Source organism: Capricornis sumatraensis, chromosome 14 (assembly GCF_032405125.1).
Source record: "Capricornis sumatraensis isolate serow.1 chromosome 14, serow.2, whole genome shotgun sequence".
NCBI lineage: Eukaryota > Metazoa > Chordata > Mammalia > Artiodactyla > Bovidae > Capricornis > Capricornis sumatraensis.
In genome coordinates this window covers 34,434,928-34,723,285 of record NC_091082.1, presented here as the reverse complement: position 1 = coordinate 34,723,285, position 288,358 = coordinate 34,434,928, and the positions used below count along the sequence as shown (strand labels likewise).

At 46.2% G+C, this 288,358-nt stretch overlaps 3 protein-coding genes across 3 annotated transcripts; 2 read left to right on the top strand and 1 right to left on the bottom strand.

Moving 5' to 3' along the window:
• The first annotated feature begins 49,762 nt into the window (after nt 1–49,762).
• Nucleotides 49,763–115,964, top strand: TP53BP2 (tumor protein p53 binding protein 2). The gene is made up of 18 exons (XM_068985917.1): nt 49,763–49,900; nt 76,719–76,866; nt 82,964–83,077; nt 86,568–86,650; nt 91,273–91,374; nt 93,437–93,611; nt 94,163–94,344; nt 94,709–94,873; nt 95,259–95,487; nt 97,110–97,220; nt 97,540–97,688; nt 98,467–98,932; nt 100,468–101,243; nt 105,400–105,537; nt 106,225–106,358; nt 108,831–108,997; nt 112,472–112,671; nt 115,198–115,964. The coding sequence occupies exons 1-18, from the start codon at nt 49,874–49,876 to the stop codon at nt 115,237–115,239; spliced, it is 3,408 nt and encodes a 1,135-aa protein (XP_068842018.1). The 5' UTR covers nt 49,763–49,873; the 3' UTR covers nt 115,240–115,964.
• Nucleotides 115,965–116,415: 451 nt separating this feature from the next.
• Nucleotides 116,416–173,780, bottom strand: CAPN2 (calpain 2). Its single transcript, XM_068985966.1, has 21 exons — nt 173,489–173,780; nt 168,326–168,395; nt 143,378–143,496; nt 142,256–142,389; nt 140,968–141,136; nt 139,704–139,787; nt 138,050–138,135; nt 137,056–137,130; nt 136,195–136,355; nt 134,629–134,798; nt 132,884–132,895; nt 131,491–131,702; nt 129,686–129,722; nt 128,700–128,765; nt 127,204–127,261; nt 124,257–124,321; nt 123,230–123,298; nt 122,659–122,737; nt 120,694–120,810; nt 120,376–120,434; nt 116,416–118,624 (listed from the first exon to the last, which is right to left on the bottom strand). The coding sequence occupies exons 1-21, from the start codon at nt 173,723–173,725 to the stop codon at nt 118,601–118,603; spliced, it is 2,103 nt and encodes a 700-aa protein (XP_068842067.1). The 5' UTR covers nt 173,726–173,780; the 3' UTR covers nt 116,416–118,600.
• Nucleotides 173,781–203,460: 29,680 nt separating this feature from the next.
• Nucleotides 203,461–278,638, top strand: CAPN8 (calpain 8). Its single transcript, XM_068985637.1, has 21 exons — nt 203,461–203,697; nt 213,107–213,176; nt 245,071–245,189; nt 245,703–245,836; nt 246,903–247,071; nt 248,057–248,140; nt 249,769–249,854; nt 252,194–252,268; nt 253,001–253,161; nt 256,175–256,350; nt 260,576–260,587; nt 263,537–263,748; nt 266,162–266,198; nt 266,501–266,569; nt 269,302–269,359; nt 271,258–271,322; nt 274,720–274,788; nt 275,200–275,278; nt 275,810–275,926; nt 277,166–277,224; nt 278,615–278,638. Exons 1-21 carry the CDS (start codon nt 203,461–203,463, stop codon nt 278,636–278,638), a joined length of 2,112 nt encoding a protein of 703 aa, XP_068841738.1.
• Nucleotides 278,639–288,358: the final 9,720 nt, after the last annotated feature.

Genomic DNA, 288,358 nt, shown 5'->3' with positions numbered 1-288,358 from the left:
AGGAATGCATGAAGCAACCAACAAGGCTTTGCTTGAGACAGAGAATGTAAGGGAAATGCAAAGAGCTGTCACGTGAATGCGGATAAGATTTGGAGCACGGGAACGTCCCTGGTGGTCCAGTGGCTAAGAGTCTGAGTTTCTAATGCAGGGGTTCCGGGTTGGATCCCTGGTCAGTTCTGTTAGTCAGTTCATTCACCTAGTCATGTCCAACTCTTTGCTATCCCATGGACTTTAGCACACCAGGCTTCCCTGTCCATCACCAACTCCCAGAGGCTACTCAAACGCATGTCCATCAAGACAGTGATGCCATCCAACCATCTCATCCTCTGTTGTCCCCTTCTCCTCTCACCTTCAATCTTTCCCAGCATCAGGGTCATTTCTAATGAGTCAGTTCTTCACATCAGGTGGCTAAAGTATTGGAGCTTCAGCTTCAGCATCAGTCTTTTCAATGAATATTCAGGACCGATTTCCTTTAGGATTGACTGGTTTGATCTCCTTGCAGTCCAAGGGACTCTCAAGAGTCTTCTCCAACACCATAGTTCAAAAGCGTCAATTCTTTGGTGCTCAGCTTTTTCTGTAATCCGACTGTCACATCCATACATGACCACTGGAGAAACTATAGTTTTGACTAGATGGGCCTTTGTTGGCAAAGTAATGTCTCTGCTTTTTAATACTCTGTCTAGGTTGGTCATAGCTTTTCTTCCAAGGAGCAAGCATCTTTTAATGTCATAGCTACAGTCACCATCTGCAGTGGTTTTAGAGCCCCCCCCCAAAAAAAACAGTCTGTTTCCACTGTTTCCCCATGTACTTGCCATGAAGTGATGGGTCCAGATGCCATGATCTTAGTTTTCTGAATGTTGAGCTTTAAGCCTACTTTTTCACCCTCCTCTTTCACTTTCATCAAGAGGCTTTTTAGTTCTTCTTTGCTATCTGTCATAAGGGTGGTGTCATCTGCATATCTGAGGTTATTGATATTTCTCCCGGAAATCTGGATCCCATCTTGTGCTTCTTCCAGCTCAGTGTTTCTCATGATGTACTCTGCATAGAAGTTAAATAAGCAGGGTGACAATATACAGCCTTGACATACTCCTTTCTCAATTTGGAACCAGCTTGTTCTTCCATGTCCAGTTCCAACTGTTGCTTTTTGACCTGGATACAGATTTCTCAGGAGGCAGGTCAGGTGGTTTGGTATTCCCATCTTTTGAAGAATTTTCCACAGTTTGTTGTGATCCAGACAGTCAAAGGCTTTGGCATAGTCAATAAAGCAGAAGTAGATGTTTTTCTGGAGCTCTCTTGGTTTTTCTATGATCCGATGAATGTTGGCAATTTGATCTCTGGTTCCTTTGCCTTTTCTAAATCCAGCTTGGACATCTGGAAGTTCATGGTTCATGTACTGTTGTAGCCTGGCTTGGAGAATTTTGAGCATTACTTTTCTAACATGTGAGATGAGTGCAATTGTGCAGTAGTTTGAGCATTCTTTGGCATTGCTTTTCTTTGAGATTGGAATGAAAACTGACCTTTTCCAGTCCTGTGGCCACTGCTGAGTTTTCTAAACTCCAAACTCTGATCCCTGGTCAGGGAAATAGATCCCACATGCTGCAACTAGTTTAGCCAAATAAATGAATTAATAATTTTTTTTAAATTTTGGATTATGTTGTCGAGGAGGAAGGATTTGGACTGAGGATAGAAAATACAAAGAGAAAGGTTCAAGATAAAGATCTTTCTCTGGTTATGGCTTCATTGCCTGGTTTGCCCCTGATTCTGGTAGGCCTCTTCTGTGGTATGAACATCTTCTTGTACTTATTGAGCACCTGAAGATAGGCCACCTGATGCGAAGAGCTGACTCATTGGAAAAGACCCTGATGCTGGGAGGGATTGAGGGCAGGAGGAGAAGGGGACGACAGAGGATGAGATGGCTGGATGGCATCACCGACTTCATGGACATGAGTTTGAGTGAGCTCCTGTAGTTGGTGATGGACAGGGAGGCCTGGCGTGCTGCGGTTCATGGGGTCACAAAGAATTGGACATGACTGAGCAACTGAACTGAGCTGAACTGAAAGACAGGAGAAACCATATATGGGTAGGGAGGGAAAAAGGGATAGGTGATATGGGAACTCTCCGGACTAATCTGTTCAAATTTTCTACAACTTTGAAACCATTCTAAAAACTGAAATATGCTGGGACTTCCCTAGTGGTCCGGTGGCTAAGACTCTGCCTCACAATGCAAGGAAACTGGGTTTAATCTCTGGTCAGGGGTCTAGATTCAAAATGCCGCAACTAAAGATCCTGTATAATGCAAGAAGGAAATGGCAACCCACTCCAGTGTTCTTGCCTGGAGAATCCCAGGACAGGGGAACCTGGTGGGCTGCCGTCTATGGGGTTGCACAGAGTCGGACACGACTGAAGCGACTTGGCAGCAGCAGCATAGTACAATGGAGATCAAATGTCCTGTGTGCCACAACTAAGACTTGGTGCAGACAAATAAATATTTTTTTAAAACCCTAAGATTTGTTAGTAATAATTAAAAAAAGAAGACCTTTCTCCTGATAAGAGTTGTTGGGAAAGGGCATGGACTGGCTGGGGAGAGGCTGTCCTTTATGTCTTGAAAGGTATGGTTGAATTAAGAAGCTTCCAGGATCCTTTCCAGACTTGTGGTTCTATCTCAAGGTCAAAGAATCATTCAGAACTGGAAGTGCTATAAACGTGGTTCAGAATCACCTTCCTTAACTTTTTGACAAAGGAATTGAGGCAGATCAGTTCCTGAGCAAGTTCTCCAGCCAAGCCTTCTAGTTCCCCACCTGGCATTTCTCTTGGTCTTCCAGACTACTTTTATTTTAAGAACCTTAACATATTTGAACAGTTACAATAATAGCTTCCCCATGGAATGAAACTAATTTGACATACAATGGTTTTGTGTTTGTGGATGATAAAGTGCTTCCCAGAATTTACATACTTCATTGAGTCTCTCTCCCACTGTCAGCCCAGTAGCAATTCCCTGACTGTGTATTTTTTGCTGTGTAACCCAGGGTGCATTTTGAGGGCTATGCTCCCTGTTCTGTGATCTAGGTTTGAAAAGTCTATCGCTCATTACTGTCCTGAATGAACCACATAGATATAATAAATGAAACCTAAGGCCTTACAGCAAGTCATATGTCCCCTCATTTGGACATTTGTATGATCACTGAACCCTTGGCTGGTCTGTGCTTATTTATCATGAACTCTGGTCTTGACCATTTCAGTCTATGAACATCTCCATCCTCCCCAGACTGTAAGGACTGGCCTTCCAGGAACCCAACAATCAGAATTAAAAATCAGGTGGAAGGCAAGGACCGACATAGGTAGAACTGATAGGTATTTAGTCAGACATGAGTGGGTCCATGCATTGTTCTGGATGGAGTCGTCTTCCCCTCTCCAACCTGTACTGCTGCTGCTGCTAAGTCGCTTCTGTTGTGTCCGACTCTGTGCGACCCCGTAGACGGCAGCCCACCAGGCTCCGCTGTCCCTGGGATTCTCCAGGCAAGAACACTGGCGTGGGTTGCCATTTCCTTCTCCAACCTGTACACTGGTGATCCAAACATGCCCAGAGATCCTCCCCTTTTCGTGGTCCAGGACTGCTAAATTTCCAGCTTTATCAAAACCAAACAAGATAAAACCCACCAGCACAGGTTGGTGGAGGTGCAGCAAGACCTAAAAGGTGACTCAAAGTAACCCGGGGCTCCTCATGCTATATTTGTAATAAAGTAGCATTGTAGTTTTTGACCACCTCCACGGCGTTCACTCCTTCAGAATGGGTTGGTTGGATCTCCCCGCAGTCCAAGGGACTCTCAAGAGTCTTCTCCAACACCACAGTTCAAAAGCATCAATTCTTCGGTGCTCAGCCTTCTTCACAGTCCAACTTTCAGGTCGCAAAGAGTCGGACATGACTGAGCAACTGAACTGAACTGAACTGATGGCTATCACTTGGGTGCTTATGGATAAATGCCCATATACAAGGAGAAAACATATAACCTAAAACTGTCAGTCAACTTGTCAATCAAATGACACAGTACAGAGGGAGGGACTTTCTACCACTCAGAGAAACCTACTCTATCCCCATTGCCGGCTGCGTTCTGGTATCCAGACAGCCTGTTCTCCTTCTGTTTTGGGAGTATACTATCACTTTGCTTAATACAACTCTTGCTACTTGAAACTGCTCTATACGTCCCATCTGAATTCTTTCCCTCTAGAGCACAAGAACCAAGGAAATCACCATTCTGCCAGTAACAGCACAAGTGTTAAGGAATATGCTGTTGCTAGAGGTCAAGAAGAGATCAGGAAGCTGGGGGTGGGGTAAATCACAAGTTATAGGACAGGCAAAGAGTCTCAAATCCAAGCACATCGGAAAATCAGGCCCAAAGGCCAGCACGCAGAACACTGTGATGGAAACCTCCCCCTGGGGCAAATCAGAATCTAGGTGTACATGGGCTTGAAACTCATTTGTCACTGGCACTACCTGGTCAGAGAGGGGATCAGATTCTTGGTAGGGTCTGCGGATAGAATTAGAGAATAGCTTTGAAAAATGTCATACTTCCTTCTAACTGACTAAGGAAAAACCTCTGTGGTGATAGTTACAATACATGCTCAGTTGTGTCCAACTCGTTGTGACCTTTTGGACTATAGCCCACCAGGCTCCTCTGTCCATGGGATTTTTCAGGCAATAATACTGGAGTGGGTTGCTATTCCCTACTCCAGGGGATCTTCCTGATCCAGGGATCAAGCCTGTGTCTCCTGTGCCTCCCACATTGCAGGAAGATTCTCTATCTGTTGAGCCATCAGGGAAGCCCTGATACTCATGATACTTTGTGATTACAGGGTACTTCTAGAAACATCATTTAATTCATTCCCTTAAATTTCGATTGGAGAAAGCAATTTCATTCTTGGAAAGTAAAGGGCAGTTGTGATTTTAAATTCCTATGCTGCAGTTTTAGGAACAGATGGGGCAAATTTCAGAACAGCTTTTCCTGACCATCAGAAGTAAACCAACACCCCTAATAGCAAGGTCTTGTTTTTTATCTTCTCCTTTCTCTTTGTCTGTAGGTAAAAGCAGAATAGCACCAATCTTTTTGATTGGACAAAGGTCAGGAGGTTACAGTAGAGAATAATAGTCAGTGAGTAACAAGAATAGACAAAATATTAATTCCTTCATCCGCAGGATGGGTGACCACAGATGAAATGTCCTGTGACCCATGACCAGGCCACGGAGTTATCCTAGCTTGAAATGACAGGCTTTGATTAAAGTAAATCACAAGGTGATGAAAGGAGACCAGAAAAGCAGCACTGACCTTCTTATTTATAAACCTTTCCATCTTCTTAGCTTAGGCTCATTTTAGGAAGTATAATTGTTCCTCTTGATCCAATCAAATAGGAGTTTCTTTTCTTACATTTTTGGCAAGACTTGAATATGCTAACCTTATCCTAGGAGACTTCCTGATTATCTTTGAAATGAGAGAGGGAGGCAAACATTAGAGAATTAAAAAGAAAAAACCCAGTGGTTGGAAAAAAATTTTAGAGATTATTTAATTGAACTCTGCTGAGTAGCAGCTTCACTTGAAACCTGAACTATTTCAGGAAATGGAATTTATTTTCTTAAAAACTCTCAAGGAAAGACTTATAACCATTTTAGGCACTTAGGCAAGTACTTAAAGGTTAGATTTCATTTAAGTTCATCCCAGTGTTTCTTGCTTCTATAAAGGATTAAACCCAGTCATAGTCTGTAGAGCCCTTTGGGCTTTAAATGATTCCATAGGGAAATTAATTCTTAAAGCTACAAGTTGTACTGCTGCTGCTGCTGCTGCTAAGTCGTTTAAGTCGTGTCCGACTCTGTGCGACCCCACAGATGGCAGCCCACCAGGCTCCCCCGTTCCTGGGATTCTCCAGGCAAGAACACTGGAGTGGGTTGCCATTTCCTTCTCCAATGCATGAAAGTGAAAAGTGAAAGTAAAGTCGCTCAGTCATGTCTGACTCTTAGTGACCCCGTGGACTGCAGCCTACCGGGCTCCTCCATCCATGGGATTTTCCAGGCAAGAGTACTGGAGTGGGGTGCCATTACCTTCTCACAAGTTGTACTACTGTCCTGAAAATTTCACTTGGAACTCGTTTTAGTATTTGTGAAGTGAAGTGAAGTCGCTCAGTTGTGTCCAACTCTTTGTGACCCCATGGACTATAGCCTACCAGGCTCCATCCATTGGATTTTCCAGGCAAGAATACTGGAGTGAGTTGCCATTTCCTTCTCCAGGGGATCTTCCCGATCCAGGGATCGAACCCTGGTCTTCCGCATTGCAGGCAGACGCTTTACCGTCTCAGCCACCAGGGAAGCCTTAGTATTTGTAGTATGCTTTAAACACCAGCCCTAGGGCATTCATACAATGGGCATGGCAGGTTACAGATGAGGAAACCGAGGTGCAAAGAGCTCTGGTAACACTACTAGACAATCTTGCTTTTACAGCGAAGATAATTCTTTCTGGGTAAAGATTTGTCTAGACAGTGGTTTTTGTTAATGCAAAATGAGTTCAAGAAGAGCCTTCAGCCTTTCATTTGCTCCTTATGATCAGAATCTAAGCTGTCAACCTGGCAGTGATGAGTGAGGCTTGCTGTTCACTGTTGCTTGGAACAAATTAATATTTCAGGGAATTTTTCATGATAAAGGTCAATAACTGACTTTGAAAAACTTAAGTAAAAAAAAGGGAAGGAAAATTGCCCTTAAATGTAATCAAATAGCAATGGAATTTTCAGACCAACTGCTTATGTTTGGGATGGTTTAGTGGTTTGCTTAGGTTGTAACTTCCTTCTCACCTTTTATCTTTTACTTCCTTTCAATGTGTGTGCTTAGTTGCTTAGTCATGTCCGACTCCTTGTGACCCTTTGGACTGTAGCCCGCTAACCTCCTCTGTCCACGGGGTTCTCCAGGCAAGAATACTGGAGTGGGTTGCCATTTCCTTCTCCTTTCAATATCCTCTCCAAAAGATGGCATGAGGAGACTTTCTGGGAGGTGAGAGCATGTTCATTGTTTACTTTTGGCAATCTGTCTCTTACAGAGGGCTTCCCCGATGGCTCAGTTGGTAAAGAATCCACCTGCAATGCTGGAGACCTGGGTTCGATCCCTGGGTTGGGAAGATCCCCTGGAGAAGGGAATGGCTACCCACTCCAGTATTCTCGCCTGGAGAATTCCATGGACTGTATAGTCCATGGGGTCACAAAGAGTCGGACACGACTGAGCGACTTTCACTTTTCTTTTACAGAAGGCACTTAGATTTTCTTTTAGGCTTCTGAAGTAATTGCCACCTATTATCTTTTTACTTTAATTTATTTTAAAATTTTATTGAAGTTTCATTGATTTACGATTTGTGTTCATATTTTCTGTACATCAAAGTCACTCAGTTATGCATGTGTGTATATATATACATATCAGTTCAGTGCACTCGCTCAGTCGTGTCCGACTCTTTGCGACTCCATGAACTGCAGCACGCCAGGCTTCCCTGTCCATCACCAACTCCCGGAACTTACTCAAACTCATGTCTATCTAGTCGGTGATGCCATCCAACCATCTCATCCTCTGTCGTCTCCTTCTCCTCCCACCTTCAATCTTTCCCAGCATCAGGATCTTTTCCAGTGAGTCGGTTCTTTGCATCAGGTGGCCAAAGTATTGGAGTTTTAGCTTCAGCATCAGTCCTTCCAATGACTATTCAAAACATTTCCTTTAGGATTGACTGGTTTGATCTTCTTGCAGTGCAAGGGACTCTCAGGAGTCTCCTCCAACACCACAGTTCAAAAGCATCAATTCTTCAGCGCTCAGCTTTCTTTATAGTTGAACTCTCATATCCATACATGACTACTGGAAAAACCATAGCTTTAAGTAGACAGACCTTTGTTGGCAAAATAATGTCTCTGCTTTTTAATAGTTTTTCTTCCAAGGAGCAAGCATCGTTTAATTTCTTGGCTGCAGTCACCATCTGCAGTGATTTTGGAGCCCCCAAAAATAAAGTCTCTCACTGTTTCCACTGTTTCCCCATCTATTTGCCATGAAGTGATGGGACTGGATGCCATGGTTTTAGTTTTCTGTATATTCTTTTCCATTATTGTTTGTCACAAAATATTGAGTATAGCGCCCTGAGCTATACAGTAGGACCTTGTTGTTTAATAATTACTTACCCTCTGCTAATCCCAAACTCCCATTCCTTCCCTCTCCTACTTCTCTTCCCTCTTAGCAATCACAAGTCTGTTCTCTATTTCTGTGAGTCTGCTTTTGTTTTGTAGATACGTTGATTTGTATTACATGTTAGATTCCACATATAAATGATATTGTACATTTCTCTCTATCTTTTTGATTTGTTTTGCTTAGTAGGATAATCTCTAGGTTTGTTTATGCTGCTGCCATTGGCATTATTTCGTTACTTTTGATGGCTGAGTAGTATTCCATTGTACATGTTTACCCCATCTTCTGTATTCATTCCTCTGTTGAAGGGCATTTGGGTTGGTTCCATGTCTTGGATATTGTAAACGGTGCTGTTATGAATATAGGGGTGCATGTATCTTTTCCAAGTACAGTTTTGCTGGAGGATATGCCCAGGAGTGGGATTGCTGGATCATACTCCATTATCCTTTTTTCTTTGTGCTGGGTCTTTCTTGAGGCCCACAGGCTTTTTTCCTCTAGTTGTACCACCTGTGGGCCTCTCTTGTTGCGATGCCTGAGCTCTAGGGCATGCGGGCTCAGTAGATACGGTGGGCCGGCTCAGTGGCCCCTCGGCATGTGAGATCTTAGTTCCCAGATCTGGGGTCGAGCCCACGTCCTCTGCACTGGAAGGCAGATTTTTAACCGCTAGACCATCAGGCAAGTCCCTGTAGTAGAATGTCTTTTGGTGTGGGTTTATTTTATGTTTTCCCATGCCTAGGTTCGTGTTTGCCTCTTTTTGGCTGGAATAGTACAGAAGTGCCGGTGCATCCTGCCAATTGCATGAAGTCGGGAAAACTCAGACTGTCAGTTTGTCCTACTAACTGCTGGTGATGTCAACTACTTTCTGGAGTTTTGATCGTTGACCAACACAGTAAACACTAAGGGAACAATGACTAATCAATATGTTGGAATCCACTTAAGTTGGAGGACTTCTTAGACTAATGTCATACTTTCTCTGGAGTTTTTAGTGTGTCTGTTTACAAGTTTCTCTTTGTACGCATCTTCCAGTTTTCAATTAGTTCAGAAAAAGTGAATAATTGTAGTGCTGTAACAGGATGGATTTCAGGAAAGAGGGTTTGAAACACTTTGAGGCTGGGAGGAGATCAACTAGAGGGTTGATGGGTTCCCCACCTTTGAGTGGAGAGGGTGTGCTCAGGTCCTGGGACTCATCAAAGCTGTAGATGGACCTGAAGAGTGGACCTGACCCCCCTGCCCCGCCACACACACACACTCACCTCCCCCAACTTCACGTCCTGTGTGACTGGTGCTTGCCATCCTGCTCATACTTCCGGATTTTACACAAGTGTGCCAGTTCAGGTGGATGAGAAGGGAAGGGGCTGATGTTTATTGAGCTCCTGCTATGATCCATGTACTTTGATGATGCAGAATGAAAAGCTGAGTCATCGGGAAGTTGAGGTCAGTAGAAAGAGTAATCAAACAAAAGCTAAGGTAGTCAGGTGTCAACATTCAGAAGCTCCTTTCCAGAGAGAATTTCCTGTCTTTTTAAGGTCTGTCTTTCGTTTGTTTTTTTTTTTTTAATTGACTGCATTGGGTCTTCATTGCTGCTCTTGGGCTTTCACGAGTTGCTGCAAGCAGCTGCGGGCAACTCTTCGTTTTGGTGTGTGGGCTTCTAACTGCGGTGGCTTCTCTTGTTGTGCAGCATGGGCCTAGGGGTGTGGGCTCAGTGGTTGTGTATAAAAGCTTTCATCTGCCAACCCCAACCTCCCACTCCATCCATTTTCCCAACCCCCTCATAAAGTGTATTTATCTTTGGGAATCAAGTGCTACTTTATTATGTTTAATAATAAAATATATTGCTGTGTTTCTGAAGATGAATTAGAGAATGTGCTAGGGCAAAGGGGTGGTTTTCTTGTCATTAAGTACTAAATCTGTATCACTCATATGCAGTCGTAATGTATCCTACACGTGACATTTCCAGGGGAAAGATAATAGAGAGAGCTGTATTGATTGAGGGTGATAAAGTGATTGAGAACCCTGGTGAAGATGAGCGGAAGCAATGAGATTTATAGGAAATAGTGACGCTAAATCAGGAGCCAGTAAGGTGCTTTTGTGCCCATGGAAAGCTGACCAGAAATAGGCGGTCAATCCAAGTCCTACTTCGCTTGTCTTGCTACCTCTAACTTCCTGGAATCAACTGAAGTGTAATTCTCCAATGCAGCCACCAGGTGGCCATATTCTCCCTTGGGTGTGCACAGGCAGCTTCACTGCCCTTGGTGCCAAAGGCGGGTAACCCAACTGAGAAATTCTCTCCTCTGCTGGTACTGACCTATTGCTGTGCCCATCTGCTCCACCCTGTTCACTTGTAATGTCGATCAGATGGATGGACTGTCTTGAGACCTGAAGCAACCGTTCAACCAAAACCTAATGAAGACTTCATTATAAATTGTTTCCACTCCTCCACACTCATTTTTAAAAATCTTTGACAATTCCTCTACATAGGCGTATGTAATTATAACAAATGTTTATCTACTATTTGGTGTTCTGTTTTTAATTCATTGTTATTTCACATATTCAAATTAGTACTGTCTACATGCATACATTTTAGAAAGTTAAATATTGTTTCAGTGCATTTCACATGTTTTCACTATTATAAATAGCAGGAGTAAGAACATGAGCATTTTGATCCAAAGCAGAACTAAAGGATAAAAGAATGATTTTATAATTCATTATAAGTGATTTTACAATTCATTACAATTTGTTATATATTGCCAGGTGACTTTACAGGAAAAAAAAAATGTTTTTCAAGTGTTGCTTTCCCTGAAGCCTCTAATTTCTGATAAAAAATAAGTTGCTGGTATCTTGTGAAGCTGAAAAATACCCCCTCGCCTTTCCTGCATTATGTATGACCTGCCACCTTCTCTATTCAATTGACTGTGAACTTGCTTCTTCTGAAAGATTAGGTAGGATAAGAAATGTATTTTAGCCAATACATATCAGCTTTGGGGAAAAGTGCTCAGACACCATTTGAATGATAGAACCATTTTGAAAGTTGCAGGTTTTCATCTTTGATGGTATGTTTTCTGCTTTGCCTAAATCTTTCTTTCTTTCTTTAGTAACACGAGTTGGCCCTCTCTGGCAATAATTACCTCTTTTCTACTTAACTGTCTGAAAATGACTCACTGGCTCTGACCATTCATTACAGAAAATCTGACCACCAACATTATTTGTTTTTTTTTAAAATATTTTGTTGATGTTATGTTTTACACCTTTTATATTCCTGATTTTCAATTTTCATCAAAATTTTTAAGTTGCATTTTTCTTGGGAAGAAGCTGTTTGAAATTAAATAATTCATTACTCTCAAATAGGTTAATAAAATCCAAAAGTATTCACAGAGTATAAGTAAAAAGAAAGTATCCATCCTTCACCAAGTCTCCCAATTTCTTTTCTCAGAACCAACCACTGTTCATGGTTTGTTTTTCTTTTTTAATATTCCCCAGATATAGTCTATGTATAAAAACATGTATATATTTGTATTTATACATTTAAATGGGCTTCCCTGGTGGCTCAGGGGTAAAGAATCCACCTGCAGTGAAGGAGACTTGGGCTCAATCTCTGGGTCAGGATGATCTCCTGGAGGAGGAAATGGCAACCCACTCTAGTATTCTTGCTGAGAAAAATCCCATGGACAGAGGAGCCTGGGGGGCTACAGTTCATGGGATCACAGAGAGTCAGACATGACTGAACACAGCACAGCAAGTCTGTGAGTAGCAAAACTACACATTTAAACATGCGTTTTTGTTTTTAAATACTGAGAATAACTACATACACATGATTTAGTTTCCTGCCTATTTTTAAATTTTATGCTATATCTTGGAAATCTTCCCATATCAAGATGTTTGACCTGTCTCATTGTTTTAACAGCTGCATGGTATTTCATTGCCTGGCTATATCATAATTTATTCAACAGTGTCCTTTGGGTGTGCATTCATTTTATTTCCAAACTTCTATTACTAAAGAATCCACCTGCAGTGCAGGAGACCCCGGTTTGATTCCTGGGTCAGGAAGATCTGCTGGAGAAGGAATAGGCTACTCACTCCAGTATTCTTGGGCTTCTCTTGTGGCTCAGCTGGTAAAGAATCCACCTGCAATGCGGGAGACCTGGGCTTGATCCCTGGTTCGGAAGATCCCCTGGAGAAGGGAAAGGCTACCCACTCCAGTGTTCTGGCCTGGAGAATGCCACATGGACTGTGTGTATATCCATGGGGTTGAAAAGAGTTGCACATGGCTGACCAACGTTCACTTTCATCACTATAAACAGTAGTGCAGTGAATATCCCAGTATCTATGTTTTACATTCACTTGCAAGTTTAAATGTTTAGAAAAGGAATTGCTGGGTTAGAGATATGAATTTGAAAACTGATAGCTATTGTCAGTTCCCTCCCCACAGAGAATTTTTAATTTGCATATTTAACATTATAAGTAAGGTCAAGTAGCTTTTGATAAATTAAGAAGCCACCTGTTTTTTCTCTTCTGAGAAACATCTTTTGTTTTCTTTTTAAAACATAATTAAAAAAATAAAATAAAACATAATTTTTTGGTGTGAAATCCATATAGCACAAAATTAACCATTTTAAGGGGAACAGTCCAGTGGCATTTGGTGTATTTCCAATATTGTGCAACCACCACCTCTGTCAAGTTCCAAAATGCTTTCATCATCCTGGAAGGAAGTCCCATACCCAGTGCAGCCACTCCTCACTCCCCTTTTCCCCAGGCAGTCCCTGGCAACCACTAGTCTATCTCCTGTCTATGGATTTATCTGTTCTACATATCTCTTCTTGTTCTTTATGTTTTATCGGGTTTTCAAATTTAATATATAGGAATTCTTTAAATATTAAAGAAATCAGTTCTTTTGTCTTATGTGTTGTAAATATTTTCTTTCGTTTCTTGCTTGTCTTTTGTCTTTGTCCACCATATTTTCCTACAGAATTTTAATCTATATGAAATTAAGTATGTGAAATTATTACCAAAAAGTGGGGTCCGGCTGCTCAGCATTCAAAAGCCAATAAACAAGCCAGGTTGGTGGGAAGGAAAGTTTGCTTTATTTCAGATGCTGGCAGCTGGTGGGGAGGGCAGACGTCTGTCCAAAGGCCAACTGTCTGCCACTGACAACCGTGGGCCATGAGCTTTTGTAGGCCAAGGGAGGGGGCTGCATCCAGAGACAGCACAGTCAGCTCTGACGGTTGTCTTGAAATCTGTCATTGGCGGTCTGAGCAGCGTCATCTTGATTGTTTCAGATACAGCTCATCGTCACTTCCAGGGGCAGTTTGTTTCCATTTCTTTGAGGCCAGTTCTTGGAATTGGGGCAGCTTATGTCGTGGGTACAGCCTGGTCATCACATAGTTAACTTCTTCCACCTGGTGGGGGTTTCAGTATCTATAAGACAGCTCACAGGATATGGCGCAGAATATTATCTGTGGCCCTTGAGAAGGAACTAAAGGGCCTTGACTTTGCTCAGTGACTACATTATTTTTGTTTGGTCTCCTTTGTTTTTCTTTGTTTCTGCATGTTTTCATGTCTCTGATTAAACTTATTCTGTGACTAAAGTTTTCCACAGCAAAATGCAGGCAGAGGACATGGGGGGAGAGGCCCATAGGGTCCTGCTTCATTTCAAAATTAAAATACATACGTACATATATATGTATATATATTATGTATATCGTGACCATTGAAATCTCACATCACAAGTTTTCCCCCTGCCTTACCATTTTCTCTATTGTATCTCCCTTTTCCTACAAAAAATCCTGTTCCCTGAAACATCAGTAAATTTACTCATTGCCCTACAATGCAAACAAAATAGTTTTGGCTGTATCACCAATGCAACTACTAAAAATAAATCTATTAATTAAAATTCAATGTTTCTAGTTCTTTTTGCCCTTAGGATATGTCCCACTAATGATGTATTGTGTTAGTAATTACTTTCAGTACATTCCTTTATCTGTGACCAATGGGATCACTTTTAACAGATGTAATTTAATTCATCAATCTTTAAAAAAAAATGGCATCTGAGTTTTGTGTTGCTCCCACTAAGGTTATGGAGAACTTTCCCCATGTTTCTTTAAGTAGTTTTAATTTTTTATTTTACATTCTACTGCTGCAAGGAACAAAATTTAATAGACTAGTAACAGAGGAAAAAGAGAATTTAAAAAACAGTTACTAATAGTGACAAAAAAGTATAGCCAAGGCAGACTTCCGGTCTTGCAGAATCCAGCGTAGCGACGAAATGAGCAGAGTGTGGATCTAGGGTTGGGAACCAGAGTCCCCCTGCCAGGAGAAGGGGCACAGGGAACAAGCCCTGTCCCAAGAACGGATCAGGCCTGGGAAATGTGGTGTCATTATCACTCAGGTGTGACTTCTAAGCATTCTGATGTGTAAAAGATTTTTTTTTTTGAGGAGTTGATGGGGAGAGAGGTGGGTGTGGTCGTCACTGATGGGAATCCAGCAGGTCACACTAGTGGCACCTCTGAGAAATCCCTGAGGTCAGGACTCAACTCAGTCCTTGGTTTTTGGGTCCAGTACCCAGGTTTTCTTTGTCCAGCCGGTGATAGATTTATGCTTGTTAAACATTATGTTGTTGCTGTTGTTGTTATATTTCAACAGGACAGTGCTGTCTACTCTCTCTCTCTCTTTTTTTTTTTTTTTTTTGCTTTTTTGTTTTATTACTTATAAAGCTTTATAGAAAGAACACATCTGAGTATCATTCTATTTGGTGATGACAACTGAACAATACTCATAACTATTCTTGAGTAACTAATAATTATCAAAGACTGTAATTGACTGGAGTTGTATCAATACATTTTTAGAGAGTGATGCAATTAACATCACTGTGTGAAGTTGATGGAGCTTAAAATAGATCAAGGGTTCATTATACAACTTATGATTGTGCTTATCATTCACATTTTGTTCTGTCAGGTTTTTGTTCCAACCTTGTGTATATTATAAACACAAACTTACCATAAAACTTAAAAAAAAAATGACACATTGCAAAATTTTGAGTGAAGAAGAATTTTTTGGTGAATTTTAAGCAGATGCTTTACCCAATATATATATTAGTGTCTCAGAAGATGATAGTTCTTCGGAATATAGTTCTAATTCAGACGATGTGAATATTAGACCCACAAAAAGACAGAAAGCCTTAGAGATTCATTTTGATAAGGAAAGTGAAAATGAAACTCATGGCGTTGGAGAAGACTTTACAGGTGTGTCAGGTGTAACTGTTGAATGGAATAACCCACAAAATGTTATGATACAACAGAATTAATTAATATCTGGCTGACCAAAATAAAAATCGCCAGCCACAGGTATTAGTTTCTGCAAAAATCCCCCAGTCAATAATGAGTTAAACTGACAGTGGACTGACTTGTTCATCAGAATTCCAGCAAAGTGGTTGCAACAACGGTTTCTCTTTGCAGTGACCAGGATGCCTGAGTCTCCAAGCCTTGCCTATGGGAGCAGAACCATCATTTGTAATAGAAGGGCCTTGGGTGACCAGATTATTAATCAGAAGGCTGTTTTCTGTGAACAGAGTATAGACGAGAAAGCATTCCACCTGTGGGGAACTCTTCACCTACGTTCCTGTAAAGCCTGATGAAGAATCCCTTCTTTTCATCAGAAGATACTTCTCTGGTGACAAGGCTGTTTGTCCAGTGACCCCAGAAGCAGGGTCTTGAATAGAAATAGATGCTATTGGTTTCTTTTGTCTCCCTGAGTCCATTCTTTCTCCCTAAGTCACCTCCTCTCTGACACTTTCTTCTTTAGACGGTTTTAGTATCATTGATTGAAGCTACCATCAAGGGCTATTTCTGTCAGCCTGGCACATGATTCTGGAAAGCACATCAAGCTTTCCAGAATTTGAGGGGTGGATTTCTGTCTCAGTTAATAGCGTTTGTTAGATCAGGAGTTTGGGAAGGATTTCAGCTACCTTGAATTTTTTTCCGAGTTGGCTAATCTGTTGTTTGTGTTGAGAAATCTACATGACTCTTTTCCCAGCAGCCTTGACTATTCTCTCTGCAGCTCCAGTATGAGAGGATAAGCCAGAGGGATGGAACATTCTGGCTTCTACATCAGCTCCTAGAACACATCTTGGATTCACCTTCACTAATTTCCCATTTCTTCATCCGCAGGAGGAGTAGGTGGCTTTGCTGCTAAGAGGGGTCCCACACATTTCTCTGGACCACTGTTTCCATCTTTAGCTCATGTTACTCTGGCCCTGTTCAGGGGCTGCTGATGAAATCCTAACCGTTGACACCTCTTCCAGCACCCCACTCCGTTGTAGGACTGTGTATATATGTGAATGTTATGGTGGGAATACACTTCTTCCCACTGCAACCCTCTCACGAGCACCAAGAAGGGAGCCTGCAGTGAACACTGAGGCAGAATGTCTTTCAAGTGGAAATCGCAGGGTGGGGAAAGAGGTGCAGGTCATTGGATGAATGCCTTCAGGGTTGCTGGCAGGTTGCTACATGGATGAGGACCAGAGAGGATGAGTCATCTCAGGAAACATAATGCATGGGTGGAGATGGGAGGTAATGTCACACTGAGCACACTTGTTTTAGAGTTAACTTATTAGTATTGATCCCCAGGGATTTAAGCAAATCATTTACCTCTTTTTCTGGAAAATAAACATGGAAAACCTCATGAAATCACAAGAATGAGATTAAGGGTCATTGACCCAAAGAAAATAGTGCTGATCTGTCTTCTCCTTTGTGGCCTATCACTCTCGAGCTACCAAGACCCCAGGTAGGTCAGGATTACGTAGCAGAAAGAGTGGGATTTGACATCAAGCAGACCTGGGTTTTAATTATATTTCCACTTATCTGGCTCACATTACCATACCTTTTTGAGTGTTTGTTTTCTCTGTGAAATGAAGATCTAATAACTACTTCATGAAGTCATGAGAATTAAAAAAAAATAATACCATAAAAGTTCTTAATAAATTGTAAGCACTCAAAAAATGAGACCCCTCATTATTTGAAAGATGTAACGATGTAATTTTGTTCTTTTGGTTAGCTGGGAGAAAAGACATTTGGCAAACTTGAGGTTTTAAAGTGAGAGACTTTATTTTGGGGCCTCCAAAATTACCGCAGATGGTGACTGCAGCCATGAAATTAAAAGATGCTTGCTTCTTGGAAGAAAAGTTGTGACCAACCTAGGCAGCACATTAAAAAGCAGAGACATTACTTTGCCAGCAAAGATCCATCTAGTCAAAGCTATGGTTTTTCCAGTAGTCACGTATGGATGTGAGAGTTGGACTATAAAGAAAGCTGAGTGCCGAAGAATTGATGCTTTTGAACTGTGGTGTTGGAGAAGACTCTTGAGTCCCTTGGACTGCAAGAAGATCCAACCAGTCCATTCTAAAGGAAATCAGTCCTGAATATTCACTGGAAGGACTGATGCTGAAACTGAAACTCCAATTTTTGGGCCACCTGATGCAAAGAACTGACTCATTTGAAAAGACCCAGATGCTGGGAAAGATTGAAAGCAGGAGGAGAAGGGGATGACAGAGGATGAGATGGTTGGATGGCATCACCGACTCAATGTACATAGCTTGAGTAAACTCTGGGAGTTGGTGATGGACATGGAGGCCTGGTGTGCTGCAGTCCATAGGGTTGCAAAGAGTTGGACATGACTGTGCGACTGAACTGAACTGACTGAAGGTTTCACCTTTGATTCTATTAGAATCTTGAGGACTTGGTTTTATTTTTATTTCCACGCAACTGAGGTACAATAGTTTTGCTGGAGGCTTGGAAAACACACACTTTTTGTTCTTCTTGTTATTTGTTTGCAGGTAAGAATAAAATAAAAATCTTGCATCTTCCTACCTAGGGCAATAAGCTCTTCATCGGTCCTAGTAGATTGTGAAAAGTCTGGTGCTGGGTACATTAGTCACATATTAGAATCCCACTGGGCACAAGACAGTGGCAAAGACCAGGGAGGATGTGACCACCACAGGCAAAGCCACCAATGTGGCCCACGGAGGTGTGTGATATTTTAAGAGCTACTGGTACCATCTGGAGCTTTTTTCTGTACCCCCACTCCTTTACACAAATAACAATTTGTATCTATGACCTAGTATTTTATGACAAAGAGCAACAGGATATAGGACATAAAACATGACCTTAATTATGGTGTATGTCTCTATAGCTTGTATATATATATATAAATATTGATGTTAAAGTAAACGTTGGTCCAAGAACTGCACAAATTATACATTTTTACTCCATAGTTGACTTTTCTGTCAATGACCCTCAGGTTTGAAGCCTTGGTATCCTCTTGGGCTTGTCTCTTTTTGTTGTCTTCACATCCCAAGGGTCTGGTCTACTGCTCAATTAGCCATGTAGTGTTTCTATCTCTTTCTCATCCACACTGCCAGCCAGGATTCAGCCCTCTTCACCTGGGTGTATTAGTGTGGGTTTTCCCCACAGAAGAGCTTGACATAAGGACCTGGGTACAAGAAGCAGGAGTGAGGGGGAGGGGAGAGAGGAAGGGAAGAAAAGCCAATATTGTGGTGTGTTACTGAGGGTCCAGATCGCTTTGAACAATGGAAATGTGATCCCACTGGGACCTTTTAGAAAGGTAGAGAGTAGCTACCAGAACAGTCCACCTAAAGGATGGAAGACAGACATTTATTCAAGGCTTCTGGGCCTGGTGGGCTCTCAGAGACTTATAGAAAGCCTGAAACAGTCACTTGAAATTGTTACCAAAAGGTGCAGGGTCTGGCGGCTCACCACTCAAAAGCCAATGAGCAGGCCAGGTTGGTGGAAGGGAAAGTTTGCTGTCTCTCAGATGTCAGTAACTGGGGAGTAGGATGGACATCTATCCAAAGGCCCCGCCACCACTGACAAGCAGCGGGTGAGAGTTTTATAGGCTGAAGGAGGGGGCTACATGCAGAACAATGCAGTCAGCTCTGACAGTCATCTTGACATTGGTCATCGGACCAGCATCATCTTGGTTGTTTTAGGTATGGTTAATTTTCAGTCCAGGGCCTTCCCTGATAGCTCAGCTGGTAAAGAATCCACCTGCAATACAGGAGACCCTGGTTCAATTCCTGGGTTGGGAAGATCCGCTGGAAAAGGAATAGTCTACCCACTCCAGTATTCTTGGGCTTCCCTGGTGGCTCAGACGGTAAAGAATCCACCTGCAATGCGGGAGACCTGGGTTCGATCCCTTGGTTGGGAAGATCTCCTGGAGAAGGGCATGGGAACCCACTTCAGTATTCTTATCTGGAGAATCCCTATGGACGGAGGAGCCCGGTGGACTACAGTTCATGGGGGTCACAAAGAGTCAAACATTACACAGCACAATCTTCAGCTCCAGGGTCCATTTGTTCCCATCTCTTTGAGGCCAGTTCTTGGAATTGTGGCAGCTTCTGTTGTGGGTACAGTCTGGTCATCGTGTAGTTAAATTCTTCCACCTGGGGTTTCAGTATCTATAGACAGCTCATGGGATACGGCTCAGAATTTTATCTATTGCCCTTGAGAGGGAACTAAAGGCCCTTGGCTGTGCTTAATGACTACATTATTATTGCTTCATCTCTTTTGATTGCTTTCCTTTGTTTCTGCATGTTCTCATTTCTCTGATTAAACTTATCCTTTGACTAATGTTTTTCACAGACAAAAGGCAGGCATAGGACATAGGGTGGGGAGCTGGGCAAAGGCCATAGGGTCCTGATCCTGTTTCAAAATCACAGGTGTGCTGAGGGGATGGGATGTGGGCCCCCATGGTGTCTGGTTCTCTGGGCAACTGTGATAACTTCCTACCTCAGCATCTCTGCCTCCAGTCTACCCCTACCTGTGATGTCAGCTTCGTCTTCCTCAAGAACAGTGCTTATCATGTACTCCTCTGCTTGAATATCTTCAGTGTCTTCTTATGACATCCTGGAAAAAAGATAACCTTCTTGAGATGGCATTCTGGATCCCGGGAAAATGACTGAAGACACTTCAGCCTCACAGGAGGCCTGGCAGCAGTGTTATCGGTGCCTCCTTGAAGACTTTCCCGACATTTCCAGCTCTCACCTTTGACTGTGCTCTGCCCTCTGCCTGGAGAACTTTCCCCCCCGCCCTTCTTGAGATTTGGAAATCCTATCCATCCTCAAGGGAAAGTTCAAATGTCACTGTATTAGTTTTCTATTGCTGGGTAACAAACTTAATGGTTTAAACCAACAGCCATGTATTACCTCCTGGCTTTGTCAGTCAGAATTCTGAGCAGGCTCGACGGGATTCTCTGCTCCGGGTCTCACGAGATGGAAACCAAGGTGTCAGCTGGAGTAGGCATTTACCCGGAGGCTCCCAGGTAGAATCTGTCTCCAGCTCATCCGGGTTGTTGACTGAATTCTGTTCCTTCTGTTGTAGAAAGAAGATCATTTTTCTTGCTGGCTGTTGGCTGGGGTTGCTCTGACCTCCTAGAGGTTGCTCTCGGCTCTGTTCACGTGTCTTCCTCCCTCTCAGCTACAGAAAGCCACCCTTGAGTCCCAAGTTGCCCTCATGTTTAAGTTTTCTTCTTCTAGAAGATTCATGTGATGAGACTGGGCCCACTTGGATAAGCTCCCTTTTGCCAAAGAAAGTAACACGATCACGGGAATAATATCTCAACATATCCACAGGTTCTGCCCATACTCAAAGAGGATGAAATTATAAAAGGGTGAGGATCACTGGGGTCATTCGTTAAATTTTGCCCATCATACCACCTCTTTGAGAAACCTCTTCTGATCCCTTCACATGAGTGCCAGACCCTTCCTCTGCACCTCACAGCGTGTCGTGACAATGAATTCACTGTCTGCACCGGAGCTACTATGACCTGTTCTCTCTCCACAGAAGATGAGAGCCCGCTGGTCTTCCTTACCTCCTATTTGTCTTTCTTAGCCTTGGTTTTTCAAAGTCCCTGAGTTATTTTTGTGCCAGGATATATTTGGTATTGTACTATATTTAAATACTGAAAGACACATGAAGGACTAAACCGTAAAATGGTAAAAAAAAAAAATGTACAGAGCCATGAAATAAAGGAAGTTCTAGAGAAAAGGAAGTTCTAATATAATTTTTACAAGGATTTTCCATGACATTTTCAGTTATGTCTTCTTGGTGGGTGAAGTAGGAAATACACCTCTTTATTTCTTTTATTGCTATTCCCTTAAATTCTAAAATGTTTTAATTAAGGTGTTACTTTTCTTTTTATAAATAGTAAGCTGTACGTCCTAAAACGAGTTGGAATTTTTAAATCCAGTCCAAGAGTCTGTCTTTTATTTGGTGTGTTTTACCATTTACATTTATCATGATTACTAAGTAGACATGTTACTACCATCTAATTTTGTTTTTTTTCCTGCACTTTTATTTACTACATTTTTCCTTCTTTCCTGCTGTCTATTGTGTTGATAAGTTTTTCTTTATTCTTTTTCTTAGAACTACACCAGTTTGTTTATTTTTAGAAAGATTTATTTATTTATTTATTTATTTATTTTTAGACTGTGGTGGTTCTTTGTTGCTGCATGTGGGCTTTCTCTAGTTGCGGTGTGCAGGCTTCTCATTGTGGTGGCATCTCTTGTTGTGGAGCACAGGCTCTAAGCACTTGGGCTCAGGAGTTGTGGCCCATAGCTGCTCTGACGCATGTGGCATCTTCCTAGACTAAGGATCAAATGGGTGTCTCCTCCATTGCAAGGCAGACTCTTAACCACTGGACCAGCAGGGAAGCCCTCTTTATTCTTATAGTTCTGGGTGTAGTATTTTTGTGATGACCTTAATGTTTAACATGCATACCTAGATTTTTCCAATAAAGTTTGAGGTTAATCAGTGTTTTTATCCTCTTCTTGAATGAGGCAAGAAGGCTCTTGACTTTAGTGCCTAGATCCCCTGGAGAAGGGAATGGCAACCCACTCCAGTATTCTTGCCTTGAGAATTCCATGGATCGAGGAGCCTGGCAGGCTACAGTCCATGGAGTCACAAAGAGGTGGACACAACTGAGCGACTAACACTAAAACACTCTATCACCTTCTTGAATGAGGCAAGAATTTAGTGCCTGTCAACTTCTTGCAAACTTTATACCTAGCCAGATATTGGTTTTTGTTTTAGTTCGTATTTAAACATTCAAAAACTGCTTTATTTAATGATTTAAATTTAATTTTAGATTTAGATGTATTACCATATACTACCAATTTCTCAGTTCAGTCTTATTTTTTATTTTATTTTTTACATTTTGGCCACCCTGTGCGGCATGTAGGATCTTAGTTCCCTGACCCTAGGGATTGAACCCATGGCCCCTGTGGTGGAAGTGCCAAGTCATAACCACTGGGCTGCCAGGGAAGTCCCCATTCTTTATTCTTTTGTCTTTTTGGAAATTTTCTCAGTGAGAATATTTAGCCAGTAAACTTTCTAAGTTATATATTTTAAAGTATTTACTTTTTTTGTTTTGTGTCTTAATTTTTACAATACAAAATTTCAAACATGTATAAAGGCAGAGAGCTTTTTGTGTCATATTTCCTGTGTTCATCACAACCTAAACAACTACCAACGCGTGGCTAACATAACTTCATCGGTGGGGCTTCCCCCACTTCCACTATCTACTTCCTCTTGTGAAGCAAAGTCCTCGTTATTATCAACCTGCAGACAAACAGTTATTCATTAGTATCATAAAATATCCAGTCAGTGTTTAAATTTCCCAATTTTCCCTTTTTTACTCTCTCTCTGTAGTTTGATATTCAAATCAGTATTCATACATTACAATAGACTGATAAGTCTCTTGTCTTGTTATCTATAGATTCTCCCCCTACCTTACCCTTTTTCCTCTGCAGTGTATCTTCTTTTTTTTTAAGAAATAGCATTGTTTGATCTATAGTTTCCCATAGTCTGAATTTTGCTGATTGTGTTTCCTGGATGTCATCTAACATGTTATTTTGTCTCCTATATTTCCTATAAACCAGTCGGTAGCTCAGAGGCTTACTCTTCTAGGTGCAATTGATTTTAGCAAGGATTTATATGCAGAATACATAAGCAATTCTCAAAACAATAATACAAAAAACCCACCCAATTTTAAAAATGGGTAAAAAATTTAAATAGTCACTTCACTAAAGAAGATATTTAGTTGGCAAATAGTACATGAAAAGATCCTCAATATTATTAGTCATTAGTATTTCAAGTACGAGCAAATACCACAAATTACCCCTGTCTAATTAGTGGTCTAAATTAGAATGGCTAAAATGAAAAAGAGGGTCCTTGGCAAGTGTTGGTTAGGTTGTGAAGGAATTAGAACTCTCATACACTGCCAGTGGAATGTAAGATGTTACAACACTTTGGAAAGCTGTTTGACACCGTTTTAAAAAGGTTAAGCATACATCTACTATATGACCAAGCCATTCTACTCCTAGTTATTGACCAGAAATGGAAACATGTGTCTGTGCAAAGACTTGTATACTAATGTTTGTAACAGCTTTATTTGTAATAGGCCCAAACTGGGAACAACCCAGATTTCCATTAAGAGATTAATAGGTAGACAAATTGTGGTATAACCAGACAATGGAATATTACTAAACCAAAACCACAGCAAAAAATTAGGATGAAACACTGATACACATAAAAGCATAGGTGAGGACTTCCCTGGTGGCATAGTGGAAGAGAATCTGCCTGCCATTGCCGACCGCACGGGTTTGTTTCCTGGTCCGGGAAGATTACATGCACCTTGGAGCAACTAAAGCCTTTGTGCCACAACTATTGAGCCTGTGTGCCACAACTACTGAGCCTGTGTGCTCCAACTATTGAACCTGTGTGCTCCAACTATTGAGCCTGTGTGCCACAACTATTGAGCCTGTGTGCTCCAACTATTGAGCCTGTGTGCTCCAACTATTGAGCCTGTGTGCTCCAAATATTGAGCCTGTGTGCCACAACTATTGAGCCTGTGTGCTCCAACTATTGAAGCCTGTGCACCCTAGGGCCTGTGCTTGAGACAAGAGAAGCCACCGAAATGAGAAGCCCGCACACTTCAATGAAGAATAGCCCCGGCTCACTGCAACTAGAGAAAGCCTGTTCACAGCAACGGAGACCCAGTGCAACCAAAAATAAATAGATAAATAAATTTTTTTTAAACAGCTGCACCTTAAAAAGAATAGGTGAATCTCAAAATAATTATTCTGAGAAATCAAATCACACCCCAAAAAGCACATACTATATGATTCCATCTATATATAAAATTCTAGAAAATGCAAACTAATGTATCCTGACAGAAATCAGTCTGAGCCACATAGGGATGAAGGGGGAAGGGAAGAGGAAGGAAGTAGAGATTATAAAGGGGCACAAAGAAACCTTTGAGTGTGATGGATATGTTTATTATCTTTTAAAAAGATGTTTTATTTTTACTTTTTTGGCTGCACCATGCAGCATGTAAGATCTTAGTTCCCTGACCAGGGATCAAACCTGCGTCCACTGCATTGAAAGTTTGGAGTCTCAGCCACTGGGTCTTCAGGGAAGTCCTATGTTTATTATCTTGATTGTGGTGACATTTTCAGAGATTTGCACATATGTTAAAATTCATGGATGGTATGCTGTAAATATTGCAGTTTTTAGTATGTCAATCATATCTCAATATAACTGGCAGAAGAGTGACCCTCTCAGATGTCGTGAATGTATTACATAGCAAAAAGTAATTAAGGCTGCATATAAAATTAAAGTTGCTAATCAGCTGACCTTAGAATAGGGAAATTATCCTGGATTATATGGATGGGCCCAATGAAATCACAGGGATCCTTAAAAGTGGCAACCCTTTAAATATTTGAAGACCTTTTCACAATGTTGTGGAAAAAATTTAAACGTATACAAAAATGTAGAGGATATTATAGTGAATTCCCGGTTACCTATCACTTTTCTTTAACAATTATCTACTTCAGGCAAATCTCATTTCAATTATACTCTCATCTACTCCCCCCTTATTATTTGAAGCAAAAGTCAGATATTGTATCATTCTATCCTTATCTATTTCAACATGTATAATTAGAAGATAAGGACTTAAAAAGATAGCCGCAGTAGTATCATTATCATTCTTTTTCTTGTTTTAAAGACCTCTGGATAGGAACCATTTTTTAAAGTCTTGATTGAATTTGTTACAACATTGCTTCTGTTTTATGTTGTGCTGTTTGGGTGGTCCTGAGGTATGTGGGATCTTAGCCCCTCGATCGAATCCCGTGCATTAGAAGGTGAAGTCTTAACCACCAGATCACCAGGCAAGTCCCTGTCACTCTTACATCTGTAATGACCTCATGATATCATCAATTATCCAATAACGTATTCTTAAATGATAGTTTGGTTGGGCATGTCACCTTTTTGGGGAGGAAACAATTCACATGAAGATTATTTTAAAACATCAGACACTTAGAAGAGGGGTACCAGCTCCACCTCTAAGTTGCATGTGGGACAAATTTTGTGCAAGTAATAGTGGAAAACGCCTCACCTGGAAAGCTGAGGAACCGTGTTCACTTTGGCATATGGTAAAAAGTTTATTCAGACGTGTGAAACAATCATGTTAAAATTTATTTTTTATTTTTATAAATTCTTTTGAAGTAGTGATATTCAAATTTAAATCTAACTCCTTTACAGAGTTCATAGTTATATAAAATGTCATTTTTCATCCAATAAATGTTGAGTTTTGCAAATGTTTTATTATTGTTGTTATTCAATGGCTAAGTCATGTCTCACTCTTTGGGACCGCAAGAACTGCAGCACACCAGGCTTCCCTGTCCTTCACTGTCTCCCAGAGTTTGCTCAAACTCATGTCCATTGAGTCAGTGATGCCATCCAACCATCTCATCCTTTGTGGTTTTACTAAGTTATAACATTTGTTAATTCCATTTCTTGTAATCTGATGGAAACTCTTTGTAGAATTTGAAAACATTTACAAAGTGTTTCCACATCTGGTGCAGGTATTTTCCTAGGCTCCTCAGCCTCCAGAGGCACTCAAACTGTGATATGATAAGAAATCTCTTATTCCCAGAGGCCGTCTTGCAAACTACCAAGTCCTACACATCCTGACATGCCTCTTAGCCGGGGAGTCTCTGTGGGGTGCTCTCATTACCCCTAGAGTACCTCTGTCTGCAGTCCCACTACTGATGCTGGGAGCATCTGTCTTTGCACAAACACCACACCCAGAGGTTCTGCCTGCCCTCTCTGCAGCCCCTGTGTGGGGCAAGCACCTGTGCTTTGAGGTACAGCCAGCAAGCAGCTGGATGAGCTTATTCCCAACCTGCTTGTCACTTGCTCAGGTCTCAGGACAGAGCTGACCATGTCTCACACATCTTATCTTAGTCTTGGGGCATGTTGATCATTGGGAATCGGGTTATTTTCTTTCCCTCTTCCAGGTGGCCAGTCTCCTCACTGGATTTTGCTCACTCACTTGTTCTTTCCTAAAAGTACGCTTTCCTTTTTTCCCACCTCTTCCAGCTGCTGGTTCTAGAGCTGAATCAGTCATTTTGACCTAAACCTCATGTTTCTTGGTGAGGTTTCACTTCATCTATTGAGTCATATGGGCTTGCCTGGTAGCTCAACTGGTAAAGAATCCGCCTGCAATGCAGGAGACTGCGGTTTGATTCCTTAGTTGGGAAGATCCACTGGAGAAAGGCTAGGCTACCCACTCCAATATTCTTGGACTTCCCTGGTGGCTTAGACAGTGAGGAATTTGCCTGCAATGGGAGAGACCTGGGTTCAATCCCTGGGTTGGGAAGATCCCCTGGAGAAGGGAATGGCTACCTACTCCAGTATTCTGGCCCAGAGAATTCCATGGACAGAGGAGCCTGATGGGATCACAAAGAGTCAGACACGACTGAACGACTTTCATTTTTTATAGAGAAGTATTTGATCCCTATGGCAATCTCATGAAGTAGGAAAGGCAGGCATGATTATCTTCACTTAAAGACAAAACTGAAGTTTAGAAACAGTCAAGCAGGGCTTTGAGGGAGCATAAACCCGTGGAGGAACAACTGGAGTCAAACACTGAGGTAAGACTAGATAGCCACTTTGCCTGGGACATGAAGGGCCTGAGGAAGATAATCACAGAACTGGTCCTCTGAGCTGGAAGACACCCCTCCCCCACCTCCCCCCCACCCCCACCCCCACCTCCACCCTGACAGAGACATGCAGATCAGATTTCCCTGGAGGGTTTGCAGGTTTGCTCTGTATCGTGAGAAATGACAGCTGTGGTTGGGGAGGACAAGGTCTGATTTTGATACTATGTAAAAATATGTGTAACCCCCTTATTGAATGCTTACTAAGGATCAGGTTCTGGGCTAAACCTTTTTTTTTTCCCCTGGACTTCCCTGGTGGCTCAGACGGTAAAGCGTCTGCCTATAATGCGGGAGACATGGGTTCAATCCCTGGGTCGGGAAGATCCCCTGGAGAAGGAAATGGCAACCCACTCCAGTACCCTTGCCAGGAAAATCACATGGACGGGGAATCCCGGCAGGCTACAAATGGCACCCCACTCCAGTACTCTTGCCTGGAAAATCCCATGGATGGAGGAGCCTGGTGGGCTACAGTCCATGGGGTCACAAAGAGTTGGACATGACTGAGAGACTTCACTTTCTTTCTTTAGTCTTTTTTTGGGGGGGGGTTGTGCCGGATCTCAGCTCCAGCTTACGGGATCCAGTTCTCTGACCATGGATTGAATTCCAGCCCCCTGTGTTGGGAGCTCAGAGTCTTGGCTGCTGGAACACCAGGGAAGTCCCTGAGCTAAATCTTTTGCATGTACTGTCTCCCTTGATTTTCACAGTAATGTGAGAGCAAACAATATTGTTCTCATCTTAAAGCTGAGAAAACTAAAGCTTCCAGAGGTTTCAGTAACTTGTCTGATGCTACACTGATAGTCAGTGTCAGAGATGGCTTCCAGAATGGTCCCGCGTGTGACACCGAGGCCATAATTCTAGTCACTCCGCTATGTTTTCTTACAGGAACTAAAGCCCCTAAACACAAAGTTGGCTTTATTCCGGAGGTAGTTAGGTAGACTCAGGCTGTCTCTAGTTAAAGAGACTACTTTGCCCTTGCTTGTGGCTGAGAAACATTTATGATCAGAGACTCAGTGGCTCGTAGATTTCTTAATGAATCAATCTTTTGTTGCGCTGCAGTTCTTGGTACCCTGGAACCAACATTCTCAGTGGAGGTTTTCTTTTTAGCTTGTTGAAATTTCTTCTATTTATGTTTACCCTGTGCATGTGTGCTAAGTCTCTGCAGTCTTGTCTGATGCTTTGTGACCCTTTGGACTGTAGCCCACCAGGCTCCTCTGTTTGTGGGATTCTCCAGGCAAGAATACTGGAGTGGGTTACCATGCCTTCCTCCCGGGGATCTTCCCAACCCAGGAATCAAACTCTTGTTTCTTATGTCTCCTGCGCTGGCAGGCAGGTTCTTTACCACTAGACGTCGATTGCCCTGTACCCCTTTGGAAAAAAAGACAACAGAACTTATTCTCAGACTGACTGGCGTTAACCAGAAGGATCCACTTACTTGATCGCTGTCCATGTAAACATTGCTCGCTGTCCTCAGGTTCAACCAGTTTTTGGTAACATAGGCCCAGCTTACTACTCAGCTTGGCATTTAGACTTGAGACATCTCCCCAGCATTTCCCTCTCAGGTTGTTTTCTCTGAACCTTATCCCAGCCACAGACATCCTGGGAGATGATGGTGTCAACTCGCCTTCTGCTTCTCAATGTAACTGTGAGGTCCCAGTTTTATCCCAACTTTGCCATCTGGGGGCATCCAGGCTGTTATCTGGTTCAACAAGTTCTATCAGTGAACCCCAGGTCCAGGATGGTGCTCCTTGCTGGATGCAGGTGTGTTCTCCAGGACTCTTCACAAGAGTGGTTTATGAACCTTTTCGTGGTCACCTAGAAATTTTGGTGACCTTCAATTTGGAGAGAGCATCTGCTAGTTAGTGGATACCTATGCATTTGTGTCCATATAAAGAACCAGATAAGCTGATCAAAAGAAGGCCTCATGTAATTCCAAGAGATGATGGAACCCTTCTTGAGGGTTTGATGCGTCATCTTTGTCCTAATGGGACATTTCGGTTTTTACAGCCATGAGCTACTAACGAAAGTGACGGACTTCAGGGTCTTCCCAGGTGGTTCAGTGGTTAAGAATCCCCTGCCAATGCAGGGGATATGGGTTCAATCCCTGGTCCGGGAAGATGCCACATTTCACAGGGCAACTAAGCCCATGAGCCACAACTACTGAGCCCGAGCCCTAGAGCCCACACTCTGCAACAAGAGAAGCCACCACGGTGAGAAGCCCCTATACCAAAGCTAGAGAGTAGCCCTCACTCACCTCAACCAGAGAAAGCCTGTGCACAGCAATGAAGACCCAGCACAGCCAAAAAATAAGTGACTAACTTCAGGCCCTCTTGGGGAGCCCACGGTGTTGTAGCTGCTGCTGTTACTGCTGCCATGGTTGCTGCTCACATGTTCCTCCAAGGTTTCTTTACTTATAGTTAGAAGGGTAGGCTTTAATTCTGCTTCTGGGCAAGATGTAGTAATTGGTACTAAGCTAGCCATCCTGTCATAAATAAGCATAAAACTAGGCAAAATATATGCGGCAACTGTTTTCAGGGATTTAGCAACAGACTCTATAAGACTGTGATTCTTGAGGACAAGGAAGCTGATGGGGTGAGCCCCATGTGCCCTGCATGTGTGCGTGCTAAGTTGTTTCAGTCATGTCTGAGTCTTTTGACACTGTGGACTGTAGCCCACCAGGCCCTTCTGTCCTTGATATTCTCCAGGCAAGAATATTGGAGTGGGTTGCATGCCCTCCTCCAGGCGATCTGCCTGACTCAGGGGTTGAACCCGCGCCTCCTGCAACTTCTGCATTGAAGTGGATTCTTTACTACTGAGACCCCAGGGAAGCCCTTATTTGCCCTGATTTGGCCAAACTGCACCTGGGGATAATTTGTATGGCATCATAATATAGAGCCCAAATGGAGTCTGGGGGTCCCTCTGAGGTAAGGAAGCAGAAATCAGAGTTTGGGGCTGTGAATGTGGCTTGAATCCATGGGCTGGGAGGCAGGAACTATGGGACATCGACAGGATGGAGCAGAGAGCCCAGAAATATACCCACACATATATAATTAGTTGATTTTTGACAGAAAAGCCAAAATAATCAAATGGGGAAAGGATAGTCTATTTCACTGAAATCGACTGGATAGCCCCATGAAAAAAAAGAACTTTGACCTTATTTTATCCCATATACACGAAGTAACACTATAGGTCATGGGCCTAAATGTAAAAAGTAAAATTATAAAATTTCTAGAAGCAAATACAGGAGAGAAATCTTTGAAAGCTTGGGTTAAGCAAGATTTCTTAGGATAGAAAAAGTACAAAACAAAAGCATGATAAATTGAACTTCATCAAAATTAGAATTTCTCCCCTTTGAAAGACACTGTCAAGAAAATGAAATGACAAGCCACATAATGGGAGAAATAGTCTCAATGCACATGTCTGTCAAAGGGCATTTTCCCAGAATATACGAAAATCCTTACAACTCAATAATCATAAGCCAAAGAGCCCAAGTAATGGGCTAAAGACTTGGACAGATACCTCACAAAAGAAAAATATGCACATGGCCAAAAGCACAAGAAGATATTTACCATAAGTAATGAGGCAATATCAAGAATCCTTTTTTTAAAAAAAAAATTTTATTTATTTATTTATTTGTTGGCTGTGCTGGGTCTTAATCACAACCTGGGCTTCCCTCTAGCTTGGCTAGCGGGGGCTGCTCTGGAACGGTGGCATGTGGCCTTCTGTCTGTGGTGGCTTCTCTCCTAGCGGAGCACTGGCTCTAGGGCCCTGGGCTGCAGGAGTTGCAGCTCGTGGCTTCAGCAGTTTCAGCTCCCAGGCTCTCGAGCACAGGCTCAATGGTTGTGCCTGGGCTTAGTTGCTCCAAGGCATGTGGGATCTTCCTGCATCAGGGATTGAACCCATGTCTCCTGCACTGGCAAGTGGATTCTTTACCACAGAGCCAACAGAGGAGCCGAATACCAAGTATTCTCAAATATGTGGAGCAACTGGAACTCTCATGCCTTGCTGGCAGGAGTGTAAAATGGTCTAACTACTTTGGAAAAGCGTTTGGCCACTTTTTATAAAGGTAAACAGACAGTAACCTAATGACCCAGCAATTCTATTATTGCTAGATTTCGAGACATTTACCAAAGATAAATGAAAATACACACTCAGAAAAAGATTTGTAAATGTTCACAGCAAGCTTATTCATAATAGTCAGATCATGATACAGCCCAAATATCAATCGAAGAATGAAGGGTTTGACAACTAATGGAATGCTACTCAGTAGCAACAAGAAAGAAAGTGAAGTCACTCACTTGTGTCTGACTCTTTGTGACCCCATGGACTGCAGCCCACCAGGCTCCTCTGTCCATGGGATTTTCCAGGCAAGAGTACTGGAGTGGGGTGCCATTTCCTTCTCCACAGTAGTAACAAGAATGCACTATTAATACATGCATTAACATGAAGGAATCTCAGAAATATGCAGAGCAAAGGAAGTCAGACATGAAAGAGTTCCATGCTCTCTCATTTTATTTCTCTATCCTTCTAAAACAAAGCCAAACTAACTTTTAGTATAAGAAAGTAGATTGGTGGTTGCCAGGGGTGGGAAGATTGATGCAAAGATATAGGAGATATAGGAGGCGGGTGAAGAATTATTAACCTTGATTTGACGGCATTTAGTGCAGTGGTAAAGAATCTGCCTGCCAATGCAAAAGACATGAGAGGCAGGTTTGATCCCTGGGCTGAGAAGATCCCGTAGAATAGGAAAAGGCAACCCACTCTAGTACTCTTGCTTGGAGAATTCCATGGACAGAAGAGTGTGGAGGGCTATGGTCTATGGGGTCACAAAGAGTCTGACACAGCTGAGCGACTGAACACGCGTGCACAAGAGTTTACACATTTGTCAAAACTAAAATGACTGCTCGCTTAAGGTATGTGCAATAAACTGAACACAAATTATACCTCAATAAAGTCGATTAAAAAAATAAAGAGCACAGACCTAGCCCAGGTAAGGAGACCTTTGGCTGTTTCTCACTAATGAGTGATCTTGCATGAGTTACGTATCTAAGTCCAAACTTCTTTATCTGTAAACTGGACTATTAATAGCATCAATTTCATAGGGTCATGGTGAGGATTTCATAAGATATAATGTGTTGTTTTAGGATCTGGCATGAAACTTAAAATCAGAAATATTGGGCTGGCTGAAAAGTTTGTTTGGATCTTTCTGTAACAGCTTACAAAGAAATCCCAAAGAAACTTTTGGCCAACCGAATAGTTCCTAGTACTACCATTCATGGATTGTTTTTCCGTGGATTTTTTTCCCCCTCTAATCAACTCATGAAAGAATGTGGTTCATGATTCATCTCATTTTTAGAAGGGCTGACTCTGTAGATCTCAGAGGAGATCTGTATCTTTGCCCACCACCCACAGATCACACTGGCAGAACATACAAATCACACCCTAGAAAAGCACCTTTTTTTAAATGCAAACTATCAGCAGGAAAATTGGGCTAATCTTCCTCCCCTGGCTGACCTGGAATAGAACGTTCTGTGTACTTGGATAAAGAGGAGAGGTCCAGCCCTTCAGGACTAAGTGAGATTTCTTTGGGACACAGCTATGCCATTAAACCCAGGCTGACCTGCCTTAAAGTGGGCTTATTTGACCCAGCAAGGTGTTAGAAAACTTGTCACTCTTGGATTCACAGGTGGTGTTTCATTTTGATAAAGTTTTCTGCCCTCTTTGTCTATAGCAGCTTGCTTGGCAACTTGAGCCTCCCCTGCCCACAGTTTGGCCCTCTGCCACTTACCCGATGATGACTATCAGCAACAACTCCTGTCTGAACCTACCACCCTCTCCCGTGTGTGCACTGGTTTCATCACACCTGACCAGCCAACCCTGCAGGGTCTCCTGCAGAAACTCTCACCCAGATGGCTCCTGCTTGCCAAGGGCTCGTCTCATGGAGCCTCCAGAAGTAGGGGCCCTTCAGACTGAGTACCTCTCTGCTGGCGTCCATGAGAAACTGGAAGAATTTTGGACATTAAGTTTATCTGAGCTTCTAATCTGAAGTATTAGAGCTGCCTCCCATTACCCTCAAGGGATTTCAGTCTGCGATAAGAACTGTGAATGCATAATGGGCTGAGGTTAAGATCAGGGTTAGATGAAGCTGGGTTTGATACAGCCTGTGCAATACAACGCCTTGTTTGTCTTCAGACCTCCTCTCTGAGGGAAGCCTTTCTGCTTACGAGACTTCTATTCTGACTTTTGTATTACGTGTGTTCCTTTTTCTTTGGATTTTCTTTGGGTTGTTCAAGTTGAAAACATACTTCTACATGTTGATGACAACAGGTAGAACATTTGATTTGTTCCTTCAGGCAATTAGTTTAGTGGTAGTGTGTGGGCTGTGGCCGTAGGCAGAGCTAGATTTGACTGTCCTCTGTGCGTCTGTGCTCGTTATTGTCTGTATGACTTGGGGTAAGACCCCCTGCTCCAGCCTCCCTGGCTTTCCTCTTGCTCATCAAACGTGCCAGGCTCACCTCTCCCTCAGGGTCTTTGCAGGGGTTCTTTCCTCTGCCCGGACCCTCTTCATTCAGATCTTCTGAGGATAGTTTCATTTAGATCTCAGTTCAAAAATCATCCCCTTCAGACAGAACTTTCCTGACCACCATTTCTAAAGTGCTCACTCCACTCCAGTCACCGTTACATCGTCTTAACTTCTTCATAGCATCTGCCCTATGCACTTCTTTATCATCTGCCTCCTCCATTAGAACAAAAACTTTTAGAGAGCAGAGCAGGAACTTTCTTTCCTATCCCTGTATTTCTAGAGCTTAGGATTGTACTGCACAGGACTTCCCTGGTGGTGCAGCAGATAAGAATCCACCTGTCGATTCAGGGGACACTGGTTCGATCTCTGGTCTGGGAATTTTTCACATGCTGCAGGGAAGCTGGGCCTGTGTGCCACAACTACTGAAGCCCACGCACCTGGAGCCTGTGTTCGGCAGCAAGAGAAACCACCACAGTGAGAAGCAGGTGCCTTGCATTGAAGAGTAGCCCCCACTCACAGCAAAGCCCCTGCAAAGCAATGAAGACCCAGTGCAGCCAAAATAATACCTGCATATACATAGTACACAAGAGAAGAATTTACACATGGACATCACCAGATGGTCAATACCGAAATCAGATTGATTATATTATTTGCAGCCAAAGATGGAAAAGCTCCATACAGTCAGCAAAAAAAGACCAGGAGATGACTGTGGTTCAGATCATGAACTCCTTATTACCAATTTCAGACTTAAGTTGAAGAAAGTAGGGAAAACCACTAGACCATTCAGGTATGACCTAAATCAAATTCCTAAGGAAATGGCAACCCACTCCAGTACTCTTGCCTGGAAAATCCCATGGATGGAGGGGCTTGGTGGGCTACAGTCCATGGAGTCGTGAAGAGTTGGACACGACTGAACGACTTCACTTTCACTTTTCACTTTCATGCATTGGAGAAGGGAATGGCCACCCACTCCAGTGTTCTTGCCTGGAGAATCCCAGGGACGGGGGAGCCTGGTGGGTCTATGGTCTGTCTATGGGGTCACACAGAGTCAGACACAACTGAAGTGACTTAGCAGCAACGATTATACAGTGGAAGTGTGAAATAGATTTAAGGGATTAGATCTGATAGAGTGCCTGATGAACTATGGACAGAGGTTCGTGACATTGTACAGGAGGCAGGGATCAAGACCATCACCCTGGAAAAGAAATGCAAAAAGGCAAAATGGTTGTCTGAGGAGTGACAAATAGTTATGTCACTTACAAATAGCTTACAAATAGCTATGGAAAGAAGAGACGCGAAAGGCAAAGGGGTGAAGGAAAGATACACCCATTTGAATGCAGAGTTCCAAAGAATAGCAAGGAGAGATAAGAAAGCCTTCCTCTGTGATCAATGCAAAGAAATAGAGAAAAACAATAGAATGGGAAAGACCAGAGAGTTCTTTGAGAAAATTAGAGATACCAAGGGAACATTTCACGCAAAGATGGGCACAATAAAGGACAAAAACAGAAGCAGAAGATATTAAGAAGAGGTGGCAAGCATACACAGAAGAACTATACAAAAAAGATCTTCATGACCCAGATAATCATGATGGTGTGATCACTCACCTAGAGCCAGACATCCTGGAATGTGAAGTCAAGTGGGTCTTAAGAAGCATCACTACGAACAAAGCTAGTGGAGATGATGGAATTCCAGCTGAGCTATTTCAAATCCTGAAAGATGATGCTATGAAAGTGCTGCACTCAATATGCCAGCAAATTTGGAAAACTCAGCAGTGGCCACACGATTGGAAAAGGTCAGTTTTCATTCTAATCCCAAAGAAAAGGCAATGCCAAAGAATGCTCAAACTGCCGCACAATTGCACTCTCTCAAACGCTAGCAAAACCGTGAACTTCCAGATGTTTAAGCTGGATTCAGAAAAGGCAGAGGAAACAGAGATTAAGTTGCCAACATCTGTTGGATGATCGAAAAAGCAAGAGAGTTCTAGAAAAACATCTACTTCTGCTTTATTGACTATGCCAAAGCCTTTGACTGTGTGGATCACAACAAACTGTGGAAAATTCTTCAAAAGATGGGAATAACAGTCCACCTGACCTGCCTCCTGAGAAATCTGTATGCAGGTCAGGAAACAACAGTTAGAACTGGACATGAAACAGCAGACTGGTTCCAAATTGAGAAAGGAGTGCGTCAAGGCTGTATATTGTCACTGTGCTTATTTAACTTATATGCAGAGTACATCATGAGAAATGCTAGGCTGGATGAAGCATAAGCTGGAACCAAGATTGCCGGGAGAAATATCAATAACCTCAGATATGCAGATGACACCACCCTTATGGCAGAAAGGGAAGAACTAAAGACCTTCTTATGAAAGTGAAAGAGGAGAGTGAAAAAATAGGCTTAAAACTCAATATTCATAAAACTAAGATCATGGGATCTGATCCCATCACTTCATGGTAAATAGATGGGGAAACAGTAGAAACAGCAGCTGACTTTATTTTTTTTGGGCTCCAAGATCACTGCAGATGGTGACTGCAGTCATGAAATTAAAAGACGCTTGATCCTTGGAAGAAAAGTTATGACCAACCTAGATAGCATATTCAAAAGCAGAGACATTCATTACTTTGCCAACAAGGTCCATCTAGTCAAGGCTATGGTTTTTCCCATAGTCATGTATGGATGTGAGAGTTGGACTATAAAGAAAGCTGAGCGCCGAAGAATTGATGCTTTTGAACTGTGGTGTTGGAGAAGACTCTTGAGAGTCCCTTGGACTGCAAGGAGATCCAACCAGCCCATCCTAAAGGAAATCAGTCCTGAATATTCATTGGAAGGACTGATGCTGAAGCTGAAGCTCCAGTACTTTGGCCACCTGATGTGAAGAACTGACTCATTTGGAAAGACCCTGATGCTGGGAAAGATTGGAGGTGGGTGGAGAAGGGGACGACAGAGGATGAGATGGTTGGATGGCATCACCAACTCAATGGACATGAGTTTGAGTAAACTCCAGGAGTTGGTGATGGACAGGGAAGCCTGGCGTGCTGCAATTCATGGGGTCGCAAAGAGTCGGACATGACTGAGCAACTGAAGTGAACTGAGCATTTAGTAAGTGCACAATAAATGGTGGACTTAGTTATTATAATTTCTACCCACATTTCCCCCTTCACCAGTTTCTTAGCTGGTGAAACTTTCCAGTTTCACCAGTTTCTGATCAAGGGCCCAAATCAAGTCTATTAGTATATTTTATACTGCTATGCATATAGTAGACACTCAATTTCACTTAGTTTAAATGAAGTAAAATTTACTATTTAACCAGCGATTCAAATAAATGAAATAGAAAATACAAACCCTTCGGGTAAGTTCATCTTTTAGACTCAGCTCCTGAGCCCTTCTCTCTGAGTGTTTTCCAGATTGTCCTAACCTTGGAGGGTGGGGGGATTAGGTAACAAACAGTTCCCCATGCCAGCTTCAACCAGAGCACCTGTGTGTTAGATTTCATGCATGGCTCATAGGGACGCACATACGAGGCTGTATATGCTCTGAGTCCTACTTCCCTTTATATCCTCACTGGCTGGTCTGGTGCCCCCAGGCACTCAGGGTAGAAGCGTTGAAGGAAAGGAGACCATAAAGGAAAGTAGCATAGTGGTTAAGAATGCAGACTCTGGACTCAAGAACCTTGGCTCAAATCCTAGCTTCTGCAATGCACCCCGCTGTGAGGCTTCAGACAATTTACTTAAACTCTCTGGGCCTCAGGCTCCTTGCCCTTAAGACAGGAGAACAAGTACCAACTTCACAATTATTGCGGAGATTAACTAGTTTAAGATTCCCCTATGTGTAGCCTTCAGTTCTATATCTGGACCTCATTTCATTGTATCCCGTATCCCAGACAGTTCATGGCTCATAGTAGACATTCAGTAGTGTTTATTGAATTAAACAGAAAAGCTGTGTGTAAATTGAAAGTTAAGGATAAATGCCTACCTGTTCAGGAGACAAAAGAGACTAGGTTTGAATCCTGGGTCAAGAAGATCCCCTGGAGGAGGGCATGGCTACCCACTCCAGCATTCTTGCCTGGAGAATCCCATGGACAGAGGAGCCTAGTGGGCTACAGTCCATGGGGTCGCAAAGACTTGGACACGACTAAAATGACAGCACACACACAAAGGCATATTTAAATGGACTAGGAGAACTTGCTGTAGTTGGTCCCGCAAGCATGCCTTAATTGATTGAGTTTTTTCAATTGAATGTTTATTCTATTAGATGTGGTAAATGTGAAGTGCATTTGAAATGAGATTTCCACTTTTCCCCCAAACCAATTTATAAACACTTTCAGAGAACAAATTACTTAAAGAAAAATAATAATCTTTAGTGCTTACAGCTTGGGGATTCATTAATTTGAAGTGAAAATTCTCTCTAACCAGATAATACTCTCTTTTTTTCAGTTTAATGGTCTTCTAAGTATACCTTCTCTGTGGGTCTTTTTTTTTAAACTTCCTCTGGGCCTTAACAAGAGCAGTAAAAACTGAGTTCAGCCAAGACTTTTAGAAATGGGTGTTCTCAACTGTCAATTAAGAACTAACTTGGGTGTTGCAAATAATTGGTACTGAAACTGAGTTAGGGACTTCACATAAATGGGGTTTAAACGACAGTACAGAAAATCTAATTCATTTCTCATTCAATTGGTTATCTTTAGCTATTGGGAAAAATTTATAGTAGCAACATGATTGCATTCATTCAATACTTAATTGATGATGAAACATTGTGTGCTAGGCTAAAAGGAATATCAAAAACTTTAAGAATTGGTCCTTTCCACAAAGGAACTTTGGTCATGAATCTGTAAAACCAGTGTTTTTCATGGGCACTCTTGAAAAATATTTGAATAAATCCCAAATTTAAAAATCATTTTAAACAATCCATTTAAAATGGTTTTAAATAGAACTGACTAGACCTCAGTTCATTCTGAGCTAACATAGTGTATTTTAATAAAGACCAGGAGGAAATACATGTACTTTTCTCACAGTGAAATAAAAACCCCTCTGCACTGGGGAGAAAGCTACAGCAGGCTCTGTTGATGGCCAGCGTCCTTGGTGACATCTCAGCACTTAAAAGTATTCATTTTCAAAAAAAAAAAAGTACTCATTTTCAGTATTTCAGGCTAGACTTCTCTTGCTTGCTCACTAACTTTCTGAAATCTCATCAGGTGGCCTGACTTTCTTTTCAAATGCTGTGTCAGTTCAGTTCAGTTCAGTCGGTCAGTCGTGTCTGACTCTTTGCCACCCCATGAATTGCAGCACGCCAGGCCTCCCTGTCCATCACCAACTCCCAGAGTTCACTCAGATTCACGTCCATCGAGTCAGTGATGCCATCCAGCCATCTCATCCTCTGTCATCCCCTTCTCTTCCTGCCCTCAATCCCTCCCAGCATCAGAGTCTTTTCCGATGAGTCAACTCTTCGCATGACGTGGCCAAAGTACTGGTGTTTCAGCTTTAGCATCATTCCCTCTAAAGAAATCCCAGGGCTGATCTCCTTCAGAATGGACTGGTTGGATCTCCTTGCAGTCCAAGGGACTCTCAAGAGTCTTCTCCAACACCACAGTTCAAAAGCATCAATTCTTCGGCGCTCAGCCTTCTTCACAGTCCAACTCTCAAGTCCATACATGACCACTGGAAAAACCATAGCCTTGACTAGATGGACCTTAGTCGGCAAAGTAATGTCTCTGCTTTTGAATATGCTATCTAGGTTGGTCATAACTTTTCTTCCAAGAAGTAAGCGTCTTTTAATTTCATGGCTGCAGTCACCATCTGCAGTGATTTTGGAGCCCCCCAAAAATAAAGTCTGACACTGTTTCCACTGTTTCCCCATCTGTTTCCCATGAAGTGATGGGACTGGATGCCATGATCTTCTTTTTCTGAATGTTGAGCTTTAAGCCAACTTTTTCACCCTCCTCTTCACTTTCATCAAGAGGCTTTTTAGCTCCTCTTCACTTTCTGCCATAAGGGTGGTGTCATCTGCATATCTGAGGTTATTGATATTTCTCCCGGCAATCTTGATTCCAGCTTATGTTTCTTCCAGTCCAGCGTTTCTCATGATGTACTCTGCATAGAAGTTAAATAAGCAGGGTGACAATATACAGCCTTGACATATTCCTTTTCCTATTTGGAACCAGTCTGTTGTTCCATGTCCAGTTCTAACGTTGCTTCCTGACCTGCATACAGATTTCTCAAGAGGCAGGTTAGGTGGTCTGGTATTCCCATCTCTCTCAGAATTTTCCACAGTTTATTGTAATCCACACAGTCAAAGGCTTTGGCATAGTCAATAAAGCAGAAATAGATGTTTTTCTGGAACTCTCTTGCTTTTTCGATCATCCAGCGGATGTTGGCAATTTGATCTCTGGTTCCTCTGCCTTTTCTAAAACCAGCTTGAACATCAGGAAGTTCACGGTTCACGTATTGCTGAAGCCTGGCTTGGAGAATTTTGAGCATTACTTTACTAGCATGTGAGATGAGTGCAATTGTGCGGTAGTTTGAGCATTCTTTGGCATTGCCTTTCTTTGGGACTGGAATCCCAATCCCAGTCCTGTAGCCATTGCTGAGTTTTCCAAATTTGCTGGCATATTGAGTGCAGCACTTTCACAGCATCATCTTTCAGGATTTGAAATAGCTCAACTGGAATTCCATCACTTCCACTAGCTTTGTTTGTAGCGATGCTTTCTAAGGCCCACTTGACTTCACATTCCAGGATGCTGTGTAGTAGTTATCAGGATAGTCCTTCTATGGATGATGACATCATAGACAATCAGCGGAAGGGCAAGTCCTTAGTTTGTTTTTCAGCAATGGGTTTTATTTAGTTCCATAGATCCTTTGACCCTGACTCAACTGGAACATTTTATAGGTATTTATGAGATGGCTTTGGGGGATGATGAGTATAATGAAAACTGTACAATTACGGCTGTTACGGATAGTTACGTACTGAATTGTATCATCCCCCCATTCATAGTCTGAAGCACTGCTACCCTCCCACCCCCCAAGACCCCCCTCCATGTGATGATATTTGAGGGTGGGGCTTTGGGGAGATAATTAGGTTTAGCTCAAGTCTTGAAAGTGGAGCCCTCATGATGGGATAGAAAGAGACACCAGAGAGTTTGCTTCCTCTTTCTGTCTCTGCTGTGTGGGGATAAATGCTAAGATAGTAGTTAGCCAGCTAGGAAGAGGGCCCTTACCTGGAAACCAAACTGGCTGACACCTTGATCTTGGACTTCCCAGCCTTCAGAACCATAAAAAAAGAAAAAAAGTGAACTCCTATAGTTTAAGCCACTTATTCTATGCTATTTTGTTATGGCAGCCTGAGCTGATGAATGCACTGGCTTCAATCACATGCACTGCAGACAAATGAACAACTCATTCATTTATTCACTCTTTTGTTCATTCAAATATTCATTCTATTACCACACACTGGGCCCTATTTTAAGTACTGAAGAATCAGTGGTAAACAAGGATGAGTTGAAATTCCTACCCTATGGTTCAAAGTCTTGTGAGAGAGAAAGTATTAACTGAATGACACTTGAAACACAAATCATCTGAATATCCAGTGGTGACACAAGGCATAAAGGTGAGGTCCTCAGAGTATGTCCTGGAGGAAGCACAGAGGGCTAAAGGAATTGAAAAAGGATGGTGTGGCTGAGTCTCAGGAAGGGAGGGGACTGTGGTACCTGTTAAGGAGAGGGGATGGGCAGGGACAGACAATCAGGACTTGGAGGCAATGTTAAGGAAAGACTTTGAGTAAGTAGGGCTGTCTATGATAAGACAAGTGAGAAATGGTGGTGGCTTTAACAGGGTGGTGGTGGTGATGGAAAATGGGGAGTTTGAAGAAACGTTTAAGAAATAGAATGAACAGGGGACTTCCCTGGTCGAGTGGTTAACACTCCATGCTTCCATTGCAGGGGATATGGGTTTGATCCCTGGTTGGAGAATAAGATTCTACATGCCACATGGCATGGCCAAAAAAAAAAAAAAAAAATCCGAAAATGGAAATAGAATGAACAGAGTGTGATGACTGAATAAATGTTGGAGATAAGAAAGAAATAGCGTGATTCCTGAGTTATTGGCTTGAGAAAATGGATAAACACATGTGCCGTAGACACAGACAGAGACAGAACATACTGGGGAGAAAGACTATATCTTTGGTTTTAGACCGGTTGAACTTTCAATACTTTGAGACAGCCAAGAGGAAACATCTAACGGGCAGCTGGATATAACTGAATATAGATATTCAGCACTCTTCAGTAGAACTTTCTGTAATGATGGAACTATTCTGTATCTGTATTGTTCACTATTTTAATCACTATGGCCACTTACATTTTAGTTTGAATTAAAGTTAAAATTTTAGTTTCTCAGTTGCACTAGCCACATTTCAAAGGCTCAGTAGCTTTATATAGTTAGTGACTTTGTCACTGGATAGCTAAGTTCTAGAGCCCAGAGAAGCAGTCTGGCTTGGAAATACAAAAATTCACACCATGTATATATGAGGTTTAAGACTGAGGATAAGATTGTCTAGGAAGAAGGCAGTCAGTGAAAAAAGAAAACAGCTAGGATTGAGCCTTGAGGACCTTCAACATGTAAAGGCTGGTAAGGAGGAAGGAATCTTCAAAAGACACAGAGAACAGACTTCCCTGGCAGACCAGTGTTAAGAGTTTGCCTTCCAGTGCAGGGGATATTGGTTCGACTCCTGGTTGAGAAGCTAAGATCCCACATGCCTGGTGGGCAAAAAACCAAAATGTGAAACAGAAGCAATATTGTAACAAATTCAATAAAGAATTTTAAAATGGTCCACATGAAGAAAAACCTTGGAAAAAAAAAAAAAAAGAAAGAAAGAAAGAGAAGAAGCAGGGAGAGAATTAGGAGGAAAACCACCAGAACACTATCCTAGAAGGCAAGGGAGAGGGGTGTTTGGGGATTTCCCAGGTAGCTCAGTGGTAAAGAATCTGCCTGCGATGCAGAAATCACAGGAGACGCAGGTTCGATCCCTGGATCGGGAAGATCCCCTGGAGAAGAGAATGCCTACCACTCCAGTATTCTTGCCTGGAGAATTCCACGGACTGAGGAACCTGGCAGGCTACCTTCCATAGGGTGGAAAAGAGTCAGACACAATTGAAGTGATTTAGCATGCAAAGGGGTGTTTTGAAAGGGAGAGAATGAGCCACGGCTCTGTGCTGGTGGAAGGTCAAGAAAGAGGAAGACTGAAAATGTTCATTACATCAGTGGAATAGAGGTCACCAGTGACTGCAGCAAAAGCTCTTTCAGAAGAGGGATGGACTTGGAAGGCAGACTGGGTGCGGGAGTGGGAGGTGAAGTATGGAAAGAGAAATGGCAGCAGAAGCTAAGAAACCTGGAGCTCCTAGTTCCATGACTTTCGGTAAGCAAGGGATTATTTAAACCAAATCAAGGTACACAGATATATGTCTTCAAAGCACTGAGTTTATCTTGCCAAGTTAACAATGGTGAATATTTTTTCCATGTATTTAGGGAAGTACTATTTCTCCTTCCTACCCTGACTGTTTTGGAAAGTAGGTATGAGCTGCTGTTGCTGCTAAGTCGCTTCAGTCGTGTCTGACTCTGTGCAACCCCATAGACGGCAGCCCACCAGGCTCCCCCGTCCCTGGGATTCTCCAGGCAAGAACACTGGAGTGGGTTGCCATTTCCTTCTCCAATGCATGAAAGTGAAAAGTGAAAGTGAAATCGCTCAGTTGAGTCGGATTCTTAGTGACACTATGGACTGCAGCCTACCAGGCTCCTCCAGCCACGGGATTTGCCAGGGAAGAGTACTGGGGTGGGGTGCCATTGCCTTCTCCTAGGTATGAGCTAGACCAAGCAAAAGCTGGGAGGCCATGTATGGAGTATTCTTTACCCTAATAGCAAGAGAAAGCAATGGAAGGGTTTTCTTAAAAATTTTTTTATTATCCAGAATTTAGAGTAAACACAAGACAGAAAAGTATAATTAACTTCAATGTGCATTTATCACCTGGCTCCAATGTTCTGCAGCCCTCAGGTCTACCCCATCCTTGTGCCCATCCACTTGGATTAAAGACTTTTAAGCATGGGACTGACACAGTTGCACTTTTGTGACAAAGATCATCGTTATTGCTCTTAGAGCAGGAGTGGCAAATTTCCTCTTTAAAGGGCCCGATACCAAATATTTTAGGCTTTGCAGGCCACACAGTCTCTACCACAACTACTCACCTCCCCTGTTGTGGTGTGAAAGCAGCCACAGACAATATGTAAACAAATAAGTGTGACTCTGTTTCAATAAAATTGTCCTTAAGGACAGCGAAATTGGAATTTTATATAATTTTTATGTGTCACAAAGTGTTCTTCTTTTGCTTCCTCCCCTCTGCTCTGAGCATTAAAAAAAAAAATGTAAAAACCATTTTGCTCATAGGCAATACAAAAAGTGGGGGAGGACAGATTTGGCCAGTTATCTGCCAACTCCTAGGGTGGAGGGTGTACTGGAGGGGCCAGGACAGAAAGCCCTGCTGAGGCTATTGCAAGAGTCAAGAACAAAACCTCACTATAGCCAGCAAAGAGAAAAGAGAGCATGGTAAATACTGACTTGTTTTGTTGTTTTTGTTTAGTTCGTTTAGTTGCTCAGTTGTTTCCGACTCTTCTGTGATCCCATGGACTATAGCCTGCCAGTCTCCTCTGTCCAGGGAATTTTCTAGGGAAACTAGAGTGGGTTGCCATTTCCTTCTTCAGGGGGTCTTCCTGACCCAGGTGTCAAATCTCTGTCTCCTGCATTGGCAGGTGGATTCTTTACCACTGAATCACCAGGGAAGCCCAAACACCGATTAAGTACCATGAGTTTTATTGAGTACCTACTATGGCCTAGGCACAACATTAAGGCTGAAGATACACAGATTTGCCACTGAGTAAATAGATGAATAGATTTTGCCACTGAGTCTAGCTGGAGAGACAGATATATTTTTCTATATCATATGGTAAGTACAGTAATACATGCATTTTACATATACACATACAGGGCTATGGAATATAGATGAGATATTGATTAATTCTGGTGGAGAAACAGCAAACACGAGTTGCAAGAATGACATTTAGGCAGGCACTGAAAAGGCCAGCAGAAGTAGGATGAGAGGGGAGATAGTCAAAGCAATGAGAAAAGCATGGATGGCATTAAGGAGGCTTGAAACGGAAGCTTCTGCCCCATCTCTGTCTTTTGGTTACTGTTAATTTAAAGGGAATGCAGGAGAGAACCAGATAAACTTGATGGAGTATCTGAGGTTTCAAGAGGGAGCATAATGGGTGGAACATGAAATGGTCCCACATGATACATCCAGACCGTGGCTACATCTTCCATCTCCCTGACCACTCTCCCCCTTGCTCACTCAAGGCCAGGCACATTGGCCTTTGCTGTTTCTTTAATTGCACAGTCTGTGGGGTCGCACAGAGTCGGACAGGACTGAAGCGACTTAGCAGCAGCAGCAGCAGCCTCAGGCTCTTTGTTCTTGCCATTTCTACTGCCTAGAGTTTGATTTTGTCCTTCACTTCATCCGTCAGAGGCCTTTTCTAACCACTCTATCCAAAACAGACTTTACCCTCTTTTGTGTACCTAGCTGTTCCCCACCCCGACCCAAAGCATTTATTATAACCTCATTCATTTATTGTCTAACTCCCTGACCTGAACACAAGCTTCATGAAGGCAGAGTCTTTGTTTTGTAGGCTGTTGTAGCTCTAGAGTCTAGAACAGTGCCTGGCAAAATACAGGCACACATTTGTAAGGTGAATCCACAGGAACTTCCTTGGTGGTCCAGTGGCTAAGATTCTGCACTTCAAATGCACGGGGCCTGGGTTTGATCCCTTTCACTTTTCACTTTCATGCATTTCCCACTCCAGTGTTCTTGCCTGGAGAATCCCAGGAACGGGGGAGCCTGGTGGGCTGCCGTCTATGGGGTCGCACAGAGTCAGACACGACTGAAGCGACTTAGCAGCAGCAGCAGGGGACTAGATTCCACATGCCACAGCTAAGAGTTTCTTTGCCTTCTGCCACTTAAGATCCTGCAAAGAAGACTGAGCGTCCTGAGTGCTGCAATTTAGATCCAGTGCAGACAAGCAGAATAATTTTCTTTTCTTTTTTTTTAAAGAAAAGACTCCACAGTAGGAGAGGGAAAGAGAGGAAGAACGCAGAGAAGGCCACAGAGGTTGGAGGTGGAGAAAATGATATCGCAGGAGTGTAGTGCAAGCCCCAACAGCCTCTATATCGTTGGGTAAGGAAGATGGGAGTTCATCTCCTGAGGGTGAGGGGGAGGGATGCAAGGTTTGGGACGCTGTGGGAAACGGGAAAGAAAGCAACATGGGGAGGAAGTTGGGAACAAAATATCTGAATTCGAGCCAAACAGGTAATTGTACTGTGCCTGGGGGTGAGGTGAGATCCGAAGAGAAGACAGCGGCTCCCCACCCAGCGAGTGCTGATTTGATTTATCTTTCTCAGAGTTGAATGCAGAATTATTGAGTTGGGAGAACGACAGGCTCTCCACGAATAAGCAGGTGAGAGTGGGCATGAAGAAAGAGATGGAAGGAAGAAAACAGCTTATCTGAGAGTTCAGTATGATGGCACAGAATTTGAACGAATGAAACCAAAGCACAGACGGGTTTCTTTGGTTTCATGCTTCTGTGCTAAAAAAAAAAAAAAAAAAAAAGAAAGAAAACAAAACAAAACCCTCAACCAGAAACATACCTGCTCTTTGGCAGCGGGGAATTCTCAATTGGCTGGAAGTAGGTTTCGGAACACACTGCCAGGTGCTATCCCTTTTTCTTTCCTGTTCTTGGGACAAACAAGCAGCAAAGCAGCCCGTTTGTGAAAAAAAGGCAGTAAAGAAATAGACCCGGGTCGTTGTATCCCAACTCTTCTTCTCTCCTTTCTTCTACTTCGGTTATTACTTTATTAATAACTCAGGGCTGCCAATGCTCCCTCTAAATATAATTTACTATTGTGTGTGACCAGTAACACACAGTATTTTTTGGATATGAAGGAGAGATGTTTTCTCATTGTTGACAATGGGAGGTTTAGTGATTGATACCCAGAATTCTTTCTCTGGATGATCTAGGTCATGGTTGTTTCTGAGACTTTATTTGCAGTTGTTTCTGATATTTCTTTGCATGCAAGAAAATAATGAAAGTCAGTGGAATACGAGATAGGTTTTTTGGGTTATATAGTCCCTGCAGGTTGCCAAAAGGCAGTCTTGGTTCCCATAAATGTGCTAAAATTCAAGATTAGGGCCTTTTAAAATTAAGATTCTCAAATTTAACGATCGCCTCTTCCTACAACATGCTTCACTCAGGGTTTTTCTCGGTCTTAGCGGGTAGCAATTTCCATTCTTTAGGACAAAAGCCTTGGACTTCTCTTTGACTTTTTACTCTCCTATTCCATATCTATCTTGTCACAAAATTCTATGAGTTTGGCCTTCAAAATACATCTCACATCTGAGTACTTTTCACCATGCTCACCATTACTGCCCAAGCCACTTTCATCTTTTTCTTGGATTATTGCAAGGCCTTCCTACAGGTTCTCTGCTACACTTTCCGTCTGTGTACCACAGCAGCTAGTGTGATTCCATTAAAACAGAAGTCAGATCGTGGTAGCCATTGGTTAATTTTTTCCTATGACTTACCACTTCACTCAGAGTAAGAGCCAAAGTTCTTATAATGGCCCGTAAGGCAGTACATGGTCTGGCTCCTTATTTCACTCTGCCTCATCTTCTGCTTCACTCCACCTTATCCAGTCCGTTCTAGCCATCCAGGCTTCCTTGAGGGTCCTGGAAACAGCAAGTAGGCTCCTATCTCAAGGCCTTAGCGCTGGCTGTTCCCTCTGCTTGGAAGCCTTCATGAAGGCTGTGCTCACACATCATCTTTTCAGTGAGGTCTACCTCGACCACTTGATTTAAAATTTCACCTGCATGCCTCTTCCCCTTAGACCCTTAATTTTCGTCTTATAACTATATTTGGTCATTTTTTTTGGACTGGCTGAGATAATTGGTAATTTATGTAAGTATTAATTATTAATATACTCAGCTACCGATTTTACTGTCCACCTAATTTTGTTGTCTTCATTAACCTATCCCAATACTCAGCATGTAGTAAATATTAGACAAATATTTACCGAATGAAAGGATGAATTTCCTTTACAACTTAGGACAATCCTCTTAAAATAACTAGGCTTTAAACTAGACTTTTGGAGAATTTTTGTTTCTAATTGAATTAGCCATAGCTTAATATATTAATATTTCCAGATATGCAGCTGGGATAAGAAGGCTAAGAGTTTGATGATGGAGATTCTGGTTAGGGATATATTGGACTATAAGACTCTTAAGAGTCCTTTGGACATCAAACCAATCAATCCTGAAAGAAATCAACCCTGAGTATTCACTGGAAGGACTGATGCTGAAGCTGAAGCTCCAATATTTTGGACTGATGTGAAGAGTCGACTTATTGGAAAAGGCCATGATACTGGGAAAGATTGAGGGCAGGAGGAGAAGGGGGCAATAGAAGATGAGATGGTTGGATGGCATCGACTCAATGGATATGAGTTTGAACAAGCTCTGGGAGCTGGCGATGGACAGGGAATCCTGGCGTGCTGCAACCCATGGCGTCCCACAAAGTTGGACACGACTGAGTGACTGACCAACAATACTGGACTAAGAAAGATCTGTCCATGTTTGAGGCTAGGTGAATCCAGGTGCTTTATTCCACTTAATCTCACTCACAAGGACAGAACTACAGTTTCCTGTAGTTAGGGTTCCAGGAATCTGTGTCCTTGGAAGGTGGAAGAAGGTGCCTAAACCAGCTCTGCTGCTCTTTCAAAATGAGCCACTGCAATTCTCCTAGGCCTTCACCTGGCTCCCTGCAAAGGGAGCAGAGTGTCTGGCCATTTCCGAGACTGTCCTGAGGGTGTAACAAGCACCTTTCAGAGAGGAAATCCAGGACTTTTTAGAATAGCAGAAAAAGAAGCTCCTCGGAAAGCTTGCTTCAAACTTTTTTTGGTTTTAGTTACTTATTTTTATCGTGGTAAAACAAACAAAATCGATCATTTTAGTTATTTTTAAATGTTCGGGGTTTTGTTGTTTGTTTTTAGTTACAGAAAGTCACATAGAGTTCTAAACTAGAGTTTGGGCGATGTAGAAGAGAGGGAAGGCGACAGCCCGAGGACTCCTCCACCAGGAACTCTCGGAATGCGGTGCCGGTTGAGACGGCTCCGCCGATCTCCATTTTGCTGGGACCGGGCCGTCGCCTGAGCCTCCAGGGACATCAGCCGCTCCAGCCCCGCGGCTGGGTCCTCCCAGGAGCTACGGTCGCCTGGCTCCGGCCGAGGCCGGCGGCGGTGCCGCGGGGAGGAACCGTCCAGGTGCCGAGTTTCCGCCCAGGACTCAGCCCCCACTCCCCCCGCTTTCCTCCCACCCCGGCCCAGTTCGAAACTGCGGGAAAGTGACGGCCGCAGCAACCCGGGGGGTCGTCCGGCGCTTTCGTTATTTTGCCTTCCAGAGGCGGCCTCACAATCCCCGGCTCCTCCTGCGGGCGCGCGCGCGCTCCGGGGGCTCCGCCGCGCGCGCCCCCGGCAACTTGTCATCCCGAAGGCAAATAAAGGCGGCGCGGCCCCGCCGCCCCGGGCGCGCGCCCACCCCCGGCCTCCCTTCCGCCGCGGGCCCGCGCAGGCGCGCGCGGCCTCCCCTCCCCCACTCCGCCTCGCGCGCCGCGGGCGGGGCCCCGCGCGGGGGGCGGAGCCGGCGCGGGCTCGGCGGGGGCCAGGCCCGGGGATTAGTTGGTTTCGGAGCCGAGGAGGGAGCCCGGGCCGTGGCTAGCGCCGAGCAGACAAAGCCACGTACGGGGGGGGCCCGGCCGGAGGTGGGCACGGGGCTCGCTGGCGCCCCAGCCCGCACTGAGAGCTCTGAGGACCCGCACGCCGCCCCGCCACCCGCCACCTCTTTGCAACAGGTCCGCCGCCTTCGGGCGGCCTCCCTCTGCGCTCCCCTCCCCCGCACCGTGCGACCCCCACACTCCGGGGTGCCTCCTCTTGGCTCCCGGCCGTCATCTCGTCACCAGCTTCGATGCGGTTCGGGTCCAAAATGATGCCGGTAAGCGGACGGGCGGTAGGGGCCGGGACCGGAAGTGTGCGGGGTCGCGGGCAGGGGTCTGGTGCGCGTCTTCGTGCGGGTCCTGAGCAGAGCCCGGGGATGGCGGCGGCGGGGGGGACTGAGTCCGCGTCGCGGGTGGTCCGTGCATAGCTCACCTCCCGCGAGCGGCTCCATCCTCCAGACTCCCCACCCCACGCTCCCGCGTGCGGGATCGGGGATACCCTCACCGAGGGTAGGGGTCCCAGCAACTGCTCCCGAGGCGGTGCGGCAGCTACTCTAAACTTTTCTTTTTCTCTCTGGCTGGGTCCTGACTTTTTTTGCAGTTCGTGAAGGTCAAGAACAAGGGAACCGGGAATCTTATTTGGTTTGTCTTAAAAAAAAAACAAAAAACAACTTCAAGTTGGCGTGAAATACACATACCGAAAAGCGTACCTTTGTTTTTAGTTGAATTTCGATCTTGATGTCGGTGATGGCCAACTCACTCTTTTTATCTGGGAACTGATTTTAATAAATGCAGCCTCAAAGTTTTTGATAGCAGTAAAAACGCATTTGCCTGGCTCCCACCGTTTCCACAGCTTGTTTAGCGAGCCCTCGGAGAAGGTTAGTGCGTTCTTTATAGACTCCGTAGGCCTTCGAGGTGTCCACCAGGCCACACAAGTGAACAACAGGTTTGAGACATTTGAAATGCCCTTTTTCTTCAACGGTCGCAGAAGCTGGAGGGTTGCAGTGGCTTATGCAGATTTCAGTAGCGTGTTTCCTCAAGGAAATTGTACTTTACATTTCTGCCACTGAAGCAGGATTGATTATCTTGCAGTCCAGCGATGTTTTCTTATGGCTTCATTTGTGGAAACAAAGAAATGACTTTTCTTTTACTATTATAGAGTCTGTGGAATGAGTGAGGACAAATTTTGTGTATATGCAGTCACAGATGCAGAATATACTATCTTCTGGCCCCTTAGCTTGTGTTGTGGGAGGGTTTCTTAAACTTTCACATACTGGACACATTTGATTTATTGGTTTTGATAATTCAGTTTAGATGGTTTGGGATATTTTGTCCTGCCAGGATTCAGAGAATTTGAAAGTGTTAATAGCATTATGTGTCCTTTTTTAGTTTGATACCTGATTATGAAGTTAGGTTTGTGATGTGAATGACCAATATTTAAAACATGGAGAAGGGTGAGGGATTTTGTCATTAAAATGTTTTATTCCTTGTATTTACATTTCCTTGCCTAAAAATAACTTTTGCAGTTTGTGTGTGATTTTTTTTCCTTAAAAATAGGAGCAAGACAAGTGTTAGTTGTTGGCGGTATGATTTTCTTAAAGATCAGTTGTATGTTTAAGGTATTCTTTGGCCTTTATTAATGCTTATGAAAGTTTTCCTTCTTGCATACCAGATCATCACAATGTATAGAAAGTTATATAGCTCTTTAGGCTATTGCCTTTCCTAATGTCAGTAGAATCTTTTTTAAAAAAGATTTATTTGTCCTAGACTGTGCCGGGTCTTCCTTGCTGCAGGCAGACTTTGTCTAGTTGCCGGGAGCGAGGGCCACTCTTCGTTGTGGTGCACAGGCTTCTCATTGCAGTGACTTCCCTTGTTGTGGAGCACAGGCCCTGGAGTGCTGCCTCAGTAGCTGTGGCACATGGACTTTGCTGCTCCTTGGCATGTGGGATCTTCCTGGACCAGGGATCGAACCCATGGCCCCTGAATGGCAGGCAGATTCTTAACCATTGGGCCACCAAAGAAACCCTGTCAGTAGAATCTAACAGGACTCATGATGTGGTGGCATGTGCAGTATTTGCTCAGCTCCTACCTTTGTGACCATAGCCGTTTTTCTTTTTAGTGTTTTGTTTCACCATCTGTAAAATGGGGATTTTAGTAGTAGTACCTAGCTTTAGGATGTTTGAGAGGCTTAGAGTTATTGTTTATGAAACAGTGCCTCCTTGCCTCTCTTGGGATAATTGCTAGGTAAGAACTTCTCCTGAATTTGCAATGTTGGTTAGGTTAAACTGGAGATTCTTATACTTGGGACACATAAAAAATATGAAAAAAATTTCATTTATTAACCTCATGTTATATCTTTATCCTGTAATATTTGGGATATTTGAAAATAAGACTTTTCTTAAATATATCTCTTCTCTTTAGCTTTTAATATGAATTTTTATTCCATTGTCAAGTGAGGTTTTAAATTTATTACTTTGAAAAACTCTAACCAATTTATCAAAAAAAGCACTTTGCTTAATAGGGAAAAATGGATAGTCTCAGAATGTAGACAATTACCTTGATATGCTTTCTTGTTGGGGTGAAATGTACATAACATAAAAATGGCAGTTTTAACCATTTTTAATGTACAGTTCTGTGACATTAAGAGTACATTTTTAAAATTGCTTTTATAGGAATGCTGGAGATAACAACTTGCTATTTAGACTGCATTATATTAAAGTTGTGCAAATAAATTGTGTTCATGTGTTTTCTCACCAAATGGTAGAGAATCAAGTAAATTTCTTTCATGTGGGACATGAAGTGATAATTGGATCCCAAACCAGAAGAGGATGATGCATTTTAGTAGGCTAACTAAAAATAAGTAGGCAAGTGCTGATAATCACAGTAGAGATAATGATAGGGTACTGCAGAAAAGGGTGTAATAATTACACTCATTTTGAGATACCTGCCATAGTTGGTATGTCTGGTTCTGTGATATTTGCACAACTTGGTGAGGAGAAACTGATTACCCCTTCCTACTTGACACTGTATCTTTTTCTTCATTAAAGAAACCTCATTTGTAGTTTGACAGTCTGGCTGTTTAATGAGCCATTCTCATGTTGTATTATCACCTAAAGGGAAATCATCATTAAAAGCAACATTTCTCAGCTGTTTAACATTATTTCATATATCTTTTTTTATTACTTTTCATTTTCTGAAGCGTTGTATTCAAACAAGAATATTTTTATGAAAGAGCTTAGCTAACTCTAAAAGCATTCCCTGTTCTTTTTAGCTACAGTTTGATAAAAATTTGTTTGTACCTGCTGCTGAAAGGTGAATATAAAAAACCTGCTTACAGAACCATGCACAGTGTTCCACAGTGCATGTGGAAGGCCAGAGGACTTGAATTTGCCTGTCTCAGTGGTTGATGTCATATATGTGGCATTTCTATTCAGCTGTGATAGAAAATGAACTGTATCTGTGCTGTCCAGTGTGGTAGCCACCAGCCACCTGCAGCTACTGCGCTTAAAATGGGACTAATGAGACCAAGGAATTGAATTTTTTTTTTAAATTTAATTTTAATTACTTCTAAATAGCCACATATGCCTGGTGGCCACTGACTGTATCGACAGGGCAGTCAGTTTGATGAAGGGGCACAAAGGAGCGTTTTACATTTGAATCCCATATTTGCAGCCTCGCATTTACATTAATACTTTAAATGAAATTGTAATGGGTCGTTTATCCCTAATGACTTGGAGAATGGGTTTTCTGATTATTTAATTTAGTGTTCTGTTTAAATGAATTTCACCATAAAACCCTAATGTGGATAATATTTTGGAGAAAATAATAGCATATTTTAAAGAGCTCAGTTGAACTAATGATTTATTTTTAGGTTTATGGCATTTTATCTTTCGATGCTACAGAGGTATCATAATTATGCCTAGCTATTTCATTATGCTGTGAAATATCGTCTGATTACTAGAACTTATAATTTTGGAAGTCTGGGACCAAAAAAATGGGATATTGCAGTAGCTCCTTTAGAAGTCTGCTTTTCGGTCAGTTGGATTTTTGTATTTCTAAAGGCAGCTTAGTCAGCTCCCCAGCCTGAGAGCTTAACTTCTGCTGAAATACGTGTATTATTTTCATGTTTTAAAGTATTATTTATATTATATATTGGTTTTATTTGCACATACTTTCCCAAACTGAAATTGTGTTTTGAAATGACAAACCTTTCAAGTTATAGCATTGGAACATTGTATTATGATTATACCATGTTCTGAAAGAATTCCTGTTTGTTGTTGAGAAGTAACGTAGTCCATTAGCTTAGGTTTTATTGCAGAATAAAGTTTAAGGTAGGTTCTCTATAGAACTATAATTCTCAAAGGCTGTTAAACAGATCATCTATTTAAAAGAAAATGTGCAAAGTATCTCACATTTCCTGTGCTGTAGTGAAAGTTGTTTCTTGTGACTTATGCTACACTAATTAAAAGCCAAAAAGTATTTAACAATTTCTGTATTTTTACCTGTTTCAGAGAAACTGGATTTAGACTTTATAAAGAACTGTAGCACAATCATATACCTGCTTATATTTTAAAAATTAACTTAGGATTATCTGAGAGGGACACAGAGGGCCATTTATTCATACACTGCTTCTAGTAAGAACTGTTTTCTCTCCCTCTTTACGTTCCCTGCCCCCCAGCAGCAGATGGTAGAAACAAGAAAACAAAATCTCTCTTTTCTGGAGCTTTTAAGGAACACTGTGGACCTTTATCTCTTGGTAATCTACCATAGTGTGTGAGACTTCTTAAAAAGTCTTTCTAAAGTGAACTTAACACTGAGCCATTCTTGCAGCTCATGTGAGGTCCAGCCTCTTTATAGTTCAGATAGGGTAACAGTGTACCAATACACGTTGGTATGAGTTCCATCATGTACCATAAACCTCTGAATCAACCTGAATATTCATTGGAAGGACTGACGGTGAAGCTCCAGTACTTTGGCCACCTGATGTGAAGAGCCGACTCATTGGAAAAGACCCTGATGCTGGGAAAGATTGAGGGCAGGAGAAGGGGACAACAGAGGATGAGTTGGTTGGATGGCATCATCAACTCAATGGACATGAGTTTGAGTGCACTCCGAGAGACAGTGAAGGACAGGGAAGCCTGGCATGCTGCATTCCATGGGGTTGCAGAGTTAGACACGACTGAGCGATTAAACAACAGCTCTGTAAACCCCTCACCAGCCTTTTCTATTACAAGTACTGCAAAGAACATGAAGAGTGAGATAGAAGAATTCAGGAATCCAGAGAGTTCTTTTCAGCTCATGCCACTTTTTCAAGTCAAACATTATTTAAATATTTCTCTTTTTTCATGGTACTGAAGCAGGTACTGAACAGAACATTTTCTTTTAATCAGATGTCATTGAGAAAAGCAAAAACAGATGACCGACCTTGTGAGAGGTATACTTAGGCTGGAGTGGTAGGTGTGACAGTAAAACTTTTCATCTTGTTGGGGAGAGCTGAGAAGTCTTAGTCATTAGGAGAGCCTTCAGGAGCACTGAACATTAGGACGCAGTGATTCTGCATACTCTCTTATCAGAGGAAAACTCTCTTATCGAAGAAATGCAAATTCTCAGCATAGTTAGAGCCTGGGTAGGAAAAGTAGCTTCACAGACTCTGCGACTGTGGCCATTTTTAGCTTTTTTCTGCTTAAAATTTATCCAAACACAATGATTCATTTGGTTAATGGAACCAGATTTTCATTGGAAATCTTCACGGGACCAGTAAATACTGCATTTTCTCTTTTGAAGTGCGTGCTTCAGTGGTTGTTCTAGGAACAGATTTATGACTTAGTACTATTTATTTAAATTTCAAACATTTCAACCAGAAATCCTTAAGACACAAGTTTAGAAAAGTAATAGAAAATCATAAGGAGTAAACTATTGTAAAATATTACTTTAAACTACTAGTGGTAATAATAAGAAATGGTCCAGACAGTGTACTAATCTTCCATAGTGGAAAGAATAATTTCTCTGTCAGCCAGTATGGTTGAAAGTCCCATGCTTTTATTTTCCACCCGGGGTGGAGAGGGAGCTTCTGCTGGAACCCCTTGTGTGCCCAACACCTGCCCCTCTGTTGGGCTGCTCATCTCAGATAATCCCTTTTTGACCCTGTAAAGCAAGGCTTCCCTCTTCTCATGTAACAGATAAAGAATTTGAAGCCCAGAGGGTTTTAGTAATTTACCCTGGGTCACTTGGCAGAATGAGATGCCAACCAGGTCCACTTGTGAAGAAATGTTCTAGAATGTTTCTATATACTTATCAAGACAGTAGTCATGGTATTCTTTTGGCTAATGACAACTTCAAATACTGCTTTACAGAGCATAACTCTTAATTATTTTTGACTTTGAGGGAAACAGAGTTATCTTGCCATATGTAAATCGAGACTGGGTGAGAAATTTTGTAAATGGTTCTCTTATCAAGTTTCGACTGATGTGGAGCTGACCTCACCCTGTGCAAAGGAAATGGCTTAGTGACTATTATTTTTTTTTCTACCTTTAATGCTTCTATAGAGATCTCAGCTCTTTCACATCATCTGGGAAAGAGAAGGGGTGTAATGATTCCTTTTTTTTTTTTTCTTCTTTCTTTAAAACAAATGCCTTTTGTCTGAGGGGTATTGGATAATCTTGCTTTTGATGGTGTGTTTCAACAGGGTGTGAAAGTTGTGCGGTAGGAGAGTAAGGAGAGTGGAATGGGTGGTTAAGAGGCACGGAGGGCAGGGAACTTGAGAGGCTGCTGTGAGGTTGCCGTCCTTGTTGTGCAGTCATTTCCAGGGTCTTGAGAGGTGAATCTGTGACTTAGAGGAATGCCCACTGCTGGCACAATCTCCAGATGAGGGCGAAGTGACAGCATCTCCCCTTGCTGCCCCAGGGTGGTGTGTATAGTGAGGAAGAGTGATTCCATTTAACAGATGAATTTATTGGAAATACACTGGGGACTGGTATGGAATGAAATCATATTAAATCAGTGATCTTCCTTCTTCCTCATTAACTTGCAGATTGTTTTGGATGGCCTTTTGGGGACAAACATCTGTTCAATAAGTGTGTAATGAGCATGCACTATATTCCAGGCACTGTTCTAAGTGCCGTGGATACAGGAAAGAAGATGACAGTTTTCAAGGAGCTTACCTTCCCTGGAGCTTAGTGGGAGGCTTGGAGCGGGGAGGATATGGAAAGTAGAAACCAAACAAAAGGAGAGTTATGTAGGATTTAAACAGCATGCGACTCGGATGGCTGCTGTAGATTGGTGGTCAGGGAAGTGACATCTTGGCTGAGACCTGTGCAGATTTGTGGCAGGAGCAAAAAGCTATGACAAACCTAGACAGCGTATTAAAAAGCAGAGACATTACTTTGCTGACAAAGATCCGTATAGTCAAAGCTATGATTTTTCCAGTAGTTATGTATGGATGTGAGAGTTGGACCATAATGAAGGCTGAGTGCCAAAGAATTGATGCTTTTGAACTGTAATACTGGAGAGGACTCTTGAGAGTCCCTTGAACTGCAGAGAGATCAAACAAGTCCATCCTAAAGGAAATCAACCCTGAGTATTCATTGGAAGGACTGATGCTGAAGCTGAAGATCCAATATTTTGGCTACCTGATGCGAACTGACTCATTGGAAAAGACCCTGATGCTGGGAAAGATTGAGGGCAGGAGGAGAAGGGGATGACAGCGGCTGAGATGGGTGGATGGTATCATTGACTCAACGGACATGATTTTGAGCAAACCCCGAGAGATAGTGATAGGGAAGCCTGGCGTGCTGCAGTCCATGGGGTTGCAGAGTCGAACATGACTTAGTGACTGAACAACAACGTATCAAGTAGGCAGAATTCCCAGGGGCTGGTGCGAAGGCCTGGAGGAAGCAAGGGGGACTGTGAGGCCGGAGCTTAGTGGTTGGGAGCTAGTGATCGGAGCGGAGGTAGAGAAGTGCAGCGTGTAGGCTTTCCTGGGCCAGGGTGAAGAGTTTAGTTGGAAGGGATGTGACAGCCCCTGGAAAAGTTCTAAGGAGTAAAAGTGACGTAAATGGAGAGATTAGAAAAGAGGCCTCCATTGCTGTGTGAGAACAGATTGTCAAGGTGCCACAGCCAAAGAACTGGGAAAGGCGGGGGGAGCCTGACATCCCTCGTGGTAGGAAGACAACGGAAAACCACCAAAGATGGCTAAAAGCTTTATCATATACTGTGAGGGCCAGCAGTTAGTGTGCACTTGCGGTGAACTCAGTCCATGCAGTGTGTGACTTGCTCTAGGTGTTCAGAAGCCCCAGGGATGAGAGAAGGGTTGATCTTACCCCAGGCTTGGGCATAAGATGAGGACAGGGATGGGTAGGGTTACTCCACGTCACAAGCTCCTCCTGCGAGACTCAAGAGAAACCAGACTTGTAACATCCAGAGCTTTAGAGAAAGCCTGTCGCTGTGTGTGCACATCAGTTCCTTGCGGATGCCTTAACCCTACAAGTATTTTACAACAACTGTGCCTTCCACCCCGTGATCTTCTACTTTGGAAGCTTCAAGTGCTTTCACCTACAAGTTCCTTCACTTAATAAAAAAAAAAATCAGTGGTATTCTTCATTTTATTGACAGAGATACAGAACAGCCAATGACCTAGGAAATTGAAATCAGAGCTGACTTAAATTCTAGAAAGGGTCTCTTCCTGCCAGTGTTTTTCTGAACTACAGCAATATCTAGTTGCTAACTGCTAGCTATTGATAATTTGTGACATGTAGGTTATTACTGGGTTTCCCTGGTGGCTCTGATGGTTAAGAATCTGCCTGCAATAGGGAGACCTGGGTTCGATTCCTGGGTTGGGAAGATCCCCTGGAAGAGGGCACGGCAACCCACTCTAGTATTCTTGCCTGGAGAATCCCCATGGACAGAGAAGTCTGGTGGGCTACAGTCCACGGAGTCACAAAGAGTCAGACACGACTGAGCGACTAAGCACAGCACAGGCTATTATTATTATTATTTTTCTTGTAATTTGTTGATCTGGAAAAGGGGACTATTTTGGATACTAATTTTATTTTAAAGTTAAATAGGATCCTTTCTCTGGTAGGTTTTGATCGCTGCTTTCCGTCGCTAAGAGATTCCATCCGTTCTTCCATTTTCTCCCATGACAGTTTCATCGCTATATCCTCCTCTAGCCCCTGGTACTCTTCTTCTGTGTCACCCCTTTCCTGTCTGGAAGGGGTGATCCTCTCCTTATTTATCTTCGTACCTTTACTGTCCTTCACCCCGTCAGTCCATCTCCACACTGCTTCCACAGTGATCTGAGATAGCATCTATCGCTTCCCCTGTCCAGAATTCTTCAAGACTGACTTGTATTACCTATAGCATACCAACGTAATCTCCTTGCTAAGTCACTTCAGTCATGTCCGACTCTGTGCGACCCCATAGTCGGCAGCCCACCAGGCTCCCCCATCCCTGGGATCCTCCAGGCAAGAACACTGGAGTGGGTTGCCATTTCCTTCTCCAATGCATGAAAGTGAAAAGTGAAAGTGAAGTCACTCAGTCATGTCTGACTCTTAGTGACCCCATGGACGGCAGCCTACCAGACTCCTCCGTCCATGGGATTTTCCAGGCAAGAGTACTGGAGTGGGGTGCCACTGCCTTCTCCCATAATCTCCTTAGCTAGATCCAAAGTTTCCTTATCATCTGGCCTAGTGGATTTCAGCCTTTTTTGTGTCCAGATACACTTGAAGAATATTTGGGCTCTCAGTGGGGAAGGGAGGTGATTGAAAGACTCAAAACATGAAGCAAGTCAGCACTTCACACCCAGCACCCGCCGCAGAGGGAAAGTAAGTGGTGTGTGTGCTTCGTGCCTGTCTGAAGGGCAGCCCTCTTCACCCTGCTGAGCCGGCCTGCCTTCAGGATTGCAGAGCAGTCGGGGAAGAAGATCTGCTCACCGCCTCCTTCATGCTCCCAAGGGACGCTGTGTTAGGCCTCTTGGTGGGGCCTGATGATCTGTTTTCCTCTAGCTGGCAGTGAGTTGCTCCTGCTTGTATATTGACGTCCATCACCTGCTCTGTGCCGTCTGACCAGGCCGTGATTGTCAGTGTGAAATGAGTCGTGTATGTCCCGAGTTTCTGCAGCACGGCTGTGACTCAGGGGTTAAGGGGTGACCTGTTCCTTCTGTCTGACCTCCCACCTTCCTGTTTCAGCAGTTCCAGGGCTGCGTGATGGCAGCACGCCGGGTTTCCTCGCACCGCTGTGCCTTCACACGCGCCATTTTTCTGCCTGGACAGCCCTCTTCCTGCTTGTCTGACTCATCCTATCCTTTTGGGTTCAGTAGTATTCCTTGAGAGGGGTGTGGTTTTTTTTTCCTGTTCTCACTGGACGTCACCTGAACCTCCACCAGGAAGTTCTCCTGTTGGGTCACATGTTTGCGGGGCCCTGTGGCACTTTGTGCGGCTTGAGGGTGTGGCCCATCCTCTAGGCTTTGTGTTTCTAACACTGAGCACAGTGTTTGACACACAGCGGCATTTAATAAGTGTTGTTCGGGTGAATGAATGTTCTTCTTTTTAATTTTCCTTGGGGTGGGCAGTGCTTGCCCATTTGAATATATGTCCATTGTTGGGAGAAGTTTCACAGAGGTGAAATCTTTGAACACAGAGGACCTCTTCCGTAGCAGACTGCCAGGTAAAGGGAAAGAGCTAGAAGCAGTGGATTGGTTGTACTCAGGCCATCCTGCATGGATCTTAAAAATACGGTGCTTGCAGGGAGCTCTGCTCTAGGGAACTTTTCCCATGGGTCTGTAATGACCTGTATGAAAAAAGAATCTCAAAAAGAGTGGATATGTGTGTATATATAACAGATTCACTTTGCTGTACACCTGAAACTAATACAACATGGGAAATCAACTATACTCCAATAAAAATTGTTTAAAAATACAATGCTTAGTGAATAAAAGCAAAAGATAAAATGAAGTCTGTAATGGTGCCTTTGTGTAAAATAAGACATGCTCCTAAGATAGCAGTGCTCAGCTTAGAAGAAAGCATACCAGGCAACATGAAGCTTATACAGAAGGGTTGAGGTAGGGATGGAGAATTAACTAGTCAAGGATATTTATTTAGTTCTTTTATTTTGTTGTTTGTTTATGGCAGACATTGAAAGCAAAGTAGCTTCAAGTGAGCGACTTTGATAGATATTTTGGAATTTGAAATCTTGCCTAAATCAGGCTTCTGGCATAGTTGAAAAGGAGAGAAAAGATTTCTTAGGTTATCCTAAAGTAAGCAGAATGCTTTGTTTTCTTCCCTTGAGACGTGGTCTGGCTCTGAGAAAACTCACTTTGAAGTTACACCACGAGGTCACATATAAATGCTTCTTATGCCTGATGACGTGAACACACTGTTCACATCTGTTTCCTGTTCACAGTCCCGTCGTCCGGGGAACTTTGAGTGTCTGAGCCACAGTATCGGTTCAGTTGAACAATCACATATTCAGATTGGCTGTGTGTCAGACAGATACTGAGATTGTGTTTTTCGGGGGAGGAGAAAAACTGAAAGGAAGCATTTGAGGACCAGAACTTCTGTACCAAAGGAATTTATAGACCAGTAAGACAGATAAGACCGGGATCCGGACAACTGTGGTGTGAACAGTCGTCTGAGAAGCAGAGAGAAAGCGTCCTTCTGGCTGGAGGTGTGTGTCTGTGGGAGGGACAGGGCTGGAGGCAATTTTATGGTTTTGAATTATTCCAGAAAGCTTTTTGAGGTTTCTCATTTGGTGATTTGAGGCTGTGACTGTGGAGCAGATAACTTCTATGTTTTAGGTCCTTATATTTCTTATAATTGATTGGAAATTTCTTATAATTGATTGGAAATTCCTTGAAATTAAAAATATGCAAAGATAAAATACCGCTGTATATGAATCTGATTTTTTTTTAAATTGAAGTATAGTCGATGTACAGGTAAGTTACAGGTTTAAAAGTCTGTGAAGTTTTGATTGTCACTGGGTTAACCATTAACATTTTAACAGTTAATAGACACTATACAGGTCAATATGCACTGCTGTTAAGTACTGGTGAAAGAACTCATGCTGTAGTTCATTTACCCAGAAATTTAGTCTCATGTTACATCTCTGCTTATAAGCCCCAATGCAGTGGTTCTCAAACTTCAGTGGGATTGCTGGGCCCTACCTCAAGGTTTTCTGATTCAGGGGGTCTAGGTGGGGGCCTGAGACTTTTGTTTCTGGCAAGTTCCCAGGCGATGCTGATACTGTTGGTCTGGGGACCATGCTTTGAGAACTGCTCTAGTGATGTCCCTTATTCTTCAGCCTGCGTCCCTTATACTTGACCTCAAGGCCCTACATCAGCTGTTTACCTGTCCGTCCTTGTTCATATGTGCCTATATTCCTGATACACTGGCCTTTTTAGTGGTCACGGCACAGACCAGGCCTGTTCCCATCTCAGGGCTGTTGCCCGGAATGTCTTCCCTGGATGTTTCAAGAGGCCGGCTCCTTCAGCCTGCGCCTCCCTCAAACGTGCTTAGCCACGTCCTGCCATCAGCTGCATCTTTCTCTATCACATCACCTTTTATTGTGCTCATTTATCAGCCTCTTCTCTCTGCCCTGAAGAATGCAGGCTTTCCCATTCACTGTGGGTGAATGAAAGATGTTGAAATCAACAAGAAGATGGGATTGAGAGGAAACCAAACCAGGAGCTCCTTTTGAATGACTGACGTTAATGAGGGAAGACTCTATGTCTCAGGGGAGGTGACTGCTCTCTGCTTCTGTAGATGAAGTAGTTATGTAATCAGACATCTTAAACCAGCTATTTTTCAGTATGTAATGAATTTTTTTTCTGCTGTTAAAGTGACCACTTCATATTTACTGTGTCATTTTTCTCAGAATGGTAGTTGTCTCAGAAAATGGTTGTGTACTCTAGATGATCCTGAATGAATGGCTAGGAAATACCGTGTGTGGTGAACTTTTGTAACTGTTGAAATTTGTGTCATTGATTTCTAGATTCTACTCATTTGGTCTAGTGACTGAAGAAATAGTTTATGATATAAAGAAGTCCTTTGAATGCGATTTTATGGTTTTTCTTTCTTTATAACGAATCCTTTCTATTTAAGAATTTTATTTAATTTTATTTAAAAAACTTTTTGGCCACACCATGTGGCATGCAGAATCTTAGTTCACTGATGAGAGCTGGAATCTGTGCCCCCTGCTGTGGAAGCATGGAGTCTTTTTTTTTTTTTCTTTTAATTTATTTTTTAATTGGAGGAAAATTGCTTTACAATGTTGTGTTGGTTTTTGCCATATGACAGCAGACATCAGCTATAATTACACATATATCACCTCCCTCTTGAGCCATCCTCCTCTCCGCGCATCCCATCCCTCTGGTCATCACAGAGCACCAGCCTGGGGTCCCTGTGTAACAGCTTTTCACCAGCTATCTGTTTTACACGTGATAGTGTATATATGTTGATGCTGCTTTCTCTGTTCATCCTGCTCTCTCTTTCCCCTCCTGCGTCCATGAGTCCATTCTCTACATCTGTGTCTCCTCCATTCCTTCCCTGTGGATAGGTTCATCAATACCATTTTTCTAGATTCCATATATATATGTGTTGATATACAATATTTGGTTTTCTTTTTCTGACTGACTTCACTCTGTATAACAGACTCTAGGTTCATCCACCTCACTAGAACTGACTCAAAGTGGTTCCTTCTGTGGCTGAGTGTAATATTCCATTGTTATATGTACCACTTGTTCTTTATCCATTCATCTCTAGAAGGACATCGAGGTTGAGAATTGAGGAATCTTAACCACTGAACTGACAGGGAAGTCCTGGATTTCTCTTTAAATAACTCACAGGTCTGATAGAAACTGATTGGCTGATGTTTGAAGTATTCCGTGAGCAAAAGGCGGTACATTTAGTGAATACGTGGTATACTTAGTGTAGCAGTAGGTTTAAATATCGTTGATCTTTAATGGAACATTAGTAGATGTGACCCATGGTAATTGATGAAGGTTTTATAAAGCCGTTTAATGGCCTCAGGAGTAAGCTCTGGGCAGGAGAGAAGGCACATAATAAGCTTCTGTCAGCAGTGATCATAGCGGTAGCAAGGTTGGACCGATCATCAGGGAGGCTGGAGAGTGTCTCTGAGGGGAAGGACTCAAAGACTTAGTGTCCCCGCTGCTCCTGAGGGAGACGTCACGGAGACCTCTGTCGGGATGCCCACTGAACTACTGCGGAGAGGCAGCAGGGTCGTCCAGGCTGGGGTGGCTGGGCAGCACACCCCCTGCAGAAGGAGGCAGCCCAGCCCACCCTTGGGATGGACGAAGTCCAAGTCAGGGAGCCAAGCAAGTCGACTCGTGTTCTTGGTTCGTGGCCCCTGGAGCAGAGTTACCACAGGAGCAGACAGCGAGGTCTCTGAGGAGCAGGAGGCTGAAAATGCTGGAAGATTGGAATGATCTGCATCTCATTTCTGACCCCTTTCTCGGGTTGGAAGCCAGAGTTGGGCTGAATGGCTCTGTATGTTTGAGAGACTGAAAGAAGCTTTGGTTGTTGTTGGTGTTTCTTAGTCCCTTTCTATGTATGTTACTGTTAAGAGAGATGTTTTTCTTGACCAGGTTATAGGAAGCCTAGTAGCAGCATCTTCTTCTAGAAGGTAGTCTGGGGTCTTCCTTCCTTCATTTCATTTCTGTCTCCATAGGGGAATTATTAAATACAAAAATCATCTTGACTTTTCTCTAATCTCACTACTAACATTATTATCTGGTTGTCCCTATGGTAAGTTTCCTGTGAGTTGTAAGATTGGGGAGGATTTAAGTCACTGTTTTTATAGATTGTTCATTTTCCTCTAAAGGACAAATTTTTTTCTCATATATGAATATATATATATATTTTTCCCCCCTTAGGTAAACCTAAGTGATTTGAGATTTTATAAATCAAAACTCTGACGCTTTTATTGCAAAGCTTAAATTCCTTTCTATGAGAAGGAACATCCTAACTCTTAGTTCTATTTTTCTTTCTGTGAAACTTCACATGGTTTTTCAGTCAAAGGAATAAATTTAGCCTCTGACACAAAGTAAATCTCTTATAAATGCCCTGGTCAGTTTTTTTTTTTTTTTTTTTAATTTCTTTTTGGAAAAGTCTTCCAAATTTTAATCTGAGGTAATTCCTCTTTGAAATGAGTCATCCTTGTATTAATAGCATAACTTTATAGTTACATTGCATACATGTCCTGTTAAAATGGAACTCTTAAAAATAAATCTTTGATCTCTTCTTTTTTAATGAAAATTGTCAGTGACTTTGGATTTTTGGAAGGGCAAGCGTTCTTCAGACATGACTTGGGCATGAATTACTGTGCAGAGCGTGTGGGGAGGCCTGGTGCAACTTAATGTAATGGTATTTGATCTTTCCCTGAATCTTTCTCTTCAGATTGATCACTTTAAGAATCAAATCTTATTTACTATTTTTAGGGAAATATTTTCACATTATCACAGTTCGTATTGTGTTATGTATACTTCTAAATTGTACATTATTGTACAACTATATTAACGTTGATATTTAAACAAATTTAAAGTGACGTCTATACCTGATCTCATGATACCAGATTTCTCTTATGTATTCTGTACAAGACACTTCCTGTGCCTATATGTTTAACTTTTATTTTTTGGCTGTGCCATGCAGCAGGTGGGATTTTAGTTCCTTAACCCAGAATCAAACCTGAGCCCCCTGCAGTGAAAGTGGAGTCTTAACCCCTGGACCACCAGGGAAGTCCTATCCATATGTTTTAAATGGTTAAAATCTACAACTTAATATTACTAGTTTGTAACCTTATCTTACCATTTTCTAACACTGTACTTACAGTAGTTGGTACCTGGGTCATAGTCCTTCCAGCAACTACCCTTCCATGCTTAACTTATTGGATGTTAGTTTCCTATCTTACTGTTTATAGCTCCAACACCACAGTGAAAAATCTTCAGCCATTTACAGGTTTTCTTCATTTCAGTTATTTCTGTAAGAGTAATTCATGGGGTATACATAAATTTATGGGTTTTTATAACATGATACACTTTACTTTCCAAGTGTGATTTTTAACAATTTTTAGTACCATCATTATATCTTTGAATGAATCAGTCTCATCTCTGTTGGATCTTACCTTTTAATCACAGACTGATTTAATAGTTTTAAGTGATGCCTCATTGTTTTAATTTGCATTTATCCTTCCCACTCCGTGTTTTACCTTTCATATTGCCCTATGGTCTGTCCCTGAGAGCCTCTGCTCCTAAATATATATTAAATTTGGTGCTTACTGTTTTTTTAAAAACATGAAGTTCTTGATGTGCAAGTTGGGAAGAAGGGAGCAGTTCACGTCTCTGTCAATGGGAAGGGCTGACCTGGCATCAGGGGAAGAAAAGCCGTCTCTTTTGTTCCATCCAAGCTAGACTCAGCATTTTCAGATACCCCAGCAATTTATCGTTCTCACAGCTGCAGGTTCAGCTGTAAAAGCTGTTGTGTTGTTTTGATCTGATTATTGCTGTGCTCGTGATGAAAATAACTTACGTCACAAGTTCCCAGGAATACATTTGTGAGTCAGTGAGAATAACCAAGTTTCTCACAGTAGCCTCCCAGGCGATTTGACTCCAGGAAACTCCATTCTCCTTTCTTCCTTATGGGAAAGGATCTAAGGGAGTCATCTTTGTTTTCTTGAGAATATGGTGTTTTCAAAAATCTAAGGAGTCAGGAAAAGATGGCATTTTTAGAAGTAAGGTTACTATAGATTATTATTTTTCTTTTTTATTATTTCCTTATGCATGCATGCTTGCTAAGCCGTTTCAGTTGTGTCCAACTCTTTGTGACCTTGTGGACTGTAGCTGGCCAGGCTCCTCTGTCCATGGGATTCTCCAGGCAAGAATGCTGGAGTGGCTTGCCATGCCCTGCTTCAGGGGGTCTTCCCTACCCAGGGATCCAGCTCACCTCTCTACTGTCTCCTCCGTTGGTAGGCAGGTTCTTTAGCCCTGGTGCCATCTGGGAGACCCAGAATTTCTTTCTTTATGCTTGCCATTAATTTATGCCTGTTTGCTGAAACCTCAGTCTGCCTCAGATCACATTCATCTTTCTCCTTTCTGAATTTTCATTTTACTTACAGCCCCACTCATGTAATTTGGTACTGCTCCTGCTAAGTCGCTTCAGTTGTGTCCGACTCTGTGCAACCCCACAAGCGGCAGCCCACCAGGCTCCCCCGTCCCTGGGATTCTCCAGGCAAGAACACTGGAGTGGGTTGCCGTTTCCTTCTCCAATGCATGAAAGTGAAAGTGAAGTCACTCAGTCGTGTCCGACTCTTAGCAACCCCATGGACTGCAGCCCACCAGGCTCCTCCGTCCATGGGATTTTCCAGGCAAGAGTACTGGAGTGGGATGCCGTTTGGTTCTTAATTTGGTATTAAGGTTTTTTCATGAGTGGATTTTGTTTCCCTGAAGAGATTTTTATACCTGTCACATAGTAAGCATGTAGCAGGCATTTAAAATTGTGATGTAATTCATATACTATAAAATTCACCCTATAAAGTATGTAATTCAGTGTTTTTTTTGTTTTGTTTTTGTTTTTAGTATGTTCACAGTGTTAACCACTGGTAATTCCAGAACATTTTCATCACCTTAGAGAAAAGCATCCTCTAGGGTTACACACTATTCCCCCTCCCCCCAACCCCTGGTAAACATTAATATACTTTTAGTCTCTATGGATTTGAATATTGTGGTGGTTCTTTTTGTGCCTGACTTCTGTCACTTAGTATAGTGTTCTCAGAGTTCCTCTGTGTAGAATGCATCAGTACCTTATTCCTTTTATGGCTGAATAATATTTTACTCTAATGCAGTGGATGTTTAAGATGTATTTCTTTTGTGTGTGTGTATGTGTGTGTGTATTTGCAGGCTCAGTAATTGCGGCACATGGGCTTAGTTGCCTCACAGCACATGATACCTTAGTTCCCCTGACAAGGGATCAAACCTGTGTCCCCTGCACTGGAAGGTGGATTCTTAACCACTGGACCACGAGAGAAGTTCCAAGATATATTTCTTGATTGTTAGATTTTAGTCCCTGGCTAAAGTTGAGGCAGTATGGTGACCCTAGAAAACAACATTGTCAGACAGATACTTGCCATATATATCACATAGCAAGGGCCAGGTAATAAAAATGTTTGCCTTATTAATTTAATTATTGATTCTTTATCAGTTTTATTATCCAAGTGATGTTTAATCATTCTAGAAAGTTTAAGCATAGATAAGTCCCCGCAAATTCATTTCGTAATCTTACCACCAAACATTACTACTGTTAATTTGGTGAGGTCTTTTTTTGTTTGTTTGTACTACATGTCTGTGTACACGTATTATATTTTTCCATTTGTATAGTGAAATATGGTGAATACTGTTTTGTAACAAAACAGCACATACCTGAGACATTCTTGAAAGTTTCGCTTTTTGTGCTTTTTCCTTCTGAAATGTTTTGGTAGTAGATGCTGAAAAGTTCTCTAAGATTTAGCCGTTTTATTTTTTATCATTAAAGATCATGAATTTTTGGCCAAAATTATTGTTTTCAGAAGGACTTCGTTGATAGAGTAGGTTAAAATTTTTTTCTTTAGTAAGTTTTCAACATGCTGATAAAACTGCCTCATCAAAATGAAATAAAAACAGCTTCATCTTTTGTTTTATTTTTTAGGGAATTAAATTACACTTCGAAGAGTGATCTTTTGTAGCACAGTCCACTTAGGAAACAAAGATAAAAAGAAAGTACAGTATTAAGAGCCTGTGTGCCTACTTTTTCTCAGGTTAGCATGATAGGTTAGTTTAACTAGCCTTTTCTTTTGACTTGACTTGCTTTTCTTTATATTTAAGGAATATGTATATTCTTTCCCAGTATGGTTTATCCCAGGAGATAAACCTGGAATATGGTTTATCTCTGTGCTCTAAGGAGGACCTTGCTCTCCATCCCTTCTAAGTGTGATAGTTTGAATCTACTGACCCTGAACTCCCAGTCCATCCCTCTTCTCCCACCCAGGTTAGCAACAACATCTTTTTATGTTGTGGTTGTTCCTTTTCCAAATAAAGTAAGAAGAGGAAAGATATTCATTGAGAAAATGCCTGATTTACTCCCTCTGTAAAATTTGGAACATTTATGAATTATCACAGTAAAGCCTATAATTGTGGGCGGATTATGATGAAAAGATTTTAAATTATAAGTGGTATATAAATGCAAGGGGACATACTTAATGTCTATAAATTTAAGATGGGTGAAATGAGTTTAAATTGTTTATTTCAAGTGACGCGATGCCTTTTTGTTCTAATGGAAATTTTCTAGGGAGAAATGTGGCAGTTATAGGTTTCATGGCCACCAGGTGCAGCTGGGGCTGGTGGGTGGTCCCTCCCTCCCACCCCTTCTCTGGGATGGTCAGGAAGACACCTGTCCTCGGCTGCCCATCAGCTGTCACGCAGTCACGGCTCAAAGCCACCTCTTCCCAGCTGTATTGTTGTCACTGTGCTGTGGTGTCCAATTAAGAAATTGTCAAACTTGATAAACTATCTTTGTAACCTAAAAAGTAAGATAATCGCTACAGCAAAGAAAGTGAGTGAAAATGGGACTGTGCTGGTTTAGCCAAGGTGAGCATGAAGGATTTGTGGGTTCTCCAGACATAGATTGCCCCTGGGCAGTGAGTACTGGCCTAGGAGTAGACAGTGGCTAGAGATACAGAGTCGGCATCATCAGCAGCATTCCCCCCTTGACTGAATCAGCCCCTCCGTTAAAATGCTCTGTAAAAACTCCGTGTTGAAATAAAGAAGAAACAAAGCGCTGCTTTTACTCTGTCGTCTTCCATCTGTGGCTCCATATTCTCCACCTTTTTTTTTTTTTTTTTGACTGCACCATGCAGTATATGGGATCTTAGTTCCCCGACCAGGGATCGACGTGCCCCCTGCACTGAAAATGCTGAGTTTTAACCACTGGCCTGCCAGGGAACTCCCTGTTTTCTCCATCTTTCTGTTCTGAGCCTCTGCATCCTTCCCTTGGGCTCTTAGCCTGTCTCACACAGGCCTTCGACCTCATTCCTCAGACAACACTGGTCAAGGCATCCAGCAGCCTCCGTCTTGTGCAGCCTGGAGAACTGTCCTCATTCTCATTTCTAAGATCGCTTAGCTTTATTTGACTTAGCTGAGACACTGCTTTGCATGGCCTCTGGGATTCCACACTCCTTTGTGTTTCTTTCCATTTTTTATGGATGGATCTTTTCTAATCCTTTACTGGGTCCCTGTCCTCTATGGGACTTCTGGATGAGGCCCCAGTCCTGTGGGCCCTTCCCTAATCTGTTCCTCCTTCCTCATAGTAAATGACACCACTGTTTACTCTGTTGCTTAGACACCAGATCTATGTTCATTCAATTTCAATGGTTGCATCCCACATTCTGTCCATTAGGCAAGTATGTTGACTCTACCTTCAAAATATTGCAGTCCAGCCATTTTTCACCACTTGCTGTTACCTGCAGTCTGTGCTACAATTATCTCTCATTTTATGTGCTGCATGTGTGCGTGCTAAGCCCCTCCAGTCGTGTCCGACTCTGTGACCCTATGGACTGTATCCCACCAGACTCCTCTGTCTGTGGGATTCTCCAGGCAAGAATACTGGAGTCAGCTGCCATACCCTCCTCCAGGGGAATCTTCCAGACCCAGGGATCGAACCCATATCCTTATGTCTCCTGCATTGGTAGATGAGTTCTTTACCGCTGAGCCATCAGTGAAGCCCCTTTATGTGCTACATTTCCTCTTAATTGGTCTTCCATGCCTGCCTCTCTGTGGTCTATTCATACAGTAGCCAGAGTAATTAAAAAAAAAAAAAAATGACTTCAGTACTCTGTTGAAAATCCTCCAGTGACTTCTTTTTTAAAAAGTTGAGAGATGATTTACATAACACCATTTTGAAGTATCCAATTCACTGGATTTTAGTATGTTTACAAGGTGGTACAACTATCACCACTAATTCCAGAACATTCTCATCACCTCTAAAAGAAGCCCTGTACTTGTTAGCAATCAGTCCCCCAGCCCCTGGCAACCACTAATCTAATCTTTTTGTCTCTAATGATTGGTCTCCAATGGCCTCTTAGATTAAAATCCAGATTCCTTGCTCCAGCCTTTGTGGGTCTTTGAACAATGGTTCTCGGTTTGCAGTTTCCAGAGCCACAGTATCAGCATCTCAAGGGAGCTTCTTAGAAATGCAGAATCTCTGTCCCCACCCCTGGTCTACTGAATCAGAGTCTCTGAGGGTGGGGCCTTGCCATCTGTGATGAATAACCCTCTGTTTGCACCACAGTTTGAGGACTCTGTGGCTTCTATGCATGATCTAGTCTCTGAGTTAATCTCCTATAATCCTTTCCTCTTGCTCACTCTGTCCGAGTGACCTTCCTCTTCCACAAATGTGACAAGCTTGATTCCTCCTTGGGGTCTTGACATTTGTTCTTCCCTCTGCTTGGGTTATTCTTTTCCTGCACCTCGTGTTCTCATTCTGTTTAGATTGTGGCTCAGGAGCCCTCTCTCACCATAGAGGGGTTGAAATCATTGAGTTTGCGGACGGAGCGGGGAAGCATCTTTTGCTTGCCTGTTTCCACCCTGCTTTGTGCCCCAGGAAGTTGACTTCTATAAAGGCATCAGTAGCCTCCCTTTCCATCCGACTTCTAGTTGGGTTTGTCCAGTGAGGAGGGGTAGCATGGATGACCTAATAAGAAGGAAGGAGCCAGGTTGGGGTATTTATTCCCCTGGAGTGGCTGTGTCCCTCTCCACACAGCGCTCTCTGTCTCTCGTTCCGTACCGTGTGTGCTGTAGTGGCTACTTAATAAAGATTATGTCTATATTAGAATTTAAACCATAAAATAGATAGCCTATAAATCTTGCATGAATGAAAAGAATGTCGAAACAGAAGTAGGATGGCACAGCATGATACAAACTGAAGAGGAGAGGACACTAACTTCTGTCAGAGTGTATAGCTGTGCTGTATACTGCCTTCTATCAATACCTTTGGGAAACTTACTGTGAAAATAAATCAGAGGTGAATCTGTCACGTGCAGTAACAGCTGAGGTGTTTATTCATTCCTAAACACACACTTACTGTGTTTGTTACAAACCAGGCACAGTTCAAGGTACTAAGGATGCCATATTGAACAGACAGAACCCTGGACCTCATGGACCGTCCGTTCTAGCAGGGAAGACAGTAAAAGCAAGTGAAATAAATATAATCCATATGTTGGTCACTGTGCCAGGAGAGAGAGGAGGTGGGGAGGTGCATGTGTGCGCATGTGCATATGTGGGTGCACACATGTGCGTGTTGAGGGTGGTGGTGGGATTTTAGGCAGGATGACCAGGGAAAGCCTCCCCGGGAAGAAGTGGTTGTATCAAGACCCAGGGAGATGAGCGGCAGGCCGTGCTGGCACACAGGGAACATTTGTTGGGGAAGGTCATCAAGAAGACGTGACTGCAGGCTCAACCTGCAAGCTGGCCCAGGCACTTGGAGGCCATTCACCCGCTTTCCTGTCCTTGGAACATGCCCTCCGCCTGCCTGCTGTCCCAGGCTCAAGCTGCCCAAGGATGCAGGCTGGAGACTGAACCCAGGGGGACCCTCTCCATAAGCTTTTACCACGCTGCTGGGCAGGGGTCGGGGAGCCACTGGCCCTGTAGTCCCCAAGAGCAGTCTCCTGAGCAAGCTGCCTTGCTTCCAGAAAGGCCAGTTGCCAGTCTGGAGTGGGCTGCCTGCCTTCCGTCTCTCCCTGCCCTCCGTGCCTGGCGCCAGTTTCAGAGTCCACCCCGGAAGCTCTGAGGTTTTGAACCAACAACATGGCAGTCAGGAACAGGATGCGCAGGCTCCAGGGGGTGGGAGCCAAGGAGGATGCTCGTGGCGCCGAGCTTGGAGAAGGTCAGAAGGCCGTGAGGACTAGAGAGGGAGTGGGGACAGGTGGTCCCAGGACAGTTCATCCAAATGACACTCCTGCTTTTCTCTCATCCCTTGCCTGCTGCTACCATAATCTCAGAGTGGAGCAAGCCTGGTTTTCCTCCTGAATTTGCTATGAATTGTTCATTTCACACCCCTGCGGCCCCCATACCCCTACATTCAGGCACCAGATCCAGTCTTTCTGTTGAATCTGTTCTTTCCCCCTCTGTCCGTTGCCTTCATTCAGGTCCTCACTGAATTGCTACCTTCCAGGTTGTGGACTGTTGTGAAGAAGTTGGCTCTTGCTGTGACACCCAGTAAACACCCGAACTAAATGGCAGCTCTCAGGGAACTTAGGACTCTTATTTTGAAGACCAGGAGGCTGGGATTCAGAGAGGTGACATTACTTCCCTAATAATGATTAACAAGTCTGGGGTAAGAACCCAGATCTCCCACCTGGGCGTCAGGAGCAGCTCACCTTGCCGGCCTGGCCTTGGGGCACCCAGCTCAGAACGGTCACTCCAGAGCTGTCTTCAGGCGTGCCTGAATGGGGTCCACTTGCCACTCACACCAGTGTTAATCCTGTGGGGTTTTGGGGGGAAAGTGCAGTGATCTTAGAACACGTTTCTCATCCTTCATATCTATAATTTGTACTTTTAAATAAACGAAGCCGTTGTCTTCTAAAAAGTAATCCAAGTTTGGTTGTGTGCTTAGTCGCTCAGTCATGGTCGACTCTTTGTGACCCCGTGGACTGTAGCCCACCAGGCTCCTCTGTCCATGGGGATTCTCCAGGCAAGAATACTGGAGTGGACTGCCTTGCCCTCCTGGGGATTTTTACTGGTGTTAAATAGAGCATTTCCTAATACTCTTCTGCTATAAGGAACAGCTGAAAGAGTAGAGGACGGGTGAAAAACAGAATTGTACTCTCATCCTCTCATTTTAGTAGGCAGTATAAAGACTCTTTATAAATGAGTCTTTTGCTTCATTTATAGAGAAAGTAATATCTGCTCTGCTTATCTGAGAGTTGATGTAAGTTTCTGAGCTAATGTGTGTGAAAGGACTTTTTAAGATGACGTTTACCAGGTAAGGTGCTTTTATCTCAGGAAATAACCTCTTATTTGTTGATACAATATGTGTTTTGTATATATGGGTACTGAGTCGCTCAGTTGTGTCCGACTCTGTGATCCTTTGGACAGTAGCCCACCAGGCTCCTCTGTTCATGGGATTTTCCAGGCAAGAATATTGGAGTGGATTGCCATTTCCTCCTCCAGGGGATCTTCCTGACCCAGGGATCGAACTCTCATCTCCTGTGTCTCCTGCATTGAAGGCAGATTCTTCACCTGCTGAGTCATTGGGAAAGCCTGTTTTGTGTATATACAGTATATTAAATATTTCTATAATTTGATAAATGCCTCTTAGTCTCATATTTACAATGAAAACAGTTCCTGTGTTTGAAGTGTTAAACTTCAGAGAAAATTCTGATGTGGGTAGGGAGTATTGAGGAGGAATACTCTTTAATACTAAAGTGTAGACTAGTTACACTGGTTACATGTGCTGTATATGTATCGGAGTCGCACCAGGGTGGAAACCTGTGTTCATTTTGTGTAACAGTTTTAACGTGCTGCCTTGTTGGCTGAGTTGAGGCCTAGAACGATGTATCTTTATGTAGCGCAGTTTATCAGAATGTGAAGAACCTGATACAATTAGCTTGAAAGCTTCTGAACTCATGCTGACGAATTTTGCAGTTTTTTGTTTTCATACTTTTTTTTTTGGATAGCATCCACTGTAAAATTTGTTTCTGAGTTGCCTTCTAGCTGTAATGGGTTCCTGTCTGTTTTCCACTTTGGGGGGTTCCTTTCTGTGTTATACATGTTTCTGTGAGTTAAGAGCTTCAGTTGCAGGAAGTGGAGACCTGGCTTACCTTGGGAAAGCATAGTTTTACTGCAGGGAGGAGCAGGGAAGCCCCGTGGGGCAGAGCCCACTGACCTAGGGGGGCCTCCTTCTCTCTTGAGTGTTCTTTACCCCTTACTCAAGCCAGATCCTTGAGGCGGCCAGTCTGCTGTTTTAGCCAGTTTCCATCATCATCCCTGGTCAGGTGCTGCCTCTCTCCTGCTGCCCCCCCCCCCCCCCCCCAAAAAGAAGAGCCTAATGCAACTCTCACTTCTGGGGTAGTGGGAGAGAGGTTTATGCTGGGTGAGACACCACGTGACTGAGGGCAGGCACTGTGGCTTGTATGATATTCTTGTGTCATTGCGATCACAGTGCAGATCCTACTCATTCTGCCTCTAAAACAAACAAACAAAATATTTGTTTGGCTGCGCCAGTTCTTAGTTGGAGTGCAGGGGATCTCCATCTTCTTTTTGGCATGTGAGATCTCTGGTTGTGGCATGTGAACTCTTATTTGCGGGGTGTGGGATCTAGTTCTCTGGCCAGGGATTGAACCCAGGACTCCTCCTTTGAGAGCTTGGAATGTTAGCCACTAGACCACCAGGGAAATCCCCTTCTGTTCTGTTATAGCCTTAGAACCCAGACTCCTGCAGTGTTTGGCTTAGTCTCATTAATTCTTTTTATAGAATGTATACTGGTCCATCAAGTTCATGTTTCAAAGCTTTTGCATTTTCTTTCTTTGATAACAGTTATTTTCACAGAATATAAAGCTCACAGTGGAATGACACTTTCAAATTGTCTGGGTTTTGTTTACTTGTTTTAATCCTGATACACATTAATCTGCCCAGAGTAAGTCCTCACTGAATGAATGAGCTTGTGGGTTTGCTGACTTGTGTTGTCATCACAAGTTGTTTGTTTGTTCGCTCAGTTTTCTTCAGTGCTAGGAATTAACAATGGTTGTTTTTTGTTTGGTTGTTTTTTTGTTTTGTTATTTGATAGGTGTGAACACTTGAATTCTTAAGTGAAGTGAAGTCACTCAGTCGTGTCCGACTCTTTGCGACCCCATGGACTGTAGCCTACTACGCTCCTCCGTCCATGGGATTTTCCAGGCAAGAGTCCTGAAGTGTGGGTTGCCATTTCCTTCTTGAGAGGATCTTCCTAACCCAGGGATTGAACCCAGGTCTCCCGCACTGTAGGCAGACGCAGTGTTTTTAAGATACAGCATCTGTTTTTATCGTGAGGAAGACTGAGTTTTAGATTGAAATCTTCTTCTGGTCTGAGTGTTTATATACCAGGTCATCTCAGCTTTAGCACGACAGCCATTCATTTCTACTTACAGCTTATTGATGAATACTTAAGCTTTTTAAAGATAATTTTGTTTATTTATTTTTATGTTTGGCTGTGCTGGGTCTTTGTGGCTGCACGGGCTTTTCTCTGGTTGCAGTGAGCAGGGGTTACTCTCGAGTTGCCGTGAGCGGGCTTCTCACTGGGGTGGCTTCTCTTGTGGAGCACGGGCTCTAGAGTGTGTGGGCTTCAGCAGCTGTGGCCTGTGGGCTCTAGAGCACAGGCTCTATAGTTACGCTTGGGGTTAGTTGCTCTGAGGCATGTGGGATCTTCCTGGATCCAGAATTGACAAGCGGATGCTTTACCACTGAGCCATCACTGACTTATGCTTTAAAGTATGTATCTAATCTGATTAAAACATCTTAGATTTGAAAATATAATTGTTTGAACAGGTGCTACATTGTACGTGATATAAATATTAGATATCCCTCTGAGTTCTGTCCCCTTTTCCCATCCCCACCTTCAGCAGCAATACATGTTTTGTTTATGTATCCTTCCCGAAAGAGACTTTGCTCAGTTAAGCATGTGTTTGTGTGATCATCATCTCCTGGTCATACTCACAGGGCTGATGGGAGAATCTCTTTGTAGTATGGGCCTGGCACATCATACTAAGAACTACAGAAGTCTTGGTAAACAGATGACATAAATAAAATGTCAGAGGAAGATTTAACTTGACCTTTTGTGTGCACTGATCCGTTTACTGTGCTCCAGGGATCCCCAAGGGTTCTTCAGGCGCAGCTGATGAAGGAGGGCAGGGGCCATCAGCAAAGCTCCGGATCCCTCTTCACCTTGGGCTTGGAGACAGCCAGATGGTCCTGTTGTCCATTTGCATTTCAGTTAAGACAGTCGGGGAGAGGAATCTAAAGTAAGTGAGAAGTGACCAGCGCCGGTGTAGACGGTACTATAACCCTTGTGTCTCTCCTTCTGTTTCCAGATGTTTCTTACTGTGTACCTCAGCAACAATGAGCAGCACTTCACAGAAGTCCCTGTCACTCCGGAAACAATCTGCAGAGACGTGGTGGACTTGTGCAAAGAACCTGGCGAGAGTGATTGCCACCTGGCCGAAGTGTGGTGTGGTTCTGGTACATCTTCTTCAGCAGTGCCATCTTTGTTATCAGTTTTAGGGAGGGCAGTGTGTGCCTTTCATGTTTATCCACAGAGAAACTGGAGAATAGGGTGTCTATCAGAGAGAGTGCTTTCACTCCAGTTTAAGTTGCCTCCTCCCAAGTCTTTTTTTTTTTTTTTTTTTAATATTTATTTTGACTACGCTGGGTCCCAGTGCGACACTTGGGATCTTCAGTTGTGGCATGTGGTATCTAGCTCCCTGACCAAGGAAGGAATCTGGGCACCCGCCACCCCGTATTGGGAGCATGGAGTTGTAGCCGTTGAACCACCTGGGAAGCTCCTCCAAAGTCCTCTTGCTGTTTTCTTTTTCTGCAGTACATCATGGACACTACAGTCTTAAAGGTCAAAGGATAGGCAGCTGATACACGGGGTGGAAGCTTCTGGGGGTGTTAGGGTACAGTGTCTGTGCTCAGAAGTGTTTTGGGTACGCTTAGGTGGTTTCACTCCATTCGAAGTCTGAGCCATTCTGAGCCATTCTGATTGTTTTGCCGGCTGTGTGCCTTCGGAGGTTTTTAGAGAGAGCTCTTCGGTATTGAGTCACTGTGGTGGCAGGAGGCAGTGGTGAAACCATAGGCATTATTTTAAGCCTTGAGATCGACCCCTTACTTAGTTCTTTGGCGCCCTGAAATGGGACAGCCTGGTTTCTCTGTGGCCCTTTAGGAGTTTGTAGATGGAGGAGTAGTCTTTCATGAGTTCTGCTCTGTTCCTGTACAGCTTGGGTGAGCCCTTACTGTTTCCTTTTTCTCCCCTTTGGTGCAGTTTGTCTAAGTGCAAGTTTCCCACTGTGTTCTCCGCATTCACACTGTTCATGGGTGTGTGACTTCAGCTAACACCCTCTGCTTCCCAGGGCAAGTCTTCTTAATCATCTTCGGTTGATTTTCCTACAGCTGGGTGTTCAGGAAGACTTTCTTCACTCTCCTTGAGCTGCTCACTTCACATAGGAACTAGATTAGACCATTTTCATAAAGAAACCCAAGTGATCCTTTTTGCAAAAAAAGAATTAAATTTATTTGATTGTGCCAGGTTTTGGTTGCACCACGCGGGCTTTTCCTTCGATCTTCCTTGTGGCATGCAAGATCTTTTAGTTTTTTTCGGCATATGGGATTTAGTTCCTGACCAGGGAGCGGACCTGAGCCTCCAACATTGGTAGCATGGAGTCTTGGCCACTGGACCACCAGGAAAAGTCCCCCTAAGGGATCCTTATTAAATGAAAATTTGATAGTTTGACTTTCTTGTTTTAACTTTTTTATTCTACTTAGGATAAAATCCAAAGTCTTGATTTTAGACTGTGAGGTCTTTGATGTCATCTGGTACCATTTTCCTCCTTGCTCACCTCTTGCAGCTTTTTTATGTTCCTGGATAAATGAAGGTGTTTCCTACCTCAGAGCCACTGGTGCCAGCTGCTCCTTCTGCACTCCCAGATTTTGTTGTTGTTGGTTCCTTCTGGTCATTTGGATTGTAGCTAACACGTTGGCTCTTTAGAGATGTTTCTCCTGAGCTTCCCACTAAAGCAGGCACGAGGTTCTCTGACGTCATCCTGGTTTGATCCTGTGCATGAGACGTGTCTGTCTGGTTTGTGTGTGTGTGTTTATTAATCTGCTGCCTCTTTAATCCCCATAGCCTCACACACAGGCACGAGAATGTAAACTCCTTAAGAGTGGGGACCTGCTTGTCTCGTTCCTAGCTGGGTCCTAGCTCAGAGGGAGTGCTCAGTAAATATTTACTGAAAGAATAAACGAGCTTCCAGCTGCTCTGGTGGCCTCCCTGCATTCTGCAAATAACTTGCCCAAAGTGAAGTGATTGAGACCACGCACTGTGAGCTCCTCCTCCGGTGCTTACCTCAGGTTCCTCTGGATGTGTGCCTACCCTTCTTTCTGACTTTCTTCCTTTGCCAAGGCTCATCCTCTCCCTTGAAACTCTTGCTTCCACTGTTTCCCTTTCCTCTTTAGTATCTTGCTCATTTGAGTTCAGTAGCCCTTGCTATGTAATGAGGATGTTTAAAGGATTTTCTTTCTTCTAATTTTTTTAATTAATAAAAAAAAAGACCGCATGAATGGATGGATTCTTTTTTGTAAGGCAAATAATACAAATGGAATGGAAATCTCTCCCACAAGCCCATCTTGTGTCGCTTGACCTATAATTGCTTATAATTTTAGCAGATAACTTCTCAGACTTTTCTCTGTAATGTAGCTATAGAAATAGTTTTGTGTCATCTCTGTTTTTTTTTTTATGTAACAGTATCATACATCTCGCTATCTGCAATTTATCATTTTACCTTACAGTATAGCTTGAAGGTCTTTTCTGATAACCTTGTGTAAATCCACACCATTGTTTTTAATTATCATAATTTTCCATAGTATTATGCATAAACTGCAGTTGATCTATCCATTTCTTTATTCACTAACATTTCAATTAATTCTCTCGTTTCTATAAATGCTGCAGTAGAAGGCCTCGTAGAAGCCTCTTGATCACGTGCACGCATTTCTGTAGGGTAGATAACCAGGAATTGCTTGCTTAAAGGTTCACACATTTTAAATTTGAATATATTTCACCAGATTTCCCTCAGCAAAGGCTGTAGAAATTCACACTTCTACCAGTTATTTCTAAAAGTATCCCTCATCAAAAAAGATAACTAATACAATAAATTCTTACTTTTGCTAAGCTGATGCTGAAGTTGCTCATTTTTCATTTATCTACTGGCCACTTGGATTTCTATTTTAAAAAAAGATTGTTTCATTATAGTCTTTGCTCATGTATCTTGACTTTTGCCCTTTTCCTTCTTGATTTGTAGATGTTATAGAAAAACGCAACTCTTCTAGAACTCAGGCCTAGTTGTGTGTTGTTTTATAAAAGTCTTTTCTTTATGGTAAGGCTGTAAACTTAGTCTCCTGTTGTTCCGTACCATTAAATTTTAAAGTTTTTTTCCCTTCCCTCCTAACCCTTCCCTTCTTTTTTCTCATTAATTTTTCTGACTAGTGTGAATTAGAGATCTAATATTTTTTCCCCCAGGTGGATAGTGAATTTTTTTAAAGTGTCTTATTGAAGACACTTGTTTTCTTCCTTACTGATGTGAAACTTCATAGGCTTGTTGTATCTCATAGGAAGTATGTTTCTATAAGCTTCAGCCAGTTACTTTTTTTTTCCTTCTATTTATGATAGGACCAAATAGGTTTTTTTTTAATTTTATTTTTCTTAGTTTTTAAATTATGAAAATATGATAACTCATTTACAGAGACTTGGAAAATACAGAACAAAGTTACATATACTTCCACTATATATTGCAATCATTTTTTTTAAATAAGTAAATTAAAGTTTTTAGTTGTAGTTTCAATATCAAACTCTCAAAAATTAATAAAATGAATATACAGAGAAGTAGAAGGATATAGTAGGCCTCAAAAGTACTGTGAACCAATGCAAGATAATTAAGATTTATACAATTTTTACACAGCAGTAGCATACTCTTAAGTTCCCATAAACTATAAACTAGGAGACACTAGAATATATCCAGTGACATGAGACCAGATGCAAACATTTGATGAAGACCAAATAGTTTTAATTTACTCTCGTTTTATAATAGATTAGGTATCTGTAAAGGCAACTGCTTATTTCATTGTGCTCCTGTACTATTCTTGTGTATTTTCTCTTTCAGATATGTTTTAGAATTACCTTGAAAGGTTCCATGAAAAGTTCTTTGGGGATTTTGATTGGTTGCAGAGAATTCATAATTAATTTAAGGGTTGTTTGCATGATGTTGTGATTAAGAGCAAGGTCATGGGTGTCAACGTCTTGTCTCTTTCATTTACTAGCTTTATAACTTCAGACAAGATACTTAATCTCTATAATCCTTAAGTGTTTTTCCTACACAATTGGGATAATAAATGAATCTATTGCACAGGATTGTGTGAGAATCCTAGGTGCTGACATTTGAAGGGGGCTTAGCATAGCCCCTGGCACATTTAATGTTCACGGTCAACAAGTAATAGCTGTTATGTCTTCAACTCCTTCTTTTTTTTTTTTTTTTTTTTTGCTATAACTTTTCCAAGGTGTTGCATTTTAAAAATAGTAAATATGTTACTTCCACTTTGTTAGCTTCTCAAGTTTCCCATTTCCTTTAACTTTCTTTTAAAATAAGTAGCTTTGGGGACTTCTCTGGCGGTCCAGTGGTTTAGACTGTGCTTCCAACGCAGGGGACACAGGTTTGATCCCTGTGCAGGGAGCTGAGATCCCACATGCCGCGTGGTTAAAAAGTAAAAATTTAAAAAAACAGTAGCTTTTACTTGCCATCTCCATTTCCTTACTCCCCTCTGGTTTATTTGCTGAGAGAACATATCTTGGATATTTGCTGTTTGCTAGGAACTGTGCTTGATTGTAAAGAAGAGAGAGATGAATGTGTGCTGTTAAAGTAAAAACAGGAGTCAGCAGACATTTCTCTCATACTGAGTGATGACTTCAGGAGTAGATGGCAGTGCTCCATCTGCAGAAGGAGAGGGTACTGGGGACAGTTCTCAGTGCTGGGAATGGCTTGTTCAGAGTCACATAGGCATGGACGCCAGGACGAGGGATGGATGTCGTTGGAGCATGGGGTAAATGGGCTGCTTTGAGAACCTTTGAAGTGTATTTCAGCTTGTGCTGGCCTAAGCCTGATATATACATTTTGTCACTGTAGGCCTAGAAGGTTCACACTCAACATGGACTGGAAGTCACTTCATTTCTTTTGAAATAAAGTATGTGTGTATGTGTGTGTTTGAGATTTTTGTTTTTGTGAGGAGGTAGGTCTGCCCAGAATTTCTTTCAGGAAGGTATCTGCTCAGCTCCAGGTGTTTCCTCTTGGGGGAGTCTTGGTTAGACTTTCTCTGGTTTAGAGAAGAGGGTGTCTGTGTCTACTCATTACATCATGTTGCTGTAAATAGAACCCAAGCTGTACTTTGTTGCCACCAAGCTGATTAAGTTCAGGGGTTAGTTCACAGAATTGGCTGCTGAACCTTTGGCTGCTCTCATCTGTGCCCGTGTTGTTTATTTAAGGTACTCAGATAGTGTCCTTGATTATTGACAAGTGCATTGAATTTTTTAGGGGGGCCACTGCAGCATTCTTACACTAAAAATGAGTAAGTTCTTTGATTTTAAACTGTTGGTATCCTCAAACAGTGTATTTGGTTTTTATGTTCAGATTCCTTAAGATTGGAAGACTACAGTTCCTATATAGTAGAGTATTTAGCTATGCCTCTTTTTTTTTCGTCTCAAGGAATATTTTCAGGGCAGTAAACAGACTTTTGTTTGGAAATGCATGTGTATGATTTTTTTTAATATGGTTTGTAAAATTGTCAAAAAAAATCCCCAATAGAAAGACAAGGCTATTTAGAAAGTTGTGTTTAAGTTTTCATTTGTATACTTAGAGAATCATAGAGCCATTAGAATTAACAGAGACCTCAGAGACCATCCTATGGAATAGATGACAGGAACTTTGGAACCTGCAGAGCTTCACAGCCTGCCTGGAACTAGTGAGGGGCCACTGAATCTGACTCCTGAGCTCTTGCCAGTGGCCCTGACCCAGTCCTTTCCTACCCCTATATTCTACCCAGCTTTGACCCTGATCATGTGGATGGTAAGCTGGTGATGGAGAAGGCAGTGGCACCCCACTCCAGTACCCTTGCCTGGAGAATCCCATGGATGGAGGAGCCTGGTGGGGTGCAGTCCATGGGGTCACGAAGAGTCGAACACGACTGAGCGACTTCCCTTTCACTTTTCACTTTCATACATTGGAGAAGGAAATGGCAACCCACTCCAATGTTCTTGCCTGGAGAATCCCAGGGATGGGGGAGCCTGGTGGGCTGCCGTCTGTGGGGTCACACAGAGTCGGATACAACTGAAGTGGCTTAGCAGCAGCAGCAGCAGCAAGCTGGTGATACTTCATTTTCTAAGGGTTTTTTTTTTTTTTTTTTAAGATCCTAGATAGTATTTTCTGCATTCATAATGCATAATTTCTATGAAGGGTAGACAGTAAGTGATGTGTTACCAGGTAACATGATTTGTACATGATTTGTTCATTTCTTTTAGAACGCCCAGTTGCCGATAATGAGCGAATGTTTGACGTCCTGCAACGGTTTGGAAGTCAGAGGAGCGAAGTTCGGTTCTTCCTTCGCCACGAACGCCCCCCTGGTAGGGATGTTGGTAGGTAGCATCCTGTTGATCATGACAAAGATTCGGACTTCAGTTTCATGCTCGGGAGAGGTGACCCGTGATCAGGAGCAGACAGTTTCATGGATGAGTGAGCAAGAAGCAAGGGGGAAAAGTGAGGCTAGCCCTTTCTCCCAAGCCCTGACTCTATAGGGTGGGCAGAAAAGGGTGCGGTTCCATTTGTTGTGTTTTGTTGGAAGATGGGAAAAGTTTGATGACAGTTGTTTTTTTTTTTAATGTTTTATTTTTTGGCTTCACCACACGGCATGTGGAATCTTAGTTCCCCCACCAGGTATCAATCCCGTGTCCCCTGCCTTGGAAGCACAGAGTCTTAACCACCAGCCCACCAAGGAAGTCCCCTGACTACAGCTCTTAATATGGGCGGGAAGGAAAGGAGTCAGTAGAGCAGGAGTTTGAAATACAAGGAAGAAGGGAATGCTTGATGGGCAAGTTAGCCAAGGGGAAATTTGGGGTCACGGGGGTCGAGGGGTGAGATAGGAGGGTAAGGGAAGGGTCTGTTCCATTTTAACAGAGTGGAAGGGAAGCTTCCCAGAGGCAGTAAATGTGTGCTCTCTATGGGAGCAGTGGGAGGGGCTTCTCATCTGAAAACATTTGTTTTCTCTGAGGGAGGAGGCCATGGTGGAGAATAGGAGAGAGTGTGGCCAGGGAAGCTGGCACGCCAGGGCCCCTGGAGGACAGTGGAGATTAGACACCAGGAGACCATGGGTGATTTTGCCACAGTGGTGCTCTGCAGCCCAGAGGGTTGTAAGAGGGGAAGATGGTTGGATTGACCCAAGGTTGGAATTTGGCCAGACAAGTTCAGTGGAAAGTTGGTGAGACAAGGAAAAAAGAGGATGTTGGTGAGATGGCATTCAAGCCGAGATGGGGATGAAGTGAAGGCGGAGGGGCTGCAGGGAAAGAAACTGCAAGTTTCAGGTTGTTGAACAGGTGTAGCGAGAGGTAATCGCTGTCAAAAAGTAAGAAGTTTGAATTTGACATGTCAGGAGGAGAGCATTTCTAGATAACATGGTCTTGTATTGGACCATGAAATGAACCTGAGTTAGAGAGGAGACAGGAAGTTGTGGATCTGAGAGGCGAGCTTTTAGATGGTGAGGTCATCCAAAATGAAGGGGGGACTTGGGCAAAGAGAACAGAGGGGTCAGGTGGTCACGACTGCTGTGACTGAGGGTTGTGACCATGGTTTCTAGATGACAGTAAGCAGAGGGTAGAAGGTGATAAGTGGAGATCAGAGATAGTGGGCTGAAAGCAGCCCTAGACATTGAGAACACAGTCAAACCTCTGACTCTGGAGGTCTCATAGGATGTAGGAGAGAAAACAGTTTCAAGTCTTAAGATCTGTAGGGAAGCCTTTGTTCTCAGTGGAAAGCCGTTGGTTGCGGCAGGGTTACTAGGTGTTTCTAAAAATGTTGGGATTCTTAAAATGGAAAGTTGAAGGTTTGTGACTTTAGTATACATTGAAAAATTCTTGGGAGTAAGAGTGTCGATAACAGGTTAATTATTACGTTATAGAATCTCAGTTTTATTCCTTTAGTACAGATGTCCACATGGCAACCATTAGACATTATCAGAGGTGTGGGAGACCCCAGAATTGACTTAGTCTAGCCTCTTCTGCTCTACAGATGAGAAACACTGATACTTAGGGGTTAGATGACTTGTCAGAGGCCACATACCAGGAGGCAGAGCCAGGAGGGGAACCTGAGTCTCCTTATCCTAGCTGGTTCCTCGGCCTTTGAACTTCACTGTGTTTGTAATTCTATTTTAAATAAACATGCATTTTTTTCCCCCAGAGCTGCTTTCTTTTTTGTGGTTTTGACATCTGCATCTTATTTTTATTTTGTTCTTTATTTGCATTATTGCATATATCTCCTTTTAATCAGTTAGTTGAATTTTCTCCCGTCATCTGTCAGTTCAAATATCTTCCTCTATGGTACCTGGTAAATTATTAAATAGCTTCTCAATAGTGCAATATGCAGTTTCAGTGTGTCTGTAATGTGAGAAATACAATCTGAAGATAAAGGCGCTGTTTGTACATTGTTGCAAAACACCAGTGCCACATAGTGTCAAAAGTGGGATAAAACAGGATTGCTGTTTAGTGTCAACCTTTGTGGTTGTAGACTTCTAGATTACAGATTAAGAGACTGTTACTGTATTCTTTTTCTGGTTTAACTAGGACCTATGACCCAGAATGTATATGACTTTTTTTTTTTTTGGCCACGCCATGTAGCATGCGGGATCTTAAGTTCCTCAACCAGGGGTCAGACCCATGCCCCCTTCAGTGAAAGCAGAGTCTTAACCTCTGGACCACCACCATGGAAATCCATTACCTTTTTCTCTCTTTTTTTAATGTGACATTATTTTCAAAGCTCTTGCTTTTTATTCTAATTATGTAACTGAACATGTCAGTTCAGTTGCTCTCTCTTGGAGGCAGCAAAGAAAGCAGTTATTCTGGAATGATAGATTTTTTTTTTTTTTTTGCAGAAATATTGTGACAGGTACCTGAGCTATTTTACCAGAAAATTGAACAGTTTTAAAAGTAAAGCTGAGGAAACGTTGGAGTTAGGTATAAGTGTGGTATATGGCTCTGAGGATAGACATATTTATTTACTTATTTGTGGGAATTTGTGCCAAGCTTCCAGGCAGGTTCAACAAACATTTGATGCAGAAGAAATTTTTATCTAAAACTTCTTGGGAAATAGTTTAGTATTTTTTCTCTAACATCTGGGAAGTACAGTTATAAGCTTAATTTCATGTATTTAAGAAATTCTCTTTGATATTTTGCAATTTATCAGTTTAAGTTAAAACTATTTTCTCATCATGATACATTAAGTGACACTGAGAAACATATACTTGGACCTGAAAAGTTCTCTTTATCCCAAAAAGCAGAATGTACAGTGTTTTCCAACTAGTACTTTCCCACGCTAAGAAAATGAAATTTTTTTACTTAAATGGGGAAGTCCTTAGGAATTACCACAAAATTCGAAACACTACTAGTTCTGTTTCCATTGCTTCCTTCCTGTGGAAGTTACAAACACTTTAATGAGTACAAGGGTGGGTTGATTAATTTTCACCTATTTCTTTCAATGAGACTATTCCCAATTTTATTTGAGTAGCTAAATAGAGAAGTGGGAACAGACACTGTAGGCAAATGGTATGAATGACCCATAATAAGCAGTATATTTATATTCTTAATTTTTGTCCTTTAGCACCTAACTCATGCAGCTTTTCTAGGGATTGGTTAGCATGTGACATTTTCTAGTGCTGACCATTCACTGTTCCAAGTAAAGGTTTCTAGAAGAGGTTGAATCTGTGAGACCGTAACTTCATCGGTATTAGAAAGTATGGGTGTTTTAAGTATATTTTCAACGTAAAGTATTAGCATTAAAAACATAACTGAGAAATGAACTGGTACTTAAAATATCTGTCACCGCTAGTGTTAATGCATACTTTTTGAATTTTGTGCTTAGTGAGTGGACCAAGGTCTCAGGATCCAAGTTTAAAAAGAAACGGTGTAAAAGTTCCAGGTGAACATCGAAGAAAGGAGAATGGCGTAAGTGATCAATGTTACCCATTCTGTGTTTGGACCACAGTGATGCTGCTTTTTTTTAACTTTTAAATCTCATTCACTGTTCCTTTTTTATTCAGTAGGTGATTAAGGGCAGCCCTTTTTTAAAGGCTTATTTTAAATTTATTTCATGAAAGTGATTAATGGTCTCTATGGTTGTTGAAATATCCAGCAACCTTAGATAGGCAGATGATACCATTCTAATGGCAGAAAGTGAAGAGGAACTAAAGAGCCTCTTGATGAAGGTTAAAGAGGAGAGTGAAAAGGCTGGCTTGAAACTCAACATTCAAAAAAACGAAGATCTTGGCATCCGGGCCCATCACTTCATGGCAAATAGGAAGGGAAAAAGTGGAAGCAGTGACAGATTTTGTTTTCTTGGGCTCCAAAATCACTGCGGATGGTGAGTTCAGCCATGAAATTAAAAGATGCTTGCTCCTTGGAAGGAAAGCTGTGACAAGCCTAGACAGCATTTGAAAAAGCAGAGACATCACTTTGGTGACAAGCATCTATATAGTCAAAGCTGTAGTTTTTCCAGTAGTCATGTTTGGATGGGAGAGTTGAACCATGAAGAAGACCGAGTGCCAAAGAATTGATGCTTTTGAACTGTGGTGCTGGAGATGACTCTTGAGAGTCCCTTGGACTGCAAGGAGATCAAAACAGTCAATCCTAAGGGAGATCAGCCCTGAATATTCATTGGAAGGACTGATGCTGAAGCTGAAGCTCCAGTATTTTGGCCACCTGGTGTGAAGAGCTGACTCACTGGAAAAGACTCTGATGCTGAGAATGATGGAAGGCAAAAGGAGAAAGGGTGGCAGAGGATGAAATGGTTACATAGCATCACTAACTCATTGGACATGAATTTTAACAAACTCTGGAAGATAGTGTAGGACAGAGAAGCCTGGACTGCTGAAGTCCATAGGGTCGCAAAGAGACACAACTTCATGACTGAGCAACAACATGGCTGTTGAAAGAAGTCAGATGCTGGATATATCACAAATACAGAACAAGTATTGAATAAGTTCGAGGAAGTATTTGTTTCTTTGGTGATTTTATTTGTTGCTGTTATTGCTTTTAGCATTAATGATATATTAATGCTCTTGCTATTGCATATGAATTTTAGCAGGTATCTGTGGGACTCCTTATAGACATTTTCTTTTCAGAGCTTAGAATTTTTAACCTTGTTAGGGATTAGCTAAATTACCTCTCCAACACACACTGTTTTTATTCCACCTTCCCCAAATTCTTCCTGTTTCTCTTCTTTGATCTCATAGTTATCTTATAGTGATGAAAGGCTGATATGAGGATAACAAAAATGGTCTGACCATTAGCGAGATTTCAGTGCATATTGACACAATGTATCTTTCCCCATCACTGGATTTTTTTTTTTTTAATGATTTATTTATTTTTTGGCCTCGTCCTGAGAAATGCAAAATTGTAGTTCTCCAACTAGGGAGCAAACCTTTCCCCCCACTTCCAAGTGGTAACTTGGAGTCTTAACCACTGGACTGCCAGGGAAGTCCCATCACTGTTTTTTTTTTTAATTTTTTAAAAATTATGAAAGTATTATAACACTTAAAATTTTTTTAAAAAAATCTATTTATTGGCTGTTCTGGGTCTTTGTTGCTGCTCGGCCTTTTCTCTCGTTGCAGCGAGTAGGGGTTGCTTTCTAGGTGCATTGTAGTGGGCCTTTCATTGTAGTGACTTCTCTTGTTGCAGAGCATTGGGCCCTAGGGCCCACAGGCTTCAGTAGCTGCAGTTCCTAGGTTCTAGGGCACAGGCTCAATAATATCTGTGGCACACAGGCTTAGGTGCTCCACAGCATGTGGGACCTTCCCAGACCAGGGATCAAACCTGTATCTCCTGCGCTGGCAGGTGGATTCTTCACTACTAAGCCACCAGGGAAGCCCCCTTCACTGGGTTTTTAAATAATGTCTTTATTAACATATAATTGATGTATAATAAACTACACATAGGGCTTCTCTGGTGGCTCAGATGGTAAAGAATCTGCTTGCAATGTGCTAGACGTGGGTTCATTCAGTCCCAGGGTCAGGAAGATCCCTGGGAGAAGGGAATGGCAACCCCCTCCAGAGTTCTTGCCTGGAGAATTCCATGGACAGAGGAGCATGGCAGGCTCTGTGGGTCACAAGGAGTTGGACATGACTAAGTGACTAACACAACACAACAACAAACAAGCTGCTCACATGTTGGGTATACATTGTGATAAGTTTTGACATGTGTACACCTCTGACGCTGTCACCATAATCAAGATAATGAACGTATTCAATCACCCCCCCCCCCCCCCCCCACCAAAAAGTTTCCTTATATTCTTTGGTAATCGTTCCTTCTTGCCTCCCTTCCCATCCTCAGGGAACCGCTAGCCGGGCTGCTGTCTGTCGCCATCAATTAGTTTTGTTTTCCAGAATCTAGGATAAATGGAGTCATCCAGTATATACTCTTTCTGTCCGAATTTGCTCAGGATAAATAGTTTGAGGTTTATTCATTTTGTCGTGTATCAGTAGTTGATTCCCTTTTATTGCTGAGAGATATTCTATTGTCTGGTTATACCACTCCTTATCCATTCATCTGTTGGACATTTTGATTGTTTACAGTTATTCTGTATCGTGCTGTGATGAGTACTTGGGTATACATCTTTGTATGGACATATGCTTTTATTAATATTTCTCTTAAGTAAATACTTTTAGGAGTAAAATGGTTGGTTCATATGTTAACTTTTTAAGAAGCTGTCAGACTGATTTCAAAAGTGATTGTTTTATTTTATAGTCCTCATCAGAGAGTTCTAGTTTTTCCACATCCTTGCCAACGTTTGGTTTGGTCAGTCCTTTTAATTTTGGCCTCTGCTAGGTGTGTGATGGTAGTACATTCTGGTTTTATTTTGTATTTCTCTGATGGCTAATGGTATTGGGCATCTATCATGTGCTTATTTGCCATTCATATATTGTCTTTAGTGAAGTGTTAATATTTGTTCACTTCGTTTTTTCTTTTTTTTTTTAAATCATGTTGCAGGGCTTTTGGGATCTCAGTTTCCCAGCCGGGTTTTGAATCCAGGCCAGGGGAGTGAAGTAACTGAATCCTAACCTTTAGACCACTAGGGAACTTCCTGTTCACCTCTTTTGCTTATCTTTTTCATGATTGGGTTGTTTGCTTCATTATTATTGAGTTTAAGAGCTCTTTATATATGCTGGATCCAAGGCTTTTTATTAGATAGATAATTGGTAAATATTTGTCCCAGTCTATGACTTCAATACAGTATAATTAGTCAACCTAGAAGTTTTAGATCTTACATCTGCGTTTAGGATCCATTTTGAATTAATATTTGCATGTATTGTGAGAGAAGTGCAATTTTGTTTATTGTGTGTGGATATCCAGTTGTACAAGCAGTATTTGTTGAAAAGACTATTCTTTCTCAACTGCCCTTTCTCTTAAATCAATTACCAGTATATGTGTGGGTCTGTTTTTGTACTCTGTCTTCTGTTTCATTGATCTGCTTATCTAACATGATATCAGTAACACAATGTGTTGATCACTACAGCGTGGTTAGTCTTGAAGTCAGGCAGTGTATGTTTTCTAACTCTTCTTTTCGAAGTTGTTTTGGCTATTCTGTATCATTTGCACTTCCATATGAAATTGTAGAATTTGCCAGTTGATTTATTTTTTTAAAAAAAGCCTGCTGGGATTTGGGTTGGTATTATCTTGGCTCTGTAGGTCAGTATGGAAAACACTGCCATCTTGAGCTTTTTAGTTCACAAGCACCACAGTATTCCTCCCCAAATAGGTCTTCTCTCTCTTAGCCATGTTTTGAAGTTTTCAGTGTCAGGCCTGAGCTTCTGTCAGATTTATTCCTGTGTGCTTCGTGATTTTTATGCTAGTGTTAATGATATTACAAAATTTCTTTCTTCAGTTTTCTGGGTATTGCTAATGTATAGAAATATAGTTGATTTTTGGCATATTGATGTTTTATCCTGCATTCTTGCTAAATAGCTTATTTATTTAGTAGCTTTTTATAGATTCCATAGAATTTTCTTCATAGATGATTATGTTGTCCTTGAGTAAAGACAGGAAATTTTTCCTTTTGCAACCTGGATATAGTTTCTTTCTTCCTGCCTTTCTTTCTTTCTATCCAGAACCTCTTAGGACCATGTCGAATGGATGTTTAGGGAGTATAGTAGACGTCTTGCTTTGTCTCTGATGACCTGCTGTATCTTGAATTTTTTAAATTCCAGTGTTACATTTTTAAAGGGTGTTTTAATGATTGTATTCTAAGTTTGCTGCCAATATCCCAACATCATGTTTGATATGGTCAAATACTGCCTTCTTAATTTAACTGCAGAACAAGGTGATTCCAGATGGTTCCATTTGCGTCAGTACTAACACTATTTAATTTAAATTTACAACTTAAAAGAGTCTGTGTATCATTATGTTTTAAATCTTATTAAGTCAATATGGGAGTAGTAATATAAAAATTAATGACTTCTTTAATATGATGGGAGAAAAATAGCCAAATAATTTTGTCCTGATTACATGACTTGAGGGTGGAGTCTCCAGGATCATTTTATACTGAGTTGGATTATTTGCACTTTTTTTGGTAGGTTAATAGTCCTAGAATGGACCTGACACTTGCTGAACTTCAGGAAATGGCATCCCGCCAGCAGCAACAGATTGAGGCCCAGCAGCAAATGCTGGCCACTAAGGTAATGGCCATGTTTTCAGAGACCTAACAGGTCACTCCCGTTCATGTGTAAGTAAAGCTGTTTACATTACACCCTTGCTAGTAAGCTGGCTCCCTCAGATATGAGTTGCTAACGTCAGCCCGACAGGTATCTGCCATGTGGTGCTTTCTTCTCTTCACTGTAGCATTTTGTAGAAATCCTGAAATCATTCAGTTGTTTCAGATCCTCCTCGTCCCGATCCTGATCAAAGTTAACCACGCTTTGCTGAGTGTCAGTAAAACAGGGAAGGCATAAAGAGCCTTTCAGCTTCGCGTGCAGGCACTAGTCTGGGCTGACTTCATCTTGAATCAGAAGGAACTTCAAAAGCTCATGCTCACCTGACCCCAGTTACTGCTTGGCATCGAAAACAAGGCTGCTTGCCTCTACTTGGGGACATTGTCCTCCCACAAATTAAACTTTGTCCTCTCCTTGAACAGAGAAAATATGGGAAGCTTCTCCATTACTCTCAAAACCAGTCTTCCTGCGGCTGCTCCTGCCAGCCTTGGGCTAATAGTCTAAACCAGATGTCGTCAGACTTTCTGAAGGGCTGAAATATTTTAGGCTTTGCAGGCTGTGCGGTCTCAGCTCTGCATTTGTGGCTGGAAAGCAGCCATAAACAATAGGTAAACGAATGGATGTGGCCGTGTGCCAAGAGAACTTTGCTTACGAACACAGGCTGTGTAGTCTGTCAGCCCTGGTCCAAACGCTCAGTATTTTCGCTTACCAGTCTTTGAGGGTCTGTAAGTTCACCGACACTCGGGTGGACACCTGATGGTTTGAGTAGCAAGGTCCCCAGCGTGGCTTTGAAGTGATGGCCAGGGATTCTTCAGCGTCGTTCTCGTCATGCACTGTGGCTTCCCTGTAATACTTCTTAGGGTTCCTATGCATCCTTTTTCTTTTCTTTTTTAACACTTAAAATATGTATTGAAATTACAAATCAAACTTTTCCATGTGGTTCCCAAATAGAACACACAGTATTTAAAGGCATTCAACAGTTGTTTTCTTACACGTCAGAGGGTTAGTGGCCCCAAATGTACCTATGCATCCTTCTCTACTTTTGACGCTAGACACCAGCTTTTTCAAAATCCTTTGTATTATTGCTTCTCATACTTTAACGTGCATATGAATCACCTGGGGATTTTGTTAAAAATGCATGTTCTGATTTAGTAGGTGTGGGTTGCGGGTCTGACATTTTGCATTTCTAATGCAATTCCATGTGGTGCTGATGTAGCATTCCTTGAGTAGCAAGGACATGGATTCAAATAAAAAATTCAATTGTTAACAGAATATCTGTGTTCTTGTATGTGTTAGCCATACGAATCTGAGCAGATTACCCTTGAGGATAAATTGTGTGGCTCTGTTTTCCTCAGTTGAAATTTTAGATATAATAGGAATAAAATTGTAAGTTGCATAATTGCAGTTTTCTAAAGGCATTCTTTAGAAAGGAGTTCTTTGGCTCTTTTCTAAGTGTACCGAGTGTGCCCTAACTATGTAAGACGCTATTCACAGAGATTTCCATTGCAGGTAGCATTGAATCCTCACTGCAGCCCTAGAGGGACTAGTGATCATCTCATTTTATAGGTGAAGATACAGACTTGTGGACTCAATGAGGTTATATAATTTGCCCCAAAGTCTCATAGCTAATAAGTGGCAGAGCTTGAGTCTGAATCCAAATTTAACTTCAAAGTGTGTCATTTAATAACTTTCTTTTACCGCCTCCCATCTCTGCATGAGCTCCTTCTTAATATTAATGGCTGCAGCTCATGAAAACTAGTTCATAGATCACTGCTTGCTTGCTGCAAAAGGACCACTTGAATACCAGTACTGATTCCTGGATCTTACCACCGTAAGAAGTAGATTCTTACAGTAGGGTTGAGCTCAGGAGCGTCTTGTTTTTCACAAACTCCCCAGGTGGTTCTGAGGCAGCGTGAGGACAGATGGTAAGACCGGAGCAATGCCACAGATGCACGTCAGTCTGGGCATCTCAGGGTGTGATTGTAGGTTAGTTTAAAATGACATGTCTGATGATGGCTTATATCTTTAGGAACAGCGCTTGAAGTTTTTGAAACAGCAAGATCAGCGTCAACAGCAACAAGCGGCTGAACAAGAAAAGCTTAAGAGGCTCAAAGAAATAGCTGAGAATCAGGAAGCGAAGCTAAAAAAAGTGAGAGCACTTAAAGGCCACGTGGAACAGAAAAGGCTAAGCAATGGGAAACTTGGTAAGTTGCTCTCAGTCAGTTTACTTCAGTGCGAAATGCCACAAACTGTTTGTGTATAGGAAAACTCTGGTGTAGGGAGTTGTATAAATTTGTAGTAAGAGGACTAAGATGAGACTTTGTATGTAGGTCATTTTAAAAGGATTTTTTGGGAAAAGTATAATTCACTGCAGTTTCGAAGCTGCTGGTTCCCCCGAGTTGAATTCAGCTTTTGAATGTTATAGACAAGGTTCCTTTTTGGAAAATAGAGTAGTAGTTTTTTTTCTCTCTCTAAATAGTTTTTTGACTGAAGTTTCAGTGAAGGCAAGGATTTTTATTCATATTAATAGCTCCATTGATTATAATACCATTTTAATTAAAACTTTAGTGATTTGGTTTATAGATGTCTTTGTTGATTTCAGTTGCTTATAAAGGAATTGGTTGGTTCTAGGATATTTCTGAAAATTTTCTTTGCTTTTTATGAGAAAGTTTATGGTACATCTTAGGTTGCCCGGGAAGCGATCCCTTCTCATTTTTCTTTTCAACAATTGTTGCTTTTCTTGTTCTTACTTTAGTGGAGGAGATTGAACAGATGAATAGTTTGTTCCAGCAAAAGCAGAGGGAGCTTGTTCTGGCTGTGTCAAAAGTAGAGGAACTTACAAGACAGCTGGAGATGCTGAAGAACGGCAGGATTGACGGTCACCATGACAACCAGTCCGCGGTGGCTGAGCTCGACCGGCTCTACAAGGAGCTTCAGGTAAACAGTGGCCTCTTGTGACATTTCAGTGGCACCTCATCTCCAGCACCGCAGCATCGTCTACATACAGGGCAGGAAGTCCTGGATTTCCCCCTCTTTTCCTTAAAGGGGTGGGGATGGGGAGGAAGACCTAAACTCCACAGAATCCAGAATAAACTCTATGATACCTCAGACAGGAAACTTGAGGCGTTCACTGTGGCCACAGCCGGTGGTCTGTGGACACTTCATTCTAAACCATGAGATGAGAAGTGTGGAGGGACCTTACATTTTTAGAAATTATATAATAGTGAACCGTGTGATTATCTGTTTGAGAAATTTTTCTGCCTACTCCTTGGCTACCTTTTTCTCCCCTAATTTTGTTCAGTTAAGAAACAAACTGAACCAGGAGCAGAATGCCAAGCTGCAACAACAGAGGGAGTGTTTGAATAAGCGCAATTCAGAAGTGGCGGTGATGGACAAGCGTGTTAATGAGCTCAGGGACCGGCTGTGGAAGAAGAAGGCGGCCCTGCAGCAGAAAGAGAACCTTCCAGTAAGTGCGCGGTTGGCCAGGGCCAGGAGGAGGGGACAGGGACCATCCCAGTGAGGTCAGTGCTTGCATATTTCAGAAACACTGCTGGGCACATCCCCGGAAAAGAGACAGGACCTTGTGGCTCCTTGAAAGAGAGTCCACTCTTCTTGTACTTCTAATATAATCCCCTCCGTAGCTCCGCTCTTCTTTGTAATTCTTGTAATGAAGTGTGGGTGAGACTTCACCTGGGGCTGTTTTTGTCGGGGAATGTTTCTGGTACACTCAATGGCTAGATCCTGAAAGTGCTGGATTTTAGCAGTTAAAATGATCACGGTGTCACAGGCTTTTCTGAGTTGGATCTGGTCTGACTTGCAATACTAAAGGCCCTGTGCTTTCTCTGAATAAGGTCTCGTCTGATGGACACGTGCCCCAGCCAGGGGCGTCGGGGCAGAGTCGCGTGGCGGCAGTCGGTCCCTACATCCAGTCGTCGACTATGCCCCGGATCCCGTCGCGGCCTGAACTTCTGGTGAAGCCAGCCCTGCCCGATGGGCCCGGGGCCACGCAGGCTTCCGAGGGGCCCATGAAAGTCCAGACGCTGCCCAACATGAGATCTGGGGCCGCCTCGCAAGCGAAAGGTAAAATCAGGCACTTCCTAATCCTTCCATGGCCTAGCTGTTCCCCTCCTCACTGTGATTTTCCCTCAGGTTTTAGATTCCCCCCCTGCCCCCAAGTTTTGAGTTTTAAAGGTGTCTTCCTATTTATTCCTTGTTCATGGTGAAATTCTAAAAACCTCCTTGTGTTCTTTGGGGTTAAGAAATGATAATTTTCTTAATGCTCAATAATACAGTTCTGCTCAGGAAATGAAATAAAATATCAGGTTTTTGAAAACCTAAAAATTGGCTTGAATTTCTTCTCATTAATAAAGAAATTTTGATCTGATGTTAACAGCTTGAGAACCTTCCCTGTTGTGTAAAAAGGCCAGATATGTGTTAGTGGTGTCATCTCCAGAGACCGAGGTGGTGGGTCCACTCTGTTGATGGTTGGTGTTTATTATTCGTATGTGCTTCTGTGTGAGAATTTGCCTAAGGATATGTTTAGAATAAAAGGAAACACTAGGAGATAAAAGTGAAGGTAAAAGGAGGGAGGTTCAAAAGGGAGAGGATACTGTATACCTATGGCTGATTCATGTTGAGGTTTGACAGAAGACAAAATTCTGTAAAGCAATTTTCCTTCAATTATAAAAAAATAATAATTTTTTTAAAAAAGTGAAGGTAATAGAGGCTCCTTGTGTTAGTGACCTTTCCTTTCTGTGTGTAGTCCTCAGATATTTTGGAGGGTGGAGGTGCACGCCAGAGTGTTATATTAATAAGAGGAGAAAATGAAAGGAGAGTTGTAGGAAAAGCTGGGTGAAAATATCCTTTAATGAGCTTATCATTCAGGAGAGAAAAATAGAATTGTGTCTTTTCCCTAGCCACTCTCATGTGTAAATAATAGCTAACTTTAAAATTATTTATTGTTTTGCTGGAATTACCACTGTGACGCAGTAATGCTACGTAGTCTGGGTTTTCTTGTAGAAAGAGTTACTTCTGTAAAGGAAAAGCTGTGGCTTTGAAACTTAAATGCCAGTGTAGAAAACAGTTGAATATTTTGATTAATCCAAGACTGTGGTCAGAGTCACGGGCTGAAAGCCTGCGTTTTTGCTTTTGTTGCGCATACATCACTTGTGGCGGTTACATAAGACACACCAGCGAGCCCTTGGTTTGCTAAATTGGAAGTCGTTTTCTGGGTGTGATGGTGATGTTTCCTTACCCTGTGAGAAGTCATGTCCTTGCTGCTTCAGGCAGAGTTTGTGTTGATCGTGATTATTTTAAGTAAATGAGAACACTCTTACATTGTTAATACAAGTATAAAATCTGATGTTTCTAAGTAAGTTTACTGGGCTTGTTGTGAGTCTGAGATTTAAACCGATTTTTAGAGATTAAGGGCTTTCCTTGTGGCTCAGCTGGTAAAGAATCTGCCTAAAATGCGGGAGCCCTGCGTTTGGGAAGATCCCTTGGAGAAGGGAAAGGCTATCCATTCTAGTATTCTGGCCTGGGGAATTCCATGGACTGTGTATGTATAGTCCATGGGGTCGCAAAGGGTCAGACACAACTGAGCAACTTTCACTTTCACGGGATTAAACATTTTAGCAGCAAAGGGAACGATTAAGAATCTCCTTAGCATGCCGGGTTATTGCAGCTACTTTTCCATGTTCTAGGCTCTAAAATCCATCTGCTTGGCCCTGATTGGACTCCTCCGAATGCAGATCTTTTCTCTAGCCAAGCCTCTGCCTCTGTGTCTAAAAGCTCTGGGAATGTTCCAGACCAAGGTGAGGTTTACTTGTGCTGTTCCTGAGTATTCTCTTTTGGATGTCTGAGGGCTCTAAGTATTCTTTTTTAGATTGCTACTTTCTAGTGTGTTAAAACCAGGGACTGTGTTTATTTCTAGAACAGCTTCCTTTAGCCAGAGAATTAAGGTACTAGCATTGTAGTGTGGGGTTATTCCTTAATCGACTTAATTTAAAAATAGAGCATTTAATGACTATAGGATTTCAAAGAGATTGTGGAGAGAGTAACGTGAATAAGAAATTTTTATTACAAGCAGTTTGATTATTAGAGTGATTTTTTTTTTTTTTCTGTCTTCTTCAGTGGATGATGGAGAGGTTCCGTTGAGGGAGAAGGAGAAGAAAGTGCGTCCCTTTTCGATGTTCGACACCGTGGACCAGTCTGCCGCCCCACCTGCCTTTGGAACCCTGAGGAAGAACCAGAGCAGTGAAGACATCCTGCGGGATGCTCAGGTATGTGAGGACGTCCCAGTTTTAACATTTAATAGTAATTCTTTGTGCGTTTTTCAAAAGAGAAAGTATTAATGTGAAGGAGAATAAAGAAACAAAATCTGGAAGATTAGAAAATGTAAGTGCATTCTGTTATTTTCATTTCTGTTACTTGAGTGCATTTGTGGTCTCCCATCATACAGGAGGGGCATGACTGACTGGCTCGTGGGTCTTATTTTGTGCGACTCTCTAAAAAATACAAGTGCATTAAAGAACATTGTGTTCACACTGCTTAGTTACGTTGTCTCTTCAAAATTTGGGGTTAAGGCAATATCAAGCTATTTGATGGTAAATCTTCCATAACTGTTAGAAGCCCAGCCTTTGACAGGCAGGCTGTGGCTGTGTGATCCAGTTAGGAGTTGTTTTTTTTTTTTTTTTTTTCTTTTTACAACACGGCCCAGATTGCATGAAGTTCCACTGAACAGGAATGGTTTTCAGTTATTGGTGCCATCTGTGAATATGTAAAATGGCAATTAAAAGGTTTTCAAGTGGACACTTAAACAGTTGCCCCAGTAGGAAGGGGTGACTTGGAGGAAGTAGTACCGGGTATAGGAATTGTATTGCATTACTGAAGGTCCTTTTACATGTGGTTAAAGTCAGAGATTTAAAACTTTGTAATGACCTTTCAATGCAGAGCTAATCTTTTCAGTCTATATTGACACTTGTAAAACTTAGGTTATCTAGAACATTCCATGTACCCAGTTACACAATATTTTAACTGGATGTGTGTGTGTATTTACAGGCTGCAAATAAAAATGTGGCTAAGGTACCACCTCCTGTCCCATCAAAACCAAAACAGATAAATTTGCCTTATTTCGGACAAACTAACCAGTCACCATCCGACATGAAGCCAGATGGACCTGCTCCACAGTTGTCAGCAGCTGTTGCTTCCATGGGAGGTAAACCCAAACCCACCGTGCAGCAGCAGAGGGGCCTGCTGGGCCCTGGCGGGCCTTCAGTGGGCCCAGTAGACCAGACCCTTCCTCCAGGTTCTAAACAAGAGAGTCCCCCTGCTGCCGCTGTCCGACCCTTCACGCCTCAGCCTTCCAAGGATGCCCTCCTTCCACCCTTCAGAAAACCCCAGACAGTGGCCGCCAGCTCCATATACTCCATGTACACACAGCACCAGGCTCCTGGGAAAAACTTCCAACAGGCCGTGCAGAGTGCGCTGACCAAGCCCCATCCCCGAGCACCCCACTTTCCAAGTGGTAAGATTCTGGGTCTCATCTTTACCTGCGTGGATGTGTTTCTGTCCTTTGCTGGAGCTGCCCTCTCTCTGTAAACAGTACGGTGACTGGTACCTGCTTTGACTGATGCTTTTGTCCCAAGAGTTTTGTTTCAGTATGGCTTCTGTTCTGCATTGGGCTTCCCTGGTGGCTCAGACGGTACAGAATCTGCCTGCAAAGCAGGAGACCCGGGTTTGATCCCTGGGTTGGGAAGATCCCCTGGAGAAGGGAATGGCTACCCACTCCAGTTTTCTGGCCTGGAGAATCCCCATGGACAGGGGAGCCTGGTGGGTTACAGTCCATGGGTTCGCAAAGAGTCAGACACAACTGAGCGACTGACTTCACTTTCACTTTTTTCCTGACATGGGGAGTTTAAAGGAGTTTGTGCTAAATGCCAGCTGTTGTGGTAGCTGAAAATGATAGGTAGATAAAATGTGAGTAAAATGAAATAAATGAATCCAGGGATGACATCACCTCCTGTGTTGAATTTCCCATGTGTGTTTGCTTCCTGTTCACTGACAAGCCCCTTGGTGAGGGGGGAAGAGTGTCTGTGGGTAATTACCGTGCAGAAGGCTGTGTCTTCGCTCGAGGTCTGACCAGATGTTCTTGGGGCAGAGAGGATTCGACAGCTGCCTCTGTGAATGGCTTTTTTTTTTTTTTTTTAATGTTCTCTATTTTAAGTTGTTCTAATGAGGACACAGCTACTACTTAAATATAAAACATCAAAAGGTTACTTTGTGTTAAATGTACATGGTCTGGTCATTTGTTGGGTCCTTTCTAAGAGTCATTACTTTATGGGACTAGAATAAAATTCAGTATGTTTTAAATGAATGAAAAGGCTTTCTAGTTATGAAATAAGCACGTAATTGTGGGCCCAAATGTTGTGGAAGTAATTACACAGCAGAGAATTTGTATACATACTTCATCTTTCTCTTTTCATGAGTCTTTGGTGTGAACTGCTCATGTAATAATTTGGGAATTAGATAATGGTGATAGAATGTCTAAGGGGACTAATTTTGGTAAATATAGGTGGTTATTAATAATTTTATGAGCCAGATGATTTCTCACATTGATTTACTTTTGAAAACTGTAAAAGATGGGATCACACATGTTTAGTTTTAATTTGGACACATGAAAGGATCACCAGTTTCCATTGATTCTAAATCTTTTTCACAGTTTGACATTTTATTTATTTATGTATTTTACATTTCAACAATTTAATTGTGGATGCTATGTAAGTGATTTCTTACAGTTGTACTCGGCAGCGTTTTCTTATTGATACATAAAATAATGGGGCCTGTTTACAATCAGTGAGGGTTTTGATTTAACCTAAATGTATTATGCAATGGTGGAAACCTTGCTCTGTTTGTTATTTTTAAAAATTAGTTGTATTGAAGGGTATTTATGTAATAACTATGAAATTAAAAGAGGCTTTAATTATTGTTACTTCTGTCTGTTATTTGCTAGTTTTGTTTAATATTAATCAAGGCTTTTTTCCCCCCCCCAATTCCAATTAGTGTATGGGAAGCCTGTGATTGCTGCTGCTCAGAACCAACAGCAGCTCCCAGAGAACGTTTATTCCAATAACCAGGGCAAATCTGGCAGCCCAGAACCCGAAACAGAGCCTGTTTCTTCAGTTCAGGAGACCCACGAAAATGAAAGGATTCCTCGGCCGCTCAGCCCGACCAAATTACTGCCTTTCCTATCTAATCCTTACCGAAACCAGAGTGATGCTGACCTGGAAGCCCTACGAAAGAAACTGTCGAACGCCCCACGGCCGCTAAAGAAACGCAGCTCTATTACAGAACCCGAGGGTCCTAATGGGCCGAATATTCAGAAACTTCTGTATCAGAGGACCACCATCGCCGCCATGGAGACCATTTCTGTCCCAGCTTACCCATCCAAGTCTGCTTCTGGGACTGCCAGCCCGGAAAGCCCCCTGGAGATCCAGAATCCATATTTGCCTGTGGAGCCAGAGAAGGAGGTGGTCCCTCTGGTTTCTGAGCTGGCATCCCCGGAGGAGGCCGGGAGTGCCAATACAGAGAGCAGTGACGCGCCAGCTCCTTCTGCAGGCCTCGAGTATGTGCCTGAAGGAGTCCCAGACAGCAGCCCGAATTTCCAGAACAGTGTGGAAGAACCAAACCCAGAGGCTCCCCCTCTGCTGGAAGTGTACCTGGAGGAGTACCCCCCCTACCCACCCCCACCATACCCATCTGGGGAACCAGAAGGCCCGGGAGAAGACTCTGTGAGCTTGTGTCCGCCTGAGATCACCGGGCAGGTTTCTCTGCCTCCTGTAAGTAAAACCTTTCATTGCAGAAAGCTTTTATCTTGTCACAGCCTTCTGGGTGGCTGATGGTCACAACTCAGCAGAACACCAGCGAGTACTTACAGCCATTCACAAATGAAGATCTGTGTTTAAACTGCTGATTGTAACAAATGTCTTCCACTTTGCAATTCTCTTGGCACAGAGTGGATCTTACAAATGTTATCAAAATGCAGTATATTCAGTGTCATGAACATTTTCACTTTTTAGGAAGAACTCCTTTCTTTATGAAGGAAACAAAAGTTTTGTTCTTATACCTATAAATACCACGTCTGCTGCTGCTTCTGTAGCTGGTGTTGCGTGCATGTTAGGTAAGCAACACTGGAAATGGAAAGACTGCGTCTGGAATTTTTGATCATTAGTTTAGCGCTGTGAAATAAGGCAGATGCTTTAAATTCTTGTTGGTGACATCACTCTTTCAAACTTGACTTTTTCTAGCGTTGAAATTTATTTCCAGATTTTCAGTGTCATATTTAGATGGAACCTCCAACTTCCGACATCAATAAAATTGTAATGGTTCTGGAAGAATTGGGTTCTGCTTGAATTGGGGCATAGGAGAGAGTAGGGTATACAATCTTTAGCCTCATCCTCACCTTCAGCCTGGTTTGAAATCTCCGGGTATCATAGTGATCCCTCAGGTTTCCTTGTGCTCTGACATTTATTCTGTTTCAGCAATTGTAGTTGGTCTGCTCATATTTTCTATTTCTTCCTGGTTCAGCCTTGGAAGATTGTACCTTTCTAAGAATTTGTCCATTTCTTCCAGGTTGTCCATATTATTGGCATGAATTGTTTGTAGTAGCCTCTCAAGGTCCTTGGTATTTCTGTGGTGTCAGTGGTAACTTCCGTCTTTCGTTTCTAGTTTTATTGATTTGCGCCCTCTCCCTTTTTTCTTGATGAGTCTGGCTAAAGGTTTATCAATTTTACCTTTTTGAAGAACCAGCTTTTGGTTTCATTCATCTTTTCTGTTGTTTTCTTTATCTGTTCCTTTATTTCTGCTCTATTCTTTGTGATTCCTTCTGCTGACATAGGGTTTTCTTTGTTCTTCTTTCTCTAGTTGCATTAGATATAAGATTAGGTTGTTTACTTGAGGTTTTTCTTGTTTCCTGGGGTAAGTGTGTAAAGAAAGCTCCCTCTTAGATCTGCTTTTGCGCATTCCGTACATTTTAGATGACATGAAGCTATTCTAAAACTTGGTGTATTTTGACTTGGACATGTCTCCCGGACTCCTTCCAAATATTAAGCTTTTCTTTGGGAGTTTATTATGCCTCTTTGAAGTAGTGAGAATGTCTTTAAAGTCAGTTTTTTCAGAGTTTAATTTGAAGTCAATTTTATTTCAGTAGGAATGCAAGCTATGAATTTTTAAAACCTGGGCAAAGGCAACATAGTATATTATAAGGATTTCTAAAAAACTGATCTAGGTACCTTCCTGGAGATCCAGTGGTTAAGACTCCTCGCTTCCATATGAGAGGCATGGGTTTTTGATCCCTTGTTGGGGAACTAGGATCCCACATGCCACGTGGCCGAAAAAATTAAAATAAATAAATATTGCTAAAGATTTTTTTAAAGTGTTTTATACATTTGATCCCTTATTACATCTTTAGATGTGGTAGTATTAAAAAATAATGATTATCCAAAGTTGCTTTCAGTTCAGTTGCTCAGTCGTGTCTCTTTGCAACCCCATGAATCGCAGCACGCCAGGCCTCCCTGTCCATCACCAACTCCCGGAGTTCACTCAGACTCACGTCCATCGAGTCGGTGATGCCATCCAGCCATCTCATCCTCTGCCGTCCCCTCCTCCTCCTGCCCTCAATCCCTCCCAGCATCAGGGTCTTTTCCAGTGAGTCAACTCTTTGCATGAGGTGACCAAAGTATTTGGAGTTTCAGCTTCAGCATCATTCCTTCCAAAGAAATCCCAGGGTTGATCTCCTTCAGAATGGACTGGTTGGATCTCCTTGCAGTCCAAGGGACTCTCAAGAGTCTTCTCTAACACCACAGTTCAAAAGCCTCAATTCTTTAGCACTCAGCTTTCTTCACAGTCCAACTCTCACATCCATACATGACCACTGGAAAAACCATAGCCTTGACTAGACAGACCTTTGTTGGCAAAGTAATGTCTCTGCTTTTGAATATGCTATCTAGGTTGGTCATAACTTTTCTTCCAAGAAGTAAGCGTCTTTTAATTTCATGGCTACAGTCACCATCTGCAGTGATTTTGGAGCCCCAAAAAATAAAGTCTGACACTGTTTCCACTGTTTCCCCATCTATTTCCCATGAAGCGATGGGACCAGATGCCATGATCTTCATTTTCTGAATGTTGAGTTTTAAGCCAACTTTTTCACTCTCCTCTTTCACTTTCATCAAGAGGCTTTTTAGTTCCTCTTCACTTTCTGCCATAAGGGTGGTGTCAATTTGCATATCTGAGGTTATTGATATTTCTCCTGGCAGTCTTGATTCCAGCTTGTGCTTCCTCCAGCCCAGCGTTTCTCATGATGTACTCTGCATATAAGTTAAATAAGCAGAGTGACAGCCTTGACATACTCCTTTTCCTATTTGGAACCAGTCTGTTGTTCCATGTTCAGTACTAACTGTTGCTTCCTGACCTGCATATAGGTTTCTCAAGAGGCAGGTCAGGTGGTCTGTTATTCCCATCTCTTTCAGAATTTTCCACTGTTTATTGTGATCCACACAGTCAAAGTCTTTGGCATAGTCAATAAAGCAGAAATAGATGTTTTTCTGGAACTCTCTTGCTTTTTCCATGATCCAGCGGGTGTTGGCAATTTGATCTCTGGTTCCTCTGCCTTTTCTAAAACCAGCTTGAACATCTGGAAGTTCACGCAGGTTGCTTTAGCTACTAGTTTACAGTCAACATTTGTTTAAAAGTTTTAGACAGTAAACATTGAATTGTAAGGGGAAATGTTTTAAAATAGAACTTATTTTTTTTTTTTTTTTAACAAATTCGTGCTTCTAAGTTCTGAGGCATGATTCTCTTAGTGTTCCTAAGAGATCCTGTTATTCTCTTCCTAGGAAAGGGATTTATAAAGTTTTTCCTTCTTAGCGCATGTTTAAGTAGAAGCCTCTGTTTTGTACTTTTGTTTGAAAGTGGATATGGCTGTACTGTTTATGAGTTGTATTATCGCTGCCATGTAATATTTACACTTCTTTTTTTTTCAAGAGACAGCATTTTAGCCACTGTACATTTGTGAAATATATTGATTGCCACTTAATGTTTTTCAAAACTCAGTAGTTTCCACATCTGAAGTAAAAGAAAGAAGTGTGGTGTATCATACCCTAGGAAATGTTTCTACTCTGTTGGTTGTGTTTAAAAAACCTATCTTAGAGAGAGTGTTAGATCTGGTTGCCTAGTTTTTTTAAGCCTGATGTATTAAAATGTAGAGAAGACTTGATAATTTATTCATATATCTTGGAATACAATAAAATTTTCAAATATAAAATAGTGATAGCATTTTAAGACTGGTAGGATTCTTCCCTGGTTTATCTAAGTCAGACTGATCTTTATATTTTTCCTTATAATATACTTTTCCTCCAGCCCTACAAGAGGCTTTATGTTGTAAAATGGTTAGAAGGAAGGATTTTGAAGAAGCCTGATTACTTGGATTTGATTCCGTCTCTGACTGATGTTTACAGGCTGTGTGCCTCAATTTCCTTATCTGTAAAACGGGATACTAGAGTTTTCACGAAGAATAAAAGAATAATCATTCAGTAAATGTCAACTATCACAATTTAGAGTTTGTGCTCTTGCTCAGATTAATCATGTGGGGTTTGTTCTACTATATTAGGTAATTTAAAGACCAGTCTTGGCTAATTTTGATCCTTGACAGATATCCAGTCTGTTTTACAGATTTTACTCTTGGCCCAGTGTTACCCAAATGTGACACTAAGTTTTAAAGAGTTAAGTTCTTTCCACTCTGTTATGTGCATATATGAATATGTATGCACATAAGCTATGTATTATGATTTATATACTTTCTAGCATAATGTTGCACTTTAATAAAATCTGCTAAATATATATATTTTAAAGTTCTTTTTACTAACGCAGCTGAGATGTTACTCCTCTCCTTTTTGTTGTTTTTTGGTCTCCTAAATCTTCCCTGTGTTTCTTCTGCAGGGCAAAAGGACAAACTTGCGTAAAACTGGTTCTGAGCGGATCGCGCATGGAATGAGGGTGAAATTCAACCCTCTTGCTTTGCTTCTAGATTCCTCTTTGGAGGGAGAATTTGACCTTGTACAGAGAATTATTTATGAGGTATGACTGGATTAGTTAATTTCATAAATATGACCTTGTATTTTGTTTTAAAGCTCTGATCAGAAAGCTACTGTAATTTACATTGTTTTCTCTTTTGGGAGTTGGGTTTGTTGAGAGGAACTTTTGAGCATGCTCCACAACCAGCTTCTCTGTTTTAAGAGTGTGGCTGTAACAATTTCAATAATGTGGACATTCAGTTTTGTCTGGGGTACTTGGCTCTCCCAGGGAGATCATGACCCGCCTTTAAAAATTGTTCATGTATGGATTTGTACTCTGCAGTGGTTCAATTGTGGTCCCTACTTTTCAGAAGCCTGCTATTTAAAATATTTTTAGTTTGACCTTTCATTCTCTTTATGGCAAATGTGACTTCTGCTTAGACGCTAATTTGTGGTGGGAAGTTGGAGGATAAATAAACAAAAATGACTGTAAGGTTATAGTTTCTGGGACTTTTTCAGTTTTTAAAAAACCTTTTTATAGTGAGTGCCTACTTAATGTCTATCTTACTTCTAGAACTGTTCTTGGTACAGTTTTTTGGCTTCTGTAGGTTTTAATTATGATTTTCTTTAAAAAAAAAAATTACTACAAGAGTCTCTTTCAGTTCTCTTAATCCTAAAGAGCCAGCTAATATTTGATCATTCGGGCAACGAGAAATTTGAGTAACAGTCGCCCTTCTTATTGACGTTATAGGTTGATGACCCAAGCCTGCCTAATGATGAAGGTATTACAGCTCTTCACAACGCTGTGTGTGCAGGTCACACTGAAATTGTGAAATTCCTGGTACAGTTTGGTGTAAATGTCAATGCTGCTGACAGTGATGGATGGTAAGGTTTTCTTTTAAACTCCATTCTGGCTTCAGTTGTATCTGCTGTGTAGGCAGCAGAGGAGCAGTGTTGTAGGTGCTTCTGGAAGACAAAGAAGTATGTCAGTGCATGTCCTCACGCTGTTTATAATCTAAAAGGAGAGACGTGGGAGAGCTTTCAAGGAGTTAACATGTCCTCATGGTAACAGTCCTCTCACTCCCATTCTGGAAGCAGATGGAGTTTTAGAAGTTTAGTAGTTAAATAATAAAAATAAGAAATGTCCCAAAGTGGTACACAGCTCACTGGCATGCTTCAGCAGATCTGAGAAATGCTCATTTAAGCATTTCCTTCCACCTCCCTGAAACTACCATGCGTCTCTTAAGAGGGGATCGTATTGAGTAATTTATAACTTTTCCCAAATATTTTTGACTGTGGAATCCATTTTTCATGGAGCATTTTGTGGAACTGGTTTGTGGATAAATCCTAGGAGATACTATTGCAAATGATGAATATTATTGTTCATAAGATAATACATTATTATTAACAAATAATATCAAAGGCCCAAATAAGTTACTGTTACTTCTGATAACTGAAGTTATCAGGATAATTGAATGGATAGGAAATTTTGTATTTCATTTTTTGAAAAATAAAATTTTAAATTATGGTATGCTTTTTGGGGGAGTGGAAAATACCAAAAATGTACTTCTTTCTATATGGAAAATTTTTTTAAGTTGTAAATCACACCATGTTTATTCAAGTATTTTAATTTTGTAGGCTGTTTTTTCTCTTGATATGGAAATAATTGTGATATAAAATTTACATTGCAGATAAATTGCAGACACCCATATGCATAGATTCAAAAAAGCCTCTTCTACCACTTGGCTGTGACTCGTTTACTGTGACTGTCTCCTTCTTGTTAGATGTTTAGATTGTTTTTCCAATTTTTTGTTTTGTTATAAATGATACTCTGAGAAGCATTTTGGTTCCAGTTTAAAAAAATGAATATGTATAAAATATGAGCCCAATATGGAAACATGCAAAAATAGAGAAATGAGGAAAACAAGCCATGTGTACCCTACCGTCAGTATTTTAATATATTTCCTTCAAGCTCATTTATGAATGTGTGTATATATATATATAGCTTTTCATGTCTCTTTGTTTTTTTAGTTTAGCTCTCAGTGGAGTTTTGTTTTTTTAAATTGAGATGAGTTGCAATATTCTATTAGTTTCAGGTGTATAGCATAGGAATTCAAAGGTTTTATAGATTATACTCTGCTTAGTTATTTCTAAAATATTGGCTCTGTTGCCCGTGCTGTATTTATTTCATACATAGTAGTCTGTCTCTCCGGGTCCCTCATCCCTGTCTTCTTGTCTTCCTTGCTGCACTTTCCTCACTGGTAACACTAGTTTGTTCTCTGTATCTGTGAGTCTACATGTTTTCTTGTATTCATTTATTTATTTTTTAGATTCTGCATATAAGTGATAACATGTAGTATTTGTCTTTTTTATGCCTGCTTTTTTAGTTTAACTTTATACCATAAGCAAAACAAATGCTTAATGTGTCATAATGCCTTTGTTTTCCTGATATTGGGAGTTTAGATTATATATAATTGTTCACTATTAAAAAAGCCATGCAGTTCAAAATCTATAGTAATATTCACCAAACTATTGAACACAGTGTTTGGGATGGGTGATAGGAAATAAACTTCTGTTCTGAAAGACCCAAAGGGAATAAAATGACGAGGAGGGAAAGAAGAGGGTAAAGAAGTGAAATTTCATGTACGTCAGGGCCTGATTAATGTCTTCAAGCCTGTCTTCTGAGTTTGAGCAGTGGTCCTGACTCTTCCACCTTTACTATGAATCTGGAGTCATTTATAATACATTACAAAACCTTTGAGATGCTAGAGAAGATTCTCTGTCATGGTATTCATAAGTATCTGCTCCTCAGAGATTGAGATGTGTATTTTACAGTCATTTTTTCTGATCCAGATTGAATTGGCTTTTTTTTTTTTCCCCAATTAAGTTTTAGTAAGGATTTTGAGTGTTGGATGAAGGGAGTTCTTTAGGTGCAACTTAGTTCCTTCAAAAGGGATCTTTAAAGGTGCATGTTTTGAGGAAAGACCTGTTATTTAAAGAATTATAACCTCCACTGTGGCAGAAATAATTAGACTGGATGCTCTAGAGCGTGAACTAAATACGTTGTATCCTGCTTTAAATGACCAGACACGTCCATGTCCTTGACTGCTCTCGCCTGCTGTGCTGCCCGGGCCCTGGTGTGGTCCCGCACGCTGACATTTACCTTTGTGGCTCTGTAATTCTCAGATGGGCCCAGATATCTGGGTTTAACTGATTTTCAAAAATCTGTGTGAAAGGTTCTCAGCAGGGGCTTGGTAGATGACAGACTTGAGAACTCTCTTTACAGACACTCTGTCATAGCAGTTGTCATGCAGTTTGGGAATCCGTCTCTAGCCCTTGCTGTGTCTTTCTCCACAGGACTCCCCTGCATTGTGCTGCCTCCTGTAACAACGTCCAGGTGTGTAAGTTCTTGGTGGAGTCAGGAGCCGCTGTGTTTGCCATGACCTACAGTGATATGCAGACGGCTGCCGATAAGTGCGAGGAGATGGAAGAAGGCTACACCCAGTGCTCGCAATTTCTGTATGGTATGGAGCAACTAGATACACACGTATTGATTACTGCATTCGTGTATCCTGTATCTCTAGGGCATCATATGATAAGTGTTCTTATTATTTGGGAGTTCCCTGATAGCTCAGTTGGTAAGGAATCCGCCTGCATTGCAGGAGACCCTGGTTTGGTTCCTGGGTCGGGATGATCTGCTGGAGAAGGGATAGGCTACCCACTTCAGTATTCTTGGGCTTCCCTTGTGGCTCAGCTGGTAAAGAATCCGTCTGCAATGCAGGAAACCTGGGTTCGATCCTTGGGCTTGGGAAGACCCCCTGGAAAAGGGAAAGGCTACCCACGGCAGTATTCTGGCCTGGAGAATTCCATGGACTGTGTAGTCCATGAGGTCGCAGAGTCAGACACGACTGAACGACTTTCACTTATTATTTGGGAAAGCATTTTGTGTTGGTACATTGTCCTAGGCACTGAAAATAGGGCAGCCTTGATCTCAAATGTGAATGCAGCTTTTGTGTGTGTGTGTGTGCGCGTGTGTCTAGAAGCAGCTATTGTCAGGGACATCTTTACCAACAAAAGACAGTGATGCAGCATTGCATCTAGCGGGATTAATAGCTTTTGACCATCAAAAGATCCTCTAGTAAGACCTCAGTACTTGGCAAATGATGCTGTATCTTGCTGTATCTTTGCACATAAGTACGCAGAACTCTCCTCCCCCCTTCTAAGATGATCAAGAGAAATGCATTGTTGGAATAAGAATCCAACTGATTCGAGTTTTCCTGCTAAATCAGACTTGTCACAAAGTAGATGAATCTGATTCAGACTTGTCTGAATGTACTTCAGAGCTAATTTTTGGACTCTTTTGTTCTCTTATTTTTGAGTTTATGATTCTAATGGATAATAACATCAGTGCTGTACCCAGAGAAAAATGAACTTGAGGTTTTAGATGGATAGATGTTGGTTGGCGTTGCTATTTACAGGGAAAAATTCTAACAAATAGAAGTTGAGGTTAGTATTTGTTTTTAGACTGGCTTGCGAGGAAGGGAGAAGCGATAAAGCCAGAGACAAATGAGGCGGCAGGTCCCAGGACCCCAAACCACTCAGGCATCAGACATGGGAAGATGCCCAAGGTGAAATGTCTTTGGCTGTGCTCAGGGTGTGACTAGGCCTGTTTTCAGGCTCTAGGAGAGAAGGGCGAGAGTCAGAGGAAGAACCACAGACTGCAGGTTCTCTTCTTTATCTCTCAGCTCTTAGTTTTCATTGTTGATATTATGATCATTTATTGTTTGTGTTCTGAACTCTAGATCAAAGAATAATTTTGATGTATTATTGGGTTTAAAAATCAGTGTTATGTAATATGTGTTTTGTTTTATTAAAAACATATATTGAAAAAATATAGCTCATACTGGTGATTGAGTTATATTTAAGTAAGGAATGTGATTTTTAAAAACATTTAAGGAGATTTTGTGAAATGTATCGTGGATACTGAGAACAGTTCTGATGTGTAGTTTAAATACTGATGCTACTAGACTGAACACAGTGAAGCATCCAGGTATCCAGCCTGGGAAACAGACCCTGAGCTCTCTCAGCCATCAGTGGGCCCCTCTCCTGACATAGCCCCTCTCACATCTTTGGTGACTGCCCCCTGGAATTGATAACAATAGTTGTATCACCTCTGTATGACTCCTACAACTAATACTGTTTATCTGCCCGTTTTGGACCTTTATATAGAAGAAACGGTACTAGTGATGCCTGGCTTCCTTTCTCATTCACTGTGGCTTTTGAGTCACTGGTGGTGTTGCCTGTAGCTGACGTTTCTCTTCACTGTGCTGCTGTTCCATTTTGGGACTCTCCCGCGAGCTGTATTCCCATTTTACTTCGGGCAGACATTGGGTTGTTTTCCCGCTTCGTTCCTCCCTCCCTCCCTCTCTCTTCCTTGCTTCCTTCCTTCCGCCCTGGTGACCATTTTTGTCCTCCGTCTCCTGGTGTCCCTAGAAGTAGTTGCCAGGTCACGGGGAGGCCTGTCAAGCAGTGTTCGTCCTGCTCCATGTTCTCTCTAACCTTCGGTGGGTTTGGAATCCTATCCCACTGTGGCTTTAGTTTGCATTTCCCAAATTACCAGTGAGGTGGAGCATGTTTTTAGGCCCTCAGAAACTGTTTAAAACAATAATTTGTAACTCTTAGTTTGATAAACAATGAGAAATTGTCTTTCATGTCTAATGATTTCCTGGAATTGAGACTCGAGTTGTTATTTCGAGTGCATCATTCCATCCCAAACAGATAACAAATCTGGCCAGCTTTAAAACTTAGTGGAATGATGGTTGTATCAAGTCTTATTGTCCTTGTGAATCTCTCATATTTTGCATGTCTTATATAAGCAGGAAAATTGGAAATTCACTTGTCCCCATGAGTAGAAACCTGACCCTCTAGATCAGGGTCAGAGCCTTCTTTTGGAAAAGAATGATTTAATTTCTAGTTTTTCCCAGAGTGAGAGACAGGTAGCGTGTGCAACATCATTAACTGACACAGGAAAAATAGGTTTATGATGAATAATTTAGGTTCACGTAAGTTGAAAGACCTGACTATTCATAAGCAAGCAGGTATTTTTCTGGCTTTTCTAAAAAAGTGAAAATAATAATAGTAATGAAGTCTGCCTTGCTCAGGAGATTCTTGTCTTAATTCCTCTTCCCCTTCCCCTGTGTTGCCTGCCTGTTGATGATTGCGACTCCTTAGCGTCACCTTAGAGGATGGGGAGGTATAAATGGAGAAAGATGAAACCTGCAGTCCTAGTTCATCTGTACATCTGTTGTTAACACTGGTAAAAAGTGAGCATTTGGGGATTTTTTTTCCTTCCCCCAGTTTGTGGACTCCAGTGACCTTTAGAATTCTGATTCTCATTCAAGTTGACTATACATAGACTTTTATATCCTAATACCTGTCCCTCTTTCTGCATTCTGACATTATATATATTTATTTCTTCCATCTTTCCTTATTTGGAAATTAATAGAAACCACTTTAACAGGGACAACATTTTGATCTTTTTTTCTCTGCCTGCTGTAAGTTTTAGGTAGAGAACAGAAATGATCCCACAGTTCCTGGGTCATTACACTTAGTGAGTCTGCTAAAATTTGACAGATGTCTCATTCACTTTTTTAATATTCTAGACTTGAACAGTTGTTTTGTTCATTCCTGGGTTTGTAATTGTTTTTGTATTCTGAGTGAGAGTAGTTTTGAGAGCTGCTTATAAAGTGTTGGTTAATTTTAGAGCTAGTTTAAAGCTAATAGCATACATTAACTTGTCTTTTATATGTTTCTTCTACCCTGCTGGCATTCCTCTCCTTCCCCAGCCCCAGGAAGTTTATTTATTGAATGTTTAATGTAGTAGTTTCTCCCATTCCAGCAGGTCCCCATTACTTCTCATTTAGTTTCATGGAGCTGCAGGTTCTGAGCGTGGTATCCTCTGAGTTACTTACTCTGTGCTGTATCTTACATGATTTTAGGAGTTCAGGAGAAAATGGGCATAATGAATAAAGGGGTCATTTATGCACTTTGGGACTATGAACCTCAGAATGACGACGAGCTGCCCATGAAAGAAGGAGATTGCATGACGATCGTGCGCAGGGAAGACGAAGATGAGATTGAATGGTGGTGGGCCCGCCTGAACGACAAGGAAGGATATGTTCCACGCAATTTGCTGGGAGTAAGTGAATGATGTCTTTATGTGTATCAGAGAGGGGCTTGGGGAAAACGGCTGTGTATTGTAGCTTCAGTGCAGCCTGCTGCCCTTTGTTAATAAGTGGAATTTAACATTTTTGATAGTCTTAAATTTAGACCCAGAACCTCCTTTCCAGTGATTTCCTGTTATGGTCAATAGCATATTTACAGGTTTACCAGCCCCTATAAGTCTGGGGTTCCATCTTCATTTATAAATAGAGTGAAGATAATTGGACAATGTGATGGGAATTGAGCTTATGAAATTTGAAATACATTTTGTATTTAAGTTGGGATTTGTGAATCTGCTAGAGTTTGAACAGGGCACCAGAGGCAAGATTCTTTGTTCTTGCTCTACCACTGAATTTTGTTTCATATAAACCAAGAAAGTAATCAAATCATATCAGCACATATAAACCAATAACATATCTATATTAGTCTGAAGGGGCTACACTCTTTGGGCAGGCATTCTGGGGGTATTTTCAGGGAAAGGCTAGTATAGTTGGACAGAGTCTAATGTACAGCAAATGGGAGATATTTTTACTGTATTTTCATCAGTTGTCAGGCCAGCATGGTCTGTGCCTTCAGAGAGCTTCTGCCCAGCTTGAGGTCCTAAACCAGGGTGCATCTGGGAGTGTCCCTCTGCCTGGGCATTACTCTCTGGGGAGATGGCTAAGATGACTTCAGTGTTGGGATCTGGAGCTTGGATTCTGGCCCACGTCTCCTCATTCTGACTCATTCTTCTCCTTTGTTGTTTGATGTACAGTATAAATGACTTCATACATCTTGACTCTCTCATAGCTCAGTTGGTAAAGAATCTGCCTGCAATGCAGGAGACCCTGGTTTGATTCCTGCGTTGGGAAGATCTGCTGGAGAAGGGATAGGCTACCCACTCCAGTATTCTTGGGCTTCCCTTGTGGCTCAGCTGGTAAAGAATCCGCCTATAATGCGGGAGACCTGGAAGATCCCCTGGAGAAGGGAAAGGCTACACACTCCAGTTTTCTGGCCTGGAGAATTCCATGGACTGTATAGTCCATGGGGTCGCAAAGAGTCAGACACGACTGAGCGACCTTCACTTTCACTTTCATCTTGATGCCTGTCTTCCTGGGAGCAAAATTTATTATTAAGTTAAACATTTGGGGTTTGGATAATATTTATTCATCTGATTGTAATGAAGATGGAAGAAAAAAAAACACAAGCCATTCAAAAACGCTTTTTAAATTACCAGACAAAAGTAGAAATACAGAGATGCTTCTCTTTTGAGCCCTCCTGTTTGCTTCTACAAAGACTTTAGTGCCAGAGAAGCATAATCTTACATGCAGCCACTTTCCTTCTTTAATGAACACCAAGAGCAAATGTGTACTTTCACTTCTTATAGTTTCTTGTGGAAAGCTCTGCCCCTTAGAAGTAGTTGATTATTTGGGTCTTACTTTAATTTTCTAACAGAGAGGTCCAGTGGTTACTGAAACGTGGGGAGAATGATTCGTTCCCAAGTGTGGAAGCACTTGGTCAGATACCAAGCTCTCCTCCTGTGTATGGCTTTCACAGGTTCTGAAATCAGTGGACTGGATTGAAGATTTTCATTTTAATCTAACATTTAAATATTCTTAGTCCTTTGGAAATCTTTCCTGGGTAGAAAGATTTCCTGGGTGGCCTCTACACAACTTCCTTGGGTTTCTTTTGAAGTTTTTTTAAAAAGGAAATTGCCTAAATGTTGAATTTTTAGTCAGAGGCTCACATACAAGTTTTGAAGACTGTATTGGCCAAGTATCTTTCCTCACAGAGAGAAGCAGTCCTTGATATAACATTGATCCCTCAGTTAACTTTTCAGCTTTGGCTTGAAGTCTGATTCGGTTTTCTTTTTTTCCCCTTTGTTTGGAGGAGGAGAAGGCGGGAGGAAGGGTTTGGTTTTGTTTGCCAGCTGAATGACTAGTCTGACTTGCTCTTGGCTTCATGAACACTCTCCTTCCCGGCTCTTGTTATGGAAAACACAAAAGCACGAGATCCTAAAACAAAAAACCTCCACGTATCCTCCCTCAAATCTGTAGACTTTTAGTCTGTGGCATTTCGTCCGTGACGGTCTCCAGTCCCTTGACGCCATGTGACGTCCATTGTGCATAAAGTTCAAAGAGACTTTTCAACTCCTTATCCTTTCCCTCAGAACAGAAGTTCTCCATGTTGGAGCTTATAGCATATTGCAAGTCACTTCTAGTCCTTTGTGGTCCTTGTTGGACTTGATTTGCAGTTGAGTAGGCTGCGTAGAGGAAGTCAATGCTCTGAGACATCCCAGATCTTATATCACTGCACCAGGGGTGTTCCCGTTGAGGGAACCCCTATGACAACAAGAGGTATTCAGCTACTCTGGTTGCTTCACATGGCAGAGAGTCCTTTCTTTGGTTTAATTTCTCTCCCGTGACATCAACGTCCCCCCACCCCCAGCCCCCTAATTTCTTTGAAGGTGTGTTACACTCCCATGTCTGTGCATATATAAATATTTTAAAAATTCTTTTAACAGCTATACCCAAGAATTAAACCAAGACAAAGGAGCTTGGCCTGAAACTTTGCAGACGTTTAGTTCATGAAGAATTAATCTCCGTTACCACTAAGAAGAAACAGTGTGATCGTTTGTGGCAGAAATTTCTCAAGACTCATTTTAATGACAGTGAAAGCCGTGAGGAAGGAGCTCTGGAAGAAGATAAAGGCTTGGAGCAGCCACTGTTGGTGAAGGATGCTCAGCTCGCTGGAGCAGAGCTTGGCAGGAAGCTGATGCGCCGCGCTGGGCAAGGTGCCCTGTGTTGTACTCCGAAAAGTCCATGGTGACAATCCTGTTCTCTGCAAGAAATGGGACCACTTATTGGACTACTGGGAGGTCGGCTCCTTGCCCTGCTTCCGGTGGTGTGTTTCAGCACCTGCCACACCCCGTCCTCCCGCCAGAAGGACCAGTGCCACCACGGTGCCATCTCTGATTGTCCCCCAGAACAGCAGGCCCGCGGGGGACTTTGATGGAGGCCCAAAGGCGCCACACACTGTGCATTGTCTGTGAAGAACTGTCTGATGGTTGTCAGCGAGCAATAACTTGATGGTATGATTCCTCGTAGCACCGTATCTTTGAGATATTGAAACCACACTGCGCTACAGGTAGATTTAGATTCTTGTTTGTAGGCTGAGATTTGAGTCTATATTTATTGTCTTTTGTATCTCAGAAATTAGGGACTTGCTATAGACTTACTCATGATATTTGTCAAGATCATAGTTGACTTTAAAAATAATTGTAATAAAATTAAACTTTTTGACTCTAAGCTTTTTACTGGCTCTAGTTTTTTATGTCATTAACAGCTGTGTTTCAAGTTCCTAAGTCATTGGAATATCATACTCTGCTGAAAAATAATTTCTTTACCAGCCATGTGATTAAATATAAGTATTTCTTTGCTCAGTTTTGCAATTTGTGATTTTTGTGGTGGTCTTTGACATAGAATTAAGACTTTTTATAAAAGATCTTAGAGGCCTTGGTGATAGAAACTTGTACCTTTATCTAGAGCTTCTGACAGGCTGTTTGTGTCCTCATTTTATTTCAGATTCTTCATATGGTTATATACATTGAGTTACAGGATGTAAAGTTATGTAGCCCCAGCCTGCACATTAATATGTTACCAAGTTCGTGAATTGTTTAGGACCTCATTTTGCTTGGTAAAACTGCTTCATTTATTAGAAGATACAGGTGAGAAAACGAGTGGTCACATTTCCTTAGACATTTTTATGAGTAGTAAATTCTAGCAAGAAAGGAAGGTAGATAGCAGAACATACTGTGCCTTTCAGACTAACGGTGAATAGAGAAAACATGGATGAAATGTCAGAGGGCCTGTGTAGTAGACAGAGTTCCGCAGATGCCCCGCCAGTCCCCCATATTCTTGTCCTGTTGTGTTGTGGACTGAATATTTGTGTCCCCCTAAAGTTCGTGTCGACACCCTAATCCCCAGTGTGATAGTATTTGGAGGTGGGGCCTTTGGGAGGTGATTAGGTTTACATGAGGGAGGGGCTGCATGAACTTAGCGTCCTGATAAAAGGAAAAGTCTAGTATACTCTGTGAGGATACCCCAGGAAGGCTGCCATTCTCCCGGACACTGGATCTGCTGGCACCTTGGTCTTGGATGTCCCAGCCTCCAGAACCATGAGAAATAAATGTTGTTTAAGATACACAGCCTGTGGTATTTTTCTACAGCAGCCTGAGATGCCTGGTTATTTAATCAAGCACTAATCTAGGTACTGCCAAGAAGGATTTTTCAGATTTAAATTGGGGACAACAGAGGATGAGATGGCTGGATGGCATCATGGACTCAATGGATGTTGAGTCTGAGTGAACTCCGGGGGTTGGTGATGGACAGGGAGGCCTGGCGTGCTGCGATTCATGGGGTCGCAAAGAGTCGGACGCCACTGAGCCACTGAACTGAATCAACTGACCTGACAATAGGGAGATTATCCTAGATTATCTCAGGTGGGCCCAACCTGAGCAACTGTGTTCACAGGGTTTGACTTTGGGAAGTAAGTGGTGATCATCAAAAGAGTTCAGGCCCTAGCCAGCGAGTGCTGTCCTCTTTCCTAGCCATCTTTCCCGTCCACCATTCCTCAAGGATCCCCAGCAGTTGACCGGGGCTTTAGCTGCACGCCTTCCCGGATCGCTCTTGCTCCCTCCACCAAAGGGACACTTGGTGGCAGGCACAGCACGAAACTGCCGGTGCCTCTTCAGGAGACCAAGAAACAGCAGACGTTGGAGCTAACTTTAGGGTCAATTATCAGAGCTTCTGAATTGGATTTTTACAAAGTTTTACAGTTCCACGAAATGGCAGATAAGAAGGCCCCTCCTCCCAGTACAGGCAGTTTTGGAGGGAGGGAGCGCACCTTGCTGGAGTGGGATGGGCTGTGACTGGGGGTGCTCACTGCTGCGCCTCTCCAGGAAGAACAGCACCCACGTGGGATTGCCTGGGCGACTCTTTATTGAACAGTACACTTGGAAGAAGATAAGGCAACAAGGCAGTATTTGTATAATGTCACTAGCATTTTCCCCAATTTAAAGCCAGGAAACAAGCTCGGGTGGTTTCCCTGGGGGTTTCTACAAGACGTTTCCCCCAGTCCATGCATGGATGCTAGTGGGGAAGTTCGGGAAGGTTTGAGGCGGGCGGCGAACAGCTGTGCTGTCTTCTATCACAGTGGGCTTGTGGACAGATGCCCAGTTTGGGTCAGTGCTTCAGCTGAGCCAGAGTAGCATCCTTTTGGTATCATTAACGCTCAGTGTGTTAAGACCAGATGCGCTCCAGCACTTGAGTTAAGACATGCTGGTTAACCAATCAATGTTATATAAAATCTCTTACTTAACCCAATGACTGAGATGTGCTTCTCACCTGGCCTCTTGAGATGCCTTCATGATGCATCATATTTTTCCATTTTACTCAAGGGCAATAAGGAATCCCTGGACAGCTGTTTGGTAGATGTCATAGCTGCATTTTTAAACTTGAAGTTGCTTTAACTATTGCTGGCAAAGACATTGTGTCCTTTGAGGTTGACTGAATGTTCAATTAAGCTCAGCTGTTAAACACCTCCCTGCAGTTTTTCTTGATTTAATATTGCTCTAAACAGGAAAGTATGTAAAAGTAAAAAGTGTATACTATATACAGGTGGAAGGTTTTTTCCTAAGTTTGTCAAGGGTTAAGTGACTCTCATTTAGTATAATTATATGCAAATCTTTTACTTTGATATCTGAAAGTTCTGTCTTCTCAAGTCGACAGTATCATTTTCAGCTCTAATCATCAGTTTAAGTAAATGTTCCCATAATTTCAAGATCTAGATAAAAAGTTTCTCTGTGGAGGCTTAGTCCTCAGCTGATTTTCTTTCATGAGAAGTCTTCAGGCAGATTGGTTATCGCTTCAAAGTACTGAAAAACACAGCCACTGTGAGGAAAGGAAGAAAAAAAAAATCAGGGATCACTTTTTTTAAACTCAAAGGGTGTAGATTATTTTGAAAGATTGATTGTTACACCAGAAAAGCTGATTAAGGGTTAAGATATGACTGCACTAACTCATTTTTTCTACCTGATTTCTACAGTCTAGCTTTTTACAGGGCAGTAAAAAGTGGTTATTTGAATCAGGTGGTCACGAATCGAATTACAGGGATGACTGGAATGCAACCTCAAACTTGGACACTTGAATTAGCATTTCCACCTCTCTGCCTCAGAGTGTCACATAAGAGGTTAGCTTAGGGTGGGGAATAAACCCTTAAACTAGTGGTCTCCAACCTTAGTTCTATATTGGAGGAATCTGGGAACTTTACACCAGATTCTAATGAAATTAAGTCTGGAATGGGCCTGGACATCTGGACTTCTTGAAGCTTCCCAGGTCTAGCCTGCAGGTAAGGTTGACCCATCACGGCAAACCAAAGGGGAGATCTTCCTGCTGTTACCCCCTTAGCCAAAAACAAACAAAGAGAGCAGGGAACTCCAGGGACCTGTCAAAGGAAAGGCTTAGAAAGGATGGAAAGCCAGTGGGTAAGATGCTTCTCAGAGGAAATGGGGATGGTGGTGTGAGTAGGCTGGTCATAGGGAACAGTGGCAGCCGGGGAGGAGTGATTTCCGTTGAGAATGATAAAGGGGACTACAGTTGCAAACTTCACACGTGGCACGTTTAGGCCCCAGCTGGAATGCCTCCACCTTAACTGCAGTCTCAGGGGAGGGTTATTTCCTGGGCTACATGAGTTTCAAGCAAATTAGTTCTTTGGAACCAGCTAAAATGTATCTGCAGTTGGCTCATGTTACTTTAAAATGCATAATAGCAGACTGAAAGAGTCATTTAGTTGCTGGGTTCCTCCAGAGTTCTAAATTCAAGGAAAGAAGTACCAGTCCCTCATCCCCCGACCCCACCCCCTGTCCTTGCCATTCTGCTCCTCTCTGGCCCATGGGATCAGGTCATCCCCACTCAGCACTGGTCATGCCACCCTACCCTCTGTAGGTAGCCCTTGCTGCTCCAAGCTCAGCTGCCCCTTGGACAGAGGAAAAGCAGGCTGGGGCCCGGTGAGGATGAAAGTAACCCCAGTGACCTCCTCCTTTGAAGTGAGAGTACTTTCCGTCTTTGGATGACAAGAGAACATTTTGTGCTTTGCTTTCTGTGGAACTGGAGTACCAACTGAATTTGGATTGGTGATCATTTTATAGGTGGCTGTCACTGGGATTCTAAACCATATGAACACAATTATTACATATGGCAAGCTTAGTCACTATTGTTAGTTTTACTTCAAGGGCAGAGGAAATCGAGAAAAGTAATTTGCTCACAAAGTCCTTAAGCAGAACTAAGAATGACGGATCTTCCTAAGAGCCACTTAACTTTCAGCCAAAGGACTTCTTTGCATAAGCACCTTCTCCCATGCTTGCTAATTAGCAGGTCATTTTTCTAAGAGGCATTCTGCAGCCACCCTCTCCTTATTCTAACTTTGTGCTATTCTCAAGGCAAAGCTCATGGGAGGAGGAGCCAGGTATATTTTCTCGGATTGGAGAATCAATAGGTAGTTGGGAACAACCAAACAGAAGTGCAGTTTGGGATCTCATAACCATTTACAGCCTGCAGTTGACAGACCAAAAACTCCAGTCCTCTGTCACCCCGGTAACGGCCCTTCTCCCCTAGGAGTCGGGGCTGGGAGGCTGCTGACTTACAGAGATAAGATCGAGCTGGATCATTCCAGTATTCTCGGGGTCCAGCTGCTTAAATATCCCTGTGGAGGAAGAAAGAGGATGTCGCATAAATGAGTGAGCTGAAACAAAGATCACATTATCCACTTCCTTGGACCGGCAGCTGATTTCATCCAATGTCACAGCTATGATTTCTTCCCACTATCCCCAGATTAAAGAAAGAGTTTCATTCTCAGCTGAACAGACTCGTCTCTGGCTCAGGCTGTTTCACCCATGAGGAAAAGTAGGCTGCTTTCCTGCCGAGAGAACGGAAATGGGTCTTTTCCCCCAATGGGCACTTACTGAATAGTGTCTCCAGTCGAATCAAACACCGGACAAAATTGTCAAAATCGATGATGAGCTCGTCATCTGCAAACCGGGCGACGATCACTTGGTGGAGCTGACAGGGCATCTTGAAACCTGAAGATAAATGAATAAGCAAACTGATGGTGATGTGTTCGATTGCACCCCCGGGCTCTATGCATGGGCTGTGGACCCAGCGGGGCAGTTTAGATGACAGTTATTGCTTTGGTCCCCCCTGGCTGCTCTGCTGTGAGACTGTTTATTTTGCAAACCCAGTGCCTCTGGCATTGCTGGATGGATGTGGCAGAAACTGTTCATGCTAAACCAGTATGTATTCTCCCTTTTTCCATAGTAGTAGAATTTTTTTTTAATTTAGCTGTGCTGCGTCTTAGCTGCAGCACGCAGGATCTTTGTTGCCACATGCAGGATCTTTCAGTTGGGGCACACAGGCTCTTTAGTTGTGGCACGTGGGCTCTAGTTCCCTGACCAGAGATTGAACCTGGGCCCCCTGCATTGGGAGTGTGGAGTCTTAATCACTGGACCACCAAGGTGGTCTCCCATAGTAGTAGAATTTTTAACAGGTCATAGCTGCCTAGAATTCAGGTTACATTTCTCAGTTTCCCTTGCAGTCCTCTGAGGTCTTGTGACTAACCCCTGGCACTGGGATTTGTGTACGGAGTGATGTATGCCCTTAAAGGCAAGGAGATCGGGACTTCCCTGGTGGTCCACTGGTTAAGAATCCACCTTGCAATGCAGGGGACACGCATTCATGCCTGGTTGGGGAACTAAGATCCCACATGCCTTGGGGCAACTGAGCCCTCACACCACAAACTACTGAGGTTACATAACATGATGAAAGATCTCACATGACCCAAGGAAGATGGCAAGCAGCCAGATAATAAATTCTTTATATGTGTGTGTGTGCGCGCACTTACTTGCTCAGCCATGTCCAACTCTTAGCAACCCTATGGACTGTAGCTTGGTAGGCTCCTCTGTTCATGGGGATTTTCCAGGCAAGATTACTGGAGTGGCTTGCCATGCTCTCCTCCAGGGGATCTTCCCAACCTAGGTATTGAACCCAGGTCTCCAGCATTGCAGGTGGATTCTTTACTGTCTGAACCACTAGGGAAGCCCATGAATATTGGAGTGGGTAGCTTATCCCTTCTCCAGGGGATCTTCCCCACCCAGGAATCGAACTGGGGTCTCCTGCATTGCAGATGGATTCTTTACCAGCTGAGCTACCAGGGAAGCCCATATATATATGAAGACAAAGAGACTGTCTTTCCCTCCTTCTGTCAGCCTGTTGCTAGCCTGTGGCTTTGGCAAGCTGTCCTGGTCCTGCAGATACAGGCAATGTTCTGCAGACTGGTGACACAGTATGACAGGGAACCTGGGTCCCTGACACCGTCCTGGCCTTGGACGGCTCTAGCTTGAATTGCTATGTGAGAAAACAGCGTATGTTGTTTAAATCACTTACTTGGGGGTCTCTGCTGCAGCATTATCCCATCGAATGAACAACTCCATGCTGTCATATCTGTCCCCACACCAGTCTCCCACTCTGCAGGTCTCCTATAGCGCGTGTCCTTTTTTTATGGACATCACATTCTGTTAGGGCCTCACTCAAGGGTGGAGCTGGACTCCCCACTTCTGCTGAACCAGCTCTGCACCTGAACAGAGTGGGGAGTGGGGAGTGGGAGTGGTGGTTCTGTTGAGAACTGACTTTGCCTGCAACCCACCAGGGCCCTCAGAGGGAAATGGGATTCAAGAAGCCTTCGAGAGCAGACAGACACATCCTGGACTCCGTTTCATTTTACCGATTCGTTTTTAAAAGGCGAATGAAAAGGATGTGTTTGTATTGAACCAGTGCCTACTTTATTTCATAGTTTACCAAGCTTTGTATCATATCGTCTAAGTTTTCAGATGTTCTACAGATAAAAGAAAGAAAATACAGTGAGGAAGTATTACCTGCTGCTTCTAATGCTTTCCGCATCTCATAGGAGTTCATGGTTCCAGACCGGTCCACATCGATTTCCCGGTAAATTTTCTGGAACAGGCGAAACAGAAAATCATGACCTGAAAGGCAGCAAGTTACCTCTGTGCTGTGTGCTAAGTGGGGCTGGGGTGTGCCTCTACTTTGGCCTTGGAAAAATCATCCACGTTTCAGCCTTAAATAGTATTTTGCCTCTTCGTGTGAGCTGGATTATAAATAAGCCCATCAAATCACCCAGCCAACTCCCTGAGTCCTGTTACTATCTTCTGTAATCTTTGCACTTGAGCTGTCAGAAACCCAAACTACAAGGGATTACAGTTACACAAACCTCTTCAGGACGTTTGATGGTGGCTTTTAGATGACCCCATTTCCAATCCATAAGGCAGGAAGGATGCCACTTTATTTGCCCCGACCTGTGTACACCCATTCTGAACTCCATCGCAGGTACAATCCCCTCCCAGGTACAATCCCCTCCCCTTGGAGCTGTCCTTCCACATCCCGACACAGACCCACCATCCCTGCCGCCCGGCCCTCATGGGCTCTCACTTGGTATTTCTGAATCTTCGTCCAGAGAATGTAGAACTCCTTCAGACCCAGTTTGCCACTCCCATCCGACTGCCTTCAGTTAAGGAAAGCTCCCAGAGTCTGGGTCCACTTGGGCTGAGTCACCTCGTCTGTCCTCTCCCCTAGGGAGTCTGGTAACCCCAGTCATTCACGAGGAGCTCTCACAGAAGGCCCTTTTCCAGTCTTCACACTGGCTAGACCTCCCTCTAAGGGCTGGTGGATGGGCCCAGTAGAGACCTGCAGGCCCCCTGACTCTGCATGCTGACTGGTCTGGGGGTGATCTGCTGAAGGCCCCAGGTCCTGCTAGCAATGAGCCATCGGATGATATGCAGAGGCTTCAGGTGGCTTTTAATGACCCGGCCCTTGCCCATTTGGGGAGAATTATTATTTCTAAGAGGACTTTTGTGAGGGGAGCTCACAGCAGGTGCCAAGGGCCCACCAAATGAAGCTTCACAGCAGCTTGGACCATCCAGGCCACTCCTGCCCAGCACCTCCCAGGAAGCAGGAAGGACACTGGATGGGTGAGGAGTTGGCCTCAGGGCCAGGTGGTGGCCTAGGAAGGGGCCAGAGCAAAGACGAAGGACTGTGCTCTTGTTGGGGGGTGGGGGCGATCTTAGGAATCAGGAAAGAAAGCCATGCCTGGGGAAACATTCACATCAGAAATACCACGTTTTAGGGACTGTTCCCCTAGAGGTAACAAGTCCAAACTTCCCTGGGCAGTGACGGTGGGTGTGCTGTTGGGCACTTTTTGCAAGAGCCCAGGAACCACTCAGCCTGTGGTGGGGGTGGTGGGAGGGGACAGGGCTGGAGTGAATGTGGCATCTTGCATTCCCTCATTTGAAGTTTCCTGAATTTCCCCAGCGAGCGAGGTCAGTGCTGACAACAGTCCTACACCTCAGCCGGCGGGGACAGCTGGCCGCTGTGAGGCGAAGGAAGCCTGTGTTTGAACCTTCCCAGAATGCAGTTTCATACTCCTCAGCCTCTGTCCTCAGGGCCTGTTAAAGGATACGTCGAGCATGTCCACCATGATCTTGCAGGTCTCAATACTGAAGCCGTCGGACTTGATATCTTGGCCTAGGAGACAAAAGACGTGTGAGAGGAGCATCTTGTGGAGCAGTTCAACATGACCTTCTAGGAGGACAGGGAGGTCCTGTATCTGCACCCCTGACATGGGGTCCACTCGTGTGTGCTAAGTCGTTGTCGCTTCGGACTCCTTGTGACCCCATGGACTATAGTCCACCAGCTTCCTCTGTCCATGGGATTTTCCCAGTAAGAATACTGGAGTGGGCTGCCATTTCCTACCCCAGGGGATCTTCCCCACCCAGGGACTGAACCCAGTGTCTCCTGCATTGCAGGCGGATTCTTTACTGCTGAGCCACCAGAGGAGCCACTTAAGTTATTTTAAACAGCCACATAAGGCTGATGGCCACGATACTGGGACAGTGCAGAGATGTGTAACCTTTTTTTGACTTCTCTGTATATTAGCCATGGGGCACTCAGGATTTTAATAGGAGCTCTCTAAAAAATTTTATTTGTTAAAATTTTTTTTTGACTGTGACGCATGGCACATGGTATCTTAGTTCCCCGACCAGGGGTTGAAACAGCCAAGTGTTTTTTAAATAAATAACAGGATGATAAGGGTCTGGGCCTTTAAGTGCAAAGCCAGATCGGAAGCCCCATGTGTTCATTCTAGGCTGGGTCCTGAAGAGGAAGATGTTTACTTAACTGTCTCTCTGTATGCATTCAGGGGTCCTGTGCGTCCCCAGCTGGGTGGGAATTGAGGGCTGGAGCCTGTGTTCTCCTGGGTGAGTCACTTGCAAGGTGAGTCCCGTGTAGTTGGTGGTCAGTAGGTGGAGTGAGCACCTCGTCACAGACATGAGTCTTCCCACAGCCTTCAGAGGAGCCCACCCCTTTTGCCATAAAAGGTTAGGACCTAACCTGTCTCAAAGCTGCCCTTCTGGGCACTCACCCCTTCTCCATGTAGGCATGAGACTGTGCATGGGGCCCTTGGGCAGAAGGAGGAGTCACCAGGCATTGCTTGGGGGGTAGGTAGCACGCTCTGAGGCGCAGGGGAGGCCACTGCTGCGCCCCCAACAAAGAGCAGCTGAATCTGAGCTGGCCATACCCCCCCACCCCCACATCTGTGCAGAAACAATGAGGCTCAGTGTCCCTGGGCTCATGACGGCCACACAGCTGAAGAGCCGTGACCTCACTTGTGCCTGGCGGCTTTGAGGGTAAACACCATCTTCTCGTCATCCCCAGATCAGAGGAGGAGGGCCTAGGACCGAGACGAGTCTTGGGGAAGCCCTGCCCTGGCCCAGCCTTTCTGGCCAATCGACCCCCTAACTGCAACTCCTCGAATCACAGAGGCTCAAAAGCAGCCATTTGTTCCAAGGCCACAGATGGTTCCCATGAAGGGTGTGTTGTTTGCATCCACTGTGATGGAAGACCCTACTGGCCTAGAACCTTCTTTGGCTTCCAGAGGAGGATTTTCATCTCTTGGGATTGAGCCAGAGTACAGTCCCCGGGACTTCTGGAGACAATCCCCAGACTGACACTCAGACCTGACAACATACTCACTTGTTTCTGATTTGGTCTGAGAACTCCTGATACTCTCCAGACCCTGCTCAGCGGACTGCTGCTGTCTGATCAAAGCAGCATAGTTCTCGGGATAACTTGAGGGGGAAATGCCTCTATGTGTATATGTGTGTGTGAGTGTGTGCACATGTGTGCACATCTTCTCGCTAACCTCTGCAGTGGTGATCAACACTGGGGAGGTGGACTATCCACTCCTTGTTATTTTTTGCTCTCACGTGTGCTAACTCGTGTCCGACTCTGTGTGTCCCTATGGACTTGGGCCTGCCAGACTCCTCTGTCTATGGGATTCTCCAGGCAAGAATACTGGAGTGGGTTGTCCTGCATCAAACCGGTGTCTCTTATGTCTCCTGCATAAGCATGTGGGTTCTCTACCACTAGAGTCATCTGGGAAGCCCTAGTTTTTGCCCAAGAAACAGTTAAACCTGAAACGGTATGTGAGGACCGTGGCTCTCTAGTTCCTTCTCAAGCTTCCACCCGCTTCTGCCCACTCTTTGTGGAAGCCCATCAGCCCAGGCTGAAAGCAGCCATTTGGGCAGCCTTGAAGCCACTTGCCTGGCCCACTGGGTCAACTGAAGTGACGTTTCTCCCAATAAGAACTGGCCTGACCAGGTGCAGTTAGACACACATTTGGGAGATGAGCCTTTTTAATGCTACCCCCTCAGTTTGAGTGAAACAGAGATCATGCATTTTTCCATCTTGGCTAATCAATTAGCTAGTGCCGCTCCGCCAGTCGTTCCCCACTGGACACAGCTGGGAGTGCAGCCATGGGGAGTGCTTTCGGGCTCCCTTCATCTGGACTGATTCACTCTTACCAATTAATCATGGTAACAGCCACCATTTACAGAGCCCAGACTTGGTGCTACGCAATTCCTACATGTCATCTCAGTCACTCTGAAGAGATAAACAAACATGTGCCCATTTTGCAGAGAAAGGAACGAGAGTCAGGGAGGTTACCTAATTTCGTTTAGACTGCAGAGCTAGTAAGTCACGGAAACCTGGATATGACTTTTGACCGCCAGACTCCAGAAACATTTGCCTTTTTAGGCCAAGCCACATGGCAGGTGGGATTTCAGTTCCCTGACCAGGGATGGGAACGCATGCCCACTGCACTGGGAGTGAGGCGTCTTAACCACTGGATCGCCAGGGAAGTCCTACCTTTGCCCTTTCTTTTTTTAAAATCACATTGAGTAGCACCTCCTTCATCCAGTTCTTTGTCGGTGGTGGCAGTGTTTGAGCAGGACTGGGAATGATGGTTCAGCCATCACAGTAGCTGCGATGGGAAAGGGAAGGATCCCCGTGTCCCCTCACACTGCAGGAGGACGAGCAGGATGAGGGATTTGCAAGGAGGGGGTACTCACGCTTTGCTAGCACTCGTCTCAGGATTGTCTGCAACTCAAAGGCAGAAATCTCTGCATCCTGTGGAAACACACAACCAGTGTCATTACTGGCTCCCTTGGGAAGCATGCAGCACAGAGGAGCAGGTGTGTAACTGGTGTCCAGCGGAGCCCTGCGAGGTGTGTTAGATCTGGGGTCTATGCGTGCACATTTCTGTTTTTAAAAGATGTTAATGTTTTACTTTATTTTTAAAGCACTTAATTTTTTTTTTACTCATTTATTTATTTTCTTTGGCCTTGCTATGTGGCATGAGGGATCTTAGTTCCCCAACCAGGGATCGAACCAGTGCTCTGCTGCAGTCTGAACCACTGGACCACCAGGGAGGTCCCACATGTGCATTTCTAACAAGCCCCCAGGAGATGATGCTGCCGCCCCCATATGGCACTATGAGTAGCACAGCTGCAGCCCGAATTTTAGTTAGTGTTTCAATGTGCAACATTAAAACAGGTAGAGTTCATTCACCATTGCCTTGCTGTAGAGAAGGTAAAGAATAAATCCTCCACTCTATCCATGTTTGTGGTCTTCAGACTCAGTTCTTTACACTATTCCTCTCACACAGCATGCCTTCCCCTCCCTTTAAAACCCAGACCTGCCTTCCTGTGGCATTAGTTGGATCCAGCTGTCTCCAAGAACTGGCCCAGCACTTTCTCTGTGGCCCCTGATGCCAGAGCCCCTCAGGAGTGGTGTGGGTACCTCTGTTCATGTACACATATTGTGTAACTGGGGGACAAGCCCTATTATTTGAGACCAAGGTTGACATTGTGCCTTCGTGGGGGGTGTGTATGTCGGTGTGTATGGTTCAGTTAGTGGGGAAATGGATCTCTGTGGTGCTCCTTCCCTTAGAAACCAGGAGGCATGCAGGAGCAGGTGGTGCCCACTTCAGCTCTTCGATGAGGGGGCCTAGGTGAGTCGACGGTGGACACTGGCAAGAGCTAGCATCCTCCATATATGGAGGAGAATGACATTTTTTGAAGTTGTTGGAACAGGAGGCCCACTAACTTTGTAGTGGACCGAAGCCCAAGTGGCTGAGAGATTTCTTTTTAAAGAACAGGGAAGTCTGGTACTCTGTTGCTCACATCCTTGAGATTAAAGACCCTCCATCTCCCCAAATGTTTTTGTGGGAATCAAGGAGAAGGGGCCGAGTTCCACACCTCGGTCACAGTGGCAGACAGCAAATGACACAGCCACAGGAGAGGCCTGGAGTCCTCAGGTAGGAGGATCTCATCGAGAGCTGACCAGACAGCGGAAGCCCCTGGAGACTGATGCGCAAAAACTCTAGGGAGGCCTTAGCAAGGAATCTCAGCGGAAACCTCAGTTATGTTTGCAACTCCTCTTTGCTTTTGTTCTGATTGTTTTTTGTTTCTGCTCCCCGCTTAAATGGAAGTCTCCTTGAGGACAAAGACTGTCCCTTCTTTGGCATCAAAGCAGGGCACATAACAGGGACCTGGGGACCACTCACCTCTCCAGCCAGCTGGGCAAACAGTCTCCTGAATCCATCATCGATGTCGTCCTCGCTGATGTCAATCTGGAAGGCGAGGGAGGCCCAGGAGTGAGAAAGGGTGACCAGCAGATGTCTACTCTCCCTTCCAGGGTAGCCTCCCCTCCCCACTCAGGAACCCTCTCTCCCTCTCTTGGGCCTGAATTCTAAGGTTACTGAGATCGAGATTAAGGACAGGTGAGGAATTAATAAAAGATTTTTTTCCAGTTAAAACCCACGAGAGGAAATATATATACTATGTGAGAGGGAGTTACACTCATTCTCACAGACATCTTCTCTGACATTCCACTAAAATGGACTTTTATGATCTAATTAACAAGCGCTCAGAAACATAAAGACTAGCTGGCAGGTTCTGGAAGGACACTGACCATGTCGAGAGCTCAGATATGAGGCTGTTAGAAATAGTTCTGTCTCTCACTGTGATGAGCACGGAGCCTCAGCAGCTGAGAGTAACAGAATCATTGCGCCACGGCGGGCATCGGGACGGCGGGCATCGGGACGGCCGAAGGGTGCTCCTTCCTCCACCTGGGCCAAGTCTGAAAGGCCTGAGCAGTAGCCCTTAAAGCCCTCAGGACTTACCCCGAATCACAACTCTGGGGACTCTCGGGAACATGAGAAATCTTGTGCAGCACTTTTGTTTCATCAATGAGAAAACTGATGTCCAGGAAGGGGAGTGACAAGACCGCCCACTGCTCAGAGCAGCTGGGGGGGTCCCATCTTCTGTGGCACACATGCCTGTGGGCTACGCCCAGGGCACCGCCCAGGCCCCACGTGGCAGCCAGAACCAGTGCAGGAGGCGCCCTCAGACTCCCAGGCCAGGGCTGCACCCCAGTTTCAAGCTGTGCTCCTGAGGTTCCAGGGGCCTCCGAAACCCCTGGGGTTATTTTCTGCTCCGCTCCTCTTAGGCTGTGTGGGACAGAGGCATGGAATTCAAACAGTTACGGTACCTCCTCAAGGTTGGCCTCGATTTCATCGTCGACAACTCTAGAAGTAGAAGGAAGGTGTGTGTTACTGTAGAGGAAGCGGGCAGAAATCCCTGCTAAAATGGAACTGGGGTATTACACCCAGCATGGGGTGGGCACAGAGGATTTCTCTGCATTCCAAGTTTCTGTGACAACACATCCCATAATTTCAGCAGAAAATAAAGCAGAAACGATCTAAAAAAGTGTCATCACCAAAACTCCGTGCGTCAGAATGTTTTTGGTCCCTAGTTTTTGGTCTTCATCAAAGAACACAGGCTTCCCATGTACTATGGCGGTGGTGCTCTGACTTGGAGAACAGCTTTTAGGTTCCCTTGGAAACACTCTTTGCCCTCATGAACACCCTGAGAATCAGCATACCCTGCTGCCTAGGGCGGGACAAGGCAGGCAGCCGGGGAGGCCTGGGGGAGATTTCAAATGAAGCCTGGGCACTGGCTGGTTTATCCCACGCCTGTGTGCAGGGCTGGGTCCTTCTGCTCTACAAGGGAAGTTAAGCCCAGGAGGGTCTTCCTCCAGCCCCTGGGATCTCAAACTAGACCACCAAGAGTCCCATCTACAGTGCTGATGCCTCACAGAAGGAAGCACGCCAGGACTTCTTGGTGCTGACAGTTGGAATCAGGATTAATATCCTGGGACAAGAAGAAGGTGGACACCTTTGAGGGATGGGGTGTCCCCTGGGGGAGGGAGCTCCCCAAGAGATGGCAGAGTTGTTGGCGGGGTGGGAGGTGGTTGAGGTTTCCCCGGGAGGGGGCTGAGGTTGACACAGGACCGTGTCATTCCAATGCACTGGGTCACGTCCCCATTTCCTTGTCAGTGGGAACCACAGGTTAAATACCAGGCCAGCTCCGAGGATCCTAGGAGCTGAGCGCAAGGCCCTGCCCTACAGCCGTGGCAGTGATGTTACCTGTTCGAAGCTCTGACGCTTTCCCTCACTTTAACAGCACCCCGGTTTTCTCAAGGGGAACTCCTTCTCTGCCGTGCACTGTCTTGGAGCCCAGGCCATCATCCGTGGCCCTCCTGCCCGCTGCCCTCCCCTTCTAGGCAGCTTCTAGAGCCCATTCGACGGAGACACTCTGCTGAGTCTCTTGACCTTGAGCACGTGACTCAAGGTCAGAGGGGACACGGCAGCCACCACGACCCCTGCTTCCCACACCCTGGCCCTCAGGAGCATCTGAAGTTCCTGCACTTTTCTATCCCATTGTCCAGCCTCCCGTCAGTTCTAGAGAGTTCCACGGCCTTCCAGTAATCTCCATCTGCTTCAGTTACCCCAGGCTGATTACATCGTATGCAGTCAAGGGCCGAGCTGAACAGACACAGCTGGGCAGCAGCCGGAGCAGCAGAAGCCACTAGAATTGAGGCTGTACCGAGAGTGGCGTCAGCTAAAAAGGATCCTGGACAGCTGGGCTCCAGTGAGGAAGGGGGAGCGCCTCGGGACCTAGTGACTGCCGCGGGGAGACTTACACCCTCGGCTCTGCCAGGCCGGCGGACTGGGAACACTAGGGTCCCACCAGCACTGCCCCAGCTGGTGGACATTCGGAGACACGGCTGTAAAGTTAGGCTCTGCGACTGGCTCTGCCACCACCCCTTTCTAGCCCCAAAGATCCCGAGCGGCTATTTTCTTTGCTGGCGTGATGACAGCACTAGGGTCCTTCAATAGGTCTCCTCTGAAGCCGGCAGGTGTTACAGAAAAAGAAACTGACGTTGAGAGGAGTGAGGTTGCTCCAGGCAGGCCAGGAACAAGGGGCGGGGAGGAGGAGGGCTGAACGACCTACTGGTAGTCGGCTTTCTTCTCGGAAAAGACCCGGATGCAGAAGTCGCCGTCCTTGTTGGGCTCGAAGGTGGAGGGCACCACGATGTACTCCCCGGGGGGCAGCTTGAAGCGGTTGAGCACCTCCCGCAGGTTGATGAAGGTGTCCGACCGCTCCCGCGCTCTGGTTGTCAGGAAGAATTTTTTGCTGAGGTGGATGTTGGTCTGCCCAGTAAACTGGTGAAGAAAGAGGAGCACGTGGGAGTGGATGGAGGGAAGGGCTCCAAGCACCGCCCTCTCCACTGCTTGAGGTAAGAGGATCGCAGCCACCACGCTGGAGCATCACAGATAAAACCCTTCCCACCCAAACAGCAGCTCAGAGACACATAAGAGGGGACCCACATTCAGCCACTGCCTGCAGACACCCCATCGCTTCGCTTGGACAGAGGTCCTCAGCCTCCCTCCAATGACTCGGGGACATCAGAGTCCCCATGGCTGGGGGCCTCTCGGTTCTGTGTGGTGTAGGCACACTGACACAAGCAGACAGGACCTGGGTGAGGAGGGGCCCCAGCTCCCAAACCCGGGGTGTCAGTCTGTCCACAGCATCCACAAAGACCCAGGACGCTACCAACTGCTCTGCCTCGCTTGTGCTGAGTAACCGTGGCCTTTAAAGACACACACCGCCACTGTGCATCTCACCAGCTGAGTGAGGCTTAACTGTGGGCCTGTTAAGTGCTTCACGTATCTCAGTGCATCCCAACAACCTGGTAAGGTGGATGGCTGATCAGTTTTACTGACGAAGAAACGGAAGTTCAGAGAGGACAGGTAAATTGTCCAAGGTCACACAGCCTGCAAGTGGCAGAGCTGGGAATGGGATCCAGGTCTCTTGCTATGTCCCCCCATCTCCTTATAGCACCACTTGTAGGGCTCATCATTTCTCTTTAGGCCTGTTTTTTTTTTTTTTGTTTTGGTCATGCCATGAGGCAGGTGGGGCCTTAGTTCCTTGACCAGGGATTGAACTTGCGCCCCTGCACTGAGAGTGTAGAGTTCTAACCACTGGAAAGCCAGGGATGTCCCTCTAGCCTATTTCAGGAGCATTACAGGACTCTGAGAAGAGTCTCCCACAGTCCCAGGACCAACGAACCTCCACCCAGGACTAAATGTGTCTGACTCTGCCGGCCTCAGGGAGAAAGCATGTTCCATGGGGACTGCCCCGGACCCCTCCCCATGTGCTTAGACCCTGCGACCTAGGACCTGAGCAACCTCACCAGGGCTCAGGGGGCGGGGGTGGGTATTCACTCTTCATAGACAAGAGCTCCTGCCCAGGCTTCACGAGACCCCAGAGCCAGCAGTCTAAGCCTTTTCCTTGTTGGTGAACCTGAGCCCCAAGGATGTGAGCTGTCATGTGCCAGACGTACCTCCTCTGGAACCTGCAAATAAAGGAAAGCATGTGTAATTCAGACTCTGGAAGAGCTCCGTAAAGAAATGTCACCACTGAGATGGTTTCCTTTGTTACCCTACTCCTTCTGTAGCCTTAGCAATAATAACAAGTCATCAAAATAATTATTTTCCAAGGAACTCAAAGCATTCTCACATTTTAAAAAAATTTTAAAAAATTCTTAGGACTTGGCAAGAATGAGGATGAGCCCTTAGCACCATTCCTAACTTATAGAGCATGAAACCAAGGCTTGGAGCTGTGAAGTGGCTGTCTACGGTTACCCAGCTGCCTGCAGCAAAGCCTACACCCCGCCTCCCCCCAGGAAAAACAGAGCTGAGCTGCTTGAAGAAGCAGCAGGGTGTGCTCTGGCCTGGAGCCAGCAGGTGTCAGTTCTAGGTTCCTGTTGGCCACCTCCATCTGTATTTCCTCAAGTAACTCACTTCCCTTCTCTGACCTCAGTTTCCTTATCTCTAAAATGGGATCAAATGACCCCCCAGGTCCTTCTCAGATTGCAGCCTATGGCTAGATTTCCTAGCCTGGAGTGGTGGGGGTAGGGTGGGATGGGTGTCACAATTCAGTCTGCATTTTTCTGGTGGTTATTCTGTCCCAGCTCTGAAGTCCTCAGCTCCTACTTCAGAGACTGAGGAGCTTGGAATTGTGTGCATTTTTAGCAAAGATGGTGTTTGCCCAACTCCACCTGTTTGTGGGTGAGAAGATAGATCACGGCCCTGATGAGTGAAGTGAGGGGACAGCCTTCTCTCTGACACTGTGCCTGACTCCCACGTGCTGTGCTGGGAGCCCAGCTCTTGGGGTATGGTGGGAACCCTAATTTGCAATATTTGCTAATTCCTACAGTGTAAATACTGCCCACTCCTTGCCAAGGTCAGTTTTGGGCTGCCAACGTGACTTCACTGAAAGGTGGGGCCAGAGAGAGTGGGCCAGCTCTAGCACATCACCAGGGACCCGCATCACACCGATCTGCACCCCACTTCAGCGGCTCTGAAGTCCTCCTTTCGCCCCTCTTCTCCCACTGCTCACCCCAGGCTGGGAGAAGCTCTTCTCTGTGCTGTAGAAAGGAGTGGGGAGGGGGCCCAGTAGTGGCAATGACGTGGCTGCTCTGACTGTGGCTGAGCTGGCCTTTGGTTTATTTTGTAAAGCTCCAGAAGAAAGGCCATGGGGCCGTCACCGTGCCTGTGTGGGGGCCGGGCTCCACCTGCAGAGCCCTGGTTGGAACCTATGACCAGCTAACTGCTCCCCTGCCCAGCGCTCTGCCATCAGAGCAGACACTGTGGACTCGGACCAGAGAGGCACCTGCTGGCTCAGTTCTCGCCCTCACGCTGGTGCCCGGTGTGGTTCCATATGCTCTGTCCTCAGTTCACATCTACTCAATTTATTGGAGGTTGATGACCAACCAGAGGGCCAGGCCTGGGGATGTGAGAAGGGCTACAGAGGCCATTTGATACCGTGGGGCCTCCGGAAGCTGGCTGCAGGGAAAGGGGGCCCTCCAGTGACACAGACCAACTGCAGGGACCTCCCTGCATGACTTCTCCTAAGACTGGCCTAGACCTTGGCTTTGGTTTCCTTTGGCCAAGCTTCTGGTTTGGGGCCCCCTCCCCAGGTCTGCCTCTGGGGTTGGCAGAGGCTAAGAGCCAAGACCGAAGGGAAGGCGGAGCCCCGCCCCCCCCCCCGTGGATGCCCCGCCCCACGGGCGCCCCGCCCCCATACCTCATAGATGCCGAAGCCAATGGTGTGCATGTCCTCGCCCATCTTTCTCTGCCGCCGCCGGTGCTTCTGGATGAGGCCCACCAGGAAGGTGCAGCCGCTCTCCCCGTCCTCCTGATCCTCGTCCTCTTCCTCCAGCTTGATCAGGTACTGAGGGTTCATCCAGAACGTGTCTGCAGACAGAGAGGGCCGGGGTCAGTCACCCAACACACAACACACGGGATCCCAGCCCGGCAGGTGTGCATGGGGGGAGGAGGCTGCTGGGAGTGGGGTGACGGTCGGGGGGAGATGGCGGAGGAACCAGAGACCAGGGCTGGAGGAGGGGGTGCATTTCTCACCCCGGAACAGGGTGGTCAGAGCTGAGGCCCAGATCTCCTTTGGCTCAGCTGTGACATCCCCTGCTTTACCCTCCCCTCACCAGGCTCTAACTCGGGGATCAGAGATGGCTTGACGGCATGGCTAGGGAGACTTGGGGACTAGCTCTGAAGCCCCCTCAATGAACTACAGGCCACGAACATCCAGTGCACAATCTCAGCCTCTTGTTCTGTGTCCCTGTCCTCCTGGGCCTGTGCCCTTGCCCACTCCCATGGTGCTGGAAGGAGCTGAGATTCATTCATTTAAGGATAATTAATATGATTGCCTCCTCTTCCTTGATGGGATAATACTTGGATTCTGGAAATAAAGGCATCATCTAGTATGTGTTAGTCACTCGGTCGTGTCTGACTCTTTGCGACCCCATGGACTATAGGTTGCCAGACTCCTCTGTCCATGGGATTCTCTAGGCAAGAATACTGGAATGGGTTGTCATTGCCCTCTCCAAACATCTAGTATTGGGCTTGGCAAACTATGGCTCTATGAGCTGCTAGTGCTTAAAGGCTGACTGCTTGGGTTCTTAACCCCAGGCACAGTCAAGGCTGTGAGGCCCTTGGGCAAGTCATTTAACTTCACCAAGTCCCCTCATCTTAAAGATGGAGATGATAATAAAGTGCCCGCCCCAGAAGTCTGCTGTGAAGACTAGCACCCAATGTGTATTCCGCAGTCGGCAGATGTCATCGTGATGAGACAGTTTCTGAGGTAGAGAGAGCAGGGGAGGACTGGGTCATCGAGGCAGAAGAGTCAAGGGAATCAACAAAGGATGAACCAGTAGAGGAATCCTCACTGCCCCCTCTTCTGAGTAGGGCCCCATCAGCATTGGCTGAGTGAATTGGGCACTAAAGTTTTGCCAGGCAACAACCAGGGCCTGGATGTGCAGAGACCCAGTGGGTGAGAACCTCTGCTGGGCTAAGCTGCTTGGGTTTTGGGTGGATAAAGTAGCCCATGGGCATGAAGTGGGGTTAGTGCTACCTCAGCGTGAGGTCACGGCATCAGGGAGTCTAGGGCCTGGAGAGGAATCACAGACTCAGGATGTCTTGGGTTCTGCCCAGGCAGGTAGAAAGGCAGAAGGGAAGGGGCTGAGGAGACCAAGAGGGTGTTGAGATGGAGACTCAGGAAGAAGAGACAGAGGGCCCCAGTGGTAGGAGCAGCCAGGCTGGGGTGCAGCACCCCAGGGTAAGGTTGAGGGGGGCTCACTTGGGTAGTTCCTGCAGCCACCCGCAGTGGAGCCTCGCCTCCAGTTCCCATCCATCTTGGTGAGTTTCCACTTCTTGTAGGTGTCACTGGTGAGTGTGTCAGGGGTCAGGTTGCAGATCTCCAGCCGGGAATAGTGTCTCAGGAAGTCGCTGAAAGACATCCTGCAAAAGCAAGGACGCGTGACCCAGGTTACCAGAGAATGCACTGGCAAGCCTGGACCTTCCACCCGAGGCCAGACTAGGACGCAGTTAGGGCAGCCAGTGGACAGCACGTCAGGGCCGCATGGCCTCTAGGTCAGCCATCGGAAGGCGCCGGTTCCGGCCCTGGTGCTGCCACCTTCCAGCTGGTAATCTTGAACAAGTTACGTAAGCCTCTCTGAAACTCAGAACTCTCATCTGTAGAAACGAGGGTATCAAAGGAGACATGAGTATCAAATGAGAAAATATGGACACTCAGTTGGTAAGATGCCAGGACTGTACAGATGCTGGTGGTCTCAGAGCAGCACAGACACAGATGCTCAGGCCCATCCCTGTTCTCCCAGGGACTTGTTTCTTGAGGCCTTGGGAAGATTCTCTAGGAACTTATTAGGAGTGAAGTCCATCTTTCCCCTCTTTTTCTCTTGGGACCTGGACACTCCTACAGGAATTCATAGCCTTCTCTGCTAAGCTGCTCAGCTTTGAAACCCAGTTGTTGAAATGGATAAATTGAAGAGGTTCAGGAATTTTTTTGTTCAAGGTCTTACAGTGAATTTAAAACGACAACAAAACCCTGATCCCATGCTCCTGTGCCCTCCACACAATAATCTCACTCAATTTCGAGTAAAGATCAGTCACCCTTTTTCTTAAAGCCCAAGAATCTTACCAGAATTCCCCATCCTCGTGCCGTCTGGTCAGGGTTTCCCTCACCTCGGGGTCAACTGTGTTCCAGTTTGGGCAGCTGGAACACCAAGCAATGGGACAGACATTAGAAACTAGTGTAGAGCAATGACTTCTCCCCAAGTTGCTCCAAATTTGAGGACCAGGGACACGCTCTCTCATCCGAGGGCCCAGACCCCAGTAAGGAAGGGAAGTGACACCCAGGTGGCTGAGAGGTGCAGGGCAGTAGGGTGAGAGGATACCTTATCCTGGAAGACGGTGGCAAGGAAGATTCCAAAAAATGAACACAGCCCAGTGGATAGACAGGAAGTAGCATCAGTGACCCAAACTGAGAAGGGCTTGGCAGCTCTTTTAAGGGGTGACTAGAAATCCAATGGAGGGGGGAGGGGTGCTCATCTTGGCCTCTGCAGCTGACCTGCAGGCCCTGGCGGGTGTCTCTCTGCCATAGCAGAGGCTGCCTGGGTATCGGCCAGGGAAAAGGTGGAATTGTAGGTGCTGGGCTGTGGAGGAGGACGGGGAGATAGGAGCAGAGGAAGACCAGGAGAGGGGCTCATGGGAGATGTCACCCCAGAGTTGAAGGTTGAACAGGCCAACCAAGAACCCTGGACATCAACAGAGGACTTCTATTGGCACAACGTTTACATCCTTGGGATAGAATGAGTGCTTGGAGGAGGAAAGGTGTGTATTTTCTCTGAAGATCCAATAGCAGAGTGACTTTGAGCCAGGGAAGGGGTGGACCATGAGCTGATGAAAGGATGAGCATCCCGGGAGCTTGGGCCTTGTAAAAGCAGCCAGGTGGCTGGAGCGTTCTGGTTAAGAGTCCTGGGGCTGCCAGACCCATGGGTCCCGCTCGGGGTGGGGGAGCCCTGTGCTCTGGGACTTTATTCTCAGCACAGCCGCTGTGTGCTCTCTCCTCAGCTCCCCTCCCAGAGCTTCCTGGACAGACGCCCCCCCACCCAGACCCCCCCCACCCTTCTCACTTGTCATTCCACTGCCCGGTCCACTCCACCTCTCCCCAGGGATTCCGGATGCGGATCAGCTTCTGCAGGCTTCCTCTGCTTTCCACCTGAAGGACGGGTGGGTGAGTTCAAGCCTGGCCTGGAGCTTCTCCGGCCCAAAGCCCCTTTCTCCACGAGGCAGGGATGGGAGCCATGTGACAAGGGGGATCACCAAAGGGAGAAGGGTTTGACCCCTAGACCCTCGCTGCTGCTCAGCTTGTGGCAGCTCCCGGGATCTAGCCCTCAGAGGACCAGGGCGCTTCCACCTCTGTTGTGAGCCTGAGGCACAAACGCCCTTGTTGTGGGCTCTGCACTGGCGCGTCACCTTTGAACCTCTGTTCAGCTGACTATAATAGGATGTACTTTTGTCACAGGAGCTCCATCAAATGAACACTGGTGACGACAAGCAAACACCGTACATGGATCTTGACTAAACCTTGGACTGGGGCCGTTGAGGAGGCTATAAAAGACATTTTGGAGGAGTTGGGGAAATGTTTATATGCACTGTTTATTGCATCACATTATTGAATTAATGTTTATTTCTTCAGGATGAAAACAGTACTGGGATTATGTAAACAGTGTCCCTGTGGGCAGGAGATAAATACTGAAGTGTCAGGAGCGAGTGAAGTGTTGTGACATTTGCGATTTCCTTCCAAATGGCTCAGAAAGAAAGTACACCCTAAGTGATGAAACAGCTGTGGAAAATCTTAACCATTGTTGAATCCAGGGAAATAGCATTTGAATGTTTGCTGTATGATTCTTTCAGCTTTTCTGTAGACTTGAAATTTTTCAGAATACAAAGATGCGGGGAGTTGGATAAAACAAAGATTCAAGGTTAAAAACAAAAAACCGCACTGGGTATGTCAGATGACCTGGGATCTACTCTTCATTCAGTGATTAGAATATGGCTATGTAACAACATTTGCAGTAATGATAGGAGAAGGCAGTGGCACCCAACTCCACTACTCTTGCCTGGAAAATCCCATGGACGGAGGAGGCTGGTGGGCTGCAGTCCACGGGGTCGCTACGAGTGGGACTTGACTGAAGCGACTTAGCAGCAGCAGCAGCATAGTAATGGTAACCGCAAAGTCAAAGAGAGCGATCTGTTTATACACAACTTGTCAGGAAGTCTGAGCGCTTTACAAGTATTAACTCGTTTGAGTCACCTCAACAACCTTACAACGGGTATCACTGTATTATTGTTTCTAATTCAACTTTGGGAAACTGGGGAGCATAAGAGAGTTTAAACACCTGCCCAGGCCAACAGCGTGCAAGGGGCAGAGTCAGATTTGAACACTAACTGGGGCACCAATGCTTTTGTGAGATCAAATGTGAAAGCACTTGAAAGAGGCTGGAACACGACGCAGTGTCGTGTTGTCTTTAGCGGTCTGGAGGAGGGAGGCGATTCTGAAACTTGACGGCACGGCGCCTGGCCCCACTCGCGGCCAGCAGAGGGCAGCGCGCGGCCGGCAGGCGCTGGGGAGGGCCGCCCGTCGCGAGGCCTGAACTTCAGCAACGCGGGGCTGCTGGGAAAGGACCGGGAACGCGGGGCCCCACCCTCGGCAAGCAGGCAAAAAGTGGTTCTGCCATCGGGTGAGGGAGGGAAAGATCCCCAGGAATGCCTGCCGGGCGTTACCTCCTCGGCGCCGGTCACCGAGTACGCGTGCCCCTTCACCAGCTTCTGGAACGTGATGGCCTCCGAGTCCGCAGCGCTGGTGATCTGCAAACGCGGGAGAATCAGTCCGGCCTCCGCATCCCGCCTTCTCCCTCCTTCCCTCCCTCGCTCGGGTCCTACTGCAGGGCGTGGGTCCTGGGCGGTGGGTGAGAGAGCCTCCCCACTCCCGCCCAGAGCCCTCCCGCCGTTATTTACAACCAGAGGAGAGGCTGCAAGCAGCCCTCGGGGGGCGCCGCACTTGCACTCGTGTGTGTGCCCCGCGCAGTCACAAATTCCCGCAGGAAAAGGGCACGCCGTGCAGAGGGGGCTCAGGGCACACACCTGGGCGGCCCAAATGCGCTGGGTCTCTGGAAACCGCGCGGATCGCCCTGCTCCGCCCCGCTGCAGGGTTTACTCGAGAGCAGTCCTCCGTTTCTGCCTGACTTCAGAATTGGCGTCTGTCTATTAAGGCTTCCCCAGGGATCCCATTCCCCATCTGTTGTGATGGAGGTGGTTATTTTTGTCTGAGTCAACGAGAAGGGGTGCTAGTAGAAAGGGTCTCTGCCTGGACATGGTCTGCAGAGAAGGTCTGCAAATCCCTGCCTAGAGTCGCACACAGACTTGGACCGGCCAGAGCCAGGCTTCTTATGCCTGATCCCAGAGCAGCAACCAGCTCCTCCTGATTAGGACAGGCAAAAGACGGCCTCCCCGCCGCTGGGCACAGGCAAAGCCTGGCGGCTTCTTGCTGACAGGATGTCACACCCACCTCCCTTCCTCTGGCGAGGTGTGCCAGCAAGGCTAGCATGAGGGGATGGTTCCTCCCTATGCCTCCTAAAGTCTTCCTACAGGTCTGCTAACCCTGCACCAGTTGGGGGAAGGCTGCTGGGCTCTGGGCACAGGCCCTGCAGGTGGGCTGAAGGTGAATGGGGTCGGGCCCAGCAGAGGGCAGGGGACTCTCACGGAAGCTGTGATCTGGGTGGTGAGTCACAGGAGGATGAGGGTTGTATGTGGGCTGGAGAGAGAACGGCTGGAGGCTGGAGTCACCATTTGGGCACCAGTTGTACCCCCAGCCAGCCTGACTGTTGCCTAGCCACCCCTGGGCTCCAGGTGATGTGCAATTTGGTGGACAAAGGATGGGCTAGTTGTGCGGGGAGTAAGGGCAGTGGGTCTGTTTGGTCACTGTTGGAAGCTCACTTCCACTAGAGCAGATCAGGATTCTGCTGGGGAGGGAGGGGCCTGGACTTACATCGATGGAGCAGCCCAGGAGAGAGCCTTTCTGCAGAGCCTTCTGGATGATCCTGAACAGGTTGGGAGGGGCCTTCCTCAACTCATACCACTCGGCGATGCCTCCAGTGAAGTCCTCGAAGCCCTCGGTGGTGGCGCCTCCCGAAAGTGCTTCGTAACACCCATTGATCCTGCAGGAAGGGGAGAGACACTGTGGCCACTGGAGTTGAAACTTCTACTTCTCAAAGTGTCCCGCCCAACTCAGGCCTCTTTTGTTGGATGCTCCAGGGACCCTCTGCTCAGTCTCTCCTTGGTTTGTCTCCAGTTCCGGTTGCCCATGAGGGCAGGTGACTGTCCATGTGGTTACCACTGCCTGGTACTTTGTGAAATTTTTGGAAAAGTCTCATAGAACCTTAGGGCTGGAAGGACCTGGATGTTTATCTGGCCAACCTCCTGTACTGATTCTCTCTGCATCCTGGCAGGAAAGGGGTCTGCTAAATGGGCTGTTTGGCGGTTATAGCTTAAAAGGGGACAGCAGTTCAGTAATGAAAGCAGCTTTCCTGAGCATCCTCGGCACTGTCTTAGGAGGTGCTGGTCGCTCCTGATGGTGCCCTGGTCACAACGTTGGTGCCCTGTGGCTTCCCTAACTCTACTGCTTGTGTGTAGACTTAGCAGCAGTTCAGGCTCCAGCTTCTCACAGCTGGTGGCTGACTCCTGGCCCTCCTCCTTGGCAGGGGCTGGAGGGAACAGAAATCCTCCTGATGCCTGAGAGCTGCTCATTTTCCCAGAGATAGCCCAGGCAGCAGGGCCAGGACTGGGCACACTCTGGAGCGGGCTGGACAGATGGGGGTAGGGGTTGGGTTCCTGCTGAGAACAGGCAGTGTTGAGCACTGGACAAGGCAGCCTGTGGGAGATGCACCTAGGAGGGCTGGGGAAAACCATTTCTAATCGGTATATTATGTATTCTGGGCAAATTTCCATAATTTTCATACCTCTGCAATGGATCGTTTTGCTCATTTGGCAAAAAATCTTTGCTGCATTTAGCTGACAAAAATGTAACATGACCTGCCAAGGAAGTAGATGTCCTCAAGGCCAGCACGATCAGTACCGTAACGTGTTCCTGTGCATTTGGTGAAAAATGGCAATAGCCATGTGCATTATCTCCTTGAATTTCGAGCCCAGTTTTGTCCAGAGTAGTCCTTCTGTAGTATAGGACTTTTTTTTCAAAATCGTCCTTGAATAGTTTCTGTCTTTTCCAGAATGCAGGGGAGCTGGGGGCAGGCTGGCAGGGGCAGGATGCGGGCACTTACTTGGCGTAGGCCTTCTCCAGCAGCGCACTCCAGAACTCGCTGCCCTCTGCCGAGTGCACAAAGAGCAGCTCCCCGTCCTTGGTGGGCAGCCTGTCGTCCACCACCACCTCCACCCACTCGCCGTACTGCCAGAACTGCAGGGCAGGGAGAGAGAGGGCTGGCCTGGAGAAGGACCTGGTGGCAGGCGGCAGCCTGGGGTCCTTTCCACCCCTCGAGCCTCAGCTGCACCTGGCTTCTCCCGTAGGAGGCCCTGGGCGTAGGCTCCATGAGCCCACCCTGGGAAGAGGTGCTTCCTCCAGCCCTCTTCCTGCAGGTACATCCTCACTGAGAAACCAAGGACACACGCTTGCCCCTCCCTCTGAGGCCACACCCTCCCCTCCCACCCTCTACCCTGCACCTTATACTTTAAAATATACTATTTCTCATTTACCAGCATACAAGGAGGACAGTGAGCCATACCTTAATGTTTTGTCTCAGATCCTAAATAGCATACTTTTTTTAAAACTTGGGAACCACTTCCTGAGAACCCTGCCCTACCGCCCTCCTCGCCATTGCTGTCCTTACAGGGTCCCAGGTCGGTGGCAGGCCAGGGAGCTTCCTGATGTTTCTCAGTGTCCTTAGTAGAAGAGTATTGTTCTTGGCCCCTAGCATCTGCTCCTGGCCTCCAGGATCCATTCTAACCTCTACACTTGCTCCTAGTACCCAGGACATGATCCTGGCCCCCAGGTCCTGTTTGAATTGTGGTGTTGGAGAAGACTCTTGAGAGTCCCTTGGACTGCAAGGAGATCAATCCAGTCAATCCTAAAGGAAATCAACCCTGAATATTCATTGGAAGGACTGATGCTGAAGCTGAAGCTCCAATACTTTGGCCACCTGATGCAAAGAGCCGACTCACTGCAAAAGACCCTGATGCTAGAAAAGATTGAAGGCAGAAGGAAAAGGGAATGAGAAGGTTGGATGGCATCACTGATTCAATGGACATGAGTTTGAGCAAACTCGAGAGATAAAGGACAAGGAAGCCTGATGTGCTGCAGTCCATGGAGTTGTAAAGAGTCAGACATGACTGAGCAACTGAACAACAACCAGGACCTGATGAGAAGCTTGAGCCAGCTATTAAGTTACCTGGAAGTGGAAGATCCCCGCATAGTTCTCCTGGAAGCTCTGGTCCAGGGGGACGACTCGAGCCAGAATTTCTTCATTCAAAGTGAGGGAGGCAATGGCGGCCAGCAGCCAGCAGTCACCTGTGAACACAGCACAAGGAACTCTCATCAGAGAGGTCTCAGTGCCAAGAGAATATTAAACAGCTTGTCACCGCCTCTGGTGCTGGAAGCCTAAGGCCAACCTGGCCCAGATGTTCCAGCTGGTCCTCATGTGAGCAGTGTGGAGGAAGGCTGGGCTGATGCTTTGAGGGGACTGCTGAGGGAGAGATGTTTTCGTTGTGATAGCAGTTGGGTGGCGATGGGAGAATTCATTCCCTGAAAGACGTAGACGCTGTGGTGGCTGGACTGTGTCCTCACAGCTGGCTCCCTGCTTGGTCCGCCGGAGGTGCTCAGCAGTGAGCATGTGGGCAGTGAGGACACCAACCTGGCAGAAGAGGCTGCTGAGAACACAGGCTTTAAAGGTGAGATTGAGTGACAGGAAGAAAACATCGTGATGGATGGGAAGGGGTCGAATATCATGCATCTTCTCCTGGGAAAGGGATGTAGAGGCGAGGGAGGAGAGGCCAGCAGGTGGCCCGATGGATGCAACTACAAGGGCCTGAGTCTGAGAAGGCACCTTGGGCTGGGCTGTCTTCGAGGATGGACAAGGACGTATGAAGCCCTCTGCAGGGGGTGTGGGCACCACGCATGGGGAGTAAGGATGGGGACAGCCAGATGGGCAGCTGGTCTGGCAGCCTGGCCTTGGTCTCAGTGCCCTCCTCTCTGATAAGTGGGTCATTCACGAGGTGTAATGAGAGCACGTGTGTAAAGCGTGCACTCATTTCACGTGGTCAGAAGCAAGCTGATGGCGGGGAGGGGTCATGCTTTCCACGAGACGAAAGGTCCGACTGATGGAGGCTCTGGGGCAAGGATGAGGAAGGTTACTCCCTTCTTCAGGAATGTGCACTTTGCTACGATTTCCCATGACAATAATAGGAAATAGCCTCAGATGAGTTTGATTTCCATGGCTGGGTTTCTTTTTATGAATTGGCAGATCTATTAAAAGTGTCATGGGCTTCCACGTGGCACTAGTGGTAAAGAATCTGTCTGCCAATGCAGGGTTCGAACATGAGTTCGATCCCTGGGTCGGGAAGGTCCCCTGGAGGAGGAAATGGCAATCCACTCGAGTATTCTTGCCTGGAAAATCCCACGGACAGGGGAGCCTGGTGGGCTATAGTCCATGGGGTTGCCAAGAGTTGGACACAACCTAGCACACGTGCGCGCGCGCACACACACACACACACACACACACACACACACACACACACACACATTAAAACTGCTACTGAAGTTCACCATGGTCTCAGATTTCTGCAGACTATTTGGTGTCCTGGTAGTTCTTGAACTGGATTGTCCTGCTAACACTTAGCGATGATGCTGTATGAGTAGCTCTGAGGCCTCTGTGTGCTCATGACAACCTGTGGAAAGAGGGGGCCCACCCCTCCCTGATCAGTCAATCAGTAACCAAAGGAAGTTAAGTCACTTTGCTCCTCTGGTTGGGCAAATGCAGTGGGTTCTCTGTAGCTTCCCACTCAGCAGCCATTGCTCCCTTCCTGGCACCACTGACGACCCTCTGAGAAGCAAGCCTCCCCTGCCTCCTCCCTGCCTGTGAGGTTTGGGTGGCATGGACCCTGCCCCCAGGTGGGAGGTAGGTGGGTCTCTAGCAAATAGGCAGCACGTTCCCTGGCTTCAGTGGTTGGCTCGGGGAAGGTGCTGTAACCCAGCCAGAGCCAGGGAGGTATGAGGAGACCTCTCCTGGGGCTCGGGGGAGAGTGGACAGGTTCCTTCTTCTACTTCACTGGCTCTGCAATGATGTGTGGTCTACTGCTGCCGAAGCCATCCTGCAGCCAGCTCAAAGGAAGAGGGGCTGAAAGGTGGAGAGAGAGACCAGGCCCTGGTGTTATCACTGGATAGTTCCCTGGATCAAACTGTACCTGAAGCTGTAACTGTCTGGACTTCTATTACATGAACTGATCATGTCCCTATTTCCTTACCCATTAGCCAGGGCTACAGGTTCCTGCCACTTGACTGCAAGGGGTAGGTGGACACTAGCCATTACTTATGAGGCCTTCCTATGTGCCAGTCACCGTTCTAAGAGATGCAGTTTCATCATCTCATTCATTTCTCACAGAAGCTCTGTGATGGTGCTGCTACCATCTCCAGGTTAAAGCTAAAGATAACAGGGCTTAGGAGGTTAAATGCACTGCCAACTGTGAAATGCTACAAGGAAGTGTTTAGAAAGTCTGTTTGTCAGATCTCAGAAGACAACTTGTGGGTCAACTAGATCTTTATATAAGCCAAACTAGAGACTCTTTGACACACTTAGAATAGGATCTTGCAGAAAAACTTGGCATTGAGAGGTTTCACTGCTGGCCGTGGGGAGGAGCCCCTGATTGGTGGGGATGGACCTCTACGCAGAGGAATTTTCCTGGCCTGATTCCATATGCTGCCAGACAGGAACAAGATCGTCATTATAACAAACAACATTCAGCCTTTTCTGAGAACCCACCCTTCACTCAGGCTTCATCATATTATCGTTCCTGGAGGATGACGTCACCAGGCGCCAGCTGCTCTCAGAGTCAAGAGGTCCTCCTTTTCAATCTATTCCCCCTCCTCCGAGCCAGACCTTCTCCTGACTCTAGTCCTTTGAGAACCTGGAGATGCCTGTGATTCTTACCTTTCTTGAGGTTATTTGAGATTTTCTCGGAATCTTGGAAAAGGATTTGGGTCTCTCAGTACATGGAGGCAGACAGCCTTGCGGATAACATGGGCCCACGTGTAGGAATTTCAGTGGCATTTGTCCTGAAACCAGTTATTCCCATGGCTCCTGTGGCTCCACCATAAAATCCCTGAGCATCCTCCGAAGAGCTTCCCTGTCTGTCTGACTCTGGAGGGGCCATCCGAACGCCCTCCTGGTTCTGTTTCCCTCGGTACCAACAGGAGGATGGCCTTTACCTTGTGCATGTGTGTGGGCATCACACCGGTGTGTGTCTGCAGGACCATTCGGCTGCTTTTTAGCGCTGGAGATCACAGCTGACTATGCTACTACTCAGGGGACAGTGACCGAATGCATGAAGGACTGGATTTAGGTAGTGGTGCTATTTCTTTTCCCTTTTTTCCTTTTTGTGGGTCATCCATCTAGGTCAGTGCTGGCCACACTCCTCTCTCAGATTACTGCTCACCACCAGACCTGGATGCTCTTGCCACAGCCCAGAAATCAGTGGCCATGCCTCATGGCTCCCTGTTTTCTTACTTCGTGTCCTAGAACCTTTTTCCTGGTCACTCCAGGAAAGACCTCATCTCCTCTGGCCCTTCAGAGAGGATTGCTTTTTTGATCCTTTCCTATTCCAATCTAACTTGTTTCCTCCGATTATAAATTCTAGGATTTGTAATCCTAGAATGTTTCCTAGATGACAGAACTGTCCAAGAGGCAGTTTAGAGATTTAAAATACTTTAAGAATTAAGTTACTTGCTTGAGGTTGCAGGTCTTGGAAAGGGCAGAGCAGGGACCAGAGTTGGGACTCTTTTGCTTCCGCCAAAAGAAATGAGAGAAATAACAAGTAGCTAATATTTTGTGTGATATTTTGGAATTTACAAGATCATAGTTTACATTTTATTTGATGCTTACAGATATCTTTTGAGATGATCGTCCTTACAGTATTACTAATCACCTTTTTTGGATGAAGCTCAGGAAGTCTTGTGTTCTACCCAGCTGACAGGTCTTACATGCAAATCGTCTGAATCCACACCCTGGGTTTTGTTTAAAAAACATACCTTGCAAAAGACTTCCTTTGGTTAAGAGCATCTGACTCTTATAACTAGGGAAAGAACCCACTAGGAAAATCCAACTGCAATTCAAATTTAAAACTAAGTGGTAGGGGCTTCCCTGGCAGTCCAGTGGTTAAAACGCTGCCTTCCAGTGCAGCAGGTGTGTGTCTAATCTCTGATTGGGGTAATAAGATCCCACATGCCTTGCGGCCAAAAAGCCAAAACATAAAACAGAAACAATATTGTAATGAATTCAATAAAGACTTAAAAAATGGTCCATATCAAAAACATCTTTTAAAAAACCCCAAAACTAAGGGGTAACAAGCTGCAGCTTCCTGAAATCCTATATTGCATGTTAATATCCCAAAATCCTTGGCTCAGAAATATTAAAACATGTCACCTATTCAATGCAATGCAGTTCCCTAAGGCAACAGGAGGATGGCCTGTCATTGCACAGCCAAGCCCCTAGCACTAAGGTCACAGCACAAGCAAGGGTAAACAAGAGTTAGATGCATTTTATGGTCAAAGGTTCAAAGTTTTTCATATATACACACATATAAGTGGCTCTAAGTCTTATTTCTAATAAGGTAGAAACATTTGAAATCCTATTTTATAATAGTATACTTTTATATTATTTTATACTTCTGATTTCTTAAGTCCGTCCCTCACCAAATGCAGCAAAATATTTTTAACAAATTTGGGAAGCTCCCTTACAAAACTTTTTTTTTTTTTTCCATATGGCAAATTCGCTTTGGCTTTCTATTTTACATATGGTAATGTAAGTTCCCATGTTACTCTTTCCATACATCTCACCCTCTCCTCCCCTCTCCCCATGTCCATAAGTCTATTCTCTATGTCTGTTTCTTCACTGTTGCCCTGAAATTCTTCAGAACCATTTTTCTAGATTCTGTATATATGTGTTGCTGCTGCTGCTGCTGCTAAGTCGCTTCAGTCGTGTCCGACTTTGTGAGACACCATAGATGGCAGCCCACCAGGCTACCCTGTCCCTGGGATTCTCCAGGCAAGAACACTGGAGTGGGTTGCCATTTCCTTCTCCAATGCAGGAAAATGAAAAGTGAAAGTGAAGTTGCTCAGTCGTGTCCGACTCTTAGCGACCTCATGGACTGCAGCCTACCAGGCTCCTCCATCCATGGGATTTGCCAGGCAAGAGTACTGGAGTGGGTTGCCATTGCCAGTATTTATCTTTATCTTTCTGACTCACTTCATTCTGAATAATAGGTTCTAGGTTCATCCACCTCATTAGAATGGCCCTCATCAAAACCTATTTTTAAAGTTTATTTAGTATCTGTTCATATAAACTTTCTCAGTAACAAAATCTGAAAACAATGGTTAAAGCAGTTTACGTTCATGCAGACTTACTATGTGCCAGGCCCTGTGCTAAAATGCTTTCATGTACTGTGAGTAAAAAAGTATCACCTGTCACTTCAGTAAACAAAGAATGTTGTTGCCGTCAAACCATCAGCCACTGCAGTGGCCCTGACAGTGAGCCCTGAGGGAAAGTCAGGATGGAGAAAACTGGGACACTGTTCCTAGACAGTTAAGATGCATATCTAAGGAGTAACTTCAATGAGCCCAGACTCTTGCATCTTCTCATACATAGAAAAGCATTGAAATCATTAACTTGAGAGTCTGTTTTTTATGATTAGCAATAATATTTTAATGTTGAAATCCATGTTTTGTTTTTGTTTTTCAGCAAACCCCCTATATATCCTGCATATCCTTCCTTATGTCTTTGGAATGATTCCTCAGAGCTAGCTGAGAGGTTGTCTCCCAGACTACAGTCCTCAGTAACATCCCCAAATAAAACATAACTCACAACTTTTAAGTTATGTGGCTTTTTAACTTGAAAGTATCATGAAGTTGCCACAAAACAATTTGAGAGGGACCTTCCTGTTGGTCCAGTGGTTAAGAATCTGCCTGCCAGTGTGGGGGACATGGATTCAATCCCTGGTCCAGGAAGATCCTACATGCAGCGAGGCAATTAAGCCCAGCCACAGCTGCTGAAGTTTTCACTCTAGAGTCCATTCTCTGCAATAAGAGAACCCACCACAAGGAGAAGCCTGCACAGTGCAACTAGAGAAGACCCTCACACAGCAGTGAAGACCCAATGCAGCTTAAAAAAAAAAAAGCTAAAAACCAAAACAAAACCATTTGATACAGGTGGGTACTATTACCACCTTCTGTAAGGAGACTGGGGGGTTCACCCCAAGGTCCCAGCTAATGAATGGCTGTCAGGTGTGAGCAAAGCACACTCTGTTAATGCATAATCGGAACAGTCTCCTTGGCAAACAGGTGTCAATTTCTAACTCACTTAGTTCCCAGGACATGGCCCAGGGCTTTTGTCCTTGAGCGGTGACTCCATTATGTTTCAGCATTGGGGCTGCTCAGTGTTTTTCCTTTCTACTTTCCTGCTCGCTCCACCTGGATGGCCACACCTGCCTGAGGGTTTTCTCCCCACAAGGAAGCCTGTTCTACACGCCTCATCAGCTGCAGCCTCACTCAGTGCCACCCCTCCTGGCTGAGGGTTCCCCCTACCAAGGTCAGAATCTACCCATCCTACAACGGTTTAAAAAAACCCATCTGCTCTGGGTAACCCCATGGTGACCTGCTCCTGCAGAGGTGAGCAGGGTGGAGAGGAGGCACTGGAGTCTCCTCCTGGCACAGCCTGTTTGGGTCGGCCACGTTAAGGTCTGGATAAAACCAGGCTGACCGGTACAGGCCAGGACAGATGACCCACTGACCTCTGAGGCTCCAGCCCACCTGTGGTTCTAACTGGTTTGAAAGGATGCCTGCCAGTGACCAAGGCCTCTCCTGGAATGCTGCCACATGGATGGGGCTTGAAAAAGAAAGATCCAGTGTGTACTTCTATAGATATTTAAATTATATGTCTATAAGAGACTCTGAAAGTGAAAATGGCTGTCGTGTGTGACTCTTTGAGACCCCATGGAGTGTAGCCCACCAGGCTCCTCTGCCCACAGAATTTTCTAGGCAAGAGTACTGGAGTGGGTTGCCATTTTCTCCTCCAGGGGATCTTCCTGACCCAGGGATCAAACCCATGTCTCTTGCATCTCCTGTATTGTCAGGCAGGTTCTTTTTTTTTTTTTTTTAATTATTTTTAAATTTTAATTGGAGGCTAATTACTTTACAATATAGTGGTGGTTTTTGCTATACAGTCACATGAATCAACCATGGGTGTACATGTGTTCCCCATCCTGAACCTCCCTACCACCTCCCTCCCCATCCCATCCCTCAGGGTCATCCCAGTGCACCGGCCCTGAGCGCCCTGTCTCATGCATCGAACCTGGACTGGCGATCTATTTCACCTATGATAATATACATGTTTCAATGCTGTTCTCTTAAATCATCCCACCCTCGCTTTCTCCCACAGAGTCCAAAAGTCTGTTCACTGTGTCTCTTTCGCTATCTCGCATATAGGGTCATCATTACCATCTTTCTAAATTCCATATATATGCGTTAATATACTGTATTGGTGTTTTTCTTTCTGGTAGGCAGGTTCTTTACCACTAGCGCCATCTAGGAATCCTGGGAGGAATGGTTATGCCTCCTCATTCGATTGCAGAGGCTTCCAGCCAGGCTGTTAATGTCCAACAGTGTTCAAAGCTTCTCTGACTAGTGTGCTCTGTCCTCCACCAGCTGTTCATCCTTAGAATTAACTCCAAGGGCATCATCCTGACTGGAGAGGCATAGACAATCATTTACTCCATTTAAACTGTGGCCCACATTCTTGGCTAGAAAAATTCATCATCATAAAATTGCTACTTCCTGTTAAGCCAATCTATAAATCTAATGCAATCCCAATAAAAATAGCAAGAGGATTTTTTAAAAATTGGAACACAGCTGATTCTAAAATTTACTGGGAAAAAATAAACATGAAGCCTAGCCAGCAAAAAAATCTAAATATCTCTTAGATATTAAAACACACACATAATAAATTAGCACAGATCTTGTGCATGAACATAGAGATACATAAATGGCACTGAATAGAAAGCCCAGAAATAGTTCCAAACGTAGGAATTTAGTAAAGATAAATTATTCACAAACGAAATGGGAACAACTGAGTACCCATCTAGAAAAAAAATCAAATTATAGCTCATCTTGTCATGGGAGTAAATTCTAAATGGAATAACATTTATATATAAATATACTGTATATCTTAATTATATATTTTATATGTTACATGTAAATATTATAAATCTAGCCATGTGTATTATCTATATATTTTTGCTTATGTATTTATGTGATATACTGTTATGTTTTAATACAGTCACAATATGATAAATCTAGCCATTTGTATTATTGACATATTTATTCTTCATGTATTTATATGATATACTGTTATGTTTTAATACAAATTCACACTATGATAGCATTATAATATTTTTATAAATCCATATACTCTATAAGAGATAATGGGAGAATTCTTTTATAACCTTAGAGTGGAGATATCATCAAATTACAACTTAGAGGTCATAAAATCTTCTAAGAAGCATTCTTTGGGTCTTTTTATTTCTTGTAGACAGTACAGTGTTAAACGGTCTTTATTTATTTATTTTTGGCTGTGCTAGGTCTTCGTGGCTGCGTGCAGGCTTTTCTGTAGTTCCAACAGTGGGGGGCTACTCTTTCGTCGTGGTGTGCAGGCCTCTCACTGTGGGGGCCTCTCCTGTTGCCGAGCACAGGCTGTAAGGCAAGCTCACTTCAGCAGGTGCTGCGCGTGGGCTCAGCAGTTGTGGCACGTGGACTTAGTTGTTCCGAGGCGTGTGAGATCTTCCCAGATCAGGGAAGGAACCCGCGTCTCCTGCACTGGCAGGTGGATTCTTTACCACTGAGCCACCAGAGAAGCCCACAACAGCTTTTAAATTAGTCCACTGAGTAAGGTTGCTGCTAATGGATTTTAAAAGCCATAAAATGTTTAAATGATAAACTTAACTACATTAAAGTTAAAAAAAAAAACCTACATGGTAAACAAATCACAATAAGCAAAGTCAAACTAAAAAATAACAGGGAAAAATATCTGTTACTCAGATCCCAGACCAAAAGTTATGTCTAAATCTTCTCAGTATTTAACAAGAAAAAAAATGAAAGCTCAATAGAAAAATGGGCAATGACATCAACAGAATCAATGGGAAAAGGAAAAATTAATGGCTCTTACACATATTAAAAGGCACTTACCCTCACTCATCATAGAAGAAGCATAAAGTAAAACTACACTGAGATACCATTTTCACCCTTGGGAGTGCCAAGGTCAAAGCGTGATGATCTGGAGAGGTTGTGGGGGAGTGTACACCCTCAGTCCTGGCAAAGGCAGCTTGAGGCTATTGTCCATGTGCTCCAGCAATTCCATATGGAGTCATCTCCCTACAGATATTCTCACATGAGAAATGATGTATGTACAAGTTTATTTACTGCAGCACTCACTGCAACAGAAAGGTCTGAAACAAGGTAAACGACCATCCCCAGAGGAGAGGTGAAACAGACTACTGTCCTTCTCCAACGATAGTCTATGCAGCCATAAGAGGGAATGAAGATGCTCCCTGTTGATACAGAACGATCCCCAAGATGTGCTATGTGGAACACAGCAAGCACAAAACACCACCACCACAAAGAGGAAACAGGAAAAGAGAAGATGGGGGGACCCTGTACTGGCCTCCCTTTTCTAACTCATATCTTCACAATCTGAAGTTATTTTTGGATGATTATATAGAAGAGAAACGTGTTCTTCTATAAGCTTAGATTATAGTTTTATTACCATAAACTCTAGTTTATTGCCCTCAATAGATAATTGGTTAGGTTAATACTTGTAGTGAAAAAAAAAAGTAGCTTAATATCAATTACTCTAAATGAAAATTCTTTTTGGCAGAAGTCTTCTATAATAATTGCTCCATAGTCATTAAGAACCCTGGAGGAGGGCATGGCAACCCACTCCAGTATTCTTGCCTGGAGAATCCCTATAGACAGAGGAGCCTGGCAGGCTGCAGTCCATGGGGTTGCAAAGAGTCAGACACGACTGAGCGACTAAGCATGGCACAGTCAATAAGAACAAAGAGTAGATCAAGTCACTTATTCCTGTGTCCTCCAAAGCGTGTTCTATAGAAACCAGTTCCTCAGGTTAACAGATGTTCCTTCAGAAATGTGTTCAGTGGTCAGATAAGTTTGGGAAATGCAAAGCTAACTAGGTCAAGTGTGGAGACATTCAGAGTCTTTCAATAATTATACATGGTGACCTCCCCAAAGCAGGGCCCTGGATGGCTCCACGGTAAAGTACCTGCCTGCAATGCAGGAGACACAGGAGATGCGGGTTAGATCCCTGGGTCGGGAAAGATCTCCTGGAGGAGGAAATGACAACCCACTCCAGTATCCTTGCCTGGAGAACCCCATGGATAGAGGAGCCTGGCAGGCTGCAGTCCATGGGGTCAAGAGTTGGGCACGACTGAACTCATGCACATATACTTTAGAACTGATTGTTTTGCTACAAGACACACACACACACAAACATGTGTATATATATGCTTTGGGGATGGGGGGGTAAAGCCAAAAAAATGTCTGAGGAATGAGGCGTGGTATATCTAAATACCAACATGTTCTGACTCACCACCTCTCCTCTGCCTTTTGCATCCTGGGAGCCTGACTCCTGCCTTGGTCTGTCCTGAGCCCCAAACACAAGCAGGGACAGTGTCAGACCTGGGTCACTACAGGTCCCTGACTGCCCTGGCTGCCGGTGACATTTCCTTTCAGCAGGCGGCTCCTGGCCAAGACCCCTCCCTGAGGCAGCAGACAGGGTCCTGCCCAGAGGTTCCCAAACTATACCAAAGCCTGACCGCAGGCTGGACAGACCGGCTATTCCGACATCTGGGCTACCCACACACCCAGCTCAGCTTCTGCTCCTGCTTTCAGTCCTGGGAGACACTCGGCCAGTCCAGGCCTGCAAGGCTGGGGAGGGGGGCTGGGGGATTTTCTGTTCTGCTTTGCACCCTTAAAGCTTACTTGGTGCCCAACACCTTCCTGCCTGGTCAAGCAGGGGCTCACCAGCCCTTCCTCCCAACACCGGCACCACATCCAGACTTAACTCCCGGTAAGGGGCAGTCGTCACCCCGCATGGAGAGGGGACTGAGAATGCGAGTGCCCCGGGAAAGGGAACTGTGGCTTCAAATGCCCTCACGTGAAAATGACTGAGACAGGTCAGTGCGGGGATGAGAGAGGCGGTGTTCTGGGAATCTGGAGCAGGCTGGGGGGCGAGGGGCAAGTGGAAAGCAGGAAAGAAAGGAAATCACCCAGGGGAGGGGATCCAGGGCCTCCAGCCAGACTTGCCCCTTGATTTTGGACGTAGGCGGGCATTGCCCTGCCCCATGGGGACCTCTGGATCCCTGTAACAGGCGTGTCTCACTGGAGGTTGCGTTCATGCCTGTTTCCTCAAAGAACTGCCTCACTTGCCTTGCACCGCATTCTCTCACCTCCCCACACCCCTTTTTGCCTCTAGCACCAGGAAACTTCTGCGCCAACGCCACCCTCTCGGGGTTCCTCAGAGGCTGGCTCTTGGCTGCCCTGTCAGTCCCCTTTGGCTGGGTTTTCTCCTCCAACCCAGGCCCTAGGGATTGTCCTTCCAGCAAAACCCCTACAAGTCGGCTCCATGATGTCCTAGGGACCTGCTCTGCGGCTAACAGGCGGTGCACAAACCCACAGGCAGGGTGCCTGCCACCTGGGAGCGCTGGCCTGCTGGAGGAGAACCTCGGGGCCGGCAGCACCCAGGCTGACGTGGCCCAAGTCAGCGTGGGTTGATGGTTCGCTCACCCAGGAGGCTAGAAGAGCCCCAGCCATCAGACACAAGGAAGGGGCTCCACGGGTGCCCACAGTCCCCCCAGGCAAACCCCAAACCAGAAGGGAAAGACCCCCTGGATAGAGGTGGGAGGGCAGATCTGGATATGAATCCTGACCTCGCCGCTTAAGACTGTGTGATCTCGGACACCTTTCTTAATTCCTCTGAGACCATGTTTTCTCAGCTGTGACGTGGGTAAAAGACACACATATCCTCAAAGGGTTGTTAGGATCAGATGGAAAAGGGAAACTAGGGTTCTTGGCTGGGTTTCAGAGGTCTGTAACCCAGAGACACAGTGTGGACATTTTGCCTGTATGCAAACACATGCATTTTCCAGGGAGGAGTCAGGTTTCACCCCCACTTCATACCCCGAAAGTTAAAAAACAGCAGAGCTGACACAGAGTTCAAATCCTGGCTCTGACTGGGGGCATACTACTCTCTGTGTGCCTGTTTTCTCATGTATACATGGGTTTCATAATAGGAAACTGTCTCGAGTTGAGAATTAGATGCAAGAAAATAAGCATTTAGAACATTGTCTCTAGGTGTTGGCTGTTCTTAATCTTCTAACATTATAGAAGAGAAACCTGAGGCCTGGAAGAGGTGAAGTCTTGACCGAGGATGCGTTATGCACCAAACATTGGCCACAGCAGGCTGCCCTGTTTCGGAAAGGGTGACAGCTCAGGATGGGGGTGCAGGAAGGTGGGAGTGAGGAGGGAGGGGAGCCCCCCAGGGTGGGGAGGAGGAGGGGGTGAGAGGGGAAGGACTGAGACCACTAGTGCATGTGGGGCCCGTCTCATCATTGTGAGCCCCTGCCAGCTCGTCCGAAGTGAGGGGGGAGGGGAGGGGGTGTAAATACAGGTGAAGGATGAGCACCGATGAGGGTGTAGACCCAAACGCATTCACTCAAAACCCCAGAGAGACAGAGAGATCCCCTTGTGGCTCAGTCGGTCAAGAATATGCCTATCAATGCAGGAGACTCAGGTTTGAGCCCTTGGTGGGGAAGATCCCCTAGAGAAGGAAATGGCAACCCATTCCCGCATTCTTGCCTGGGTAATCCCATGGACAGAAGAGCCTGGTGGGCTACAGTCCATGGGGTCACAAAAGTCGGACGCAACTTAGTGACTCGGCCACCACCACTCACCTTCACCCCCACCCCTGCCCCGCCTGGGATTGTGGCAGCTGTCCCTCTCTACTCCCAGCGCAGGACCAGGGACTGAGTACCGCCCCTCTGGGCTGAGGCTGGTTGGTGGTCTCTTCTCTGCTCTGTCCCCTCGCAGAACCCAGGAGCCTCCTCCTGTGTCTGCAGTTTGATAATTGCTTTCTCTCCCTCCACGCCTTTCCCAGGCGTTTTCCGCACAAAACTTCTACTACCTTTGTGCCTACAGCAGAAGAGGATTCGTCAGTTCAGTTCAGTTCAGTCGTTCAGTCATGTCTGACTCTGTGCGACCCCATGGACTGCAGCACACCAGGCCTCCGTGTCCGTCACCAATTCCCAGGGTTGACTCAAACTTATGTTCATTGAGTTGGTGATGCCATCCAACCATCTCATCCTCTCTCGTCCCCTTCTCCTCCCACCTTCAGGGTCTTTTCCAGTGAGTCGGTTCTTCGCATCAGGTGGCCAAAGTATTGGAGTTTCAGCTTCAGCATCAGTCCTTCCAGTGAATATTCATGTTAGCTTTAATTTCTTCACTTGTTCAATGACTACTTTGTGTTTTCTCTCCGGCCTACCCTCGGGCACCTGGTGAGATCACTTAGGCCATTTTTGCTCAAGGGACCCCAGGGAATCTCCCGCAAGTTCAAACTTCCCCCTCCCTCCCCTTCTAATTTGTTGAGAAAGGGAGGTCTGAGCAGGATTTTGGCTGTTAAGCACAGCTGCTGCGCCCTTCTGGACTCAGGCACCTGGATAAAGGTCTAACTGTCCCTAGCCGGGCTGCCCTCCTCCGGCGCCTCCACAGCCTCACCGTGACCCTGACCAGGTACACGCAGGCTTCCCTCCGCACCGCACGCTCGGCCGCACCCAGACCCCCACCCTCTGAGCACACAGCACCTCCAGGCAGACCTCGTGAATGGCTCCTTTAAGCTCCAGGGCCCTCTTCTGAAAAGGTAAATACACGCAGAGCCACGTGGGTAAATTTCCAGAGCTGTGCTCCCCGGGCCTCTGTGTCTGGTCCCGAGGGTCAGCGTTGAGCACCGGCCAGGCCGCCTGGGGCCCGTTGCGGGGAGTGGAACGGTGACGAGGATTGTATTTGTGGCTGCTGGAAATTTTTCCAAGAGCGGAGCAGGCTATTTGTTTACGCCTTCTCCTTTCTTTCCCACCATCCCTGTCTTCCCTCCAACCGCAGGGAACTGGAGCAGAGAAGCTGGAAGATGCCGGCTTCCTGCTCACCTGTCCAGCGGCAACTCTATTACTCTAGGGAGAGGTGCCTGCTGACGGTCCCAGGAGAATGGCAGCTCTGCGAGGGGCCGGGACCCTGTCACGGTGGAGCATGTGCTCTGTGAAGCAACAGACGTCTCAGAGAAAGAGACAGAACCCAAAGCCCAGGGCTGGCCTCCCAGGGCCCTCTCCACCTTCTTGGCCAGACCGGCACCTCTGAGCACCTGCCCTTGCACTGACCCTGAGTACGTGCCTGTTTTTTTCCTCCCATCTGGGCTCAAACTCCCTGTTCCCGTGGTCCCTCCTGAGCCAGGTCTAGAGAAGGACAGAGCTTCCTCTCCAGGGTTCATCAGACAGCAAGGGGGATGATGATCAAAGAAGATGGAGTAGAAGAGATGGGGGTGGGGGAAGGTGAACACCGAGCCTCAAGTCCAAACAGGGCACATGGGCTATAGGGGGGTGGGTCTCAAGGAGGGGAGCTTAGACTGGTCCTGAGAGGGAGTGGAGGTGGGGCGGGAAGAACTTGCAGGGAGAGGCAAGGTCCAGTGCAGATACTGAAAGGTATGGGGGCGCGTGGCACCATCCAGGAGCGTGGGAAGCAGGGCAGAGCACAGTGAGGATGCTGGGGTCCTGGGTAGGATGGAGGCTGGACATGGGTTATACTTCTGCAGAGTCTGAACTGACCCCGGAGGGAATTTAAACTGAGGTTCCTTTTCACCCTTTCTTCTTCTGCACAGACCCTCCAGGCACAAGAAAATAACACTTGCTTCAGAAAGGGCTTCTTCCTGCTGGGGAAGAAGGACCCAAGGATTGAACCCGGGTCTCCTGAATTGCAGGCAGACTCTTTACCAGCTGAGCCAGCAGGGAAGCCCTGGAGAGAAAGTAAGGACGCAGAACAGAGAGGACTGGATGGATGGGGGGACAGTGGTGGTGGGGGAGTGGGGAGAGGCAGAGACAGGAAGAGTCTGGTACAGAGAAAGGGCTGTGGCGGTCTTTGTTGTTGCTGTTTTTCTTTTGCCTAAAGCCCAGTCCACTGATCTTCCTGTCGTGGGCACCCGGTAAAGCTGGCTGAACGGAGGCAGAGAGGGCCTCGGGGCTGGGCGGAGTGTCCCAGGAAAGCTTGGTGGGTGAAGGGAGTCCAGAAACTGGGAGCACCAGCCCAGCCAGCTCAGTGCCCCTCCTGCACTGGGAAGCCCCGGAGAACACACCCGCCCCAACCAAAACAGGCAGCCTTGGGTTGCCACTGTGGTGAAGGAAGGACAAGGCCATTATGCAAAGGGGAGGAACTGTGGCATCTTCCAAAAATGGCAGCCTCGATATTTCTGGTTGCACGTGTTCTTCTGGAACCTTGCCCATCCCCACCAGGGGGTGGAATCTGCGTTCTCCCCTTGAACCTGGTGGGCCTCTGTCTGTCTCGATGAACAGGCGTGGCAGAAGGGATGCTTCCTGACTTCTAGGGCTCTCTACAACTTCTGTGTAAGAGGGTGAGCTCCCTTAAAGCCCCCGTGGGAGATGCCACACCGGAGGCAGAGAGACTCTGGAGCTTCAGCTGACCAGCCTCCAGCCTAGACACCAACCTGTGGCTGAGGGATCGTCAGGTGCCCCCCGGCCCCATCCACCCCAACCCCATGGGAGACCCCGAGAGAGTCCCCTGGCTGAGGCCAGTCATCCTTCAGAACCACAGAGAGAACGAGGAAATGATTGGTATTGTTTCAAGCCTTTGATGGTGGGAGGCAGGTTGCTAAACAATAGCTACAGGTGTAAGGAGAACAGGACCTTCCTGAAATCTGTGCCTGGCCAGGGGCAGTAAGATGCACCTGCCAACTAACAGAGAGGAGTCCACATGGAGAGATGTTGGTGCGAGGATGCTGATACCCAGTCACTCCGAGGTCCCCGGGGTACCCCAGTACCCGAGATGCACTGCACATGCCTGGTCCAGGAAGCTGGCACGATAGATGGCCCTGGCAGGGGGAGTATCCCCGAGGTGCAGGAGGGCCAGTCTCCTCCTTTGCTGCAGCAGCTCCCCAGGGGAGGGCTGGAGCTTTTCTCCCACAGGGTCAAACATCCCAGCAAGGCCGCCCTGACTGTGGTTCCATATTGTTTCCTCCTTCCCTAGGATGACGCCCGCTCCTAACTGTGGCTGGCACTGTGTGGAGTCTTCACCAGTTCCCAGCACAGGCATCGCACCCTGGGTGCCCAGTGACCACCCTCCGTCTGCCCCATGGTACTTAATGCGTCCCTAGTCTCCTCTTCCTGGGTCTATCACGGTATCCCCCAGGAACATTTTTGCTCCCTCTACCCCCAAGGGATGTTTGGCACTGTCTGGGGACATTTTTGGTTGCCATGCTTGGAGAGGGGGATGCCAGTGCATCTTTCAGGCAGAGGCTGGGAGTGTGCCATGCTCTCAGCCCCTGGAACGGGGAATGACCCAGTCCCAACTGTCAGCTGTGCTGGGGCCAGGAAACCCTGCTCTCTCTCGAGTCCTGCTTACCTTGCGTTTCATCCCTGTAGTACTTTGCTCCTTTGCTTTCCATGGTGATGGCTACATATATGACCTTTCCTGAGACTGAGACACTGGTATGGGCTTCCCAGGTGGCTCAGTGGTAATGAATCCACCTGCCAATGCAAGAAATGCAGGTTCGATCCCTGGGTCAGGAAGATCCCCTGCAGAAGGAAATGGCAACCCACTCCAGTATTCTTATCTGGGAAATCTCATGGACAGAGGACCCTGGTAGGCTACAGTCTATAGGGTCACAAAAGAATTGGACACAATTTACTGACGAAATGAGACACTGGTATCTAACAATCTCCAGCAGGCCTGATGCCCTGCTGACGGGACGAATCTCTCTTGGCTGAGGCAGCCTGGTGAGTCTTAGCTTTGGAATGGAGCGGAAGGAAGTCCTGAGGAGCCAATAGTGCCCCCACTCTGGGCACTGGTGGGGATGGGACCGGGGGGGGGGTTCTCCGAGGAAGCATACACTCTGCCAGGGCCTGGGCCGCAGAGATGAGTCCCAAGGGGCTGTCCCTTCCGTAACTGCTTCCTTGCCTGGAGTAGCCCAGAAAAGGGTGCCCCCAACCAGAATGACGCCTCCATACAATCACGTCGCATTGTATCAGCGCTGTCAGGGGCAGGAGGGGGAGTGGGGGGGGGGGAAGGGGGGGTGCTCCACTCTGCTCACATCCCAACCCTGGCTGTAACACGGGGCTTCAGTCTCCTTCCGTGAGCCGCACGCAGAGCTGGAGCAAGAACAGATGATCCAAGCCGGGTGCGCTCCCTCCCTCCCTCCGCCTGATGCTCCTGCGGAGCACTCTGAGAGGGAGATGGAGAAGGGAGGATGGAGGGGGATGGGGTGCCAAGGCCTCAGGGGCACACTGTTGCACACTGAGCTTGCATGTATGACCAGAAGGAGGCCAGGCTCCGTGCGCCAGGAGGACACAGCCTACTGTCCATCTCTGCTCCCTAGCTCCCTGTGAGAGTGGCCCCCACGGGGAGCCCCTGATAGCAGTGTTACCTGCCAGCTCTCTCTTGCATTCCTGCCAGCCACAGCCACATCCTCGCTGTCCTCCTCAACCCCTCTGTGCCCCAGGCCCCCACAGGAGAGGAGGTGGAGCCAACCCTCCTTCTAGATTCCTACTTCTCAGAGCTCCGGGAGGGTCCAGCCAGCAGGGGTCTACTTTCCTGACTTCCTGGGGGCCCTCACAGTGTCGAACTAAAGGAAAAGTCTCACGGTGGCTGGGGCAGCAAATGCAGGGGAGAGATCACACAGGGGACTGTGGTAAGAATGAGCACGGGAGAGGCTTCCCTGGTGGCTCAGGGGTGAAGAGTCTGCCTGCCACGCAGGAGGCACGGGTTCCTTCCCTGGTCTGGGAAGATCCCAAATGCTGCGGAGCAGCTGAGCCCATGCGCCACAACTATTGAGCCTGTGCTCTAGAGCCCGGGAGCGGCATCTGCCGAAGCCCTTGCACCCTATAGCTTGTGCTCTGCAGCAAGAGAAGCCACTGCAATGAGAAACCCATGCATGCAACTAGAGAGCAGCCCCAACTTGCCACAACTAGAGAAAAGCCTGTGCAGCAATGAGACCCAGCACAGCCACAAGTAACTGACTAAAAATTATTCAAAAGACCAAACGAATGAATGTGAGAGGGTTCCTCACTCTGATCCCCAAGGAGAGAGGGACCCCCAGTGACACACCCTTAAGGTTCTGCACCTCACGGGAAACGGAAAGATGCAAATGCCACCTTGTTCCCATTTCCCAGGTGGGTAAGTGGAAGCTCGAAGCTGAAAACAGCAGAGGCGCTGCAGACAAAGTGGGTGCTGGGAGAGGAGGGCCCAGGCAAGGGGGAGTGAAGAGCCTCCCAGCTTCTGGAAACATCAGGGAAAAATGACCGTTGCATGAGGCCTGAAAGCTGGGGCAGGAGACTTCACTGAGTTTCCTGAACTTTCCTCCAAACACCAGCTCCTCCGTCATCTCCTCTCCACAGCTTCAGTGTTTGTCAAAGCCAAGTGCTAGAGCCGACCCCGTGGGGTATTCAAAACCAGCCTCATGTACCTCCTCCCCTCAAGCCTCGCTCTCCCCAAAGGTAATGTGCAATCTGCAGCTGTTAAACCCTTACTAAGTGTCAGCCTCTGGCAAGCAGAGCTTTCCATACACTATTTAATTCCATCTTCATAGCCCTATGATGTAGATACTATTATCATCCCATTTTATGGATGAGAAAACTGAGGCTTGATGAGGATGGTGATTTGCCTCATGTGACAGAGCCAAGAAGGGGCGGAACCAAGAAGCCAACTTCTAACTGGTGGACACTCAAGTCCTCACTCTGGACACTGCTATTTACAGATGTTTACTGATGTGTGGGGCTTCCCTGGAGGCTCAGGCGGTAAAGGACCTGCCCGCAATGCAGGAGACCCAGATTCAATCCCTGAGCTGGGAAGATCCCCTGGAGAAAGGAATGGCGACCCACTCCAGTATTCTTGCCTGGAGAATCCCATGGACAGAGTAGCCTGCAGGCTACAGTCCATGGGGATACAAAGAGTCAGACATGACCGAGCAACTAACACTTTCACTTCTTCACTGATACATATGCCTTGCTTGGCTCTGTGTGGAGACATACAGGCCTGTGAGGATCATCCCACCCTGAAAAGTCAAGGATGAGGGGCTGGATCCCAACAGCAGTAGCTATAGTGCTATAATAGCTATGGTGCACACAGGGCTTTTTCCATTCAAACCGAATAAGATAAAAAATTCAGTTCCGTGGTTGGATTAGTCACACTTCCAGTGTTCCCCATGTAGCTCGTGGCTACCATATGGACAGTGCAGAACGTTCCCATCACTTCTGAAAGTTCTGGTGGACAGTGCTGGCCTATAGTCTGCCCCACTGATCACCGGCTATGCAATGTTGGGCCAGCCAGCAGACCACCCTCCTCCTGGGGCTCCCGTGCCTGTACTGTAGCTGCCTAGGGTCCCACTAGACCTCACAGAACACGTGGCCCTTCATTTCTGAAATCCCCTGGATGGGGGCCTCACTGTGACTGATTCCGTGTCGGGGGATGATCTAAGCAGGGGTCTCAGACCTTGGAGAGGAGATGTTATTGCTCAACAAACATGAACTGAAGCCCGGTGCGGGGGCGATGTGCGGCTGCCAGGGAAAGTCACAGAATGTCAGAAGTAGTGAGACCTCAGGGAACTGAGATCCAATCCCCTCATCTCAGGAAAAGGCTAGAGACCACATGGGGATGTGGCCTGGGTCCCAGTTCAGGGAGCACTGAAATAAGCAAAAGGTCACACTGTGACCCACAGGCCCCCGGGGAGCAGAAGAACCCTGTCAACTCCTCGGGAGTTTCCTGAGATTGCAGAGGACCCTGTACGCGACAGTGAGGTGGGGAAGAACTCTTTGGGGAGAATTCCTACTGCCTCTGGGGAGATGAGGTCAGGGGCAGCCAAGGAGAGATGTGCTCAGCCTTGGGCATCTGATGGGCAGGAACCCCGCTGTGTGACTGCCAGGGCTGGGGAGGCCAGGGCAGGACAGGGCCTTTGGGCGATCCATCCCTGCCCTGTTTACGGACCTGTCTCAGGTGCGGTGGAAAGGGAGCTGGGAGTACAGGCAGCAGCCACAAGGGAGACGAGCTGTGAAAGAGCATTTATAACCAGAAGAGCCGGGAGAGGAAACGATGACTCATGGACTGCACACATCTGCCCCAGGAGGCTGGGGTGGGGGGTGGGGCAGTGCTGGGCTGGTGGCGAAGCCATTGTTTTAAGAAAGAGGAGAAACATTAATTTTCTCCGTCAAACCAGCCAACACTCATTTTTTGAATTAAAAAAAAAAAACTATAAGCACTCTCTATCTTTAAAAAAATGTATCCTACAAAATCCTGGCCCAGGACTCCTGAAAAGTGGCAAGCTCATCAAAGCTGTCTGAGAAACTGTCACAGCCAAGAGGAGCCTTAGGAGTCGTGACAACTAAATGCAATGTGGTATCCTGGATGGGATTCCGGGACAGAAAAATGACCGGGGAAAAACTCAGGAGGGTAAAGAATGGACTTTGGTTAATGATAATGTATCAGTACTGGTTCATTAATCGTAGCAAATGTCCCACACTAATAATGTAAGAAGTTAACAATCAGGGAAACCGGGGGTGGTGTGTATGGAATTCTCTGTACTTATCATCTCAATTTTTCTGTAAATCTAAAACTGTTCCAACAAATAAAGGCTATTAAAAATTTTTTAAGGTGCTTATTAAAGTGGCTTTTAAAAATTATAAGAATCACTTTAAAATGATTATTATATAACCTTTAAAAATGGGAAAATAGGGAGAGGCCGAATTTGCTCTGGATTCTACAATTTGCCAAGTGTGTTTGCCTATATTAATTGCATTTTTCACCACGGCCCCGGGAAGGAAGTATTATCATGATTCCCATTTTCTAGAAGAGGAAACAGAGGCTCAGAGTGACTGGTTAACCTGCTCATTGTCACGCGGGCTAGGAAGCAGGAGAGGAAGCCGAAACTGGAAACCTCCTTCCTGGTGCTTTTCCCACTGGCTCTGGGCTCCCCACTCTCTGCTGAGCTCGGCTGTGAGGGGAGACACCTGTGACACCTCCCAGCAGGTGCTGTGGGGCTTGTGTGACCCTCAGCGGCAGGGTGAGGGTAGAGGCTGGGTGATCCACCTTTGGGGGCCAGGTTACAAAGACACAGGGCTGTGCGGTTTCAGCATTGGCAGCCTGGAGCCCTCCCTCAAGAAGCTGAGGGCCTTTGTGGGCACCTGGCCAGGGCAGCCACATTCCCCTGAGAGCCGTGAGGGCAGTGGGGACCATGGGGAGCTATGTGAAAGGGGCAGTGTGAAAGCTCAGCAGTGGCCCCGTGAAAATCAAAACCAGAAGGAGCTCGGCTCTCGGGTCTCCCAGCTCTGGGGGCCACCATGGCCATCACCTGTCACAAGAGGCTACCAGTAGCAACTCCAGGCTGCATTTAGCTGCAGGGCGGCCTGGCTGAAGGTCAGCCTGGATCTCCAGCCCTTCCTCCAGAGAGGCAGATTTTTCTTCACTGACTCAGTGCTTAGCACAGCCAAGGTCTGCAGCGCAGGTGGCTCACATCAGAGCAGCCTACAAACAGTTAGGATTACTCTGGTGAGGCTTTGAGCTGACCCTCTGGGAAAGTGGTTGAAATCTGTGGATTAACTATTACCAGGCAGCCCTGTGAAGGGAGCCCTGTTGGGAGATGTACAAGTCCAAGGACAGCCCCGGCCCAGGTTCCCTGGCAAACTGAGTGAGTCTCCAGGTAAAAAGTACAGGTAAGGAAATACAGTTTGCTTTGAGAATGTTACCTCCACATTTCCTCAACAAAGCCTCATGGCAACTCGTGATGGGAGTGAGAAGAATGTAGAAAGATTTAAAATCATATTCGAGTTCTTTCCTTGGGCCATTTTTAGCTACGTGGCCTGGCATGGAGTCCCCACCTGCTGCCTCAGCTTTCTCATCTGCATAGTGGGGTGAAAATATTTATTTGGATGAGATAATAATATTATTACATGTAATAATATGTATTACATGAGATAACGAGATGAAAATGCTCCACGAGTTGCACACTGTTTCTTAGTCACAGGGGCTTCCCAGGTGGTGCTAGTGGTAAAGAACCTGCCTGCCAGTGCAGGAGACGTAAGAGACACGGGTTCGATCCCTGGGTCAGGAAGATCCTCTGGAGGAGGGCATGGCAACCCAGTCCAGTATTCTTGCCTATGAAATCCCAAGGACAGAGGAGTCTGGAGGGCTACAGTCCATAAGATAGAAAAGAGCTGGACAGGACAGAAATGATCTAGCACGAATACACGGGGTCACAGGGGCTGTTATCACTCCTCGTCTGAGATAAGAGGTCTGGTGGCCTAGCCCAAGATCTCCACTCAGTGTCAGGCATGAGGAGTGGCTCTAGAACAGTTGAGTGCCCCACGGTAGGGAAATCTTTGAGATCGCCCTGCTGACCCTCCTCACCTTCCATTTTTAGAAGAGACTGAGGTTCCCAGTGATGACTTGCCCACGGTCAGCCAACTGCAAGCTGAGCCTCGACTCCTGTCTCTAGTTGTGTGGCAGGTGTTGCTGCCCTTTGTTCCTGATGCTTCTGAACCTTCGGGGACCTGGTGACAGCCACCACCCCACACCCACCCTCTGCCCAGTTGCCAGAATCAGGGTGAGAGTTCAGTTCACCACATTTCACAGTTCATAATCACATCAGGATCCTCTAGTACAAAAGGCCAAGAGAACAAAATGGCCAAAAGTGGTGTTAAAAAAAAAACAACAAACCAACAAAACTTAGAAATGACACCTAATTACTGAGAAGTTTTGAAAGGACTTTAACTTAGACTTGTTTTTATTTAATTTGGTGCATATCTTGTGGATTTTTACCCCAGGAATGTAAACTTTTTGTGTCTCCTCTCCAAATGGCCTGACAGTATTCCAACAGGACTTACATCTTGCAGTTTGGTCCTTAAGAGGTCATTAAGCTCTGAAGTGGATGTTTAGCCCAGGTGTGGAATTTAGCCCAGATATGACTGTTGCCATTTCTGTTTCCAGATTTTTCTAAAACCCCTGTGGTTAGTTGTAATCTCCATCAACTTCTAGCTCAATTAACTTTCATTTTCTCTAACCAGTGGACTTTTCTGGAGTACCCACCTTAGGTGCCTAAGGGCCCCTGGGTCTATCTTTTGTGAGGGAGAGAAGGCAGGAAATGGGAGGTAGGTATTCTTTAGGTAAGAGTGTGCTCTGGCATCTCAGGAATTTGCACACAGATGCTGAGCTCAGATAGTGGAGTTTGCACGCCTAGCTCTGAGTCATGCTCTCCATTTCCCAAGGGGCTCCTAGCATACCCTGTCTTAACGTCTTAATGATTCACAGAGCTGCCCCGACATCCCTCAGAGGTTGAAAACTTTCCATGTCCCTTCTAGGGAGTCTAGCTCAGGGGTTAAACACAGACCGTCTGCATTTGCATTCCAGGCCCTCGCTTCAGCTGCGGGATGACCTTAAGCAAGTCACTCCCAGGACAGAACCTCTGCTGGGTGGGCCAGGAAAGAAGGCACAATTCAAAGATGATTAACTCCGCTACTGATGGGCTAGTCTGGAAAACAAGTCGAAGCTGATGTCTCAAAGTAAGGTTTTGGTTTATCGCAGCAAGTAAGCTGCTCCAGTGATCATAGGCTCATACCTGCTAGGAGTAAAACATAATAAGCGTGGACTCTATGAGAATCTTAAACAGCGGTCCCGGGCTCCTTTGCTAAAACTTCTTCAAAGAAACCCTGGGAGCAATAAGCAACGAGGTCCTACTGTAGAGCACAGGTAACTGTTCAAGGTCCTGTGATAAACCATAATGGAAAGGGGTGTGAGAAAGAACATGTATATGTATAACTGAGTCACTGCTGTACAGCAGAAACTAGCACAACACTGTGAATCAACTATCCTTCAACAAAATCAATAAAAAAATAAAACTCAGGTGCTTTCAGGTCAAAGCAGCCTGTATGTTCCAGCCTCAGCAGGCACTGTATTCAGAAATCAGAGCCCGGCTTCAGATAGCCTCACAACTCAGTTACTCCAGTTAAAACTACTCAAGTGAACATTACAACTGCCTCTGTGACAACAGCACCATGTCCACTGTTGTGATACCATGGTGAGCTCGCCCTGCAAACACTGAGGACACCCTGGTACGTTAACTTCCTCCCAGCAGTGACTACTAGGGTTTCCTCTTCCTTTACAATGAGTCACCATCCCATCCCTGAACCACAGAGAACTGATGTCTCAGTGCTGCAGCTGACCCAGGGGAGTCCTCCTAACTGGTCCTCAGCCTGGAGCCTAACTGCTCCGTGGGCCACTAAGGGTGGCTGAGATCCAGGAGCTCCTCTGTCCCCCAGTGGGAGCATCTTTGCAACTTCAGCAACTAGCCCAGCACTTCCCTGGTGTTCCAGAGGCTAAGACTTCTCATTCGCACTGCAGGGCAGGGGCCCAGGTTTGATCCCTGGTCAAGGAACTAGAACCCATGTGCCACAACTAAAGATCCTGCATGCTGCAACAAAGATTGAAAAGTCCATATGCTGCAACTGAGACCCAGTACAAAAATAGATACATAGTAAAAAAAAAAAAATAATCTCAACTCTTTAAAATGACAATAGCAACAAACAGCCCAGTCTGGTGCAGGGGACACACGGGTCCTCACTGCACCTCTGTCTGTCTGTCTACCACACCACAGGATCCTAAGGAGACAAGACATTCAAGGAAGCTTCTGGAAATAGAAATTGCCAAAGGGTTTAGCAAGAGAGTGGAATCATAACTCATCCCTTATTCTTTCTACCCACAGCTGTGTAGACAGGCCCCTGTAGTCTGCTTAGATGCCATCACTTACCTAGGGCTCCTTGGCAGATGTCTGTGCGAGTGGCTCCTCCAGTAATAAATTGGGGATCATCGCAGATCTCCTGAAAATGAGACCCACAAAGTATTGTCAGCGTATATGCCATATACTTTTGTAGTTAAGACACCTCAGTTTCCAACAGATGCACCGGACCCCTCTGTCTCTCCCCTCTCCTCTAGGGAACGCCTGGCCGTTGGACTGCCATGGGGTCCTTCTCTGACTCTTGCTCTGTGGGTCCTGATAGGTGGTAGGGGATCCCACTGCTCCATCAGATCCCAATACCCCACACTGCCTGGAGCCTACTTCATCACGCCACTTCCTAGGGCCAGGGCAGTGCCAAGTCCAGCCTCCTCTGGGGGCCTGGAGATGGTCCACAGTCTGGAGTTGCCCTGCCCACCATGCCCGCCCCCTCCTCTGTTCCTGCATGGGATTTCTCCTCTCCAACCCAGTTCCCTCCTTTTCTACATCTTATCATATCTCAAGACCCACTGCCACGAACTCCATGAAGCCCTCCTTCACAGTCTGGCCCTCACCCATCCTTTCCATCCTGAATCCCAGAGTATCTGTCCTCTGCAGTTCAGCAGCTACATGTGTGCTGTACATGGTGAGGGATACCATGTCTTCCTAACACTTATGCTTCTTGAGGATAGGGGAAGGTATCTAGCTTTCTGGATTTGCCCACAGGCCATGATACTTGGGGCGGGGGTCCACATACTGTGAGCCTGCTGTATGCCAATACTGTGTGTGGTGCTTTATCTCAGGAACATGGATGGGCAACAACCCCATTTTATAGGTGAGGAAACAGGCTAAGATGAAGCTACGTGTCCCAAGATGCATCGCTCATGGCTGCAGACAGCAATGGGATTTGACTGCTGTAATCTGTACACTCCCTCCCCTCCTGAACTGCCTCTAAATGATTACTAACAAGCCAAAAAGGGCTGTCCCACAGGTCGCCTACTGGAAGCCAAACTTGGACAGGGCTGGCCCCTCTGCTGTCCTCTCTGAGCATGCTTCCTGATTCTGAAGAGCCCCACCCAAACCCACAGAGGAAGCACAGAGCATAAATCTGGGCTTCCCTTGGCCGGGACCCTTTGATTTGGAGAAGCTCCACCCCAGAGCGCCCGGTGGGCCCCCTCTCTGTCAAGCAGAAGCGTTTCCTGGGTGAGGCCAGGATCTAGCCCCTGTCCATCGTGGCTTAGACTGTAGACCCTTCTGGAATCCACAGCAGAGCACACTTCTCTCATGCCTGCATTGTCCCTTCCCTGTTTGGGTGGGTCTGTCTGGGGGAAGACAGGCACAGTGAGAATGCTTTTTTTGCTGAGGCAGACGAAGCCAGCTTTGTCCGAGGCCTGCCAGCCAAGCACTTATCCTGCTGATGGAATACACGGAACTTGGTGCTGGGAGCCTAGAAATCATATTGATAATCCTCGGTGCGCCAGGCACTTATCCCAGAAGGGTTTTTCCATTATTTTTGAGAAATTTTTCACACCTTTGGCAGCCTCTCCAAAGAAGGCAAAGTTTAGAGTGGCTCTTAGAGATGCTTCAGGAAATTAAAACTTGTACACAGCATAAAGGGCACGAATTAAATATGGAACATCACAGTCTCAGGAAAGGGGTTGAGAGCCTGGGCTTTGGAGTTAGCTGGAGTGTGACTCCTGGCTCTGCCACTTCTTATACAGTGGGTTCTATGACCCTGGCAAGTTACTTCACCTCCTTAAGACTCAGTTTCCTCATCTGTATAATGGGGATAGTGATGACAAGTGTATCTACGAAGTTTAAATGAGATGACTATGTACATGTGCCTTGGTAAGCACTATATAAGTTACCGACTATTATAGTTATTGAAGGAGTATCATAATCACTGAACTTGGAGGCAGGAGATGCAGGTTTGAGGCTGAATTCAGCTAGCTGAGTGTAAACAAGTCATAAAGCTCTCAGAGGCCTTAGATCAGTGGTCCCCAACCTTTTTGGCACTAGGGACTGATTTTGTGGAAGACAAATTTTCCCACGGATGGGGTGGGGGTGGGGAAACGGTTTGGGGATGATTCAAGCATGTTACATTTATTATGCCGCTGCTGATATGCCAGGAGACTGCGCTCAGGTGGTAATGAGAACGATGGGGAGCGGCTGTAAACATTGATAAGCTTTGCTTGCTCACTTGCTGCTCTCCTTCTGCTGTGTGGCCCGGTTCCTAACAGGCTATAGCCCTGCACCGGTCAGGGCAAGGTGGGGACTGACATGTCTGCCCTCGCTCCAACCTGACTGGTGCCATCCTTGATGGTGACCACCCCACAGTGACTTTAGCCGTGTCCTCTTCCCATCTGCGGAACCCTCTGTTGGGAAAGGGTGTTGGAAACCCCCTCTGAGGAAGGGCAGCCCTTTGGCTCCAGAGCTGGCCCGCTCCCCTCCCTCCTCTTACTCCCTCCTCTCACTTCCTCGGGGCCTCCTTTTCTCTTCAGTTCCGTTCTCTCTGGGGCTTGACATATGCTTGTGTGCGTGCTCAGTCATGTCTTGACTCTTTGCGACCCTTTGGACTGTAGCCCACCAGGCTTCTCTGTCCATGGGATTCTCCAGGCAAGAATACTGGAGTGGGTTGCCATGCCCTGCACCAGAGGATCTTCCCCAACCAGGGATCGAACCTGCATCTCCTGTGGATCCTGCATTGCAGGCGGATTCTTTACCACTGAGCCACCAGGGAAGCCTGGGACTTGACATATAAAACGTTCCAACTGCTCTCATCTGAAAAAAACAACCTCTCGAGTCCCAGGTCCCACTCTCCCTGCCACTTTCCCTCCTCTCCTTTCACAAGAACGCTTCTGGAATTACCTGAGCACGCTCTTCATTTCTGGTTCCTTACTTTGGGGTCTACAGCCGTCTGGCTCCTACCCACTGCAATTCGGTTGTTGCTGTTAAGTCACTAAGTTGTGTTCAACTCTTTTTGACCCCATGGACTGCAGCATACCAGGCTCCTCTGTCCTCCATTATCTCCCAGAGTTTACTCAAATTCATGTCCATGGAGTTGGTGAGGCTACCTAACCATCTCATTCTACCCCATGGCAATTGCTCTGTTAAAGTCACCAGTGACTTGCTTTTGCCTAGATCCAGTGGATACATTTTTGTTTGTCTCGCTTGATCTGAGCTACAGCTGTTTGAGAAGGCAGAGAGAGTGGCTGCGAGCTGTGGACTCTAAACACCCACAGGCGGACAGTCCTGGCTCCAGCCCCAGACACCTGTATAAGCAAATACTTAACCTTCTCAAGCCTCAGTTTCTTCAACTGCTGAATGGGTCTATACCTGTTGCCCGCCCCGTTAGTTGCTCAGTTCATACCCTGTCCCGCCCTAACCTGGGGCTCTAAAATGGGCTTAGATTTCCATTTTCCCATCTGGAAATCCTACAGGCATTCCCAACTGATGGGTGACCTGTCTGTCTAACCCCTACTGCCTTCAGAGGCAAAAACCAATATGCACTATGCCTGGCATACAGTAGGTGTTCAATATAAGCTTTTTGAATGAATGAAAGAATAAGGAAAGAAGTATATAAATTCACTTCACAAACTGTCAAGTACTATACAAACATAAGGCAATTACATTCTCGTTTATCACTTTCACAGTCGTAATTTTGTTTGAGGCTCATTACAATCTTGCACTCATTCATTCATTCCACGAAGAGTCTTTTTGTTCACAGATGTATCCCAGTGCCTGACATTTAACAAGCCCTCAACAAATACTGTTAAATGAATGAATGAACAAACGAAAGCATACTCTGAATGCACCAGGGATTGACTGGTGAACAATACACACAGGTCCCTGCAGTTCAGTAGGAAGGACAAACAAATATATGTAATTATGTGTACGAACTGTGAAATGCTGTAAAGGAAATTAGAGTTCATGATAAAGAATGACAAGATGAGAAGGGGGGCTGCAACGAATGGTCAGGACAAAATCTCTTTGGGGAGGGGACACCTAAGTCCCAAAGAATGAGTGAGCCAGATTCCAGAAAACTAAGAAAGAGCATCTCTGGCCAGTGAGGCAGGAAAGAGCAGGGTGCCCTTGAGAAACTAAAAGGTGCTGGGCTTGGTGAGTCAGTGGAGAGAGGAAACTCTCTTTTAGATAAAGAAATGGAGGCACAGAGGTTAAACAGCTCACTCAAGTTAGCAAGAAATGAACTCAAGTGCTCTGGGCCAAGGGTACCTCCTACTGCACTTGCTGCCTGCCGGCTGGGTTTGGGGTAACAGAAGGTGACCAGCTGATGGGGATGGGGGTGGGGGTTCGGGTCGGGGGGGAGGGGTAAGCAGGACAGGAATGCTTATTTTCCTAACAGGAATCTAGAGGCTGGATTTCCCAGGAGGCCTCCTTGGGGTGTGGTGGGGGAAGGTCAGAGAGGTGTCTGTCCCATAGGAGGTGGGGCCAGGAGGGATCCCAGGGACACAGGATGTACAAACTGATCAGGGAAACAAACTGCACCCAAGGCCTGCCAGGGCACGGAGGACAGAGATCCAGGGCCGATGGGAAAAGGGAGCTCAGAGGAGGCCGGGAGATTCCGGGGTGAGGAGCAGGAAGCGGCTCCTGGCTGCATCTCCCCAGTCCTTTTGATAATCACCAGGGTAAATACTACAGGGAGCTGTCTTGCCAGTTCCCATCTGGAAAAATAAACAGGAAACTGAGTGGATAAATCTAACCATCACTTCAAGAAACAATCCCTAGTCACAAACGTCCAGGCTATGCGTGGACTTTCTCCCTGAAGCAGAGAGAACCAAGTTAGAGACCGACTTTCCCCGCGAAATTCCCTAACACCCACGCCCCGGTCTCCCGCCCACCCCAACCCGGGGCCTCCCTTCTCTCGGGCCCGCCCAGCAGAGTCCAAGAAGTTTCCTTCAGGCCCCCTTATGTCAACCCGCGTTTTTGAGTTTTTGCCGGCGGGCCTGCTAGTGGCATATGTGGGCAGTTTGCACCTCGGCGCGTCCTAAGGGCCCCGTGGGTGGCAGATGGGACGCGGGCGACCCCGCGCCAGCGGAGCCCCGGATCGGGCTCCGGGCCGCGGGGCTCGGCTCCCCGCGCTCCCGCGGCTCCCCGCGCGCGGGGCCGCGTTCTCGCCAGCTCGGAGGCCGGGCCGCAGCGCCTCCGGGCCCCGCATCCCGCCCCGGGCGCGCTCCCTACCGTGGGCCGCTTCCACTCGATGCCCCGGGTCTTGCTGGAGTAGGGTCCCAACTCCTTGAAGCCCAGGGAGGAAGGCAGGGCCGGGAAGGAGGGGTCCTGGAACAGCGCCCCGGCCTCCAGGCACTCGTCCCGCAGCGCCGCGTAGTCCTGGTTGAGGTACTTGACCGCCCTCTCGTGCGAGCCCAGCCCCTCGGCCGCCTCCCGGTCCTTCGCCAGCTTGGCCGCGATGCCCGCCATGGTTGGCCCGGGCGAGCGAGCGAGGGTCTCGGCTGCGGCGATGAGCGGCGCTCGGCAGGGGCGCGGCCAGGGCCCGGCGCGCGGCAGCGGGACTGTGAGCTGCCGCCGCCGGCGATGATTCACCGGGTCCCGCAGCGCCCTCCGCCCTGCGGGCGTGGCCTGGCCGCTCCCGGCCTGCTCGGCGCCCCACCCGGGACCCTGGCGGTCCGCGGCCTGCACAGCGCCAGCCGGACGGCGGTGGCCCGCGGGGCCGGTGCTGCCACCTGCGGACGGCGCCCGGGATGGCCGAGCAGGCCGGCTGCGAGCACCCCGGGCATCCCGGTGGAAAAGCGGGGACTCAAATCCAGTCTCACTTTAGCCGGGTTCCCACTTGCTGGAGAAGGCTGGCGGAAACCCAAGGCTGGGGCTATCCTGACTCTCCAGGAAACACCCTGTGAGTTAGAAGGGGAGAGAGCTGGAGGAGACGAAATCAGCTCTGTAACAAGGTGGTTTCTCTGCTATAGACCCCATTTGACAGATGGGAAAACTGAGCAACTGAGAGGTTAGATGACATCACCCAGTGTTGCTTAACTAATATGGGGCGGAACAAGGAGTCCAAGTTACAGAGGCGTGTTACAATCAGAAGGCTACACACTGCTACTAGTTAGTTGTATGATCACAGATAGCAGGGTCAGATTTGGCAAATAAAAATACATCCACCTGTAATAGGGAAGAACAAATCTGATTCCATATTAGATCTGTTGTGTTGCCTGTGCTTACTCATGCTGGTTCTGTTAACCTTTTGTTAAAAAAAAAAAAATGTTGCCTATCGCCTGAAATATATAGGGGAGCCTAGTCTCAGGGCTCTGACCTAAAAGAGTCCATTCACATAGAGATAAAAAGTTGGGGAACAGAGAATAACATTTGTTTCATTGAAAGTTTATGGGAACATCTTGACCTGACCTACATGGACAGCTAAGAAAGGATTCCAACACCAAAAAGTTTGCAACAGCTAACCGTGCCCCTCCCTCAGCTTGCCTTTAAAGGTGTTTTGCTGAATTCCTTAAGTGAGTTAAGGGCTTTTTTAACAATGAGACACCCCGGTCTCCTTGCATGACCCTGCAATAAACCTTCCTCTGCTCCAAACTGTTCTGATTTGTTTGGCTTCACTGGGTGTCAGGCACACGAAATTTCATTCAGTAAAACACCCAGCTAAATTTGAATTTCAAGTAAACACTAATGATTTTTCACTATACGTATGTTCCAAACAGTGAATGGCGGCATACTAAAAAAATCATTTCTTATTTAAGGGAGCAAAATTTGCCACCTCAAAACGTCTTATTTGGCATGTGGATTATTTTGAGCTGAAAACAATGGAGGCCCAGGAGACTCAGGAAGAAACTGACCTTCCTGATAATGGCCTGAAGAATTTAGATAAAGAACCTGTTTCCAGAACACAGCAATCACCAGAGATATCTGTGAAGATCATAGGCTCAGTGTGGTGGGGACCTGCGAGGCCTAGAGATCAGATACCTCTCTGTGTCCCATTGTCTCTTTGTTGTTTAGTCCCTAAGTCCTGTCCGACTCTCTGTGACCACATTGACTGCAGCACACCAAGCTTCACCATCTCCCGGAGTTTCTCAAACTCATGTCCATTGAGTCGGTTATTCTATCTAACCGTCTCATCCTCTGTCACCCCCTTCTCCTGCCCTCAATCCTTCCCAGCATCAGGGTCTTTTCCAATGAGTCAGCTCTTTGCATCAGGTGGCCAAAGTATTGGAGCTTCAGCTTCAGCATCAGCCCTTCCAATGAATATTCAGAATTGATTTCTTTTAGGATTGACTGGCTTGATCTCCTTGCAGTCCAAAGGACTCTCAAGAGTCTTCTCTAACAGCACAGTTTGAAAGCCTCAGTTCTTCGGTGCTCAGCCTTCTTTATGGTCCAACTCTCACATTCATGCATGACTACTGGAAGAAACCATTGCTTTGACTATATAGACCTTTGCTGGCAAAATGATGGCCCTGCTTTTTAATATGCTATCTAGGTTTGTCATAGCTTTCCTTCCAAGGAACAAGCATCTTTTAGTCATGGCTGCTGTCACCATCTGTAGTGATTTTGGAGCCCAAGAAAATAAGTATCTCACTGTTTCCATTGTTTCCCCATCTATTTGCTGTGAAGTGATGGGACCAGATGCCATGATCTTATTTTTTTGAATGTTGAGTTTTAAGCCAACTTTTTGACTCTAAACTTTGACCCTCATCAAAAGGCCTTTTGGTTCCTCTTCACTTTCTGCCGTAAGGGTGGTGTCATCTGCATATCTGAGATTATTGATATTTCTCCCGGCAATCTTGATTCCAGCTTGTGCTTCATCCAGCCTGGGATTTTGCATGATGTATTCTGCATATAAGTTAAATAAGCAGGGTGACAGTATACAGCCTTGACGTATTCCTTTTCCTATTTGGAACCAGTCTATTGTTCCATGTCCAGTTCTAACTGTTGCTTCCTGACCTGCATATAGGTTTCTCAAGAAGCAGGTCAGGTGGTCTGGTATTCCCATCTCTTTCAGAATTTTCCACAGTTTATTGTGATCCACACAGTCAAAGGCTTTGGCATAGTCAATAAAGCAGAAATATACCTTTTTCTGGAACTCTCTTGCTTTTTCAGTGATCCAACAGGTGTTGGCAATTTGATCTCTGGTTCCTCTGCCTTTTCTAAATCCAGCTTGAACATCTGGAAGTTCATGGTTCATGTATTGTTGAAGCTTGGCTTGGAGAATTTTGAGCATTACTTTGCTATCATGTGAGATGAGTGCAATTGTGCAGTAGTGTGAGCATTCTTTGGCATTGCCTTTCTTTGGGATTGGAGTGAAAACGGACCTTTTCCAGTCCTGTGGCCACTGCTGAGTTTTCCAAATTTGCTGACATAATGAGTGCAGCACTTTCACAGCATCATCTTTCAAGATTTGAAATAGCTCAACTGGAATTCCATCACCTCCACTAGCTTTGTTCGTAGTGATGCTTTCTAAGGCCTACTTGACTTCACATTCCTGGATGTCTGGCTCTAGGTGAGTGATCACACCATCGTGATTATCTGGGTCATGAAGATATTTTTTGTACAGTTCTTCTTGCCACCTCTTCTTAATATCTCCTGCTTCTTTATGTGTGCAGAGAGCATGTCCTAGGGGTCATTAACTTACTGAACTCACTGGTCAGGTTATAGGCCTCATGCCACCTTTGTTTTATTGTTTTGGGGGAATGTCTGATGCTTCTGTTGCATGGTTTTGTTACTAAGCAAGCCTGCTTGATTTTGTGGTTAAGCAAACCTGGCTTTCTTGAGTGATCACTAACTTACTGTGGTCTCCCAAAGCCTCCTAAAGTTGCTTCTCTATCTAGTGATATAATCTCATAATGGGATTTCAGAGCTATTTGATTATCCTACTCTGTCCCTATCAGAATTAGATGAAACCTAATCACCTTGCCAGGGTCTGTGCCTAAGCATCCTTTCATAGTCTTCAGGATGTTTACTGCTCTGTGCAATGTAGAAATTGATAGTAATGCAAATAATTCTTGTCTGTGTATAAGCAAATGAATTTCTTGGGGTAGAAGTGCAATCAACTGTCTTCCCTCTCTCAGTTTTGCGTATATTAACAAATTCCAATTAGTATTCCTAACTGTTCTTTCAGATTCTTGTTTGAACTAATTTTTGAAGAACATACACTGGGTTCCCTCATTTGTTCATGAGTTAGATCAAAACTAACTAAATAAATAAAATGGGTAAGAAATAGTCAAAGAAAACAGAGGCAAAAAAAGGAAAACAGGCATTTTTCCTTGGATAATAGGATGGGCATGTACACATGCTCCACCCTGTCTGACTCTGTGACTGCATGGACCACATGGACTGTAGCCAGCCAGGTTCCTCTCTTCTTGGGCTTTCCCAGGCAAGAATACTGGAGTGGGTTGCCATTTCCTTCTCCAGAGAATCTTCCCAACCCAGGGATTGAACCCATGTCTGTTGAGCTGCATTGGCACGTGGGTTCTTTACCAGCTGAGCCACTGGGGAAGTGTTTGCAGGATTGTACTGGAGAAGAGGAAATGTATTCATTCTGTGTTGCTTCAGAGGGAGAAAAGGAACTAGTGGCAGATTTGAAGGGGCACAGATTTTAATTCACCATGAAAAATTATTAAATAGTGGCTGGAGCTGGGCCATGTGCAATGGGCCACCTTGTGATGCTGGAGTCCAGCACCACTGGTTGCGTTCAAGGGGTCAGGAGTTCCCCAGCTTGGCTGAGTATCAGAATCACTTGTAGTGTGTTAAAAATACAGATTCTGGGCTGTGCAGCCAAGACTCCATAGGTCAGAAAGTGTTTGGTCTTTAATGATTGAGGGCCAGCCAGTTTGGGGTCCCTCTGCCAAATGGGGCTCAGAGATGGGGTGGTGGTGACCTCTGGGGTCCTTTCATAGCCAAAGAGTCCATGACCAGAAGGTCTGCTGACAGGCGGTATGAGCCAATGCTGTCAGTACTTTCCCATCATCAGGGTGCCAGCTTCTTTTTTAAAGTCAGCACTGATGTTGATCTTGAGGGCCACACATCCGTTTTATAAGGGGTAAGGGTTGCATTTGAAGGACCTACCTCTCTCCCCCTCAGAATCTTCTGGGGAGTGCCTATTGCTCCCCACTTTCTAAATTTGCTGGAGAGGATGAAGGACGTGTGAATTGCATTGCCTGCCATGAGTCTGTTTTCATATTTGAGGACTGAGCCCTGTGCACCAAGTGCTTCGAGTGTGGACTTCCCAGGCACGCCTGATTTTGTGGAATCAGCCTCCACTTGGCTTGGTTTTGTATTCACCAACTCTACTCCTCCTCCTTCATCTATTCTTGTCCTTGACCAGCTGTTCAGGGGTCCATTTTTACCCTCTGCTTGACCAAACTTTATCAGGTTTCTCCCTTGCCTCCAAGCCCAAGCCAACACAGAAAAAATGGACTGGGCCCCCCCTTATCAGCTTCTCCTGAGAATCTGCTGACTCCAGCATGACTGTTTCCTATCTGACCCAATTCGTTTCCCCTTGTTTGTCTGGCTTCCCCTCCAAACATTCTGCTTATCTCTGTTGCCCCTTCTTTACTCTATTAAACACACACACAAAGTCCATTTTGTTTGATTTTGAGACTGTTGCAGCTTTCTGAGACCGGAGAATTCCCCTGATTGCAACGGCCTTTCTTTCTGATTAGTCTTCCCCATCTAAGTCTGAACGTGTTTCGTACACCACCAGCAAGCACTGGGCTTTGCTTTCTGTACCCTTGGGTGAAATGGGGGACACAGGCATTCTTTTCTAGCTCACAGGTTGCTGATGCAAGAGTTTCATGAAACCATGCCAGTGGAGAAGAGAGGGAAGAGACAGCACTTCCTGGAAATTGTTAATTTCCTGCACTATCAAATTTCCATTGGGGCACTGAGCTCTGGGCTCTTGAGAGAAAACTTGTGCACCCTTCCAGCAGCCAAGTGGGTAGACTGCTTCTCCAGCTGGTCTGCTGGAGGACAGCCGGTTTCAGGAAAGCCCCTTCTCCCAGGCAAGTGGCTGAGGTTCCCCAGGCCTTTTAGTGACAAAGGCAAACCGGCCCTAACAGAAGCTCCCTGCAGCCCTTGGCAGAGGAGCCTCCTCGTCACCCCGGACTGCCTCCCTCTGGGCTGGTGCAATGCCCAATTTTCTCTGCAGCCCTGGCAGCTGATTCGCCAGCCTTTAGGGCCTCTGCACACAGGATTCTCACAAAGGAACTCACATTTACTTGTAATTACACATGGTGATGACCACGCCCACCATTGGAAGAGATCCAGTTTTTAAAACCTGAATAACCACTGCCCTGTACTTCTCAGAGCCTCTCACATAATGCTATCTCGCTGCATCTGGCAAAACCTCATCTCTCTCTGACCACACAATCCCTTCCGCAGGGCTCACCAGCACAGACAGACACACATATACCCTACCAGCCTCACCAATCCAGTGAGTCACCAGTCCTGAGAGCAGGGGTGAGTCAGTGCTGCTGGGATTACCCAAAGCTGCCTAGGGGTGAAGCACAAGTCTGTGCATCAGCAGGGGTGTGTGTGACAGAGAGAGAGAGGGATTGTGTGTGTGTGTGTCAGAGGGCCACAGCAAAGGAATTTCTTTTAGTAGATTTTCTTTTCTTGATCAATATATTTTTAATTGAAGTAGAGTTGATTTACAATGTTGTGTTAATTTCTACTTGTACAGCAAAGTGATTCAGTTAAATCTATACGTACATTCTTTTTAAAATATCCTTTCCCATTACGGTTTATCATAGGAGATTGAGTATATTTCTCTGTGCTATATCGTGTGTGCCTAGTCACTCAGTGTGACTCCATGGACTGCAGCCCGCCAGGCTCCTCTGTCCCTGGGATTCCCCAGGCAAGAAAACAGCAGTGGGTTGCCATTTCCTCTTCTAGGGGATCTCCCCGATCCAGGGTTGAACCTGCATCTCTTGCGTTGGCAGACGGATTCTTTACCACTGGTCACTAGGGAAGCCCTGTCCTATATAGTAGGACATCCTTTCATAGATTTTTTTCCTGCAGATTATTTTTTGCAAGTGAAAAGAAGAGAAAATGAAGCATCTAGGTCATACCAACTCCATAGCACGGCTGCTTGAGAGGTGACCGGGCACGGTATGAAGGGCCTGGGGACACTCTTCCAAGCCAACTTCTTAACTGACCCCTCTATGTGCCAGGCTGAGCTCCGCTCATTATACACGTTTGCACATTTAAATCTTTAATTGGTCAGGGAGATCTTATTTCCTCATTTGACAGACGAGGAAACTGAGGCCCAGCAGAGTGACAGCTATTATGTAACAGAGCCTTTGTCCTGTCCAGTCTCTTTTCCTGGCTTAGGAGGGCAAGGGGCCACCTCTCCCCTAGGACTGAGGCTGAGGCAAAGCTAGTTCTGTCTTCTCCTCAACTTTCAGGCCCGTGATCAGAATCTAGCGGAGAACAGGGGAAATACAAATTCTGCAGTGTTAACAACATATGGTTTTGTTTTAGAGACTTCTCCTTGCTGGAGCTGCTGCAGAACTTACTCTTTCCTCATGCCTGTCCTGTGAGGGTTGGAAGGGCCTGTTGGATTCCACTGTGCGGAGGGGGTGTCCTGTGTGTTTCTAAGGGCTGGGCCGGGCCGTGCCTGGCAAAGCAAGCTTCCAAAAGCCCAGACAGTTTCTTGGGCCCTTTGATGATTTTATCAGTTGGCTGGAACTCAAGGTATTTTATCCGACTCTTGCCAAGAGGCCAGAGAGGCTGGTACCTACCACACACCATCTCTGGGAGCAGTTTCCATAGAAGGGGTCCTCTGGTGATAGCTTTGCTGATAATGTTATATCTTGTATTTGTGGGGTCTTTTGGAGTTATCAAAACACTAACCATCAGTTCTCTCATAGCTTCAAATGGGGAAAACTACCTGTGTGGCAAAGTTCACAGAGTTGTTTGTAAGCATCGAATCACAGTGTGCGTGAAATTGCTGGCACCAGCAATTTCACCAGCTTCACCAGCAGCCACGCACCTTTGTCCTCAAGGCCGGGGTGTCCTTGACGCTCTGGGAGCGATTCCTCTATTTTCATGCCGCCCGTAGCAGGGAGGGACCGCAGGGCGGGTGTTCTCTCCTCTGCTGGAAGCAATAAGCTCCAATGTCTGCACCACAGGTGCTGGGACGGGGGCTGGCCCCAACCATAACTTCCATCAGCAGAACCTCTAAGCCCCCCACATAAACACATTTCCGAGCCGGAACAGGGGGCTTACTAGGCAAAAAAGCCTCAAGACCAGGCCCCAGTGCACCCCGCTATACCTACCACCTCCATCTCCAGCCCTAAGTTTTTTTTTTTTATGTAGAAGTTCTAGAACTGCCCCACGTATGCTCCAGCTCAGATGACAAGAAGGCAGAAGGGATACTCGGCCCCCTCTGCCCTCCCTGTCTGCAGGCTTGGTGGTTGCCGTGTAGTTGTCCCCACCACGCCCACATGAGCTGTGACAGAAACCAGCTTCCCCAGTAATGTTTGCGGCTGTTCAGAGCAATGGTAAACATCACCACTGCTCATTTGTTTACACTGGGATGTGGGTAACTGCATCAAAGAAGCCTGGCTCTGTCTGGTCTCTTGGATTAATTACTTCTCCCAATTCCATTCCTGTTTTTTTCAGCCAATCAGTCAACAGGCTTGTTATCGGAGAATGAACTTGAAAATGTTTCATAACCACTGTGTCTCCAGATACCCACCCATTGGAAGGGAAGCTGGTGGCCGCACTGATCTAGCCTCTGCTTGGTTAGGTGGTAATCCTACAGTGTGTGGACTGGGTTGACGTGGGGCTGGGGATTGCAGACCGGGCTAGAACAGTGAGCGGACATGGATGGGGTTGGGGCAGCCAGTCGCCAATCCTGCTGTTCCAAGGATAGCCACACAGCCCTCTCTCCTAATCCCTCTGTGTTAGTCACTTGGTCATGACCAAATCTTTGCAACCCAATGGACTGTAGCCCATCAGGCTCCTCTGTCCATGGGATTCACCAGGCAAGGATACTGGAGTAGGTTGCCATGCCCTCCTCCAGGGGATCTTCCCAACCCAGGAATCAAACCTGGGTCTCTGGCACTGCAGGCAGACTCTTTTCCATCTGAGCCACCAGGGAAGCCCCATACGCCTCCACATTCCCCACACTCCGTTACAGATGCTATTTGGCAGTTTTGGGTATTTTTTTCTCCTCTGTGCGGTATCGCATTCCACCTGGGCACAGGCACCACTCTCTTGCTGTTACTTTTTACCTTCTTTCTCCTTTAGGCACAGGGCTCAACCTAGTGACATCTTGTTTTTGCTGTCATCCAATTTATTCCTGGGACCTAGATTCAGGGACCTTTCCACTTCCCCACTCCCTTTGGCCGCCCATCAAGGCAACATCTCAAAATGATCGTGAATCAGTGTCAACACCAGGAACTTAAGTGTGGATCTGAGGCAAGTGTCTTAACCTTCCTAAGCCTCAGTTTTTCCATCTGTAAAATAGGGATGATTACATCAGTATTAATAATGTACTATGTGCAAACAGAGGAGACATAAATATCTCTTGGGTTGCTGAGAAAAATCAAGTGAGGACTTGGGACTTCCCTTTGGTACAACGAAGCCCTGGAAGCACTCTAATTACTGAAGTGTTTCACCTTTTGAGAGCCCTGTGACAGAATCCCAGGGATGGAACTGTAGAGGCCTTCCCCTTCAGTGTTCATTAAACTTTACTCAGCAGATCGTAAGTTCCATGAGACGTCAATGGCTGTTCTGTGGTGTTGTGGGTGTGAGTATGTGTGTGTTAGCTTTTAGAGATCAAATAAATTTGGGACACATTTCAGATTATGTTTCCCTGTTGAGAATCATAATGTATATTCCTACGTTAAAGACTTAGGCAAGTTCCATAGCGAAGAATTCTGTTTTACCTAGTTTGTCAATGTGGGTCCTCCAGGAAGCAAATGCCAGCGTGAAACTGGACATGCAAGACGTTGCTTGGGGGTGATACCCATGAAAGAGAAGTGCGGAGGGGGCAGAGGATGTCGGGGAGTCTTTGGACCACAGTATAAGCCTGACACCTGTGGAAAGAGAGAAAGAGAAGGAAAGATGATGGGGTTGGTGGGCCAGCAGTGCCACCTGAGAAAGTCCCAGCCAACTCACGAAGGACACCTGAGCAAAGTTGGCCTGTTAGAGGTGGACAGAAATGGCCAGCTCGGCGCCTCTGCTGTATGTCAGGGGCTGGAGCAGCCTAGGGAGAGTTGGTCTTCATCTTGAATACGCTGCACATTTGTTTTTCTTTTATTCCTCACAGTAACCCTAGGAGATGGGTCTTGTTGTTTTCCCCACATTTACAGATGAGGAAACCGAAGCACCAGGAGTTCCAGTGACTTCCCTGGGGTCATCCAGCCAGTGAGTAGGGGAGTTGGAATTTGAACACAAAGCTGCGTTTGGGCAGCCCTGCCCGTTTATGGGGTCGCACAGAGTCGGGCACGACGGAAGCGACTTAGCAGCAGCAGCAGCAGCCCCAGACCCAGGGCCATGTGGTTTGCAGAACCAACGGGGTGAAAATGCACTCTCTGACCCTTATTCACCAGTATGCCCCAGACTGCACAGTCACTGATGGCTTCCAGATCCTCAATCAAAGATCTTAGTTCTGGGGCTTCCCTAGTGGCCCAGCAGTTAAGACTCCCATTTCCACTATATGGGACATGGGTTCAATACCTGGCTAGGAACTAGATCCCACATGTGGCATAGCACGGTCAAAATAAATAAATAAAATTTAAAAAGACATCTCCATTTCCTAATGGCTCAATTTTTTTTTTTTTAAAGAAGATCTTGGTTTCTCAAAGACTATAGATGATATTCTGAGCCATACCCTTTGAGCCGTTTGGCAGGTTGGAAGGCTTCTCTCTTCTTGCTTCATCCTGTGCAGCCCTTTCCCTCCTCAAAACCTTCTTCCCCCTCTGTTTCCGTGGACACTTCCTCCCCTGGCTTTCCTCCCAGGTCTCAGCCTATTCTTCCTCAACCACCGTCACCAGCTCCCCTTTCTCTGCCTGTGCCCTTTGTGTACAATTGATTCAGCTTTTCCTGTTTCAGAATCTGCCTGGTCCATCTTCCACTCTTGTTTTCAACTTCCAGCCACAGGGGCCACGTGTACATGCAGCCAGAGCTGGGAGTAGAACTAGGATGTTTGCACTGCCTGATGCTTCCTCCTCGGAGAGGTTGTTTGTCTTCTTTAATACACACACACACACCACACACACACACAAGCAGACCCTTGCCCGACTTTTCTACAGAGATATTTACCTTTTAGAATGTTAATTTGGGCTTCCAGGCACAGTGAATCTTAACGGCGCCCAAGTCATTCTCCAGACAATTTATAACCTAAATTTCCATATGATTTAAAGCTTGGGAAGAACTTCCTTAGCACTAGTCCCTTCTGAGGATGAGCCTGTCAGTTACGGAGGCTGTGACCGGCTGTCCCTGCCTGGGTGTTCGGCACCCAGGTTCTTCCTTGGCCCAGAAAGAGGCCCTGCCCAGCAGCTCCCAAGAGAGCCCCTGCCTGGGGCCAAATAAGGGAATATTACCAGAGGAGCCTCCCAGCTGAGTCGGGGTCTGAGTCATGTCCTAGCGATGTAGCCGCACAGGGTCTGACTCAGAGAGTGGAGGTTCTTCAGCATCTAATGGCAAGGATGAGACTTACCAAGGCTACCGGCTTGGAGGTGGAGAAGAGGGCAGGACCGTCTCCTCCCATCTCATCACCAGATGAGAGGCTGAGGCCAGAGAAGGGCTGTGGCAGCCGTAGGAGAGGGCTGGGGCTGGCACGGAGGCCTCTGCTTCTCAGAGTGGGGTCTGGTCCTGCTAGCTGCCTCCATTCCCCTCAGGCTGTGCCCAGACTCTGCTTGGAACCTGCAGTGGGGCCCAGTCACCCCCGCTCTGACCCAGTTTATGCCAGAGAGCCTCAGCTTCCTGACTCATACACAGAAGGGAGTGGCCTGGAGGAATTCTTTTCTAGAGACTGATCAGAAATGCAAGCCATCTCAAGACATAAGTGCTCTCTCGTGTATATTCTATGATGTGGACTTGAATATAAATCAGAAAACATGATAATGAATAATTAGAGCTGTTACCTTAGCACTTTTTGTATAACTTCTGTTACAGTGTTTATAACCAGGTGTGACAAATATTTATGGGTCTGATCCTTGCCTATCCTGTAAGTTCCTGAAATGGAGGACTGGGTCTTTCTTACTCACTTTGTGACCTTGGCACAGTGCCTGGCGCCTGATGGGTCCCTGGTAGAGGTCTGTTGACTGAAGGATCATAGACACAAAGCTTCCCCAAGGCAAAGCTTGCTGTTTTCTTCAATGTCTGTGTTGCCTATATGCGCTTCCCTGTTAGCTCAGCGATAAGGAATCCTCCTGCAATGCAGAAGTTGCAGGAGATGCAGGTTTGATCGGTAGGCTGGGAAGATCCCCTGGAGGAGGGCATGGCAACCCACTCCACTATTCTTGCCTGGAGAATCCCACGGACAGAGGAGCCTGGTGGACAACAGTCCATGGGGTCACAAAGAATTGGACACAACTGAAGCAACTTAGCATGCACGCATGTCACTTATATAGGGTAGAGGAGATGCTGCTTAGGGCCTTGTGTCCTGGTAAAGGGATCCCTGAATTCAGAGTTTTTTTTCTCTGAACTGAGTTTCAGTCAGTTGAGTTGCTCAGTCGTGTCCTACTCTGCGACCCCATGGACTGCAGCAGGCCAGGCCTCCCTGTCCATCACCAACTCCTGGAGCTTGCTTAAACTCATATCCACCGAGTTGGTGATGCCATCCAACCATCTTATCTTCTGTCGTCCCCTTCTCCTCCTGCCTTCAATCTTTCCCAGCATCAGGTCCTTTCTAAGCAGTCAGTTCTTTGCATCAGGTGGTCAAAGTATTGGAGGTTCAGCTTCAGCATCAGTCCTTCCAATGAATATTCAGGACTGATTTCCTTTAGGATGGACCAGTTTGATCCTCAGAGTTTCTAGGAGCCCAGATTTAATATCCATGATGATTGTTTCTAGGGTCCCTGTTTTTTGTGGGGGTGGGGTGCACCATCCCTCTCTAGAGGAGAACCAGAAGGTTTCTTCCTGGGGGTAGGGGCCGTGACGTCTTCTCTAGGAGGAAGGTGGGAATGTTCTTGATCAGTTTCCTGCAAGTGTCTCCTGCTGCCCCCCTCCTCCTCTCACGCTCTGTGGCTGGACTGGTCCTTCCTTCAGGTGTGGATGCTAATGCTGGTATCACATAGCCCAGTCTCTCTACCCCATTTCCACTCACTGGGGGCATGTAGGGCCAGTTACAAACCAGAGACCCAGGGCACTCTCTCTTGGCCTCTTGCAGGGCGTGGTGGTGGTGGGTAGGGTGGAGGGGAGTGGGAGTGTGGAGGCGGGCAGAGGGCCCAGAGGTGAGCCTGGGAGGTGGGGAGGCGGCTGGCTCCTCTGCAGGCCCTCAAAGGAAAGGAAAGTGAAGTCTCTCAGTCATGTCTGATTCTTTGCGACCACATGGACTGTAGCCTACCAGGCTCCTTCATCCATGGGATTTCCCAGGCAAGAATACTGGAGTGGGTTGCCATTTCCTTCTCCAGGGGATCTTCCTGACCCAGGGATCGAACGCGGGTCTCCTGAATTGCGGGGTAGACGTTTCCCGGCTGAGCCACCAGGGAAGCAGGTCCTCGAGGGAGTCATAAAATGGTTAAGGAGGTGAGTGTGAAGGTCAGGCTGGGTCGGGGAGGAATCGGGGTCAGGGTGGAGGGCGCCCCTGAGCCCCATGGCAGGAAATGCCAAAGACACTGAAGGCTCATTCCAGAAGCAGAATCTGGTCCGATTGCAGACTCCCTTCCCTCCTACCAGTCCCTAGAGCCTGCTCGACCTCAGAGGCAGGCCCAGAGGGAAAACTACTTGACAATGGTTTCTCCTCATTCCCAGTGGAACAGCTTGCTCACTTGCTGACAGGTTCTTGGAGAGAAAATACCCCTTTCCACCCTTTTGTGAAGCTGGGATGATTTCTTTGAGTCTGAGAATTTTAACTATTGCCGTGATGACCCAAATAACAAAATACAAGCACCTAGTAAAGTCTTTTGGAGACGGCAATGGCACCCCACTCCAGTACTCTTGCCTGGAAAATGCCGTGGACGGAGGAGCCTGGTAGGTTGCAGTCCATGGGGTCGCTAAGAGTCGGACACGACTGAGCGACTTCACTTTCTCTTTTCACTTTCATGCATTGGAGAAGGAAATGGCAACCCACTCCAGTGTTCTTGCCTGGAGAATCCCAGGGACGGGGAAGCCTGGTGGGCTGCCGTCTATGGGGTTGCACAGCACACGACTGAAGCAGCTTAGCAGCAGCAGCAGCAATAAAGTCTTTACGGTAATAGCCCTGACCGGTAAGGGACAAGAGACTTTATTGCCCTCTCTCTCCTTCCCTCTCTCTTTCCTCTCCTTAAATCTTCCCATCCTCTGCTGTTTTTCTAGTTCCCCGGTCCTGGACGCAGGAATCTGGTCGAAGGGCCCTCAGCCTGAGCTGAGGATTGCAGACTGATCACCTCCTCTTGGCAGAGAACTTGAATTCTGGTTCTGGTCTGGTAGGGCCGAGTTCCAGTCCTCCCTTCTCTGGAGGCCCGGAGAAAAGTCCCATACCCATACGCCTGGGTATCTGTAGGTGGCAGGAGACGTCTGTAAGGCCACCCCTTCGCGCCCCCTCTCCCGCCTCCTACCGCTCTTCTTTCAACCTGGCTTCCTTTCCTCCCTTGATTCTTTTATTTAAAGGCTCCCCTGGTGGTGCAGAGGTTAAAGCGTCTGCCTGCGATGTGGGAGACCTGGGTTCGATCCCAGGGTAGGGAAGATACCCTGGAGAAGGAAATGGCAACCCACTCCAGTATTCTTGCCTGGAGAATTCCATGGACGGAGGAGCTTGGTGGGCTACAGTCCACGGGACGCAGAGTGGGACAAGACTGAGCGACTTCACTTTCACTTTCACCGTCCACCGGGGTGGGTGACGTCACAACCACAACCAGTCAGAAGACAAGGCGAAAGGGCGCCGCTGAAGGCCTCTGGTGTTGTGCTGGCGCCACCACGTGGCAGAACGCAGTATTGTCGGTTCGAAGTCATAAAACCCCCAGTATAGCTGCGAAAAAAGAAATCTCTATCTCAAAGTCCTTTGATATTTTCGGTATCAATGAGTAAAACTGGTAAACAGTTTTGCCATGGATATCAGGAATTTAAGTCCAGAGTCGAAAACACTCTGGAGTTTGATACTGAGTTATTTTGTTCATTTATCTATCTATCCATCCATCTCTATCTAATCGATCATCTACCACTATCATCAGTCAATCAACCAAGCATCTATGGACCCATCCATCTATCCATCCATATATGTATCACTATTCTGTCTAGGTGTAATGTGCCAGGTATAACAATGAGCCCTGAGGCCTCGACCATGAACAAGACACAGAGGATGTCGACAAGTAACTAGGAGATTACAGTTCACCGCCACAAATTACCCCATCCAGGACCGTGACGCGCTCTTAGTTGTTAAATCCTTTTAGGGTTCTTTAAACTAGAACAGTGCTTCAGCCTCTTTTGTCTTTCATGACTTCAGCATTTTTGAAGAACACAGGCTAGTTTCAGTGTCCTCGAGTCTGGGTTTGTCTGATGCTTCTTCATGATCTGAGCTGTGCCTTTTGGCAACAATATCATAGAAATGACGCTGTATCCTTTTTAGCACTTCACGTCCAGGAGGCACATGGTGTTGACTTGCCCCATTACTGGAGATGCTGATTTTGATTACTGAGGGAAGGTGGTGTTTGCCAGCTTCTCCACTGTGAAGGTATTTTGTCCTCTGTAAATCAATCATTTGATAGGAAATATTTTGAAACTGTATTAATGTCCTGTGCCTAATCAGACTTTTGTCCACCAGTTACAGCATTCATTGATATGTCTTGCCTGAAACAACCATTACTATGAGTATTACAAAATAGTGGTTTTTTTGTCTTATCATTCCTTCTGTCTTTCTTGGCTGGCATTCTGCTGTTAGGAAAAACTTTCCATTCTCCTCCAATAAAGACACCCAAATTCTTATTTTACTCAGTGGATTCTAATCCATTACTATCATTATTTATTTCTATCCTCAAGTCATCCAGTTGAAGTCCAAGTTGGTTGCTATGTCCTTTTAACATATCCCCACCATGCTTTATTGACTATGCCAAAGGCTTTGACTGTGTGGATCACAATAAACTGTGGAAAATTCTTCAAGAGATGGGAATACCAGACCACCTGACCTGCCTCTTGAGAAACCTGTATACAGGTCAGGAAGCAACAGTTAGAACTGGACATGGAACAATAGACTGGTTCCAAATAGGAAAAGGAGTACGTCAAGGCTGTATATTGTCACCCTGCTTATTTAACTTATATGCAGAGTACATCATGAGAAACGCTGGGCTGGAGGAAGCACAAGCTGGAATCAAGATTGCCAGGAGAAACATTAATCACCTCAGATATGCACACACCACCCTTATGGCAGAAAATGAAGAGAACTAAAGAGCCTCTTGATGAAAGTGAAAGAAGAGAGTGAAAAAGTTGGCTTAAAGCTCAACATTCAGAAAATGAAGATCATGGCATCCAGTCCCATCACTTCATGGGAAATAGATGGGGAAACAGTGGAAACAGTGTCAGACTTTATTTTGGGGGGCTTCAAAATTACTGCAGATGGTGACTGCAGCCATGAAATTAAAAGACACTTACTCCTTGGAAGGGAAGTTGTGACCAACCCAGACAGCATATTCAAAAGCAGAGACATTACTTTGCCAACAAAGGTCTGTCTAGTCAAGGCTGTGATTTTTCCAGTAGTCATGTATGGATGTGAGAGTTGGACTATAAAGAAAGCTGAGCGCCGAAGAATTGATGCTTTTGAACTGTGGTGTTGGAGAAGACTCTTGAGAGTCCCCCGGAACTGCAAGGAGATCCAACCAGTCCATCCTAAAGGAGATCAGTCCTGGGTGTTCAGTGGAAGGACTGATGTTGAAGCTGAAACTCCAATACTTTGGCCATCTGATGTGGAGAGCTGACTCATTTGAAAAGACCCTGATGCTGGGAAAGATTGAGGGCAGCAGGAGAAAGGAACAACAGAAGATGAGATGGTTGGATGGCATCACCGATACAAGGGACATGGGTCTGGGGACTCTAGGAGATGGTGATGGACAGGGAGGCCTGGTGTGCTATGGTTCATGGGGTCGAAAAGAGTAGGACAGGACTGAGTGGCTGAACTGAGCTGAACTGAACCATTCTTTGAGGTCTCTCTTACTTTTTGGCACATCAGTAGAGTCCAGATTCCTCTTAAATGTTTTCTGCCCTAGCTCCATTACTTCATGGGATCTTTGTACCTTTTAGTGGAGAATGGTGTTTGGAAAGATCTAGGTGCTTATTGCTATTGAAGCAGCAATGCTCCCTGACCCTCATGGCAGACATATCTTGTCCTCTCTATAGAGGACACTGTCCTGTCACCGGCTAACAGGTCCACTCAAGGATTTTTTAAAAAATTCTTTAGGGAAATGAACTTTTGTTTGAGTCACTATTCACCACTGAATAGAGTCCAGACTCTATAAGTTTACATGCTAATACATAGATTTTTGTCTGGTACTGAGGCAAATTATTTCTTTCAGGTAAAAGTAAAACAACAAAAACCAAATAAATCAGAAACTAAATCCTCAAATCCCTAAGGTTACAGTTTCCTTGCTCTGTATGACATTAACCAGCTTTGTATCTAACCCACATATCCTATTTTATCATTCTTTATTCAGTATCTGCAATATTTAATCTCTCAAATTCTCTTTGAATCACATTTTACCACCTTGCTGGTTTTCTTTTCAATAGAAAAATAAATTAGTTTAAAAATTGGGTAAATAAATGCATCTTCACTTTTATGTTTATGAAAGTGAATAAATGAAACAACGTTTTAACTTATAAAAATTATACTTTGCCTCATGAGTTCATACTGACCTTCAATTTCCAAACAAATACCACATGGTTTGTTCTAAAGTTCCCTCTCTCCTTATTTGTAATTCCCTTCACCAACAGTGAAGAACGCCAGCAATGAGAACATCATTCTTAATATATTTCTTCATTTACTTAATCCAAGAATACTCTGAAAGTAGTTTTAAATTGCTAGCTCATTCTACTGTGAAAAAATAAAAACTAAACCAACCAGTATTCAATATTTGTTTACAATTCTTTTTGTCTTTACTGAGGATATATGGCCAAAATGCTGTTGGATTAGTTTTCCTTCTGCCTGACAGATTCTTTCTGAGTCTGAAATCTGTTTATAAAAGGCCTGGAACAGCACCCATAGTTAAGAATGTTGTTAACTGAGGAAGTTCCTTTCATACGAAAATGGATCCTCACTTTTTGCACAAAGCAGGCATGTAAATAGAAATATCAAATGCACATTGAACAGAATGTAAAAAAAAAAAAAGTTGTGTTGTGATCGTATCCTAGGAGTTGTGCATTTAATTCACCAGTGAATAACATGCTTACTAGCCTTTTGCTGATATCCTAACTACACATTAGTTCTTTGTGCCCCATGGAAAATGACAGCATTGACACATTTTAATTAACTCTCAATATTTTTCTCTATTTAAAACTCTGATCAGAGTTGATATCCCTCCAGAGAATCCCAGACAATAAAAAGCAGCTCTAATTCTCCAGAGTTCGGCAACTGAAAGCCAGTTTTAAACAAGAGGTTAAATGATGTTCCTGACTGTTCACTTTTATATGTGGTATTAGCTTACATCTGGTGGTAAGGGGATTTTTTTATGACTCATAAATAATATCTTAATTTTTAATTTTTAAAAGCTGGGCTATATGTTTTGTTCACATTAGTGTTGGGAACAACAGTCTACCAAAGCCTAACCAGCTACAGAATTTGGAGTTTATTGTTAACCCTGACCTGACCCATTTCATCACCCTTTCTCACTTCGGTGGTGGTGGTGGTTTAGTCGCTATGTCGTGCCTGACTCTTGAGACCCCATGGACTGTGGCTGCCAGGATCCTCGGTCCATGGGATTCTCCAGGCAAGAATGCTGGAGTGGGCTGCCATTTCCTTCTCCTTTTCTCACTTTAATGATATTCCATTTTCCAGGTACACAGTGCCCCTAAGCTCTCTTCTTACACATTTTTAGACGTTTAATAAAAATGAAAGAGTAGGGAAGGGGGCAGGCACAACCTTTAAAAGAATGACAGCTAGTTACCACCCTCTTGAGGGATGAAACAGGAAGAGCGGTACTACACACTCACTGTTAAACCAAGCAGTTAGTTTCAAATGAATCTACAAGGCAGGTTGAAATGAAACAGGGATCTAGGGGGCAGCAAAGACCACCAGCCGCTGGAGTCACAACACCTTGGCTCTGACACCTTTAAAAATTCCTTGCCACTGACGGTTGCTGCTTGCAGCTCTAATTTCTGCTAGCTATCATCTCAACTGATCTGAGAAAGCACATCCCACCCCAATCAAGCCTCAGTTGATTGTAGCTTCCCATCAACATCTTACCTGCAGCCTCAAAAAAGACTCAGAACAGAACCACCCAGCTAAATTATGCCCAACTTCCTTCCTCACAGAAATGGTAAGGTAATAACCAGTGGTTCCAGGCCACAACAACTGGGGTAAATTGCTAGCAGCAATAGATAACTAATATACAGGCTGATTTGTCTCACACTCTATTGATAATCACTGACTCCACTGGGCTCTTAATACTGTCTGGCAACCATCCTATTACGTTTCCATCCTTCCCTTCTCCCATTCCCCTTCATAACTTCTCTCTTTCAGATCTCCAACACCTCCACCTCATTCTCAGTTTCACCTAAATGTCCTTAATTCCTACTTCCATGCGTAAAAATTAAAGCAATCAGGAGAGAACCTTCTGGGGTCCCATGGCCATACCTGCGATCATACCTGCTCTGCCTTCTCTCCTGTGACTAAGGATGGGCTGTCTACGCTCTTAGCTATGGCCAACCTTTCCCCTTGGGTGTAAGGGGAAAATGTGTAAGAAGAGAGCTTAGGGGCACTATGTACCTGGAAAATGGAATATCATTAAAGTGAGAAAGGGAGAAGGAAATGGCAGCCCGCTCCAGCATTCTTGCCTGGAGAATCCCATGGACTGAGGATCCTGGCAGCCACAGTCCATGAGATCTCGAGTCAGGCACGACTTAGCGACTAAAGGTTTTAGATCGGATCCTTCCTTGCCCACTCAAAGACATCCCTCATGAAATTCTCCCCCCGCCCCACCCCCGCCCCCACCATCCGTTTCTGGAAGGAACGAGCATTGATCCGTGTCTAATTGCTACTTATAGTTCAAGTAAAATGAGAACTGAGAAGTAAGCGTTGGTTTTAGCAACATCATGGTCATGAGGTTCTTCACCCAATGGTTTATCCTGAAAATCTGACTAGAAGAGAGACTGGGAGGTGAGCATTGGACGCAGTGAGTATATACACCTCTTTGATGAAATTTTGTTGTAAAAAGAAAGGGGAAAATGAATCAGAAATATGGATTCAAGAAAAGTTAGAAACAAGAGAAATTAAAGGAAGGCTGTATGCGGAAGGAAATGACCTCGTAAGGAAAGAGAAAACTGATGATGCTATATCCACGGTTACCTGGGAGCGGGGATGGAGGGCAAGGGAGTGTGTGACCTAGTGATACTCCCAAAGAACAACCTCAAAAACACGTGCTACGCTCTGGCAATTGCGCGCGGCACTCTGTGGCGGCTTCCGTGAGAAAACAGATAACGCACGTGCAGTTCCAGCTTTCCATGGCCTTGCTTTCCGCAATAGACTGGGCCAGGACAGTTCTCACCTTTTCCCCCAGCCTTTTCTTTTCTAGGAAGTAGTTTCCTTTTGGAGGAACTCACATTGCCCCTGTTACTCAAAACGTGAATCCTGAACTGTCAGAGCTCTAGGGTGGGGGGTGGGAGAGGGTCTCCACAAGGCCACTGTTCAGTGGTATCCTGGCAGTTTACCCCCGGCCACTCCAGGACGTGCAGAGGCGGGACCCTTGGCAATTCATCTCACCACCCTGCCCAACCCCACAGATTCTACCTGGCTTAGACTGTCATCCATTCTTGCCTGGTTTAGAGCGACCGCATCTTTAAAAAAAAAACAACTTTATTTATTAATATATATTTATTTTGGGCCGCACTGGGTCTCTGTTGCTGTGCGTGGACTTTCTCTAGTTGTGACCAGTGGGGGCTACCCTTCCTTGTGGTGTGCAGACCTCTCATTGTGGTGGATTCTCTTGTGGCGGGGCCTGGGCTCTAGGTATTTGGGCTTTGGTAGTTGTGGCTCATCGGCTTAGCTGCTCTGTGGCGTGCGGAATCTTCCCAGATCAGGGATCAAACCAGTGTCACCTGTATTAGCAGGAAGGTTCTTAACCTCTGTACCACCAGGGAAGTTGCTAATTGCTTTTAACTAGAGAAAAACTCCACCTCTGAAGTACCTACATGCCCTGTCATCTTGTCCACCACCTCATCCCTCACTCCAGCCACTCTGGAGCATTAATCGTGCATGCTAAGCCACTTCAGTCGTGTCCGACTCTTTGTGACCCTATGGACTGTAGCCCACCAGGTTCCTCTGTCCATGGGATTCTCCCAGCAAGAAGACTGGAGTGGGTTGCCATTTCCTCCTGCAGGGGATCTTCCTGACCCAGGGATCGAACCCGCATCTCTTACATCTCCTGCATTGGCAGGTGGGTTCTTTACCACTAGTGCCACGTGGGAACATTAATGGTCCTTGCCTTTATTCTCCATGCTCCTCTGGGCTCAAATGCGGTTTTCTTGTTTCCCTTTTTCAAATCCTTTAAGTCCCTTAACGCTGCAGGATCCAGCTGGAATGCCATCTTCTCCATGAAGCCTTCCTTATCATCTGTCCCCTCGGAATCGGCCACTCCTTTCTTTGAGTGGCCTGCTCTGTCTCTTGTGTAGCATCCAAGATCTTCGTGGGCAGGGGCGCTGTTTGCTTGTCCTTTGGTCCTGCTACTTGGTGTCTGCTCATGCACAGCAAAGAATTGGTGTGGAGAAGGCTTGTGGGTTGAAGGACTGAATGGTCAATAGGCTTTTTTTGTCTCAGGTTTCCTGCCTTGTGGCCTATTGCCCAGAGCAGGGCTTCCTGCTGGTAGGCAGTGTAGGTCCTGTGCTTTGGAGAGAGCGTGGAATTTAAAATTAGAAGGCTTTGGGGCATGTTTATCACGTGAATGACTTTGGGTTAATCTGGCAATACAATCTACCCATAGACTTGCTGCTGCTGCTGCTAAGTTGCTTCAGTCGTGTCTGACTCTGTGCAACCCCATAGACGGCAGCCCACCAGGCTCCCCCGTCCCTGGGATTCTCCAGGCAAGAACACTGGAGTGGGTTGTCATTTCTTCCTCCAGTGCATGAAAGTGAAAAGTGAAAGTGAAGTTGCTCAGTCGTGTCCGACTCTTAGGAACCCCATGGATTGCAGCACACCAGGCTCCTCCGTCCATGGGATTTTCCAGGCAAGAGTAGGGTACCACTGCCTTCTCCCTAAAGACTTGCTCTGAGTCTCAAATTGGTCATGGGCTTGAAAGTGCTACCTCTATTCAGATGTAAGTTTTTAGAGCATTAGTCATACTGGGTCTGCAAGATATAGGCTGGCCACTGGGGGGCAGCCTCAGCTGGTCTCTCAGCTTGGCTTGACTGGGTCCACCCCTTCCTGCCAGCGATGAGGGCCTGGGATGGTATGTGAACCCACATACCTGGCCTGCCCAGACTTCTGTATTCTCGGGGCTGTTTTAGGGTTCAGTCTTTCAGCTCTGGCACTCTTTGGTATGATGGGATTCTTGCTCTCCTGGGGCAGACCAGAAACCTGTCCTCCGTCCATGGGATTTTCCAGGCAAGTGGACCCGAGTGGGCTGCCATTTCCTTCTCCAGGGGATCTTCCCAAGCCAGGGATCAAACCCGGGTCTCCCACACTGCAGGCAGACGCTTTACCCTCTGAGCCACCAGGGGAGCCCGTCTTTTTCCTTAGAGACCACAAATGAATGCACAGATCACATCACACCATCTTCTTTGTACTATTATTTTCTTCTATCTTAAAATTTAATTGTAAAAAATAATTCACATATTAGATAGCTCATTATTTTAAAGTATACAAATCTGTGGCTCCCATTACAATCACTATGTTGTGTAACCATCACTGCTCCCTAATTCCAGGAAATTTCCATCACCCTAAAAAGAAACTGCATACCTGTTTGTGGTCAGTCCGTTTCCCTCTCTGCTCAGCTCCTGGCAGCAAATAATCTACTCTGTTTCTGTGCACTTGGCTGGTCTGGTTATTGCTATAGATAGAACCGTAGCTCTTTTGTGACTGCTGTGGTCACACTGGGTCTGCGGGATCTAGGTTGGCCGCTGGGAGGGAGTCTCTACTGGTTTTCCAGCTCGGCTTGCCGGTCCGCCCCTCTTTCACTTAGCATAGTATTTTCAAGGGTCAGCCTGTGTGTCCGTTTTTTCATTCCTTTTTATGGCTGAATGATATTCAGTTGCACGGCGATACTACATTTTGTCTATTCATCCGTTGATAGACACAGGGTTGTTTCCACTTTTTGGCTATTGCGAATAACATGTTCTGAGCATCAGAGTACATGTTTTCCTGTGGACTTGAGTTTTCAACTCTCTTTCAGTTCCCTGGAGTGGAATGTTCCTAGGAATTACTCTGTCACTACCTGTATTTAGCATTTTGTGGAGCTGCCAGACTGGTTTCCAAGGTGCCTGTACATTTTCCATCCCCACCAGCACTGTGTGAGAACTCTGTAATCCTCTTGACATTAGATTCACCCCCTGCTTGCCTTAGAAATCTGAAATGGGAAGGCCCAGGAGAGAGACTGAAGGTCGGGTTCTGCATGACAACAAGCTTTGCAGACTTCGTCTGAAAAGCACACTTGGGCTTTGGGGTGATTTGTCTTCCTTGCTGAGGGTACAAGGCAGCCTGTCCTTCTGGCTGAGAGGAGCCACTGGATAAATCAGTGCTCTGTCTGAACCGCACTCACCAGTGCTGTTTGCCAAGAAGGGTTCTTACTAGTCGGTGCCTCCTGGTGTGTTTCTGCGGGGCCTCGTCAGCCTCTGTCATGGAACTTGGGCTTCCTGGGTGGAAGCCCAGCTCTTGCTGGGATGTCTGGGGTGTGAGGCTGGGGAGATGTCTGTCCAGGTTGACAGGGCCAGCAGGCGCCTGGCTGGGGAACAGGGAGACGCTGGCTGCCAGCTCAGGTGGGGCTGGTGAGCAGAAGACGCCGCCTGACTTGGGAAATGAGGGCTCTGTTCACAGCAGTGCAGATCTGTCTGCCTAAAATGAAGACGGGTTTGTCCCGTGCAGCATCTGGAGGTGATTTAGGCAGGTGGGGTGGGAAGGAGATCGGTAACCCCAAAGGAGCCACTTTCGGATAAAGGAAGTTAGGAGCTGCACTCACTCTGCCATTAGATGGAGGGAGGGCTTGTTTATTTCAGTCCAGATGGAGGGAGGGCTTGTTTATTTCAGTCCATCTAAGGGTGAACTGTGAACTCCCCTGATGTTCAAGCTGGTTTTAGAAAAGGCAGAGGAACCAGAAATCAAATTGCCAACATCTGCTGGATCATGGAAAAAGCAAGAGAGTTCCAGAAAAACATCTATTTCTGCTTTCTTGACTATGCCAAAGCCTTTGACTGTGTGGATCACAATAAACTGTGGAAAATTCTGAAAGAGATGGGAATACCAGACCACCTGACCTGCCTCTTGAGAAATCTTTATGCAGGTTAGGAAGCAACAGTTAGAACTGGACATTGAACAACAGACTGGTTCCAAATAGGAAAAGGAATATGTCAAGGCTGTATATTGTCACCCTGCTTATTTAACTTATATGCAGAGTACATCATGAGAAACGCTGGGCTGGAAGAAACACAAGCTGGAATCAAGATTGCCGGGAGAAATATCAATAACTTCAGATATGCAGATGACACCACAGTTATGGCAGAAAGTGAAGAGGAGCTAAAAAGCCTCTTGATGAAAGTGAAAGAGGAGAGTGAAAAAGTTGGTTTAAAGCTCAACATTCAGAAAACGAAGATCATGGCATCCGGTCCCATCACTTCATGGGAAATAGATGGGGAAACAGTGGAAACAGTGTCAGACTTTATTTTTGGGGGCTCCAAAATCACTGCAGATGGTGACTGCAGCCATGAAATTAAAAGACGCTTACTTCTTGGAAGAAAAGTTATGACCAACCTAGATAGCATATTCACAAGCAGAGACATTACTTTGCCGACTAAAGTCCGTCTAGTCAAGGCTCTGGTTTTTCCTGTGGTCATGTATGGATGTGAGAGTTGGACTGTGAAGAAGGCTGAGCGCCGAAGAATTGATGCTTTTGAACTGTGGTGTTGGAGAAGACTCTTGAGAGTCCCTTGGACTGCAAGGAGATCTAATCAGTCCATTCTGAAGGAGATCAGCCCTGGGATTTCTTTGGAAGGAAGGATGCTAAAGCTGAAACTCCAGTACTTTGGCCACCTCATGGGAAGAGTTGACTCATTGGAAAAGACTCTGATGCTGGGAGGGATTGTGGGCAGGAGGAGAAGGGGACAACAGAGGATGAGATGGCTGGATGGCATCATGGACTCGATGAATGTGAGTCTGAGTGAACTCTGGGAGATGGTGATGGACAGGGAGGCCTGGCGTGCTACAATTCATGGGGTGGCAAAGAGTCAGACATGACTGAGCGACTGAACTGAAGGGGAGTGTTTCCGGAGAAGGCAATGGCAACCCATTCCAGTACTCTTGCCTGGAAAATCCCAGGGACGGCGGAGCCTGGTGGGCTGCCGTCTATGGGACACACAGAGTTGGACATGACTGAAGTGACTTAGCAGCAGCAGCAAGGGGAGTGTTTCAGGGAGGCTTGGAGAGAAACAGAGGCAGGGAAAACGAACCCGCGAGCCTGAAGGTACTGGGTCCACTATAGCTGGTGTGTATCTCTCCGACCACTGGGCATCTTATAGCCATGGGTGTCTATCCATTCAGCAAATATTTATTCAGTCCCTATAATGCTCCAGGAGCTTTCCAGGCTCCAGTGACGCAGTGAGGAGCAAAACAAACACAGACAGTTGTCCTTGTGGAGATCAGAGTCTGCCGGGGTGGAGGGGCATTCATCAAATTCACCCTGCCTGGTCGCCAGGCAGGGAAGCGCCGGCTGCTGTGAGAGCCTACAGAAGGTGGATGTCTCTGTGTAGGGGGTCCAGGAAGACTTCCCTGGGGCACTGGGCATCTGAAGGCTGAGTAGGGGTGAGGGTGAGGAGAGGGTGTTTCCGGGGAAGGGCATAGCAGGTGCAAAGCCTTCAATGGGACAGAGCATGGCATTCCAGGACCTGAAAGAGGTCAGGGAGTAGAAAGCAGAGAGGGAGGGGGGTGGGGGACAGGGGGCAGAGAGGGAGCAAGGGGCCAGTCTGCTGAGTGGTGGGCAGACTTGTTCTCCTGAGTGATGGGCAGCCGTTGAGGAGGCTTTAGGTTTGGAAGAGACATGGTTGGATTTGTATTTGAAATGTGTGCTCTGAGTAGAGTAAGACTGGCCATGGACGTCAGTCACAAGCTTCAGATAAGTAGGCAGTAGATTAAAAAATGGGGCTTCCCTGATGGCTCAGTTTTGGTAAAGAATCTGCCTGCCATGCAGGAGACCCTGGTTTGATTCCTGGGTCGGGAAGATCCCCTGGAGAAGGGAAAGGCTACCCACTCCAGTATTCTGGCCTGGAGAATTCCATGGACTGTGTAGGCCATGGGATCATAAAGAGTCGGACACGACTGAGTGACTTCCATTTTCACTTTCAGATTCAAAAGTAAAAATAAGTATTTCCCTGCCTTTTGCACGGAGTTCCTAGATTTCCCCTGTAATCCCATGTGCTTGAGAGGATTCTGTGTTGAGGAATTATGGTTCTGGTTTTAAAGGAGGATGGGGCCACCCAAGTGAGACCAGGAGCAACGTTACTGAAGTGAAAGTCGCTCAGTCAAGTCCGATTCTTTGCAACCCCAGGGGCTATATTGTCCATGGAATTCTCCAGGCCAGAATACTGGAGTGGGTAGCCTTTCCTTTCTCCAGGGAATCTTCCCAACCCAGGGATCTAACCGAGGTCTCCTGCATTGCAGGCAGATTCTTTACCAGCTGAGCCACAGGGGAAAAGTAATCTTGAAATTTGGATGAACTTACTGTTGGGGCAGATGGTGAATCAAGGTGCGGTTGAGGAAGTGCAGGTGGGACCCCCAGAGAGATGAGGGCCTAGCCAAGTCTGTGATGCTAGCTTGAGCCTCTGAGGGTCATTTTTTGGCCTTGAATTTCTGGTGAAACCTGAAACCACGTCTTATGCTGGATGCCTGGGGAGCAGACACTTCTTTCTCTTTGCCCAGACCCACCTGCCTGGTGAACTGCTCTACATACAGACAGTGGCTGGCTCAGAAGGTGGGAAGCTGGGGGCCTCAGAGTTCAGCCGGTTCAGAGCTTCTCAGAGTGTGGACTGTGGACCCCTGCATTCGGCATCATCTCTGTGATCACAGTATAAAAACTGCAGACTCCTAGGTACTACCCCACACCCACTGAATTAGAACTTTGGAGGGAGTGGGGAGCAAAGGCAGGAGTCAGCATTTTATTTTTTAAAAAACTTAAAAAATTTTTTATCTATTAGGTTGCGCCATCGGGTGGGATCTTAGTTCCCTGACCAGGGATCAAACCTACACCCCCTGCAGTGGAAGATGGATTTTTAACCCCTGGACTGCCAGGGAAGTCCCAGGAATCAGCATTTTAAGCAAATGTTTCATGGGAGTTTCACACACCCTGGATTTGTTTCCTGGGGCTGCTGTAACCAGTTACCAAACTTTGTGGCTTAAAATAGCAGGAATATGTTCTTTCTCAGTTTTGGAGGCCAGAAGTCTAAAATCGGTTCCACGGGGCTGAATCCAAGACGGTGGCAAGGCCACACCCCTTCCAGAGACTCGGGGAGGATCATTCACGGCCTCTGTCCGCTTCTGGTGGCAGCTGGCATTCCTTGGCCTGTGACAGCATCACCCCAGTCTCTCTGCCTCTGTGGGTACCTTCTCCTGTTCTGTCTGTTGTTAAATCTCCCTCGCCCTCTGTCTCATGAGGGTACTTGTAATTACACTTGAGGCTATGATGGTCTCCTTATTTTAAAATCCTTAACTTAATCACGTCTGCAAAAATCCTTTTTACACATAAGGTATATACTATTCACAGGTTCCAAAGATTAGGACTAGATATCTTTGGGAGACCATTTTTCAGCGTCCCTCACCCCCAAATTTCAAAAATCACTGCTATTCCTGTCCTTAGGGTAGACCAGGCCTAGGAAAATTGGAGCGCTGAGAAAAACAATCAATGCAAGGTCCCAGAGCCTGTTTTTCTACTGAGATTAGAACCCACAACTCTCTCTTTTTTTTTTTTTTTAAGATGATACTTCCAATCCAAATTGAGGACTGGCAGAATTTTTATTTAATCTTTTTGATCTTAAGTATGAATCTCCCTTACCCCATGCCCAGAATTTGAGTTCTGACGGCACCGAATTATAGAATTAGAATATAAAATACTTCTCATTTGCTTTCTTCCATAATATGCATACAATAATTTCAAAACAATGACGAAAATTTTACTACTAACCGTATGATTAGTGAAAATAGTGTAAGATTTTTTCTTGTGGTTTCATAAGTTTTTCTTCCAAGATATGTCATATTGAAGGTTGTAACCAAATAACTTGTGTTTTTTAGCCACTTTGAATCTGAATGGTGTGCTACCAATATGTTCATCCCATTTTATTTTATGGATTTTTTTAACGACAATTTTTAGGATTAAATATTTACATGTTCCAAGTCAAACCTATAAAATAAGCCTAGTTTCTATTCTGGACCGCCCCTCCCTATTTCCTTCCTCCCCTGTATGGAATCACTCTTCATATCACGTTTTTTTTCCTGTATTAATTTTCTACTTCTACTGTAACCAATTATGACAAACTTAGTGGCTTTAAAACAACACAAATTTGGTTTCTATAGTTACATTGGAGAAGGAAATGGCAACCCACTCCAGTATTCTTGCCTGGAGAACTCCATGGACAGAGGAGCCTGGCAGGCTATAGTCTATAGGGTCATGGACACAACTGAGTGACTAAGCACAGCACATAGTTACATAGGTTAGAAGACTGATAGCTTTCACTGTGCAGAAAGCAATTTGTCAGCAGGCTCTGCACCTTTCTTAAGGCTCTACGGGAAAACCCATCTCCTTGCTTTTTACAGCAAGGATGGCTTTTAGAGGCTATCCACAGAACCCACAACCCTTGATCCTCAGGCCTTCTCTTTCTGGTCCTGGTTCCCAGGAATAATGATGACTGATTATTTACTGAGTGCTTCTTATGTACTCTTCTAAGCAAATTCTATGTCCTATCTCATCACTCTTCCAAACAACCCTATATAAGGTAGGTCCTACTATTACCTTCCATTTTACAGTTGAGAAAATTGAGGGGATGAGAGGTTAAATGACTTGCCCCAGGTGACAGGGCTAATTACTGGTGGAGTTGGGATAGATGCCCAGGAAAAGGCCAAACCCTTCACTCATAGGTGGGGCCCCTTTGCTTGGGGTTACTCTGATGCTTTCCATGACTCACCCTTCTCTGATATTTCTATCTTTCTAGAAAATATGTAGCCAAACTTTTCTGGAAAGAAGGGTGACCCCTCCAACCCCTTTCCTTTCTGCTGAGAACCAATTCTTTGGTAAATACTGGCCTTAAGCTACCCAATAGGCCTTCTCATCTCAGCTGATGGTGCCAATGACGGGTAAGCAGGTCTTGCAAAGAGATGGGGATGGGTGACTGTGATCTTCAAGAATGTCTTAGGCTTATGGCCTGGGAGGGGCCCTGGAGGGTTCCTAGCCTCCAAATTGTGTGCTGAAAGGCAGAAGGGGAGGGGAGGGCAGGGCAGGTTCACCTGCATCCTGGGTACATATTTGCTCCTGGCCCTGACTCCCTGCCCTCTGGAGGGGGGCGGGCAGTGGGGTGGGGGCCCTCAGGTGAAATGTTTACCTGCTCCACCCGCCCCTCCCCTGCTTCGCATGCCTTATAGCTTCCCTCCCAGCGGGGCAGGTCTCTGAGAGCACAGAGCAGCCCTGCCCTCTGTCTACCCCACCGAGCCCTTGGCCATGGCAGCCCCGGCGGCCCGCATAGCCAGGCAGCGCGCAGCCGCTGAAGGCCTTGGCTCCAGCCAGAAGGCCGTGAAGTACTTGGGCCAGGACTTCGAGACCTTGAGGCAGCAGTGCTTGGACTCGGGGCTCCTATTTAAGGACCCAGAGTTCCCAGCGTGCCCGTCAGCTTTGGGCTACAAGGATCTTGGACCTTGCTCCCCTCAAACTCAAGGCGTTGTCTGGAAGCGGCCCACGGTAAGGAGGTGGGCATGCTGCTGAGAGTCAGGATGGAAGTCCCTCACTTCTGGGCAGTAGTTGAGGGAGAAGTTATGATTCTTGACCCTGTTCCTGGATCCCATATTTCAGACAACCACCACCCTCTGCACCCCCACTTAAAATTTATTTTTCAGAGACAGTAAAGTATAGAGGGAAGAGTATGCATGGGTTTTGGAACAAGACAAGTTAGATTGGAATCCTGGGATCAGAATCATCCCTTCCCTCCAGCTATCTCCTCCCTTTCTGTTTTCATCCTATCAGTTTTACAAAACAGTTACCTCCCCTGGAGAAGGAAGTGGCAACCCACTGCAGTATTCTTGCCTGGAACATCCCATGGGCAGAGGAGCCTGGAGGGCTACAGTCCATGGGGTTGCAAAGAGTTGGACACGACTGAGCACTGCCTCTGAGCATAACTCCCTGGCCTGGCCTCCCTCCGGCCCTCCCATGGCCATTTCCCACCCCTCTCTGGAGCCTATCTGGGTATTTTGAGATGTTGGCAACATCCAGGTTGGGTTTACAGTCTAATGTCAGGAGTTGACAGCCATGTTTCATTTCAACAAATGGTTTGGTTTTTTTTTTCTTTTTTTAGGCCTGTTTTGGGCCAGGCATTGGCTCTGCCCTGTTTGGGAAGATGGTTGGGGAGAAACTGTGGGATCAACTGTGGTCTCAGCTCTGAAGGAGGTTGTGGGAGGCAGACAAGTGAATAAAGGACTGACATCTTGGGCAGAATGGAGGAAATGCTAACAGAGGCATAAACCGTGCGTGTGGGACCCTGGGATGTTAAGACTGAATGATGGGAAGACTTAAGGGAAGAGGATGCGTTCGAGTGGAATGAAAGACCCCAGGGAGCCTGGGGGAGGTGAGATGGATGAGTTGGGAGGGAAGAAAGCTTCATTTGGTGACCAAAGTCAGGTATCATTTGCCTTTGCCTAGTGTTTCTCCTTTGTTTGAAATTCCTTTATATATACTGTGTTTAGTTGCTCATTCGTGTCCTACTGTTTGCGATCCCATGGAGTATAGCCTGCCAAGCTCCTCTGTCCCTGGGGATTCTCCAGGCAAGACTACTGGAGTGGGTTGCCATGCTCTCCTCCAGGGGATCTTCCCAACCCGGGGATTGAACCCAGGTCTCCTGCATTGCAAGCAGATTCTTTATCATCTGAGCTGCCAGGGAAGCCTATGTGTATATTTATATATATATATATATTTTTTTTTGTGTGTGTATATATATATATATACTTGTATATATATGTGTATATATATATTTGTGTGTATATATATGTGTGTGTATATATATATGTGTGTGTATATATATATATATTTGTGTGTGCCAGGACTTAGCTGTGGCATGCAGGATCTTTAGTTGTGGCATGTAAACGCTTAGTTGCGGCCTATAGGATCTACTTCCCAGAGCAGGGATGGAACCTGGGCCCCCTGCATTGGGAGCAGAGTCTTGGCTGCTGGGCCACCAGGGAAGTCCTTCCTTCGTGTGAAATTCTTAGAGCCCTCACCTCCTCAACCACGTTCTGCCCTAGACTGTGTCTTCACCTGGCCTCACTATCCACGTAAATTTGCTAATTTCAGAATGGAGCGCTGATTTGTGCCTGTCAGCAAAATGCTATAAAATCCAGACGATGAGGTAGTAAGTAGAACCTGATTAATGTGAAACCTAAGTACTCCCATTATTGAGAGTTTTCAGATGAGTGAATAAAAGCCTGTCACAATTTACCCTCTCCATTCCCAGTCATCAATAAGGATTCGCACATGGCTGCTTTCGGCTAGGCTGTGCTCGCACATCACGCGGCATGTTATGGGACCCAGCTTTATCCTGTACAGTCTTACAGGTTTTTGAATAGGCTCCGGACTTGGTAATGACCCTGATTTTATTATTAGAGATGTGCCTCAGGATCTGGGGAAATCAGCTTGTTCCCATATGCTTCATTTCCTTCTTCCTTGAGGTCTCTCGGGGGCCCGCAAGAAGGTTGGGGGTGTCCAGAAATGAGGTGCACCAAGGAGTTCATTTGCCTTCTTCCCTCCCTCCCCTCTCTTCTTCCCCTCCCCACTCCCTCTTTCTTCCATCTTTCCTTCCTTCCTTCTTTTCTTTTTCTTAGGTTGTGGTAAAATACACACAACATGAAATTAACCATCTTAACCATTTTAAGTGAATAGTTCAGTAACAATAGGAGCATTGATTGCTCCTATTGATGGCCATGCAACTGTTGTTACCAACCATCTCCAGACCTTTTATAGCTTGCAAACATGAAACTCTGTACTCATTAAACAATAACTCCATGTCTCTGCTTCCCTTCTACTTCTGTCTCTATGAGTTTGACTATTCTGGGTACCTCCTATATAAGTGAAATCATGCAATGTTTGTCCTTTTATGACTGGCTGATTTCACTTAGCATAATGTCCTCAAGATGCATCTATGTTGTGGCATGTGACAGCATTTTCTTTTTAAGATCGAATAGTATTCCACTGTATGAATATTTTATGTTTTACTTATTCATTCATCCATCAATAGACACTTGGGTTGCTTGCACCTCTTGGCCATTGTGGATATGGGTGGACAAATAGCTCTTTGAGACCTCTGCTTTCATTCCTCTTGGGTCTGGATCCAGAAATAGAATCAGTAGATCATATGGTAATTTATTTTCTATTTTTGAGGACTAATTATATTGTTTTCCACAGCCAGTGCACCGTTTTATATTCCCACCAGCAGTGTACAGGCTTCCAATTTTCCCACATCCACAGCCTCACCCTCACTGGTTTTCTGTTTCGTGGTGGTGGCCATACCAGGGAGTGTGAAGTGCAATCTCATCATGGTTTTGATTTACATTTCCCTAATGATTAGTGATGGTAAGCATCTTTTCATACTTTTTCCCATAAATTTTCTTTCTTTTAACATTTTCTCTATTTATTTTTGGCTGGGCTGGTCTTGGTTGCTGCGTGGGCTTTCTCTAGTTTTGGGGAGTGGGGGCTACTGTCTACTTGCGGTGCTTGGCGTTGTGGTGGCTTCTCTTGTTGCAGAGCATGGGCTCTCGGGCCCATCTAGGAGCTGCAGCTCCTGGGCTCTACAGCACAGGCTCAGTAGTTGTGGCACGTGGCCTCCCCTGTTCCTCACTATGTGGGATCTTTCCAGACCAGGGATTGAACCCGTGTCTCCTGCATTAGCAGGTGGATTCTCTACCACTGAGACATCAGGGAAGCCCTCATGTGCTTGTTGACCATTTCATAAATCGTCTTTGCAGAAATGCCTGTTCAAGTGCCCAGTTGTCCGTTGAGTTGTCTGTTTTTTGTTTTACTTGCTGCTCTTGAGGGTGGCCCTTTACCTCCTGGTTTTAGGCACCTGAAGCCAGCTGCCCGGGTGTGGCTCTTAGAACCCTTGTTCCCACAAAGATGTTAATTTTTATTTCCTTTTGGGAGAAAGGCGATGAGATGGGCTAAATTTATACGGATATTTGTTTTTTCCCCCTCTCAATTATACATAAAGCTTGATACTTGGATGTTTTCCAAAATCATAAAATTTGACATCCTGCCCCCGCTGGGTGTTTCTGCCTATTTGAAGTCCTGAGTGAGAGGTTTGGGTGGGCTCTTGAAGGGTTGGAGGACAAGTTTGTGCACATGGATGATCTAATGGTCAATCTTGGGTTCTCAGCAGAAACTTTTGGCTATTTATGATCCTAAGACAACACTTCCGCTACTAGTGTTAGACATGGACCACAGTCCTGTCACAGACGATATGACTGCCTGTGAGAGCGAGGGGTACTCCTAGAAGCAGCTTTCATTTCCCAGCTTCCCCATGGCCCTGGGTTGATGCCCAGCCCGGCCTCTGTGGTTTGAGGGATGCTCAGTGTGTGCAGGCCCCGGTTCGGCCCAATCGATGGTTTTCTTCTCTGTCCTTTTTTTTTCTTTCTGTAATTAAGCAGTTTATTGATCCTAAGGAGAAATACAGAGAGAGAGAGAAGTGAGACAATGTCAGCTGCACGGTAAGGACTCATGGAAGAGCCAACTTCAGTTAAGAGAAACCTGCTGGGTTGACCTTTGGGAGGTTTGGATAAGGATGAGGGGACGAGGCCTCAGGGTGGGGCTTCCACTTTGCCTGCTGCTTAGGTGAATGAATTTGGGAATTTTCAACTCAGCGTTGGTTTATTGAGTGCTGGTCATGTACAGATGCTAGCGTGGAGCCTTTGTGAGGTTTTGCTAGCTGGTCAGATAGTGGACCAACAGCAGAATGGCCAAAAGCTTGGATTTGGGCGACAGGTGGATCAGGATTCTGGTTCCCTCTCTGCCGTTTGTTAGCTGTGTGGCTAAGTTACTGACCTCCCCAGGACTCAGTTTCCTCATCTATAAAATGGGAATAACATGGGACTTCTCTGGCAGTCCAGTGGTTAAGACTCAATGCTTCCACTGCGAGGGATGTGGGTTCAATCCTTAGTCAGGGAGCTAAGATTCCGCATCCCACATGCCATGCAATTTGGCCAAAAAAAAGAATAATAATATGATTTACCTCATTGGGTTATTGCGAAGTTTGAATGAGAGGATGAATTTAGCCCAGTGCCTGGCATGTAATAGATTCTTGATTCTATGAGCTGTCTCTAGCTATTATCGTGAAACAAAACGTCCAGAGAGTGAAATATAAATATGGACACAATGTACAGGAGTTCAGGGGCAGAAACAGTTAAATTGACTGTGGGATTGGGGCTGGTTAATTACTGCAGACATCTGAAGTGGAGGGGATGCTGGTGAAAGAAGAGGGTCATGATCAAGACTGAGAAGGCATGGTGTGAGCAGAGCCACCGGGCCGTGGATGTGCATTCAGAGCTTGTTCAGAGGACGGCCGTGGCCTGTAGTCAGAGGAGAGAGAGCACCGTGGGAAGCAGAGGGCAAGCCTGGAAACGTCCAATGGGGCCAGACCCTAGAGGGACAGGAGTTCTGGGCTGAGTCCCATGGGCATAATCAATGCTGCTGCTGATGAATAGGACAACATCATTGGGTTTCCCGGAAGTACACAGCCAGGGCTCCTAAGATGCCAAGCATCGACTATCAGACACGGACTAATATCCTAGGGGGCAGCGTTTCCAAGTCATCAAGTCACTGAGAGTGTGAGTTAAATCACTTCCTACCTTGAATTTCTTACTGATACCGGTATTTCTCTTGTGACTGTTCATTAGGGGCTGATATGAGGCTTGAGTAATTGAGTTTGTGGTGTGTTTTAATTATCTGAGAAATTGTAAACATTATTGCTAAAAAGACACTTTTGTTTTTGAGGAAGACCTCCCTCTTTGCAGGGGCTTGCCTCTTTTAAACATCTTTGACTGCCAGGTTACTTTGTATCTCTGATCTGATCTGAGTTCTGATAGAGTTAGTAATGGAGAGAAGACTTCGGAAATATTCTTCAGGCATAATGCTAAGATGTGATCTCCTTGCAAGGCTGAGGACATTCTGTGGCCCCTGAGAGATTCATACAACATATAAGTCAGGGAATTTCTTGGTTGTTTTCTCTTGGTGGGTGGTGGTGTACATTTTAGTCATGCTAATGAATAATGTAATCAAATGGGCATTCCATCGCCTAGGAACCCTCTTGGGTTTCCCAGGTGGCTCTAGTGGTAAAGAACCCACCTGCCAATGCTGGAACCATAAGAAAACGTATATTCGATCCCTGGGTTGGGAAAATTCCCTGCAGGAGGGCATGGCAACCCACTCCAGTATTCTTGCCAGGAGAATCCCATGGTCAGAGGAACCTGGCAGGCTACGATCCGTAGAGGTGTAAAGAGTTGGACACGACTAAAGTGACTTAGCAGGCACACACAGGAACCCCTGAGCACCACTCTGGTTATAATGCTTCCTGTTGTCTCTAGCCTTTGCAAACCACTCTGTTTTCCAAGCCAAACTTACCATTTTAGCTGAGCTTGGTAGACCTATTAGGTATGAGTCTAGTGCGCTTCTAACATAGACAGTGTGACATGGGTAATTGAATGTACAGCTCGGGGGAGTGATTTGGGAGCATCAGCATATTCTGTAGTTAGTAACTGAAGCCGCAGGTCTGGATGGCATCACCCAGGGAGAAGGCTTCAGGCATGTTATTGCTCTGTGAGATGGGGTCATGCCCAGGACTGAGGACCCAGCTCAGGGGTTCCCTGGTCCTGAAGATGAACAGAACAGAGGAACTCTTGAAGGAGACTTGACAGGGAGTATAGAGGGGAGAAAGTCAAGAGCGAGTGAGGATACAGATGCCAAGAGAGGAGGGTTTCAGGTGGGAACAGGCAACAGTATCAAGTGTAAAGAGCAGTGAGATGGAGGAGAGCGAAGCTCGTTCTATGAGTGCTGGTAACTCAGGTGAGAGGCGTTTCATGGAGCCCTGGGAGATTGGAGCCAGGCTTCGGGAGACGGATGGATGGATGGGAGATGAGGAGCTGGAGACTCTTTAAAGAAGGTTTTTAAGCAGAGAGATTCTGCCAAACCTCTGTTTGGTGTGCTCTCAGCCCTTCCTTTTTTAAAAAACAAAACAAACAAATTACATTCAACATTTCTTCTTGTCTCTCCATTTTTGTTAATTAAAATTTCAAATCTCTACCTTCTGCCCACCAGGAGAGGATGTCTGGACTCTGGGATCTTCTTGATCACCTGGGATTAGAATTTGCTGCTGCCCACTTTTAGAACCCCTAGTTTGGCTCATGCCACTTCTGTCTGTAAATTGCCGCTAGAAGGACAATTGGTGATCCAGTGGTTAAGACTCCGCGCTCCCAATGCACCGGCCCCAGGTTTAACCCCTGGTCAGGGAACTAGATCCTACATGCTGCATCTAAGACCTGGTGCAGACAGATTAAAAAAACAAAAAGTTGCCACTAGAGGTTGAAACAAACAAGCAGAACTAAGCTCCATTATTGGAAGGCTGGCTAAATAACTCATGGTACTTATAATGAAATGATAAAGCTCTATATGTGCTGAGCAAAGATATACAAGATAGAAAATGTACATATGTAAGGTGTTAGTCTCTCAGTCGTGTCTGACTCTTTGTGATGCCGTGGACTGTAGCCCACCAGGCTCCCCTGTCCATGGGATTCTCCAGGCAAGAATACTGGAGTGGGTAGCCATTCTCTTCTCCAGAGGATCTTCCCAATCCAGGGATTGAATCTGGGTCTCCTGCATTGCAGGTAGAGTCTTTACCATCTAAGCCTCCAGGGAAGCCATATATATGTAAATATGCTTTTGCATCAAAAGAGTTTCTGGAAGGGTATACAAGAAATGTTAACAGCAAGGAATCGAAAGTGAAAGGAATTTTTTTGTTTTTATAGCATTATTTGCTGTTACTTTTTTTTTTTTTTAACCCATGGGCACACACTATTTAAATAAAAAACAAGTTAGTGATTTTTTTTTTTAATATTTGGAAGAAAAAAAAGCCAGCCCAAAAGTGCTATCTCTGCCCATTTAGGCAGGAGCTTTATACAAGGGTGTTAGGGCTGCCCCTCAGAAGCCTCCACCCTGCATGGTCCCGGAACCTCAGAATCCCAGCTCATAGCTGCATACCCACTCTCTCTGTCTGCCTTCAGCCCATCATTCTCTTGCTTCCCTTTCCTTTTTGATCCACCATTTTTTTTTTTTTAAATCTCTATGGAGTAAGATGGGCTTCCCAGGTGGTGCTAGAGGTAAAGAACCTGCTTGCCAATGCAGGAGACATAAGAGACATAAGGTTCAATCCCTGGGTTGGAAGATCCCCTGAGGAGGGCATGGCAACCCATTCCAGTATGCTTGCCTGGAGAATCCCATGGACAGAGGAGGCTGGCGGGCTACAGTCCATGGGGTCACAAATAGTCGGATATGATTGAAGTAACTTAGCACACAGTCACTCATGGAGTAAGATGGAAATATTTCCCATTCTCTGTGGTCAGACAGTCCCTGATGTAGCAAAACCGGGCTGGCTTCTTTTTTGTCCCTTGAGGTTCCCACCCTTTTCCCCTAAGAGTGCGCCTGGTGGTGAGGCAGACCCGCCTCTCCTTTGGGAACCACTCCTCACATCTGCTAAGTCACTTTAGTCATGTCCAGCTCTTTGCAACACGATGGACTGTGTAGCCTACTTGGCTCCTTTGTCCGTGGGATTCTCCAGGCAAGAATACTGCAGTGGGTTGCCATGCCCTCCTCCAGGGGACCTTCCACCCCAGGGACTGAACCTTTGTCTCTTATGTCTCCTGCGTTGCAGGCAGATTCTTTACCACTAGCGCCACCTGGGAAGCCCGTAGCCTGTCCTAGATTCTGGTTTTCTCATGCGCATGCATCTTCTCCCATCTAATAAGTCTTTTCAGGCATAATCCCTCGTGGGCATTTCTCCCTTTTCTCCTTTTGTTTTCTGTGGTCTACATTCCAGTGTTAGGCACTAGGCTTTTCCTCTGATTTGTTTTTTTAAAGAAAATTTTTATTTATTATTATTTTTTTGGCCATGTTGCGTGGCCTGTGGGATCTTAGTTCCCCAGCCAGGGATCCAACCCGAGCCCCCTACAGTGGAAGCGCAGAGTCCTAACCTCTGGCCCGCCAGGGAAGTCCCTTTCCTCTGATTTTTACCCTGGATGTCTATCTTGGTTTCCCACGCAGGCTGAAAGCACTTGGAGGCCAAGAACCACGAGTGTTCTTTCCCTCTGTGTCACCATGCTCCCATCTTTCCCCTGCCCGATATGGCGCAACCAGTACCATGTATAGAACAGGCATTGAGTGCATCCTTGCTGGGTAAACCAGAAAGAAAGAAGGCCTACAGGATGCCTTCTTGTGCCCTAATAGAGCTCTAGGGCCATGAGCTTGCCCGTGACAAGTGCCACTCCGAGACAGATGAGCAGGGAGGCAACGGAGTGCAGGTCAGATGTGGGAGTGAGGTTGAGTTCTCCTCTCTGGGCAGACACTTCCTGAAGCCCCAGTGTTTCCATCAGCACACAGGGTCCTCATCACTGAGGCAGGTGTTTAATGAGTGTCCGTAGGGTGCAGAGCATTTTCTTAGAGTGCTAAACATTAGCCTCATCCTCTCCCTAAAAGTAGGGGTGTTGTCCGAACGGTGAGATCATATTTCATCCCGTCATTATCTTAGCCTTTGCCTTCCTCCTGCCTCCCCCGCCTTCACACCCACACACCCACACACCCACACTGTATGCATAGTGATAAAAAGCTTGCTCACGGGGGGAGCTGTGGGCTCCAGCTCCTGCTTTGCCACCCCTGGCTGTGTGACTGTGGGCAGCTCGCCTGCCTTCTCTGGGCTTCAGAATCCTCAGTGATAAAATGCGGTACTTGCAATAGATGATGCCTTGGGTTTCTTCCATGAAATTTATGACGATCAAGCTCCTTCACCCTCGGTGCCACCATCACTGGGCATCTTTGTGACTTGTGTTTTGTCCCCGATTTTTTCCAGGAATTGTGCCCCAGCCCTCAGTTTATCGTTGGTGGAGCCACGCGCACAGACATCTGTCAGGGTGCCCTGGGTGAGTCACTGGGGAGAGGCCTATTTGTTTTGGGAGAAGGCAGGTGTGTGTGTGTGATGAGTAACATCAGATTACGCTGTTAGGCTTGGCCGTCTTCGTTGGGTCTGCCCCTCACCTGTATGGGCCTTTGAGGCTGAGCTCTCCACTCTGGCTCCCACTCTCCAGGGAATACTGGAACTCCCTTTGGTTCCTTTTAACCAAGAGATTTTCCATATGCTCATTTAACCCTTTTTAATGCTAGAGTCACAAGCTAGGATTGTAGGCATATGGTAGATAACTGTGCTTGGAGAAGGACAATGGCAACCCACTCCAGTGTTCTTGCCTGGAGAATCCCAGGGATGGGGGAGCCTGGTGGGCTGCCGTCTATGGGGTTGCACAGAGTCGGACATGACTGAAGTGACTTAGCAGCAGCAGCAAACTGTGCTGGCTGTGTTCTTTCTTTAAATATTTATTTATTTGACTGCTTCAGGTTTTAGTTGTAGCATGCTGCATCTTCAGTTGTGGCATGCAAACTTAGTTGCAACATGTGGGATCTAGTTTCCTGACCAGGTATCAGACGTGGGCCTCCTGCGTTGGGAGTACGAAGTCTTAGCCACTGAACCAGTGGGGGAGTCCCAGTGCTGTGTTTTGATAATAGTTTCCTGTAAGTGGACATGATTTGACCTGTGGAGTGGCCACATGTATACAATTAAGCATGCTAAGTTTCTTCAGTCACGTCAGACTCTTTGTGACCCCTTGGACCATAGCCTGCCAGGCTCCTCTGTCTGTGAGAGTCTCCAGGTAAGAACTCTGGAGTGGGTTGCCATTTCCTCCTCTGGGGATCTGCTCGACCCAGGGATGGAACCCACATCCCTTAGGTCTTCTGCATTGCAGGCAGATTCTTCGCCACTAGCGCCACCTGCCGTCACAATAGATGCCCTCATCATGAGTAAGAAAAAAATCCTAGCTTTGTAGCCAAGCTTTCTATCCTAGGCCAGGAATCATGGGATTAAGACCCTTCACTTCCCAATCTTTCATATTCCCTCCAAATCAGGCACAGTTAAGTTAGAGGAATAATGTATTTTGTTTTGTAAGTTCTCCCCTGGTGGCTCAGATGGTAAAGCGTCTGCCTACAATGTGGGAGATCCAGGTTCGATCCCTGGGTTGGGAAGATTCTCTGGAGAAGGAAATGGCAACCCACTCCAGTACTCTTGCCTGAAAAATCCCATGGACGGTGGATCGTGGTAGGCTACAGTCCATGGGGTCGCAAAGAGTTGGACATGACTGAGCAACTTCATTTTCATTTTTTTGTAAGTTCTAGCCTTAGGTGTTGGAAACCAAGGTTCTGTTTGATAGCAGATTAGCATTGTTGATCTCATAAGCCCTCCTGATCCCAGGATCTCATGGTTTCTGCACTGAGTTGGATAACACTAACATTTTAGGGACAACATGGCTCTGAATTGAATTCACCGGCTTTCCAAATGGCCAGCCGGTGACAGCTGCAGGATATAGAACTGGAAATGAAGACAGGAGGAAACAAATCCTGCTTGCTTGAAAGTCAGCCAAACAAACAAAATCTCCGCATCCATGTGTCCCCACCGCCCCTTATCTTTCTGGAGATTTCCCTTCTGTCTTTTTTCTCCTTGCACCGCAAACCTGTTCTCTTCAGCATGCTGGAAACCTTTATGATTTTGAAGATCACACTGGCATTCATTTTAAATGCTTCCAATGTTCTCTCCTTTAATGAGCATAGCAAATATCCCCTTAGCCAGAGCTCATGGAGCATGAGTACAAAGCAGTGAGAACCATTCGGGTCCCACATAGTCATGTGCCCCAGTCCCTGAAAGCCACAGCCTCTGTGTCCCCAGCCTTTGAGTGAGGTGAGGGCTCCCAGAAGGGTTGTGTTCTGACCTCTTCTTGTTCTGGTAAGTGTGCTGTGCCTTTTTACTTCAAGCGAAATGTTTAACCTAATATAGCACGCATCTCAGGGAAACACAACTTCACATTTATGCTTTTAACAACTTCTTGCTGTAGAAGGGTTGACTTTGGAAAAGGTATTTAGTAAGTGTCTTTTAATTGATTGACTTGGAATGATCCTCCTTCGAATGGTTTTAAGCTCAGAGGAAAGCGAGTTTCCCAAAAGAGACCAGAGCGTTACCATGGTGAGCGTGTGCTGCTGATGAAGCCGGCGGCTGGAGGAGCAGGAAATGAACCTGACTCCCCGAATCCAACTCACATCAAAGTGCTGGGGCGACGCCGTGGAGGCCGCCCTGGGTTAGCCCAGCGCTGCCTTGGTGGATTTTAATGAACAGAGCGGAAAGCCTTGTTGAGTCCAATTTCCTGAAGGGTGCTTGGTATGGGGCCAGAGGGCCTGTGGACCAGATGGAGCTGCAACAAGCATCGAAGTGGGTACCTGGGCGCTGGGCCTGCAACTTGGCCCCAGGGTGAATGCCAGGGGCTGAATGGCAGCAGTCCGTGTAGCCTATGAGACTTGGGCTTGGCGGCTTTAACAGTGGGTGGAGAGATTAAGAGGCGGTGTTACGTGGCACCTGTCAGGGAGTGACAGGGATTAATACTTGCCCAGTGCCTTGCAGGCTTGACAGAGTCCAACACAGTGCAGTGGGGTCTAATGCAGGTTTTAAATATTATTGTCACTTTTTTACAGTTTATCTATATAATGGAAATGATGTCCTTTACACTGCTTTGTGTCACTGTTGTTTTGCTTTTATTTTTAGTACACACTGTTCAAAAATGACAACTGAAAGGTCCACAGTGAAAATTTGGCTTCCCATATATTTCCATCTATTCTACTGTTTCCCTGCAACCTTTTTAAATTCCATCCAGTATTTCTTTATACAAATTCAAGCAAATCTTAAAACGTAGTCTAATATGTATCTCTTTTTTGCCTTGAAGATAGCATTCAGGAAATACTGTTTGGCACCTTGCCATTATTTGTCATTATTTCACTGAATAAAATGTCTTGGAGATCTTTCCAAGACAGTATATGAAGGGCTTTGTTCTTTTTTTTCATTTTTATTTTTTGGCTGCACCTCATGCTATGTGGGAAAAGAAATGGCACCCCACTCCAGTACTCTTGCCTGGCAAATCCCATGGATGGAGGAGGCTGGTAGGCTGCAGTTCATGGGGTTGAGAAGAGTTGGACACGACTGAGTGACTTCACTTTCACTTTCATGCATTGGAGAAGGAAATAGCAACCCACTCCAGTGTTCTTGCCTGGAGAATCCCAGGGACAGAGGAGCCTGGTGGACTGCCGTCTATGGGGTGGCACAGAGTCGGACACAACTGAAGCGACTTAGCAGCAGCAGCATATATCATCTAGTTCTTGTGAGAGCTTCCTGTGAGTCCTCACCCTGTGAGAGTCCTTGGCTCGCACCAGAGTCTGTGCTCACGTGCAGTCCAGGAGCTAACTTTCTTTGGAGACATCATTATAGGATGAAGGATTGGGAAGTCTGCAGTGCTAAAGGTTCGGTTGCTCCAGATAATTACTCACAGTGTTGTTTGCATTTTCTTGGGTGACTCAGTCTCTACCAGAGAACATGGTGGTTTGCCTTCACACACATTAACTGGGGGTCTGGCGATGAAACAGCCCCTAGACAAAAGCGCTCCCTGGATCCTCGGGCCTGGCGCTCATCACCTTGGTGCACTAAGAAGGGGTCCCCTTCAGCCTCAGCCTTTCCATGCTCCATCTTCCTGGCAGAGCCCACACTCACCAGATCTAGCAAGGGCCACACACGCAGTGTCCCTGCAGTATCAGGGGATCTAGGGGCCTCACCGTGTTACAAGCGAGTAAGTTGTTAAGTGTGGGATCCCCTGCAGGGCACGCCTGTGGTGCCCATTTCTGGTGAAGGCTCGTGGTTGGTGCATCACCCGGGAAGTTCAGGCACCTCTCCGGCCCCTCTGCTGTTTGTCCCCGCACTGTCTGTCTCTCTGGTTGACCCATGCGTGTTCCTCTGGGGCCACAGAAATAGATCCTGCCCACCATGAAGTTCATGTTTCTGGCTTCATTCACCTGATGCAATATGTCATGACCATCCACCGGCCAGGACTCCTTTGTCACTGGCTTCAGAAGTCCAACTCAGTCAACTTAAGGAAAAAGAAGTTGTTGGCTCCTCCCACTGGACCATGGGAAGGGAAGGGCAGCACCAGCCTGGGGAAGGCTGGGTCCAGGGATCTAGATGTTCCTGGAGCTCTCTCTGCCTGTCCTGTCTCCGCTGGTCTCTGTGAGTCAGCTCCACCCTCTCCCGTGCCAGGCAGGCTCCAAGCAGTGGAAGAGACATCTAGAGTTCCAGATGTCAACTTGGTGCGATCATGAACCAGCTTTGGTTTAATCTCAGAAGAAGTCTCACCAGCAGTATGGAGTTCACAGCTGGAGTGCAAAGAGCCCTGCAGGGAGACCTGGGTCTTCACAGTCTGCCTGTGGCCACCTGACCTCAGTTGGCACAGCTGAACAGTGGGGATATAATCAAACCCAGCCTGCCTGGTGGTTGTGATGGGTAGGGAATTGACACAGCTCCTTGTTCTCCAAGCAGGGGGAAATAAATGGGGGCGGAAGTGGATCTAATATCCCTGGGCGCCCTGCCTATATGCACCATGGGACTGACTCTCTTCTACATCTCTATAATCCACAGTGCCTGGAGATGTGGCAGGGCTCCATGAATGTTTACTTACATCTGATCTGTTTTCTAAAACCTTTGGCTTCTATCATTATTAAATCATGGAAACAGGGTAGCCTAAATCAGAGGCTACTTGTGTTTTTACTTCCTTTTATTGCCAATATCACTCTTAGCAATCAGGCTGGATCAAGCATTTGGAATATATTTGGAATAAAAAAATCCCATCCTGAAGTTGACAACATGTCTTTATTTTTCAGTTCAGTCACTCAGTCATGTCCAACTCTTTGTGACCCCATGGACTGCAGCACTCAGGGCTTCCTTGTCTATCATCAACTCCCAGAGCTTGCTCAAACTCATGTCCATCAAGTTGATGATGCCATCCAACCATCTCACCCTCTATCGTCCCCTTCTCCTCCTGCCTTCAATCTTTCCCAGGGTCAGGGTCTTTTCCAACGAGTCAGTTCTTCACATCAGATGGCCAAAGAATTGGAGCTTCAGCTTCAGCATCAGTCCTTCCAATGAATATTCACGGCTGATTTTCTTTAGGATGGACTGGTTGGATCTCCTTGCAGTCCATGGAACTCTCAAGAGTCTTCTCCAACACCACAGTTCAAAAGCATCAATTCTTAAGTGCTCAGCCTTCTTTACGGTTCAACTCTCATATCCATGACTACTGGAAAAACAATAGCTTTGACTAGATGGACACTTGTTGGCAAAGTAATGTCTCTGCTTTTTAATATGCTATCTAGGTTGGTCATAGCTTTTCTTCCAAGGAGCAAGCATCTTTTAATTTCATGGCTGCAGTCACCATCTGCAGTGATTTTGAAGCCCAAGAAAATAAAGTCTGTAACTGTTTCCATTGTTTCCCCATCTATTTGCCATGAAGTGATGGGACCAGATGCCATGATCTTAGTTTTTTGAATGTTGAGTTTTAAGCCAACTTTTTCACTCACCTCTTTCACTTTCATCAAGAGGCTCTTCTCTTCCTCTTCACTTTCTGCCCCAAGGGTGATATCTGTGTGTCTGAGGTTATTGATATTTCTCCCGGCAATCTTGATTCCAGCTTGTGCTTCATCCAGCCTGGCATTTCACTTGATGTACTCTGAATATAAGTTAAATAAGCAGGGTGACAATATACAGCCTTGACATACTCCTTCCCCAATTTGGAACCAATCTGTTGTTTCATGTCCTGTTCTAACTGTTGCTTCTTGACCTGCATCCAGATTTCTCAGGAGGCAGGTCAGGTGGTATGGTATTCCCATCTCTTGAAGAATTTTCCACAGTTGGTTGTGATGTACGCAGTCAAAGGCTTTGGCATAATCAGTAAAGCAGAAGTAGATGTTTTTCTGGAATTCTGTTGCTTTTTCAGTGATCCAACTGATGCTGGCAATTTGATCTCTGGGTCCTCTGCCTTTCCTAAATCCAGCTTGAATATCTGGAAGTTCATGGTTCGCGTACTGTTAAAACCTGACTTGGAGAATTTTGAACATTAATTTCTAGCATGTGAGATGACTGCAATTGTGCGGTAGTTTGAGCATTCTTTGGCATTGCCCTTCTATGGGATTGGAATGAAAACTGACTTTTTCGAGTCCTGTGGCCACTGCCGAGTTTTCCAAATTTGCTGGCATATTGAGTGCAGCACTTTCACAGCATCATCTTTTAGAATTTGAAATAGCTCAACTGGAATTCCATCACCTCCACTAGCTTTGTTCGTAGTGATGCTTTCTAAGGCCCACTTGACTTCACATTCCTGGATGTCTGGCTCTAAGTGAGTGATCACACCATTGTGGTTATTTAGGTCATGAATATCTTTTTTGTATAGTTCTTCTGTGTATTCTTGCCACCTCTTCTTAGTATCTTCTGCTTCTGTGGGGTCCAAAAAAATTTCTGTCCTTTATTGTGCCCATCTTTACATGAAATGTTGCCTTGGTATCTCTAATTTTCTTGAAGAGATCTCTAGTCCTTCCCATTCTATTGTTTTCCTCCATTTCTTTGCACTGATCACTGAGGAAGGCTTTCTTATTTCTCTTTGCTATTCTTTGGAACTCTGCATTCAAATGGGTGTATCTTCCCTTTTCTCCTTTGCCTTTAGCTTCTCTTCTTTTCTCAGCTATTTGTAAGGCCTCCTCAGACAACCATTTTGCCTTTTTTGCATTTCTTTTTCTTGGGGAAGGTCTTGATCCCTGCCTCCTGTACAATGTCACGAACCTCTGTCCATAGTTCTGCTGCTGCTACTAAGTCGCTTCAGTCGTGTCCAACTCTGTGCGACCCCATAGACAGCAGCCCACCAGGCTCCGCCATCCCTAGGATTCTTCAGAGAAGAACAATGGAGTGGGTTGCCATTTCCTTCTCCAATACAGGAAAGTGAAAAGTGAAAGTGAAGTCACTCAGTCGTGTCCGACTCTTAGCAACCCCATGAACTGCAGCCTACCAGGCTCCTCCGTCCATGGGATTTTCCAGGCAAGAGTACTGGAGTGGGGTGCCATTGCCTTCTCCAGGCACTATCAAATCTAATTCCTTGAATCTGTTTGTCATTTCCACTGTATAAAATGTAAGGGATTTGATTTGGGTCATACCTGAATCGTCTAGTGGTTTTCCCTACTTTCTTCAATTTAAGTCTGAATTTTGGAATAAGGAGTTGATGATCTGAACCACAGTCAGTTCCTGGTCTTGTTTTTGCTGACAGTATAGAGCTTCTCCATCTTCAACTGCAAAGAATATAGTCAATCTGATTTCAGTATTGACCATCTGGTGATGTCCATGTTTAGAGTCTTCTCTTGTGTTGTTGGAAGAGGGTGTTTGCTATGACCAGTGTTTTCTCTTGACAAAACTCTGTTAGCCTTTGCCCTGCTTCATTTTGTATTCCAGGGCCAAATTTGTCTGTTACTCCAGATATCTCTTGACTTCCTACTTTTGCATTTCAGTCCCCTAAGACGAAAAGGACATCTTTTTTGGTGGTAGTTCTAGAAGGTCTTGTATGTCTTCATAGAACCGTTTAGCTTCAGCTTCTTCAGCTTTACTGGTTGGGGCATAGGCTTGGATTACTGTGGTATTGAATGGTTTGCCTTGGAAATGAAGAGAGATCATTCTAGCATTTTTGAGACTGCACCCAAGTACTGCATTTCAGACTCTTTTGTTGACTGTGAGGGCTACTCTATTGCTTCTAAGGGATTGTTGCCCACAGTAGTAGATGTAATGGTCATCTGAATTAAATTCACCCCTTCCAGTTCACTGATTCCTGAAATGTTGATGTCCACTCTTACCATCTCCTGTTTGACCACTTCTAATTTACCTTGATTCATGGACCTGACATTCCAGGTTCCCAGGCAGTATTGCTCTTTACAGCCTCTGACTTTGCTTCCATCACCAGTCTCATCCACAAATGGGTGTTGTTTCTGCTTTGGCTCCATCTCCATTCTTTCTGGAATGGTTTCTCCACTCTCCTCCAGCAGCATACTGGGCACCTACCGACCTGGGGAGTTCATCTTTCCAGCGTCATATCTTTTTGCCTTTTCATACTGTTTGTGGGGTTCTCAAGGCAAGAATACCAAAGTGGTCTGCCATTCCCTTCTCCAGTGGACCACATTTTGTCAGAACTTTCCACCATGACCTGTCCATCTTGGGTAGCCATACAGGGCCTGGCTCATAGTTTCATTGAGTGAGACAAGACTGTGGTCCATGTGATCAATTTGATTAGTTTTCTGTGATTGTGGTTTTCATTCTGTCCACCCTCTGATAAGGATAAGGATAAGAGGCTTATGGAAGCTTCCTGAGAGAGAGACTGACTGTGGGGAAACTGGGTCTTGTTCTGATGGGTGGGGCCATGCTCACTAAATCTTTAATCCAATTTTCTGTTGATGGGCAGGGCTGTGTTCCCTCCCTGTTGTTTGACTTGAGACCAAACTGCCCTGGAGGTGATGAAGATAATGGTGACCCCCTTCAAAAGGTCCCATGCGCACACTGCCGCCCTCAATGCCCCGACCCTGCAGCAGGCCGCTGCCGACCCATGCCTCTGCTGGAGATTCCTGGACACGCACAGGCAAGTCTGGGTAAATTTTCTGGGGGTTCTCAGGCCCTTTGCTAGATCCCCAGGTTGGGAAATCTGTTGCGGGTCCTAGAACTTTATTAACAGTGCGAGAATTTCTTTGGTATAGTTGTTCTACAGTTTGTGGGTTGTCTTTATTTTTCAAGGATTTCAAAATTCATGCAAACCAGCTTGTTGGCTTATCTATCCTCAGATCACCAAAAGTACTTACGTCCCAGGGACATCAGGAATGACATTGTCCCAAGGCCCTGTGGTGGCTGTGAGTAAAGGAACACGGGGAGGAAGCCAGCTCCTTCTGCTTGCTGGATCTTGTGGCCTCCAAGGGAGGACTCTGCTCTGAGTCAGCCTGTCTCTCCCAGGCTCAGCAGAACCATGCAGGCCCACCATCCTCGCCATCCTGCATTCTCAGGCGGGGAAACATCGAGACAGAGTATCACTTATGCCTACAGTTGTGAAAATGCAACAGGACTTTACGTGTCTTTGGGCATCTTTTGTGCCCTGCTGCTTTCAGGAATGAGGAGCAGGAGATTTTCTTCCTTAAGAAGGAGAGACAGAGAATTAAAGAATTTAGATAGGAATTAGCATGCTTTCTGAATAACAAATGTGAAACAATGTTTATCCAGGCTTTTGATCTAGTGATGATTTATTTTCCATGCGGAGCAGGATTAGTGAGGGAGCTAAACTTTCCTTTGAAGGGTTTGGTGAGTACTGGGGTCTCTGTCTTTATCCTGCTATTTTCCACTCTCCGTCTTCTCTCTCTCTCTCTGTGTTCATGTGTTTATCTCTTCCTTTCTCTAGTGGCTTGGTTTTCCTTTTCACCTTTATGAAATTGATGTCTTTTTCATCTTTGTTGTGTTTCTCCAGTAGGGTTTTTATATTTGATATTTTTGTTTCAAAAAAGGAGTGACTGGCTGGTTTCACTTGTCTCTATAGACAAAAAAGAGTGAACAGGGACACCTAAATCCAGGCACCTTCTCTGATGCAACCCTTGCATCGATTTTTCTCTGTGAGCCACACTCCCCCACCAAGAGAGGCCTGCTCTCCTGCAACAGAGGCCAGGCCCCCACAGCTCTCAGCAGTTGGGGCTGGTGTCAGCATCTTCACAGGCATTTTTCTTGATACCTTTTGATCTGTAGCATCCTTTGAGGGCTGGGGCAAAGTAAGTCAATTCACTAGTTACTTTTAATGAGAAATTCAGGGAAGCCTCAGAGAACTCAAAGGGACCAGACCCCCTCATTGGTTCTGGAGAGTACAGGGTTAGACTTCTGCAGATGACAGTAACTTGTAGCCCAGTCATTAAGTGACATGGGGAAGTTTGCTTTTGTTAATGGTCTTCTCTTGCTTTCAGTGATTCCCCTTCTTTGTGAAATATCTTTCCCTCTATTTGATCCCTAGTGCTTACTGTCCTCATGTTTGGTCCCACTAACAGCACTGTCTCATCCACTCTGAGAAAAACGGCCCAGGACAGCCATTCACACTTTAGTATGAATTTGAACCAATGTATTAAGGAGGATTTGTATGTAGAACAGAATCTTAAGAGCATGAAAGAATTGGACTCTTACATCTTTAGTTACATTAAGGGCAGGAGAAGAAGGGGACGACCGAAGATGAGATGGCTGGATGGCATCACCGACTCGATGGACGTGAGTCTGAGTGAACTCCGGGAGTTGGTGATAGACAGCGAGGCCTGGCGTGCTGCGATTCATGGGGTCTCAAAGAGTCGGACACGACTGAGCAACTGAGCTGAACCCTCACTAAATTACTTCCTTTTGGTATGAATGCAAGCAGTGAAGCACAGTAATAGAAATTGTGGATTATATTCATGTTACATACGATTGTTGCAAATATCTCAAAATACCACTTATATTCATCTTACTTAATAATTATGCTGTTTATTAGACCCTATTCAAAATCTTTTATATAGAATATTAATAAAGAAGTAGAAACCTTACTATAATTTTTAAAACATATTTCAATGATAGTTTCAATATAGTTTCTGTAGTCCTATATTTTATTTTGTCCATTTAGAAACATTATACTGGGATCAGACCTTGATTTCACTGAACTGCCAAAGGGTCCAGACATAGAAAAGATTAAGAACTCTGCATTACTAGGATATTAGGTTGCTTCTACCAGGAGTAGATTTCATTTTGCAGCAAAGGGAATTTTATCAGTGCCCTTCAGAGATGTCCTGACTATCCCTCACTTCCTAAGAGAGATGCAAAAAGCCTTTGAGTTCCTAGGGAGACCACCTCTTGCCCTGGAGGTTACTAAATTGATAAGGAGGTGGCAAGTGATACCAGCTGGTGGGGAAAGTGCTTGTCGAGCTCCACCTTGGCTGAGCAGCCTGAGGTTTGGGTCTGAAAACCCAGTTCAGAGTGTGGTTGATTCCTGCTCAGAGAAGTGGTGGCAGACACGTTGGTCAGCCAAAAAGTTTGTTCAGATTTTTCTGTAGCAGCTTATGGAAAAACCCAAAAAAACTTTTTGGCCAACCCAATACTTCTGTCCTATATTTTTAGAGGACCATAACTGTAGCGTCATCCACGGACCCAATAGGACCCCCACTGTTAAGGCCCGACTCTGTGCCTCAGGGGACTCCCATCCCCGGGTTAGGTTCCCACATTTCAGACACCACCCCAGGGCCCAAGGACAATTTCCGCATCAGGCACTGGCTGTGAGTCTTGGGTTCCTTCCACCCTCTCTGGCTTCTTAGGGGGCATCCCACTGCCCCCTCAAATGAGGCCGGTCAAAGGGCATCACTCCAGGAGCCCGGGGGCTGGTGGCAGACAGTGTCGTTGACAGAGCACTGAGGATGCTACATCGGGTCCCCAAGCCTGCAGGGAGCCTGTGTGTGCTGTGTGCGGGGGCTCCTCACCGAGAGGAGCAGCTGAGCTGGAGGCCGCCTGGTGCAGGAGCAGGAAGTGTGAGGCTACCGGCTGTGCTTGGGCCTCCATTAAGTTTGGTTCAGTCTGGGGGCGTTTACTAGAAGCTTCCGCAGGTGCATCCGAGCTGCGGTCCACAGGTTATACCTTTGGTTCCCACCACCGCAGGACAGAAACATGAGTCCTCCTTTCCCCTCCTCTGCTGTCTCCTCCCTCAAGAGCTGGTCCTCCTGGAAGCAAATCCATGCCACCTGCTCACTGGAGGGAGGACAGATGCTTCCTTTGTTCTGAGAGGCTGCACTGATTTGAAGACGGAGAACAAGCAGTGTCTCCATTACCCTGGTTTAAGCCTTTTACAAGCCCTTCCCAGATGCTCGTTGCTTTCAGGGACTTTCTCCTGGCCGTGTCTGTTTCTGTCGCCTCCCTCTTGCCATTTTGCCCTTTGCCTGCTCCTCTAGGCCAGGAGTAGGTAACAAGAGAGAGCAGTGGTGACTGTAGCAAGCGGGAGACCACACCCTGCACGGCAGGGAGCTGTCCCCCAGCTTGAATTGGATGGTACCCAAGGAACCAGGAGGCTAACCCCGACTGCCCTACCTTCAAATGCAGCCCCCTCGTGACTCTCACTCATCCCACCTGGCTTCCTTTTCCTTCATGGCATGTATAACCACCTGGCACATGGATTATTTAGCTTGTCTTTCCCACTAAAATGGAAACTCCATCACATGGAGGATTTCCACCCCACCCACCCCTCGTCCACTGTTATATCCTTAGGGCCTAGAATATTGCTTAGCACAGAGTAGATGCTTAATGAATATTTGTAGAATGACTAGAGGAATTTTGGCTGGATTTGGTAGTTTTTAAGAGAAGCCAGAAATCCGGTTGTTGTGAAACCTCCCAATTCAGACACGCTCATCACTATGCCGGCCAGCACTGCCCAAGCCCAGCGGATCTGCAAGCCAGTGTGACTGGTTTATCCTCTTTTCTCTACACTGTGGCCCTACTGGGCTCGAGTTATGCCATTGGCTCTTTGGATTTTCTGCATTCTAATCAACTTTTACCCTGCTGAGCCTCTTGAACTGCTGCTCACTGTCCTTACTCTAGTGTTTCTTCGAAGAAACACTATTCTTTTGTAGACCAGCCCCAGGCACACCTGCCCTGGCTGCTGCTGGAAATTGCTTTCTCTGTGGTCCCCTGCCCAGCAACCTGGCTAGGGTCACCTCTGCCTCTCCTCCTAACAGCTCTGATTCCTTTCTGTCTCTTTTTGCATCTTTTTGCTCTTAGTCACTGTACTCAGGATGTTTCCCCAGCATAAAAATACCTTGTTTTCTGTTGACAACACCCTACTGGGCTCCAGGTACTTTATATCTGAGCTCACTTACCTGCTCTTTTTTTGCTGTTGTTTGTTTCTTGGCTGTGCTGCATGGCATGTGGGATCTTAGTTCCCCAACTGGGGATTGAATCCGTGCCCCCTGCAGTGAAAGCACCGTATCTTAACCACTGGACTCAGGGAAGTCCTTTCACCTTATGTTTTAATATGTGGAAGGCCATCCTCATCTTGCCGTGGAGACTCTCCTTTAGGCTGTGTTTCATGTTTGTTGCACTTTGAGGACCCACATGTACATTTGAAAGCCTGAGGATCCCAGGACCGATTTGGGGGTGCCACACCGTTTACCATCGTTTTTGGAATTAGGCGTTTGATAAGCCATGGACTCTGGTTCAGGCTTCCTAAGTGGTACTAGTAAAGAACCCAGCTGCCAGTGCAGGAGATGTAAAAGAAGCAGGTTCGATGTCTGAGTCAGGAAAATCCCCTGGAGGAGGACGTGGCAACCCATTCCAATATTCTTGCCTGGAGAATTCCATGGACAGAAGAGCCTGGCGGCTACAGTCCACAGGGTTGCAAAGAGTAGGACATGACTGAAGTGACTTAGCATGCACGCATGCTTATTCTGCCTCAGCACAAACAGTGAAGGATCACTTTTTACCTCATTGTGTTTCAGCCTTGGCCAGAGTGTGTGATGAATCTTTAGCACTTATCTTTTTATTTCTCTCTCCACTGGAACCTGGCTTCTGGCGTTTGAATCCAAAGAGTATTATAATTAAACTCAGTAAGCAAGCCAGTTCCTGGAAACTAGCTCTCAGATGTATTTACATAAACCCCCAATGTATTTACTTACTGATTTTTTTCCCCTCCTTTGAATCAATTTCATTTTTATAATCTATACAAGAAATTTCCCCTTCTAAATAGCATTAAAGTTATGATTTGAAACAGGGGGCTTGGGGATAGGATGACCTCAAGCAGTTCCATGTTATCAACCTTATTCCTTCAACAATAGGAGAAATTAGATGAGAATTGGCCTCGGGGAGGGGCTTCCTGAACAACTAGAAAGAAATTCTGAAATAATTTAAATAAGTTCCTTCAACTGTGAAGAGTTTTCTTTTTTCCTCCCCACTGATCACTTTGAAGGTAAAGCAAGATGGCCTCAGATTCAAAAGATGACCTGCCAACCTTTCCCATTTTCTTTTTCTTTTTTGATGCTGCATTAACTCTCTGGGATACTCTGAGCTCCTGGAAGCTGAAGACGCCCCCACCATCATCCCCTCACCCAGAATTACCCTCTGCCGAATGTAGTGATGGGTTCTAGCTGCCTTGGGTGCCCAGCTCTGCTGTCATATAGAAAGGCTACCTTCTGGGTAGTCATGGGAACCAGGAGTGGCAATGCGAGCTGACCTATGGGCGGAGCCGCAGAAGTGGATTATTTAGTGAGCTTTAATATATATAGTGCAGCTTGAAAGGAGTGATTTTGAGGATGTAAAAATTATACTTGCCATAAGGAGTCATGCCATTATTGTTCAGAAAAATATCGATAGGATTTTGGGGGCTAATCCTGGAAAATGTATTGGTGATATTCCTCCCAGGGTTACCCCAGTATCACACCTCCTGCTTCTGGACATTCATAATATTAGGGATTGATGTGCCCTGGAAAAAAAACCATAGCCTTGACTGGACGGACCTTAGTCAGCAAAGTAATGTCTCTGCTTGTGAATATGCTATCTAGGTTGCTCATAACTTTTCTTCCAAGGAGTAAGCGTCTTTTAATTTCATGGCTGCAGTCACCATCTGCAGTGATTTTGGAGCCCCAAAAAATAAAGTCTGACACTGTTTCTACTGTTTCCCCATCTATTTCCCATGAAGTGATGGGACTGGATGCCATGATCTTCGTTTTCTGAATGTTGAGCTTTAAGCCAACTTTTTCACTCTCCTCTTTCACTTTCATCAAGAGGCTTTTTAGCTCCTCTTCACTTTCTGCCATAAGGGTGGTGTCATCTGCATATCTGAGGTTATTGATATTTCTCCTGGCAATCTTGATTCCAGCTTGTGTTTCTTCCAGTCCAGGGTTTCTCATGATGTACTCTGCATAGAAGTTAAATAAGCAGGGTGACAATATACAGCCTTGATGTACACCTTTTCCTATTTGGAACCAGTCTGTTGTTCCATGTCCAGTTCTAACTGTTGCTTCCTGACCTGCATACAGATTTCTCAAGAGGCAGGTCAGGTGGTCTGGTATTCCCATCTCTCAGAATTTTCCACAGTTTATTGTGATCCACACAGTCAAAGGCTTTGGCATAGTCAAGAAAGCAGAAGTAGATATTTTTCTGGAACTCTCTTGCTTTTTCCATAATCCAGAGGATGTTGGCAATTTGATCTCTGGTTCCTCTGCCTTTTCTAAAACCAGCTTGAACATCAGGGAGTTCACAGTTCACGTATTGCTGAAGCCTGGCTTGGAGAATTTTGAGCATTATTTTACTAGCATGTGAGATGAGTGCAATTGTGCGGTAGTTTGAGCATTCTTTGGCATTGCCTTTCTTTGGGGTTGGAATGAAAACGGACCTTTTCCAGTCCTGTGGCCACTGCTGAGTCTTCCAAATTTGCTGGCATATTGAGTGCAGCACTTTCACAGCATCATCTTTCAGGATTTGAAATAGCTCCACTGGAATTCCATCACCTCCACTAGCTTTGTTCATAGTGATGCTTTCTAAGGCCCACTTGACTTCACATTCCAAGATGTCTGGCTCTAGATTAGTGATCACACCATCATGATTATCCAGGTTGTGAAGATCTTTTTTGAAGGCTGAGTGCCGAAGAATTGATACTTTTGAACTGTGGTGTTGGAGAAGACTCTTGAGAGTCCCTTGGACTGCAAGGATATCCAACCAGTCCATTCTGAAGGAGATCAACCCTGGGATTTCTTTGGAAGGAATGATGCTAAAGCTGAAACTCCAGTACTTTGGCCACCTCATGGGAAGAGTTGACTCATTGGAGAAGACTCTGATGCTGGGAGGGATTGGGGGCAGGAGGAGAAGGGAACGACAGAGGATAAGATGGCTGGATGGCATCACGGACTCGATGGACGTGAGTCTGAGTGAACTCTGGGAGTTGGTGATGGACAGGGAGGCCTGGTGTGCTGTGATTCATGGGGTCCAAAGAGTCGGACACGACTGAGCGACTGACTGAACTGAACTGATGTGTTCTGGGATCCTGCTTCTAGAGAAACGGTACCTTGACTAATGCAACCGTTAAGTGAAGAAGATGTTCCAGTAAGGTGTGCTAGGTTCTTCATTTACAAGTACAGAAGGAGGTGGGGATTAGGTGGCAGATCCAGGGGTGGTTGACAGTGGGATGCTCCCAAGAGTGAAGTGATGTATGTCTTAACAGACATTTGAATCTGTCAGAATCAGGAAGAACTTTCATAGCTCATTCCGTCATTTTACCCATATTAAGTGTCTTCTTTGAACATACTGGCACAGTGTCTCCTCTCCCAGTGAGGAGGGTTCCAGGCAACAGAAGGAATATAAGCAAGGGTCCTTCATCTAGGAAAAGCAGGACACCAGGGAGGATTTGAAGGAAAATGGCGGGGCTGCAGCCCAGTGGAGCAGGGGCACAGAGGCTGGGGATAGAAAGCAGGGAGCTGCCAGATGGTGCAGGGCCGTGATGTTGGGGGAAGAATTCGGGGCTCTGGCCCTGGGCAGTGGGGCCATGTGGAAGCTTGTCACCAAGGGCCGGTTCCTAGGTGTGCTGTAGTAGTGGGGAGAGTGGGAACACCCTTCGACAGACAAGCCGCAAGACGAGAAACCCTCATTATATGAGGATGAGCTGTATCAGAAGAGGCCCACCTTCACTGGTAAATAGTGTCTAAAAAGGTTTGGTGGATGCCACTTTGAAAAATGATACAAAAAATTCTGAAAAATGTTTTCTTAGATTTTTGCAGCACTCATGTAATAACTGCAGCTTTGTGCTAGATCTTAGAATGAATCAATTGTTGGCTTCTTTTTCCGGTTTGTGTTTTTATTTGATCTACAAGGACTGTCCTTTCATCCTTTTCCTTTCATGGGTCTCACAGATCCAGGTACTTCCAAAAGGCCATGTTAGATCTCCATGACTATAGTTTTTTTTTTTTCTTTTTTAATGTATACAGTTTAATGAGTTTCGAGACAGCATACACCTGTGAAACCGTCACCACAATCAAAGTAATATCTCTCACCTCCAAAAGTTTCCTCGTGTTCCTTTGTTTCATTATATTGACTTTTCTGGTAAGAACATTTCACATGAGATCTACCTTCTTAAACTGTTAAATGCACAATAGACTATTGTTAAATATAGGCACCATGTCAGATATAGTATGTCCTATAGCAGATCTCTAGAATTAATCTTAGACAACTGAAATTTTATATCAATTTAATATCTCTCTATTTCTCCCTTTCAATAGACCTTCAGTTCACTTCAGTCGCTCAGTCATGTCCGACTCTTTGCGACCCCATGAATCGCAGCACGCCAGGCCTCCCTGTCCATCACCATCTCCCGGAGTTCACTCAGACTCACGTCCATCGAGTCCGTGATGCCATCCAGCCATCTCATCCTCGGTCGTCCCCTTCTCCTCCTGCCCCCAATCCCTCCCAGCATCACAGTCTTTTCCAATGAGTCAACTCTTCCCATGAGGTGGCCAAAGTACTGGAGTTTCAGCTTTAGCATCATTCCTTCCAAAGAAATCCCAGGGCTGATCTCCTTCAGAATGGACTGGTTGGATCGCCTTGCAGTCCAAGGGACTCTCAAGAGTCTTCTCCAACACCACAGTTCAAAAGCATCAATTCTTCAGCGCTCAGCCTTCTTCACAGTCCAACTCTCACATCCATACATGACCACAGGAAAAACCATAGCCTTGACTAGACGGACCTTTGTTAGCAAAGTAATGTCTCTGCTTTTGAATATGCTATCTAGGTTGCTCATAACTTTTCTTCCAAGGAGTAAGCGTCTTTTAATTTCATGGCTGCAGTCACCATCTGCAGTGATTTTGGAGCCCCCCAAAATAAAGTCTGACACTGTTTCCACTGTTTCCCCATCTATTTCCCATGAAGTGATGGGACTGGATGCCATGATCTTCGTTTTCTGAATGTTGAGCTTTAAGCCAACTTTTTCACTCTCCTCTTTCACTTTCATCAAGAGGCTTTTTAGCTCCTCTTCACTTTCTGCCATAAGGGTGGTGTCATCTGCATATCTGAGGTTATTGAAATTTCTTCCAGCAATCTTGATTCCAGCTTGTGTTTCTTCCAGTCCAGGGTTTCTCATGATGTACTCTGCATAGAAATTAAATAAGCAGGGTGACAATATACAGCCTTGACATACACCTTTTCCTATTTGGAATCAGTCTGTTGTTGCATGTCCAGTTCTAACTGTTGCTTCCTGACCTGCATATAGGTTTCTCAAGAAGCAGGTCAGGTGGTCTGGTATTCCCATCTCTCTCAGAATTTTCCACAGTTTATTGTGATCCACACAGTCAAAGGCTTTGGCATAGTCAAGAAAGCAGAAGTAGATGTTTTTCTGGAACTCTCTTGTTTTTTCCATAATCCAGAGGATGTTGGCAATTTGATCTCTGGTTCCTCTGCCTTTTCTAAAACCAGCTTGAACATCAGGGAGTTCACAGTTCACGTATTGCTGAAGCCTGGCTTGGAGAATTTTGAGCATTACTTTACTAGCATGTGAGATGAGTGCAATTGTGCGGCAGTTTGAGCATTCTTTGGCATTGCCTTTCTTTGGGATTGGAATGAAAACGGACCTTTTCCAGTCCTGTGGCCACTGCTGAGTTTTCCAAATATGCTGGCATATTGAGTGCAGCACTTTCACAGCATCATCTTTCAGGATTTGAAACAGCTCAAGTGGAATTCCATCACCTCCACTAGCTTTGTTCATAGTGATGCTTTCTAAGGCCCACTTGACTTCACATTCCAAGATGTCTGGCTCTAGATTAGTGATTACATCATCATGATTATCTGGGTCATGAAGATCTTTTTTGTACAGTTCTTCCATGTATTCTTGCCACCTCTTCTTAATATCTTCTGATTCGGTTAGGTCCATACCATTTCTGTCCTTTATTGAGCCCATCTTTGCATGAAATGTTCCCTTGGTATCTCTAATTTTCTTGAAAAGATCTCCAGTCTTTCCCATTGTGTTCTTTTCCTCTATTTCTTTGCATTGATCGCTGAAGAAGGCTTTCTTATCTCTTCTTGCTATTCTTTGGAACTCTGCATTCAGATACTTATATCTTTCCTTTTCGCCTCTCTTCTTTTCAGAGCTATTTGTAAGGCCTCCCCAGACAGCCATTTTGCTTTTTTGCATTTCTTTTCCATAGGGATGGTCTTGATCCCTGTCTCCTGTACAATGTCATGAACCTCACTCCATAGTTCATCAGGCACTCTATCTATCAGATCTAAGCCCTTAAATCTATTTCTCACTTCCACTGTATAATCATAAAGGATTTGATTTAGGTCAAATCCTGAATGGTTTAGCAGTTTTCCCTACTTTCTTCAATTTGAGTTTGAATTTGGCAGTAAGGAGTTCATGATCTGAGCCACAGTCAGCTCCTGGTCTTGTTTTTGTTGACTGTATACAGCTTCTCCATCTTTGGCTGCAAAGAATATAATCAGTCTGATTTCGGTGTTCACCATCTGGTGATGTCCATGTTTAAAGTCTTCTCTTGTGTTGTTGGAAGAGGGTGTTTGCTATGACCAGTGCATTTTCTTGGCAAAACTCTATTAGTCTTTGCGATTGGTTCAATTGTTGATTTTTTAAAAGAAAAATATTATTTATTTATTTGGCTGTGCTGGGTCTTAATTGTGGCACACAGAATCTTTAGTTAAGGCATGCAGCATCTAGTTCCTTGACCAGGGATCAAACCTAGGCCTCCTGCATTCAGAGCTCAGAGTCTTACCTGCAGACCACCCTGGAAGTCTCAGTTGTTGACTTTTGAGTGGTGTGTTTTTTCTGAATAATTAAAAAAAAGACAAGGCCATGGGATGTGACACCTTCCACTTCTCCCTTGACTTTTGATGCAGAATCATGGAAGCGTTCAAGGCTTCCTCACTTTCCCCAAGGTCCATTCTCAATCCTTTGTTGCTCTCACTGTTCCCTTGCAGTACCCACTGTGCCTGGAACCCCATCTTCTCTTCCTTAGCTGGCACTGCTGTCACTCTGCCAGGTTCTTTTTGGGTTTGGTTCAGGAACAGGTCTCCAAAGTCACTTTCATCAGTTTCGCGAAATCCTGCAAATGATCCTCTTGCCCAGACATCTAGGGCATAACATTTTATATGGTGGGTTAATTCCATTTGCTTTGGCTTCCGAGGGCTCCGCGGGGTGTGGGAATGCAGCGGGCTGATCATCTTGCTGGGCTAGACCTGACTCTGACGCTGACTGACCTTGAGCTGCTCAGGGCCTCAGTGTTATGAATCTGGAAAGTGGGGACTAGATGCCTGCTTCACCCAGTGCAGAGCTGGAAAGGTTCAAATGCAGGAAGACACCCTCCTGCTGTGGGGAACACTAACAAGGACAGGGGCACTCATGCGATTTCAGGGAAACTCTTGGAAGATGAAGGGCTGAGTCTGGAATGCCTTTTCCTCTCATTTTCCAATTTTGTAAGAACTCACAGAAACCATCAGATTAATCTACCTCAGGACTTGGCAGGATTTATTGGGGATGGGATGTGCACAGTCCTTTAGCCCAGAGTACACCTGCAGGTTCCAAGAAGGTGCAGGCACTTTACACATGACCCACATCGGGAAGTGCTAATGCTGCATGGACCCAGGCATTGAAGCCAGATGTAGGGGCTCATGTCTGCCGTGTGAGTGTGACCTGTTCCCGGATGTGTTTCCTTTGACCCAGGAAAGAGACCGCTGCAGACAGAGCCTGAGAGCCCCCGGCTGCTATTCCAGGAGGCACAGAGGCTCCTGTTTGGCCTTAGAAAGGCCACTGGAGTCGTCGCTTCTGAGCAGAAATGTCGCTTATCGCGGGAGACTTCCTGAAAGTTCATCTCAGGCAGCCTCTCTGGAGTCTCTGGGTTTGGCACTTAGCGCATGTCTGAGATCTAAAGCTGCTTTCATCTTCCTCAGGAGCCCTGCCTAGCGAAGTGGGGAACTACACTTAGTCCAGTTCAGCCTGAAACTTTGTCCAACCCAGTAGTTGAAAGAGCCTTCTTTGGTGTAGCTCGGTCCCTTGGGGTAACTGTTTAGCCTTCCAGATCCCTCTCCTCTGCCCTCTCCTTCCCAAGATGATGACCGAGGCCCAAGATGGCGCCAGAGGCCCGGTCGGCTGGGGCCCCGTGTGCACACTAGCTGTGTCTGCCAGGGTTGCTCAGCCTGCTTCCTGCCTGCACGCTGTTGGCCTCTGCCTTTCTTTTGTTGTTGTTGAGGCCACAGGGGAGGTTGGGGGATTTTCTGAGAGTCAGCTCATGGCTCACTACATTCTTAATTTTGTGGAGGCTGCCCACTCCCTCTGTGTTGTAGAAGTTTCCCCACAGTGGTTTTCTCTGAATCCCAACTGGGGAGGGTCCAAGAGACGTTGTTCTCTGGGCTCATCTCACCCCATTCGGGCCCCTGCTCCTTGCTCTGGAGCCCACCTCTTATTGCTCATCCCTCTCTGCCCTCCATGAAGCTGTATTGGTAAATGGGGTTGGGGTAGAGAGAAGCTGGCTTACCCTGAGGGGACCATTAATCAAGATACTCAAGAGACCCTCTAAAAATATGTCAGCTGTTACATGTACACCCATGTGCATCTCTCATATTTTTTATGTCCTGATGTCCTCTCTACCCAACTGAAAGTTGCTATTTATGTTTAAACATCCCTCTTGCTACAAATAAGTTCTTTTTGCTCAAATGATCCTGTACGATAAATTGTGAGACGAAACCCATTTTACAGATTAGAAAACCACGGATCATAAGAATTAAGGAGTTGCTAGCCTTCTGCAGTGATCAATGCAAAGAAATAGAGGAAAAGAACACAATGGGAAAGGCTAGAGATCTTTTCAAGAAAATTAGGGATACCAAGGGAACATTTCATGCAAAGATGGGCTTGATAAAGGACAGAAATGGTATGGACCTAACAGAAGCAGAAGATATTAAGAAGAGGTGGCAAGAATACATGGAAGAACCGTACAAAAAAGATCTTCATGACCCAGATAATCATGATGATGTGATCACTAATCTAGAGCCAGACATCTTGGAATGTGAAGTCAAGTGGGCCTTAGAAAGCATCACTACGAACAAAGCTAGTGGAGGTGATGGAATTCCACTTGAGCTGTTTCAAATCCTGAAAGATAATGCTGTGAAAGTGCTGCACTCAATATGCCAGCAAATTTGGAAGACTCAGCAGTGGCCACAGGACTGGAAAAGGTCCGTTTTCATTCCAATCCCAAAGAAAGGCAATGCCAAAGAATGCTCAAACTGCCGCACAATTGCACTCATCTCACATGCTAGTAAAGTAATGCTCAAAATTCTCCAAGCCAGGCTTCAGCAATATGTGAACTGTGAACTCCCTGATGTTCAAGCTGGTTTTAGAAAAGGCAGAGGAACCAGAGATCAAATTGCCAACATCCTCTGGATCATGGAAAAAGCAAGAGAGTTCCAGAAAAACATCTATTTCTGCTTTCTTGACTATGCCAAAGCCTTTGACTGTGTGGATCACAATAAACTGTGGAAAATTCTGAGAGAGATGGGAATACCAGACCACCTGACCTGCTTCTTGAGAAACCTATATGCAGGTCAGGAAGCAACAGTTAGAACTGGACATGGAACAACAGACTGGTTCCAAATAGGAAAAGGTGTATGTCAAGGCTGTATATTGTCACCCTGCTTATTTAACTTCTATGCAGAGTACATCATGAGAAACCCTGGACTGGAAGAAACACAAGCTGGAATCAAGATTGCTGGAAGAAATTTCAATAACCTCAGATATGCAGATGACACCACCCTTATGGCAGAAAGTGAAGAGGAGCTAAAAAGCCTCTTGATGAAAGTGAAAGAGGAGAGCAAAAAAGTTGGCTTAAAGCTCAACATTCAGAAAACAAAGATCATGGCATCCGGTCCCATCACTTCATGGGAAATAGATGGGGAAACAGTGGAAACAGTGTCAGACTTTATTTTTGGGGGCTCCAAAATCACTGCAGATGGTGACTGCAGCCATGAAATTAAAAGACGCTTACTCCTTGGAAGAAAAGTTATGAGCAACCTAGATAGCATATTGAAAAGCAGAGACATTACTTTGCCAACTAAGGTCCGTCTAGTCGAGGCTATTGTTTTTCCAGTGGTCATGTATGGATGTGAGAGTTGGACTGTAAAGAAGGCTGAGCGCCAAAGAATTGATGCTTTTGAACTGTGGTGTTGGAGAAGACTCTTCAGAGTCCCTTGGACTGCAAGGCGATCCAACCAGTCCATTCTGAAGGAGATCAGCCCTGGGATTTCTTTGGAAGGAATGATGCTAAAGCTGAAGCTCCTGTACTTTGGCCACCTCATGGGAAGAGTTGACTCATTGGAAAAGACTGTGATGCTGGGAGGGATTGGGGGCAGGAGGAGAAGGGCATGACCGAGGATGACATGGCTGGATGGCATCATGGACTCGATGGATGTGAGTCTGAGTGAACTCCGGGAGATGGTGATGGACAGGGAGGCCTGGCGTGCTGTGATTCATGGGGTCGCAAAGAGTCGGACACGACTGAGCGACTGAACTGTACTGAACATGTTACTTGGCAGGCAAAGCGGGGCCTGAGAATTTAAACCCAGGCTTTCTGAGGGCAAAAGCTGTGCTATTTTGACTCCTTTAAGCTTGCTGGCTTCCTGAAGGCAGGGGTCATGTCTTTTACATCTCTCTTGTCCCAGTGTCCTATACCAGCAATGCTTGCCAAGTGCTGGTGAGTGATGGTGACTGATATACAAGACATACTCCCTAAACCTGAAGGAAGGGAACCTCCCAGAGATGTTTTCCAAGGAGGGCTGGAGGCAGGTATGAGGTGGGGGTGATGTACTAAATGATTCAAAGAGGACTGGAATGTCAGTGGAGGTTTCTGCTAGGATGCAGGGAGTGTGAATGTGGTTGATTCATTCATTCCCCTGGTCCTGTGCACCACCAGACCAGCCTGGGCAGGCACTGCTCCAGGGAGGGAGTGATGTGTCTTGGGGGAGCAGGGAGAGGTTGACAGTAATGTCAGAGTAAACAGGACCCCTGAGGATGCCAAAAGACCCTTGCAGAGCTGGAGCCGACTCTCCTGGGCTGGCAGGCATCTGTGCTTCTGGGCCAACCCTGAAGAGAGGGCAGAAGGGTTATCTGGGATGGAGGCTGGCCACCGAGGCTGCAGAGAGGGGGTGAGGGGACCCAGTGGCACTTATGTCATGCAAGTTCAGGAATGGCTAGCTTTGCCTTGACCTGCAACGGTGAAGGCTGACGTCTGTATGATTTGCAGAAAAGACGAATGGTAGAATGATATAGCTCAGGAGGTCTGCAAGAGGTCAAACGGTCACTCTTCCAAATCCAGGTAGAGGGGCCTAAGTCTAATCATGCTCCACCTGGGATCCTGAGATGAGCGAATGCTGGAAGCGGGCTAAGATGACACCCTACTCTGGCTTGGGTGCCGACCTTGAGGAGCAAGTCAGAGCTTTCCTTTGGTTGTTAACAATTTTCTTTGGCAAAGACAGGTGTGAAAGAAGGAAGGGGGAAGAAGAAAGTGGCTTCCAGAAGACTCTAGGAGTAATGGACTAAGGAAACATTGTTATCATCCTCATCAGTGACATTTTCATACTGAGCCATTGTTGAGAATTGGAGACATATGCAAAGCCATTTTGTCCAATCTTTTCCAACTCAGACTTCCCTCAGCCCCCGATTTTGCTGTGGATGTTCTGGCTCATGAGGTCTCAATGGGGGTGGGAGATGATCCTCCATCCCCTATCCCAGGGCATGTTGGCAGTGTCTGGAGACATTTTTGATTGTCATGCTGGGAGGCAGGTGGTCCTGGCACCTGGTGGGCAGAGCCCAGAGGTGCTGTTGAACATCTACAGAGCACAGGATGGCTGGCAACACAGAGCCATCCAGCCAAGTGTCAGCTAGAGAGACCTGCTCTGGCTGGATATACTATGTTATGGGAGATTTTTTATTAATATTTTTCCTTTTTAAAAAATTTAGAGTAAGTTGATTTGTAGTGTTGTGTTGGTTTCAGTTGTACAACAAAGTGATTCTGTTTGAAGAATCATAAATAACATATATGTATCCTTTTTTCAGATTCTTTTCCATTAGGTTGTTAGGTTCCGTTATGATGTTGAATATAGTTCTCTGTGCTTCCATTATGTCCTTGTTGTTTATTTTATACATGATAGTGTATATCTATTAATCCCAAACTTATAGGAGCTTTATTAACTAGGATGCTGTGCTGTGCTTAGCCACTCATGTCCGACTCTTTTTGCAATCCTGTGGACTGTAGCCCACCAGGGTCCTCTGTTCAAAGGGATTCTCCAGGCAAGAATACTGGAGTGGGTTGCCATGCTCTCTTCCAGGGGATCTTCCCAACCCAGGGGTTGAACCCAAGTCTCCTGCACTGCAGGTGGATTCTGTACCATCTGAGCCATCAGGGAAGCCCAAGTATACTGGATTGGGTAAGCTATCCCTTCTCTAGGGGATCTTCCTGACCCAGGAATTGAACTGGGGTCTCCTGCATTGCGAGCAGATTCTTTCCCAGCTGAGCTACCAGGAAAGCCCCTATTAACTAGGATAGTAACTCTAAATTCTCAATCTGATTCTAGTCTTATGCAGCATGAATGTATGCTGTATTATTTTCCCAGTTCAAGATCTCAACTGCTAAATGGGCTAAGTTATGAGACTTTCTTGCTCGTAATTAAGGTGTGAGTTTTCAGATCAGGTCGGCCAGTTTCCTACTAGAATGATTTCATTCACTGAAGCATTTTATGCTGAGGTCTACGAAGACATGAGCTCACTGCCTGCCTCCAGTCAGCTTTTGGTCTAGCCAGAGAGCTGGGAATTGTCAACAAAGCGAGAATGGCCACAAGCATGTGTGTATGTGTTTGAGTTCATCCAAGAAGGCAGGAGTTGGATGCAGAGGGCTGGAAAAGGCCTGTCCACCCATGGGACGGAGGGGAGGAGAGAGGCATCAGCGATTGCTTGGTGCTGACGGGCAGAGTGAAAACAGCAGCCCGAGTGTGAACCCCTGCAGCCATCTTACAGTGAGGAGCGGACGCAGGAAGCCTCAGCTGTGACAAAATAGTAAGGATGGGTTTTTAGGAAGCAAGCACACAGTGGCACGTCAGAGTCTCTGCGTTACATTCAGATATGCAATCGTCACGCAGTCTGTATCCTCGCTTCTCTCAGCTTGCTGGGGAGCCCCAGTTTCCACTGACCGTGAGTGGGAGGGACCCGGCAACTGGCCAATAAAAGGTATTTCTGCCTCGTCCTGTTTCAGGTTCTTGTCCCTTTTGGGTAAATGCTCTTCCTTCAATCTCTCTATTTGGGTGATTTTTTTTTTTTTTTGCTTCTTCAGGGCTGGCCCCTCTCCAGCCTCCCCAGGATGGCGCCTGCATGGAAGGAAAGGCCAAATGTCCTCCAGGCTATCTGAGGAGAGTGGCTGGCCCTTGTGTCCCCCTGGTTTCGAGGAGCTGGGAATGGTGTGCGGTGTGCGGTCTGTGCTGCTGGTGCTGTTGGGGTCCAGTGGACCTTCTTCCCTGGCTGACCTAGGCTTGCCTCAGTATGCTGGCACACCTCCATGGCCTTGAGCCAGGCGGTCACCCACGGCCTCTGTGGTGGGATTGACCTGCCTTCTCTCCCCTGCCCTTAGCCCTGATGGCAGAGGAAGACTTGAGGGTGCTCTTTTTTTTTTTTAAGCATATTAGTATTTTTATTTATTTGGCTGCAGTAGCTATTAGTTGCGACATGCAAACTCTTTGTTGTGACATGTGGGATCTGGTTCCCTGACCAGCAGTCAAACCCTGGCCCTCTGCACTGGGCGCGTCGAGTCTCAGCTGCTGGAGCGCCAGGAAGTCCCTAGAGGGCGCTCTTTACCACCTTCTCGCATCTCCCCGCGCAGCGCCCCCACCCCGCCAAACCCCGTGCTCTCCGTGGTGCCATTTTTATTCTGCTCCACGTGTCCTCGGTGGGAAGCTGGGCATAAATCCTCTCTGCTCTGGCTTCCTCTTTAAAACTCTCTGTGGTTTTGCTATTGTTGCTGCTCCGGCTATTGGTCAACCTCCCGGTGGAAGAGGAATGATGACAGGGGTTCCAATGTCTGACCTTTTCTCTCTTTTTTTCTCTTCCTCTCTCCTCCCGGTAGCCCAGAAGCATCTCCGCTTCTTCCCTTGATGCTTGAAAAATTCGTTTAGACTATAGCCCCAGTTCTTGATACCTAGGGCTTATCCTAACACTGGGTGTTTAGATCATCAAGCTTTGATGGTAACATGTAAATGGAATTTTTGAATTTGGAGTTTTTCGTTTGTTTGTTTTTAACAAAGCCTGACCCTGAATTATTATTTCTTCAGTGGCTTAAAACATGTTTTTCACAAAAGCAGGGCAGCAGCTCCATTATAATGACTGAGATCTACCTGCTGTTTACTAGAGCCCTGAGGCCTGCTGATGCAATGAGTGGGAAGTTTGAGTGGAGTGGAAAAATAAGTCAGCTTATTCTTTTAATAAATATTAAACCCGTTAAATATCTAACCTGAAGAAGGAGTGGGAAGAGCAAAGCTCGGGTGGTTCCAGACTTCCCACGAGGACAGGGGTACAGGAGCCATTCTCTAGCTTCCTGGTCGGTGACTCTAACCGCGACCTGCCCTCGTTGGAGGGTGGTTGGGGAGGAGGGCCTTGACCATCACGATTCTTTCCCAGTTTTTTCTGTCATCTTTTTCACCACTAAACTTAGATCCAAAAGCCGCTCGGTCGCTTTTGGATATTAACATTGTGCTCAAAGATCAAGCTGTGCGTCCACGGAGAAGTCGCTGTATATGTGCAGGTGTCCAGGCAGATCCCCAGACACATCTCTGAAATGTTTTGAGCGACAGCATAAACGTCCATCCTCCCAAGAGGGTTCTGGGAAGAGGAACACGCTCATTTGGATCCGTGCCTTAGAGAAAGCATCTTTGTGATGATTGTGCATCACATCTTACGGGGCCCCTGGCAGGCATCCCAGAGCCCGGGTACCCGCTGCATCTCCTCGCAGCTCTGTGCTGGCTGCGAGAGCCAGGCAGACCCGGGGAAATGTCAGGAATGAGGCAAATTAAGAACAAATTAAACTCTCCTCCAGCTGGGCAGCCCCTTTGATGTCAGCAGCTGAGGGACACTTTGTGTCCTTGCGGTGAATTGTAGTGTCTAAGGAGTATGCTGGTTGGGCTTGTTGGAAGCAGCATGTCTGGCAGCAAGAGCATTGGTATCAGAAGAGAACCAAGGTGGCAGCTCGTCGTGAAGGGAGGTGTGCTCGGATCTCTGTGAGAGGCCACCAGCCTCAGGGAGGGTTGCGGACCAGCCACTGCCCACTCCCAGAGGCCTGCGCCTCTGCGGTGGTCTTCCCTCGTCTCCCTCTGCCCTCTAGCTTTAGAGGCTGAGGCCCCTGATACTGGCGGAGCTGCCTCTTGTCACGTTCAGGGCATGTCCTCCTTGGGCTCCACCTCTCCACACACCAGGGATGTTCAGTGCAGATATGTGAGGTGCTGTTGGGAATTTGCACAAGAACAAACATATGAATCATTGATCCATTTGGTCATGTGTGTGGGGCTAAGTCGCTTCAGTTGTGTCTGCCTCTGCGACCCTCTGGACTCCTCTGTCCCCGGGATTCTGCAGGCAAGAATACTGGAGTGGGTTGCCATTTCCTTCTCCAGGGGCTCTTCCCCCACCCAGGGATTGAATCTGCGTCTCTTATGTCTCCGGCACTGGCAGGTGCGTTCTTTCCCACTAGCACTACCTTCACATATTCACAAATTGTTTAAAACTCTTAAACATTTTTTAAGTTATAGTTGATTTACAACTTTTGTGTACAGCAAAGTTATTTGGTTATACATATATAAATTCTTTCTCATGTTCTTTTCTACTGTGGTTCATTACAAGGTATTGAAAATAGCTCCCTGTGCTATGGTAGGACCTTGTTTATCTGTTTTATTTAGTAGTTTGTTTCTGCTAATCCCCAAAGTTTCATTTATCCTTCCCCGTCCCCCTTTGGTAGCCGTTAGTTGTTTACCATGTCTATGAGTCTGTTTCTGCTTCGTATATAAGCTCATGTGTATCGTATTTTAGATTCCACGTATAAGTGAAATCATGTGATACTTGTCTTTCTCTTGCAAACATTTATTTTTATTCATTAAACATTCATGGAGTTCCTGCTATGTGTTGGCTACCTGCTGGGGATGCCAAGATGAAGGGATCCGTGTGCCTGTTCTGCAGGAAGAGATTGCAGAGGACTGGGCGGGGGCGGGGGTGGGGACGACGGCGGGGAAGTCAGTCTCATTCAAGAGGCCCAGAAAGGTGCTGGGGGCTCTGGGGATGGAGCACATGGGGCACCGAGGTGGGTCAGGAATTGGACGGGGAAGAGCTTGTGCACCGAGAAGTCCTGGATTGGCCAAAAAGTTAGTTCAGGTTTTTCCTTAACAGCGTACAGAAAAATCCGAACGAACCTTTTTGGCCAACCCGATATAAACAAGGTCTTTGGGAAACACAAAGAAAAATAGGTGACCTGCGCCTGGAGGATGAGAAGCATCAAGGAAGGCTTCATGGAGGAGGAGAAAGGGGATGGTCTTAGGGCAGGGACTCTACAAGCCGGGTGGATGGATGAGTGAAAACGTGAGCTGGGAAAGACCAGGGCATGGTGTTTATGCAGATCCGAGTTCATCTGGAGACCGGACTCACAGTGGGAGGACAGTGGGAGGCAGGCAGGGGAAGTAGGAAGGAGGCATGTCGTGAAGGGTCTTGATGCTCCATTAGTTTTTATCTTGCTCTTGAGAAGTGGAGGAAGTCGAAGATTTCTGAGCAGAGGAGTGAGATGGTCACATGTTAACAGGAAGAAGGCTGGAATGAGAGAAGGGAGTATGTTATTTTATCCACTCTTTGGAAGTTGCCTTTGAACGAGGCGCTGGCCTCCTTGAGTCTTCTTTAATGAGAAGCTGCAGTCCCACGCCTGCTGTACCAGTTTTTATCTCCTCCAGCTACTGGGTTTGGTCCCACCTGGAGGCCCTGCTGCCGTAGGGAGGAGGGCATTTGTCAGTGAGAGTGGGAGGCAGGGAGTAGGCTGACTTCTGGGTCAGAAAAGCTCTTCAAAAAATAACTGTGTGTGAGAGAGGGAGAGAGAGAAAATACATGAGTCTGATTGGGTGAAGGCAGAGGGAAAGGAATTACTATGGGACCAAACCAGAAACCTTTCTGTTGAGAGAGATGAGGGCAGGTAGACCAAAAGGCTTTCTGGGATGACCTGTGATGGAGCTGTTCTGAGCAGGTGACGGATGCTCGGAGGTGGGTTCCTGGACCACCATTCACTTACTGCCTGCTCAGGTAGCCTGCATCTGAGAGAACCTTGGTGTGTTCATCTTGGACTATGTATGAAACCTGGGCCACAGCACTGAAAGAAAACAGAGAGTTGGACAAGGTCCTCAGAGGAGGGTGAAGGGACTTCCTCTGAAGATAACCTCAGGATGTTCAGATTTTGTTTCTGTGGACAAGGTGAAGGCTATGACACACAGGCTGGGTTTTGGAGCCATTTGAGTGGGACAGGAATGGGACAAACTTGTCACCAAACCCTAGACTCCTAGAAGTAGGGCTCTGGAATGAAATGGGGAGGAGGCAGCTGTTGGACATAGGATGGACTCATTCGTTCATGCAATAAGCAGCACACACGGGACACTGAGATCTCAGGGACTGGTGTAGAACAAGCAGGCAGATGGATGTGACATAGGTTTACATCAATTCCAGGATGCTAGATCCACCCCGGGATGCTAACAGGATGCTAAGGTCAGTAAGGGGTGTCTGGGGCCTGTGCTTCACCTTTGGAGTCAACACCATGGGAGATTAAGATGCCCTCCATGGAGGCAGCACTCAGGGGCTTGGGCCTGGGGGTGCCCTGACTGGCACAGAAAGCATTTTTCTGTTTTCTTTTGCATTTACTTGGATCTCCAAAGTGACCAGCGCTGAGCCCTATCATTTTTAACCTCTCTTAATTTTTATTTGTTATGCGTAAAAGTATGATAATTTCATGCTAATTACTATCTCAGGAGTGTTATAAGCAATGAGAGATCAAGCCTGTCATGGTGAGCTCTGAAACGTAAAAGGGCAGACACTCTTCCAACAGACACGAAGAGGCAACTCTGTTACCTCTGGGTCTGGAGCCAGGAGCAAGGCCAAGGAGCAAGGAACACACACATACACCCCTGCGCTCACCACATCGCTTCAGTGTTTCCCCCCACCAAATGTTTTCTCTTTTTAATATGTATTTATTTGGCTATGTCGGGTCTTGGTTGCAGCATGTGGGATCACATGGGATTTTCATTGCATCACATGGATTTTCCGTTGCAGCGCACGGACTCTCTACTTGTGGCACGTGAGCTCAGTAGTGGTGGCCTGTGGGCCTAGTTGCTCCAAGGCATTTGGGATCTTAGTTCCCTGACCAGGGATCAAACTCGCATCCTCTGCATTGCAAAGCAGATTCTTAACCACTGGACCACCAGGAAAGTCCCCAGATGTTTTCTTAACGTTGCTGTTAAGGAGTCAAAGAGGCTGATTTTTGCTTCTTTTCTGTCTTCTGCTCCACTCTTGAGTGCTGAGGACATGTGGAATGGTGTGTGTGTGTGTGTGTGTGTGTGTGTGTGTGTGTGTGTGTGTGAGGTGGTGAGGGAGGAGCTAAGAACTTCCAAGAAGGCTGTAGGACCTTCACGCACTGAGGAAGAGAGTCCGACTATCTGACCTAGAAGGGAGTCACATGGCTTTGGCCTGAATGGGCCAGTGAATCAAAGAAAGCAGCGAGCCTACAGGCCTGGCCTGACCAGTGTGTGTCCCCCTTGACCCGGCACAGGTGACTGCTGGCTGCTGGCGGCCATTGCCTCCCTCACCTTGAACCGAGAGCTGCTGTACCGCGTGGTTCCCAGGGACCAGAGCTTCCAGGAGAACTATGCAGGAATCTTTCATTTTCAGGTATCCCTCCTAGCTTTCGGCAATGACCCTGCTTTCTGTAGTCTGGGGACCCACGCCAAGAATCGGAAATCTGGGCTTGGGGCCCAGTAGCCTAGGTTCTAACAATCCCTCCAGGGCATTCTGACGAGTCCTTGAGTTTGAGAACCATTGCTTTGACGTGTTCATCCAATCACCCACATGCCTATCCACTCCCGTCTCCTCCAGGCCACGTGGCCTTGAGGAAAGCACTTGGAGTGAGGGTCAGGAGATGTGGGCTTGAGTCACCCATTGCTGCCACAGCGTGGTGCAGGTTCCCTTATTCACAAAGTCGGCCTCTGAACTTGTTTTCCGCTTTCACTGGCGTCTCCCGTGGGCATGGTCAAATAAGACAGATCCTGCTCTTAAATGACAGATCCAGTTCATTAAAGGCTGGAGCATTGACCAGCTCAGAGGCTCCTTCCGAGGTCCCCTGAGGACGCTGATTCTGCCTGGCGGCTCATCCCTGTAAGCGGATGCTGTATTTCCCTCCCCCAGTTCTGGCAGTATGGAGAGTGGGTGGAGGTGGTCGTGGACGACAGGCTCCCCACCAAGGATGGAAAGCTGCTCTTCCTGCATTCCGAAGAAGGCAGTGAATTCTGGAGCGCGCTGCTGGAGAAGGCCTATGCCAAGTAAGTGGTGCAGGTAGGAGCTGGGAGACCACGCAGAGCTGGGGGAGCTTGCCCCCTCCCCCCCCCCCGACTCTGGGTGCCCTGACCAAGTCTTTCCCAGCACCCAGACCCCACGTGTACAGTATCCTCAGTAACTGAGAGAAACAGAAATTTGGGCTAGGAGTTCAAAGCTTAGCTCTGTCCCACATGAATGTGTGAATTGGGATGCTGGCTTTGTCTTCTTAAAGCCTCCAGGTCAGTTTTTAGGTCAATGTGAGTTCTTTAAAGAGTAATGAAGAAGAATAAAGCAAATATGCTTAGATATCAGACTCACCAAAGTCTCTACACTTTGTTTGGGAGTCAGTCTTCTTCACTGGTATTCAATGTTCAAAGCCTTCTTTGGGGTTCTTTTAATTCATTTTATTGATGAATAAAATGCAACCCCTGTTCCTTCCCAGCCCTATTCCCAAAGCAAGCCCCAAAGGAGGCCTCTCAGCCTTGAGGGAGGGTCCCCTTCATCCTTACCCATGCCCTCAACTCCCCCAAAACCCAAGATGTCAAAACCCAAGATGTCAGTGTCAGCTCTGGAATGATTACACTTTGCTTTTTATTTTTATGTATTATTTTTTGGCGGTGCTGAGTCTTTATTGCTGCATTCAAGCTTTCTCTAGTTGCAGTAAGTAAAGGGTATCTATTTGCAGTGATTGGGCTTCTCTTTGGGGTGGCTTCTCTTGCTGTGGAGCACAGGCTATAGGCATGCAGGCTTCAATAGTGTCCTGTAAACCTGTGTCCCCTGCATTGGCAGGCGGATTCATAATCACTGGACCCCACCAGGGAAGTCCTGCACTTTGCTTTTTGAAAGAGCACTTGCCTTTGTGAGAGGTGTTCTGAGATCCGTTCCTGGCAGAGTGCTGAGCTGGCCTTGTGAAACTGTGCCTAAACCCCTCCTTGGCCCACAGACAAAACTAACTAAGGCCCTCCTGTGCCCTCCAGGGCACAGCACATCCTAGCAGCGGCCCTGCCCCATCCCACGTGCCCCCCTTGGTAACGGCTGTGGATGATACCCGTGTTCTTTCTTGTCCAACAGGCTCAACGGTTCTTACGAGGCTCTCACTGGAGGGTCCACGGTGGAGGGGTTTGAGGATTTCACAGGTGGGATCTCTGAGTTTTATAACCTGAAGAAGCCACCGGCTGGTCTGTTCCAGATCATCCGGAAGGCCCTCCGCTCGGGGTCTCTGCTGGCCTGCTCCATTGACGTGAGCTGGGATGGCTTCTCTTTGCTTCTCCTCTCTGTGTGTGGTAGGGAAGGGACCAGATTGGGGGCTCGAGGCTGGGAAGGCTTTGGGCCAGAGTCTGGGGCTTACGGGGTAAGTCCCATGATAATATTGGTCCCTAGCTAGTGGGAGCTGGTGGCAAGACCTAATTAATGGATAGGAACCAGAGTTTGGTCTCATACACTCAGAAATTTTAAGAGCCCTAAGTGTCAAGCCCCTTTAGTTCTGCAGGAATTGCCCTAAGAATGCAGTCTTGACCCCTCGATCCTGGGCTTTACCTTTGCTACCCCCTTTTGGGATTTTGGAAATACAGTGATCAACAATATATGATGGGGGCTTGGAGCTCACTGAAGAAAAGGGAAGAGGTTTTGAACTAGGGGTGAGGCTCTGTCTGGGGGATGACGGTATGTGATTCCAAGGTGGCCTGGACACCAGAGCCTGGATGCCACCAGCCCCTCCACCTGCTCTTTCTCTCCTTACCTGGTGGTCTCACACATATGAATGACCAGGCAGGAACAACCTCCCTTTCTCCTCTCTATAAAAACCCCAGCAGGATATGTGTGTTTTTTTGTAGAGAAGTGCTGTGGACCCTGGGGAGGGTATGGGACTATTGAGGAGAGACTCTAGGGACCCCCGTTGGTGAACTGGGACCAGTCCAGAGGGGTTGTCATGGTTAGTCTTCTGCAGGCAGTTGTGGGATCCCTGTTGGGGAATAAATGACTTCCCAGCTTCCTATGTCATTTTAAAGGCTTGTAAGTCATTTTCCAGGAGTGCCAGGCAGGCCTGATCAAAGAGGAGGGGATGGAGAGAGCTCTGTTTACCTGGGGCTAATTGCTCTGCCTGCATATATCTCCAGTTGCACTGGGACCCTCTGGCTGTGTAGCTTGTTCTTAGAAAGCCTTGTAGGACTGGTCCCAAGAAGGTCAGGGTCAGCCACTCTGAGTGGACTTCTTTATTCTCAATTCAGGTCTCCAGTGCAGCCGAAACGGAAGCCATCACCAGCCAGAAGCTGGTTAAGGGTCATGCATACTCTGTCACTGGAGTCGAAGAGGTAAAATTGGGCAGGGATGGATGGGTAGGGTAATGCATGATGGAATTACCGTAAATCCCTGTCATCCTAGAGAGAAAGAGAGGGGATCACTACCTAGTGCTTCCCAGCCCTGCTGGGGTGCAGCCTCTTTGGTTGCACAGAGCCCCTGACACCCTTCTGCTCATTACAAGGACCCTTCTTCCTCTTACCCACTCAGAGATGGATTATGTAACCTCTCTGAGCCACAGCTTTATGGGTTCTAACTAAATGCAGGCTCTCCTCTGAGATGTGGCCAGAAAGAGACAGAAGGTTTTGGAGGAAAGTTGTAGAAACTGTCAGTTAGATCCACACTCTTTCTAGGAGGTATGTTTGTACAGGTAAAGCACTGGAAACCCATAGGATTCTCAAAGCGAAAAAGGCAGCAATACCTGCCCCAGCTTTCAAGGTGGGGGGTGTGATAGTGAGAGGAACGCAGATACTCCTTACTCTCCAACCCAAGGAGAAAGCATGGGCTAAGCTTTTCATTATTTTTATTTACTATAGTCTGCCTACTTCCAAAAAGGATGTGCAGTGGTTTGCAATGAAAAGCACAGACTCAATAAAACCATACAACAAAGGCAAAATACAGAAGACAGTCCAAGCTAAAGACAGTGTGCCAGTGGAGAAATTAATTTTGCTTTGGGTTTCCTGAGGGCTAAGGCAAAAAGGGGAATGCAATGGTGTCTTAGTTTTTGTTATTTATTAAAAAGGCCTTAATGTTCACTGTGTGTATTTGTGTTTCACAAATATGCTCCTTAATGAAGTCAATTCCCAAACTTGAATTCAGCATATGTGTGTAAACACTGGGTTGAGGCCATGATGGAGGATATGAAGGAAGGTCAGATACTGAAGACTGAATAGTTCATCGTGTTTGTGTATGTGAGCAAATACACAAATGGGGTTCCATAGCGAGTAGGGGAAGGTGGATGAATGTATGGGCTTTCAGACAGGCTGCCTGGGTGCCTGTCCTCCACCTACTACTTACTAACTAGGTAATCTTGGATAATTCAACCCATCTGTCTAGGTCTCAGAAGTGCTGTTTTTTTAATTTTTATTGGAATCTATTTTACTTACAATGTTGTGTTAGTTTCAGGTGTACAACAAAGTGAATCAGTTATCCATGTACATATATCCACTCTGTCTGTGTCTCAGAGTTTTGAGGGAGATTAAAATGAAGATAATAATAGCACCCAGCTTATAGGATGGTTGTGAAGTTTAAATGAGGTGATAAGGCATCTGAAAGGCCCAGCTTGGTGCCCAGGTCATAGCACCAGCTCATGAAATGCTAACCGCTCTGCTCTTAGTATTTGTTGAGGGGGCATTTGTTATCAATGGGTCTCATATGTTAAGAACTGAGTCAGTCAACTATAAAATTTTAAGTCAAGTTAAAGCGACAGATGCTTGTTTTTTTTTTTTTTTTTATGCTAGACTCACTATTTATTCAACCAGATTGTGGAAAACAGAGCTAAGGCCTGAAAAAATGTGTGAAAAGAAGCCATGTTTAGGGGCCTTTGAGGAATTGAATGCAAGTCCGCTCAGGTGTAGACAAGAACGCAGGGCTGCAGGGGTGGGTGTGGAGATTCAGTTGCCTTTGTGTATGGCCCTTGCAGGTGGATTTCCGGGGCTGTCCAGAGAGGCTGATCAGACTCCGGAACCCGTGGGGCGAAGTGGAGTGGAAGGGGGCCTGGAGCGACGAGTAGGTTCTCCCTTCCCTCCCTGCCTGTGCCCACCTCCCTCTGCGGGGAAGGCATCAGGCAAAACGCGCGCAGTGATTCTGAGACCCTCAGGGCAGTGCGCTCGCAGCGCTTCCTGTCCGCAAATCACACAGCCTGTTTAGGAAAGAACGTTAGATGGTTCCAGGTGGGGAAAAGCCAAACAAAACCCACTCAGCCGGAGTCTTTGATTCCTTGCTCTGCTCTGGCATTTGCAAGTTTGGCAGCTCAGTGGAATTTTACTTAGCGCCCGAGGGTTCGCTTGTTTTCTGTGTACCACGGTGGTCATCCAAAGGTGAGACCCATCACTCTCGATCGAATTCTTTCCACTTCGCAAAGTCTGGTTACTCTGACAAAGGCCAAACCCCTCAGCACGAGGAAGAAACGCGCTTAGAAAGAGGAACTGAACCTTAGAGGTGCCACTGGCCGCCGCAGGCAGGAGGATGAACGGGACGGGTGCCCGCTCGCTGAGAGCTCATTTCTGGCGGGTACTGATCTCTCCGGACAAAGCCGTTAATGACTGGAGGGACCCAGGCCTCTCAGAGATGGTGCCTGAACCCAGACCTTCCGTGGTGTCCCGGGACAGCTGTGTTCTGGAACCAGTGCCACCGTGGTGCGGGAAGATGGAGAGAGCATGGTCTGGTTTCTGCCCTAGTTAGCGCTGCTGGCACGGGGGAGGCAGGTTGGCGCCGGTGGGGGTGGATGAGCACACACAAGTGTCATGGATGAAGAGCCGCCAGAAATGGGAATGGTCATAAAAACACCCTCCCCAAAAAGCACATCCTTAAGCCTCATATGTACCCCATATTCTGTGTGTACTGCATGAGGCCACCAGGGCTTTGGAAGGGAACTTTATTACTTTTATGAACTAATCAGACGTCATTACTGCTCTTAACTGCAGTCCTTCCCTTAGGTTTGTGTCCCGAAGAAACACAGGTCCCCAGGGCCACAGATGGCCTCCCGTATGAAAGACTTGTCATTCTACTGCCTGTGATGGAGCAAAACCCAAAACCTTAGTTCCACCAACTGCCCCAAAAGCGTGTCATGGCTGAATGAAATCAAAACCCTGAGCTTTGGCCATTTTAAGCAGCAGCTGTTTCCCAAGCTGTTGACAGGGTGTATGGGACTTTATCTCCTTTCCCTGATGCCGCTCGGTCTATAACAGGCTGGGACAGGTCCAGGGGTTCGAGGTGATGACTGGCGGGCCCCACCATCTGGAGACGCAGCCTGGGGTGTTTATATAGGGGTGTTGTAGGGGAGGGTCCTGCAGCTCTTTGAGACGCCCCCTAGCCTCAGCCCAATGTCTTTAAATTAAAAAATTTTTTTTTTTCCAGTTAGTTTCAAGAAACCAACTGGGATATTTAGGTCAGATCTCAAATTCTCCAACTTGTCTCCTAATCTTTGTTATGACAAGCACATTCTGAGCTTTGGTTCTGATTCAGTGACTGTTTCCATGAATTACAGAGGCCCTGAGAGCTCCTCTGCCTGATCCTTAGGGGACCTGAGAGCCCCCCTGGAGGGAGAGGCTGGGCTTAGTCCTGGTGTTCATGCAGCCAAGGGGAGGTCTTCACGTTTTGCCAAAAGCATTCAGAGAAGGGATTTTTTTTTTTTTTTAAAGATGGATCTCGATGCTGCTTAGTTATTTAGACACTGCATACATATTTCAGGGAAACCTCACTTCTTAAAGGTCAGGTAGCTGGAGATGGCATTTGAACAAACTATGTGGGTATTGCCATGGAAAGGCTGCCAGCAGGGGGCCTCGCAGGGTGCCATTACTCCAGGGAAACTGTCACAGAACTGGGTGTGATTGGCAGGCTCGGCAAGGGGACTACGTTTATGTGTCCAAGATGCTTAGCCCCTCTCACGGTATCTTCACCTCAGATAAGCCAGAAGGATGTCTCCCCAGCTGAGAAGAGGAGGAGATGGCCTTTCTCTGCTGGCCATTCTCACAGCTCTCCCCCCGGACTTGCCCAGGCCTGTGATCCAGGGCCTGGGGGGCTGAATCAGACGTGAATGTAGAACTTGGCTGGAGAGTGAACTTAGAGCAAAGCCATGGCCCAGGCTTCCTCCTGCTGCATGTCTGGGCTCACCCTGCTCGTGTGCTTGTAGAGTCCCGTCCCTTCCCCAGCTGCACCCCCTACCCTCTCATACCCTCTCCACCTCAGTCATTTCAGTATCCCCCAAGTCTGGGGTTGGTGGGGGGGCTGGGAGCTGGGGAGGGTAGGAAGCTGAGAGCTGCAGTAAACAGCTTGCTCTGCAGCAAGCTCTTCAAGAACCATCACCTCTGCTTCCTTAAAAAACAACTTTATTCTTTCTTTCCCAGTGCACCGGAGTGGAATTACATAGACCCCAGGCAGAAAGAACAGCTGGGCAAGAAAGCCGAGGATGGAGAGTTTTGGTGAGAGGGTCTGCAGGAGCGCTGTCCTCTTGGCTGTGGGTTCCTTCCTGGTTTGCACATGGGCAGTTCTCTCCAGGTGTTCCAGGAAGTCAAGGTGGTTTCCGGCCAGGGGGCTTCTTTCTTCTTCCCCTTTTACTCCAGTAAAAGGTAGAAACCAAGATATCTGGGCCTCAACATGGATTAGCTATGAACCTGACTTTCTCAGTTTCTGTATATTTTCAAAGTCCAAGGTTTAGATTAGCATCAAAATACGATAACTTCCTTCACTCCCTAAGGAAGATAATACGGACACGGTTAGACTGTGTGGCTTAGGGACCATCTCTAGGCTGAACACCAATCAGAGTTAACCAGTCACCTCGAGGTGGTGACCTGGTTCATTTTACTTCCCAGGGTCTCTGCAGTTTACGGTTCAGTCTCTTTGCTGGTTGGTTGGATATACGAGGGGAGCTTTTTAAGAACAGAGATGCAAGCAATAGTGAGGAAGTTGCCAATACTGTACACTTTCTTCACTGCTGTTAAAATACCATTGTTTGACTGGTAAATTATAAGTCATTTAAAAAGAAATAGTGAGACATTTAGCCAATGATCACTGCGTATTTGTACAGTGGGGTGTAGGAAAGATTTAGTTGGCCCATGGCCTCTGTTCTGTCCTGTGCCCACTGGGCCACACCTTCCACCACCTTTCCAGCCCAGCTCTCTTGACCAAGAGCTCACTGATCCCTTTGCCCCCAGGATGTCTTTTTCGGATTTCTTGAGGCAGTTCTCTCGGCTGGAGATCTGCAACCTGTCCCTGGACTCATTGAGCAGTGAGGAGGTGCACAAGTGGAGCCTGGTGCTGTTCAATGGGCGCTGGACTCGGGGCTCCACGGCTGGAGGCTGCCAGAACTACCCAGGTGAGATGGGGGGAGGAGGGTAATGCTGTGTCCACCTCGTCTCCTGTATTGTCCTCCCTGGGCTGGACATCCTTATCCATTAACCTTGGGACAATGCCTTTGCACTCTGTCCTCTGGCTCCTGACACCACGTGGTGGCCCAGCCTCTTTCTGGGGCTTGGAGGCCAAGGCAGCAGGGGTGGGTGGTGACTCTGCAGCCCCTTACCTGCGGCTCGATCTCAGCATCTCTGCGTGTTCAGACTTTCTGCCCCTTGCCCCCAAAGGCTATTCTTCTTTGTACTAACCATGCATTTGGCATCCTGCACCAAGGTCTCTTGTTCTTCTCTGGGGCTTCCTCCATCTCCACCCGGCCCAGCTGGCTGGCACTGGCCCACTGCGCCCTGGGACAGGTGCAGCGTCACTGTGTCGGGAGACCGCATCCGAGTGGCTGTTCTGCTTTGTTGTACCTAAGTTGGAGGTGGCGGGGCCTGACAGCCTGATCAGGGGTGGTCACACGCAGGACATGGGAGTGGCCACTCTCTGCTCCCCCTGGGAGTCATTGGAGCACCCTCCCTGGTGGGGAGAGTCTGGTGCAAACCACTGCTGCTGTGCTAACCTGGGCCCCTGTCCTTAAAGGTGGGAAGCCTTCCCATTGGCGGGAGATCACTAATGTCTACACATACAGGCTCCTCCTAGGTCGAATCACCTGAGGCAGCAGCAGAGGAAGAAACTCCGAAAAACAGCCCCACATCTCTCAGGAGAAATGAAAGAAAGCAAAACCCGCCCTCTCCACTTCCCACCTCCCCAGGCTCCATGCTCCCTCTCCTAGTTTGATGTTGACCTTGTTGATGGACGAATAAGCGCTGGGCTTCGTTCTCAAGACGGAGCTCAGTGCAGGCCTGTGCTCAGGGTGTGGAAGCAGCATTAGAACAAAGTCCCACGTGGGTGGAATCCTGGGGCTTAACTGGGTCTCTGGTTCTTTGTCCCCCTCCAACCTAAGCTCCCATTTCTGATGGCCAAGATGAACACTGAGCAGAGACGGAGGAGGGAGTTCCTTTCATGCCACAGTTGCTCAGACACTCAGTCTAATGGCTCTGGGACCCTGGGAGGGTCATTTCCCTGTTCTAAGCTTCAATTTCCCAATAGTCAAAGTGGAGGGATAATACTAGCTTTTGGAAGTGCTTTGTAAACGGTGTAGTGTTATACAAATGGGATATATTATTTTTATGACCCATTCTCTTCTTCGAGCTCCGTTAAGGAGTAAACAAAAATATGTAGGGATTGCAGTGATGTTGCATTTGGGAGAAATTAAAATATGCTCACCATTAGCAAGCTCTTAGAAAATGTGTTGGAAATTTGCATGGATCGTTTTTGGGAGCTTGGCACTGTAGGGGGTGCCTAAGGTATCTGTATGCACGAAATTGCGACCCCATCTGTGCCGCCAGCTAGCTGTCGAGAAGAGATGGATGGTTCCTGCCCTTTGGTAATGATGTAAGTACAGAAGATTGCAGAATTGTCTCTGGCTCCTCTGGAGTCGGCAGATATTTGGCTTTAAAATCTACACACTTGTGTCCTAAAAAAAAAAAAAAAAAAAAAAAAATTGAAAGTGGAGGTTCTGGGAAGGTGGGATTGTAATTTTATTGTTAAGAAAGTATAATAACCAGTGGCTGTTGGTCATTTGTGAAAGCCTTGTTATTTCATCAAATTGGACCCTTATTTAGAGGACCCCTTCTTCTCCTACTACTCCCCGCCCCCTGCCCCCTGCCCCGCCTGCCCCCAGGCACATCATTATCGACATTGTTGAGGCCCTGGCATGGAGATGGCCCATCGAGCCCGTCTTCCTCAATTATGTTCTGCTACTTGAGTCTGACATAGAATTGCTGTCTGCCCCTGGGTGACCCATTTGCCCTCTCTGTGCCTTACCTTGTACAGTCGCTATTTGGAGAGATTTTTTTTTAAAGATTATATTTGAAATGAAGCAGTCTTTTAAAATATCCACAGGTGGTGTGGCAGACATGCTTCTTAATCACCAGTTAGGCTTCCCAGGTGGTGCTAGTGGTAAAGAGCCCGCCTGCCAGTGCAGGAGACATAAGACACTTAGGTTTGATCTTTGGGTCAGGAAGATCCCCCGCAGGAGAGCATGGCAACCCTCTTCAGTATTCCTGCCTGGAGAATCCCATGGACAGAGGAGCTTGGTGGGCTATGGTCCATGGGGCCACAAAGAGCTGGAGACTACTGAAGTGACTTGAAGTGCTAGTCAACTCAGTTATGTCCAACTCTTTGCGACACCGTGAACTATAGCCCACTGGGTTCCTCCATCCATGGGATTCCCCGACAAGAACATTGGAGTGGGTTGGCACTTCCTTCTCCACTGTACCCTTGAGGGAGTGTATCTCATCACTGGCTGCAATGCCGAATCATCTAGAGAGGCCTCGGGGCCTCTGGACAGAGGATCTGTAACCAGGGCTGTTTCAGGCTGTGATCTGAAGCAGGGGCCCATCAGATGGGGCTTCCTGGGGGCAAGAGTGGTCATCTTTACAGCCTGTCAGGAGAGGCCCCCTTGGTTCCTAGTCTTCACTGGACTTTTCTCATTTGAGCCGGAGACCTGCTTGTTCCCCAGACACCTCCTTTCTCCAGGAGTTGGGCTCATCTTCACAGGCCTGGAGCTGGGAACAAGGAGATGTTAACCATTTCCTCAGGAAGACGTGGCCTTTCCCAGAGGGACCTCGTGTAGCCCTGGGACCTCGGGACCTTGAATATCCCAGTCAAGCATATCAGGGCCCCTGGTTGATGAAATGGACAAGTGCAAAGTTTGCATTTGCTGGGTGTGTGTGTGCTGGTATGTGGGCAGGGTAGGGAGATAGGAGGAAATGCCGATGACCTTGGGAAGCAATCTTGCTGAGGCCTGCTTACCTGGCACAGTTTGGCCAGGGTTATGCTTTCTGGGGATGATCACAGTTCCTCCCTTTCATTCTGTTCTTCCTGATCTCCTCACCTGCCTTGTGGGGAACCACCGTCTCCTGGGCGACTTCCAGCCACTTACTGGACCAATCCTCAGTTCAAAATCCATCTGGATGAGGTGGACGATCACCAGGAGGAGAGCGTCAGTGAACCCTGCTGCACGGTACTGCTGGGGCTGATGCAGAAGAATCGCCGGCGACAGAAGAGGATGGGACAGGGCATGCTCAGCATCGGCTATGCTGTCTACAAGGTACTCTGCAGCTGGAGTCAGCCATCATGGCACACCTAATGTCTTTGGTCAGAATATTTTGGCCAGCAATTGAAGTGCATCTTTCTTTTTGTTTGGCTGTTCCTAATCAAGCTTTTTCCTTGCTCCCCTAAAATGCTTCTCTCAATGGCCTCACTGAGGCCTGAATTTCACAATTAGAGATTCATTCCTTTGGCTTAAATCTCTGTTATTAACATCGAGATGTGTAATTCATTAAACTTTTCCCTGTCATTGCCTGTTCAGTGTAAACATACTTATTAGACTCTTTCCAGGTATAGGCTTCTCAGGGGACAGGAGCCAAGAAGGTGACACAGGAGTTTGAGGACATCACAGAGTAGGGACAGGGAAGCTGGTTATGGAAGCCAAAGACAAACACCCTCCTCTTGGGGTAACCCCAAGACACTTGTTGGGACACACCAGGCTGGGGTAAAAGGAGCCACAGGTCATTTTCAGTTCTGGTATCTCTGGACTGAAGGTCATAGCTGGCTCTTGGCCCAGGCTGCAGTGCCTGGCTTAATACCCCAATTTGCCCCGGTAACCACCTCAGTATAGATTTCACAGCCTCATAGATATGTTCAAGCAAGACCTCTGGGTCTTAATAAGCCTAGCCAGGATCAAATTGGAATCCACTTTTTAATATAGGCAAAGACTTTCTATAATGAATTCTGGAGGGATTCGTGGTGGTTGTTTTTATAGATTTTTGTTAAAAATGAATTTCTTGGGAAAAATACAATTCTAATCAGAAGGACCAAGAGCTGGCTGGAGGCCCAACACCTCAGTATAAATTACTGCATGAAAAAGAAGTATTATAATAAGAAACCAGTAAGGAAAATTGTGACTGTTAAGCTCATACAACTTCCAGCCCCTTTCTTTCTCTTATTTAGGAACTTAGGGCTTTAGAGTTTAGGGTGTGTGTGTGTGTGTGTGTGTGTGTGTGTGTGTGTGTGTGTATATTTTGTGTTGAAGAAATGGGGAATTGAAAAATAATTGCTGTTTGATGGCTGGAGAAAAGAATTTCAAATAAATAAGCTCCAGTTCTATTCCAGCTTAGCCCTTCCACCTCCACCTAGAATGTAAGTAGTACTCAACCAGATTCTTTTTTTATAGAAAGTGAAAGTGTTAGTCACTCAGTCATGTCCGACTCTTTGTGATCCCATGGACTGTAGCCAGCCAGGTTCCTCTGTCCATGGAATTCTTCAGGCAAGAATACTGGAGAGGGTTGCCATTCCCTTCTCTAGGGGATCTTCCTGACCCAGGGATTGAACCCAGGTTCCCCACATTGCAGGCAGATTCTTTATCAAAACTGAAGAAGCACTTAGCCCGTGCATATCAATTCAACCCATCTTTAGTGTGTATCCACCAGGTCCCTTGCTGAAGGCTGAGATGCAGAGGAATAGCACAAGGTTATTGCCCTCAAGGTGTTCATAATCTCAAGGGGAAAACCACACACACACACACCCCACTAACTGTGGGGTGGTCAGATCTGCTGTGATGAGGACCCACACTGTGGGCTGAGGCCTCCTCAGAGAGGGACAGCTTCGTGGAGAAGACTTTGATCAGGGCATCAAAAAGTGAGCTGGATTTCAAAGATGAATGAGGGAAAACTTTCCAGCCACAGGGGGACAGCGTGTGCTTCTTGACAGCAGGAGAGAAAGCGACAGTTTTGGAGAGTGAGCAGTAGGCAGGTATGGCCGAAGGGTGGGCTGCAACAGGGAATGTGGCCACCAGCTTTCATCCACAGGCTCTACCTTCTATAACAGGATCAGAAAAGCTTTCTTTCTTTGGAACATGAGCTAACACACGGAAATAGCTTTGTGGGCATGGCATTTGCTCTCATAAATAATATATACAGCATGTCAGTTTTTCAGACATCAGTTTATAGCTGCTTTTAAAATAACGCCATGTATGTGATCCGTGGACCTGCTTATAGCCAGAGGCTTCTAATCTAGAGCATGACATCTGTGAACACAAACTTTAGGGTTAGGATGAGGGCATGTGCAGCACTGTAGGGATGTCTGAGGGTGGAGGCAGTGTCTGGGCTTGTTCAAAGGACCTGGTGTTGGACAGAGGAAGTGCAGGGGTTGTAGGGGGTACTGTTCTCTGACCCTTGGAACTGCCTCCTCTGGCTTTGAAAGTATTAGCCGCTGAGTCATGTCCAACTCTTTGCGACCCCATGGACTGTAGCCCACCAGGCTCCTCTGTCCGTGGGATTCTCCAGGCAAGAAAACTGGAGTGGGTTGCCATTTCCTTCTCCAGGTGATCTTCCCAATGCAGGAATTGAACCCCTATCTCTTATGTCTCCTGCATTGGCAGGTGGGTTCTTTACTGCTAGCGCCACCTGGGAAGCAACCCCTGCCCCGCCCCTGCCCCCCCCCCCCCCCCCCCCCCCCCGCCTTTCTGGCTTTAACTGTCTGTAAACTGGAGTCTGGCTTGAGGTTGGGAACTTGACACTGATTGAGAAGCAGCCAGAAAAGCCCCGAAGGCTAAAGAGCCCTGCTTGTCTGGCCTCCATTCTCTCCCCTGTTATCTTCCTGTGGTGACAACAGGCTCCTGCCAGGCAGGCCTGTCATTTGCATTCAGGATCCTACATTTCAAAGGTGACTGTCCCCTTCCATCTATCACTGGGCGAGGCTGGCCTTGTCTTCTGCCTGGACGCTGCCTGGCTCCGTTCCTGTCCAGGGACTCTTGGCTGTGGTTTCAGAGCATATTGCCCGAGGTGGTGGGCAGGTTAAATGGAAAGACCTCTGAGGTGGTTAAGGGAGTCTCTGCTGAGCGGGTGGTGAAGGCGGTTAGACAGGTACTAGGAGGCAGTCCCCTGAGGAGCTCTGCTCTCCCGGACAGCCAGGGCCTCTGCATGGGGGATCTCAGCTTTAGACGCAAAGTCAGAGGAGTGCCAGTGGCCCCAGACTTTTCCACCTCTGCTGCCAATTATAAACGGGGGCTGCAGAGTGAGGATGCCAGCTGATCCAGATTTCCTTTTTTTCCTTCAGTGTTGGCAGTTGCCCACAGACCTAAGCCACAAACAATGCCCTTCCGGCTCTTCTGGTCTAAACAGCCTGTGTGGCAGGGGCCAAGTTGGGGGTTGAAACCTCTCTCTATCTGGGCACGTGGGGCCTCCCACTCTGCATCCGAGATCTCCTGTGGGCATCACAGTTTCCAGCTGCAAATAACAGACCCAGCTAGACCAGGGGCTTCCCTGGTGGCTCAGCTGGTAAAGAAACCGCCTGCAATGCGGGAGACCTGGGTTTGACCCCTGGGTTGGGAAGATCCCCTGGAGGAGGGATAGGCTACCCACTCCAGTATTCTTGGGCTTCCCTGGTGGCTTAGATGGTAAAGAATCCACCCGCAATTCAGGAAGCCTGGGTTCGATCTCTGGGTTGGGAAGATCCCCTGGAGGAGGGCATGGCAACCCACTCCAGTATTCTTTCCTGGAGAACCCCTATGGACAGGGGAGTCTGGTGGGCTACAGTCTATGGGGTCGGAAAGAGTTGGTCACGGCTGAGTGATTAAGCACGCACACAGACTAGTGAAAAGGAATCTACCAGCTCATGTAAGCAAACCCAGAGAACGACAGGAATGCTTGGGACAGGGGACTTGCCTGTTCTCAGGACCCTTTATCTCCACATCTGCCCTCTGGTGTCAATGCCATCCTCCCAGACTCGCTTTCTGCACAATCTCCCTAATGTCGTCCACGTAAAAGAAGAACCCTCTTCCCTTAGTTCCAATTCAAAAATCATAGCGAAGTCTCTGATGGACTCGACTTGGGTCACGTGCCTCTTCCTGGACGAATCCCTGTAGTGAATGGTGATTAAATTATGTCTTGACTTGAGTGACAGCCTCTTCTGGACAAGTCCTTGATCTGGAGGCCAGGTCTGTAGGCCTGTAAGATGTTAGTTCTCATGTAAACCCCAAGGCTATTGCTCTTAAAATATTTGGGATCCTAGTAGATTACACAACAAGAAAATTAAGCAGAACTCTTTTTTTCCCTTTCTTTCAGATTTCTAGGGCTCACTAGTCCACAGATGGTCTTGCTCTTCACCAATGACTTTCCAGGTTCAGAAATGCTGATGAGTCTCTCACTTTAGCACAGGCCTCCTCCCACTGGCCCAGGACGGCACAGTCTGCGCTAGATGAGGGGAGGGACGAAACACCACAAGGGGAGGGGCGAGGCACCCTTGGGTGACCTGTTCTTTTCTCCTTCCTGTAGATACCCAAAGAGGTATGTTCATGCTGATGGAGATGTCCCCTCTTTGGTAAGGAAGAGCTGGGCAGCCTCTACAGATGGGCACCTGGCGACATCAGCTTCCTCTGATGGAAGCTGGCTCTCCCACAGACCAACTACAGGATCTGGTGAGCTGGTAACCTTGAGACCTGGTAAAGATATTTGGGACCCACCCGCCAAGAAGGGCACAGTGGTAACCCTTGCCCCCTGTGTGCCTGGTGCTCTGATCCAAACAAGATGACTGTAGCTCACTCAGGCTCCTGTTTATCTAGCTAACAGGAATAAATGCCCTCGTGTCTGATAAGAAAAGGAAGCACCAGTTTTATCTTTTTGGCTTCTGGCTGTTCCCGTGCTCCTCAGTGATTTACAGCTGGGTTTGAGAGAAACATCATCAAGGTCTTCCTTACCTCTGGGGTTTCCTGCTGCCGTCCCAGACCTCAGCCAGCAATGCCAGTGGCCTCATGGGCAGGGGCTGGTAGGGCACACTTATAAGAGTGCCTTGTCCACGCAGCTGGTACCCAGTCAGGTCCCAGCTCATCCCAACCCGGCAGGCCTCCCCTCGGCTGCACGCTGGGGATACCAGGCAACTCTTAGACATCTCATGCCCTGAGCAATTGTAGCAGAACCTCTGTGGTAATTCCAATGTGCAGCTGAGGTTAGGAAATGCTTCTGTCTGGAGTTCCCCCCGCCAGAGTCTGTTATTCTAGTTATGTAGAAGTACGTTTGCCCTGCTGTGCTTACCCCTCCCCCCCGGGTTCTCAACCTTGGCCACCTGGTAGCATGTGCCAGTGAAGCCCAAGTTCACAGGCTCCAGCCCATGCCTTGTTCCAAAGGTGCTGACCACTGATCTACCCTGCCCGTTGACTCCCAAATGCATATTATTGGTTATGACGGCGCCAGAAAAGGGGGTATGGAAAGGGGGTATGGATGATTCAAGGCAAGCCCTTGTCACCACTCAAAAGTAATTAAACAGACTTGTGTTAAGTCTGATGGGTGGTGATTCCCACCAGAAATGGCTGGTTCCTGGGAGAGGCCCCTCTGCACGCCTGGAGGAGCCTCTACCTGCAGAGTTTCCCTGTGCCCTCTGAGTGACTCTGTGGATCCCGTGATCCCCAAGTGGTGTGGAATCTCTGGTCAGTGGTTCCGAACCACTGCTCAGAAGCCCCTGGGGGTTTGTGAAAGCATTAGCCCACTGCCCCCCACCCCAGAATCTCTGAGTCTGTAGGTCTGGTGTGGGGCTCAAGAACTTGTGTTCCCAGCGAGTCCCCCAGGGCTGCTCATGCTGGTCCTGGGCCCACACACTGGTGGCTGGGCCAGGCCACAGGGAGGTGCGAGAGCCGGGAGCCTGGAGCACGTGTGTGTAGAGTCTCCAGTAAGACGGAGGGGTGCCAGCTCCTTCCTCTGTGTTCTCCATCTCTCACTCTGGCCTCCCGAATGAGGCTTCTGTAATCTGTCCCAGCCCTCGGTTCTTACTAGAACTCGATTTGCCTTTCTCCCAACACAACCCCCGCCCCCACTTCTACGTTACTGGTACCTCCCCCTGCTGATTGCTGTCATCAGGGACGGCAAGAATGACATTTATCCCAGTAATGCTTAGACTTGGCCAAGACCTTGCTGGCATGCCCCCAGAGTATAAAAATTTTCAGGGAGGGATCCCAAGGCTGTGGCTGCCCTGGCACCCAGGTCATCAGGTGCTCACTGGGGGGTCCTGTGGGGTCCTGACCAGGGAAGTGGGGGCTGGTGGCCCTGCCTTCCTCCCCTGTTTAGCAGACCTGGGATCTAAAGAGGGTCTGGTGACCATGAGTGGACACTGTGAGTCTGGGGTAGGCAATCCAGCTCCAGGTCACACAGAAGTCACTGCCCTTGTAGCTTACCAGCACCTGCCCTCTGCCACAGGTATCTTGATGAAGATTGATCATAAAATACAGTGCTAAGGGGAGGCTTAATTACAGCAATCATAACATGGGCACCTATGTTTTCGAAGCACTCTGCAGCCACTAATTAGCTGGTGTCATCACTCCTAGCCTCCGCCTCCCTCCAACAAACAAGTGGGTTATGGGAGCATCTTTTCCCTCAGATGAGAGCCAAGGCACCAAGGGAGGTCTGGCTGTGGCCGCCTCCTCTGTCTGCCTCCCTGACTGTCCAGCCTAATGCCCTGGTTACCTGGCAGGGCAATTTCCCCAGCCAGATAAAGATGAACAGGTCCTTCTGGCTGCTGATGCTTGAGAACTGGGATTTAAGCCATAGGCCTGTACTGGGTAGCTCAGAGCCACTCCCCAGGTATAGATGCTGAGAAAGAGTCTGTTGGGTTCAATGAGGGGTGATTCACAAGGACAAATATCCAGAGAGAAGCCAAGCACACAATGGAGACGCTGTTAACCAACCTTTACTTAGCTGGGAAGAGGGCAAGGGGTCTGGCCGAGGTTGTGTAGTCAAGGTCAGTGCCTCGACTGGGGGCCGGGCACCCAGAAGGTGTTCAGAATGCACCTGCTGCTGGACACAGGGTGAGTTTGCAGAGTCCAAGGGCTATGGATTCTGTCAGTCAGTCAGTTCAGTCGCTCAGTCGTGTCCGACTCTGAGACCCCGCAAAGAATGAACCGCAGCACGCCAGGCCTCCCTGTCCATCACCAACTCCCAGAGTTTACTCAGACTCATCTCCATTGAATCGGTGATGCCATCCAACCATCTCATCCTCTGTCGTCCGCGTCTCCTCCTGCCCTCAATCTTTCCCAGCATCAGGGTCTTTTCCAATGAGTCAGCTCTTCGCATCAGATGGCCAGAGTATTGGAGTTTCAGCTTCAACATCGGTCCTTCCAATGAACACCCGGGATTCTTAGCCCAGGGTTAAAAATCAGCGAGCCCAAAATCAACGCAATAGAGCCCAGCTCCGCGGCCCTTATCTTCCAGGATGTGGGCAGACACTGACCCCGGTGTTACTCTGCGCAGCTGGAGAGTCACACGGACGCGCACCTGGGCCGGGACTTCTTCCTGGGCCGCTCGCCCGCTGCCCGCTCCAGCACCTACGTCAACCTGCGCGAAGTCTCGGCGCGCGTGCGGCTGCCGCCCGGGGAGTACGTGGTGGTTCCGGCCACCTTCGAGCCCTTCCAGGACGGCGACTTTTGCCTGAGGGTGTTCTCGGAGAAAAAGGCCAAGGCCCTGTGCGTGTCCTTCCCCTGCGGGCTGGTGGCAGGGGCCGCAGAGGGAGCTGGCCCCGCGAGGGTGCAGGGCGCTGTCGGTGTGTGGGACCCACCCCCGGCCCCCGGAGGAAATCTGTTTGCCCTGCAAGGGTTCTTCATTAGGGGGGCCCCCTCCTGCCCCTCCACGTTGGTCTGTAGGAGGGGAAGAGTTTTCCTTCTAAAAAGATCAAGAGAGGGCATCAGTAACAGCTGGGTGAGAGCATTTTCCTCCCAGTGGGGAGGGCGCCTCATAGAGGAGGAGCTGGGTGAGAAGACCGCCTCTTCTCTTATACTTATCTTGCACACCACACACTCATATGCCACATACACACATCACACACGCACACGCTGCATGTACCATGCACACCGACATCACATACACAAACCACACGCACCCATATCACACACCACACATATACGATGCATGCACATCTCACATACACACACCACACACACATGCCACACACACCCCATATACTGTGCACCTGCATACCGACCCATTACAGACATACCACACATGCCACACACACACCATGTGCATATGCACACATGCCATACATACAGGCAGACTGCGTGTCCCTTACATATATATACCACACATACACCACACACATACACATAAAACCACACACACACAAACACCAGATACACACACTTAACACATAGTATAGCTGCCCATACCACACACACACGACACACACACCACACACACACATCACACACACACACTACATACACACGACACACACCACACACACACCCACACACCAACACACACCATACACCCACACACCACACACATACCCCATATACTGTGCACCTTCCTACCAACACATTACAGACATACCACACATGCTACACACACACCATGCGCACATACACACATACCACACATACACACATACCATACATACAGGCAGACTGCATGTCCCTTACATATATATACCATGCATACACGCCATATGCACACCTGATATATACTTTCTGGATATACGTACATCACATATACCACACACCTGTACACCACACACATACTGCATATACACATAAAACCACACACACACAAACACCACATACACACGCTTAACACATAGTATAGCTGCCTGTACAACACACACACCACACACACACCACACACACACCGCACACATACACACCACACACACCCACACACTGCACACCCATACACCACACACATACCCCATATACTGTGCACCTTGCTACCAACACAGTACAGACATACCACACACACTACATACACACCATGTGCACATACACACATGCCATACATACATGCAGATCACATATCCCTTACATATATATGCTACACATACACCACAAACACACCGTACACACACCTGATATACTTTCTGTACATACACACATCACATGTATCACACACATACACACCACACACATACTACCTACACACATAAAACCACACACAAACACCACATACACACACTTAACACGTAGTATCACCCCCCCATACCACACACACACACACACACACACATACCACACACATACACCACACACGCCACACACATACACACCACACACACCCACACACACCACACACACACCACACACATATATACCACACACACCCACACACTGCACACCCATACACCACACACATACCCCATATACTGTGCACCTTCCTACCAACACAGTACAGACATACCACACACACTACATACACACCGTGCGCACATATGCACATGCCATACATATATGCAGATCACATATCCCTTACATACATATACTACACATACACCACAAACACACCGTGCACACACCTGATATACTTTCTGTACATACACACATCACATGTATCACACACATACACACCACACACATACTACCTACACACATAAAACCACACACAAACACCACATACACACACTTAACACGTAGTATCACCCCCCCACACCACACACACACACACACACACACACACACACATACTGCCCCACATACCATGTACATGTATGGATGGACTCGTGGGTTGTGGGCTTGGTGACTCATTCCCCAGATACCATTTCAGCAAGGATTCACATAGCTGGGAAGATGAGATTAGTAACTGGGAAAGGTGGGGAGAGGATTCCTCAGAAGAGTAGTCCTCCAGGGTGAACATTCTGGATTCCATGAGGGGCCCACTGAACTTGGCAGCTCTTGACTCTGGTGAAAACTCAGGGTGGGGTGGGAGTTGGAGGCATGAAGGGAGGGATCCTGGTTCAGTTTATGCAGTTTGGTGATAGTAGGAACCAGGTCTTCTGTTGGGAAGCTGGTCCCTCAGCTGGGCTACAGACTTCCTGAAAGAACCTAGCCGTTAGCTATACGTTTTGTTAATCCTTACCCATGTTTGCTATTTCCTTTCTCTGTGTTTCAGGGAAATTGGGGACGTGGTAGTTGGAAACCCACATGAGGTATGCCACCTTTAAAACGCCAAGCTCTGACACTTACCTGTAGCAGTCATTTGGGGCTTCTTATTGGTTGCCTAGGAATCCCCTCAACCCCTGAGCCTGGCTGGATGGGAAGCTCCTGGGGCCAGGACCCTGGACCCCTCCTGTTTATCACCATGCCCACCCCCCCCCATCCCCACCTAGTGCCGAGCACACAACAGACCAGCGACAGATGTAGTGAATGATGCACGGATGAATTTTAAATCTTCATCTTTCATTTTTCTCAGTGAGTCCCATCTTAACTTTGTAACTGCCCCACCTTTTAGCCACCACCCAGCGAGGTGGAGCAAGAAGATGGCCAGCTGAGGAGCCTGTTTGAGAAGTTTGCCGGGAAGGTGAGTGGAGGGCGAACACGAGCTCCCACAGGGGCAGGAGAGTGTTCGAGAAAGCTCAGGTCACCTGAGTCTTTTGTCGTTTGCATCTCCTTGAGTAGCAAGGGCCACAGGTCTCAGGCCTCGCAGGTCTGTCTGTTGCCTCTTCCTGTCTGAAGCCTGAGGTCTTTCCTGCACTGCTGGCGAGAGGACTGTGGGCTTGACCACGGCCAGTTTTCTTGCTGTGTTGTCTTGCATTTTGAGAAAGTAGAAAATTTGAATCTCCAGGTCCTGCCAAAAGCCTTTCTGTGTGTAAACTGACCCTGGTGGATCAGAGCCCTGACTAGAAAACCAAGAGGCCAAACTTCCCTATATCCTTCAGAGATGAGAGGAATCGCCCAGCCCAGGTGGCCGGCAGCTCAGTCAACCAGGCCTGGGCTAAGTGCTTCATGTCCTGCTGCCTTGCCTGCCCCCAGGGACACCGGCGGAGCTGGGCTTGTGGGAGTCAAGGTTGGCCCAGGTGCCAGCGCCGCTCGGGGGCTTGTGGAGCTGGTGTGCCCACTGCTCCTTCCCGCCCTGTCCTGCTGACTTGGCTTATTGTGATTCTGGTCCTGAGGGGCTGTAAGTCAGAGCAGACTCCGGACTCCGAGTGTCACAACTGGCCCCATAAAAACAGCGAATGCACTGCTCTTTGAAAGATAATAGGTTTGCCAGAGGGCCTGGAAAGGCGTCCATCATCTTGGACTGCTATAACAAGGTACCACAGACTGGAAAGCGTTTGAACAACAGAAATTTATTTCTCACAGTTCTGGAGGCTAGCAGTCTGAGATCAGGGTGTTGGCCTGGTCAGATTCTGGGGAGGGCTGTCTTCTAACTTGAGGACCCACGTCTCACTGTCTCATGTGGCAGAAAGAGGATTAGGAATCCATCTGGGGTCCCTTTTGTAAAGGCACTAATTCCACTCACGAGGGCTCCACCCTCATGACCTAATCACCTCCCAAAGGTCCCTCCTCCTATACTTTAATATTGGGGGTTGGATTTCAACATACAAATTTTGGAGGATGCAAACATTCATTCTGTAACAGAAGGAGAAAAACAATGCTCTCCACCCTTGGAAAGCTCTGAGCCACTTTATAGACTTAAGGACGGAGTAGAAGAAAATACTTTAAAATCCCTGGCAGAAAATAAAACCTGGGAACACAATTCCTTTATATAGCCATTAAAGAAGGCTTTGCAAAATTGAGGCAATTTATGTTTTAGATAGACACTTAGACCAATGTTTTTGCTAACAAAACCTTGTTGCCTTAGCTTCTAAGGGACCATATTTTATTTGGAACATCAAGACTGATAACAAAATGAAAGCTCCTATTTGTGTAGTTCTTCATGTACCTTATCTTTTCTCTCTTGCCTGGTGGGGCAATATCAGTCACTGTCACTGTTCTCCTGGTGCAGGGTCGGGCCCAGAGAGGTTAAGGAGCTGGCTGGGACATGAGGCCTTGTGAAGGACAATCAAGGTCTCAACAGCCCATTCTTGGCCTGGAGGCTTTTCAGGATGTCCCCAGGTCTTATTATTGAGGCTGACCATTCTGTGCCTGAATGAGGCCAGCTGCACTCACAGGCAAGCTCACAGCTCCCACCTTGCTTATTTCTAGTCGAGCAGCTTGGGCCTGGCTGGTGGAAGAGGGGAGAAATGGGGCCCCGTGCAGACAAGTGTTAAGACCACACCTCACCAGGGGAAGTGACTTGGCTAAGGTCCCATGGCGAATAAACGGGGTAGGTATGACTGGAACCCAGATTTTAGTCTGGGGCCCCTTCTCTAAGCCTCACTGTCTCTGAGCTTCTTTCGGCATCCTGCCTGAGGTCTGTCCTCCAGCTGGTTGTTAAGGGACCAGTAATCCTGAGGCTCAGTGTTTATCCTCTGCCCCGTGCAGGTGAAGAACCCTAGTCCCCCAAATCTCTACTTCCGGGATGAGGTAGGCTTTATGTGAAATGGCAGCTCCCACAGATGCAGTGGGGAAAGCGAGTGCTTTGGGTGAGACAGACTTAGGTTTCGAATGCCAGTTCTGCCACTGGCGACTGTGAACTCCAGCAATTACATTGCAGGCAAATGGCAATTACATGGTAAAGGTATATGGCGTTTGGTGGTGGTTTGGTCGCTAAGTCATGTTCAACTCTTGCGACCCCATTGACTATAGCCCTCCAGGCTCCTCTGTTCATGGGATTTCCCAGGCAAGAATACTGGAGTGAATTGCCTTCTCCAGGGGATCTTCCTGGCCCAGGGATTGAACCTGGGTCTCCTGCATTGCAGGCAAATTCTTTACTGACTGGGTCACCAGGGAAGCCCATATGGTGCTCCGCAGTTTACAAAGTCAGAGCTTCCTTCACCCTAACACGAGGACAGTGCTGTTGTGAGGTTTTGAGGGTGCTCCACCCCAGGCACGTGGCCGTCAGCGCCAGCTCCTTTTCTGCTTCTTGCCCGTCTTGGTCTCGGGTTGGGCAAGTCTGAGAAAGGCAGTAGACGCTGTGTGCAGCCTTCTGCTATGCGTGTACCCTGCTCACGCCATTAATATACACTTCTCACTGGGCTGTGGGGGCCCCAGAGAAGCTGTGAATTCGATTTTTTTTTTTTTAAAGCTATCATAGCCTTTTAAAAATCATAGGGTCAGTGGACCCGGTGTCTGAATCTACCGTTCATTTTGTGTCTTGAAACACTCATTAAGGTCTGACATGCTTTGCATTCGGGTTCCTCTTTCTAGGATTCTGAGATCAGGGCCAGTGAACTCAGAACAGCTCTGAATGAAGTGTTTTCCAAACGTAAGTTCTTCCTGGGGGCCCTCAGCCAGTGAGGGTGGGGGTGGGCACTGGGCCAGGGGCACTGCAGATGGGGACCAGGGCCCTGATTCCATCTGTACCGAGAGAGCATCTGGCAGGTGGGAGAGGCTGGAGCAGAGGGGTGGTGGGCAGGGTGAGAGCGGGGCTGATGCTGGGGTCAGTTGGCCCTACAGCAAAGAGTCCTGAGTCCTGGCAGGAAAGAAATTGGGCTGAGAGTGATGTAAATGAAAATCTCCCACAAAATTAATAACTTGGTACTGTGGAAGCTATGCAGCTTGAAAATCCTGTTCTGTAGTGCCCCTCTGGGGAAGGCGTGTAGAGGGGAGGATTCTGCCTGTCTTCGATCATAACAGTTCTCCATCTTCAGACTTTAGCTAAAGTCCTGAGGGCTGGCAGAGGATCAAACTTCACCCAGGCTGAGGAAAAGCATGTTCCTCTCCTATGAACTGCAGATCCATGGAGCTGGTTTCTTGCCCAGCTTGGGGATGGGCCAGGTTAAGGCTTCAGGCTGGTTGAGTGATGGGCATGTTTACCCATGGCAGCCAGAAAGGGTCTGAGCGTGAAGGGCACAGGGGCAAAGCCGGATGTGAGCCCACCCTGGGGCTAAGCACCTCCCTGAGGTTGAGAGCCCAGGCTTGGAGGCCCTCCCCACCCTCTGCTCCAGCTATTCCTCCTGCCTGGCAGAGAAAGAGCCCAGGGAAGTGGAGAGGGCTGCAGGGTCTTTGGTGTCTTTCTGCCTTGACTTTCAAGTGTGAGCAAGTTGAGCATGGAGCCAGGGATGGCTGTAGATCCCAGAGATGCCTGCAATTTAGCGGTGACATTAACAGTTACTGTTTGAGAGGCTGTGTGTTGTGGTTAGAAGCTTGGGCTATGGAGCCAGATAGCCTGTGTTTAGATCCCAACTCTGCCTGGGTTCTGTGATCTTCAGCAAATTATTTAACCTCTCTGGGCCTCTGTTTCCTTATCTATAAAATGGGTATGAAGGTATTTACCACATGGGGTACAGTTCTTAGAGGGCTCCTCTGGTGGCTCAGTTGTAAAGAATCCACCTGCCAACGCAGGAGATGCAGCTTTGATCCCTGGGTTGGTAAGATCCCCTGGAGAAGGGAATGGCAAGCCACTCCAGTATTCTTGGCTGGGAAATTCCATGGATGGTGAAGCCTGGAGGGCTGCAGTCCATGCATGCATGCTAAATCACTTCAGCCGTGTCTGACTCTTTGTGATCTTATAGACACAGGCTCCTCCGTCCATGGCATTCTCCAGGCAGGACTACTGGAGTGTGTTATCATGCCCTCTTTCCATCTTTCCAATCCTGGTATCAAGCCCATATCTCCTGAGACTCCTGCATTGCAGGCAGATTCTTTTCTGCTGAGCTACTTGGGGTGTAGCCCAAGGGGTCTCAAAAGAGCTGGACTTGATGCAGAGACTAAACAAAATAGAGTGCTTCGAACAATACCTGGCCAATAAAAAGTTAGCTGATTTATTAAGAACTTGTCATAGACCAAGCACCATGCTAAGAACTTCACTTACATTATCTAATTTTATCACCAGTTAGCTTTGCGGGCGAGTATTATTGTTGTTCTTATTGATGGAGCAGAAAAGCACAGCTCAGAGATATTAGCTTGCTGAAGTCCGTGGCTTGTGAGTAGCAAAGCTGAGGTTCTGACACTGAATCCCGAGGCCAGCATCCACCTCTGGGACTCCAGGGGGCCTCTTCCCAGGAGCCCGCCACCAAGCTCACTCGTTTATGTGGAGCTCACGTTCGGCTCTGTACTCTGGCTGGTGTCTTTGGTGGCCTCCTACCAGGGCGATTATTTCCCATGCCTTCAAATGATCCTGACTCTGCCCCCCTGCCCACCTCTTTCTATTTAAATATTTAGGAACAGACGTCAAATTTGATGGATTTGACATCAACATTTGCAGAGAGATGATCAGCCTGATGGATGTATCCTTTAAATGTCACATTATTTTTACTTTGATCCTGGTTTTCTTGACTCCTCCACCTGAGATGGAGGCAGGGGAAAGAGAGAGAAGGGAACCAGCATTTTCTGAGCATATGGCAGCTACATGCCTGAGCTGGAAAGAAAAATGTCATCTCATTTTTGCTCTTCAGTAAGCCTGAGATGCTCTCTGTTTCACAGGTGAAGAAACTGAGGTGTGCCATGTTTAAATGACTTGTTTAAAATCCTCTTTTTTTTGGTGTTTCACATTTTTTTTTCATTTTCACCAAGAACTTAATTTTTTTATTGTGGCATAATTGCTTTCCAATGTTGTGTTGGTTTCAGCTGTATAATAATGTGAATCAGTCATAATTACATATATATCCCCTCCCTTTTGAACGTCCACCCTACCCTGATCCCACCCCTCTAGGTCATCACCGAGCACCATGCTGAGTTCCCTGTGCTGTCCAGCAGCTTCCCACTAGCTATCTGTTTTGCACATGGTAGTGTATACATATCAATAATTCAGAGATAGCAAAAATGGCATTTGTGGCCTTGCTCCCACTTATCACAGCATCCCTCCCACGGGGCTCGGTTCCTCTCCTTCCTCTCCCTGGCTCTCTCCATCCCCATCTGTCTCTGTCTCCCATCCTCGACACCAATTGTTGAGAATTTGATCACACAGGATAAACCTGTTTGTTTGCTCTGACCTGATTTGACCCTTGTTCTATGTTGAAGAATGAGAAAGAGATTTGGGGAGGAATGGAGAAGGTTAGGGCGTTCTAGATGGAAGGAAAACCTTGAGCGCAGAGTGGGGAAGGGCAGGGCACCCCTTCCTTGAAACTTGGTCTTGGGTGGGTCCAGGTTACCGTGTCCCATGGTGCTGCTGGTGAAGGCGATTTCTTTGAAAACTGGAGCTTTGGAGAATGTACTTCAGCTCTGGGGGCTTCATCTGTGATGAGATATGATGACCTCTGGGGTGGGAGGAATGAGTTGTACTTGCCCCGTGGCCATGCACAGAGGGCTTGGACAGCCGGCTTGAGTGTGCTGACCTCTACTGGGGGTGTCAACCATGGAGAGCTGGTTCTATCCTTGTGGTCCTGGACTTTCAGATGCTGGGCCTGCCCAGCCCTGTGGCCCAGTGTGGTCCTTCAGTGAGGTCCATGTTTAAGAAGCCATGGGCCATGAAGAACTGTTAACTGTTGATTCATTTTTTGCAAACAGTCATTGATTTCTGAGTCATTCTTCTTAAACTTGCCTGTGAACTTTCATTTAGATTTGAGGGTGACCTTGTGTGTCACCCTCAAACATTATTCCCAGGGGTGTTTGCATTTTCATGGCTCTAAGAGGACTGTGACTCAATCATTCTTCAAGAGCGTCTGTTTCACCATTTAGATGCTTTGGGGGCAGTGGTTTTGAACCAGAAAATACAGCAGAACTGCCCATGGTGAAAGTTGCTCAGTTGTGTCTGACTCTTTGCGACCCCAGGGACTATACAGTCCATGGGATTCTTCAGGCCAGAATACTGGAGTGGGTAGCCATTTCCTTCTCCAGGGGATCTTCCCAACCCAGGGATCGAACCCAGGTCTTCCACATTGCAGGTGGATTCTTTACCATCTGAGGCACAAGGGAAGCCCCATGTAACCTTGTGTAGCTTTTTGCGTATTTTTGCTCAGTCATTCAGTGGCCTCTGACTCTGCAGCCCTTTGGACTATAGCCCACCAAGCTCCTCTGTCCATGATATTTCTTCAGGCAAGAATACTGGAGTGGGAAGTGATATCTTCTTCCAGGGGAGCTTCCCGATTCAGGGATGGAACCCATGTCTCCTGTGTCTCCTGAACTGCAGGTGGATTCTTTACCTGTTGAGCTATCGATATCGAGACATAATTCACATACCATCCCATGTACCCATTTAAAGGGTACAGCTTCATGTTTTTTTCTTAGTATATTCAGAGTTGTGCAAACACCACCATCCATTTTAGAGCTTTTTATCACCCTAAAAGGAACTCTGCACCCATATTTGCAGTCATTCACCTTTCCGCTCAACAACCCCAAACCCTCTGCCCTACTATCACTTTCTGTCTCTATAGATTTGCCTATTCCGGATATTTTCAGGTTAATAGAATCGTATAGCATGTAGTCCAGGGTAGCATGTATCAGCACTGAAAAATCATGGAGTTTTAAAAATCCAGTTGCCTGGGTCTCGCTCCTGGAGATGCTGATTCAGGGCATTTGGGACAAGGCCTGGGAGTCGGCAGCTTCATCTGGAATTGAGGATATGTTGGTGCTCCGAGACAGTGCTTTGGAACAGACAGGAGATCCAAGTTCTGGCCCTACTACAGTTATTGAATACTGTGAACCTCATGTCTTCTCCTGGAAAATGGGATAACAGAATGTAGCTCCTGTAGTTTTGTGAGGCTGAAATGAGATACAAGTATACACAGGTCTGGCTAGACCATAGTGTTAGCCCTCTTTGTGGATTACTATCCTCAGGTATGTTGGTAGACATATTAGTGAGGATTGGAAGGTTGTGGTGCATCCGACACTCAGCATAGATTGTGGAGATAAAAGACACAGACTTTCTTAAAGGGTGAGGTTTACAGTCTTGAGTGCAAACATGACTTTTTGTTTGGCTAGTTGAAGGAGGTGAGAATGATGGTCTGTTTCAGAATTTTAACACCTGAGTTGTAACACGCTGGTGTCTATTGATTAATTGGGATGGCTGAGAAAAGGGTAGTTTCAAAGAGACTGAACTTCACAAACAGTTCAAAAGCACCCCCCAGGTCTAGCCCAGTGCTGAATCAGTATTCACTGGACACAGAGGATTGCACAGAACCCCTGGCCCATTTTGGCTGAGCCAGCTGTCCTGCTGGGACCATGTCCCAGGATCCCTGGGAATCAATGGTGAGAAGCTCAGAGCCTCTTCAAAGCAACAGACAAATATGTGTAGACTGTGTGTGGCTAGGAATCCCAATCCCATGCTCCTGAGGACTCTTCTGGTACCATTTTGCCATCAACTCTAATATCAATGGCAGACATTTAAATCTGGAAGAGAATTTACTACAGATTATTTAGCTCCCCCCTCTCAAAATCCCACGGTGATGAGGATGCTGAACACTAAATGAATGATATTGTAGGAGAGCTTTAGGCTCCTGACTTGCCCTTAGCCCCTAGCTCTGTGCCTGACCTCAAACAAGGGCCTTTGTGAGCGTTTGACTTCTTTAATCTTTATTTGAACTTGTCTCCCACCAATCCTTCCCACCATGACCCCCAGGGCCCTGCTTACTGCAGACATGGATGTTCACTGAGGTCTTAAGACACTCACTGTGCAAGGTCACAGAGAATGTGATCCATAAAGCATGTGGAAATTGGGCTTGATCGTGTTGGCCTTAACCCGCCTAGAGCAATGGGACAGGCTCCCTGGAACTGGTGGAATTCAAGACGCTCTGGTTGAAGATCCAGAAGTATCTGGTAACCCTTTTCTCCCTGTTGGGTAACCTCTGGGCTCTGGTCACTCTCCTCTGTTCTCTTTCTAGCACCTTGCCCTTCCTGACACCCATTCCTGATCAGTTTCCTGCGCTGGTCTAACCAGATCCTTCATCACGGTCAAAGAGAACACCAGACCTGGACACATTGTCCAGGAAGGACTAAGCAGGCCCCTGCACCAGTGCCGCCAGCGGAAGTCCCACTGTTCACAGAGCACAAGGACTACCACTGGCTCTCAGCACAAGCTCCTATTTTTGTTCTGGAGACTTCTTGGGAGGAATCAGTGAAGCCTCTGAGGGTGTCCCTGGCCTCTTGAGGAAGCAGTGGGGTAGAGGGAGATGGTTCTGCAGGGGCTGCAAACAGTTGTTTTCACCTGGAATTTTTCTCCTGCTTTAGGAGATCTTTCGGGAGACCGATCATAACCACTCGGGGACTATCGATGCCCATGAGATGAGGACAGCCCTCAAGAAGGCAGGTGAGGACACATCCCACAGGGAAGATCCTGAGACCAGGATGTGCTCATTGAAAATGTGCTTAATATGGTGGTGGTTGCTAATGGCCATCAGTGGTAATTACCTTGTGCTGGATGTCTGTGTGATAACAAAGATGCGTTGAGTACCTTCCTTATCTGGGGAGCAGGGAATGTTGCTGGATTCTTTAGACTTTTTCCAAGGACTTTGCCTGTTCCTGGGAAGGTGACAGCAATCACAGGACCGGGCTGTGAAGGGGATGGGCAGGAGAGGCAGTCCCTTCACCTTCCCTGTTTTTTTTTTTTGCTATGGTCCATGTGATGCAAAGCTAAGTTAGTGCTGGAGCTCCAGGCCTATTTTTGGACCAGGGAGTGGGGTTCATCCTGTTGAGGATTTTCTAAAAGGAAACTGATTTGATGACCAGAATCCTCTGGAATCCTTTGAAGGGGGCAGCATCAGGCGAGAGTTAGCCCTGAATTCTGTTGGAGATAGAACTGAGGCCCCCATCTATGACCCTGGCCCCCCTCTGCCCACAGGTTTCACCCTCAGTGACCAGGTCCAGCAGACCATCGCCATGCGGTATGCATGCAGCAAGCTCACCGTGGACTTTGACAGCTTCATTGCTTGTATGATCCACCTGGAGACCCTCTTCAGTGAGTCACGCTCTCCTTTAAGTGAAAGTGTTAGTTGCTCAGTGGTGTCTGACTTTTTGCGACCCCATGGACTGTAGCCCACCATACTCCTCTGTCCATGGGATTTTCTAGGCAAAAATACTGGAATGGGTTGCCTGTTTCTTCTCTAGGGGTTCTTCTCAACTCAGGGATCAAACCGGGGTCTCCTACATTGCAGGCAGTTTCTTTACCATCTGATCCACCAAGGAAGCCCCCTCACCCCCACCCTGACCCATCCCACTTCTGAGGTATAGGAAGGAGCAGGGGGCAGGGCCAGAAGGCAGAACCAGAAAGGCTTAGGTAGTTGTGGCATCCTTGGGGGAGGGGCAGCAGAAACTGAAGGGGCTGAGGAAGCTGGCCATGCCCAAGGTGTTGCCTTCTCTGGGAGATTTTTGTGCACCTATTGTGTGCAGTCACTGCAACAAATGATTGAGTCCTGCAATGGTCCTTAAATGGCTTTTGGTATCTGTTCGCATCGATGGGAATCATATTGAGAGCAGGTATCACCTCCCAGAGAGGGAATAGGGGTCTCCTTCTGGGAGGCTGTGGATAGTCTTCTTCCCGCTTGGGCTTATGCTGTAATGCTGTGCTTAGCCCCTCAGCTGTGTCTGACTCTGCGACCCCATGGACTGTAGCCCACCAGGCTCCTCTGTCCTTGAGACTTTTCAGGCAAGAATACTGGAGTGGCTTGCTGTTTCCTCCTCCAGGGGATCTTCCTGACGCAGGAATCAAATCTTCATCTCCTGCATTGCAGGCAGATTCTTTACCCACCCAGCCATCGAGAAAGCCCCATGCTTATGCTAATATATCCTATTAAGGGAGGGAGTTTGGGGAAAGGTCAGGCAGCCAGAGGCGAAGCTTCGCATCTGGATTACTCACACTTGGGGCAACCACCCCTGTTCCATGACCCCAGCCCCCACCCCTGTTGAAAGAATTGTAAGTTTCTAGAGCTCTGGGTGTGCAGATGGCAAAAGGAACTTCTCTGCTCACAACTGGAAGTTTGTCTGATTGGGCAAGTGGACATCTGCTGCCAAAAGCCCATTGCTCTGGGCACTGGGTCCAGATCTAGCCTTCCGGGGTCCCTGAAGCCAGGTGGAAGCTGGAGAGGGTGTGGGAGATGGAGGGAGGGTGAAAGGTGTGGGGTGGACAGAGGCAGCTCTCCGGCTGTTCCAAAGTCCAGGAGCGTCCTTATCTGATTTCATTCCTTCTCTGGCTTTCTAGAACTGTTCAGACTTCTGGACAAGGACCAGAATGGCATTGTCCAGCTCTCTCTGGCTGAGGTAAGTAGTTTTGGTAAGCTGCTTGCTTGTGATACTTGAAAATTCTTGGATGGTATTGCTGCCAAGCGCTGTTTATTTGCACTGGCTTATCTTATTTCTTTGTGGAAACAATGCTTGTTCTGTGACAGGCATTTCTGGGAGGAGTATGATTGTCATCAATTATATCTCAGATCATTTCAAGGATGCAAGCTATTATTAATTTGGATGAAATTGGGGGTGGTGGGTACAGTTTAAAACGCCTAACTTCTCAGGCAGAAGGTCTTTGATTGACATATAGAAGGAAATCAGAAACAAAGAATTAAATTGCAGCAAGGTAGAGTAGATGCTGAAGTTTCAATACTTTGGCCACCTGATGTGAAGAGCCAACTCATTGGAAAACACCCTGATGCGGGGAAAGATTGAGGACAGGAGGAGAAGGGGGCATCAGAGGATGAGATAGTTGGATGGCATCACCAACTCAATGGATGTGAATCTGAGCAAACTCTGAGAGTTGGTGATGGACAGGGAAGCCTGGCGTGCTGCAGTCCATGGGGTCAAAAAGAGTCGGACACAGCTGAGTGAACAGCAACAAGAGCAGATGCAAAATAAATGGGTGTAAATTATTGCGTACAAGGCCCATCATATCTTATGCAGAGAACACCATGCCCTTCCCCTGTGGAGGGCTGCAGCCTGGGCAGCAGGGCCTTTACTGGCCTGTGGAGATGCAGGTGTGGGCATGTCCTGAGGATTCAGGGGTGGGCCATTGCCCTTGACCTGCTTCTCAGGCAGAAGAGCTAGAGCACCGGCTTATTCCTGGCCCTGCTTAGTTGTCTGGGTACAACCACTTCTATTCTGCCCTAGAATGGCAGTGTTGCTGATCCCTTTCCAGTGATCTAGGGAAGGCCTTCCTAGAAGCACATTAGGCTCAATCAAGTTGAACCTGAAATTTTTGGAAGTCCCTGTGGGGCTAAGGGCTTCCCTGGTGGCTCAGAGGTTAAAGCGTCTGCCTGGAATTCAGGAGACCGGGGTTCAATCCCTGGGTTGGGAAGATCCCCTGGAGAAGGAAATGGCAACCCACTCCAGTCCTCTTGCCTGGAGAATCCCATGGAGGGAGGAGCCTGGTAGGCTACAGTCCATGGGGTTGCAAAGAGTCAGACACGACTGAGCGACTTCACTTTGCTTTGCTTTGCCTTGTGGGGCTAAGCTTTTCCTAAGACATATTTCCGTGGGGCTCTGACTGGGGAGCAGTGACTTAGTGAAGGGCTTCCTTGCTTCCTCTTATGGAGCGAGGCACTTCCTGGGGAAGGAGCTAGAGCAAGTCACACCCATGTGAAGCTGGAGAACATCGCTGGTGCAGTCACACCAGCTCCCAGAGGACCCCTGAACTTACTTCTATCTCCTTCTGTTTCAGTGGCTGTGCTGTGTGTTGGTCTGACCCAGGGTTTTGGTCATCGGTGATGCTCCATGACAACCTGCCTGCATCTTTTCTCCCCTTCTTTGCAGTTTTGTGAACTTTTATTCTTAAGGGGGCATTCATTAACTTTTCATCTCTTTCTTGTTGTCTATTGTTTCCTGAAATCCTGGCCTGTCTCACCGGAGCAATCAGGGAGTCTGAAATCTCTTTCAACAGCATTTACACTGGTCCCAGGGCACCATGGAGGGACAGAAATTGATTAAAGTTGTGGGCCAAAAGGGTTTCTGCCTTTCTCTATTGATACACAATCTGGGGGTTGCTCTGGGGTGTTCCTACTTTAGGAAACAAGATGTCCGTGAGAAATGACGAGTCATTTCTTGCAGCCCAAAGCTGCTGCAAGAAGAGAAATGTGGGTGGATCTTGGAGAAAAGGCCTGCTACAGATTAAGCTGCCTCCGGGGACCACCTGCAGGAGAGGAGGTGCTCCCCACCCTTCTGAGATAGGTGCTGGGATGAGCTGCAAGGGGAGGAGTTCTTTCTTCCCCACTTGCAGATGGAGAAACTGCTACATTGCAAGTCAGCATTGCCCAAGGGAAAGGAAAAGAAGGGAAAATTCTTGCTGCAGGGAATTCTTACCTGAGGGGAGATGAGGTTCAGGTTAGTTTTGCTCACAGTGGAACAGGAGGATCTTTGTTGTTGGTAAGAAAATAGATGCTATAGCCCAGCATCCTGATGGGCACTTGGGGACGGAGCTGACTCTCGCGCACTGACTGTGGAAGTGAGGTATAAAGGAAGATGAATGTCTTAGTCTATTTGGGCTGCGCTCGCAAATACCAGAGACCAGGTGGCTTATAAAACACAGACATTTATTTTCTCACAGTTCTGGAGGCTAGAAGTCTGAGATTGGTGCAGCACTCTTGGGTTCTGGTGAGATCTCCTTCTGGGCTACAGATTGTGGACTTCTCATTGTGTCCTTACATGGCAAGAGCAGAGGGGAGGCAGGCTCTCAGTCATGACTCTTGTAAAGGCACTAATCCTAATCCTGTGGACAGAGGAGCCTGATGGGCTAGCAGTCCATGGGGTCACAAAGAGTCGGACATGACTGGGCTACTAACACTTCAATCCCATTCATGAGGGCCCCACCCTCATGACCTTATGTGTGTGTGTGTGTGTGTGTGTTAGTTGCTCAGTTGTGTCTGACTCTTTTGTGACCCCATGGACCATAGCCTGCCATGCACCTCTGTCCATGGAGTTCTCCAGGCAAGAATACTGCAGTGGATTGCCATTCCCTTTTCCAGGGGATCTTCCTGACCCAGGGATTGAATCTGGGTCTCCTGCATTGGAGCCAGGCAGATTCTTTACAGTCTGAGCCACCAGGGAAACCCCGATCTTATTTAACTAACCCTAAGGGTCGGACACGACTGAGCGACTGAACTGAACTGAATTATAACCTACAGTCCGACATCCTAAAACTACCCACAGTGTGGTGTGGGGTTTCAACATCTAAATCTGAAGAGGGCACAACCATTCAGTCCACTGCAGTGAGCTACTGGAGAGAAAACACATACTTACACCTTGGTCTCGGTAGTAGTCTGATTAAGGGTTAGTATTTGACCTCTATAAATGCAACTGGATGAATCTTCTTTATAGGAACATGACGTACAAGTATGGAGTAACACAAGTCAAGATTTTTTTTTAAAAAATGAAGTATAGTTGATTTACAAGATTGTATTAGTTCAGGTATAAGGCAAAATGATTCAATTATATATATATATTTTTAGATTTTTTTCTATTATAGGTTATTACAAGATATTAAATACAGTTTCCTGTACTATACAGTAAATCCTTATTGCTTATCTATGTTATGTAAAATAGTTTGTTAACCCCAAACTCCTAATTTATCTCTCCTCATCACCCTTTCCCCTTTGGTAAGCATAAGTTTGTTATCTATGTCTGTGAGTCCATTTCTGTTTTGTATATTATTTTTTAAGTTTCCACATATAAGTGATATATAATATTTGTTCTTTGTCTGACTTACTTCACTTAGTATGATATTAGGTCCATCATGTTACTGCAAATAGCATTATTTCATTATTTTTATGGCTGAGTAATATTCCATTGTATATACATATGTGTGTGTATACATATATATATAAAATACATGTATATGTGTATATACCACATTTCCTTTATCCATTCATCTGTAGATGGAGACTTGGTTTGTTTCTATGTCTTGATGATTGTAATCTTTTCAAGTTAGTGTTTCAATTTTTTTCTGGATATATACCCAGGACTGGAATTTCTAGATCACATGGTAGCTCTATTTTTGGTTCTTTAAGAAGACTTCATACTGTTTTCCATAGTGGCTGCACCAGTTTACATTCCTGCCAACAGTGTGGGAAGGTTCCCTTTTCTCCACACCCTCTCTAGCATTTATTGTTTGTAGACTTTTTGATGATGGCCATTCTGACTGACCACCGGTCAGCTTTACTACTGCCTTCAACTCTCCCAAGGCCCGGGGGAAAGTGGGGGTAGGCTCTTAAGTGAAGGGGATGCTAGGAGCTCTGGGACCTCACTTCTAGGGAGAGGCTTTGGGATGGCGCCCCTGCAGAGAAAGCTCAGTTCATTGGAGGGTGGAGAAGGAGCTCTAGTTGGTTGGCGGCCTGTGGGTCCCAGAAGGAAAGAGGCCCTTCCTCGTCCAGTCAGAGGTATGAGGGAGTGTTCATCACCAGATCTGCCATCAGCAGGACCCAGGAGGTGTTATGTCCAAGTGCCCTAGGCTACCTGGAGATACCACCCAGCCTGGCCCGTCAGCCCAACTGGTGTTAGTCTGATGCTCACTCATCAGGTACAGGTCCCTGTCCCACCCTATTTAGAAATAAAGTGCTACCCTGTATAGCACAGGGAACTATATTCAGTATCCTGTGATAAACCATAATGGAAAAGAATATGAAAAAGAATATATGCATGTATAACTAAATCACTTTGCTGTAAAGTAGAAATTAACCCAACATCATAAATCTACTGTACTTCAATAAAATAAATTAAAAAAATATGAAGTGCTACGAAGCAATTCTAATATTTTACATATAGCATGGCTGCCTAAATGAAAAGTACTGTGTTATAATCGACTTGCAACAGTTAGGTTTATTTTGAAGGCTTACAGGCTACTTTAGGGGATAGTTTGCTAACCAAAAAACATATACTTTCAATACAAAATGGATTTGCTTTAGGGGTCTTGGGTCCCAGGTAAGGTTTATCCTGAAGACTTCTTACCAGTACAGCCCATGAGGCCAGTTAAGGATCTTAACACCGCATAGCCTTCCTCTTAAACATTTGAGAGTTTGCTTCATGCTCCTTTCCTTCCCCTGGATCAAGGCAGTGGAGCTGCTGCATTTTGGTGCGGCCTCGTCACGCCCCAGATGTAGCTGTGTCTCAGGAAAGCTCAGCCCCTCCTGAATGGTGGCCCCTGGATGCATTCCCCAGGGAGGCTCCCCTGGCTTCCCGCACTCCCCACACGCTGTTGCAGTAATGTGGCTCACGGCTTCCCTGTTGCCATGGATGGTCCGTGAATGCAGAGTGTTCCCAGTTCGCCCAGAGCCTAGTACAGTGCCCATGCAGATATAGGTGCTCAGTGAATGAAAACCGTGTCCTTTCCTTTGCAAATGAGGAGGCTCTGTAGCTTGGGTCCCACTTGGTTTCCCCAGTAGACACTGGGTTTGCACGGGTCCCTCACAATGATTTCCAGTAGCAGAAGCCCTAGGGGGACTGCTGATATTTGGATTAGAGCCAGCCTCTGTGGGTGGGTGAAGGGCGGGGCGGATGGGAAGAAGATGTGTCCCCTTGGGGGGGGTCCCTTGATGAGCTGCTCCCCGCCCCCACCACATACAGATTCAGGGCAAGGAGTAGAGGGAGCTGTTGCCGCCAGTGACATGGCCACCTCCTGTGATTTGTGCAAAGAATCTGTGGGGGCTCTTGGGTCCCCCACTTTCTGGAAGGACAGGGAAGTGGCTCAGTGGAGGCTCAAGATAGCCTGGGAGGCAGCTGTGGGGCTTGGGTGATCCTCCCTCCCTTCCTGTCCATCCTCCCCCACCTACAGAGCCCTGTCATCTCTCAAAGGCAGAGTTTGTTTCCTCATTAGTGAATGCGGAGACACACATGCCCCATGCAGCCCCCAGACTCAACTGAGACCTTGGGGAACAGGGAACTTGATGATGGGGTGGGAAGCAGTCAGGGTGTAGCAAATTTTCTGGGTAATTCCACACTAGCAAGGCATCTCTAGCAAGTCTGCTTTCCTGCGAGAGCTCAGGGCCTCGCGTTATGTGAGCTTTCTCTCACATCACGTGCCCAGGTAAGGGTTTTGGTGGTTATGCACAATTGCAGAAGCCACGTTGAGCAGGGTTGGGAGAACCCGGGCAGGGGCTCTTCCCACCAAGGTCCTGATAGCATCGGGTCTCAGAGCATCCTGTGCATCCTGCCGTTGTAGCTGGTGGAGGCCCCCGCCCTGCCCAGTGCTCCCGTCGCTCCTCTCTGCCTCCCTAATACCAGCCGCTCCTCTGGGCTGGGGCAGCGGGGCCACGGAACAGAGTCCTCCCATGGTCAGCTGTGCTCAACCTGCCGAACTAGGGCCGGCTTCCTTCCTCTCACTCCAAGCTTCAGGTTGTCTAGCCTCTCAGATGCCCAGTGTTTTCAGCTTTAGATGTCCCAGTTTCTCATCCTGTGATTGCTTCTGCTCTGGCTTCAGGACACAGCCACCCCCTGTGCCAGCCATGCTTCTCTATGCTTCTCTTATGGGGGGGCCCCATTTCCCAATTGTCATCTCCCTTCATACATGAACTGTTCTCTTTGATTGATGGGCTGGGTCAACCCGGAGAGCTCACATACTTGACAGTGGACAGTCAAGACCCTCTGCCCCAACGCCATTCTCTGCACTTCAGAGCAGACAGTGTCCGGAAGGACCTCATGAGGGAACGCTTGCCCGCTTTGTTCTGTTCCTCAGCCCTGGGTTACAGGTGGGGTGATGGGAAGCCCGTCTGTGTGATACGGACAAGGATGGAGACACGCAGCCTGGATTCCACCTCCATCAGTTCTGTCTGATGCACACCTGTCAGGTCTGCGAAATGGAAGCAGCGGTCACTTAACTGGGCTTCCCCGGTGGCTCAGAGGTAAAGAATCCACCTGCAACGCAAGAGACTTGAGTTCATTCCCCGAGTTGGGAAGATCCCCTGGAGGAGAGCATGACAACCCACTCCAGTACTCTTGCCTGGAGAATCCCATGACAGAGGAGTCTGGCAGGCTACAGTTCATAGGGTCGAATGAGTCAGACACATCTGCGCACAGGCACAGTCACTTACTAGTGGCAGCTGCATGGAGACAGAGGGCCCCTCAGTGGGGGAAAGGGTGCTGATTTGGAGTTTGCAAGTCATCAAGACAGATGTCAGCTCCTTACAATTTTGGGAGGCCTGTGCTTGTTTCACCAGTTGATTAAACATAGGGCTGTATGGGGGATGGAAATAAGGCAGGAACACTGTCCCACACTGACCTTCACGGAGTTATGAAGGTCTCATGAAGGCCAGTGATGCTTCTCCCAGCTCCCTTCTGTGCCTGGTGCAGAGCATGGGGGGCAGGCATGTGGGGACACCTGGCAGTTTACTGCCTTCTGCTGAAAGTTGCTTTTTCTTTTTGAAAAATTTTATATTCATTATATTCATATTCTTATATTTTATAAATTTACTTCTATTAAAGTGATTTTATGTTATTTATTATCCATTTATGTATTTTATGTTATAAATTATTGATATATAAATATTAAGATACATAATAAATATCAACTGTATACTGAAGTCTCATGTATTATTCATTAGAGTGAATAATTTTTAATATTTTACCATATCTGTTTTATCATTTTTTTACTGAAGAAGTTTTTGTTAATCACAGGTTTCATGACATTTTATTCTCTGCTATGCATCTCTAGCAAAGGACATTATTACACAGCCACAATACTGTTATCCAACCTAACAAAATTAGCAATAATTCTCAGTCACATCTTATAACCAACCTATACCCACATTTTCTTGATTGACTTTAAAATGTACTTTTACAGTTGGTTTATTAAAGTGGGAATTCAACCAAGGTCCTCATTTTACCAGTTTTGACCTACAGCCATGTTCCCTTTCTTTGAGGTCTTGAATGACTGATACATAATTGCAGTTTTAGGGAAGAAGGTTGGTAATATGAATTGGCAGTCTCTTGCTTCTCAGTCTAATTAAATCTCTTGCAGAGTGCCCATCCTCTCCAGCTTCCTCCCTCTCCCCAGGAGCATGCAGGATGGTTTGTAGGGACTGGGATCTCAGAAAAGGGCGTCTAGTGTTCCCTGCACTGTGGCTGCCATCCAAGCGCACCCAGTCTTGCAGGTGGCATCTCTTGCTGGTGGCCCTTTGGCTCCACGATCATCTAGGCAGGAACCTCCCTTCTGGGCCTTACCTGTGTTTTTGTTCAAGTTGTCTTGTTCTCTGACCCCAAGGTTCAGCCAGTTTCCTAGAGTCCATGCACCAAGGCACTCCTTTCAGCCAGTGGTCTGGGCAGTACTTGTCCTGACCCTGAGGATACCAGGCTCTGGGGAGGCAATGGGTGGGCACTGTAGACCAGCAATCTGCCTCTGAGTATTCACAGAGGGGAATGGCTCTGTTAGTAAAATCACAGGAAAGCACAAGGGAATTCTCTGGGGTTTAGAAGGCACGGTGATTCCATGTGGAGTGTAAGCCTTCAATTTCAGCTTGTTGAATTGAATTCAACAAGGAAGAGAAGATTAGGAGATGAGAGACATTATCTGGTGATGAAATTCAAGCCAAAATATCCCTGTAGTCAGCTACTCTGTTCATGCTCTGGCAGGGGGGATTGGCAGGCAGCTCGTTCCAGAGCCTCACAGACACTTAAGCGTGGATTTGCAAGGTGGGCTTTCCTGGTGGGCATGAGGGGCTTCTGTTTGGTCCCTAGGCCCCTCCTGGAGACCTGGAGTGGAATCCCCTCAGCCTTCTGAGGGCAGTGGGGTGGGCGCTCAGGAGGTGGAGCCATGCTCTTCAGTCTACTCACTAATTCAATCAGTGACTGTCTAAAGCACCAACTACAAGTCAGGATCAGTACTCACCTAGGGAGTTGTAGGGGGGTTGGGTGGGGGTGAAGTGAGGTGGGCAGTGCAAATACGAGTAACAGAGGTTTCTGCCTGCCAGAAGCTTACAGGCGAACCGGGGAGTCAGAGTCACACACAACTAACAACAATTTAAAACAGTGTAACATCACTGCTGGAGGAGGTACAGAAAAGTCAGGCCACAAGAGAAGAGAGGTCAGTGCTGTTTCAGGAGAGGGAGCAGGCTTCCTGCGAGATGGATAAGAACTGAGCAGCTAGGACTTCATTCATTCATTCATTTGGTAAATATTAAGCATAGCTATTTACTATTCTAGTATATATATGTATATATGTACAGATATGTACACATATATGGCACTAGGTCACTCAGTTGTGTCCAACTCTTTGTAAGCCCATGGACTGTAGCCCGCCAGGATCCTCTGGTCACGGGATTCTCCAGGCAAGAATACTGAAATGGGTTCCCATTTCCTTCTCGAGTACATATATATACATATATATGTATATATATATATATATATATATATATATATATACACACACACTATTCTAGGTATATATAGTCAAAGCTATGTTTTTTTCAGTAATCATGTATGGATGTGAGAACTGGACCATAAAGATGGCTGTGCACTAAAGAATTGATGCTTTTGAACTGTGGTGCTGGAGAAGACTCTGAGAGTCCCTTGGCCAGCAAGGAGATTAAACCAGTCAATCCTTAAGGAAATCAATCCTGAATATTCATTGAAAGGTTGATGCTGAAGCTGAAGTTCTAATCTTTTGGCCACCTGATGTGAAGAGCTGATTCATTGGAAAAGACCCTGATGCTGGGAAAGATTGAGGGCAGAAGGAGAAAGGGACGACAGAGGATGAGATGGTTGGATGGCATCACTGACATGGACATGAGTTTAAGCAAGCTCCAGGGAGGAGTGAAGGACTGGGAAGCCAGGAGTGCTGCAGTTCATGGGGTCAGGAAGAGTCGGACATGACTTAGCGACTGAACAACAACAAATATTCTAGGTATTATGCAGGCACCTGTCAGCGAGAGGGAAAGGTATTCTGGCTGGAGGGAAAGGCATGAGGAAAGGGAACAGCATAGGAAAAGACAGCCTGTTTGGAGAGGCCTGGGCTCTTCTGGAAGATTCGGGGCTTTGCTATGACACTGAGGCCATCACTGCACCCCCACAGGACCTCCTGGGCCAGAAAGCAGCCACCTTCCTTGCTCATTCCTGTCTTCTGTGCCATGATCCTGCAAGGGGTGGGGGGCACTTTGCCTTTCTACATCACAAGGAAAGAATTTCAGGCTATTCCCCAGAGAGGGCAGGATTCTTGGCCTCCTGAGGTTCAGTTGTGGGGTAACAGCCACTCCCTCTGCTCCCAGAACCAGAGGCACCCCCGGAGCTCTTTGGGCAGTGGAGAGCCACCTTCTGTGGCTGCTGTCCAGCACTGGGTCAGAGGACCTTGATGTACAGCCTGCCGTGGCCTCTGCAGCTGTGTTCTCACCACCTAGGGTGAAGATGAGAGGGCCAAGCCCCAGAAAGCCCCTGAAGGAGGCAAGAAACATTCCTCTGGAGCTGAAAGCAAGGACGAAGGAAGTGCAGCCAGCTTCCCACTTCCACCTGCACTCCTGAAACATTTACTACTAATTAATTTCTGAATTACACAACAATGCACTTCCTAATTACTCAGGGGAAGCACTAGAAGCTATAAAGGGGTCGTTATTTATTGCACAAGCGATTCTAATAGATGTTCTCCCAGAAATGAGAGAAAGATGGAGGGGCAGGGTGGAGGAAGGAGAGGGTGGGGAGAGAGAGAGAGAGAGAGGTTGACTATGGATCAATTGAGACAGAAGGAATGCCTGGCTGGCAGGGTCCTCCTAGTCTCAGAGGCTGGTTGTCATCTGGAAGAGCAGAGTTGTCTGGGGAACCTCAACAACCCTTTGAGGAGACATGCAGACGTCTCTAGGCTCAGACGGAAAGCTTCCTCGGGAGCTCTGCCAACTGTGCAAACACCAACACAGAAATGTAAATAATAACATGCAGACAGGATGCAAACGTAATTATAGCTGAATATTACGAGGAGAGAGACTCACTGGGGACTGGCCACGTTTTCACGTCTGAGAGTCGCATTTTGCATTGTGGTGATTAAAGCAGACCAATTTTTTCCCATTTTGTTTTTACTGCCACATGGATTTTTTTTTTTTAAATACTAGGTTGGATAGTACATTAAAACAAGTAAGTAGCTTTCTTTCATATTGTCTTGGAATAGATGGATTATCACATGTCTATTGGGCTCACCAAACTTACTGAGCTCCTACTGTTTGCAGGCGGCATGTTAGCCAGTGGGTTACACAAATAAGATAGGGCCCCTGCCTGCAGGTCTGTCCCTGTAGTCTAAGGAGAGAGACAGGTGTCAACACAAGTGGCTTCAGCATGAGCTGGAGGCAGGCGCAGGGAGCCACGATGGCACTAGGTGCCTCTCCGGGTCCGGGCAAGTCTGCTGGAACAGAGGAGAGTGTGAACTAGGAGTTCCCTCCACTCTCACCTGGATCGTGAGGGCTGGAGCTCTCCCCCACCCTCAGCATCTGGCTTACAGGTAGAA

Bases quoted from the DNA above. Each gene is read 5' to 3' on its own strand.
- CAPN2 (XM_068985966.1), bottom strand. From the start codon at position 173,725: ATGGCGGGCATCGCGGCCAAGCTGGCGAAGGACCGGGAGGCGGCCGAG. The intron at 123,299-124,256 runs GTATCCTTTAAC...AACTGAAGGCAG, and splicing joins TCATGGTGGACATGCTCGAC to TCGGATGGGAGTGGCAAACT. The intron at 120,435-120,693 runs GTAAGTGCCCAT...CTTCCTCCACAG, and splicing joins TCGACTGGAGACACTATTCA to GGATATTTAAGCAGCTGGAC.
- TP53BP2 (XM_068985917.1), top strand. From the start codon at position 49,874: ATGCGGTTCGGGTCCAAAATGATGCCG. The intron at 108,998-112,471 runs GTATGGAGCAAC...ACATGATTTTAG, and splicing joins GTGCTCGCAATTTCTGTATG to GAGTTCAGGAGAAAATGGGC. The intron at 112,672-115,197 runs GTAAGTGAATGA...TTCTTTTAACAG, and splicing joins TTCCACGCAATTTGCTGGGA to CTATACCCAAGAATTAAACC.
- CAPN8 (XM_068985637.1), top strand. From the start codon at position 203,461: ATGGCAGCCCCGGCGGCCCGCATAGCCAGGCAGCGCGCAGCCGCTGAA. The intron at 247,072-248,056 runs GTGAGCTGGGAT...TTCTCAATTCAG, and splicing joins TGCTGGCCTGCTCCATTGAC to GTCTCCAGTGCAGCCGAAAC. The intron at 275,279-275,809 runs GTGAGGACACAT...CTCTGCCCACAG, and splicing joins GACAGCCCTCAAGAAGGCAG to GTTTCACCCTCAGTGACCAG.